Here is a 230,287-nt window from a genome sequence, read left to right as displayed (position 1 = left end):
CTGCACACACCCCCCAACCTCATGCCATTGAGCCCCTTTATTTCCCCTCTCCTAATGTGTCTGACTGGCATCCTCAGGGCAGAGGAAGGGGCTGTGAGCCGAGAGAGCCTGGACTGGGGGTGAGGGGGACACCTGTAGAGCTGCGGGTGGTTACCTCGTTCTTTTGTTCACTTACTCTCTTATTCACTGTGGGACCCTGGGTAAGTTACTTAACCTCTCTGAGCCTCTCCAGGTCGCAAGAGTGCTTGTCATGGTCCTTGAGAGGATCACCCGGGAAGATTAGACCAAGACCACCCACGGCGGAGGGCTGCGGAGAGCGGTTCCAGGCAGAGCGTGTGAGAACCCACCGTGTACCCTGAGATCATCCCCTGGCTCTGATTGGAGTCAGCCAAGCAGGAGCCACAGCCTGCCACAAACCCCAGACCGGAGTCTGGGCCCGAGCCTCGGATGTCAGTGCTGTTATGAGCCCGGGAAGGGGACCTGTGGGCTGGCGAGGCTCACTGTAGAGCGGAGGGGGAGCGTGGCAGCTGAGGACGCCCACTGACCCCAAACCATTGGCTCATGCCTTCGGGTGGGTGAATTGTATCTTAATGAAGCTGTTAAAATAAAACAAAGCAAAAGCAAGCAAACCTGAACCATGAAGGCTGAACAGCTCATAAGCGAGTAACAAAACGCTCCACCCCAGCAGCAGTTGGCAAAACGTAAGATAAAACCTTCGTAAGACACCTTTGCCGCCCCATGTTGTCAGCTTCCTGTGGCTGCTCTAACAAATGACCACAAACACGGTGACGGCGGGCAGCAGAAATTTATTGTCTCACCGTTCTGGAGGCCAGAAGGCCCAAATCAGGGCCATGCTTCCCCCCGGGGTTCTAGAAAGAGTCCTTTCCTGCCTCCCCCACCTTCTGTGGCTTCCCACATCCCTGGGCTTGTGGCCACGTACCTCCTACCTTCGTGGGGTCTTCTCAGTGTTGAATCTCTCCCTGCCTGTCTCTTACTGGGACACTTGTGGTTGAGTTCGGGGTCCATCAGACATTCCAGGATGGTTTCCTCCTCTCAAGATCCTTATCTTAATCACATATGCAAAGTTTTTTTTTTTTATTTTTAAAAAATGTTTATTTATTTTTGAGACAGAGAGAGACAGAGCATGAACAGGGGAGGGGCAGAGAGAGAGGGAGACACAGAATCCGAAGCAGGCTCCAGGCTCCGAGGCGTCAGCACAGAGCCCGACGCAGGGCTCGAACTCACAGACCGTGAGATCATGGCCTGAGCCGAAGTCAGACGCTTAACGGACTGAGCCACCCAGGCGCCCCTGCAAAGATATTTTTTTAAGTTTATTTACTTATTTTGGGAGTGAGGAGGGGCAGAAAGAGAGAGAATGAGAATGTGTTGGGCACAGAGCCCAACGTGAGGCTCAGTCCCACGAACTGTGAGCTCATGACCTGAGCTGAAATCAAGAGTTGGATGCTCAACTCACTGAGCCGCCCAGGCACCCTCAAAGCCACTTTTTTGAAAGTAACGTCTCACTCACAGAGGAGGTGGACACGTCTTTGGGAGCCATCGTCAGCCTCCCGTAGGAAGCAAAAGCCACTTGCTTTATCATCCTGGAAAATGATGGATCATGACTCCTAGGAAAATGTAGTGAAATCATCAACAAATATTTGCTGAGCATTTAAGGAGAGAGCCTCACATGGGACCTGGCTTTGAACTAGCCCTACACAGGGCAGTAGTCTCAAAGTTGGAGAGGGACACTAGACGGAACAGTGTTGGGCAGACAGAGGCTGTGCCAGCCAGGGGCACCTCTCTGACGAAGCTGTATCTGAGCTGACCCCTCAGTGAGATGAGCCGGGCCCTCGGACACCAGCAGCTGGGAGGGAAGAGTGTCCGTTCCAGGCAGACGGACGCAAGCATAAACATCTGAGGACAAGAGGAGGATCAACGTGGCTGTGCATCAGTGAGACAGAGCAGAGGGAAGGCAGGGGACATGGAAGGAGCACCTTGGAGTCGGTGCATCCACTGAGGGATGCCATCACCCCCAGCTGACAGCCACCACCCTAGATGATTCTTTCAAGGAGTTCCGCTACCACGGGGAAGCCAAGAATGGGTGATGGCTGAAGGGTGGGATGGGTTGAGAGTGGGGAGATCCAGGGGCGCATATAGGGATGGTCCAGGTGGGGAAGGTAGAAGGGACAGGGCACGTGGTTGTGGGGTGAGGGCTGGCAGAGTCGGGGGTGGAGAATGAGGGACGGATTTCCTCTGGACTTTTCTGTGCTTCCCGTGACGTGACATCGGCCGGAGTGGGGGAGCGAGGAGGTCGGGTGTGACGACCCTGAGGACAGAACAGCAGCTCTGGTTGAGGCCTCTGAGGTTTGGCCCTGACCTTCCTTCCATTGAGATCTGACAGCCTCCTGTCAAACCTTTCAAAATCAATATGGTGGACATTTAGAGAGTGCCCCCTTTTTGGCAATTCCAGACATTGCTGTGAGTAACACTGGGTGTATCTCTTTGTAAACTTTCTCTGGGTGTGTATCTGGGAGTAAGACTTGTAGATGGTATGTGCATCTTCGACTAGCCCAGGTATTGCTACACATGACCTAGATGTTGTCTCCAAAGAGACTGACTGATGGAAATTCCCCTAACACTGTACCCAAGTTCCCCTTGCCCCCTCTCCTCTCCAACAGTTGGCATTTTGCTTTTGGCCAATGAGTGCAGTGGGGTTGAATGGTGCCCTCCTCACCCCCAAAACACGTATGTCCATGCCCTAACCTTGGGAGTCTGTGAATGTAGCCTTATGTGGAAAAAGGGTCTTTACCGATGGAATTAAGTTAAGGGTCTCAAGAGAAGACCATCCCGGATTGTCCAAGGGAGCCCTAAATCCGATGACACATCCCCGTAAGAGGAAGAAAGAGATTTGGAATAGAAGAGGAGGAGGCCATACGACTATGAGGCAGAGATTGGGGTGATGCAGCCATGAGCCAAGGAGCGCCTGGAGCCCCAAAGTTGGAAGAGGTAAGGAAGGACCCTCCCCCTAGAGACGGTGCAGGGACCGTGGTCCTGGCACAGCTGGATTTCAGATTTCTGACCTCCAGAGCTGTGAGAGAATGAATATCTGGTTTCTAAGCTTCCGAGTTTGTGTAATTGGTTATACCGGTTCTAGGAAACTGACACGATGGGCATGGTTTTCTGTTGTGTCACTTTTCTTTTGTCTTACTGGCTTGTAGGATTCTGAATATTCACGGTCATAATCGTTCGCTGTGTACCTAGTTTTTTTTTCATTAACGAACGTCATTTTCTAGAACGGTTCACAGCAAAACTGAGCGAGAAATACACACGGTTCCCATCCATCCCTTTGTCCCCCCCGCCACGCACTCGACACAATTTCACTCTGCTTTCTTGTTGCTTACGTGGTTTCTGAGAGGTCAGATATGATTCTTATGTTTGTCCTTGTTTGTAGGTCAGATATAGATAAGGTTTCCCCTCTCTGATTTCTTCCAAGATGTTTGTTTTATCTTCGATTTTCTTAAGTTCAAATGTAATGTGCCTAGATGTAACTGTTTATTATTATTATTATTATTATTATTATTATTATGCATTTATCTTGCTTGGTGTTCTCTGGGACTCTTGGATCCGTGGTTTGGTGTCTGGTGTTAATTTGGGGGAAACTCTAGTCATCACTGCTTCAAATATTGCCTCTGTTCCATTTCTCTTCTGGTTAGGGTTTTCCTATTACATGTATGCTACACCTTTTGTTATTGTCACACAGTTCTGGGATATCCTGTATTTTTTTTCTTTTTTTTTCTCTCAATCCGTTTTTCTCTTTGCTCTTCCATTATGGAAGTTTCTAGTGTCATACCTTCAAGCTCAGAAATTCTTTCCTCAGCCGTGTCCAGGCTACTAGTGAGCCCATCAAAGGCATCCTTCATTTCTGTTCCGGTGTTTTGGATCTCTAGCGTTTCATTTCGATTCTTCCTCCAAATGTCCATCGCTCTGCTTCCGTTGTCTCTCCGTTACCTCATGTTGTCTGCCTTTGCCTTTAATGTGCTTGGCACGTTAGTCATAGGTCTTTTTTAATTCCTGGGCTGATGATTCCAACGTCCTTGTCGTATCTGACTCTGGTTCTGATGCTTGTTCAGTCTCTTGAGACTGCTTTTGTCTTTTAGTATGGTTTGAAACCTTTTTTTATATTCAATTTTTCAAAATGGAAATCCAAGTTAGTTAACATGTAGTGTAATAATGATTTCGGGAATAGAATCCAGTGATTCATCCCTTACATATAACACCCCGTGCTCATCCCATCAAGTGTCCTCCTTACTGACCCTTGCCCATTTAGCCCATCCCCCCACCCCATATGCCTTGAGCAACCCTCAGTTTGTTCTCTGTATTTAAGAGTCTCTTATGATTTGTCTCCTCTCTGTTTTTATCTTATGTTTGCTTCCCTTCCCTTATGTTCATCTGTTTTGTATCTTAGATTCCTCATATGAGTGAAATCATATGATATTTGCCTCTCTCTGACTGATGTATTTCGCTTAACATAATACACTCTAGTTCCATCCATGTTGTTGCAAATGGCAAGATTTCATTCTTTCTGATTGCCAAGTTATATTCCATTGTGTGTATAGCCCACATCTTCTTTAGCCATTCATCCACCGATGGACATTGGGGCTCTTGCCGTACTTTGGCTATTGTTGATGGTGCTGCTATAGACATTGGGTGCAGGTGCCCCTTCGAATCAATAGTTTTGCATCCTTTGGATAAATTCCTAGTGGTACAATTGCTGGGTCGTAGGGTAGTTCTATTTTTAATTTTTTGAGGAACCTCCATACTGTTTTCCAGAATGGCTGCATCAGTTTGCATTCCCACCAACAATGCAAAAGAGACCCTCTCTCTCCGCATCCTCGCCAACATCTGTTGTTGCCTGAGGTGTTAATGTTAGCCATTCTGACAGGTGTGAGGTGGTATCTCATTGTGGTTTTGATTTGTCTTTCCCTGATGATGGGTGATGTTGAGCGTTTTTTCATGTGTCTATTAGCCATCTGGATGTCTTCTTTGGAAAAGTGTCTCTTCATCCCATTTCTTTACTGGATTATTTGTTTTTTGGGTGTTGAGTTTGATAAGTTCTCTATAGATTTTGGTTACCAACTCTTTATCTGATATGTCATTTGCACTTATCTCCTCCCATTCTGTCGGTTGCCTTTTAGTTTTGCTGATTGTTTCCTTCGCTGTGCAGAAGCTTTTTGTTTTGATGAGGTCCCCATAGTTCATTTTTGCTTTTGTTTCCCTTGCCTCCGGAGACGTGTGGAGTAAGAAGTTGCTGTGGCCAAGATCAAAGAGGTTTTTGCCTGCTTTCTCCTCGAGGATTTTGATGGCTTCCTGTCTTACGTTTAGGTCTTTCATCCATTTTGAGTTTATTTTTGTGTCTGGTGTAAGAAAGTGGTCCAGGTTCATTCTTCTGCGTGTCGCTGTCCAGTTTTCCCAGCACCACTTGCTGAAGAGACCGCCTTTATTCCATTGGATATTCCTTCCTGCTTTGTCAAAGATTAGTTGGCCATACGTTTGTGGGTCCATTTCTGGGTTCTCTGTTCTGTTCCATGGATCTGAGTGTCTGTTTTTGTGCCAGTACCATACTGTCTTGATTACAGCTTTGTAATACATCTTGAAGTCCGGAATTGTGATGCCTCCAGCTTTGGTTTTCTTTTTTACGGTTGCTTTGTCTATTCTGGATCTTTTCTGGTTCCACATAAATTTTAAAAGATTGTTTATTCTAGCTCTGGGAAGAAGGCTCGTGTTATTTTTATAGGGATTGCATTGAATATGTAGATTGCTTTGGGTAGGATCGACATTTTCACAATATTTGTTCTTCTAATCCATGAGCGTGGAATGTTTTTCCATGTTTTTGTGTCTTCTTCAATTTCTTCCTAAGCTTTCTATAGTTTTCAGTGTATAGATTTTTTGCCTCATTGGTTAGGTTTATTCCTAGGTATTTTATGGGTTTTGGTGCAACTATAAATGGGATCAGTTCCTTGATTTCTCCTTCTGCTGTTTCATTCTCAGTGTATAGAAATGCAACCCATTTCTGTACATTGATTTTATATCTTGTGACTTTGCTGAATTCATGGATCAGTTCCAGCCTTTTTTTGGTGGAGTCTTCTGGGTTTTCCACATAGAGTATCACATCATCTGCAAATAGTGAAAGTTTGACTTCCTCCTGGCTGATTTGGGTGCCTTTTATTTCTTTGTGTTGTCTGATTGCTGAGGCTAGGACTTCCAACACTATGTTGAATAGCAGTGATGAGAGCGGACATCCCTGTCTTGTCCCTGATCTCAGGGGGAAAGCTCTCAGTTTTTCCCCATTGAGGATATCAGCGGTGGGTCTTTCATATATAGCTTTTATGATCTTGAGCTATGATCCTTCTATCCCTACTTTCTTGAGGGTTTTTTTAATGTTTATTTATTTTTGAAGAAAAGAGAGAGCATGAGCAGGGGAGGAGCAGACACACACACACACACACACACACACACACACACAATCCAAAACAGGCTTCAAGCTCTGAGCTGTCAGCACAGAGCCAACGTGGGGCTCGAACTCACAAACTGCGAGATCATGACCTGAGCTGAAGTCGGACACTTAACCGACTGAGCCACCCAGGTGCCCCCTGAGGGTTTTTATCAAGAAAGGATGCTATGTTTTGTCAAATGCTTTCTCTGAATCTATTGAGAGGGTCATGTTGTTCTTATCCTTTCTTTTATTAATGTGATGTATCACATTGATTGATTTGCAGATACTGAACCAGCCCTGCATCCCAGGAATAAATCTCACTTGATCATGGTGAATAATTCTCTTAACGTATCATTGGATCCAGTTTGCTAATATCTTGTTGAGAATTTTTGCATCCATGTTCATCAGGGAAGTTGGTCTATAGTTCTCCTTTTGAGTGGGGTCTTTGTCTGGTTTTGGAATCCAGGTAATGCTGGCCTCATAGAATGAGCTTAGAAGTTTTTCTTCCATTTCTATTTCTTTGGAACAGCTTCAAAAGAATAGGCGTTAACTCTTCTTTAAATGTTTGGTAGAATTCCTTTGGAAAGCCATCCATCACTAGACTCTCGTTTGTCGGGAGATTTTTGATTACTGGTTCAATTTCTTTACTGGTTATGGGTCTGTTCAAATTTTCTATTTCTTCCTGTTTCAGTTTTGGTAGTGTATATGTTTCTAGGAATTTGTCCATTTCTTCCAGATTGCCCAGTTTATTGGCATATAATTGCTCATAATATTCTCTTATTATTGTTTTCATTTCTGCTGAATTGGTTGTGATCTCTCCTCTTTCATTCGTGATTATATTTATTTGGGTCCTTTCTTTTTTTCTTTTTGATCAATCTGGCTAAGGGGTTATCAATTTTGTTCATTCTTTCAAAGAACCAGCTCCTGGTTTCATTGGTCTGTTCTACTTTTTTATTATTATTATTTCGATATTGATTTCGAAACCTTTATTATTTCCCTTCTTCTGCTGGTTTGGGCCTTTATTTGCTGTTCTCTTTTTAGCTCTTTTAGGTGTAAGGTTACGTTGTGTATTTGAGACCTTTCTTCCTTCTTTAGGAAGGCCTGGATTGCTATATACTTCTCTCTTATGACCGCCTTTGCTGCGTCCCGGAAGTTTGGGGCCATCGTGTCTTCATTTTCATTGGCTTCCATGTACTTTTTAACTTCTTCTTTAATTTCTTGGTTAACCCATTTCATTCTTTAGTAGGATGTTCTTTAATCTCCAAGTATTCATGGTCTTTCCAAATTTTTCTCATGGTTGATTTCGAGTTTCATAGTGTTGTGGTCTGAAAATGTACAAGGTGTGATCTCGATCTTTTTGTACTTGGGGAGGGCTAATTTGTATCCCAGTATGTGATCTATTCTGAAGAATGTTCCATGTGAACTTGAGAAGAATACATATTGTGCTGCTTTAGGATGAATGTTTTGAATATATCTGTTAAGTCCTTCCAGTCCAGTGTTTGTCCAGTCCAGCCATTGTTTCCTTGTTGATTTTCTGCTTAGATGATATGTCCATTGCTGGAAGTGAGGTGTTGAAGTCCCCTACTATTATGGTATTACTATCAATGTATGTCTTTATGTGTGTGATTGATTTTTATATTTGGGTTCCTCCACATTGGGACATAAATATTTATAATTGTTAGATCTTCTTGGTGGATAGACCCCTTAATTATGATATAATGGCCTTCTTCACCTCTTGTTACAGTTTTTATTTTAAAATCTAGTTTGTCTGATATAAGTATGGCTACTCCAGCTTTCTTTTGATGACCGTTAGCATGATAGATGGTTCTTCATCCCCTTTCAATCTGCAGGTGTCTTTAGGTCTAAAATGGGTATCTTGTCAGCAGCATATAGATGGCTCTTGTTTTCTTATCCATTCTGATACCCTAGTCTTTTGATTGGAGCATTTAGTACATTGACATTTAGCGTGAGTACTGAAAGATATGAATTTACTGCCATTGTATTGCCTGTAGAGTTGGTGTTGCTGGTGATATTGCCTGATCCTTTCTAGTCTTTGTTGCTTTTCGTCTTTTTTGTTTTGTTTCATCTTTTCTCCACTCGAAGTGTCCCCCTTAAAATTTCTTGCAGGGCTGGTTTAGTGGTCAAGAACTCCTTTAGTTTTTGTTTAGGAAAGTCTTTATCTCTCCCTCTATTTTGAGTGACAGTCTTGCTGGATAAAGAATTCTTGGCTGCATATTTTTCCACTTCAGCACGTTGAAGATAGCCTGCCACTCCTTTGTGGCCTGCCAAGGTTCTGTGGATGGGTCTGCTGCAAACCTGACCTGTCTTCCCTTATAGGGTAAGGACTTTTTTTCCCCTCGCTTCTTTCATACTTCTTTCCTTGTCTGTGTATTTTATGAATTTGACTATGATATGCTTTGGTGATGGTCGGTGTTTACTCAATCTCATGGGAGTTCTCTGTGCTTCTCGGATTTTGATGTCTGTGTCCTTCCCCAGATTAGGAAAGTTTTCCCATATAATTTGTTCACATAAAGCTTCTGCCCTTTTTTCTCTCTCTTCATCTTCTGGGACTCCTATGATTCAGATGTTATTCCTTTTTAATAAGTCACTGAGTTCTCTAAGTCTTGTATTGTGCTCTTTTGCCTTTGTTTCCCTCTTTTTTTCTGCTTCGTTATTTTCCATAATTTTGTCTTCTATATTGCTGGTTTGCTGCTCTGCTTTGTCCATCCTTGCTGTTGTAGCATCCATTCAAGATTGCATCTCAGTTATAGCATTTTTAAATTTTGTCCTGATTAGATTTTTTGTCTTTTATCTCCCCAGAAAGGGATTCTATGCTTTTTTAAACCCCAGATAGCATTTTTATTATTGCGTTTCTAAATTCTAGTTCAGAAATCTTGCTTATATCTGTGTTGATTAATCCCCTGGCTGTCATTTCTTCCTGTTCTTTTTGGGGGGTTGAATTCCTTCATTTTGTCATCTTGGAAGAAGACGGAAGGAAAAAAAATAATGAAATAAAAAAATTAAAGTTAAAAAATTAAAAACAAGGGACACCTGGGTCGCTCAGTCAGTTGAGTCTCTGACTTCAGCTCAGGTCATGATCTCCCTCCCAGTTAACAGGTTGGAGCCCTGTTGCAGGCTCTGTGCTGACAGCTTGGAGCCTCGAGCCTGCTTCGGATTCTGTGTGTCCCTCTCTCTCTGCCCCTCCCCCATTCACTCCCTGTCTCTCCAAAACGAATAAACATTTAAAAATTTTTAAATTAAAAACAAAACAAAAAATCAAAGGAAGCTAGATCCTAGGTGTATGTTGGTCTGCTTGTTAAAAGAAGCTTGATAGAATAGAGACAAAAGGGAAAGAAGAAAAAAAGTAAGGAAAATTTAAAGATTAAAAAAATTTCTATAATAAAATGGGAAAAATGCAATAAAGAACATGACAAAGAATAAAAACTTTTTAATTAAAAAAAGTCAAAAATAATATAAATTTTTTTAATTTAAAGAAAGAAAATAAAAATTTTTTTTTGTATCCAAGAAAAAGAAAAGAAAGGAAACAAATTAAAAAAAAAAAAAAGAACTAGTAAATGAACCAGCACACAGAATGAAACCCGAACAAAGTTACATCCAGTTTCCCCTAGAACCGAAACTATGAAGCCCTCTATAGCCCGCACCCTAAGCAGGTGGAGGGACTAGTGCTGATCTCCCAGATGCGCTTGGACGACACCTTTGGGTGGGGCTTGGTGTAATGGCTCCATTCTCCACTAGTGGCGCTGTTTAGCTTACTGGGGTGGAAGGGTGTGGCGCGTGGTGGGAGAGGTGGAAATGGCTTCACCCAGCTCCCTAGTCTCAGGCACAGGAACTCCGGGCTCTCACCTACCAGCGATCAAGCACCCCTCCTTTGTCGCAGGCCTTTGCCCACTCCACCCCTCTACCCTGTCTGTGTCTAAGCTGTCCGCCTGCCGGGTGGCACCACCCTCCAGAGTTTTATCTCAGATGAGGTTGTGAGCTTCAGAGACCCCTGTGGCCTGAACCCACACTGACTTTCTTGGGGGGGAGGGTCTTGCTGGGCAACGGCCCAGGGCCAGCATCCCCCGGAAAATGTGCGGTTCGACAGCATCAGAGCTTCAGAGATCAAGGCAAATCCCGACGCTCAGCCAGTGCCAGGTTTCACCGCACTCTGGCCACCTCTGTCCCAATACCAGCAAACATGGCTGCTCTCCAGGGTCCGCTGGGACCTTTACCGGTGGGCAGGCTGTGTGGCCTCTACCAAACGCTCTCCAAGCAGGGAGACCGCTTCTCCCCATGCGGCACGTGGACCCCTCAGACCCCGCTGCCTGCTCCTGGCGATTTGCCTGGCTTCCTCACCAGAGAACCAGCAGGCACTGGACTCCGGCACTGCAGACTCTGTGCTCGACTGTTCATAGAATGCTGGTAGTATTGAGCCCAGGTCACCTCTCTGCACCACGTGCCTGCTGAGCTCTGTGGCTCAAGTTAGGCAGATTGTGGTGTTAACCCTCGGGTAAGTTTCCTAGGTGTGAAAAATGGTTTGGTGCTGATCTAGCTGCATCTCAGGGACGAGACAAACTGAGGGTCTCCATGCTGCTTCGCCATCTTAACTCCTCCTCGTGTAATCTTTTTTTGGAAGGCGGACGTGATGCACTGGGTAAAAGTGACTGTGGTAAACAGGACTTTGGAAGCGTCCCGGTAGCGCCCCGAGAGGGGAGCCGGGCCGCCGTCCTGTGGGTGGATCTCCGTCTTGGTGAGCCTGTGCCCTTCCTCTGAACTTGAGTGCTTCTCCACTTTTTCCCCTCCTTGGAGATGCAGCAGGATGGCTAGAGTTGACTTTTCCCCTTTCCCCAAGAGGAAGACCTCGATAAAACCCCAGAGGTTACGCTCAGGTAAGACGGTTTCTCCTGAGGGCGGGCCTTGCGAAGGTCAGAAAGCTCTGGAGTGTTTGGGAATTGTTCCCTTTCCCCTCCCCCCGCCAGAGCAGACTTTTCTCCTGTGCTCGCTCCAAGGACCTGGTCGAACTCCTGGAGGTAAAACTCCTAAAAGGAGGAAGGGTCCCCCATGACTGGATCCCCCTGGAGTTTTTCACTCTCAGAGTTGTCCACACTGAGCCTCCAGCTGATTACAGTGCAGGTTTTCCCGGGCTGGCTCCAGTTCCCACAGAAGTTTCTTTTCATGGGGGGTGTTTCTGCTCTCGTAAGTTGTATTTCTCTGTATCCCCCTGTCTGTCTCCCCAATTCTGGGGGCGGCACTTTGCACTGTGGTTTCACTTCTGTGGTGGATCCAAGAAGAGTTGTTGACGCCTCGGTTTGTTTAGTCTTGTGGTTAAGGGGGAATGATGACTTCTCAGCTCCCCACAAGCTGGGTGGAAGCCAAGTATATATCTCGAGCCTATCTTCTCTGAGCTGGCAGCTTGTTTAGGGCACCCTTTGTAGATTAGATTTTAATTTGGTGTTGAGGAAGAGAAGACCAAGCCCTGACATCTAGGAGCTGGGTTGGCCCTACCAGCCAGGACTTGTTGTTCTTCTGTTGAACACGAACGAGTCCTCAGCACAGCAGAATCAAAAAGACGTGCTGCAGCCTTGATGGTTTAAGACGAAACAAGAGTACTCCATAAACACGACTGAACACCAAGAGGCGTGAACATTGTCCAAACCACAATAACGGCCGCACACTCCGTGTCCTGGCTGATGTGCGTGACTGCTGTGGACCCATAGCAGTTCAGCCCTCAGGTTCATCCGCACTCCATACAGATAGAATTGGTTCCGATACCCGATCGTAGAAAGATGCCTGCTCTAACAGCACTCGATCCAGAGCCAAGCCCAGCTTCCTCCAACCTCCTCCAAATGACTCCTGTAGGTCTTCTCTAGCACCCTCTGTTGAGGCACTTTACGGTTCTCCATGGTCCCCAAAGCAATAAATCCAACGTGTTCAAAGATAAATGTGTTCTCACTGATCTCTGGCTGGAGGGTTTGACAATGTAGTCCAGTTTATTCCTACTTTAGGATTTGTGCTTTTTATCCCTTGTGTAAGAAATGTTTCTCTACTCGAAGGTCATTTTAAAAGTTGGGGGGCTTGGGGGGGGGTGTTTTCTTCCCAAAGTCAGCTTTCCACATTAAGTTCTGCTAGAATTTATTTACTTTTGTGATTTGTGTGAGGTAGATATCTAATTTAATTTTTTCCCGTAAATATAACTAGCTGTTGTAGCAACTGGCCGGATGACATATTATTTGTAGTCAATCTGTTTCCGGGTTCTGTACTCTATTTCGTTGATTTATTTATTTCTCTATCCCTATACCAATATTGTACTGTCTTAAATGCTATACTTTAATAAAAAGTCTTGAAATCTAGTAGGACAAATTTCCCTACCTCATTTTTCTTTCAAAGTATCTTGGCCTGTTTGTTTTCCATAAACATATTAGAATCAGCTCATCAAATTCCATGAAAATTTCTGTGGGGGGGTCTTGACTGAAAGTATTTACATTTATAGATCATTTTTGATGAATTTAAATTATTTTGTGAATCTTTCCCATCCATTAATATGGTATATCTCTCCAGTGCTTTAGCTCTTTGTTACTGTCTTTCAATATAATATTGTAGTTTTTTTCACTAGCACATCTTTTTCTTTAGCATTTTCTAAAAAATGTTTATATTTGAGAGAGAGAGAGAGAGAGAGAGAGAGAATGAGTGGGGGAGGGGCAGAGAGAGGGGAAGAGACAGAATCCCAAGCAGACTCCACACACAGCACGGTAGCCTACTCAGGACTCCATCTAATGACCTTGAGATCATGACCTGAGCCTAAATCAAGAGTTGGACGTTTAACCAACTGAGCCACCCAGGCGCCCCTCCACTAGCACATCTTTAGTTAAATGAACACCTAGGGAGCTTCTTTTTATTGCTACTCTAAAAATTATTTTATTTTTTCTAGATTTTTTAAGCGTTCATTTTATTTTGAGATGGAGAGCGAGAGAGCAGGGGAGGGGCAGAGAGAGAGAAGGAGAGGGACGATCTGAAGCAGGCTCCGCACTGTCAGCACAGAGCCCAATGCAGGGCTCGTACCGTGAGATCATGACCTGAGTTGAAATATCAACAGTTGGTTGCTTAACCAACTGTGCCGCCCAGGCGCCCCTAAAAATTATACTTTCTAAAATTGTGTAGAAACTCTGGTTTCTCTTCAGATCGTATAAATCTTTCGCCCTTTACTAAAATTGTGTAGGAGTATGGGAATGCAATTTACTTCTTTGTATTAATCTTATTTTCATTGCCAGTTCTAATAATATTGAGGTTTTCATGTAAATGAAGATAAAACCTGTAGAAATTGGGACACCTGGGTGGCTCAGTCGGTTGAATGTCAACTCTTGGTTTCGGCTCAGGTCACAAGCTCACGGTTTCAGGAGTTTGAGCCCCACATTGGGCTCTGTGCTGATGGCGTGGAGCCAATTTGGGATTCTCTCTCTCTCCCTCTCTCTCTGCTCCTCCCCCATGTGCTCTCTCTCTCTCTCTCTCTCAAAATAAATGAATAAACTTCAAAAACTAAAAACAAACAAACAAAACCTGTAGAGATTGACAGATTTGTTTCTTCCTTTTCAATTCTTATACTTCATAGGATTTTCTAGTTTTACTGTGTGCATCGGACCTCCAGTACGATGTTGAATAGAAGCAAATGACTGAGGGAATTATTGTCTAGTTCTTGTCCTTAATGGCCTGTGAATCATGATTCATCTTTGAGTGTAATGTTTGCTGTACATTTTTGGAAGATTTCTTTACCTTTCTTTGGAAGGTTTTCTATACTACCTTGGTCAGAAAACTTGTTTATTTTGTTTATTTTAAATCATGGGTGGATATTGAATTTCATCAAATATTTTCTCTTCATCTGTTGAAATGAGCATGTGCCTTTTCTCCTTTAATAAATGAATATGATGAGTTGTATTAGAAAAAAAATTTGGTTTTTATATATTGAAAGATTACATTGGTTAATCTTTCGCATCTCAGGTCACACATGTGATTGACCTTGCTATCTTTTTCTGTTTTTAGTGTCAAGGATGGACTCGCTTTATCAAGTAAATTAAAGAGCACCCCCCCCATTCTTTGTTCACTGGACAATGCAAATAAGTTTGTGATTACCTAGTCCGTGAGTAGTTGGTAAAACTCTGTCTATAAACCCAGTTGGTCCATTCTTTGTTGTTGTTCTTGTCATATATATGTGTGAAAGGTCTGAGATATTGTATAATAAATCTGAAGGTAACTGATAGCTTCTAAGATGGCTTCCCTGGGCTCTGCCTCCAGATATTTATGCCATTGTGTAATCCTCTCCCGTTGAGTATGGAAACTTGTTTCTAAAGAATAGACTAGAGCAAAGGTGATGAGATATCATTTATAAGACTGGACTATAAAGGATTATGAGTCACAGGACATTGAAAGCATTGTGACTTAGTAGGATGTATCCCAGAAAGGCAATGATGATTCAACGTGAGAAAAACAATTAATGAATATGCCACATTAATAAAAGGGAAAAAAGCACATTCATATCCATAGATATAAAAAATGACAAATTCAACACCCTTTCATAATCAAAACCACTTGGCAAACTAGGAATTGAAGGGACCTTTCTTAACATGGTAAAACGCACTTATGAAAAACCCACAGCTAACTTCATAGTCAGGGATGAAAAACTGAGAGTTTTCCCCTTAAGATCAGGCACAAGACAAGGGCGGCTGCTTTCACTGCTGCTGTTCCATATTTTCCTGAAAGTCTGGCAAGAAAAAAATAATAAAAGGCATTCAAATCAGAGAGTAAGAAGTAATACATTTTTTATTTGCAGAATTTTATTTTTATATAATTCTGTTTATTTTTATAAATCTCAAACACACACACACACACACACACACACACACTTTACCAGTGTTAATAAACAAAGTCAGCAGAGTTGCAGAGTACAAGATCAACACTGAAAAATTAGTTGTGAAAAATCAGTTGTGACCTTCAACCCAAAAATCAGTTGTGGACCAGCGATGAACAATCTGAAAAGGAAATTAAGAAAACAATTCCATTTACAATAGCATCCAAAAGAATAAAATACTTAGGAATAAATTTAACCAAGGATGGGGAAAGACTTTTACACTGAACTGCAAAACATTGCTGAACGAAATTAAGATATAAATAACTGGAAAGACAGCCCATGTCCATGGATTAGAAAACAATATTTTTTAGTATAATTTGCATCTCCCCCCCCCAGAGGACTAGCTTCCCCCCCCCCATTCCTTAAGGATTTACGTGGGCTTTGGCAGAGGTCATGGGGCAGCACCCACAGGTCTAAATTGGGGTGAGTGTTTAGTCCTTCTGGGCTTTACACGAATGATTCCTGACAACCTTGCCCTGAATGGCACAATTCACTCAGTATTGTAGTTTCACATGCAGCTTGGGAAGCACATAAACATCAAAGACACTTGCTTCGGAAGTGTCCCTGATGACTGCAGCTTTTGCTAAGTTTTGAATGATGAACTTTTTTTTTTAATATTCTTTTTAATTTTTTTATTTCATTTGAGAGAGACAGAGACAGTGTGAGTGGGGGAGGGGCGGAGAGAGAGGGAGAGAGAATCTTAAGCCCGATGTGGGGCTCGAACTCACCAAACCGTGAGATCATGACCTGAGCCGAAACCAAGAGTCGGACACTTAACCGACGGAGCCACCCAGGTGCCCCGAATGAACTTCTTAATGGCCTTGTCCTTTGGCACACACTGGGCATAGTTGGAACGGTGAATAAGCTACATGTGGCCATGGCCTTGTTAGGGATCTTTCAGTGCTTCAGGAGTGATTGCTTAATGGGTACAGGGTGTTGCTCTGGAGTGATGAAATCTTTGAATCTAGACAGAGGTGGTTGTCGCAATCACAATGCAGAAAATACCACTGAATCCTATCTTTAAAATGGTTTGTTGTATGTTATTTGAATTCCACCTCCACAAAAGTAAAAGACTGTGACCCCATTTGCTCATGCTCTTTTCGGTTCTTCTCGTTCTTTACTCTAATGAAGCCAGCTGCCATGTTGTGAGCTGTTCTATGGAAAAGCCCACATGGCAGGAACTGAAGGTAGCCTCTGGGACCACAGCCAGTAAGAACTGAGACCGTCAACCCAACAGCCCACAAGGAACCAAAGCCTGCCAACAGCCATGGGAGGGATTCAACCCAACAGCCGTGGGAGGGAGCTTGGAAGTGGGTTACCTGCATTGTAAGCAGTGAGATGACTAGAACTCTAACTGTTGCCCTAACTGTAGCCTGAGGTGCACTGAGACGTCCGTGTGGGACAACCACAGTCGACATTCCTGTTCACGGAGCAAGAAAATGAGAGGCACAGTAGACCGGAACTGATCCAAAGCCACTCTGAAATCCAGCCAGCAAAATGTTGGAAATTCTTCCATCAGGTTCCTCGGTCTAGGAAGAATTCTCCATGGCTCTCGGCTCTGCTTTCTGGGTCTTGGTCCTCTGAATCATCCTTCCTCGTTAATGCGAGGGCGCGCACGCTTGCAGCTGAGTGGTTTTCACAGTTCCGTTGCGTGGATAGACCACATTTTGCTTATCCATTCATGGGTCAATGGCCCCTTGAGTTGTTTCCACATTGTGGCTATTGTGAGTCATGCTGCGACAAACATAGTAAGTCTTCGAGCCCCTGCTTTCCACTCTTTTGAGAATATACTCAGACGTAGGGCTGGATCATATGGTAATTTCATTTCATCTTTTCATGTATGTATCGGCCATCTGGCTGTCATCTCTGAGGACACGTCCAGTCAAGCCCTGTGTCCACTTTGAACCAGGTTGTCGATCTTATTGTTGTTGGGTCTCAGGTGTCCTCTGTATATTCCGTATATTGTCCTCTGCATATTATCAGACGCACGTTTTGCAAATGTTTCCCTTTACTCTACGGATAGTGTCTTTTGATGCACAGAATTTAAAATTTTTCATCAAGTCTAGTTTGTCTATTTTTCCTTTTGTCCCCTGTGCCTCGGAAAGACTGTTTTGTACGACAGTCCTGCCCTCCATGTGTCTCTCCTCTTGCATTTTACTAAAAGCGCCAGGGAGAAAGCAGACAGTGCCTTCAGCACTTTGCCGGAAATTCTTCAGGCACATTGTCCACTTTTCACACAGCGACGGATATACTCCTGTCACTGAGCTTTCTGCCACCACATCACAAGAATCACCTTCTTCTTTTTCTTTTTTTTTTTCTTTTTAACGGTTGTTTATTTTTGAGAAAGAGAGAGACAGAGACAGAGACAGAGCCCAAGCCGGGGAGGGGCAGAGAGAGAGGGAGACATGGCATCCGAAGCAGGCTCCAGGCTCCGAGCTGTCGTCAGCACAGAGCCCGACGTGGGGCTCGAACCCACAAACCGTGAGATCATGACCTGAGCCGCAGTCGGACGCTCAACCGACTGAGCCCCCCAGGCGCCCCAAGAATCACCCTTTTTCCACATCCAATAACACATTCTTCACTTCCTTTGGAGCCCCCACTGACACTGTTCTCAAAGTCCAGATTTTGACCAACAGTCTGTTCAAGGCAATTTGGACTTTCTCTGACATGATCCCCAAATCTTTCCGGGCTGCACCCGCTGGCCAGTTCAAAAACCACCCTCTTGCTTTTAGCTATTTATTGTGGTAGCACTCTCTTTCCGGGTGTCAAAATCTGTATGAATTATCTGCTACTGCATTAACAAATTACCCCCCAAACTCAGTGCCTTGAAAAACCATCACTTACGATCACAGTTTCCCTGGGTCGGGAATCCCACTACAGCTTCGCTGGGCCCTCTGGCTCAGGGTCTCTCAAGGGCGGATTTTGTCAGCCTGGATTTGGGAATTGCTGTGAACCAGTGGCCCCTCGGGGTCTCCCTTCCCCTTCCCACAACAGAATGCCTACCGCACTGGGACAAAGACCCCATTTGTATCGTTTTGGCCACTGATAGTTTTCAAGCCCCCTTCTCCCTTTGGCCCTACATCTGGCAGCCTGGTAAGAAAGCCCCCGGGCAGCCCCCTTCTCCCTTGGTAGAAATTTCAAGCCAAATTTCAAGTCGTGGAAACCCAAGCCTGCACACGGGCATCCCGCTTCGTGCCGGGAGCGGGGCGGCCGGACGATGATGATCACAGACGATGGGTCTTTCTTCTGTCAGCGTACTCACTGGGCTCGCTCCACGGGAACCCACGGGTGGTGGGCTTGGGCAGGCTCAGGAAGTTGCTGGCATGTCTGTGCTCCAGGCGCTGCCCCTTCCGTTGGTTCCATCGGATCTTACCCAGCCTCTGCCTTACCTCTAGCTGGTTGAAGCCAGACGTAACGATGCGGGAAAGGGCCCAAGGGCCAGGCCCCAGACAAACCGGGTTGAGAAAGCATGCAAAGAAACAGATCCTGAGGATCCTGACCCCGGACTGCGCCCTGGCAGTGCTGAGCCATCCGTCGGAGAGAAGAATGGAATGGTCACAGGTCGCAGCCAGGCACCGACCCCCACCTTTCCCAAGAGCTGTCTGGAAAGGGTGGTCGGTCCCCGGGGTGGTCGCCGGTCGTGAGCGCGATGCGGCGACGTCTGGAGCCTGGTGCTTCCGCGGGCCTTGCTTCACCAGCGCTCCCCAAGGTCAAGGTGCTTCTGTTGTGTGGCTGCCCTCACTGCACTGCTGTATTCTGATCCACTTGGGGACTTCCTGCAGGATAAAACAAAGTGTATCAATAGAAGGACCCCTAGGCTATCCTGAGTTACAAAAAGTTAAGATAACGTTACTACAGGCGAAGACAAAAATACTATTCGGAGGCCTCTGACCGGCCTCCTCAGGAGAGAGCTGCGGGACATAAGACACTCGGCTGCAGCCTGGCACGGGCTGTCAGCCGCGGGGCACCCCACCACTCGCCTTACGGTCCCCTGGCCCCTTTGGTTTCAAGGCCTCCTTTTTGGTACATGTGACAGGGACCACAGGGAGCCGGCAGTTTGGGCTCAGTCCCCGTCTCACTGTCTGTGCAAGTAGTCGACCTTAAACCCAAAAGTGGCTCATTGTGTCCTCACCAGTCAAATCAGCCGGGCCTTGACCTTGGCCTTGTGGGTCAGCTTGACCTGCTGCACCACCGGCTACGCCACAAGCACTTCCTCGATGCCCTCTGAGCACTCCTTTCTCGACCAGACCTTGCTCGTGCCCCTGAGAGGCATGAGCGGCTCAGGACGGTTGCCCACGGGTTTCTCGTGTGAAAAGCTGCCACCAGCAGCTCCCACACCCCATTAAACCAACCGCTGGCCACACATTGGGCCCTATGGGAAATGAGCTCATTACCCTCCAGACAGGTGTCCGTTATGTCTGGGACGTGGAGGTTCCACATGGGCTCAACCTAGCCGCAAGCCTCCTTGCTACAGTACAGATGACATGTGTAGGATAAAGCCTTATCTGGGTCATCCGGCGTATTCCCCGTGCAATCCTTGGTCCCTTGCCAGAGGCTGATGCCAGGGGAGGCCACCCCTCTCCCAGGGTCGGTAGCCACTTTGGGAGCCCCCGGGAAGAAGCAAGCAAACAAGAAAGGGGCTTCGTGCACTTTGAAGCTCTGGTGAGGGAGCCCACTGGAGACATTGGGCCCTCCCCGATCAAACGTGGGGCCCACGGGCACCTCGGTTGGCTGAAGTGTGGGCTGTTGTTGGCTGCGGAGTGCACCCTGGCCAACCAGGGACGTCAATGCACTTTTCCTGACTCTGACTCCCCAGCCTGTGCTAATGGATGGGCCACCTACAAAAACAGAACTCCTCGGGTAACCTCGAAATGCCCAATATGTGGCACAAAACGACTCAACCTGTCCCAAGCTTTCCAACCTCAACAAGTATCAGAAGGTCTTACCTTCTTTCAAAATACAAAAGGCTCATCGCTCTCTTTTTTAAAAAGTTTATTCATTTATTTCGAGAGAGAGAGAGAGAGGAGGAGGAGGGGGGCAGAGAGAGAGAGGGAAAGACAGCATCCCAGCATGGGGCTCGATCTTGTGAACCATGAAATCATGGAGCCAAAATCAAGACTCAGACACTTAACCGCTTAACTGACTGAGCCACCCAGGCACCTCCCCTCTCTCTTTTTCAAAAAGTTTAGCGGGGCGCCTGGGTGGCTCAGTCGGTTGGGCATCCGACTTCGGCTCAGGTCCTGATCTCACAGTCTGTGAGTTTGAGTCCTGCGTCGGGCTCTGTGCTGACAGCTCAGAGCCCAGAGCCTGCTTTGGATTCTGTGTCTCCCTCTCTCTGTGCCCCTCCCATGCTCACGCTCTGTCTCTGTCTCTCAATAATAAATAAACATTAAAACAATTTGTTTTAAAAAATTTTAGCCCACCTTTGGGGCATCTGGGTGGCTCAGTCAGTTAAGTGTCCAACTTTGGCTCAAGTAATGATCTCGTGGTTCGTGAGTTCAAGCCCCGCATCGGGCTCTATGCTGACAGCTCAGAGCCTGGAGCCTTTTTTGGATTCTGCGTCTCCCTCTCTTTCTGCCCCTCCCTGCCCCCTCTCTCTCTCGAAAATAAATAAACATTTTTTTAAGTTTATTTATTGGGGTGCCTGGGTGGTGCAGGCGGTTAAGCGTCCGACTTCAGCCAGGTCACGATCTCACGGTCCGTGAGTTCGAGCCCCGCGTCAGGCTCTGGGCTGATGGCTCAGAGCCTGGAGCCTGTTTCCGATTCTGTGTCTCCCTCTCTCTCTGCCCCTCCCCCGTTCATGCTCTGTCTCTCTCTGTCCCAAAAATAAATAAACGTTGAAAAAATAAATAAATAAAGTTTATTTATTTATTTGTTTATGTAACCTCTACACCCAATGTGGGGCTCCAACTGATGACCCCGAGGTCAAGAGTCACGTGCTCTAACCACTGAGCCAACCAGCACCCCCAAAAGACTCATCTCTTGAACAAAACACTTGGGAAAATTTCCACATCCGCAGCCTTACTCTCACCCTTTAAGGGAAAAAGACCAGATTGAGGCCCAAGGGGAATCCTTTGAACATGACCCTCTAATTATAAATTTCAAGAGGGCTGGACGCCTACCTTTGATATCCTGAGGACATCCACCTACCCAAGCTTCAAGATTTACCAAAAATACAAAATGCACAATTATGATCCCAATGAAAACCTCTCACGGGACAGTTAAGAGTTAAAATTGGCATATCATAAAGTGTGTTCCAGCAGGAGGTGCTCTCAAGTCCTCCTGGACCCGCAAATATTAACCAAGGTCCCCAAACAATGCTTATTCCAGGTCAGGGCTTCCAGGCCCTCAGGCCATTGCATAAAAGTGCATCTGCTCAGCTCTGGCTGTTCTTTGAGCTGGACTTGGGTCAAGGACATTGTCATCCTTTGGGGGATTCCATTCAGGTTTGAAATACTCATGGACCATCTTTCGGCCCCATTGCCATCCAAGACCGTTTGAGTTATTCAATATTCTGTAGGGGCCACAGCCTCCTAGAATCTAAGATAATAAATCCATTCCAACAATACACAATCTGTTGGAATTCTTCAATTGATCATCTGTCAAAATTAATGTGTATTTATTTTTGAGAGAGAGAGAGACAGAGTGTGAGTAGTGGAGGGGCAGAGAGAGAGGGAGACACAGAATGAGAAGTAGGCTCCGGGCTCCAAGCTGTCAGCACAGAGCCCCACGCGGGGCTCGAACCCACGGACCGCGAGATCATGACCTGAGCCAAAGTCGGACGTTCAACCGACTGAGCCACCCAGGTGCCCCAACCCTCTTTCAAAATTAAAAGGGAGTCACGCTTTCCAGCAAAAGGCCTCCAAAATGACAGATTGCACCTACAGACGGCCTCTGACCTTCATGCCTCTATATGTTCGTGTTATTAGCAAACGGAGTTGTTCTAAAATACTGGAAGTGGTACCAACAGAATGTGGGCACCCTTGGGCTCCTTAATCCACAGCAGGGATACTACCGCCACGGGGTGGGGTGACTGACTCATTATCCCATGACATTCATTCATCTTGGTGCCTCCCTGACCAATATGGCTCCATGCCTAAAGGTAATACCTTTGGCTCAAATTATTATATTCCGGATTCCAACAAGATTACTCTTGCCTCCTGCTAACTCGTGCCTAGATGTCAGATTCATTCCCAATGGTGCTGCCCTCTGACCACCACGTCCCTGCCAACAGACAGACTGAATTCTGGGGGTGACTCCAGTGTCACCTTCCCCATAGGTGCTCTACCCCGCCCATAGCCCTTGAAAACATCACAGCACTCCTCAAATCCCTCCAAAAACAGACCTTGAGCCCCAACCTCCCCCCTCTTTTTTCTCTTGTACCCAGAATCCCTCCAAATAATATGACAGTTGGCCCTTGAGCAACATGGGTGTTAGGGACACCGACCCCCTACACTGTTGCAAATTTGAGTATAGCTTTTGAGTCCCCCAAAACTTAGCTGCTAAAAGGCTACTGTTGACAGGAAGCTTCATGGATAACGTAAACAGACTATTAACACATATTTTGTGCGTTAGGTGGACTGTGCTCTTATAATAAAGTAAGCTAGACAAAAGAAAGGGTTAAGAAAATCATAAAGAGGAGAAAATGCATTTACAATTTTCACCGTACCGTAAAAACTCCACAGATAGGTAGGCCCATGTGGTTCAAGGGTCAACTCTTACATATACGCCTACCTAAAATTACAGCCCACAGCCCTAATCAAGTGTTGAGCTTACCATGGGCCAAACCGGCCCTGCCTTCTCTAATGAATGCCTACCCTGCTAACCTTCCAGAAACTTTAATTGAAGATAATTTTCCCTCACTGCATAGACCTACAATTATCCCCAAATTTTCAATCATTGTTAAATTGTACGTGAGATTCCTTTCCTTTTATTTATTATTTATTTTAATTATATATATATATATATTTTTTTTTTTTTTTGAGAGAGAGAGAGAGAGAGAGAGAATGCATGAGCCAGAGAGAGGCAGAAGGAGAGGGAGAGAGAGACTCTTAAGTAGGCCCCGACTCAGGGCTCGATCTCACGATTGTGAGATCATGACCTGAGTCAGAATCAAGAGTCGGACACTTGAACGACTGAGCCACCCAGGTGCCCCTATTCCTTTCCTTTCAATACCAGCTTGACTGAGATATAATTCTCATGTCCTGAAATTCATCCTTGTAATGGACGATCCTCGTGTATGTAATTCAGTGGCTTTTCGTATATTCACAGGGCTGTGTACGCATCCTCACTGTCCACTTTTAGAACGTTTCCATCGCTCCAGAAAGAAACCCCAGAGCCATCAGCAATCACTCCTTCTCCCCACCTCCCGGGCCCCGGCACCCACAAATCTGCTTGCTGTCTCCAAGGACTTGGCTCTTCTGGACATTTCACACAGACGGGATCCTACACTCTGTGGCTGTTTTGTGCCCAGCTTCTTTCACTGAGCAGAATGTCTCCCGGTTTCATTCACGCCGCAGCTTTGCGGGTCCCCTTCACATCATGAAAGCCCCGGTCTGCCCGGGCCGCCCCCCACCCCCCACCCCAGCTGAGCTCCACCCTTGACCACAGCCAAGATCCAATGCCACCCTTGCTACTCACTCTTGTTTCATTCCAGACCCACCGAGCCTTCTCTTTGGGGAATCCTTTTACCACTTACTATGTGATTAACACATTTTATGCTGTGTCCACGGGTACCTATATGCCTCTGCTATCAGAGGCTGCGATCAAGGTGTTGGCTCTGTTCAGTTCCCCCCAGTTGCAGCCCTGAGGTCCCCATTTTCTCTCAGCTCCCGGCCAGTCTTCCTCCAGGCCAGCAAGAGAGCCTCTCTGCCCAGAGTTCTTCTTTTAAAGGTCTCAGCTCAAGCCCACTCAGGTAATCTCCCTTCTGATTACCCGACAGGCAACTGATGGGGAGCTTGATCCCTGGGGCTCTCCCAGCACGAGACCCCACCCACATTCACGGGGAGGGCCTGGGAGTCCTGGAGGCCAGCTTAGCACTCCACCCATCGCTGCCGTGTTCTGTTAGAAGAAAACCACTAGGTCCATCCCACAGCCAGGGGGAGGAGATGTCACAGGTGTGAAGGGTCAAGGGACAGAGATCGCTGGGAGGCTTCTAGAAGCACCTGTCGTGCACACCTCTTTCTCATAGTTGGGGGAGGTGCTTGGAGGGAGGAGTGTCTAATCCCGCTCCTTTTGGTGCCTTTTTAAAAAATGTTTATTTACTGGGGCACCTGGGTGGCTCGGTCGGTTGAGCGTCCGACTTCGGTTCAGGTCGTGATCTCACGGTTTGTGAGTTCGAGCCCTGCGTCGGGCTCTGTGCTGACAGCTGGGAGCCTGGATCCTCCTTCAGATTCTGTGTCTCCCTCTCTCTCTGCCCCTCCCTCACTTGCACTCTGTCTCTGTCTCTCAAAAATAAATAAACATTTAAAAAATTGTTTATTTATTTATTTTTGAGAGACAGAGAGAGAGCAGGGGAGGGGCAGAGAGAGAGAGAGAGAGAGAATCCCAAGCAGGCTCAGCACACAGTCCCATAAACCGTGAGATCGTGACCGGAGCTGAAATCAAGAGTCAGATGCTCAACCCACTGAGCCACGCAGGCGTCCCTCCTTTTGGTGTTTCCATTCACTTCTAGCTTCCATTCACTGTGATTTGTTCCCTCGCATGCTCTATAATTTTGGACTGTGAGCTCAGCCTCAGAGGGGCTTTACGTGAGAAATCTCGGGTGTCCGGGCCTCAGGGAGCCATCAGAGAGGTTTTCCAAGTGTATTTGCCCGGAGCCCCAGGGATGCTTCCAAGCCACAGCTACTTTTTAATGTTAATTTCTCAATGTTGGGGCTCCTGGGCCACACGGATGGGGTGAATCCTTGGTAGGCACTCCAAACTTTCAGAAAGCGTGCCTGAAAACATGGAACTCTCAAGGCAAACTTTTTTCCCACCCAGAGCCCAAAGTTCCTTGTGTCTTCCTGTGTCTGTGGGTGGGATTTCTTCCATCCCTTTCCCTAAAAGTGTTGCTTTTCCACGGTCCAGCTTTCCGCGTGGCCTTAACACCAGCCCCTACCTGGTGAGGGTCGCGGCCCTCAGCGTGGGCCCTGGAGAACTTTGCTTACTTTCCTGACAGCTCAGCTATGTATTTAAAAAGCAGGTTATTTTCTAGCTAGCACCTTTAGGTGTTTCCAAGAAGGAGACTTTCAGGCTGTCTAACCTGCTACCGAGAAATTAAAGATAAACCGGATCTCAGACTGTAGATTCTCGGAGTCATTTAATTTAAAAACCTTCCTGGTGCAGATTGACAAAATCAAACTGCTGTTGGCGGGGGGGGGGGGGGGGGGTGGGGTATGAGGAGGTGGGGTGGGGGGGTGACAGTGATGGCCCTGCTGATCTTCCTTCCACTCAGGGGCCCAGAAACCGCACCAGTCACTTTATCCAGAAGGGATGGAGACGAGGGATGATGGTACCTCACGACCACACCTGGAGATGCCAAGGGGCTGGGCAGGCACAGGTCATGACTCAGCCCAGCCCACAAGGGCCTGCGGCCACGAGCAATTCCACTGCCTGTCCTGAGTGCTCTGTGTCTTGCTTGTCATGGGGGCAGCCTGCCATGTGTGTGGGGGTCTCCTCCAAGTGCCAGGAGCAGCGAGGGGGTGTGTGAAGTCTCTTAATGGGGAACTCACTAGGCACGAGAAACGTGATCAGAAACCACGCGCCCCTCCCATGTGGCTGCTCCATATTCCCGGGCCACCTTCCAATCTGTTCCAATTAGAGTCCTTGTCTAATATTGAGATAGATTTTAGAAATGGCTTTAGGAAAATTAAAAATAGATCTACCCTATGACCCAGCAATTGCACTACTCGGTATTTATCCCCAGGATACAAAAATGGTGATTCGAAGGGGCACATGTGCCCCAATGTTTATAGCAGCACTATCAACAATAAATGAAGTATGGAAAGACCCAAATGTCCATCGACTGACGAATGGATAAAGAAGATGTGGTATATATATATACACACACAATGGAATACGACTTGGTGAATAAAAAGGATGAGATCTTGCCATTTGCAACTATACGGATGGAACTAGAGTGTGTTATGCTAAGCAAAACAAGTCAGTCAGAGAAAGGCAAATATATGATTTCACTCATGTGGAATTTAAGAAACAAAACAGATGAACCTAGGGGAAGGGAAGCAAAAATAAGGTAAAATCAGAGAGGGAGACAAACCATAAGAGACTCTTAAATACAGAGAACAAATGGAGGGTTGCTCGAGGGGTGTTGGGTGGGGGGATGGGCTAAATGGGGGATGGGCATTAAGGAGGGCACTTGTCGGCATGAGCACTGGGTGTTGTACGTAAGTAATGAATCCCTAAATTCTATTCCTGAAATCCTAAAAAAAAAAAAAAAAAGATGACTTTGGGGGCACCTGGGTGGCTCAGTCACTTAAGCATCTGACTCTTGATTTCAGCTCAGGTCATGATCTCAGGGTTCATGAGTTCAAGCCCAGCATCAGGCTCTGCATTGACAATGCGGAGCCTGCTTGGGATTCTCTCTCTCTCCCTCTTTCTCTGCCCCTCCCCTGCTTGCAACATCTCTGTCTCTCTCAAAATAAATAAACTGAAGAAAGGAAGAAAGAAGAAAGAAAGAAAGAAAGAGGGAGAGAAAGAAAGAAAAAAGAAAGAGGGAGAGAAAGAAAGAAATGACTTTGGATGGTGACAAATTATAGACCTATTCCCGCCCCCTCTCACCCTTGCCCGGCACACCCAGGGGTCCACACTCTGAATAGCACCCAGCCCTGCATTCAGAGGCTAGTGTCTGATTGCCCAGCTCTGACAGGAGTTTAGCTGCAATCCTGCTGGGAGGATGTTGTATCTGCTGCCAGAGAACCTTCCTTTCCACACAGATGCTGATGGGGGTCTCGAAGGGCAGAGGGATGGCGCTCACCTGGACTATAGGTCACACAACGTGACCCTTTCCGGGTCTGCTTGTCAGTGAAAGTCTGAGCTTCCGGCCCTTCACCTGCCTGAGTGTGCAGGCCACCTGGTAGGGAGGCTGGGGCGGAGGTGGGGGTGGCGGGTGGGGACCTATGGCCCTTACTATAGCTGTCGCCTTCCCTGACCTCCATGCTTGCAGGACCCCGGAATCTGCCAAAGACAACCTGGTATCGGGCTTATGTTGGTTTGCAGAAGATTGGGGGGGGGGGGGGACTCCTTTGTCATGAGTCACAGATCATAGATTTACCCACCTTCCCTAGTACGAGGCCCAGAGAGGAGGCAGCCGGTCCTCGGGGCAAGCGGTGCCACAGGGTCCAGTGAGGGACTCACTGAAGTTCGTTGAGAGCTTTCTCTGTGCCAGTGCTGTGCTAAACGTTCTCGGTTCCTGGCACCCTTGGTGCCTCGGTCATTTTCCACAGCGCTCCCAGGCCAAAAGAAATATCTAACATCTCATATCTATTTACCAATTTTATTTTAGGTCCAAATAATACAAACTTATGTCCTAATAACTTAGTGGTCATTTAGGAAATAGAATATGCATAAATAGGAAGAGAAAACAGTACTTTTATTTCATTCTTCAATAACTACCACTACTTGGGGCACCTGGGTGGCTCAGCTGGTTAAGCATCTGACTTCAGCTCAGGTCATGATCTTGCCTTGCGTTCGTGAGTTGGAGCCCCACATCAGGCTCTGTGCTGACAGCTCAGAGCCTGGAGTCTCCCCCTCTCTCTGCCCCTCCCCCACTCGCACTCTGCCTCTCTCTCTCTCTCTCTCAAAAATAAACATTAAAAAAAAAAACTACCACTACTTACTAATCGGCTGTGTGCACTGGCCAGCTTCTCACACCTTGAAATCAGACTGGCCGCCCCCCCAGCCTCACTTCCTGGTCCATGGTGGTGACTTTCCCTTCTTATCCCCAAAACCACAGGAAACCCAACGTCTCAGAGATACAACGTGAAGGGAATGTGCCGTGATCTAATGTTGAAGCTGGGAGCCACCTGGATCTATTAGTTCCCTTGGGGTGGAAAGGTACGCAGGATTGCTGCTTCCCTCCCAAATTTAGAAAATGTAAGATAGTCTCTGCATCCTTGTGAGTTTCCTACGGAGCCACTGTGCTGAGGGGTTTCAAACATGTCTCCGTGTTTACCGACGCTGACTTTACCAAGAAGGAATCTGCGGCTCAGATGGGTCAGGCCCTTGCCTGAGGTCACAGAGCCTGGCTCCAAGGCCCCCTAGAGGTTGCTAGATGCAAACTCGAGCGAGGCCAGAGAGAAGAGAGTGGAGGCGTGGTTTATGGTGGTGGGCATGGGGTGTCTAAGAGAACTGAGGCTGAAGTGGGTGTGGACACGGTCTGGCCTTGGCCTTCAGGGGGTAGAGGGGATGTGGGGGGTGAGGAATGGTGTGGCCACAGCAGAGGATCTGTTGGGGTGCAACCAGGGCTTTATGACCCTCATGTGGCTCCTTAGCTGTCCTCACCCAGGCGTTCAAAGCCCTTTCCAGTGGGGTCTCAGTCCCTCCCATGGGGGTCGTGGAGAAAGGGGCGCCCTCAGGCTGTAGGGGGTCTGTGGCTCTCATGGGCCCGGCCGCTGAGGCTACAGCAGGGCAGTGGCCAAGTTCACCGGGGCTCAGACAACCATTCTCCCTGCCCAGACCAGCAGGGGCGACCTTGACACGGCTCAGAAGTGGACCTGGCTCCCAAAGGAGTCCCTTGGGGGAGCTGCAGGCAGAAACACCCCAATAGACAGAAAAAGGATGAGGACGGGCGGGAGGGCTGGAGATGCTTATGGAGACTGCAGGAGGGGCGGTGGGAGTTGGACCTTCGGAGTCTGTCGCGCCCTCTAGACCCACGAGGGACCGGCACGTCCGTCACACTCTCTGCCGTGGTCCCCGCAGGCCAAGCCGGGCGCTTGTCTCTCCCGGGTGGACGCGGTGGGACCTGGAAAAACAGGTGGGTGTGGGGAGGGGCGGGGCTTCCAGGAGGGAGGCCGGGCGGATGGGCGGGGATTAGGGAGCCCTCCCCCTCGGCGGGGGTCAAGGGGTCGGAGATCTTGCCCCAGGAGGGTCAGCCGGGCACCCTTCCCGGGCGCCCTCCTTACCCCCGCAGCTCGAGACTTCCCGGTCAGGACAATACAAAACCTCTTTATTTCTCATTTTCTATAAAAAGTCGTGTGTCTTCACGGACCATGGGGGTATGATGTGCAAAGCGCGCGGTGCACTGGGCGGAGCCCCGCAGCCGAGAGCGGAGCTGGGGCGGGACTGGGGGCGGTGGCGGCAGGAGGACCCCGCCCCTTCTGGGGCCCGGGGAGGGGTCGTGGAGGGCGGCCCCGGAGGTGGGGGGGTCGGCTGTGCCGTCTGTCTCTCCAACCCAGGGGTCTCAAAGCTCCGTCTCGTCCAAGAGGGGCTGCGGGACGGGCCCCCGCTGCAGGTGGCCCGGGGGCTCCGGACGGCCGTTCCCGAACACGGGGTTGGGGGCCAAGGTCCTTCCTGAAGGAGGCGCAGTCACGGGGGCCCCGACCTGAGACGCGGTAAACAGAGGCCGGCGAGCAGGCTGGGCCCCTCACTGCTCCTCGGGCCCGTCGCCTCCCAGGGCCTGTTCGTAGGGGCAGGGCCGGCGGCAGAGGCCGGCCGGCTCCGGGCCAGGCCGGGGACCCGCGGGCGGCGCCTCCTCCTCCACGCCGTCCCCCGGGCCGCCGCCGCGCTCGCCCTCCGCGTCGCTCTCGTCCGAGTTGTCCTCCTCCAGGTACCGGTAGCCGCGCACCTTGTGCTGGGGCCGCGGGATGCGGGGCTGGCGCGGGACCACACCCCGCCGCAGCTTCTGCTCCATCCACAGGTACGAGGCCGCGGCCGCCACCAGCGTCAGCAGCAGCACGGCCAGCTTAGCCTGTGCGCACAAAGAGGGATGCTGGGGACCCGCGGGTCACCGCCCCCGCGCCTTCCCCGCTTAGCCCCTCGCGGGACAGGCGCGCTCGCGTCCCGCATCGCACTGCACAGCTGCCCAAGCCACCTTAGCTTCCTGAGCACCCTGCCGCGGGCGAGGCTCAGAGCCCAGCTCTGCCCCTCCCTGGGGCTTAGCCTCCTGTGTCCCTTAGCGCAGGCACCCTTGTAAGAAATGCCTCTCAGACGTTTCTGGCTGTAGCCCACAGCCAAACGTAGTTCCCCATCATAACAGTCCATACACACATACAAGCAGCACATCCTGCTCTCATGTCTTCTATGTCATTTTTTCAAATGTTGGGTCTAGACCTGCTAAACTGACCCACCAGTAGGTGGGAGCAGAGCACGAGGAACCCGGCTCCCCGCAGGCCAATGAAGGGAAGACCCTCCCCGCCCAGCTCAGAGCTCACATCCTGTGAACAGATCATCAAACTACCGCAGGTGTCTGGGATGAACACCCAAGGAAAGAGAAACTGTGAACCCCTTCAGAGACAGGTAAACTGAGGCCCATGGGAGGTGAGGCAGTGAGCGGGTCCTGGGTTTGGAGTGGGCTTGACCCGGCCCTTGGGGAGTAGTGCCTCTGGGGGGCTGTGAGGCTAGGGTGGGCACCCAGAAAGTATCTGCCTGGGTGCTAGCATGAGGGGTGCCTAACGCCCCCAGAGACCCTCCTCCTACCATGCTCAGGCTCACCTTCATGGGCAGGCTTGAGCCCAGGTACACTGTGAAGATGGCCACCGCCTGCCACCAGTGGTAGATGGTGAAGACGAAGTCTTGCCTTTCTTTGTCCTCGTAGAGGATTCCCAAGAGTGCTGCAGGTGGGCAGGACAGGGCAGGGAGGGGAGAGGGGTCAACAGGGACCAGAATGGCTGATCTCCCACATGTGACCCCCTCAGAGCCAGCACTGGGTTGGTCTCAGCCCTTGGCCTTGGAGCTCCTGGAAAGCCCTTGTGAGCCGGTTCTGGCCTGCCCCCTGGTGGAAGCCCCCGTTATTACGCTGCCTGGGGAGCTGAGCAGAGGCAGGAACAGGTGAACTTTGCAGGGGTACAGTGTGGGCGTCACTCTGGAGCACATGTGTGGTCTCAAAGGCGGAAAACTCTATATGCCGCCATATCCTGTCCTCTCTCGGACCCCAGGTGCCTAACGCCAGGCCTTTGGAGGAGGCTGTTTCTCCTCACCCTGGGCTCAGGGAGGGCAAGCTGCTTGCAGCAACAAGCTTTCTGCAAATCAAACCTGAAAAGGGGAGGTTTGGACTTATTTTTCAAGGAATCATCCCTGGACCGGGAAGAAAGACCACCGGACAGGGAGTCAGGAGACTCAGGACTGTGAAGTGGAGAGACTTAGTACAGAGATGAGGATTCAAATGTTGGCTCTATGGGGTAGTCTCCGCGTAAGTTAACTCCCCATGGCCAGTTTTCCCAACTGTAAATGAGATGCTGCATATTATATGTCGTGTTCTGAGGTTTTAATGTGAGAGCGCCCACAGAGCACCTAGCAAATCGTACCCTCACCTGCCACTCAGGACATTAACTCCCCTGCCCTAAGGCCTTGCAGTGTGACCGCTCCTCCCAGGGCTACTGTGGAGGGACAGGGAGCCCCCCCCCCCCCCAGGGTTCACAAGGAGGAGGCAGGAAGCAGAACTGGGCAGGCAGAAGGGGATTCCAGGACCAGGTCCTAATCCAGACCTGGTACCAACGCCGGATGCTGCCCAGATCTGGCGGCCTCAGAGCAACAGCTAAGAGAGTGTGGCCCAGAATGCAGGGCTCCATGCCCTATGACAGATGAGGATAGCTGACTGTCTGATGGCGGGTGCAGGGGTCACCTGAGCCAGCCCCCACCCTGCCCACAGCAGGCACGACCTCCACCACACCACGCCCCCAGGGTGATGTTCAAAACTGTTAACAGCACTGGCCCATCACAGCGGATGCTGATGTGGAAGATCCAAATAACCGCACCTGTGTGTACTGACTGCGTGTCACGGGCATATGCCTACCTGGGGGCAGCGAGCATCACACAGCTGAACTCTGACCCACCCACCCCCACTTTTCTGCCAACAGAGTTCCACTCCCCGGGGCCCCCACCCCAGCAGCCCAGACTCAGGGCCCGGACCCTGCTACTCTGCAGACCGGCGTTGGGGCTTCATGCCTGCTGCCAGCTCTTCTCCATAAAAAGGTCATGTGTGCGCCTGCACCGTGGAGCGTGCACAGGGCCACCCGCTGCTTCCCAGGCTCCCTAGAGCACGGACTGGCAATCTGCTCCCAGTGTCAGGGTGAGCCCTGTCCTCTGGTTGGAAAGCAAAGTATCCCAAGTGCGGTTTTCCACACTGTCGCTCAGGGGTGCCCGCAGAGCCCTGTACCTACTCCGTGTAGCCACAAGATCTCACGCTGACCGCCCCCACCCCCAGTGGCCACAGGGCCCCAAGCCCACCCTGGGGAGTCGACAGGATGTCCATGGCGTGCAACAACCATACCTGCCCCTGGTGCGTCCACAGCCCTCCTCATCTGTCCCTGCAGCCCATGGAACTTCCTCCCACTCCTGGGAGTGTCCACAGGGATGCTCACCCACCTCCACCATAACAGACCCCTAGTGTATCCGTGGGACCCCATGTCTGTCCCTGGGATCTCTGTGTTCCTCCCCAACCACCCCGAGGCAGTCACAGGGTCCCCTGCCCAGCCATCCCAGTGCCCATGGCTATACTCACTGCTGAGTCCGGTCTTATTGAGGGCACTGCCCACACCCCAGAGGACAGCCGCTACGTAGAGGATCCAAATGTGTCGCAGGACCCGAGGTGTGGGGGCCCAGAAGAAGAGGCTGAGAGTGAGCAGCAGGTGCACTCCAGCCCCAGCCACCAGGGGCACCGGGCGCGGCAGCCACAGTCCCAGCAGGCCTAGGAGCGAGGCAGCGGAGGCGCCCAGGCTATAAGCCACGAGGAGGTGGGCCAGGCGTTCCAGCCCCACGGAGCACACACCATAGCCCTGGGGGGACAGGAGTGAGTGTCAGAGGTCAGCTGGCCCAGGCTCTGGCCCTCCCTACCTGAGGTCTTCAGGCCACACCCTGTCCCCTTTGGACCAAGTCAGGGCTAACTCCTGGGAAGTTCATGGGGAGCTTCTGAAGGCACAGACAGGGGAGAAGGCTTGAACAATGTGCTCGGATACCAAGGCTGTACCCCGCATGGAACTATACACTTTATGGGCGTTATTCTATCTCAACCATGTACCAGCTCTGGGAGCAAGCATGGTTATTAGAATCGCTTCACAGATAAAGGAAATTGAGGCCCAGAGAGGTTAAAATAACGTGCCTAAGGCAGTGGGGGAATGGCGGAAGGGAGGGAAGAAAGGAAGGGGGGTGTCTGGGATGCACCTGTGCATACTTACACATGTATTCAAAACCTTTAGCCAAAATACAAATTTAACCTGAAGTTCTGTATATTATCTGACAACGCTATGCAGGGGGTACTTACCAGGGTGAGACCAGTGCAGGCAAAGAGGACCTCGAAGCCGCTGTAGATAAAGAAGGGCACGAGGTGCCGCAGGCGGAAGTCGCGCACGTGCTTGAAGGGCAGCTGGAAGATGTTACCCCAGCCCACGCTGCGCAGGTCGATCTCCTCAGTGGGCCGGTAGGCGGCGCCGCACAGGCCCAGAACCTGCGGACCCGCGGGCTGAGGGGGCGGGCTGCCAGGCACTCAGGCCTCAGGCCCGGCCCCTAGACACACCCACAGACCTCAGCCCCGCCTCCTAGCCCCAGGCCCCACCCCCAGGCACATCCACAGACCTCGGCCTCACCTCCGGGCTCCGCCCCTAAACACACCCATAGATTTCAACCCTGCTTCTCAACCCTGGGCCTTGCCCCTAGACTCACCACAGACTTTAATCCCGCCTCCCAGCCCCCGGGCCCCGCCCCTAGACACACCCGCAGACCTAAGCTCCACCCCTCAGCCTTTGGCCCTGCCCGCAGGCTCCCCGGTAGACCTCGGCCCCGCCTCCCAGCCCAGGGCCCCGCCCCCAGACACACCCACAGACCTACAGACCTCAGCCCAGCCTCTCAGCCTCGGGTCCTGCCCCCAGCTTCACCCGTAGACCTCGGCTTTGTTCTCCAGCCCCGCCTCCAGGAAGATGCCACGCCCAAGCCACGCCCCCTGCACCTTAGTTCTACCTCTCGGGTTCTGCCTCCAGCCCAGTCCTCTAGGACCCCGTCTCCAGCTCCACCCCAGACCAGGCTTGGTCCCCCTTTCCTTGTTCTCTGGGATTCCAACTCCAGGTTCATTCCCAAACCTCTAGCCTGGCTCCTAGGTTCAGGCTTCCTCCCCAGGATTCAGACCCGGCTCCCACCTCAGACCAGGACATTGCCCAGGCTGCCTGCCAGCAACGCGCCCAGATGGCACCCATTTCTCCCCGCCTCAGTCCCCAGACTTTATTGACTCCGCCGCCACCCCATCTAAGGCCGCACCAGCAGCATGGCCAGGAAGGCCACTGCCATGAGCACGCTCTCCACCACAATGAGGTTTCGGCTCCGTGGTAACGTCTTCAGAACTGTCTTGTTGAAGCCACTGAGGATACCCTGGCTGTTAGTACCTGAAGAGTGGGACGCAGGGAGTAGAGCACACTGTCAACTCAACCACAAAGAAATGGAGCAAGGAGGGAGGGTGCAGGGGAGAGTCAGGGGTGGTGGGTGAGGACAGTGCTTGCAAAGGCAAGGTTCATTTGGGGAGTAGCTTGGAGGAGAGGGCCACTGGGGCTGGAGGGGCCACAAGGAGAGGAACACCTAGCCCCCCTTCCTGCCCTAGTGCCTGGAGGCTGGAGGTGGGGACCAGTCCATCCCCCAACTGCATACATTCACCCTGCAGTGATTGAGCTCTGAGGATATCTGTGGCTCAGCCCAGATGGCATCTCCTCCAGGCAGCCTTCCCTGATGCACCCTGTCCCCACCAGGCTGGGTCAGATGTCCTAACTGCATACTCCTGCAGGGTCCTTTGCCTTGCCCGTAAGAGGTGTGGGCCATCAGGCTTTCAGCCCTGGACCTGTGGGCAAGGGCATCCTCTCTGGGCACTCTCAAGAGCCCAGTGTCTGCTGGATGACTCAATGGAGGAGGTGAACAGGCCTGGGGGTCCCACCCCATGCAGACTAACCGCAGCTCTGCACGTTGTAGAGTGTGTGGTTCAGGTCATACAGGTAGTGGTTCAGGAAGTAGATCATGGGCAGCTGGGCACAGGCGAAGCTCAGCTGTGGGCAGGAGGGCAGCTTGGGCTGGGCTCAGAAGCAGGCACGGGGCACAGGCATGATCTGAAAGGGGTCTGGGCACAGCCTTGGCCGAAGAGGAGCCCTCCCCCCGCTCTGGGGGCAGCCTGATGGCAGGAGGGAGTGCCCAGCGCAGGAGGACTTTCTCCTCAACAAGGAGACGAGGAGGTCGGTCACCAGAGGTCAGTAAGCAGAGGGTGGCTCAAGAAAGGGCAGTGGGACCGGAGGGTCGAAAGGACTGTGGGATGGGCTCCAACGTGTGGGTTCTGGGCTTGCAACACCCTCCCCCCATGGCGCCAACGTGGAGCTGACTCACATGGAAGAAGCTATAGAAGATCACTTGGAAGACCAGGAGGTATGGCGCGTGGGAGCCCCGCGGCGGGCGCTTCTGGGGGCCCTGATCATCCTGCTCCTTATAATGGGAGTACTCGTAGTACTTCTGAGCCATCCTGGAGCACAAAGGAGAGAAAGCGTCCCCCCGTCCAACCTCTACCAGATGTCTCTGCTTCCTGCACCCAGGGCTATGGGCTGCGTCTCACGGACGGGGAAACTGAGACCCAAAAGGCAGAGAGAGCTCCGCCAGCTGAGGTTGGCAGTGCAGCAGAGACACAGCCAGGTCTCCAGCCTCCCGCCCTGCGGCCCCCCAGGCTCACCTGGTGATGTAGTTGCCCATGGAGGCCCAAAGAGGCACGATGGCCATGCCCAAGGCCACAGCTGAGGGCACGAGTGTGTAGTAGCGTTCCCAGTAGTTGGTGGAGACAAAGAGGGCATAGATGCCCACAGCCAGGAACATCATCCACTTGGTGCCAAAAAACCTGCGGGCAGTAGGAGGGATGCTGGCACCGCGAGCCTGCCCAGACCACTGGGGCCTGAGACCAGAGGGGCCACAGACCCGGGTGCCGGCTCACCAACCAGGCGGTGCGAGAGGGGGAGTAATCCCTGGCCTTGGAGTCAGGGGCTCTAAGAGTAGCAGAGACAGGGACTTGCTGGTGGTCTCAGTCCCAGGTCCCCACAATCAGTTTCCACAGCTTAAGGGGGAGCACGGAGCCCAAACCACAAGCTTCTCGTGGCCACTGCAAGGATGGGGGGACAAGGGGTGGTGTCACCGGTCAGTGGCCTGTGTGCACATCCAGCCCTCATTTGTGTTCTGGGCTGGCTCGCGAATCCCCCTTCTCCATCCAAGCTCACGTGCTGTGGCTTCAGGGCCCAGGGACACAAGTCAAACTGGGTTGAGGAAACTTAGGACCAGAGAGAGGTCCTGGCAGGACCAACATCCCTTCCTCCCTGCCCATCGCTCTTGCCGTCCACTGTGGTCATTTGGGAAGCTCCGTCCTCACTGGCTTCTAGGACAACAGGCTTGCTGACTCAGAAAATGCCACACTGGGCTTAAAGGTGGTTGACCACTGACCAGATAAGGGCCCGCTCAGGGCACGGAGGCTAGTCAGGCTAAAAACCACTGCCAGGAGCTCTGGGGTGTTTTTGAGTTATTTGTGCTCATTAGTTCCTTTCCTTGCTTTGGCTTCCAGGAAGCTCAAAGCCAAATGACTCTGCTTTTCTGATCACAATTACTTTCTCTATTACAGGGCCCAGTTCTTTTATTATCCTTATTTTGCCATATAAAAAATAGATAGGCAGCCCACTCTGATCTATTGGGGGGGGGGGCAAGTCACATTTTGATGGAGTAAATGAGCAAAAAGTAAAAATATCAGCACTCATTGCTGGTGAGGCTGTGGTTTAAAAAATGATGCGCACAGCCCGAGGCCATGCAAATTGGCACAGCCCTCTAGGAAATCAGCCTGATAGTTTGGGCAAGGGGCAAGCTTAGGGCGAGGGAGTCAAACTTTCCGACTGCCAGGTGCTACCGGTGGGACCTGGGCAAGCTGTTGAATGTCTCGTTTTCTCCTCGTCTCTTAGATCTCCCTGGGATCCTAGGGAATGAGGGAACGCTCAGAAAGTGCCCAGCACATGGGAAATGAAGAATTAGCTGTTCTTATCAACAGTGGTATGTTTTCAGAGCCATAGTCTTTCATATGGCTCTGATCTGCTAAAGGTACCGCTAGAAATTGATTGTAGAATTTTTTTAATTTTAAGAAGGGAAGAGCTACAAGCATAAAGTGAATATGTAAAAAAAAAAAAAAAAAAAAAGGAGGGGGGCTGAATGTCCAACTCTGAGCCTCAGTTGGGTGCCCCCATCTCTGCAGAAGATTCTACCATCACAGAGTCCTCAATGTGAATTCAGCACATGCTCTGGTGACAAGGACGTAAACGTTTATCCCTGCATGCTGCTGGGACAACAAAGTTAGCTGATTTACTGGAGGGCTTGGGAGGGTTTTCTTTTTTCTGATTTCAGTTAGGATCCTAATGGTTTTTGTGCGATGATGTTAAAGGAGTTTGGGGTTTGGGGGGTTTGGGGTTTTTGTTTTTGTTTGTTTGTTTTAAGATAGAGGAACTAGAACCCATCTAATTGGTCTGCTAGTCTCTGGGTCTCATCTGAGCGGAGACCCACCTCCTGGTGGGGAGGGTGCATGTGGAGGGGGGTTTTGCACTGGCCAGAAGGCTGGACCAGATGCTTCCAAGGCTCAGGTCCAGGGTAGACCCTCTGGGGCACCTGCCGGGCCATGTCTTCCCTCAATACCGGCCATGGGGCTGATCAGGCCGGGCTTGGTTGCCTGGGCGTTAGGGCTGATCAGATCCTCTCCAGAGATTCCACAGCCCTGGTCTTGGAAAGGTCCCTGTAGCTCCAAACCACGGAGGAGGGCACAAAGACAATGCCATGTGGGGCACAGGCAAGGTGAGGGAAGGAGCAGGAGTGGATTTCGGTTGTGGGAAGTGTGCCCTGGGGTCAAGTTCCTGCTCCCTTCCCTAAACCTGGGTCCTCCCCTCTCTCTCACCCCTCCAGGCAGGCAAGGCCCCTCCCCAGCTCCCCACCACCAAGAACACCGGGCAGGGGGAGACCCCATGGGCCAAGAGCCCTTGCACCCTTCAGTATCTGAGTGACAGTCCAGCCCTGTTGGGGACAGCAGCAACGCACCTGATAAGCACAGGTGTGTAGAGCAAAGCGGCGATGGGCGTCACGTTGATGCCCATCAGCATCTTGCTGTCGATGTCGGGCAGCCCCATGTTGCCATACTTCACCTCGCGGTAGGTCTCATCGTAGTGCAGGATCAGCTGCATCTGCAGGAGGCCTGGGGGGGCAGGGGGCGGGCACAGAGGGGGCAGCCTAACTCCCGCGGCAACGGAACAGAGGCCGGTGCGCGAGCTTGGAGGGAGCGCCAGTCACCAAAGGAGTCCCCGATTCCAACGCCCATGAGGACCGAGAGGGATGCCCAGGCTGGGCCAAGCGTCCTGACAGCCCGTGGCAGCGTCGGCCACTTGAATCCAGACCCTCCCCGCACCCCCCCACCCTTCCCGCGTACACACGTCCAGCGCTCCAGATCTGGAAGGCGGCAGACCCGCCCAGGGCGCCCAGACCCTGGCCACGCGCTCCCGAAGGTGCTGCCTGGGAATCCAGAACACTGCACCTGACCCCACCTCCATGTGGTGAGGCCACAGCTGCAGCAGCTGCGAGCGCGGCAGAGGAGGAAGTGAAAGAGGAAGGGAAGCCAACCGGCCCCTAAGGTTTCTCTTTCCCTGACCGGGGCTGGGAAGGGAGGCCGCGGGGAAGCCGCGGGTTCTGGCGCTGCGGGCCGCCTACCCAGGTAGACGGCGTAGGTGAGCATGCCCCCCGCGCTGGCCGCCAGCACGTTCTTGATCACGCCGAGGCGCTTGCGCCGGTAGTAGCGGCGCTCCTCCTCCTCCTCGTTGTAGTTGGGGTACGCGCCCACCAGCTCGTCCAGCTGCGGGGCACGCACGGCGTGCACGTCGCACCCGGGCTGGGGGCCCCGGGAGTCGCATCGCACCGCCCCACTCCCGGTACCCGCTGCCACGGCCCGACCCGGGGGCGGCGCCTCCCCCCTTCCCCCACGCCGGGGAGACCCCCCCCCCGCGCTCCCGGTCCTCGCACCCCCCCCTCACAGACCCGTCCCCGCTCACCGGAGCCCCCGGCCCGTCGGGGACCCCGAGCCGGTCCTCGTCGCCCTGCGGCCCCGCGGCCCCCGCCACGCGGTAGAGCGGCGGCACCGCCTCCATGGCCCGACCCCGAGGGAGCACTGGCGGCAGCCGCCTGGGGTGCACGAGCGGCGGGCCGGACACTTCCTCCAGGCGGCGGGACCCGCCCCCGCCCCGCCCCGCCCCGCGGGACGCCGGCTCGCGAGGGGCGGGGCCTAAGGTGTCCGCGGGGGCGGGGCGGGGGCGGGGCAGGGGCGGGGGGCGGAGCGGGGGGCGGGGCCGGTGTCCCCGGGCAGCCGGGACCTGGCCTCGGAGACGCGAGGGGCAAGTTCGACTCTTCGCTCAGCCACTTCCTGGCTTGGTAGCTTTGGGAATCAACTCCACTTCTCTGGGTCTCCGTTTTCTCACTCAGCACGGCTTCCCAGGGCAATCACCGGATTGCTAAATTAATGTAGAGCCTTGGGGGGCCTGGGGGGCTCAGGTCATGATCTCACGGTTTGTGGGTTCGAGCCCCAGGTCGGGCTCTGTGCTGACAGCTCAGCGCCTGGAGCCTGCTTCGGATTCTATGTCTCCCTCTCTCTCTGTGCCCCTCCCCTGTTCATGCTCTCTCTCTTCTCAAAAATAAAATAATTAAAAAAAAAAATTTTTTTTTAATTAACGCAAAGCCTTAGAAAAGTGCCAGGCCATAATAGGCTCTACTCAGGGCTACCACTGTCGCCCTCAGCTCCACCTCCACGCCCCATGCGGTGTGTTTGCAGGTCAGCAAAGGGCCCCCCACAGCAGCCCCACGGAGGGATCCCACCACCGGACTTGACAGCCGGTGCCCTCCTCCCATGCACCGCCCTCCAGTTGCGGTGTGGCGGCTGCAGGCAGAAGCTCTGGCAGGGCTGGTGGGAGGCTGCTGGCTGCGCCCCCGAGCCTCCTGCACCCTCCCCGTGGGGTCCGCCCTGCAGCGGAGCCCCCGAAGTTCTTGCATTGCAGGAGCTGAGGCTCCACAGCGCTGGCTATCACCTTGGTTGCAACCACTTGGGAAGCTTTTAAAAATCTACAGTTCCCAGGTCAGTCTCTTCAACAGATGGTGTTGCGAAAACTGGATAGGTAACCTCACGCAGAAAAATGAAGCTGGATCCCCATCTGACACCCTCAAAGAATTTAATTTGAAATGGGTGGAAGGCTTGGGGCACCTGGGTGGCTCAGTCGGTTAAGCATCTGACTTCGGCTCAGGTCATGATCTCACGGTCGGTGAGTTCGAGCCCCGCGTCAGGCTCTGTGCTGACAGCTCAGAGCCTGGAGCCTGCTTCGGATTCTGTGTCTCCCTCTCTCTCTGACCCTCCCCTGTTCATGCTCTGTCTCACTCTGTCTCAAAAATAAATAAAACATTAAAAAAAATTTTGAAATGGATGGAAGCCTTAAAACCATAAAACTCCTAAAAGAAAACAGGGCAAAAGCTTCTTGACATGGGTCTTGGAAAGATTTTTTGTATATCACACCAAAAGCACAAACAGTACAAGAAATAAAAATCAACAGGTGGGACGACATCAAACTTAAAAGCTTCTGCACAGAAAAAGAAAACAGTTAAGAGATAGGAAATGTCGGTGAGGATGCAGAGAAAATGGAACCCTTGTGCCCTGCTGGTGGGGCGGCAACCTGGTCCCGCCATCTTGGAGAATAGTCTGGAGGCTCCTCAGAAAACTCACAGAACCACCACATGATCTAGCAATCCCACTTCTGGATGTACGTCCAAAGGAAAAGAAAACAGGTTATCAAAAATATGTCTACACTCCCATGTTAATGCAGTCTTATAATAGCCAAGATACAAAAGCAACCTAAGTGCCCATCAGTGGATGAATTTAGGGTAAAGAGGATGTGATGCATATAGATACAATGACATACTTTTCAGCTGGGAGGAAAAAAGAGAAAATTCTGCCGTTTGCAACAGCGTAGATGGACCTCGAGGACATTATGCTAAGGGAAACAAGTCAGAAAGAGAGGGACACACATGATATGACACACCTTATATGTGGAATTTAAAAAGCACAACAAGGGGGTGCCTAGGTGGCTCCGTTGGTGAAGCGTCCGACTTTGGCTCAGGTCATGACCTCGCGGTTCAAGAGTTCAAACCCCGCCTCGGGCTTTGTCCTGACAGCTCAGAGCCTGGAGCCTGCTTCTGATTCTGTGTCTCCCTCTCTCTCTCTCTCTCTCTCTCTTTCTCTCTCTGTCCCTCCCCTGGTCATGCTGTCTCTCTCTCTAAAATAAACAAACATTAAAAATAGAACTAAAAAGATTAACAACACTGACTCAAAAAAACACAGTGGAGGGGTGCCCGGGTGGCTCAGTCGGTTGGGCGTCTGACTTTGGCTCGGGTCATGATCTCACGGTTCCTGAGTTCGAGCCTCACATCGGGCTCTGTGCTGACAGCTCGGAGCCTGAAGCCTGCTTTGGTTTCTGTGTCTCCCTCTCTCTGCCTCTCCTCCGCTTGACTCTGTCTCTCTCTCTCTCAAATAAATAAACATTAAAAAAAAAAAAAAACACAGAGTGGAATGGTGGCTGCTGGGGGTGGGGGTGGGGGTATGGGAGCGGTCTTGTTCAGGGATACGTACCTGCAGCTGGAATAAATAAATCCTAAAGATGTAACACACAGAGCAGAGATCACAGACAACAAAATTGCACGATAAACAATAAATCTGCTGAGACTAGATCTCAATGATTCGCTCCGCTAGAAGAAATGATTATGTGATGTGATAGAGGTTTTCTTTAGCACTACACTGGCAATCATATTGCAGCAACAATGTGTCAAATCAATACGTTGTACACCTTAATCTTACACAAGGGTCTATGTCAGTTATGTCTCTATTTTCAAAAGTATCCAGTTTCCCTCCCTCCCCCATTTTGCACCCCCCCCACCCCCCCCCCCCACCCCGTCCATCCTGGTTGCAGCCCTCTTCCTCCTTCCCCTCCCAGGAGGTGTCCTTCCTACCCTCCGCTCTCAGAATAGGAAGCCACCCCATGACAGGTACAACCCCCACCGTTGACTATTTCCCTTCTGGTTTTCTGTGGTTTAATGGTCTCTTCCCCACGTCCCCTCCTTCCCGGGCAAATCCTCACCATGTACCCCTCACGCGGAGGATCGCACCAGCCCTTAGTAGGTGCTCAATAAATGTGAGTGGATGGATAAGTGACAAATATCCACCCCAGCACGGTTGCTGGGCAGGCGGGGAGCTGGGGGTGCCGAGGGCTTGAATCTGCAGAGGTTTCAGGCTGCATCCTGGTGCAGGTGCGCAGAGAGCCGACAGGGGGAGCCGCCCAGAGTAGGAGCCACAAAAGCGGCAGGAGGGAGGGGGGGCTCAAGGTCTAGAGGCAGAAGAGACAGGACACAGCAGGACTGCAGTGCATGCTGGGAGGCTAGGAGGCCAGGAGGCCGTGGTCAGAGAACGGATGCTGGGGTTCATTACCTTGGGCAATGACCAAGTCCTGGGTGTGGCGGTGGCCCAGGGTGGGAAGGGATGAGGAGGCCCGGGAGGTCCTGGGGCTCGTAGGGGGGACTTCAACACCCCCAGGAGGATGCAGTCCTGTAGAATTCAGTGGGTGAGCAGGAAAGATGGCTGCCTGAGGTGGGCAGTGTGGCCTCAGAGTGTGAGCTCGGGGGAGCAGGGGTGGGAGGCAGGGGGTTCCGAGGCTCTGCAGGAGAGTGATGCCAAGAATGAGCCCTTACCCCTTCCAAAGCCGTATGGCGCCAGGGGAGAGACTAGCATCTGTGGTCTATAAAGCCCTTCTTCCCTTGAGGCCGCCAAAGAAAGAAAGAATTCAGCCAAGTGCACTGCAGCCATGTCTCCACCAGAACTCAGGACAAACCAGGAAGGAGAAGGTTGGGGAAGGGTCCTGTCTCCCCAAAGCGGGGTCCCCAGGGTGACCGGCCGAGTGCCCGGTCTTCTCTGGCATTAGTGTGGGAAACCCCAGCCCCTCACCTTGCGCAGACCCCCATACTCCCACACCTGCAAAATGGGAATAAGCAGAAAAGGGCTTCTGCTCACTAAAAGCAGGATGGAGGGGGATAGGAGGAACAGAAGCCTCCGGGACGCCGGGCCACACCTCTAGGGGCGTGAGAGAGGGGGTGCCCCCGCCAGATGGCTCTTGTGAAGAGAGACAGGACGGGAGATTTTTAGTTGTCACTATGTCAGGAAGAGGGCAGGCCCACAAAATCTTATGAATGGAGAGAGGGATGATGAGTGACCCCTGAAGGGACCAGGAAGCTCTGAGATGCAGCCTTTCGAAGCTGTGGCCCAAGAGCCCACCATCTGTCACGGGCCGGGAGTGGGGTGAGGACGGGCCACACAGCCCTGGGCCAGGCGGGGGAGGAACTCACAGACTGTTGGTACGTTTCAAGGCGACCAGGTATCTCCACACCCTGAGTGCGTGGGTGTCGTCCAAGGGGAAAGGTCTCCAGGGTGGGTTTGTCTGCTCGAGGGGAGAAGGGTCAAGGTTTGCTAAACACCCAAGGTCTCAGGGAGACTCAGAACCCGCCACCCTGCCCCCACCCCGGTGTTTTATCTCCCTCCGGAAGGTCCCCAAGAGGAAATCCAGCAGAGTGTGTTTTAAGAAACAACCAGAAACCAAAGAGAAGGTAGCCGGGGAGCAGAAACGTTGTTCCAGGGAGTCGGCGGTCTACCCTTTAAGGAAAAAGCCGAGCGGACACCCACAGCGTTCTTGCCTGCACGCATTACCGCTGCATCTTAGATGCTGACTTAAGAGAGTGCGCGCTTTCTCTGGGGTCACTGTCCCTGCCTCTAAAAGAGATTTCTGTACAGTTTAGGATCCCTCGTTACACATGGAACTCCTTCTGTGGCCTCTTGGTGACTTTTAATGTAATTAAATTATTTTTTAATGTTTACTTATTTATTTTGAGAGAAAGCAAGACAGCAGGGGAAGGGCAGAGAGAGAGGGAGACAGAGAATCCCAAGCAGGCTCCGCGCTGTCAGCACAGGAGCCCGACGTAGGGCTCCGTCTCACGAACAGTGAGATCATGACCTGAGCCGTTCACGACCTGAGCGGAAATCAAGAGTCAGATGCTGAACCCACTGAGCCACCCTGGTGCCCCTAATTTTAAACTGCTTTAGGGTTGCCTGGGTGGCTCGGTCAGTTAAGCATCCGACTTCGGCTCAGGTCACAATCTGACGGTTCACGAGTTCAAGCCCCGTGTCAGACTCTGCTGACAGCTCAGAGCCTGGAGCCGGCTTCCGATTCTGTGTCTCCCTCTCTCTCCGCCCCTCCCCCACTCATGCCTGTCTCTGTCTCTGTCTCTCTCTCTCTCAAAAAATAAACATTAAAAAAATTGTTAATGTTTAAAAAAATAAAAAAAAAAAAACCAAACAACTACTTTATTAAAATGGATTCATTTCAGAATATTTGGGGCGGGGGGGGTCCTGGCAGCTTGGTTCAAAACCTGACATTATGGCACCCCGTGATTGATGATACTATTCTAATCTTATTAAAAGCAAAAAAGGAAATATGTTTGCATTTAAACGACAAAAAATATAAATTCCTTAAAAGAAAAAGAACAAAGACACAAAGAATACACATATAAATGTCCCAAGGTGAGTAATGAGTAGCTTTGGTCTTGTTAGCATTCCCACATGGTGACACCAGAGGAATGTGAGAAGCAGGCACTTTGGGCCCCAGGGCTCCTAAAGTCTATTAATGCAGAACCAGCAGGAAAAATCGTCTCTGGCTCGGTCCAGGCGTGGGTTTGGGTGGGACTGGCAAGCTGCTCCTGGAGACCAGAGCTCTCAACTACTTGACCGAGGGGCTCCCTGAGTAGACTCAGCCAATGGGAGGTTCTGGCGGGAGATCGGGGTGGGGAGAAGGAGAGAGGCCAGGGTGCTTCTCCCCAGGGAGGCACGTGGGCAGTGGCTTGGCCCTGACAGGGTCCCAGCGCCCAAAGAGTGGGCCAGCTTTCCCTTGGCGACCCTGACCCCCGGGGCTGATGACACTGTTTCCTCGCTCTGACCCTCAAGCCTGGGACTGCCTTCTAGACGGGCATGGGGGTGGGGCCAGATAAACACAGTCAGGATGGCCTAGGGGACAGAGAACCGACCCCTCTCCCTCCCCCGTAGAGGTGTCACCAGGAATGAGCAGCCATTCCCCACCCCCCCCCCAGTTTTCAAATTATTTTCTCTATAATAGGCTTTATTGTTTGTTCTCATTATGATACAATAATTAGGGAAAAGCAAACAGCAGAGAGAAATACTGCTCTCAATTCGGACACCCTGAAACCTCTCCTGGGATACCTTCGGGCAACAAAAGCATGTTCTCTGCATCGTGTCCCAAAGAGGGCCACGTTGGGCCCGCTACTCACTCACCCGACGCGCTTCCCTGGCCCTGGCATTGAGTTGACTCTATCATTTTTGAAACTAAAAATTGGAGGGGCGCCTGGGTGGTGCAGTCGGTTAAGCGTCCGACTTCAGCCAGGTCACGATCTCGCGGTCCGTGAGTTCGAGCCCCGCGTCAGGCTCTGGGCTGATGGCTCGGAGCCTGGAGCCTGTTTCCGATTCTGTGTCTCCCTCTCTCTCTGCCCCTCCCCCGTTCATGCTCTGTCTCTCTCTGTCCCAAAAATAAATAAACGTTGAAAAAAAATTAAAAAAAAAAAAAAAGAAACTAAAAATTGGGGATGGCAATCACCACGGGCTGTTGGGACGTGTCCCCGAGCTGAGATGTGCCAAGAACACTGCCTGGTGCCTGGCAGAGCAAATGTCCAGGAAACGGTGGCTGTTGCTTTCGGCGTAGAGATGAGGCTCCCGGGCGCTGGGGTGACTCCCCTCGGCTCCTAAGCAAGGACTCGGGGCACCCTGGAAACACTGTGGGCCAGGGAGACAGGCCTGGCTGGACTGGAGTCCCCATCTGTCACTCTTGCTGTGTGGGCCTGTCCTGGCCACTGCACCTCTCTGAGCCTGTTGTCTGTCCTGCAAAGCTAGGACCATAATGTCAGACTTACGTGAGAATTTGCGTTGAGAGCCCGGCTCGGGGCCTAGCATACCATAGGTGCTTAGCCCGGGTTTGCTGAGTGCATGCTGGCCCTTGGCGACAAGTTAGCACCAGCAGCTTCTAACTCTGCCCCTGGAATGGGTCCTCCTGGTTTCTGAGGGGAAGCTGGGGGGGCGGAAGGGGGGCGCGGAGAGAGGAGCCAGGGTGGTCTCGCCTCTAAGGCAGAGACAAGGAAGGAAGGGCCCCAGGGACAAGAGCAGGGGTGGCCACGGCCTCAGGAGGGTGGGAAAGGGGCAGAAAGGCATCCGTGCCTATTGAGCACCTACTGTATACCGGGTGTTTCCAAATGGGCTTCTGTTTCATCTTCTTGGCAGCCCACGAGGCAGGAAGAGTCAGCCCCGTTTCACAAGGGGGGCGGGGAGGGGGTGGGTGGAAGCGAAGGCCCAGAGGGGCCATGACCGGCTCAAGCCGCTTACAGGTAGGCCAAGGAGCCCGGCTGGAGTCTGTCAGCAGGCCAGGCAGGGCTGTGCTCTTGAGCAGGCCTGAGGCCCCGTGCACCTGGCTCACCCGGTGTCTGAGGGAGGGAGGAGGGGAATGAATGAGTGAATTAATGAGTCTGCCCGATGCCATCACCCCCCCCGTGGCCAGCCCACCCTTCCCCACCTCTCTACCCTGGAGAAGGGGGCCAAAGGTGACAGTGATGAAGGTCATTTCATCCAAGCCTCCAAACTAAAACCCAGAGGAGCTGTCAAAGGGCAGGGCAACTGAGGGCCTCTGTGTCCCCTCTTCCAACCTCCATGCTCCCCCAACGTCCACCCCACCCGGGTCCTTGGCAGAGTCTGTCACGCACCAGAGCTGGCCCTAAGCGAGCCCCTCGGTGGACCCCCACGCAGACCTCTCCCCATTTATCTCGAGGTTTCCACAACACAGACATGACCTCCAGACCCCTGAGGACCTGGAACCTCGAGGACCAGTAGAGGCTTCCAACCCAGAGAGGGGAGAGGGCTGGTACCTGTTCCTCCCCGACAGGCAGTGCCCACTCAGGCTCCCAGGCCAGGTTGGGACACCTGTGCCAGGGGGTCAGGCCTCTTTGGAGATGCCCCACGCTGTTCCTGAATTCGTGACAAGTCCATGGGTAGCCCCTGCAAAGCGGTCCCTGGCCAGGGAGAGTCCCTTCAGGATCCTGCAACACCCATCTTACCCACCAGTACTTCCCCAGGCGGGTCCCTGATTTGCTGTGTAGCCTTAGGCCAGCGGCTGCCCCTCTCTGGGCCCGGTTCCTGACTCGGGGCTGTGAGGCTCAGCCCCAGCCCAGCCCCGCCTGGTGCCGGCTCTGCCTCTGCCTTTGCCTGGCTCTGCTCCAGACAGCAGGGCAGGGCTGTCACATGCTGAGCCACGTGACAGGCAGCGGCCGGGGGCTCCATCCCACGCCGAGGACGGGGGGCCCCGCGGCCCGTCACCCCCATCCCAGCTGGCTGAAGCCTCCAGGGACCAGAGCAGGTGTGGGCCAGGAGACCTCTCCTGCCCCCCAGGTAGGCAGGGGCAGCGGGGAGGGCAGGGAGGTGAGGAGACTCCCAGGTGCCGGGTCAGCCCAGGGGCCCCAGGCCAGGATCCCGGGCAGACCCAAGGCACCGAGGCAGAGAGGCAGCGGTGGGCCCAGGGCCCGGGCCCGGGGCGGTGGCACAAAGGATGGTCCTGCCCCCGCACCTGTAACCTAATCGCCTGGCTGTCTGACACCAGGAGCTGCTCGGGAACCATCCCCCTCGGCACAGCTCAGGCGCCAGGGGAGCAAGCTCACAGGAACCACCATGGGGACACATCATGACAGCTGTCCTCGAGGGCAGAGGGTGGCGCTCTTCCCTAAGGAGGCGATAGGGGACATCTGGGGACGACACGGCCCCTCTGCTCCAGAGCGACAAGCTTCCAGTGTGGGTCCTGGCCCTGACATTCTTGCCCCAGGTGGTCAAGTCCTGTCCCCTCTCGAGGGCCGTGTTTTCTCGCCGTAAAACGTCAGGTTGCAGGGTGACATATTATTCCGTGAGGCGGTGCTGGATGAGGTGGTGTTGACAGACACGACAAGATGGGGAGAGCTAGGGAATGGAGGGGTTCGTGAGCCCTGCGATCGTCTTTCTGGACTCCAGCCATCTTTGACGCTGATCTCTTCGTTTTGCACATGGAAAATCTGACGCTCGCAGGGGCTGGGGGGTGGTGTGGGGGCAGGGCTTTCCCTGTGATTCCGGACTACTGGACCCCCACCCCACACCATAATTCCCAGGGTCACTGCCTTGGGCTCTCCTCCTCCTCCTCCTCCTCCTGGGCCTGGGTCCCTGCTCACCAGACCTTGGGCTGGACCCCTCCGATCAGAGCTCCCTAAAGAATTGCGGTGTGGCCCTGGCCTCATGCTGGCCTTCTTTGGGCCCTGCCTGACTCCTTCTCTGTGGTCCAGGAGAGGATCCAGAGGCCCCTGAGAGAGGAGGTGGTGAAATCTCAGGCTGCAGCTTCCAGCTGGCCCAGAGCCAAGGTCAGGCAGGAGGCCAGAGCGGCCCCACCCCAGGGGCTGGCCCAGCCTCGGACATTTCATAAGGGCTTGTGACTCATAAACAACAGGGCAGCAAGGCAGAGCAGGGACGGCCAGGAGGAAGGGCAGCTTGGCAGGGCCTCAGGTACGATGTCCCAGGGAGGTGGGGTTGGAGCAGCCGGCAGTCAGGGCCAGGACCCCGGCTGGTGGGCTTGCTCGGGGACTCCAGGTTGCCGGCTGCCTGGGCAGGCCTGGCCACTCACGGCCACATGACACAGGCTGGCTTTGTCTTCCTGACTGCCTGGGGAGAAAGGGGAAGGAGGGAGGAACTTCCCTCTGTCCCGATCTAAGAATGAGAGTGGGAGAGGGAGGGGCCGAGGAGAGGCTCTGGGGTTCCTGAGGCTGGTGGTCAGCGGGCACCCTCCTTTTGTGGGAGCTGGACCACCGTCTTCCTCTCGCTGGTGTTACTGCGCATCTTTTATGGGTCCGAGGGCCCCAGCTCCGGTCCTGGCTGCCCCGGGAGGGAATCCCATCCTTGGGCGGCGGGGCGGGGGGGAGTGAATTGGGGAAGGGGTGGGGGCGTCAAGCATCCACCTGGCAACACGTATTTCCTGGGCACTGCTGTGCGTGCCCGGTGCTGGGGCAGGGGTACCCAATGGTTCTGGGACGTCTCATCCTTGGGAACGGGCTCTGCCAGAGTCCAGGAAGGTGGGACCAGCCAGACCCACCCGGCCTCGAGGAGGGACTGATTCTCAGAGGGACATTGCTGGCATCGGGGGAACGGGTAGCCCGACCTCTCTGTAGGGTGGGGCTGGGGTTGGCTCAGCCCACAGGCCAAGGGTTGGTTCCCAGTTCCTTTGGTCCCCATTATAGGGAGGGGACTCCGCCAGAGCTTCTGGACAGCCTATGAAAATCCAGCTCAGGCTACAAGGGGAGATCTGGGCTATTAGGACCTATGGGGTCACCAAGGCCGGCCCTGTGACGTCTGCCTCCGGCAGCCTGATCGGGGTCCCCCAGGCCCTCAGACCACCACGTTTATCTCTGTCTCCGTGGCCAGTTCCATATCCCTGCCCCTACGTGGCTCTTGCCTCCCTGGTGCCCACACTGGGCCAAGGTCTCCTGGGGCTCCTCCCCCGGGGTCTCCGCCCTGAAGCCGGCACAGGTGTCCTTCACAGTCTGTCTGAATAACCATCCTGCAGAGCCATAGTCACCGAGCACTCACGGGGCTCGGCCCTGCACAGAACACTGCGCGCCCGAATTCTCCCAACCACGGGGCAGCCACAGGAACCATCCCTATTTCACAGATGGGGAAGGTGAGCCACAGAAAAGCTGAGCCACCCGCCCGAGGACTCCTAGCCAACAGACAGGACTGCAGGATCCCGACCCCGGGTCATCGGGCCCTGACACGTTATACCAAAAGGATGCCCTTAGGAGGCCTCTGGGACCGCCGAGGAAACTGAGGCAGAAAGACTGACAGAGCGGGCAGAGGCTGGGGTGGGAGGAGAGTAGGGTCTGCACCGAGGATTGTTCGTCAGCAGGACTGGCCAGGATGCAGTGGGTGGGGGCAGGGGAGTAGATTCCCAGTGATGCTCTGGAGCCAGCAGACCTGAGTGCCCACCTTATTCACCCCTCCTTAACTCCACGCGACCTCTCTGGGCCTCAGCTGCCTTCAGGGTCACCATGCTAACACCCACACTGCACCACCCCAGGCACCCAGGCTGGCATGCTGCAGTCAGGGCCTGCTTATCATGATGGTTAGGGGAGCCCTGGGCCCACGGCCTTGAGGGGTCGCGGCTTGTCCTCCCCCGGCCTCCAGGCCATCCACTTATTGGTGTCATCATCAACTGATGTAGCCACTCTCACCACCCCACCCCCTGCCGCTCTCACCCAGAAGCATCAGGTCAGGAACAGATGCGGCCGAGTGGGTAGTTGAAAGTGGGGCCCTCAGCACCGAGCCCGAGGGGACCAGAGGGGGAAGCAGGGTGGGGGCCGGCAGGAACAGCAAGGAGGCAGGGAACGGGAGCAAACAGCACGCCTGCTCCCCCCGAAGGCCCCTCCCGAGCCCAGCCACACAGCCCGCCTGCCGGGCCCTGCATCTGTAGTTCAGGCCAGCCCACCGAGGTGTCCCGTCTCCCCAGGGGTCGGGCTACCCTGCTCCCCACCCAGCCACGCAGGGGATGAAGGGTGGATGGTGGCAGCCCTGTGTTCCTCTGGATTCCAGTTTTCTTTCTTTTTTTTTTTTTTAACGTTTATTTATTTTTGAGACAGAGCATGAAGAGGGGAGGGGCAGAGAGAGAGGGAGACACAGAATCCGAAACAGGATCCAGGCTCTGAGCGGTCAGCACCGAGCCCGACGCGGGGCTCGAACTCACGGACCGTGAGATCATGACCTGAGCCGAAGTCGGCCGCTTAACCGACTGAGCCACCCAGGCGCCCCTGGATTCCAGTTTTCAATGTAAAGAAGCTAAGCGGTCTCGGGCCACCTCCTTGCCGTCTCTGGGCCCAGGTATCCCTCTCGTTGTGGGAGAGGACAATGCCCTCAGCAGGCTGTCACGGTGGTCCGATGAGTCACACAGGCACAGGAAATGTGATTCAGCATCCTTAGGAGCCTCCACAGCGTCAGATGTACCCCGGGGGTGAGGGGCGGGGGACGGGGATGGGCTCAAGGACTCCAGCCCAGCCCGATACACGAACCCCCTCATCTGGGTGTCGTTTGTGAGGTCACAGGCCCAGGGTCCCGTAGATCCCAGGCAGAAGGTGGCCTGGGCTCCTTTGCACGCCTGGGTTGTGCCCAGCTTCCCATCCCCCAACAGGCACCCCTCGGTCCCTCAGTCCAGAGTGACCAACCTGCCGGGGACGCTATCAGGTGAGTTGACCTCAGTGTTGCCAAGAGAGGCTGCTGGAATGTTCCATCCAGAGCTGCACCCCCACGGAGCTCCCTGCCCCTCACTTGCCCAGACCTGTGCCATTATAGTTACCTGCCTTACATTTTTGTGGGTTCTTCACATGCTGTTATGAAAAGGCACGGGGGGGGGGGGGCAGGGTGCTGTGCTTTGCCCTCGACATCCGTCAGCGGGGGTCCGAAGGTGTGAGCGAGACAGAGAAGGAAGTGGCGGAGGGTGGAGAGAAAGAAATGTTTGATGGGTACTTAGTAACCATAACCACCGCTGGCCTTTCTTGAGCGCGCAGCACGTGGCCTGTGGCCAATGCTCTACATGGCTTTATGCCATTTAGCCATCAGGACGGTGGCAAGTGCCACTGTCGTCCCCACTTTACAGACAAGGAAATTGAGGCAGAGAGATGAGTTAGCTGCCCGGGGTCACAAGGCCAGTATGAGTCTCGGCCAGGGGACAAGCCCGGATGGCAGGCAGGGCTCTCGGCTCCTGGGTCTTGGCACGGGCCAAGACGGAGGGCGGGGTCTGGGGGTCAAGGCCGAGACCGAGAGGGGCTCTGAGAATGTCCCCTTTCTGCTACACTGTCACCCTCTCTGGGGGCCATGGGGCCTGCCTTGTGCCCCAGGCAACTGCTCAGTTAATCTCAATCAGAGCAGGAGGCCTGTGGGGTCACCCTGGCCCCCATCATGCCTAGGGCTCCAGCCAGGCTCTCAGCACAGAACGCCCTATGGGCTGGGCCATCCAATTGGCTGGAGCAGGCTCAGCTCTCGGGACTATGGAGCATTCCGGAAAACCGAGGGCCGTGGGGTAGCCCCTTAACCGTAGCTGGCAGCCTTGGGTGCACGGATGTCCAGCCCTGGGCTCAGAACTGGACAGCACGGTCTCATCCTTGAGAAGCACCGTGTCAGCTGGCGGGCGCTCCCATGACCCCCTAACAGATGAGGAGATTGGGGCACTGGGACCGAACTCAGGGAGGCAGGCAGAGAGGGGCCGGGGGCAGAGAGGGTGAAACCCACTCCTTGTGTGAAGGAATAATCAGGGCAGGCTGTCAAGAGGAGGCATTAGCCAAGCTGAGACCTGAAGGGAAGCGAGTCAGAGCGGGCAGGCGGAAAGGGTCCCCACGGGTCCTTGGCACCAAGGCAAGAAGTGAGTGCGTCACCGTGTTCCTCCGATGAGCTTCGAGTAAACAGGTGGGGGCCCGGGGGACTGTGGCTGTCACTCAGGGCAGTGTCACTGCCCCTCAGCCCTTGCGCCCCACTGTTCTCTGCTCTTCCATCCCTGGCACCGGGGACGGGGCACAGAAGTGGCCACTGCCCAGGTCACTCAGCCCCCTGAGCCGCCACCACCCAGCCTGGCCTCCCCAGGCTAGGAGCCGGAGGGGACAGTGTATTCTGTGTCTGGACGGTCCCACAGGGATGGCCACGGTGGCTGTTGGTGGACCGTCCCTCTACTTACCAAACTCCTCCTGGTTACTCCGTGCAGGCCTGGCAGGGACGAGGGCTGCCCCATCTCCCCGAGGGGCACCTGGGTGGGACGGGGGCGCGGCCTGGGGGCAGGAGAAAGCGGGGTCCCCTGGCTGCCTGCCAACCCTTAGCGGCAGTGGGGTGGCTGTTCCCCAGCCCACGCCCCATCCTGCACCTCAAGGTCCGGGGCTCTCCTGCCCCCTGGCCAAAGGGAGGGGACTGTGAGCCTGTTGGGGTGCGTGACTGTACGCATGTACGTGTGAGTGTGCCCCGCGTGGTGTGCGTGTGCGCGCGGGGGCAGCCCGGGCCCTCTGGGGCTACACGTGTGTCCCTGCGGGAGTGACCTGAGCCCTCGTGGCTGCGGCCAGGGCCGGGGGCGGGGGGACTGGCCGTGAGGGTGGAGGAGCCCCGGCCCACGCCGCCCCCTCCCTGCAGGATGGACCCCTTCGCGGACACGCTGAGGCGGCTGCGGGAGGCGTTCAGCGCAGGGCGGACGCGGCCGGCCGAGTTCCGGGCGGCGCAGCTCAGGGGCCTGGGCCGCTTCCTGCAGGAACACAAGCAGCTTTTGCAGGAGGCGCTGGCGCAGGACCTGCACAAGGTGAGGGGGGGCGGGGCAGGGGTGAGGGGGCAGGACTGGGGGAGCAGGGATGGGGGGCAAGGATGGGAAGGGGCGGGGCTGGGGGGGCAAGGATGGGAAGGGGGGACGGGACTGGGGGGCAGGGCTGGGGAGGCCAGGATAAATGGGAGGGGACAGTGGCATCCTCTAGGCCCCCAGGAAGGGAAACTAAAAGCCCATCAAGCCCCACCCCCTTCCCTGTGCCTGGAGGGCCTCTTCTGCAGGGCCATCCGCTCATTTCTTCACCCACTCCACAACTATTTACTGAGGACCTACTACGTGCCAGGTACACCGTTCTAGGCTCTGGGGGTACAACAGGGTAAAAAACAAAGTCCCTGTGCCCAGGGAGCTGGCCTTCTAGAGGGAGGCACAGAACAATAAATAAATAATTGTATATAGCCTGTTGGATGGAGAGACCCTCCCCGGGCGAAGGGGGCGGGAGAGGACCAGGATCAGGGTGCTGTCTTATATGTGGAGGTCAGGAGGTCAGGGACAGTTCCCCCAAGAAGATGGCATTTGAGCAGAGACATGGAGAATAGTGCCTCACGGCACCGGGGGTCATGGATCAGGGCACCCCCGTCCTTTGGGGACAGCAAAGTGTGGCCACAAGGACTCATGCTGAGGGTGTGGCCTGGCGATGCCTGTTCCCTTTCTCAGTGTCCCCAACCTGCCATTAACCAGGATGCTCTGGGACTGTAGCCAGGTGAGGCCCAGGCTTCCTTGTCGGCCATTTCTGGAATCATCCATCTCTCTGTGAAACCAGCGTGCCAGACCACACCCCCCTTGGTGTGCCCTTGCCTGAGGGGCCCAGCTTTGCCTTCTGTGGGAAGTGTCCCACTCCCTGGGCCTGGTCCAGGATGGAGGGGCTCACATCTCCCACCCCCAGTGAGCCTCAGCCACCGCCCGCCTGCTGGCCTGGCCTGGCCGCCTCTGTGAGACCTGACCTGTCTATCTGGTCCCTTTTCTCCCTTGGGCTCAGATTTTACCTATTGCCTCTCATTCCAACTCCTCAAGGCTCCAGGAGCACAGAAAATCAATCCTGTCCCTGACCCTTCTGGCAGACAGCATCTGCCCTGCCTTCCCTGAACCAATTCTCTCATTTCACCCCCAACAGTCCTTCCAGGTAGGGACAGTCACCCCCAGTCATCCCCACAGGAGGCTCAGAGAGGGCATGTTCTTGCCTCAGGACACACAGCCCTGGCTGAAAACAGCCTCCTCTTCCAAAGTTCAGCTGGGTCCAAACGGCTCATAAACTGGTCCAAACCTCGCTCAGGTCAAGGGCCACCTTGCTGGGCGGGAACGTGAGCTTTGGACACAGGCTTAGCAGAAGGCATGCCTGAACCAGGCTCAGCTCCTAGAAGCGCTGGTGTATGTGGTTCTTTTCCCCAACGTCCCGGCTCCCTCTTCCTCAAGGCTCAGCTCTGGCCCTGGCCTTGCCCCTGGCTCGTTGAGTGACCCTGGACAGGCTTCAGTTCACTCTCTGGACTGTACTGGCACACCTCAGGCTCGTCCCTCTCGATTCTAGCGGGGGAGAGTTTGCACTATAACAGCCGAGTCTCGGGCATCAGGACAGCCTGACTCTGTATCCCAGGCCATGGGCCTCCAGCTCCTGTAGCCCTCGGCCGGGTCTCTTCTCCCCGGCAGGAGTGGAACAGACATACCCAGAGGCAGAAATCAGGATAATAATCCCCCTATTGATTTTTGCCTCTCTCTCACTCCTGCCCTGTCCCCTGGGCTGTGGGAACTATCCGCAATTACCCAGGGACATCTGTCCCCGGTGTTCCCCTGCAGACAGCAGGCCACAGCGCGGCCACACTGACAGTTGAATTAGATCTTGTCCCTGCTCTGCTCGACAGTCCTCGCCCCCGTTGCCTGGCCCATCACCTCACCCACTCTGCTCTTTGTTTAGCAGGAACATAGCCAGCCTGCACCCGCCTCAGGGCCTTTGCACATGCTGTGCCCTTTGCCTGGAAGATTCTGCCTCCAGGTATCCTTAGGCTCCCTTCCTCCCTATCTTCGCTGCTCAAATGTGCCCGCATCTCCGAGGCCAGCGCTGACTATCTGGTATAAAGCAAAGCAAACACACATACATGCGCACACAAGCACACACGCTTATGCACTCGCACACGCACGCTCGTGCACAGCGCCCCCCCCCCCACACCTATGCTCCGGCAGTCTCTCCCTCTTACCGTGTTTCGCCTTCCCTTGCTCTTGTCACATGAGTGTTCTCCCTAGCATGTTGGCTGTTCCTCTACAACATCGGCTCTGTCCGAGTCATCAGGCTGTCCGTGCATTCGGTCACGGCTGTGCTCCTGGCACAGGAGGGGCCCCTGAGCACTGTAAGCATTCACCGACCACTGAGTGGATGAATGAACGAGCAAATAAGAGGAGGGCTTGCTTGGAGGAGGCTGTGCCCGCCACAGGGCTCTGGCCGCCTGCCAACGCTGGTCCCCTGGCCTCTCCCCCGCAGTCAGCCTTCGAGTCGGAAGTGTCTGAGATCAGCATCAGCCAGAGTGAGATCAACTTGGCCCTCAGGAATCTGAGGGCCTGGATGAAGGATGAGAAAGTGCCCAAGAATCTGGTGAGCCAGCCTGGGGGTCAGGGCGGGCAGGCAGCCAGGTGGAGGGCGGCACAGAGCGGCTGGGGGGTCTCTACGCCTCGTCACTCACCACCATGCTGGCGGGGGCCCAGGCCACGCAACTGGACTCGGCCTTCATCCGGAAGGAGCCCTTCGGCCTGGTGCTTGTCATCGCCCCCTGGAACTACCCTGTGAACCTGACCCTCGTGCCCCTGGTGGGCGCCCTTGCCGCAGGTGAGAGCAGTTTCCACCTTCCCGCTGCTGCTGTCCCCGCCCTCGGGCCTCACGGTGGCCCACAGAGCCAGTGAGCAGGGAGCCGGCAATAATTGGCTAAGAAAACCTGCTTCCCACCTGGCCTACCATGCCCGGGCTGTGGGGCCTTGGGCCCGTCGGTCACCTCTCTGAGCCAGATTCTTCTACTGAAAGGAGAGTGAGGCAGGATGGGAGGGGCCACCCCCTCCCAGCGCTCCCCCTGCCCTGCCCCGGCCTGCAGGGAATTGCGTGGTGCTGAAGCCATCGGAGTTCAGCAGGAGCACCGAGAAGGTCCTGGCTGAGGTGCTGCCCCGATACCTGGACCAGGTGAGCCGGGCAGGGAGGGGACCGAGCAGCTACCCTTGGGCCGAGCAGGGCCAGGCAGGCCCCCTTGGGCAGGACCCGAGTTCCACCCTCAATCCTGCCTCCCCTGGGTTGTGTGGCCATGGCCGGGTCACCACCCCTCAGCCTCTTTCCCTCTGGATGAAGCAGAGGGGCGGGGATCACAGCTGTGCTCTGAGGGGCCTGTCCCCTGGGGACTCCCATCTGTCATCTGGTCACCCCTGCTTGCCACGCCCCAGCCTCCGCTCCCCCAAACCCCAGCCAGGCTCTTAACCACACGCCTGTGGGGCTGCGGCTGGCAGGTGCCCAGTGTCCCCGGGCAGCTCCCTGCTCCCACCTTGGTCCCACCTGGTCCACCTAGAGCCCTGGCAACTGGGGGGTCAGGCCAGGCAAAGGGGGGCGGCCCCACGCAGGCAGGCCAGCCTCTGGGTTCTCCGGGCTGGGGTCCCAGAGGGATCCCTCTGCCATCCCGTCCTACAGAGCTGCTTTGCCGTGGTGCTGGGCGGGCCCCAGGAGACGGGGCAGTTGCTGGAGCACAAGTTCGACTACATCTTCTTCACGGGTGAGGCTGACCCCCCGGGACCGTCTGAGGGCTGGGTCCTATCCCCTGGCGCAGGCCCCTTCACTGGTCACAATGTCACAGAGGACAGCATCTGTCCCTGCTGAGCTCTCATTGTGCCCCCACGACCTTCTGTACCACCCACTGGCCTCAGGACCTTGTACGTGTGACCCCACCAACCCAGAGGCCTTGTGGAGGGCTGGACAGGTGAGGGATTAGAGGCCAAGGTGACAAAGAAATGAGGCCCCCAGCCTGGGTCACCCCCTGGGGCCAGGATTGGGGAAGGCTGGATTTTCCTTCCAGGCCCTCCGAATGGTTCTCAGAGGTCACTTGTCATCTCCCTGGCATGTGTCCACGAGGCCCAGGAACCACCTGGCTTCAAGTGGCCAGGAGGGAGTTTCTCTGAGTGAAAGAGCTGAGGAGGCAGGTAGGTGGCAGTCTTAGCTGGCCAAGGTTCTGGAAGAGAGCGAATCTTGCTCACTGGCCTCCTGCCTTGCACCCTTTGTCCACATCAGAGCAGGGAGAGCGCTGTCTCTGCCTTTCTGCCCCCCCAGACCCTACCACAAGCCCAGGACAGGGCCCAGAGGCCCCCTGCCTCGGCGGTCAGGGAGGGTGACTATGGAAGCAGGGGGCAGGGTCCTCAGCTGGTCCTACAGATTCCTAGGGAGGGTGAGAAGACAGCCGGGAGGAGGCCGTCCTCCTTCCAGCATCCCAGCCGCAGCTCGGCGGGTTTGGGGCCTTGGGCCCCCGTGACTGCGGCCAGGAACCTGGGCAGCTCGTGCAGGGGCCGGCAGACTGACCCGGACATACTCTGCCACAACCTCCCGGCTTCTCCGGGCCTTTCCTTATCTGACGATGGTCACAGGTCTGTCTCCAGGACACATGAACTCATGGGAGCCTTTGTCACGGCACATGGCCTGGGGAATGTGTTGTTCACTGCATTCTGAGAGAGCGTGCCCTGTCCAGACTCTGTCACGTCATAACGAGGGCACAGGGGACAGAGAGAGGAACAGCATCTCTTGGAAGGGCCCGTGACAGGAAGCTCGTCGGGGTTCAACAGACAGGGAGGACCTCACAGGAAGGCCTCCCAGACAAGGAGATGGTTTTGAAAGACAGGAGGACCTGAAGGAGGAATGGGGGCGGGGGGAAGGTGGGTGGAGGGGACTGTGAGGCCCTGCAGATCAAGCCAGAGGAGAGAGGTGGGGACAAGCAGGTGGCCACTTCAGCCAAGAGTCAGGAGCAGAGGGAAGGGTGGGTGGTGAGGGGGGCAGGACGGCCATGTTGGTCGGAGAGGGAGACCCAGGTGCCGGCCCCTGGAGCTGGACTCTGGTCTCGGGCCAGAGCAGTCAGAGTCAGTGCTGGAGGAGCCTGGAGAGGTGGGGAGGGGTGCAGGGCAGCGTGGAAGCAAGAGTCACTGGCAGGGTGAGCCTGGGACCAGAAGCAGGGCAAGGGGCGCCTGGATTTCTGACCAGGCAGCTCGGGAGAGGGAGCAGGGGCCTGGCTGGCTGCCCCGTGCAGAGCCCTGCACAGACTCCACGGAGACCCTGCGTTGTTCGGGCTGGTCTGGCGGAGGACGTGAGCAGGGTCCTGGTGCAGCTCTCCGGGGAGTGGGCCCTCCTCGAGGGGTCCCGATCCCCAGGCTGAGGCCGTCCCGCCTGGCTGAGGTGACTGAGGGCCACTCTGGTTTCTTTCCGCCACCAGGGAGCCCTCGGGTGGGCAGGATCGTCATGTCTGCGGCCGCCAAGCACCTGACGCCCGTCACGCTGGAGCTGGGGGGCAAGAACCCCTGCTACGTGGACGACAACTGTGACCCCCAGACCGTGGCCAACCGCCTGGCCTGGTTCCGCTACTTCAACACCGGCCAGACCTGCGTGGCCCCCGACTACGTCCTGTGCAGCCCTGACACGCAGGAGCGGCTGCTGCCCGCCCTGCAGAGCGCCATCACCCGCTTCTACGGCGAGGACCCCCGGAGCTCCCCGAACCTGGGCCGCATCATCAGCGACAAGCACTTCCAGCGGCTCCGAGGCCTGCTGGGCTGTGGCCGCGTGGCCATTGGCGGCCAGAGCGACGAGAGCGAGCGCTACATCGGTGAGCCTGCCGTCCTGCCATGACCCCCGTGGGAAGGCCCGTCCATGAGGCGGGTCCTGCCTGGGCCGCGAGCCTGGGCCGCGAGGCTCCCACCTGGGCCGCGAGGCTCCCACGGCTGCACTGGCCGCGTCCAGCCTGGACCCCGGCTCTGGGAAGACCGTTGGGAGACACGGGCGCTCCGCCTCAGCCCCAGCCAGGCTGGAGAACCCCTCACAGTCCTTCCTGGGGGCCGTGGGGACACCGTCTTCCCCAGAAGGTCCCTGAGCCCTGCCCGAGGCCCCCCTCCCCAGGGCTGAGCCGCCCCCTGTGCCCGCAGCCCCCACAGTGCTGGTGGACGTGGAGGAGACGGAACCCGTGATGCAGGAGGAGATCTTCGGACCCATCCTGCCCTTCGTGAACGTGAGGAGCCTGGACGAGGCCATCGACTTCATCAACCGTCGGGAGAAGCCCCTGGCCCTGTACGCCTTCTCCAACAACAAACAGGTGGGGCCTCGGGTGGGGCTGGGTAGGGGTCGGACAGAGGTAGAGACAGAGGCCAGCAGTGGATGGTGGGGTGGTTGCAGCAGAGGGGAGGTGGCTCTAGGACTGGAGTGGACCAAAGGGACTGCAGGGTGAGGGGTCCTGTTTCTCTGGGACAGTCAGACCTCTTCTCCTTCCCATCTAAGCCACCGTCTCCTGGGCCTTTAGAGAGCAGCCCCCAGAACCTCCTCCCGGGGTTCAGTGTCCCTGCTCTACCAGTCCCCACCTCGGTCTTCCTCATTATCTGGGCTGGTAGACAAGGGTCCCCTTCCAGCACCTGGCTCATCGAAGGCACACATGGCATGGGGTGGAATGACAGTGGAGGGTGACGGACCAGACGACGCAGGCAGGACAATGAGCCCCCGCCCCCTGACCGGCTCACCCGCTGTGGGCAGCCTGGGAGCCTCCAGGGCACTGGGTGGGCGTCCTCAGTTCGGGGCCCACCTTCCCCTCTCGCCCAGCTCCCACGAGATCCCTCGTAGGCTGGACAGGATTTTTTTTCAATAAACTTTTTATTTTGGAGTTATTTTAGATCTACAGAAGATAAGAGCCAGTCCAGGGAGTCCCACTATATCCCACGACCAGTTGTCCTTCTTTAAGGGCCTGTGTGTTGGTCCAAACTAAGTAGCTGAGGCTGGTGCGTTACCGTTAACTCCACTTCGTATTTGATACGGATTTTGCCAGCTTTCTTTCCAGCCTCAAGATCCAAGCTAGGGTCCCACGTTGCATTCAGCTGTCATGGCTCCTCTGGCCTGTGACCATCTCTCAGCTCGAGAGCTACTGGCAAGGTCTCCGGCAACACTGCCCCCACTTTCAGCGGTCTGTGGTATTGCCCATGAGAGAATTACCACGGAAGCAAGGGCTGGCCTCTGACGTCCTATCAGGGATCCGCGGGATCCACACATCGCGGGTGAGGTTAACCTTCACCACTTGGCCGAGGTCTTGTCCGCCAGGGGCCTCCACCAAGAGAACTTCCTCTTTGGGAACGGTCACTAGCCCCCCTTCCACGGGAGGGGGGTGATTCAGCTCTACCTGCTGGAGGGGAATCTGTGCACAGATCACCTGGAATCTGCCAGAAAGGTTTCGCTCTGGAATCACTTCTTTGTATCAGCGTGGACTTGCTCGTATCTGCTTTATCCTCTGGGTTACAAGGCAACACCTGGCTTGTTTCCTTGCTCAAGCTGTCCTGCTCTGGGCAGTGGGAGCTGCTAGGTCCCTCAGACATCCAGCCCTCCATTCATCGAGTCACCCTTTTGTCTTCGGACCATTTCCTTCCTTTCAGGGTCTACAAGGTGCTTTGGCTCATCCTGTATTTCCCTCGCCCAGCCCTAGAACCAGCCATTCCTCGAAGGAGCCTTGCTTTACCTGGATGGGATTAACTTTAGTGGGGTGCCTGGGTGGCTCAGTCAGTTAAGCATCCAACTTCGGCTCAGGTCGTAATCTCACGGTTCGTGAGTTCGAGCCCCGCATCGGGTGAGCTCAAGCCCCGCTCTGGGCTCCAAACTCCCTCTGCACCTCGTGGGATTCTCTCTCTCTGCCCCTGGCTCACTCGCACGTGCTCACTCTCAATAAATAAAATAAGGTAAAACATAAAATTAAAAGACTGAACTTTAGAAAATGCAATCCGGGTTTTCTGGAAGGGGGTTGTCTGGCAGAGTGACTTTCAAGCTCTTCTGAAGGCCCAGCACTGCCTGGGAGACAAAGAATCACACCTATGAGGCTTGGCTGCCCCCGTGACTTGCCCCTACTCCCCGAGAAGCACCGTGACACTCCTGTCCCATCTTCTGTCGCGATTGCTGCTGGCCTCCACGTGATTCCTGAGCCCCTGATGGGGGGGTTCACTCTACCCACCGTCCAGACAAGCCATTAGGTCAGGATCACGTGTTGAAACTAAATACAGCCAAGTTTTCAGCAACGACTATTTAGCGTTTACTAATCTTCTTTCCCTCTCGTTCTTCAAATACACCTATAGGTTAAAGAGAAAAGATCTTCCTGAAGTCACGCAAGGGCCAAGTTAATGTTTTTAAAATACCAATCTGGCTGTGTCGCCCTGGGTCAATGTCCTCCCTGTGCTGCACACCGCATGGGCCAGTCCCTGGGTCTCTGCACCTGTCCCTCCCTCTGCCTGGGGGGCCCCCTTTCCCCCTGAGATGCCGCAGGTGCAGCTCATCCCTCCTCTGGGACGCCTCCCTGACGACCTGGCGTTTCACCCTGAACTCTCCGTGTCCCCAGACGACCGCTGGGCTTCCCGCCTCCCTCTCGGCTCTAAGCCTGGATCCCCAGCAGGGGCCACACAGAGCAGATGCTCAGGAAACACATCCCGAGTTGGGGGCTCAGTGTCGGGTGCCACGCGACCACACCCCCCTGCGGCTCACACGTGGCCAGACTCTTCCTGGTGGCCTCTTGCTGCCCAGCCACGGGGTCTCATCGCTGCTTCCCTTGCAGGTGGTCAAGCGAGTGCTGGCCCAGACCAGCAGCGGGAGCTTCTGCGGGAATGATGGCTTCATGCACTTGACCCTCGACAGCCTGCCTTTTGGAGGAGTGGGTAGGTAGCCGGCACGGCCCCGCCTTCCCTAGCTGTTGCCAGACTGAGGGGCATCCCGACATCTCCATCCTGAAGAAATCTTCCAGACTTGTCCCTGCATGTACACGTGTGGGTGGGCCCATGGAGACACAATTCAGGGTTCTCAGCCCCACTGTGATCGCTGGCCCTGCCCTTCTCACGAACAGCACGGCTCCAAATCTGCCTACCAGCTCACGCGGGGCAACCTCGTGTGTCCCCGTCATTCCACGGTGAGGCTATCAACTGCCCCTTTAACCCTTCCTGTGTCCCCTCAGTCCAGCACTTGGTATGTCACCCCCTCCCCCAGGAGATAGGGGCTGTTCCCTGCCCGAGGGAAGCCAGGTGAGCGGGGATCCCCGGCCCCGGCAGCCCCCATTCCCACTGCAAAGTTCTGGCCTCCGAGGCAGGAAACCTTAGGGCTGGTCCTAGCGAGCCCACTGGCCGTGTGACCTGGGGCAACCACGTCCCCTCTCTGAGCCCACCTCCTCCTCAGTGGACTGGGAGGGCCAGACACTGACCCCGGCACCTGTCTACGCTAGGCACCTGGGCAAATGACCCAGGGCCTGGCAAGCTGTCCGGGTGGGTGTGGAAACTCCCTGGGAGCGGCCGGTGCCACAGGAGCACACAGTGGGCTGAGGGCCAACACCGTGGCTGCGTGGACTGCCCCCCCCTCCCCCGTCCTGGAGCCCCGACCTAGCCCTCCCGTCTCCAGTCCCAGCCCCTCCTCCCCAGGGTTAGTGGGGCGGTCTGTCTGGGGGCGAATCTGATCCTGCTACTCCCCCCAGGATTGAGCAAGGCCCTGACTCACAGCTTCCGGAGGCCCAGCTCTTCCCGGCCTGGCGACGGGGTCCTGCTCCCACCTCCTCTCCCTGCTGCCCCAGCCACACTGAGCCCTGCCCAGGCCACCCACCTCCAAGGCTGTGTTGTCCCCAAGCCTGGGCCCCTCTTGCCCACACCGAGCCCTGCCTCTTCATCTGGTCAACTGTACGTCCCTCAGACCTCACTCCCGCCAGGAAGCCCTCCCTCACTGCCCCCACCCCACCCATCCTGGGTCTCCTGGACTTGCGGTGCCGAAGCCTGGTCCTTGACTGCCTCCCCACCTGGATACTTCAGACTCCTAACACACCCCAGGACTTACTTCGTCCACGGGCCTGAACACCTGCCCGACCCCCACAGCTCTAGGAAGTGGGTGCCATGGTCACCCGATGTCACATGCAAGCAGACCGAGGCAAAGTCAGTTGCCCAAGGTGAACTGATTCAGAGCAGGGATCGACTCTGGGCAGTCATTCCAGAATCCACACCTTTGACCACTGTCTACCTATCTTGCCACAGCCTCTGGTGAGCTGCTGCAGGCTCGGGGCTAAGCCCATTTTACACATGGGGAAACTGAGGCTCGGAGGCGAGGTCATACTGTGCGTGACTGGCAGAGCCCAGGTCTGTCTGACACCCCTCGGCTGGCCAGGGAGGGGCTGACTGCTGTCTCCCATGCCCCTGTACAGGTGCCAGTGGGATGGGCAGATACCACGGCAAGTTCTCCTTTGACACCTTCTCCCACCACCGCGCCTGCCTGCTGCGCTGCCCCGGAATGGAGAAGATCTACTCCATCCGCTACCCGCCCTACTCACCTCGCAAGCTGAGCCTGCTGCTGATGGCCATGGAGGCCCGTGGCTGCAGCTGTACCTTGCTCTGAGCCCGCCTCAGGCACTAGGGTGTCGCTCCAACTCTCATCTGAGTCCACTGCCCCTGCCACCTGCAGCTCCTGGAGATGTGGCCTGGGCTTCACACACAAGGAGGAAAAGACCACAGCCCGGACCGGCCTTGCCCTCCTCCCTCCCGGGGCCTTCTCCTCCAGCCCTCAGCCTCCTCCCTTGGCTGCCTCCCGGCTAGGACGGGCCACGGTGAGGGAGCATGGGAAACAAGGCAGTAACCTGCCCTCTCCCACCTCCGATGTAGCCACCTGTGTCCTGGGAGAGGCCGGCAGACAGGGATGCCTCTGAGTCACCCCCCTTCCTGTGAAGGGTGCAGAAGGGGCCCTGGAGTCTGGTCCAGGCCACACCGCAGACCTGCAGTGGCCCAGGCCCTGGGCAAAAAATCTTTGCCCTCCCTCCCTGAGTTTGTTTTTCTATCTGCACAGTGGAGGTGATGTCTTGGCACCTTTGGAGATCGTCATGAGGATTCGATTTTGCAGTTTAATAAATGAATTGTTGACCCCAAGCTCCCGGCATCCTGTCTCCTCCTTTGCGTGGGGTCAGTCTGTCTCCCCTCAGGCCCCTTGGGAGTTCTGAGCAGTCTCATCCCCGGGGACTGGGTGTCTTCCCCTCGCCACATCCCACATCGGACTCACCCTCTTCCCTGTCCTGCTCACCCTCCGGGGCCCTGACGCCATGAAACAGGTCCCTCATCCGCTCACCCACCAAACTAAACCCTGGGGGATCCCTGCTCAACACTCCCTGCTCACCTCCCAAGTCCCATCTTTGAGAAAACTCCTGAGGGTTGTATCATGCTGTAGAACCTGCCAATGCGCACACGGAACACCAGGCCCGGGGCCATCTATCACCTCCCCTTTCCCCGTGGGCCCGACCTCAGGGCACCCGAGGAGCTTCCCAAGCTGGACCGTTCCACCCCCCAGCCTGAATCCCTTCAGTGGCCCGCCGAGTCAGGACCCACACGAGTCCCTGCGGGGCTCCGCCATGGCCCTGTGCCCCCACACCCGGCGTGCTCCTTTTCAAGAGGACTTCTGCGCGCACGTGGGCACGCCTGCTCTGCCCTTGGACTGCCCTGTTTCTCCTCGCGGACAGCCTGGACATCACATCATTCAAGAAGCCTTCCATGACCACCTCCCAATTCTCCCCAAAACACAGAGGCGGTCCCAAGGGCCTTCTCGGTGCCCGCAACCTCCGGGGGCCCTCTGCCACACAATCAATCCACTGGGAGGAAACAGGTTTGGTGGCTGTTGAGGGACAAGGATCCCGAGTCACACAGATCTAGGTGAGATTCAGGCGGCCGCACTTTGCAGCCCGTGCCTCATTTCCCCAGCTGTAAGGCGAGAATAATCCTCCATACAGAGCTCCTGGGTAAAGGTTTAGCGCCGAGCAGGCACGGCTCCCGCGGAATCACTGCCGGCCGCAATTCTCAGCACCGTTATCACACACAACCCGCAGCGGTGAGCTGCCGGCCTCCAGCACGGGATGTCCGGTCCGACCCGGAGCCACTTCCTAAGCCACGCCCCGGATGTCCCGCCTGCGGTGGTGGGGGCTCCTCGCTTATTGGCCTCTCCAACCCAACATGGAGGCGCCCTACGCAACTTCAAGTGCCTGCTCTCCCCTAGCCAATCAGAGGAAAGATGCTGCTGGATCCCGCCTCTTTCAGGGGCACTATTGGCCAATCAGAGTACGCCGTAAAAGATGAGCGCGGAAAAGGTGAAACTAGCCGGCCCAATGGCAGCGTCTCAGAGTGTAGGCTCCGCCTCTCGGCGGACAGGCCACTCAGCAAGGGAAGGAGAGGCAGCGCTTCAAGGTGGGTGCTCAGGGGTCAGCTGTTAGAAGCCGGACCTCGGCGGCGCGGCGTCGGGGGGTGAGTGCGGTGCTCTCGTCGGCCCCGTCGACTCTGCGCCAGGCTTCATCTCGGTCGGCTCACGACGCGCGGCCCGGGTGCCCTTCAGCGCGCCGCGAGCGGACCCGTGACCCGGCACCGTCAAGGCGCATGCCCGCGTCTGTGGGGTCAGAGGTCACGGCGAAGGTCGGGCAGATGTTGGGCTAGGTGCCTGGCTCTGGAGTCAGCGGTCCTGAGAGATGGGCCCGAGACAAGTCACAGATCACGGGAAGGGCACTTTCGAGCTTCGGCCAGATGCCAAGCTCTGGGCATGTACACCTCCCTTCGTTCTCGTGGCCCCCATTCCACAGATGAGAAAACATGTCAGATGACCTCCCCCGCCCAAGGTCACTTGGCAGGCTAGGAGACCGGTCCAGAAGGACCTTGATGCTGGGGAAAAGAATTTGGTCCCGAGGGTTATTTAAGCCTTTAAAAGGGTTTCCAACGGGGGTGGACTGTGGGTGTGCAGGAGTTCCATACTGGTCCCACTCTCTCCACCCCTCAACCCCCATTGTGTGACTTCGGACAAGTCACTTAACATGGCTGAGCCTCAGCTTCTCTGTGTCTCTCACGAGGGATCCTTGTAAGGACCATATGACAGTGTGTGTGACCCCCTAGCCCAGTGCCTGACACAGTGGGCTGTCGGTGCTGGTGGCTGCTGGCCAGCTTATTTGGGTCAGCTTTGGGGAGGATGAACAGGGGAGGGGAGAGGTGGGAGGCAGGAGCACCTATCGGGGAAGAGAGGAGGGATGGATTTTAAAGACTTCTTAGAAGGTGAGCTAGATGGAACTTGGGCCCACAGATACTCCCTAAATCTTAGCCTCGCTGAGCGGAGTCAGGTTTGGAGGGCTGAGAGGCGCCATACCTGGGAACAGGGAGGCCTTGTGTGCCTCTGACAGGAATGGGGGGAATAGGAGACCAGGTGACACATTGGGGTCAGGGCTCCCGCAGTGCCAGACTTCCCGCGGGGACAGGTCTGGGACCCACCCGTGTCTCCCTCCGTTTTCACGCCCGCAGATGCACTGCCTGACTACAGCTACGCTGCTTCGGGCCGTGGCCCAGGCCGCACGTGCAGGTAGGACCAGGGGAGCCTTTCTTGGGGCGCAGGGGGGCCCAGCCTCCCGATGTGAGGCTGCCGCTGACAGCGTCATCCCCCTCCTTCCAGGGCACCCCAGTGGCCGGAGCCTCCACAGCAGCACGGTGGCAGCAACCTACAGTGAGTCCCGGGGCACTTTGAGCCTCATTCCTGATCAGGAACTTGCCAGAGGCAGGGGAGGAAGCCTGGGTTCTAGTCCTGGCTTTGCCAGAGGCTCCCCCTCTCTGAGCCTCCGTTTCTGCTCTGTCATGACGATCAAGTTTGATTCATGGGGGCAGGGTCTGTCAGTTAGGGGGTGGGGAGCCTTCCCTGTGGCCACACAGGGGCATCTCAGAGCCACAGGTGGGAGGGGGTGTGTTGGGGCAGGGGACTGCCAGGTGTGAACCTTGGGTGTGCATCCTCCTCACCAGGACCCCACCACCCAAGCCCCTTCCAGCCCCCTTCAACTCCTGGGCTCAGATGGCTGCCCAGACACAGGGAAAGGTGGGCAAGGATTGGCCAGGGCCAGAGGCAGGCCTCTCCGAGCTTGCTGAGGTGGGAAGTTTTGGTGAGCGAACAGGCCCTTGGGGGGAGGTCCAGCTGGAAGGAAGACCAGGCCTTTTTTTTTTTTAATTTCTTTTTGAATGTTTATTTATTTTTGAGGGAGGGAAACAGAGCCGGAGTGGGGGGGGGGGGGCAGAGGGAGAGGGGAGACACAGAATCCGAAGCAGGCTCCAGGCTCCGAGCTGTCAGCACAGAGCCCGATGCGGGGCTCGAATTCATGGACCGCAAGATTATGACCTGAGCCGAAGTCAGATGCCTAACCGGCTGAGCCCCCCCCCCTCCCCAGGCACCCCGTGACCAGGCCTTTTCTCCTTGAGTCGGGTTCGTGGGGGACTTGGGCATGTGCGGCTGTGAGAAGCCCTATCACGATGGCCCTCCGCTCACCTCCCCTGCAGAGTTCGTGAACATGCGGGAGACCTCGATGGACATGAAGTCGGTGACCGACCGGGCGGCTCAGACCCTGCTGTGGACTGAACTCATCCGAGGTGGGCCCTGGGGGGAAGGGGCCGCACAGGCAGGGCGTGGGCACAGATTGTTGGGGGAGGAGGGGCCCCCACCCACCCACCACCACGCCCATGCTGCCCACAGGCCTGGGCATGACCCTGAGCTACCTGTTCCGGGAACCGGCCACCATTAACTACCCGTTCGAGAAGGGCCCGCTGAGCCCACGCTTCCGGGGGGAGCATGCACTGCGCCGCTACCCGTCTGGAGAAGAGCGCTGTATCGCCTGCAAGCTTTGTGAGGCCGTCTGCCCTGCCCAGGTGAGCCACTGTGGCCCCTGCCCTCGAGGAGGAGGCTGCAGCCTGTTGCGGAGAGGGGGAAGCTGGGCAGCCTGGGGCCCGAACTCTGGTCCCCCTGCTGGCTGTGTCCCCAGGAAAGCCCCTTTCCCTCTCTGAGTCCTGTTGCCGGGCCGGTTCAGCGTTAGTGAGTCATCGGAGGCAGGCTTGTGGCCCTGAGTGGGCCGCGTGACCCACGTGACATGACCCACGTGGGTCCCGCGCCTGGGGTTCTGGTCAGGGGCGTCAAACCTGGGCTTGGGAGCCACGGGGCGGCCCCTGAAGGTCTCCGCTTTTGCCCTGAACACAGCAGCAGTCTCAGGAGCTGTGCACGTGTGCCTGTCACAGGGCCAGCCCTGAGGACACGCGTGCCGCAGCTGAGGCCCTCCCTGCCCCTGGTTGCTGCTCCTTGGAGCCCCCGGCTCCAAGTTCTGTTGGAGGGTCCCACATGGACCACCCAGAGGCGGGGGCTGTTAGTGTAGAAACAGAAACATCCAGCTGAGGCTCCTGGGCAGGCCCGTGGGCGTGCCCAGCTGGAGCCCCAGCGGGCACCGTGGTCACTCATCACCGCACAGTGATCCCGCCCCCCACGCCGAGGCTGCTCCAGGCCATGCGCGGTGGCCTCGATGTCTCTGATCCAGCCACCCCGGCGCACAGAGAAGAGCCCCCAAACAGCAGAGGTGGTAACAGTCACCGGGCAGTGAGCAGCATCCACGGATCAGGCATTGTTCCAGCTCATGACTTATCTTTACATCAATCTAGGATGCAGAGGTGATCATCCCTGTCTTTATAGACCGGGAAACTGAGGCACAAAGAAGCAAGGCTGCCAGTCTAGGGTCCCACTGAATGTGGGCATTACACTGCTGGGGGGCACGTGAAGGCCTTTGGCACACCCTTTGAAGGTCCTTCGGGCTGTGGGAGGTTGGCCTTTTGCCTGCTGGCACAAAGCCGTACCCAGAAACTGAGGGTTAAAGACCTACCTTCGGGTCTGGGCTTTGAGCCTCACTTGCTGTGTGGCTTTGGGAAGCCCCTCAACCTCTCTGAGCCTGAATTTTCTCATCCCTTAAAGGGGGATAACCAGACATAAATGGGAGAGCTGTTCAGCGTGCAACTGACAGCCATTGGGCTAGTCCTGAGGACCCGCCTCGGGGCTACAGGCCCTGCAGTGAACGGAGTAGGCAACAGTCCTCCCCTCGTGGGACTTAGGTTCTCAGGCGGGAGATGGCGGCAGTTAACAAACAAGAAAAATGTCAGCCAGGGCACATGCCAGGCTGTGTGACGGGGGCCTCCTGGGACGGGCGGCAGGGAAGGCACATCAGGCTGAAAGTGGGTGGCAGGCCCTGTTCCGTGGCCCCAGAGCGACCCCTCCAGGACAGGGCAGATGGGACAGGAACGAAGGGTAAGGAGTGCCCCGTGCCCCTCTCCCAGGCCATCACCATCGAGGCCGAGCCGCGGGCCGACGGCAGCCGCCGGACCACGCGCTACGACATCGACATGACCAAGTGCATCTACTGCGGCTTCTGCCAGGAGGCTTGCCCCGTGGACGCCATCGTCGAGGTGAGTGGGCATGGGGTTGGGTGAGGCCGGGGCAGCGGCGCCTTGGAGCCACCTCACGTGGCCGCCCCGCCCCCGCCTGCAGGGCCCCAACTTTGAGTTCTCCACGGAGACACACGAGGAGCTGCTCTACAACAAGGAGAAACTGCTCAACAACGGGGACAAGTGGGAGGCCGAGATCGCTGCCAACATCCAGGCCGACTACCTGTACCGCTGACGCCCCCCGCGGCCCAATAAAAAAGCTCTGCCCTCCCGCACCGCCTCTGTCCTGCATCCCGGCCACGGCCTGTGGACTCCTCCCCAAGACAGGTCCTTCAGTGGGGCCACCAGAGGTGGCCCGGCCTCCCTGTGGGACTCTATGGGCCCCTTTGGGGCTCCCTGTGGCTGTCAGCCCAGAGCGGCCCTGCTGCACACCCGTCTTCTGGGCGATGCCTCTAGGCTCGGCCTGGGGTCTGCTATTCCCATAATCCTGGGTGCCCACAGGGTCGGGGGCTGGACCTGCCCTTGCCCGAGGGCCTCCCACGACTCCACCCTACGGATATGGAGCCTGCCAGAGCCTTAGGCAGAAGTACATCAACCGCAGAAACTCAGGCCAGGGCGTTGTCCTCCCCCAGAGAGGCCTGCTGGGGGTGGTGGGTAACTGTCACAAGGAGGTGACACAGACCCCCCTGCGCCTGAGCTGGCCTTGTCTCATCTCCAGCCACATCCCCTTTCCTCCCCAAGTTCCCCAGGCCGGGCTGCCGGCTTGGCTTCTGCTTGCCCAGAACTTCCGGCTTCGCAATCCCGGCAGCGGCGTGGTTTCCCTGTGGGGCCACACGCTAGCCCCGTGTGGACAGAATCGTCAGAGACGGCTCCCTCGAACTCAGTGCCAGGGCCTGCGGAGGGACTTCAGTATATTCTCAGCTGTGAGCAAACAGCTCAGAGAGGTGAAGTGACCGGCTCAGAATCACACAGCATGCGTCCGATGAAAACTAACTCGGTCGGAGATCTGAGTCCCCCTTCTCCGTCATTTCCAAAAGTACTTTTTACAAAACACTAACCACCCATGATGTTTCACGGAAAGAAGGGAGAGGAGGGTGTTCTGTGAACCAGTCAGTGCGGGAAATGCCCCAAGTGCCCTCTTTCTGTGAGAGGCACCGCGTGTGACCACGTTCAAGGCTCTGAGAAGGCCTGTAGCAAAGAACCCCAGCCTTTCCCCAACTCATTCCCCAGGACACCCCTTTTTCTCCTCACTGCTGCTAGCTGGGCCATCTGGTGCTGAGGTGGCCCAGGACCTGCTTGGGCCCCCACAGCCTAAGGAACAAGGTGCAGAGCTGAGGAGTGAGAGCAGGCCTGGAAGGGAAGACCGGCCCCCGGGAAGTGTCTGTGTGCCTAGCCCCCGGCCAGCCCCGGTGGCTGTGGGATGCCAGGGTTCTGCAATAATGAGGCAGGTTTAAAACTCCTAAATCACCTCTAATTTCACTTTTCCCAGGTAGAACCAGCATTAGATCATTGTCATGGAGCCTATATTTGTACACAGAGAAACAGAACACTTCTAAAAATGGATCAGGGGGCGCCTGGGTGGCTCAGTGGACTGAGCGTCCAACTCTTGATTTCAGCTCAGGATGCGATCCCGAGGTCACGAGGTCGAGCCCTGTGTCAGGCTCCGTGTTGAGCGTGAAGCTGCTTGAGATTCTGTCTCTGCCCCTCCCTCCCCCGCTCTCGCGCTCTCTCTCTCATTAAAAAAAAAAAAAAATTAAAAATGAGTCAGGCTATCCAGCTCCTGACTGGATTCTTCCCCCTTCTGACTTGTCAGAAACTGCGCGCGCGCGCACGTGTGTGTGTGAGTGTGTGCGCAGCACCTCTAATGCCATTTTGTAACAGTGGGGTCCTGGTCTCCCCTGCACCAGGAGGTATTGACCTGAGGCCCCCATTGGTGCTGTTTGGTTGTGTTGAGGGGTCCTCCCCACCCTGGAAATAGACCTACAGTGCCCCAGGATGGGGGCCCCCACTTTTCAGAGGACACTGACCTTGGCCGTACTTTCCACCCCCAGCTCTGGGGCTCCATCTGCCCACCACTCCACCCCTCAGAGGACCTTGCCATGTGGGATTCAAGGATCACTAGAGTTGAGGGGCCCCTTGCGCCTCCTGTCCCCGGTGGGTATGGTCCTGGCCCGTCCAAAGTGCAGGCAGCTGGGCAGGTGTGAACCTCAGCTCAGGGGTGCTGGGGCAGGACCAAAGTCTCCAGGGCGCCCCCAGCTGCAGGGGGTGGGGGGGAGCGACAGCTAACACTGGGTGCCCAGCCCTGAGTGGAAGGACATAACATGGCCTGGCCCTCCATGTCCTGCTGCCATTGAGGAAAAAGGCCCAGAGAGGGTGAGCACCTACCCAAGGGCACAGAGCCCTGGGCCTGGAGCTTAGGTCCCTACCCCGGGTGGTCAGAGGCAGGAAGGTGGAAGGATCCGGTGCAACTGTGGTCTCATGAGAGGCGGCGGCGGTCCCGGAGGTGAGGGAGCGTGCGGGGGACACACGGCTCTTGGAGCCCAAACCTCAGCGTGTTGGGGTCCCTTCAGCCATAGGCCTCTAGGTGGGGGGGCGTCCCATGCCCTACCCCGGCCGCCTCCCCGCACCCCGGGCCACGTAGGCGTGCGCGGTCGGCGCCGGTCTGTGTCCGCGCTCTGGTCTCTGGGCCCCTCGGCACACTCCTCCAATGGTCCCCCAGGAAGTTAGGGCGGGCCGGGTCGCAGCCCGAGCCCGGCGACCCTCCCAGCGGCTCGCGGGACTCCGGGTGGGGACTGCGGGGCCCGGACGGGACGGGGCGGGGCGGGGCTTCCGTGGTCCCGCCCCTCGCGACCCCGCCCGCCGGGGAAAGTGAGTTGCGTGGGCGCCGTGGCTAGGAGCGCCGTGCCGGGAGCGGAGCGCAGAGCCGAGGGGCGCCGCGTGCTGCTGGCCCGGGGGTGAGTGCCCCGGCAGGGGTCTGCAGAGCCCGCAGCCCCGTCTGCCACCCTCGCTTCGCCCTGCGCCCGGAAGGGGATCTTGGAACCCCCACCCAGCTGGATCAGTGGATGAGACTCAGTCTGCCGGCCCGCCCGCCGCCCGCCCGCCGGGTGTCAGGCCTTGGTGGGGGCCACAGTGGCGAGGAGGAGGAGGGGGAAAGAGAAGAGGAAGAGGAAGATGGGGAGTTAACAGCCACTAACTACTGAGCCCAACTCCGCTGGGCCTGGTGGCGCGCTGGTGGCGCTCAGAGCTTTCTCTGTGGCATCTTCCTCGGAGGGTGGGACCCATTCTACAGATGAGGAAATTAAGGCCCACCCAACTACAAAGAGGGAGAGCTAGAGGCAAATAGGGTCACTCCAGCTCCAGAGCCTACTGGTCTGGAATAGAAGAGGCCTCGGGCCCTCCCCTGCAGTCCAGCTTTCATCCCTGGGTCGGGGGCTTAGAGGAGAGATCTGGGGGTTCCTGGAGTTGGCCTTGGCCTCAGTCCCTGAGGGACCAGAAGGAGGGGATATAGAGTGAGGAGAGGGCTGCAGTCTGGACCCTGAAGGCCACAGAACTGAGGAAACTTCATTTGCTCCATCAAAGGGACTGGGGTGGCCCCTGGCCTGGGTAGGGGCCAGGGAGGATGGGGGGAAGGGGTGAGCCAGTGGAGTCCTAAAATGTGGGGGAGGGGTCTGACCAGCTCCCTACACACCGGGCCCACCCCAGCTTGTCCTTGTCGCCAAGGGAATTGCCGAGGGTGAGGCCCTGTGAGTGAAGGGTGCAGCGTGGGGCCGCTGGACCCTTGGATCCCCAGACCTGGTTCCCTACAACCCTCCAGCCTTTCAGGGTGCTCAGGGCAGAGAACACATATTTCCTCTGAGCACATATTGTGCACTGGGACTTCCAGACCCGCAGCCCCAGGGCTGGGCTCCTGCCTGGCTCGGCCACCGGCTGACCACCTGATCCCAGACCTCAACTCTCCAAGGGCATTGACCCGTCTGTAAAACAGGCCTACAGGGTCCTCTCCCCCCAGGATTGCCGTTAGGCTTAAGAGGTAGTATGGGTAAACTCTCATTATTTTTCCCCCCTACCCAGGTCCTGTCTCTCCTGGGGCTGGCCAAGTCCCATTTACCCAAAGAGGAAGTGAAAGTCCAGAGAGGGTGAGAGACTCCCCCAAGGTCACACAGCCAGTCACAGTTTGGGCAGGGCTCTGAACCCTGGTCCCTGGCCTTCTGGGGATGGAACCCAGCCCCTCCTGCCCACCCTTCCCTGTCCAGGGCCCAATGCTTCTGCGGCCTCAGGCTGCCTCTCAGCCTTTTCTCCTCTTCCAGGCTGGGGCCGGGGCTGCATTCCCTCATTAGACTGAAGTAACCCAGGCCCCGGGGGGCAGAAGTGACCAGCTGGGCTGGCCCCAACCGGCCCAGACAGCCGGCAGGGCCTTTGGTGCCAAGTGGTCACCCTCTCAGTTGGGGACCTCACCCGTGTCTGTCCCCTTTGCCCACAGTTTGAGAGCTAAGGAGACTGAGTCCCACAGAGGGGAAGTGGCTGGCCCTGGGCCCCCAGAGCAGGGGCCATGGAGTCCTGGCTTGTGGGCCAGGGCATCTGCGGGGCCTCCTCCCTCGGCGTTTGGGCAGGGCCCCGGCGGGCCCTTCCTGCCCGTTTCAGTTTCCAGTTTCATTTTGTGGATTTCGACACCTGGGAGGCTGTTCCGCCCCAGTGTAGACAGCAGCTGCCAAGCAGTCCGGGCCTCAGGGGCATGTCTGCCGCCAGGCATCTCGGGCCTCAGTGAGGGGAGCCGGTGGAGACCCCACCCCCTCAGCACACACCCAGATACCTCAGGGAGGGAGCAGGGCTCCAGCTGCCCGTGGGGACAGGCCCAACCTCAGTGCTGGGTGTCTGGGTCACGGATGGGCGCTCCCTGGTGTAGAAGGACAAGGGCTCATGGCCAGCAAGGGCCATGGCACTTAGGAGGCCGGCTGCCGGAGGTGACCCTTGGCCTGGGGCGCCGAGGGTGATCAGGATCCCAGGTGAGGGCAGGCCACAGAGGAGGGACAGTGGGAGCAGAGGGCAAGTGTGAGAAGAGCCGGTGCCACCAGCGGTCAGGGGTGGGTGTCCGGGACAGGGCAGAGGCCGCTGGGAAAGAGCTGGAGTGAGGTCGGGCTGTGGCTCAGGCCGTGAGGTCGGTCCACTCCCAGTTGCACGCTTATTTCCTGTGTGACCGCAGCACCCCTTTGAGGCTCCCCAGGCCTGTCTCCCCGTCTGTCAGATGGGGTTGGTAGCGGGACCTGCCATGGATTGAGCCGCGGCGGACGGAATCCCTACGCGACGGGGAGCCGTCTGTGGTCCCCGCCGACTGAGCCCTCACCCCCTGCCCGTCCCACAGGACCATGGGCTCCATGTTCCGGAGCGAGGAGGTCGTGCTGGTGCAACTCTTCCTGCCCACCTCCGCTGCCTATACCTGCGTGAGCCAGCTTGGCGAGCTGGGTCTCGTGGAGTTCAGAGACGTGAGTGGGGCCGGGCGTGCGTGGGGGCGGGGCTTGTCCTTAGGCATCCTAGATGGTGCGCCGCCACCCCCACACGGCCCCTGGCTGTGCCTGAATCCCAGCAGCCTCTGCCGTAGGTCCTCTGCTCCCTGAAAGGCCAGCCTTATGCACGGCTGGGCCATCTCGCCTCCTGGGCCCCGTCACACCGTCCCCGGGGCACGCAGAGCCTGGTCCGTCTCCAGCTGGGCATCTGGAGGTTCATGGTGTCCTCACACCTTTTGGTGGGGGGAGAGGGAGGCAGCCATGGCCTGTAGAGAGCCAAGCCTGGGCCCTTGGGTGGGGACCTCCCCGGCCCCCTCCCCAGAAAACTGACGCCTCTGTGCGGCAACCACAGCTCAATGCCTCGGTGAGCGCCTTCCAGAGACGCTTCGTGGGGGATGTTCGACGCTGCGAAGAGTTGGAGAAAACCTTCTGTGAGTTGGCCCCAGGCTCACATCCCAGGCAGGCTTCCTGGGGGAGGTGCCAGTCGAGCTTGGGCTGAAAGGAAGAGTCCTGGTGCCCCAGGTGGAAGGCAGAGAAGAGAGGTCCAGGCCAGTCCCTGCAGAACCAGGATAGGGCAGCTGGGGTCTGTGGGGGCGTTCTTGACAATGGGGCTTGCTTGGAAGAGACCTCGAATACCGCGTGAGGGCCTAGGAATTCATCCAGTGGTTGCTGGGAGCCAGCATGGTTTCTAAGCAGGGGAGGGGCTCAGACAGAGCTTTCTTTGCTACCGATGGACTGGGGTGGGCAGAGGCCAGTATCCAGGGGCAGGTGCCCCAAGGAGCTGCTGCTTCTCTAACCCGGACAAGAGGGACCCCTGCCCTGGACCACCACTGTGGGGCCCAGGCCCTGGGTGGGGGCCGTGGCCAGGGCACTGGAGCGGGCAAGCAGTCCACACAAGCTTGGGAGGAGATACAGGCTTGGCCTGGGGTTTTTCTGGGGGTCTTGGATCCAGTGAATCGATTAGCTGGTGGCCAGCGGAGTTTGGGGCGGCATTCGGGACCCCCTAGACATCAGGCAGGCCTCGGCTAACGGTGGCCTTTAGCTGGTGTTGGCCCCCGGACGGCCTCCCCTGACCCCGACCCTCCGCACCCAGTGTTCCTGCAGGAGGAGGTGCGGCGGGCCGGGCAGGTGCTGTCCCGGCCGGAGGGGAGGCTGCCCGCGCCCCCGCCCCGGGACCTGCTGCGCATCCAGGAGGAGACGGACCGCCTGGCGCAGGAGCTCCGGGACGTGCGGGGCAACCAGCAGTCCCTGCAGGTCCAGCTGCACCAGCTGCGGCTCCACGCTGCCGTGCTCGGCCAGGGCCACAGCCCGCCGGTCAGCTCCAGCCCGGGGAGGCGGGGAGGCTCGCGTGGGGCTGGGGGTGCCAGGCCCCCGTCCGGTCGCGGGGCTCACGGTGCCTCTCGGCTCCCAGTTGGCAGCCACCCACGCCGATGGGCCCTCGGAAAGGATCCCCCTGCTCCAGCCCCCCAGGGGCCCGCACCAGGACCTGAGAGTCAAGTGAGTAGGGGGCGCTTCAAGCTTCTCAGCCGGAGGCCCTGACTGACTCCTTGTCCGGTGCTCTCCTCGCCCACCCTCAGATTGCCCCCCGGCCTCCTCCTTCTGGTCCAGAATTTCCCTGGCACAGGGCGGGTTCTCCTCTTTTTTTTTTTTTTTTAATGTTTATTTTTGAGAGAGAGAGAGAAAGAGAGTGTGAGTGGGGGAGGGGCAGAGAGAGGGGGAGACAGAATCCCAAGCAGGCTCCAGGCTCCGAGCTGTCGGCACAGAGCCCGACGCGGGGCTCGAACTCACGAACCGTGAGATCACGACCTGAGCCAAAGTCGGATGCCCAACCGACTGAGCCACCCGGGCGCGCCGGGTTCTCCTCTTCTGGGCCCTGCCGGGGTGGGGAGGCTCCGGCCTTCTCCCTGGGAGCAGGGCACCCGTGCCTGGCAGACTGTCCTGGAGAGGGGGCCTGGCCGGGGCTAAGTAGGGGGAAGCTGGGGCGGCCCCCGCCCAGCCCGGCCGGCCCGGCAGCTTTGTGGCAGGTGCCGTGGAGCCCTCCAAGGCCGCCGCCCTCGAACGCCTGCTCTGGAGGGCCTGTCGTGGCTTCCTTATCGCCAGCTTCCGGGACACAGAACAACAGCTAGAGGACCCCGTGACGGTGAGGGCCGGGGAGGCCCGGGCTGGGGATGCGTCCCGGGGGGGGGGGGCCAGGACCGCAGGTACAGTGGGCCCCCCTCCCGCAGGGCGAGCCTTCGACGTGGATGACCTTCCTCATCTCCTACTGGGGCGAGCAGATAGGGCAGAAGATCCGCAAGATCACGGACTGGTGAGATCTGGGGGGGGAGGGGGGAGGGGGGGGCTGGGCGCCCACCGCGCTTGTGCCCAGGCCCCTGCCTGTCACCACCCTGTCCCCGGCTCTGCCCCGTAACTTCCCGGTTAGACTCCGCCTCTGCCCAGCCGGAGCCCCCTGGGGCTCCCCTCACGTCACCCCTCCTCCCTGCCAGCTTCCACTGCCACATCTTTCCGTACGCGGAGCACGAGGAGGGCCGCCTCGGGGCCCTGCAGCAGGTGCAGCAGCAGAGCCACGAGCTGCAGGAGGTGGGCGCTGGGGGCCGGGCCGGACGCCCCGCACCGCCACACCCCTGCTCCTCCTAACCCCCACCCCGCGGCGGCCGCAGGTCCTGGGGGAGACGGAACGCTTCCTGAGCCAGGTGCTGGCCCGCGTGCAGCAGCTGCTGCCGCCCTGGCAGGTGCAGATCCGCAAGATGAAGGCCGTGTACCTGGCCCTCAACCAGTGCAGCGTGAGCGCCACGCACAAGTGCCTCATCGCCGAGGGCTGGTGTGCCGCGCGCGACCTGCCCACCCTACAGCAGGCGCTGCAGGACAGCTCGGTGAGTGCGGTGGGTCTCCCACCTCCCCCTCTGCCAGGCAGGTGCCTGTTCCCGGTGCCGTGCCTTGGCCAAGCGCCCCCCCCCCCCTCCTCCGGGGAGGCTGCCCTGATGGCCTCGGTCATCCCGAGGCCGTAGAAGCCCTGGGACGGGCCAGAGCACCCTGGAGGCCAGCTCAACAGGCCCCCGGCCCCGGGGGATCTTGGGCCGTCAGAGGGAGCCTCGGGCTACGCATCCGTGAAATGGGTGTCACGGCCATCTGCTGGCGCCCCGTCGGCTCTCACGTGTAGCGATGGGGCTCCCTCTCCTGGGTCAGCTCATCTCAGGCTCTCCCTGGATCTCCCGCGGTTGGGGCAGGTGGGGCTGGTCGTCCTGTCTCACAGAGGGGAGGAGCGGTCCCGAGTCTCCCAGGCGCCCGCCCAGGGAGCCCCGCCTCTCCAGCCGGGTCTGGCTGGGCGTGTCAAAGGGTCCCTGAAGGTCCCCGCCCTCGGTCTCATCCCTCTGTCTGTCCACCCGGTGCTCCAGAGCGAGGCAGGGGTGAGTGCCGTGGTTCACCGCATCCCCTGCCGGGACATGCCCCCCACGCTCATCCGCACCAACTGCTTCACGGCCAGCTTCCAAGGCATCGTGGACGCCTACGGTGTGGGTCGCTACCAGGAGGTCAATCCCGGTGAGAGCCATGGAGCCCCGCGGTGTCTCCCCACTGGGCCCGTCCCGCCCTCTTAAGTTGAGAAGCACGCTCCCAGCATTCCGGGGTGGGGGTGGGGGTGGGGGGCAAGGGGAGGCCGCGTGGGAACTTTGTGTTTATCCCCAGCAAACCCCCTAGCGAGGCTTACGAGGGGCCCAGCGCGGGGCTGTGCAAAGAACAGGTTTTGCCGTAGAAACAGCTCAGGTTTGAGGTCCCACTTAACTTGGCACATTTCATCGTTTCTCTGAGCCTCAGTTTCCACATCTGTAAAATGGGACACATAGTTCGGCCCTCAGAGCGGTGTTGGGAAGGCTGCCCGTCGTCAGATCGCAGGGCAGCAGTCCTTGAGGCCAGAGTTAGCCGGCCCACTGATGCGCTTTTAGGCCGCACCGTGTTTGTGAGAAGCGTGAATTGGGGGCCGTCGGGCTCTCCCAGGAGCACACCCTGAGGTGGGGACTCAATTAAGAGGTGCTCCTGGGAGAAACCAGTCAGGGACCGCAGGGGCAGGGGGGAAAACTGAGGGCTGGCGAGTCGGGGGGGGCCATAGAGGGCTGGCTCTCCTCCCTCCCCAGCCCCCTCTGCACTCCTGGGGTACCTGGTCTGTCACCTGCCTGGTTCTTCTCCCTCCAGACATGGCTCTCCCTGCAGCAGGCTGGCTGCAGTGTAGCCAGTGGCCCAGCGGCCCCCGTGTCACCGGGTGGGGACCACGGTGGGTCTCTGAGCCCAAAGAATGGGTGTAGGAGGTGAACCACAGTGGGGCCCGGTTTTGGAGAGGACTTAGTAATTGGCCAAGGAAGGGTCCTGCCTCACCCAGGGGGCTAGAGGCAGGGTGCTGGGACCCCCCGAGGTGGCCCAGGCAGGACGTGAGAATGGAACCATCGAGTGAACGGTGATCAGGGCCGCATGCAGCCCTTCGGGGCCTGCCGTCCCTCGGGGTCAGCATCCTGGAGCTCGACCTGGGCCCCTCCCGTCTCGCGTGCTCACAGCTCCTCCGTATTAGCAGATGCCAGTCCAGCTAGGGCAGCCTGACCACCAGGCGGCCAGTTGACAAAATGCCACCAGCTCTCGGAGCAGTCACTTTGGGGGGTATCAGTCCGCCAGGGCTGGTGCAGCAAAGCACACGGGTCGGGGCTTAAACCACGGGTACTTCTCGTCTCCCAGTCCAGAGGCTGGAAGTCCGAGGTCCCCGTGTCCGCAGGGCCGCTTCCTTCTGACGGAGACTCCGTTCCAGGCCGACTTCTGTGCTTGGCTTGGAGACGGCCACCCTCACGTTTAAGCGGCACTCTCCCACGGAATGCGTCTGTGTCCGAATCTCCCCCCCCCCCCCAATTTTTAAAGTCTATTTTTTTTTTAAGTAAGTTTTTTTTTAACGTTTATTTATTTTTGAGACAGAGAGAGACAGAGCATGAACAGGGGAGGGCCAGAGAGAGAGGGAGACACAGAATCCGAAGCAGGCTCCGGGCTCTGAGCTGTCAGCACAGAGCCTGACGCAGGGCTCGAACCCACAGACCGCGAGATCATGACCTGAGCCAAAGTTGGATGCTTAACCGACTGAGCCACCCAGGCGCCCCTTTAAAGTCTATTTTGAAAGAGAGAGAGCATGAGCATGAGCAGGGAAGAGGCAGAGAGAGAGGGGGTGGGGAGAGGATCCCAAGCAGACTCCACGCTGTCAGCACAGAGCCGGACGCGGGGCTCAAACTCACAAACCGCGACATCATGACTTGAGCCGAAATCCAGAGTCGGACGCTTAGCCGGCTGAGCTACCCAGGCGCCCCCAAGTTTCCCCCCTTTTATCGGGACACCGTTCCTAGCGGGGTAGGGCCTGTTCTGCTGATCTCCTTTTCCCTTGATCACATCTGTAGAGACCCTACCTCCAAATTAAGGCCACTTTCTGAGGGACTGGGGGTTAGGACTCCAGTGTATCGTTTTGGAAGGGACACGACTCAACTCCTCACAGGGATGTGCGTTGTGGTCCTCGTAACGCCCGTTAGGGGTTTTTCCCATTTCGCTGAAGGGAGAGTGAGACCTCAGAGGTTAAGCGACCAGCTGGGCCTTCCGGAACTTGCCATGTGTGGGTCAGGACTGCCACCGGGCTCTCTGTTCTTTCCGAGTGTATGCTTGTAGCTCTTTTAACAGCAGCAGGACCCGGTTTACATCGAGTGCTGCGGCCCACCAGTACTGCCCTGATAAACTCATGGACAGCAGCTCTACGAAGCAGCAGTATTGAACCTCCAGTTTATAGATGTCGGAACGGAGGTTCAGAGAGGTTAAGTCACTAGCCCACCGTCACACAGCCAGGGCTCTGGAACGCAGACACACGGCCTGGCGCCCCTGCCTCGCCAACACCCGTCCACGTTTCCTGGGGTCCCGGGGCCTGTCCCTGGGGGTCCTGGCTGACCGCCTGGCCCCTCTGCCCGCAGCACCCTACACCATCATCACCTTCCCCTTCCTCTTTGCCGTAATGTTCGGCGACGTGGGCCACGGGCTGCTCATGTTCCTCTTCGCCTTGGCCATGGTGCTCACGGAGAACCGGCCGGCCGTGAAGTCGGCGCAGAACGAGGTGAGGGCCGGCCCGGGGGGCCGGGTGGGATGGGGGCCCGGGGCGGTCCCTCACGGCGCCCCCTGCCCCCATCCCCAGATCTGGCAGACCTTCTTCAGCGGCCGCTACCTGCTCCTGCTCATGGGCCTGTTCTCCGTCTACACCGGCTTCATTTACAACGAGTGCTTCAGCCGCGCCACTGCCATCTTCTCCTCCGGCTGGAGCGTGGCGGCCATGGCCACCCAGTCGGACTGGAGGTGAGGCCGGGCCGCGGCACCACAGCCCCCCCGCCCCCGACCCCCGCAGCCCCCGACCACCCCGTACTGTTGCCACAGTGACGCCTTCCTGGCCCAGCACCCGCTGCTCGCCCTGGACCCCAACGTCAGTGGCGTCTTCCTGGGACCCTACCCCTTCGGCATCGACCCCGTGAGTCCCTGCCACTTGCCACGCCGGGGGGGGGGGGGGGGTGTGCGGGCAGGGGCTCCTCCGCTAACCCTGACCCAACCTTGACCCTGACGTTAACCCTAACCCCCCGCCCCCGCCCTTCAGCCGTGCTCGCCGAGCCCCTCCCGAGTGCCGGGCCTGGTGCCGGGTACAGGAGGTGCGGGGGTCCGGAAGGACGAGGGGGCCCCCCTCGCTTCAGAAAGCGGATAAGCGTATGGTAGTAAGGGCGGCCCTCGGCTTGTCCTTGACCTGCTGCGCCGGGCACCGTTCCGTGCCCTTGATGTGATGGGATGGGATACTTAGACAACCCCGTCAGCACCGTCCCCATTTCACAGATGAGGAAGCAGAGGCACAGGAGATCACAGGCTCAGTGTCCCCTAGCTAGGAAGAGCTGGGGTCTGGGCCGTTCCCCTCTGCTGCCCCACCGCGGGCAGGTGGGCCACAGACGTGCCGAGGCCCCACGGGGGCAGACGGGCTGCTGAGGGACTCGGGCGGGGAGCCCCCCCCCCGCGTGACACCCGTCCCTCCTGCCACCCCAGATCTGGAGCCTGGCCGTCAACCACCTGAGCTTCCTCAACTCCTTCAAGATGAAGATGTCCGTCATCCTAGGGGTCACCCACATGACCTTCGGGGTGGTCCTGGGAGTCTTCAACCACGTGTGAGGGCCCGGGCTCCGGGGGACACCGGGGCAGGCGGGGCCGGGGCGGCCCGGTGGGTGACCCGGCGACCCCGCCCTTCTCCCGGCGCAGGCACTTCGGCCGGCGGCACCGGCTGCTCCTAGAGACCCTGCCGGAGCTGGTCTTCCTGCTGGGGCTGTTCGGCTACCTGGTCTTCCTCGTCGTCTACAAGTGGCTGCAGGATTACGCCTCCAGGGCTGCCTCGGCCCCCAGCATCCTCATCCACTTCATCAACATGTTCCTCTTCTCCCACAGCCCCACCAACCAGCCCCTCTTCCACGGGCAGGTGCGCAGGCGCGGGGGTGCCGGCCCACACCCCCTGCGGGGCCACTCGGAGCCTCATCTGAGAATCGGGGACGCGAGTCAGACCTCCCTCCGCCGGGGAGCCGGGGAGGTGGAAGGAGGGCCGGCGCAGTGGGTGCTGGAAGCTTCCCCCCTCCGAGGACTCCTTGCGGAGCCACGTCCCCGGGGGAGGGGCCGGCCGCAGGCTCTCTGGGCCCGGGCTGGGTGCGCGGCGTGGCTCAGAGAGGGCCGGTGACTGGGACCCCCTCCCCCGCAGGAAGCGGTGCAGTCAGCCCTGGTGATCCTGGCCCTGGTCATGGTGCCCGTCCTGCTGCTCGGCACCCCGCTGTTCCTGCACTGGCGGCACCGCAGCCGCTCGCAGAGGGGGCCCGCTGGCCGACAGCCGGTAGGGGGGGCGGGGGGGCGGGGGGGGGGTTGCCGGGAGGTTTGACCCCACCCCGGCCTCCTCGGGGCTGCGAGTGGGCGGCAGCGGCGGCGGCGGCCCGGCCCCGTCCCTGCTCATGCCACCTGCTCCCCACCCCCAGGATGAGGACAAGTCCGGGATTCTGGACTCCTCCGACGCATCCGTGGCCGGCTGGGGCCCTGATGAGGAGAAAGCGGGGTGCCCGGAGGACGGAGAGGAGGCCGAGGTGGGTGTGGTCTCCCCGGGTGTGCGTGTGGGGTGCCGGCCGCCGCCCGGCCCGCCCCTCACAGCTGCCCGCCCCTCAGTTTGTCCTGTCCGAGGTGTTGATGCACCAGGCCATCCACACCATTGAGTTCTGCCTGGGCTGCATCTCCAACACGGCCTCTTACCTGCGCCTCTGGGCCTTGAGCTTGGCCCACGCCCGTGAGTGACCCGGTCGCGGCGGGAGGGCTGGCCGGCCGCAGCTCGAGTCCTGGCTGCCTCTGAGGCTCAGAGCTGCTGGCCGGGTGGCCTGGGCGGGTCACTTCTCCGGGCCTCGGTGTCCCCTCTGTAAAGGGAGGATGTTGGAGGAGATCCCCCACCGGCTCCACAGGAAGGCGGGCTGCCGTGGGGGGCTGGGCGGGCACCCCCTTGGCCCTGGCCTCCACTGCTGCCTCCCCGACCCCCCAGAGCTGTCGGAGGTCCTGTGGGCCATGGTGATGCGCTCGGGCCTGGGCCTGGGCCGCAAGTTGGGCGTGGCAGCCGTGGCGCTGGTCCCCATCTTCGCCGCCTTCGCCGTGTTGACCGTGGCTATCCTGCTGGTGATGGAGGGGCTCTCGGCCTTCCTGCACGCGCTGCGGCTGCACTGGTGAGCGGCCCGCCTGGCCGGCCCGGGGTGGGGGGTGGGGGGTGGGGAGGGCGCAGCACGAGGGCCAGGGCCTTCCCCTCACCGGCTCTCCCATGCTCACCCCCAGGGTGGAGTTTCAGAACAAGTTCTACTCAGGCACTGGCTACAAGCTGAGCCCCTTCACCTTTGCTTCAGAGGAGGGCTAGTGTCTGTCTGTGGCCGCACCCCGGTCCCTGCCCTTAGCTCCGGAGACAAGAAATAAAGATGTAGGACTGGGAACTGCGTGTCAGTCCTGTCTGCGGTGCCGGGGGCTGGGCAGGCAGGGCCGGGCTCTGGGCATGCGCCGGTCCCACCCCCACGGGACTCCCGGTGTCGTGGGCCCCGCACCCTGCTTTATGCTCGTCTCCCTCGTCCCCTCCTTTGCAGCTGAGGTTGGTGCAGGGTACAGCGGGGTGGGAGGCCCTGGTGTGGGATCTAGAGCCTTGAGAAGTTGGGGAGAGGCCCCACGGCACATCTGCAGTAATCCCAGAGCCTTGGGGTGAAGTAGGGGCAGAACTAGAACCCAGGAGAGATGTTTCCAGCACATTCTAGTTCCGAATGAGTGTCTTACCGGGCTGAGCTGGTGGGGAGTGAGCTCCTCATCCACAGGATGCGCAAACTGGCTGTTAAGAGAATATTCCGGATACTCTGGGCATGAAGGGTGATGTCTGGCACAGATGGGCCAATACTTCCACACCCTGGTGCCAGCCCCACCCCAGGCACTCACGATGGTCCAAAGTGAGGACACACACACACACACACACACACGCACGCACGCACGCATTCCACACGGGGCAGTGATTACATACATACACACGCCACCGTCCTGCAGAGAAGGGCAGAGGCTGTCCAGGGCCCCGCGGGTGAGGCTGAACTGGCCTCCAGGCCCCACCGCCCCTTCAGGGGAGGTTGTGGTCTCTCCCATCCCTCCCTGGGTGACCGGTCCTGTTCCCCTGAGGCCATCCTCCGGCTGGTGGGGTGGATGATGGCATTTCACATGTCTTTCTGGCCTGGGTCCCTCCACCGGCTAGAAGGCAGCACCAGTGCTTCTCAGAGGCCTTGCTTGCTCGGGCCGAAGAGCTGCAAAGTGGTTCTTCCGGCAGGAGGCCCCGGGAACAAAGGCCGCTTTGAGGCCAGCAAGGCCCTGGGCACAGCAAACTGGGTGGCCTGGCGCTCATCTGGCCAGCTGCTGGGAGGAGCCCGTCCCCTGGGTCCAGGACTGCCCTGCTCGGAACCCCCAGACGCGGTGGGGAGGGTGTGGCTGGCGGGGCCACAGGGCAAAGCCTGGGTGGGCACAGGAAGGAGGGGGGAGCATCGCTCTGGGTGAGAGCTTACACAGGCGTGAGGGACCGTTTATTGCTCAGATACCAAAACACATTCACCTGGTTAAAATTTTAAATGTCTAGAAGGGTGAATAGCGGAAAATGTCCCTCCTGCCTTGGCCAAGGCAACCCGTTGGGGGTTCTTCCAGTTTCTACATCCTTCTAGGGGTCTTTACGGGGATGGGGGTGGGTTGGGAGCCTTGCCTGACACTTAGGACACACCCAAGGGTGACAGTGAGGATCGGTTTGTACGCTTTTATTGTTTGTATAGTACAATCTCTGGTAGCAGAAACGTATGCACAAAATAACAATTCAAATAAGAGTTCAGAGTAAAAAAAAAAATCATCCCAAAGGACATTTAATATATATGGGTGTCACAGGCCTACTGCATCCACACCCCCACATTCCGTATACTGGCTGCTCTTTCCACCAGAATGATCCGTCAGGGACACGGGGGACAGCGAGGGCAGGGGCACCTGGACGAGGGCCAAAGCCGGGCCTCCGGCGCCCCACGGCCCCCAGCAGAGGGAGCCCCCGGGCAGGACGATGCCAGGGCAGCCAGCCCGGGCACAGGATCCCCGAGCAGAGGCAGAGGAGGAAGAGAAAAGCTGCAGACGTTCGGGCCAACCCCGCTTTCCACGGGGAAGGCAGCCGGGAGGCGTGTGTGTCCCCAGGACCCCACACTGCTCCTCGGCCGGCCGTGGGCTCTGTGTGGGCCACAGCTGCCTGCCCGCCCCGAAGCCGGGGTTAGAGAAGCACATTCAGTTACGGAGGAGAGCAGGGCGGGGGAAGCGCCCGGTTAGGGGGCGACGCGCCGGCCTGACAGGTCCCCGGGGGCTACGGTCACGGGACGCAGACAACGGCTCACCCCCCTCCCGAGCCGTCTGCGGTCTCGTGCATCCGCTACATGGACCAGAAGGTGGAGCAGCAGCTTCGGAGACTCGCGGCCGGGCCGCAGAGCGACGTCACAGTCTGGCCCGGCTGACGGGCCACCCTCGGGAGCGAGCGGCGTCTACACACATCGTTCGCCACCCCAGAGAGCCTGGCTGCCGTGCTCACAGCCGTTCATTCACATCCTTGAAAAAACCAACGTTAACCAAAAAAAGTACCCGCAGGAACACGGTTCACTCTTGCTGTCTGCCATATCTGACTGAAAACTTCAGGCCCCGGACACAAGATGCCTTGCCTAGATTAGAAGGATTCTGAGATATTGCACTATTGTACTATATTTCTGCTTCCCGATCTCATCGCAGAGTCCTAGTGAAATCGTAAACAAGATATGAAATAAATGTTACTCAGTTTTAATACAGTCTTTCGTATCATACACATCTGTGTTGGGCAGCGAGACATCCGAGCCTTCGTGCCGCAGGTACGGCAGTCAGAGCACCGAGGGCCCCTCTGGCTTGGCCGCCCCTGCACGGTCCAGGGATGAAGCCGCTGGCGCCTCCCACACTCACACCCCAAGCTTCCTCTTCTGGTCGAAATAGGCATCGAACCTTGCCTGGGCATAGTCCTAGGAGACACAAGGAAGGGCAGGCTCACCAAGGACTCCCGCCCAGAGCTGCCCACGTCCCGCACCGCCCCCCCCCCCCCGCCCCCGCAGGGCAGGGCCCCAACCACCAAGGGCACAGAACAGAACAGCTCTGGCTGCCGCAGGCTGTCCGGGAGCCCAGGCACCGAGCTCAGTCACCCTGGCCACCCTGGCCCTGAAATCCAGACGGGACCCCCGCCTACGTATTTGTGCGCTGCCACGGTGCGCCATCTTGTCGACCGGAACGCTGCAGACAATGATGCAGACAAAGGCTCCCCTCTCAAAGGAAAAGGTCCCGGGGGTGTCAGGAAGCAGAGGACAGAGGTGCAAGAAAGGACGCACCATGGGTTTTCTGGAACCCCCTACAGCATGATTACTGCCCAGAATGAGAGAGGGAAGTAAGAAAAGCTGGTCTCGCGTTCTGGGCATTCGAGAACGAGAACGGTCAAGCCACCGTGTGTCTCTGGGCCTGCTCCCCCATCCATCCATCGGGGTGGACGACGCGATCTCTTAAGCACCTGCTCCAAACTGAAAAGCGTGTGATGCTAACTGCCGGAAGATCACAGCATCGCTGTTCACAATTCGGTGTTGGGGTGTAACTTCTATGCCACAAAAATTAACTCCTTCACGCACACGGTTGGACAGTTTTCACAAACGCATACGTCGAGTTCAGCAGCACCACCACAGTTACGATAAAGAATATTCTGGCACACTCGAGTTTCCACGGGTCCCACCCCGCCGCCTGGCCACAGGCAGCCTCTGAACCAATTTCGATCAGTACGGATTGCTAATAGAAAGCTTTTCCATAAATGGAGTCACCCGGTCTGTACCCTTTTGCCTGGCTTGTTTCACTCAGCGTTAACGTTTCTGGGATTCATCCGTGCTGTGGTGAGCATCTGGGTTCATTCTGGCTTACTGCGGGGTACTTTTCCATCATCTGGACCTCACACGGCACATTTATCCGTTCATCCGATCGGCATGGAGGGCATTTCCATTTCAGGGCTATCACACAGAAAGCTGCTGTGAGCATCTGAACCCAAGTCCTGGCGTGGATGTATGCTTTCGCGTCTCCTGGATCCATGATGCCACAGTAGACTATTGGGCTGTACGGTAAATGTGTGGCCGGACTGTCTTCCAGACCGGCCAGACCCTCTCACCAGCCCCCTCGGCAACGTATGCCAGTTCCGGCTGCTCCACATTCCTGCTAACGTCTGATATTGTCAGTGTCTTAAAGTTTTAGCCACCATCACAGGTGTGTAGGGAATCACACTGAAGATTTGATTTGCATCTCTTTTTATGACTAATTACCTTATGCAGACAAAAAGATGTGTACTGGCCATTTGTTTCTCTTCTGTGCAGTGTCCCAATCTTTTGCCTGTTTATAAAGGAGGTTTGGTTTCTTGCGAAGTTGTGAGTTCTTTCTATATTCTAAATACAAGTCCTGGTCAGATACAAATTTGCAACATCTTCTCCTGTTTGTGCTTGCCTTTTTATTTTCTTAAGGATGTCATTCAAAGAGCCACAGTTTTTCATTTTGATTAAGCCCAACTTACTTTTATGGTCAGTGCTTTATGTAACCTAAGAAATCTCTGCCTCGGTCAGGAAGCTTCTCTCTTGTGTTTTCCAGACACGTGGTGGTCTGAGCTTTTACATTTAGGTCTGTTCTCTCTTTCAAGTTAACTTTGGTGTATGGCAGGAGATCAAGGTTCAGTATTTTTTCCATATGGCTATTTAGTTGTTCCCACATCAGTTTTGAAAATATAACCCTTTCTTTCCCCCAATGAATGATTGCGGCCCTTCTGTTGAATACTGGTTGGCTCTACGTGTGAGTCTATTTCTGGGCAGTGGACTCTGCTCCATTTGACTGACGTCCGTCTTTCCAACAATGCCACACTGTGTCGATACATCTCGAGATCAGGCAGAATGAGTCTTCCGACTTGGTTCCTTAGTTTTAGTTTCACATACATTTTAGAATCAGCTTATCAGTTTCTGCCAAAAAGCCTGTGCGGGTTTTGACTGGGATCGTGGAGACTCTGGAGATCGGTTTGGGAAGAACAGACTCTTAATACTGAGTCTTCTGAAGCCATGAATGTGGTCTCTGTCTCCATTTAGGCTCTCTTAGCAATGTTCTACAGCTCTCAGTACACAGGTCATGCACATATTTTAAAAACCTTATCCCTAAGTATTTCATACTTTTATGCCATTGTCAGTATAGTGAAATTTCATCTGTAACTATTTCTACCATATAGGAATGCAGCTGGTTTTTATACACTGCCCTTGTATCCTGTGACCTCAGTAAACTCCCTGCATAGTTCAGCTTTTCTACTGATTCTTTTATATTTACTCATGTACATGATCATGTCACCTATAAAATAAAGGCACTTTTTCTTCTTCCTTTCTGATTATGAATTCAATTTATTGAATACATATATGGTCATTTGTTATGTCAGTTTTGGTAATTTGTATCTTCTAACACATTTGCACGTGCACACTGTCGATCTGTTGGCATGAGGTTATTCATAATATTCTCTTACCCTTTTTAACATCCATAGGATCTGTAGTGATGTCTTCTTTATACCTGGTATCAGTCATGTGTCTTCTCTTTTACTTGCTCAGTATAGCCAAAAGTTTATAAATATTATTGAACTTTTCAAAGAACCAACTTTTGGTTTCACTGACTTTCTTTTTTTTTTTTCCCATTCATTTTCTATTTCAACGATTTCTGCTTTTATTTTTACTTAGTTCTACTGACTTTGGGCTTAAGCTTGTTTTTCTCTTTCTAGCTTCTTAAGGTCACTGGTTTGAAAACTTTCTTATCTAATACAAATGTGTAACCTTCAAAGCCACAAGTTTTTAAACACTACTCGAACTACATCTCACAAATTCTGATATACTGTGTTCCCTTATAATTTTCTTTGAAATATTTTGTTTCATTTCTTCTTTGATCCAGGGCTTATTTAGATGTACTGTTTAATTTCCAAATAATTAAGAAGTTTCAAGATTTTGTTGTTGTTGATATCCTATTAAATTCCACCAGGGTCAGAGTATATTCTCTGCATTTCAATTCTTTTCCACCTGAGACCTATTTTCTAATGCTCAGCATATGGTCCATCTTGATGAACATTCCATATTCAATGGGCAAGAATGTACCTTCTGCGGTGGGCATCAGTTACGTCAAGCCGGGAGAGTGCTGTCCACTCCTCCGTCCCTCCTGCTGCTGTGTTTCTGGTTCTGCTGTCACCAAGGGAGGGGGAGGTCTGCTCTGTGGGTCCGCCTCTCTCTCCATCAGTTTTCTCAGGTTTTGCTTTACGTCTTTTGAAGCAAGAAAGGTATGGACGCATTCACGATTTTCTTAATGTCTTCTAGATCAATCGATTCTTTTATTATTACAAAATTATTCTTTATCTCTGGTAGTATTTTTTTGATGTCTACTTTGCCTTACAATAATCACTTGACCGTGACTAAATCTGCTTCAAAACTCCATATTCCCCTTCTCTGGCCTGAGACCACCTGTGCAGTACCAACCCTTCCGCCTCGTACAAGACTAGGGGATCAGAGAACTAGTCACTCCCACCTCCTGTCTCAAAGCAAGGTGCTCACTAGAGACTTTACATGCCCCTGCCCTGGAACACGCTCCCAACACTCACCATGGGGCAACAGAGGGCTTAACTCGAGGTTAAAACTGTCTACGTCAAGGACGCTTCCTAAAGTTAGAAGAAAACGACAGCCTGGCTTGTCAAACTTGCCTGCAGCAACCAGGACGGCTCATTGAGACAGCACCAGCCGCCCGCACGACGTGGGGTGCTGCAGGCCGGAGAACGGAGCCATGACAGCTGAGGAAAACACAGAGGCAGACCCCATCGTGTTCCTTCACTCGCTGTCCCTTGTGTCCGAAGGGACTGAGGTCAAGGGCTGGACCTCCAGGGTCCGATTTCTACATCCCCCAGGCAAACCACAGGACCACACAGCATTCTCTGTGGAGCAGGGAAGGCCTGGCCTGCTGGTCACCTGCCTTTGCAGATGCAGAGCCAGTGAGAGTGGGTTAAATTATGCAGCCTTTAACCCTCAGCTTCCTGGGCTGAGCCTGCTGTCCTGGTGCCGGGTCGCCTCATTCACAACTTGCGGGGGCACAGGGAGCCCTCTGCAAAGAGCGGTCATTTACCACCAAGCATTCACGGACATCGTTAACGATTTTCTTTCTGAGAATAGAAGAGAAAACCACCCCCAAAACATACCATGTACCCAAATTCAATGGAAGAAATCTTGGCCTGTACGATGGACCAAAGTCCCCAGAAGAAATGGGACGCAAGGGCAAACCTGTAATTACAAGAGCAGGAGACGCACGTGAGATGGGCGGCACCAGCCACAGGCCCCATGACGGAATTTCCTGCAGGTGGGCGTTTTACCGCCTCTGGATGCAAACTGGGTCTGCCCTGGCCAGCTCGGTGGGATTACACGCCACAGGGAGCGAGCAGCTACAGGGAGCACGGCTGCCGGCTCCGCCCACCTCTGGCTGGGGGCGGGTGGACTTGCCGAGTGGGACGGCGACCGTCACACAGTCACGGGACCCAACGGGGGCCCTGGGGGCCACGCAGGCAGGCACGGGCTACGCTGGGAAAGAAACGCTCTCTGCTACACGTGTGAGCCCACGGCACCAGCAACCCTCAGGGCGCATTGCGCAGCAAGAGGGGGAAAATGCAGGCCTCTGCGTAACTCACCACCCTTCCTGGAGCTGGATGCCGCCCCACCCTCACCCCTGCCCTCGCAGCACAGCGGTGAAACAGAGGAGGGTGTGACAGTCCCCATCTCTACGCTGCACCATGGCCTCGGTCACCGTGAACCCACGCACGTGCCCCCTCACAACAGTGCCTGTGGGCTTCACTGAATGCTCTAGTATCCTCCTCACCCCTGCTTGTACTCCCTGACCCTCTACACGTCCCTTGGGGCTCCCCTTCCTGTCTGGCTCTCCATTTTTCTATGTTCTATCCATTCCCGAACCAGAGAGGGAAGCTCCGTGCTGCAGGGGGAGCCCCAGGGACAGCAGGGCTGGCCACATGCTCAGCAACAGGGGTGTGGACACTTCTGAAGACCAGGATCTGGAAGACATGATCTGTGCTAAGTGGGCTGGACAGAACAAGGTGGGTCAGAGGTACGGAGACATTTTTAGCAAGAATCTCCTGTTGTAACAGACCCCAAAGGATGGGAGTAACTCAAGCCTCCAGACTTGGGAGATGAGTGTATATGATACACAGGGGTCTGAACCTTTACAAAATCCAGAAGTTTCTCAGCCCTGCTTTGAGAGCTGCTGAAACAAAGTTAAACAAGCAAGACTCAGAACCAATGCTCACAATCTGTCATTATTTTTTAGAAGAAACACATTAATGGATGGTGCCCACCATCTCACGAGCATTGGGCGACAAGAGGGTGCAGGCCCTGGATGGCACGGCCTTGTGCCGCTGAGTCTTACACATGGATTACAGTTTGGGGCACCATCCAAGCCTCCTGACCTTGTGCACTGACCCTGCTCCCCACCCCTGCCGTGAGCTGCAATCTAGAGAGGTGTCAAATGTTCCCCTTTGGACAAAGTATAAGTCCTAGAGATGTATGTTTGTAGAGAAGCTCCTAAAATACTCAGGATTGCGAGCAGTCACCCCAGTCATATTCTGGAACAGGACAGCTATATTTATCAATCAATGAAAGGAAACAATTACCTATTGACTTCAAGCAACATCTCTTCTTCTATAATGCACTTTTCTTCATTACTGAGGTTTTCAAATTCATTTTGGAATGCGGCCAAGTAATTGGAAATAAAGTGGAGCTTTAAAAAAAAGGAATTACATCAGAGTCAGTGACGGTTAGACAGACGGTGTCGACAGCTGTCAGGAAGCACTACACGTTCAGTGGACACCCCGCATCACCAGAGACGCCTGGAGAAGGCCCAGCCGAGCCCGAGCAGCTCTGTGCCAGGCGTGGGGAGTGTGGAAGCTCGCTGATCCGGCAGGGAGCTCCAGCTTGCTGTCGATGCCGTCTTGTTGGCAAGACTAGTACGGGAAATTACGATGACTTCCAGCGAAAACAGGTAGAATCTAATCCACACTCATGTTTCCCATGGTCTGGGTGCAAAGCCTACATCATGCGTCTCCCCAGACTGGCTGGCATTCTGTGCGGGGTCACCGCAGGAAGCCCAGGCACAGGCGCCAGGGAGCCCAAAGGTGTTGGCAGGTGCCCCCCCGCCACCCGAGGGGGAGAGCTGACCAGACCGTGCGGGAGGGCCTTCCCCCTGTGGTGCCATGATTATCTACACATTTATGTCCGTCCGTTGGCCACGTCTAATTTTGGTTTGGAGAAGAGGGTCTACCAGGCCCCACACATAGTCCACACTCGCATTAGGATTTGGGAGATCCCATGTCCTTCTGTATTTCATCTTCTACAGAACACAGCAAACTGCCGCTTGCTTTCTCTGATAAATAAGGAAACGGCATCAGTTATGTGACCTAGAAGAACGCCAGGAAGCGATTACTTACTTGGAATGCCAACACTCCTTCTCGACCAGCTCTGCCATCGCCCTTCTCCAAAACCGGCTTTCACACACTGTACCCCCTCCCACCAGAAGGCATCCCTCCAGCCCAAGCACTGTCCTAGCAGGGGGTTCCAGAAGGAGTAAATCTGCACAGAAAAGGTGACCGCTGGCCCCTAGTAAATTCTATGCAGCAGGTGCTACTCTGAGCATTTGTTTCTGCATATTACCTCGTCCCTCATGGTAACAAAATAATTTCTGCAGATGAGGAAATGGAAGCACAGACACAGCAGGTGACAGTAAAGTCAGTAGCAGATTGGGATTCAAATGGCACAGTAGTTTCGAAAACCCATGCGTGAACCACCACACGTGATGGGTTAATTTCCAGGAGATACTAAATACTCAAGTCGGCAGAAAATTTGAATAGGTCAACACCCTAAGAGATGGGGTCACCATTCATGGCCTTCTCTCCCAAAAAGTTCTAGGCCCACGTTTTCTTACAGGCAAAGTCTACCAAATCTTCAAAGAACGTCACGTTTAATATAAATTTGTTCCAGAAAATTAAAAAGGGACACCCGACTCATTTTATTAGACTAGTATAATTCTTATTCCACAAGCAGATATGAATAATGGTTTTTAAAATGAACGTTACGAGCCCAATCCGCATATGTACACAGATGTCAAACTCCTAAGTGAGAGATTGCTTAACTGGATCCAAGAGAGCGATCCAAAATAACACACTTCACTCGAGCGGTCTATTTTAGAAATTCTAAGATGGTTTAACATTTTAAAACATCTCATTAACGGCCTAAAGTGAGGCAAGTGCGAGATTACCTCAGCGGTGCAGAAGGGGTATCGAAAAAAGACCAAGAACTACTCGCATTGCTGTGCGGTGCTGGTGGTCACACAGCTCTTCTGCGCGTTAAATAGGAAACCCGCCTTCTTACTGAAAAGCCCCTCTTCCCGGCTTGAGGGTTCTCACCTCTAGGGCTGCCCAGTTTTTACAAAGGTCTGCTTTCTTTTCAGTGAGGCAAAAACTCAAATACCTGAAGACCGCTGTTTCTTCTTCCTCAGGCTACGGCTAAATGGCCTACTCTTCCCCTCCCTTCCTTCTCACACACTTCCCTCTTGCCCTCCCTTCCTTCTGACCTTGAGGGCCAGAACCAGCCTGGCCAACTGGTACTCAAGTTCATCACAGTTGGCCCTACGACGTGGCGAGAAGAGGGCAACGCGGTTTCCGTCCCACAGCAAGTCAACATCGGAACGGCAGCCCCCGGCGTGTGGGCCATCGACTGAAGACACCATCACCGCGCCTGGCGCAGGCGAGTGACGGAGAAACATGTCCCGAGTGAGTTACAGCAGCAACGGGCCGCATCCCCGTCCTTGCGCCGCTCTGACCTCTCTGAAATGCTGCTCACTGGCAGGGGTTCCGCGGGGAGAGCGGTTCTGGGGCAGGGGGGTCGCGAAGCGGGTAGAGACGCTGTCCTGCACAGGCTCAGGGAAGCGGGCTCGGCCCTCCCTCTCCACAACCTGGCCTGCTTCCACCCCGCTGCCCACTTATCCCCAGCCGCTCCAGCAGCGGGCTGAGGAATGGAGTAGGGGCTCCCAAGGGGGAAATTGCCACAGGGTGATCCTTCACGCGGCCCCTCGACCCCCACACTCGGGACAGGACAGGGAACTGGTTAACACCACAGCGGCTCCTAAGTCATGCTGCCCAAAAGATTACTTCTGTCTGCAGGGAGTGAAACACACACAGGAAACACCGTGATCCCCAAAAAGAAGGCCAGAGAGCAGAACAGAGGCTGGGCTTTTTGGAAAAAACCAGAAGGAGCTACAAAAGAGACCACTCTCTAACCGAACATAGGTTATCGCCGGCATGGGGATTAAAATGTCAAGTTTGTGTCTTGACACAAAATAACATTTTAGAGCAAAAGGGTCTGCGGAACCATTCTGACCCTTTCACAAGAGTCTTGTGAAAATTGAAGAAGTGATCAATTCTAACTGCATAAAACCGACTCATGTAATTTACCTCCTATCAAGCCTCCACCCAGTAGTCTCCTACCTGCTGTTTCTTGGTGGGGTACTTCAGGATGTTGGCTCTGAAGAAAGGGTACTTTTCATAGTTATAGTCATACATCCACTCGCAGAAATGATTCCCAATGTCAAATCCCCTGAAAGAGAGGTAAGAGACGCTGTGAACCGGGCACCCTGCCACGGCACAAGGCTCCCTGGCCAGAGAAGGACAAAGGCCGAGTCGTGAGCACCCCTCCCAGCAACAAACTGTCCTTCCCGAGGTTCCCCGGGGATGACAGTGTCAGTGACAGGGAGAGCCAACGGGGCAGTTACCAGAGCCACAGCCGACCGGAGCCACGAAAGCGCCCATGACTCAAGAGCCATTGTTCAAGGGGCGCCTGGGTGGCTCAGTCGATTGAGCATCGGACTCTAGATTCCGGCTCAGCTCATGATCTCAGGGTTTGTGGGAGGGAGGCCTGCACTGGGTTCTGTGCTGCCAGTGTGGAGCCTCTTGGGATCCTCTCTCCCTCTCAATCTCAATCTCTCTCTCTCTCTTCCCCTCCCCCACTTGCACGTGCGTGTGCACTCACTCAAAAAAAAAAAAAAAACTTAAAAAAGAAAAAAAGCAATGGTTTGAGAGCCTCCTGTACTCAGGGCTCTGACCTCTGACACCAACAAAATACCAAGTTGCGCATCGTGACTCCTCACACCATTGCTCCCCACGAACCATGGAGAACAGGCCTCGCTGCCTCACGCACCACTGCAGGCCGCGGGGACAAACGCACCAGCTTCCGCTGTATTTTGTTGGCACTGCTGCCTATTTTCTGCTCTAATTGTTTCCTACGTGTATCATTAACCTAATAGAACGATACGGAAATAAACACATTTTACTGTAACGTGTTACCTGTAATTATAACTGCTGTATTCGAAGTCGATGAGCATCAGTTTCTGCTTTTCAGAATTCTCTCTGCCTTCCAGCATTAAGATGTTACCTGCAAAAAAGGTTTCGACGACGTGCCATTTACTGTGGGCTTCACAGTGGAAGGCACGAGCCCCTGACCGGCAGGGCCAAGAGTGGTTCTGATCCTCTCCGGGAATCCGAACCACACGAGTGAACGCAGGCCACAGAGTCCCAGGAGCAGCACTGTCACACCCCCCCCCCCCCCCCCCAAAACAGAAGGCCCGGGCCGTGCGGACACAAGAGCCCCTGTTCACAGCAGCCCAAGAGTAACACGGCCCCGGGCTTACCCCCGAACAAGAATGGCCCGCCATTCGCTTGCTGGGGCAGTACTCCCCAGTCGTTTCACACAGGGGTGCAGAAGACGACACTGGACTGGCATGCCAGAGTTCTGGCTGACCCAACATGCCCAGCAGCGCTGAGGCGGGGTGGCAGACGGGCCGGCTGTGGCCCACCAGCTAGGGAGCTGCGTCCTGGTGTCCCCCCCCCCCCCCCCGACGAGGATGTCACCGGTGAGGGCAGCTACCGTGCGTATGGCTCCGGGGACCATACTCGGCCCCACTGCTTCGCCTCACCCACTTCTCCTCCTGAGGAGGAGGCCACAGGTGGCGTTCCTTCCGCCACAGGTCCCGTGAGGCCGAATTCCGGGCCACAAGTGAACTGACTGCCAGACTGGCTCTTCAGACACACGTTCCAAGACCCCCACACTCTACACGGCGTTCAGCGTGACTACGGGGCTGGGGGGTGGCACCGGAGAGCCAGGCTTTGCTAGGTTTTCGGCCCCTCTCTCTCCAGGGTTTCTGCAGGAGGTGCACTTTCTAGGCTTCTCGGCATCCATGTTCTGTTTCCGGTAGCCAGCAAAAGGAGACTTGGAAGCAGATGCCCAAAGCGGCAGAAAAAGGGAGACAGACGCCCCCAGCTTCTCTGGCCCTTGCACACATGGCCACCGCCGGCAGCCGGCCTCCCTCACGCCCCCGGTGATGTCTGTGCCGCGACCGCCCGCTGCCACGCAAACCTGTGGCTGACGCGTCTACACTGCGAGACGTGGCCAGCAATGATCAACTCTTCAATAAACAAAGACATCAAACTGATGTCTTATCGATGACTGACCCTCAACACGGACTATTGTTAAAATTAAAAACAAACCGCTGAGCCTGGCAAACGGCCCGAGGGTGGGCACGAGCCAGCAGCGACGGAGAAGACAAGGACAGCACGGCGGAGCCTGCCGGGTGCCAAAGCACCACGGCAGCACCCGTGGGACCTGCCCAGCTAGACCAGGCCTCCATTTGAAGTCACGGTGGGCAAAGGTGGCTCACAGTAAGGGGTATCCGGCGTCGTAATTTCCTGAAGGCAGAGAGACTCAAGGCCATGGCAGAGTGAACTGATCCTGAGAGCAGGTGACCTCGATTAGCCGCGAGGCGCTGCAGGTGGAGGGGACGAGGCCCCCAGGACCGATCCCGGCCACGGTCATCTCCTACTGTGCCCTCAGATTACCGAAGTCCTGTGTCCACCAGAGTAAACACTAAACGAGTAAGTGACTTCGGAAGTTTCCGTCCTTTACCCTCCCAGGTTAGCGAACATTCTCATTTTTTCTTCTGTGAATGTATTTCTTGCAAAACTGGGAGGATACCCCTGTGTTTTTCCAAAAGTTGCTTTTTTTCTCTTAACACATCCTGGAGATTTTTCTGTATAAAAACCCGACCTCATTCTTTTCAACAGTTACACAGCACTCCATTGTGCGGCCCTGCCATTATTCACACAGCCATTGCCCTCTCCGCGGCCCTGGCACTCATCACACAGTGGACACACACACACACACACACACACACACACTCACTCAGCCTTCCAAGCAGACACACAAAGCCAGCTCCACAAAACAGGCAGCAATCCTTACCTTCCTGACAGTCGTTATGACAAAACACAACTGGAGAAGGGGTGGATTCCAGCAGCGACCTGGGAAAGGAAGGTTTTGTCGTCACTCGTCACACTGCAGGCCAGAGACAGAGCGCCACCATCTCTGTGCCCGGCGCCACACGGCCTCCGTGCAGTGCTTTTCTTGTGGCCTCCGGGAGAGCCACCATCACGCGACGACAGCTCCGCAGCAGCTCAACCCAGAGACCCTCGTGAGCCCCCGGGGTGCCCAGCTCTTCCCGTGTGGGCCCCCTCCTGGAGGACCCTCCTCACGTGGCTGTGGGTCCTGGCCCGCAGCGCCCACCCCAGTATGACCCTCCTCATCAGTCTGCCTCTGGTCTCCGTCACACCTCTTACCACGACTTGACATTACGGGACGTGTTTGCTGGTCTCCGTCTCTCCTACTAAAACACAAGCGCCTTGAAGAACGTCCCGGTCACCACTTGCTGGGCACCACGTGCAAATGTGACTGAGGAAGGCCCGCACCGCTGCACCCCAAAGGCCGGGCGGTAGCCCCTGCTCGGAGGCCAGCGCCGAGCTTCCTACTCCATTTCCCCCCAGAGCTTGCGGCGCATGGTTCCCCTCCTCTGCGGACACCCCCAGCCTGCCGTCCCCGCGACCTCCGTTCCAGAAGAAAACCCGCGCCGTCACCATGGACCACGCCTCACCTCAGGTTCTCCAGTTCCAAAGGCAGGTTGTGGCGGAGGAGTCTGTGGAGCTGCTTCACTCTGGGCTCCCCGGCAAACTTGACCCTCAGGACTTGATTCAGATACCTTGCAGGAAAGGGGAGAACAGAAACCACCGCTCAGTCCCCCGTGGCCTCCTCCTGGAGCTCCCGTGAAGTGCAGCCACGGGATGCCGGTGGGGAGCCCCGGGCTCTCTGGAAAACTCACTTCCTGCCCACCCACCCGTCCGGCAGACCAGAGGAAGGACTCCGACCACCGTGGCAAGCAAGTACTCACGCTGGCACCTCTGGTGGCCGCTAACACAAAACTGAGTCAGAGCCAAGCGGTTTGGCCACTTACTTTTCCATTGTTCCAAAAAGCCATTTTGGTTCCTTATTGAATGGCATTTTCATACCATGAAACGTGGCCATTTTCTCAGCTATTTCTGCAGAAATATCTGGCAAACTTAATTCTTCAGTGTCTAATCGCCGGCTCTGGAATAAAAAAGGGAGTTAGAAAACAGCATGTGTTCAGGGAACCTGGAGGTGTGCGATCACACAAGCCTAAGGACTGGGAGTCCGTTCTGTAGGGCATCTAAGTCTCCTCCGGCGCACCGAAGTCCCGTAGGAGCGGGCACCGTGCCCCGCGGACAGTGCCCCAGCAATCGCCATGGCGTTTGTCAGCAAGGGGGAGGGGCCTGCTCCACAGCTCAGTATCATTTTGAACCCTTTTAATCCTGAGAAGGTCCTCCCCGCATACAAGCGTTTAGGCAGACTCTGTGCTCCCTGCCCTCTGCCTGACGCCAGAGCGTGCCCTCTTCCCTGGGAAAAGCTCCAGGTTTCCAGCGGTCTGCCACATGAGCCCGTGTCTAACTCCTTCAGCAGCTCGGACACCCCGCCCGGACACATCTCAGGCAAGAGGTGGTCCCAATCAGGAGCACTGCCAGGAATTCAGCATGAGCCACGGCCCCCTCGCCCACGGTGGCGTCCACAGCCCCCGCCTGGCACAGAGCAGGCTCTCAGAGCGCAAAGCTGAGCGAAGAAACAGAGGTGCCCAGCTCCCACCACTGCGGCTCCCGTCACTGCCACCCCCAGAGCTCCCAGTTCCCACTACTGCGGCCCGAGGCCACGCCCGCTCCGGAGGCAGGTCCCAGCTCCTCACGAGGAAAGCACAATCCACTGAGACCTGTTCGTCCTTCCCACACGCACTGCTCCCCTCCAGAAGCCCAAAGAGGCATTCCTCCGAAAATCCAGAGTGGCACAGCACAGGGGTGAACAGGGGGAGTCTCCAAGCTAGAGACAAAAAACCCAGCTCGAACCCTGGCTTTAATCCTCATGTCAAAGGCATAGGGCCAAAGGCACGCTGCTCAGACCTCTGCGTCTGACTTTCTGGTTTCCACAAAATGAGAAGCACATCAAGTCCCTGGCGGGGCTGCTCTGAACGAGGGCGGGTGCTGCAGGCAAGGGCCCTGGGCCAGCAGCCTGCCGGGCAGGTCTTGACAAATGGTGGGAGCCCGGCGACGAGAGCTCAGGGCTCCCTGGAAGCAGCAGGCCCAACCTCGCCCTCCTCCTGCACCTGGGGCCCTGCAGCTTCTTGAGCGGTGGCACCAAGGTGAGGGCAGGGCGTTCACTCGGCTCGGTTACAAAACGCCACTGATCTGTTTGGCACCGTGGAAAGTGTAAGGCTAACCGCGCTCAAAAATGAGCCCCTTGCAGGGTTCTAAGCTCCTTCGGAAAGTGCAGCAGGAGACCAGCGTTCGCAGAGGTCACTTCCTGTGCCCTCTGGAACGTGGCTACGGGGACCGGATGGGGTGGGGCGCACGCGGCAGTCCCGAGGAAACTTGCAAGCAAGACGTGCCATCAGGCCGAGCCAAACGCAATCACCGTCTCTGGGGTCAAAAGCGGTTGGATATCGGTAGTTTCAAGTGGTTTGACCTAGTATTTTAACAGAATTTTTAAAAATCTTCATGACACAGCAAACGTTATATATAAAGACACTGGAATTACAGAGCTCAAACCGCATGCACCCACGGACACTCCGATGCCCGCATCCTGGTCCGGGACAGGATGCCCCGTTATTCTGAGCTGTGGTCCCTGCTCCTTTCCCTTCCCTACAAGGAGTTTCACCACATGTGTATACTTCACACAGCTGCCGGTGTGCTTCCAGGGCTTTATTAAAATGACCTGTACTATTTGTAGCCTTCACCACCTGGTCTTGTGGCTCAGTGTCTGTCACCTTCTTAAGGTGCATCCGTGTCGCCACTCGTAACCACAGGAAGTGCTTTAGATTTTTAACTCTTTCAAATGCTTTATTATTATCTCATTTGATGCTCATGCAGCCAGATGTTACTGTCCTTACTGGGACAGTTATAAATAAAACAATCGCCAGGTGGCAAGCCAGGTGCCAGGCTAGAGACCGAGGCCTGTCGGCTGGCGGCCGCTCGTATGGCGCCACCGCATGACCTAGAAGAGGGTTCCCCTCCTGGGAGACAGGTCACAAGGAGGCTCCTATCCCTGGGCTGTGGGGAATTAGACCGTCAGCAGCCCTTCCTCCAGCCTCTCGCCGAACACGGGTTGAGTCCTGGCGAGCAGGGCCTCCCGTCAGCCAGGCCAACCGTACAGGTGGCCACGTGAGGCCGGGCAGGAAAAGGCAGCCATTCGTGACCCTGTCTCCGAGGGGCCCCACAGGTGAAGAAGAGGAACCCTTCACCACATCTGTGAGCTTGGCTGTGAGTGGGAAGGCAGGCCGGCCAGGCTCAACAGCTCCACCTAAACGGCCCGGAGCCGCCCCACGCTCCCTCTAACGCGAGCTCTCGAGGCCCGAAGCCCTTCGTGGGTTTACTCACACGTAACTCTAAGCGAGACACGCTGGTCTGGATGTTAGAGCAACATCAGAAATGCCTCAGGACAGCAAGAAAGGGCAAACACTCCCAACTCTGGGAAACGGGATTTGAGCCGGGCCCTGAAACACCAGAGGCACTTGACGGCCCGTGGGAGCTGGGGAGACTCAGACAGAGGGAGTGAAATGGGAGACGAGGCAAAGAGCAGTAGTGGCCCCACGGGGCGAAGACCCGGGTGTGGCACGTGGCGGCCAGGGCCACGGGGACCCGCAGTGACTTCTAAAGGAGGCCCGGACGTCCACGGGAACAAGGCGAAGGGGGAAAATGCCGGGGTAAGCAGCTTTAGGGGTCAGTGGAATGTAGGCTTCGTACAGATTTTTCATTCGGATGAACATCTTTGCAGAAAGACAGAGGTGCTAATGTAAACGCAACAGAAGTTTGTTTTTTCTTTATTTCTGACGCAATGGAATAACGTGTCACATTCGCTACGTCCAAGCGCGACGTCTCGGGCTCTTGCAGCCACAAGGGCAAGAATCCACGTTTTGTGTGCGGCGCGTGCCGGCCGACGGGCGCAGAACACATCTTACCGGGATAAACTGTTCCAGGCGGCCTTGGGGGAAGATGCCGTAGAGCTTGGGTCCCAGCGACCTCTCTGCGAGAATGGCAAACATAACGCTCTCCAGAACCATGGCCTCGGCCCCCTAGAACAGACAGCAACACAGCACACGTTTCCTGAGGGCTGAGGGTGCGCAGGCACGAGCGCTTCCGCGGGAGCAGCGGCATCAGCCCCAGCGCCTCTACGACTAGGCGTCGTGACCGCCACCCCCATCTGGAACGCGAAGACACAGAGATCAACATCTTGTAACGTGCAGGGTCCGTGCTTGCAGGGGTCACGCTACACCAGTAAGATTTAAAATTCCAGTTTAACTGGGTCGCTGATTCCAAAAGCAGAGTATCTGTTGGTATTTTACTGCTCGTATCTACCTTAAAACTTCTATGAACTCCACCCATGGCATCTTCTCAAAGGCCACCACAATGCCGTCCACTCTGGAGAGGGGGGTGCTGGCCTGCTTTTCGGCCGCGAGTGCGGAGCAGGAGCGCGGGGGCCTTCTGCCACCGAACCCATCCTGAAGGACAGCTGACAGACCTGGGCCTGTTTTTCGGTCCAAAGAGCGCCCTGGCGCGGCACATCCCGGCCTCCATGCCCTGCTCTTATCCCTAGTCTTTGCTGCCGGTTTAACTTTGTCTCTTGCCAAAATCCCTGAGGCTCCTAAGCGGTCTCTAGTCCCAGTGACTCAGGTGGGATCTACAACCATCCTGCCTACAAAAATCATCTTTTGGCCTCAGTTCAAATTCACTCCTCGGTCCGTTGCCATTAAACAGCAAATTAACCTCTAAGTCACTGTGTCTGAGGAGGGGCCAGCGGGCGGGGGGAGCTTTCAGAGGATTCTTATTCACCCCTTGTTAAGAAACGTGCCGTGGGGAGTGCGATCCCGCACAAACACGGAGCAAAGCGAAGCAGCTCTGTACGCTCATGTTACAAACACGCACAACGGGACCAACTCAGGCAATGACAGGGCGCTGACGTCACAGAGAAGAAAACAGAGAAGCTACTTTTCCAAAGGACACGGAACCACACTGGAGTAAACAGCCATTTGATCACCCTCACATTTTGGGGAGCAAACGGCTTTGCTGGTGATCCCCCGTAATTCCAATTTAGCCACCGTCTCGTGTGTGTCATTTATTCCCACAACTGTGGGCTGACCACCTCGTGAGACCCGCTCTTTACTTACTCACTTGCAGTTTGGCACCTACGGCTGCCGTGAACGATACCGCGTCCTCCCCAAATCCACACGCCGAAGCCCTGGCCCCCAGCGTGATGGTGTGTGAGGACGGGCCTCTGGGAGGGGGACAGGCGCAGATGAGGTCACGAGTGCGGGGCGCCCACGCGATCAGCGTCCTTATACGAAGAGACACCAGAGAGCCCGCTGCGCCTCCCTCCGTCTCTCCATCCCTCTGCCATGTGAGGACTCGGAGAAGACTGCACCCGCAGGCCGGGAAGAGGGCTCCGCCAGACCCCAACCGTGCTGGCACCCTGATCTCAGGTGTCTGGCCCGCAGCGCCGAGAAACAAACGTGTGCTGCCCGCACCCCCACGGAGCCTGTTATGGCAACCTGGGCAGACGCAGACAATGACCACACACGGCACTGCCCTGTCAGGTTAACGGCGTGGAGAACGGGGTCGAGGGTCAGACAGGTTTTATTTCTGAACCCCTCGAAGGAGGTGGAGTCCCTGCCGGCCCGACGACCCGCACCAGAGACACTCCGCAGGAGAGCGTGCGCAGATCTGCAAGGCGCCTCTCAGACTCGCACCTGGATGTCGGTGTGGAGTGAAATGCCAAGGCGCGTGCAGGCCGGGCACCGCGGGACGGGGGACGGGGGTGTGGAGGCGGACAGGCTGTCCGTGGTGGCTCTGTGCGGCCCTCAGCACACCCTCCCTTCTCACGATTTCAAAGGGTTGCATCAGGATTTCTTCTGTCTAGGTATCCAGATTTTGTCGGAATCAAAATTTGTTTTCTGGCTTCCCTCTGTGTGGAGAGACTAAGCCTAAGGGCCTTAGGGTTGGCGCCGTATAAAACATCCGAGTGCCCGATCCTCAACAGGCCTTCGCGTTTGAGGTTACAAACTTTATACAGAGTTAAGACCCACCGCATTACCTCAGGAGCCTTAATATTTTGCGCATCGTGTCCACGCAGTACAAAGGCTACTGGGGACTGACTTCACAGGCCGTGCTGTCGCTGAACACACACACTGTCCAGAATCCTCTAGAGTTGCGTCAACCCATCGCCAGGATGGAGGGAAGACGGAAAGAGACTTAAGAACTTTGCAGTTCTCTCTGGCATTGCTCCAAACACTATAAACAAGAAATCTCGTTGTTCATACGCAGTACCGCAGTTCAATATTTACTCCCGCTAGGGAGGAAGGGGAGCTGGTGCGTGGAGGGACAAGTCTGGAGGAAGAAATGAAGGAAAACAATCACAAGCAAGAAACATGGTTAAAATAGGTTAAGAAGGATAGCAGGTGGCACGCCTGGGTGGCTCAGTCAGGTAAGCGACCGACTCTTGACCTCAGGGTCATGAGTCTGAGCCCCACATTGGGCTCATGCAGGACACGGAGCCTACTCAAAAAAAGAAAAAAAAAGGGGAGCGGGTCATCTCAGAATGAGTGCATCGACTTGTGCCAGCCTTTTGGGAACCGCCAGGTCTCCAAACACCTCCCTGCTTGCTACTTAAGTGAGTAAAGAACCGGATGGGACCAGAGCGACCCAGTTCACCGCCCCAGCACTGGCCCAGGCGCCGCCACTGGCCATCCAGACACTGGTTCTAATTTCTTAGGACAGAAGGTCCTACCTCCGCTTGAAACCATTTCCTTGGCCCCAGGGAAACCGGAAAAGCCCGCAGGGACCCGCATCCCGGAGAGAGAAGCAGACAACGCACAAGCCCTGCGTCAGGGGCAGGACAGAGCTGCTTCCAGGAAATGACAAGGACACCTGAGGGTGAGACGGAGGTCCCCGAGGCGGGAGTGACTTTGGCACATGCAAGGGAGGGGAGGGGCGGGCGCCGGGAGCCCAGCCACCAGGAAAGAGGAGGCCCAGCCGGAGAAACCTCAGCGTGTGGAGCATTTAAGGGGAGGAACCCACAAAGGGCCTGAGATTCCCGGCGACAGTGAGGAGCACACTCTGGACCCACTCAATCCTTAAAACAAACCTTATATGCTCACAACTGTGCCAGACTTTCTAGCATTTTCTAATGTATTTCCTTTTAAAAAGCAACAAAAACGCTGACATCTCATGTCTGTGACCGATTCAGATGGGGGCAGCAGGAGGAGGAGGGAGCAGGAGAGGAGGCGGAGAAGGCACAGCCGTGATGGAGAGAGTGTGGCGCTCCGTGTGCTGCTGATGGCAAACTCAGGGGAGGAGCAAAGTGGCCACTGGATCCGAGCACGTGAAAGTCGTCGGTGACCAAAACAAGAATGGTTCCAGGGGAGTGAGGGGTACAGGGGCAGAAGTGTCTAGGCAGACTTTTCATTTTATCTATGACAGATAATTTTCTTTTACAAAATTAAAATTTGTGAGCCTGGGTGGCTCAGTCAGTTAAGCGTCCGACCCTAGGTTTTGGCTCAGGTGGTGATCTCATGGGTTGTGGGTCAAGCCCCACATCGGGCTCGGCGCTGGCAGCGTGGAGCCTGCTGGGGATTCTGTCTCTCCCTCTCTCTGCCCCTCCTCCCACTCTCTCCCTCCCTCTCTGCCCTTCCCCCATTTGCACTGTGTCTGTCTCTCTCAAAACTAAACTTAAAAGATGTATTAAAAGAAATTAAAATCCAGGAACAGAACATCAAACTTATGAACTTCTTGAGAAGACATAACAGCGTTTCTGTGGTATTCTTGCGCAAAATGCATAACCTCGTTCCGGTCATGAGAAAAGACGAGACAAACCCAAACCTGAGGGGACGTGCTACAAAATAACTGCCCAGCGAGCACTGGGACTGTGAGGCGCACGGAAGCAGATACACGGACTAAGGGGGGAACAACCAGCAAATGCGGCACTGGGGTCCTGGCTACATCTCAGAACAGAACAACAGTGGAAAACCCTGGGAAACTCAAGTCGTTGTTACTGTGCCACGTTGGTCTCCACGGTTGTGTCAGGTGTTAACGTCAGGGGAAGTCGGGGAAGGGTCGTATGGGAGCTCTCTGTACTAGTTTGAAAGCAAACTTCTGTTGTGTCTACAATCAGTTTGAAATAAAAAGTTAAAAATAAATAAATGCATCTAGAAAAGACTGAAATCAGGGGGTGCCTGGATGGCTCAGTCGGTTAAGCTGACTCTTGATTTCAGCTCAGGTCACGATCTCACGGTTTTGAGTTCGAGACCCACATGGGGCTCTGTGCTGACAGTGGGGTGCCTGCTTGGGATTCTCTAACACGCTCTCTGCCCCTCCCCCACTTGTGCACATGCTGTCTCAAAATAAATTAAAAAAAAAAAAAAGACTGAAATCAGCAGTATGATTAAGTCAGCTACAAATTCTGTGCGGTGGCATAAAGGTGTTTACTAAATTATTCTGTGCTATTCCACGTGCTCAAAACTTTTTTTTAAAAAAAAAAAAGGTTGATCGGAAGTGAGAAACAGAGAGTATATAAATACTCTCATACTCTCTCAAGAAATCCTGCTACAAGAGGGAGCAGACTCAGGCAAGGCCAGCAAGTTCTGTCCGCCACGAGGGACAGGAGCAACGCGCCTGCAGACAGGGAGAGAGGAAGCTGGAGTCTGGAGCCCAAGGGAAGGACCAGCCCATGAAAAGGGCAGGTGCAAACACAGACAGTTCACATGCTTGCAAGTGGACAGACGAGGGCCGAGAGCATAGCGGCCACCAAAGACTGGGGCTCCGTGGCCTGCCGGGGGCGGTCCTCCCCGGCCAAGCGGTTTCCCGCCAATGATGTTGCTCGGGTGTGGGCTTAGAGAAGGCCAGGTGGCTGGGCCCAAAGACCAAGCTGGACACGGAAATCTTCAGCGAATCAGGGCAGCTCTCCGATGGTTTTCAACAGAGGAGAAATAGTTTGGAAGCAGGAATGGGGAAGAAGCGAAAAGACACCACCCCCCCCCCCGCCCCCAACAGTCGGCCTGGAGAAGGGGGCTGGGGAGCAGTCTCTGAGACAGTGAGCCTGTGGAGAGGCCAGTTGGCAGGGGAAACGTTCAGAAGAGAGAGGACAAGATTACAGACAGAGGCCAGCCATCCAAAGGGGCTCCAAGAAGAAAAACCACCTTCCCCATTCCCGCAGCCAAATCCCTACCTTTTCACCCAAAGAAATTACAATCAGAGCACCCGCTGTTTGCTGCTGGGCTCTGAGTGGAAATCCAGCAGGCACAGGAGGAAGAAGCGCGGCGGTGACCAACGGGTCACCCGAGGCAAGGGCATCTTGGACGGAGGAGGGGAAGGGACAAGGAGCGTGTGCACCAGCGGGCAAGGGGCAGAATGTTCCAGAGCTGTCCACTGGCTCCAGCTGCAGCCGACGTTCAACAATTCTATACTGCGTCCGCTCTACACCAGGCAGGACAGCCGTGGCAAGACCACACGGGGTGGCGAGGTGCTGCCCTGAGTCTAGAATCTCACAAGAGGGGGAGGCAGACGTGAACCGCGTGACACTGAAAACCCCGGCCTGACAAGGTGCGGAGCGGCGGCATATGGCGCTCGGGGTGCGGGCACGGAACAGACACGCACGCCCAGTCCAGAGAGCAGGAGGGCTCCCTGGGGAAGCAACCCCGAGTGAGGTCCCATTACGTGCACAAGTGGGGGTGGGAAGCGGGCACAGTGGGGAGCACTCCAGCCGGAAGGAGCAGCATCGGCAAAGGCTCTGTGGCTGCAAGAAAACCACAGTTTAGGAGAACGTGGCTGGAGCAGGAATGTGGATGCGGGACGAAGGGGAGAATGGAAGGTTCAGCAGGATCAGACGACAGGCACCCGCTGGGATAAAGCCCAACCCGACCTGGGGCGGAGTGAGCACTGAAGGATGTCAGGCGAGAGGCTGACCTGACCAGAGGAGCGATTCGAGCGGGAGGGGGAGCGGAAACGGCGCCCCCAGAGGAGATGGCGGGAGCCTGGACCCCGGAGGTGGGCGGTTCCAGAGGAGACGGGCACACAGACCCTCGGTAGAGTTCAGAGGAAAACGGACTCGGGGTTCGGATACGGGGCGAGGGAGAGAAGGGGATATCGGAGGTGACTGCCCGCCCTCTGTCTGCAGAGGAAGGAGAAAATGAGGCTCTGCCGAGGGGACGGGGTGGGGAGGAGTCCGTGCGTTCGTCTTGGGCCTGGTGACACCACTGAGAGGTGGCGGTGGGTGGCGCTACCCCAGGCAGGGGTCAGGGCCGGGAAGCGACCCAGGGACGAGGGGCAGTATGGGAGGAGAGCCTCGGGCAGGTCACGGGCATTCTGGCATTTGAGACGCTAGGAGGTCAGGCCTGGAAAGGGGCCGAGGAGGGGAAGAAAGCGTTCAGAAAGGGCAGGGTGCTATCGAGTGCCGCAGAGAAGGGGAGTCAGAACTGGAGGCGCACGGGGGGGTCTATGTCACGGAGGCCCCAGTGGCCCTGGTGGCCCAGCCTTTTCTACCGCCGGCACACACGAAGGTCCACAGGCAAAGGCCTCAAATGGCTGCAAACTCACTGTCAATCACTTCCTGCCCAAGGGCGTCTCTGTCAGCGGTCACCCAGAGAGCACAAGTTCCAGATCCACTAGACGAGGGTCTCCAGGGAAGGGCACAGCCACAATAATCCACTGCGACGCGAGAAGGAAGTCACTACCAGCGCTTTATTTCTTCATGACCTCACCTCTTTTCAATTTCTACCTCTAGACCGTTTGAGTAATTCGAATACAGTGAGGAAAGCTAGTGTACTTATATACGCGTGTGTAGATGCAGGTTTTATGTCTGTGTTGTGTGTGGGGGGGGTGTATACTTATACACAAACTTGCACATGTTGGGACAGTATGCTCGAAAGTTGTTTACTCCCTGGAACGTGGCGATCACTCTCAGGACTCCCCACCTCTGAGCCTCATAGAGGGGCCAGGTGTGGACACAGCAGTGCTCCCGACCCCAGGCTCTTCTCTGAGTGTGAGCATTTCAGAGAGTGAGGTCGCTTGAATTGGGAAGGAGCCTTTCTGACCAGGCTACCACTCTGGGAAAAGGCACCCCTGCCTGCCCCAGGCAGTGCCTGCTTAGCAGAGGGGCGCGTGACCAGAGAAGGGGGCCAGAGGCACACAGCGCAGCAGCACAAGCCGATCACGCACAACCGTCTCCCCAGACTGCCCTCTCCCAGCACCCCAAATAATGTCTAGGTTGCCACAGGGGCACCACCCGTCCACTGCCTACACTCAGGAGGAACTGAAAATACCGGCAGCACGCTCGGTCTTAATCCCAGTGTGGCAAGAGCCCGTGCCCCGAGACCGACAGACCAGGGCCGTCCAGGGGCGGGAAAGAGGCACCGTGAGACCGGAGCGCCGAAGTGGGCTAACACGGGTTTGTTTACACCTCATACAGACGCAGAACGGACTTAATTACTTACTTGAAATTCATTTTCTTTCTGAGCTTGTTCGGATCCCTCTTTATTACAGGACCTCTACGAATGAGAAAAAGCAAACACTTCCGGTAAGATGGGGAACACCACACAGACACTAACTTTGCAACCACCAGAACAGTCAGGGTTTATAAAACATCACAGATCTTTAATGAATGTTTCTCAACCCACTGAAGCCACCAGCGGCAGGCTAAGATGCCCCACCAGTGCCCACGCTAATGCTGATACCCAAGGATTCGCTTCATTTCTTTCCAGGAAAAGGAATGTGCTGTCGACACCCCACAGCCTTGTACCTTTTCATAATTTCATTGTCCGAGGAAAGTTAATAGGGGGCGCTCTTCCAATCAGGCCTTCCCGAGACCGACCGTCAAGTGGTCTCCAGATTTAGGTAGGCGGTTCCTTCAAGGCAACACTATCCCGAGGAAGCCTCCTTCCTACAAGAACGGGCAGTGTATACACACCCAGGGCAAGTCGTGGTCAGCACAGAACTGGGACAGAGAAGAAAGCCCCGTGCGGGCGGGAAGCGTGGCACCGAACGTGGGCGACGAGCCTGCCAACTTGGTACGTTCACAGACTGGCCCTGCTCGCTCCGCCTGTCCCTGGCTCGATCTGAATTCTTCCTCCGCCAAAAAGAGGGTCGTGCAAATTTAATAAAGCCCCTAAGCTTAGTTCATGGATTAAGGGATCCATGTATCACTTTCCTCAATGAAATTGCAAATTATTGGAAGCCAGGGATCTGGCAAGTAACAACTAGATCATTAACGACCTTAAATGACTCTCTGGCTACGTTCTTTCTTCAAGGCACAGATCGTATGTTTTAAAAGCCCCCCCACCCCCACCCCAAGTGCCGTAAAAGCCTTCACAGTATCTTTAATAAGGGGATGGAGAAAAGCAAGTCAGAAATTTAAGGATCGTGTCGAAATTTTATACTCAAATATCACCTCCAGAAATGTTACTTGTTATCACTGAACTACGTCGGCTTAAGCCAGACACAGAAGGAAGCCCACAGGGGGCTTTTTCAAAATTTTAAGGTAAAAGATTCTGGAACATCCCGTGAAAAACATACCTTTCCATTCCACAGCTTTATCAAAAATACCTGTACCAAGGGTGGAAAGTGTGGACAGGGGAAAAAAAATGCCACGTTAAGCAACACCAGCTACTCCAGCACCATTCAAAAACTGTAGTGATTTAAAGCAGGGCTCGCATCCATCATAGACGGAAACAGTGCACAGACGTCTTAATGTGTGTTCTGCACAAACCGTACACGTGCTGGCTTATGCGATATAAAAGTAAACAAATACCCACGTTCATGAAGCTATCTGCAAAAACCTCGCACTTATACGTATTCGGTAACATCTTTAACATCCAGTTAAGTTCATTTTGTACAAAGTACAGAAAAATACAAATGGAGGACATATATTTTCATTTGCATAATCTGCATTTCTCTGATGAAAAGATGCTGCAGGTGAAATCCCGTTACGATCAAAGCTACAAAAATGAAAACGCTACGGAAATAATTTTAGATGTTTGCCGACAGCGTGACGTATGGTATGACGGGCTCTAGGAAGGAGTAACTGGGAACCATTAAAGCTTTCCTCCTTCCTTAATTCCAAAATACTCCCCTTACTGAACCGTTACCTCAGACTCTGACTTTAGCGTCTCCTCTCTCCCCAGTGGCCTACAAGTTCCTAATGAATAGGGATTCCGTCTTTTATTTATTGTTAGTCTTCCCCCAAAGCACCAAGCAATCGGGGCGCTCACTACACTGTCGTTGGGGTGATGGAAGGCCACTCCCGCGCTGTGAAGCTCAAGGCATGGCCTCTGGGCCGGAGCTGGCGGGCACTGGGCAAGCTCGCGTCCCTGATCGGAGCAGCGCAGTGGGGAAACTGGCTACAGTGTTAATCAGGATGCTGAATGGGGCCAAGGCAAGTGAAGAACAAAAAAAGTACCGTGATGTGACACACTGTATATCGATACTTTGTCAAAAAGACAAATATGGAATGTGGATATCCTACTGAAATCTGTCGTAACGGGATTTGACCTGTACAGAACTCTAAATGACTACAGTTATTCCTACACTGTTATTATTCAAACTGTATCTTCTTAGGGAGATACAGTTAATGGGTTATACAGCCAACAGAAGTCCCTTTCCCTTGTCCAATGGTGCTCTCCAAAGCGAGTCACTTCCTCCAAAGTCACAAATTGCCTTAGTTCCCACGGCCATTCCTTTTTAATACTCGTACCCTTAAGTGGAAATCAATTCTGTTAATAATTTCCCCACCCCTGCCCACTCCATTCCACCCCCAAATGAATGCATTACTTATACCATAAGAGCACCATCCTGAAGGCAAGATGGACTTCTGCCATATTCAACCCTCTGTTCTGTTTCCTCAGTACAGAATGTTCAGGTTCCCTCAATCCTGCAAACAAGAAGAGTAAGAAAAAGACCAGGAAGTCTCAAACCAATCAGATATTCACAAAAAGTGAGAGAAGAGGCCTCCTCCTGATAAGCCACAGAGAGACAGACTCACATTGCCAAAAAAAGAGGTCAGAGAACTTTTTTTGTGCAGGAAAATGGGAAGTAAAATAGATCTTGGCATCTGTGGGATTCTACTTCAGAGGCACAAATTTATTTGAAGCAGATATTAAAATATCTTGTATAAATATTTAACACGACCCCAAATTTTCTGCCAACTTGCAAGTTAATAAAAACTCTATGAAAATATATAAAAGAAAACTACAATTTTTTACATTAGAAATTTGAACACTGGTTAATATCAAATAATTACGAAAATCTATTGATGTGAACATGATTATGGTCATTTTTTTTTTTAAATCATCTTACGTAGACAGAGACCGAGACGTTCACGGAAGTAGTAACACGATGTCTGGCGTGTGCCTCATAATAACCTCACCGAAGGAGCGAGGGTGAAGACAAAGGACTGGTCAGAGGGGAGGCGGGTATTGGGCACTTGGGGTTCATTATACTCCTCTGCTCTACTCTGTATGTATCTGAAATTCCCCATAATAAAAACTCCTTTTTGTAAGTAAACAGAAATTTCAGGGCCTAAGAAGTCAGAATGCATCAAATATGTTCAAGATTGTAAAAACCATTAAACGGTACACTCTAAATGGGTGAACTGTAGAACATAAAGACATTTAAAAAAACAAAAAACAAAAGACACCCGAAGATAATTTAAAATATACCGCCACTGGCTTCCCATCTTCCTCACTCTTTTCTTCCTATTTTGGGCTTGTTTTTCAAGAGAATCTATAAAAGGATTCATTATAATCCACATATTCATTAGACTGTGATATAGGAAATAAAATTGTCTAAGGGGGTAGCAGTACTAACAGGGGTATGGTTTATATTTCGTTTTAGAGATCAAGATTTTGAAAGCAGAGTCAGATTTTTCGTGGGCCAAGAACTTCTAAATAGGAAAAAAATTAACATTGATACTATAAGTTATTAGATTTTTAAATGTTTTATTATATGCTTTGAGAAGAAAATGGAAGTCAGTAGACTTTAGAGGCTGAGATGAGAAAATATCGCTTGACTAAATTTTGTCTTAAATAATTTTAGGATTCAAAAACATTCTATTTAAAGTTACCCGAGGGGTGTCTGGGTGGCTCGGCTGGTTAAGTAAGCATCTGACTTCAGCTCGGATCATGAGCTCACGGTTTGGGAGTTCGAGTCCCGCACTGAGCTCTCTGCTGTCAGGGTAGAGCCCGTCTTGGATCCTCTGTTCCCCTCCGCCCCTCCCCCAGGCGTTCCCTCTCTCTCTCAAAAATGAATAAACCCCTCTTATAAAAAATAAACTTAGGGGCAGCTGGGTGGCTCAGTCGGTTAAGCGTCCGACTTCGGCTCAGGTCATGGTCTCACAGTTTGTGGGTTCAAGCCCCGCGTCGGGCTCTGTGCTGACAGCTCAGAGACCGGAGCCTGCTTCGGATTCTGTGTCTCCCTCTCTCTCTCTCTGCCCCTTCCCCCACTTGGTCTCTCTCTGTCTCAAAAATAAATAAACATTAAAAAAAAAATAAAGCATATGTGTTACCCTTAAAAAAAATAAACTTAAAAAAATATAAAAATAAAAAACAAAGTTACCCCATACTCCACAAGGTTTATTTCTTTAGATGTGTCTAAGCGTTTGTGCAGAATCAACTCTTATCTGGCCAGTTCTTACTAACAGATTCCTCTAATGATGAGGGAGCTAGTGTTACAACTGAACTGCTTTAAGAAAGCCCCATTTGTGCAATGAAACAAAGCATACCTCGCTTTCCCTAAAGTCTGTGTATGTGTGGCTATGCATGTAAATAAATCAGTCAAAGTGTATAAAGAAAGTGGCATGGAGTGACACCCAGCTATTTGAATGTCATCTCTAAGACTAAAACATCTGTCTTTAAAGTATCTTTAGGGGCACCTGGGTCGCTCAAGTTGGTTAAGGGTCTGACTTCGGCTCAAGGTCACGAGCTCACGGTTAGTAGGTTCAAGCCCCGCGTCCGGCTCCGGGCTGACATCTCAGAGCCTGGAGCCTGCTTCGGAGTCTGTGTCTCCCTCTTTCTCTGCCCCTCCCGTGCACTCACTCTCTCAAAAATAAACAAACATTAACCCAAAAACAAGTGTCTTTAGAAGCCCGGCACGGCACGAGCTAGTTGCCAGGGGACAGCCTGGGAAAAGTGGTGAATCAGCTACATGAACGACATCTCATCAACAGTGCAATGAACCGGAAAAGCCATTTAAGAAATCAAGTCATCATCAATCGTGAATACTGTTGCAAGGAGGAAGTAGCCACAGAAATAAAAAGACACAAAAAAGAGCGTTTTACAGAAACACAGAGGACAACTCTTCTTCTTACTAGCCCTTCTCCACCAAAAACCGAAACAAAAAACTACACAGAGCACTCAGCTGGCTCTTTTGTTTTTATTTATTTTCAGCTGGCTCCTTTAAAGGTTCTGTACAAAAGAGTACGTTGGTTGTAGCCTTTTGATAGCACTTTGGGACCCATAAATGAGAGACTGAGAAAGAACAATTCAGGAGCGCCTGGGTGGCTCAGCCGGTTAAGCGTCTGACTCTTGGTTTTTGACTCAGGTCATGATCTCGTGGTTCGTGAGCCTGCCTGGGATTCTCTCTCTTTCTCTCTCTCCCTCTCTCTCTCTGCCCCTCCCCTGCTCGTGCTCTCCATCTCTCAAAATAAACATGTTTATAATACTAATAAATGTTTTTATAAATTTATATAAATGTATATGTTTTTAAATAAATTTCTAAATATATCTATAAATGAATAAAATCTTAAAAAAAAAATAAAGTATAGTCCAGGTGATTACCTACTGAGCACATACGAATTATGAGAACTTAAAGAGACAAACGATTTTTAGCATTTTATGGTCTTCTCTAGCGCATCTTCAATTGCCCTGAGAGACACTCCAAAAGAATTCGATCTGACTTTGTAAAATGGGACGGGATGACTTGAAGAATGTCAGTTGGAGACTAGACCCTCTAAGAAAGAGGCTCTCAGAAGGCACAAACCAGAGGACAGGCAAGGGGAAGACCGCGGAAGGTAGGCTCTTCCCAGGACCTCCTCAAAACTTACTTCTGATCCAGGGTAACCTGCTGCCCCCAGACCCCCCAGGCTTCCAAGCGCATTAGGCATAAGCACCCCAAGCGCTGACGTGTAATCCACACGCTTCCGCTTCCGGGAACAGCGCCCTCGCTTCCCCAGCCTGCAGGCGCCTCCCAAGGGCCCAGAGCTGCTGCTGATCACCCCCCCCCAACCCCTGCCCCATAAAGGTGTGGGGGAGGGGAGGGCACTGCCTGATAAGGACAAAGAAGAAAGTCCGTTTCTAACTCCGACCAGAATATCAACAGAGCAAGGCGTTTCCAACAGAGCAGTATGCAGGAGGAAGCAGCTAAATACTTGAAGTGAGTTTCCAAGTCGAGGCCCATGAATGTCTACAATCACCCAACCATTTTCTACTGAGGAAACAGAAGAGAGGGATTGGATTTGCCTGGGACAAAACAAAAACAAGCCCCCCCCACCCCGCCCCGCCCCAAGAAACAAAGGCCATAGAGCCAATACATAACATTCTGAAATCTTCATCACTGCACTGTTCTAAGCCCAGCACAATCTGTAGCTGGTGCTACTTAACAGAAGCATTACAATTTTCTTTTTCAAAGGCATTTCTTGAAACCAAGAACTAAAAGAAAGAAATTAAAGCTGTAGAGAATGCTCCAACTTTCGGAGGACTCATACTATACCGTGCATCGGGTCTGTCACCTGGAAAGCAGACTGCTCCAGGCACGATCGCATGGGCAGCCTGCGGCAGAGAACACATAGGCACAGACAGCTCAAGTGGTACATCCCCCCCACGTGCCCTTCAAGCCACCCAGCGCGCACGTGCCTTCCCCAGGTGGGTGCGCTGCGCTCACGCCATCGCTCCAGGGACCAGAAACCTGGACTGGCTTCGTGCTAGAAATCCCACACATTTAAGACCAGCAAGACAAAGACATGTTGCATACGTCAAAATCAGACACAGCAGTCCGTGATTTCTTTAGTTATCAAAAGAAGGCACCAAAGCAGGTATGGAAGGGGCTACAGAGGGTGATCTGGCAACCACCCCTCGAGCATTAGCTGAAGAAATACTCGGTGAGACCAAATGGGAACACACGCTACTGGAAAAATGTACTTTGGAGAGGCAAGTCACACCACCTTAGGGAGAAGTAAAATCACACCACAAAGTACAAGGCGGTTTTTCAGAAGCAGGGTAAAAACAAGTCAAACTCACGATAATCCTAATATAATGAGAAAAAAATACACAGAGTTCCCAGTGTCCAGTTACTGGCGACACGAGCTCTCACAGTCTCTTGGGACCAAGCAGGGCTCTTCGTGAGGGAACGTGAGTCGCACGGTCTTTGCACGATGCAACCCTCGTTCCGGGGAGAATTGTTTGCGAGCAATTTCTCAGCGGCCAATAGGTGACTGTGAACGATCTATGGGCTGTTCCCGTGTCGGGTGTTTCCCATATTCTATTGTGGTTTAATTTCTGTTTAAACTGGCATTAAGGGAAGACGACCTTCTGCTTTCTGGTTTTAAAACAGACCGTGTCCCAGATTGCACTCTTTTGAGTCATTAACACATATCTGCGTTGTGCCTTGATGCCTTTCATTTTATTATGGTTAGTACTCAAACAAGCATTAATATTAGCCTTCCCTCACTCCAAGAACACACAAAAACATTTTCCCAGACAACGCTCGAGGGATCTTTGATGTGTATCCCAGACGTTCATGCCTGTGAGACCGTTCAAAATGGCGAGGCCAGATCTCTCCATTCATGCACAGAAGGAACTGGCTCCACACAGAGTCGCTGTTCTGACCGAGGAAGGGACAAAGCAATCCCCTGAGACTTCTGCCAACTGGTACAGGTGACACTGAATGAACAATACGTACTGACATTTGTGTCTCCCACAATTCATGATAAATAAGCAAACGGGTTATTTGTAATCAGCCAAACTTGCTGCTTTGAAAAGGCCGCTGCTGGACGTTGCAGGGCTCGTGTTCCTTCCCAGTGTCAGAAAGGAAAAAAACCAAGTTACATTTATAGCCTGTGTCATCGTTTCAAGCTCCTTCTAGCAGTTACATCTCTTCCCACAATGGCAGCGGCTGAACTGGTACTTCTGCCCAGCTTCTGTTAAACTATCCCACTTTGCTTCGGGGTAGTTTTACAGAGGAATCCGGTTTTCACCGTCTGTGCCACTGAGGAGATCGCCCCATTGAAGTGAAAGCTAGGCCGTGCGAAACAGACCCTGAATTATATCGATTACATTGACAGGTGCTGTTTTAAGACCAGACCGATACTTTCATGCTCACAGTGTCTACGTTACAGAAACAGGGGCTGGGGGAGAGCGATGTCTGGGGACGGAAACTGTAGGCTTTGTGGCCGCCTGAACCCCCACGAGCTGCACCAAAGAGCAGTCGTGGCGCTGCTAGGATCTTAGACGTTCTGCAGCCCCAAGATGAAGAAAAATGGAAAAGCTGAGCAACATCAAATTATTTTAAGCCGGGTCACTTGCAAATAATAGTAAATGTAAATCAAAGAAATACTTCTACTTAATATTTGATTCTCAGAGGTAAAAAAAACTCAAAAGCGCATAAGGAGAAGGAGAAAGGGAAGGAAGGGACACACTCAACTCACCTGGCCCAGCGTGTCATTAAACAAAAAAGGACAGTCTGAGAAAACACACGGGACCATCATCACCTGTAGCTGTCAGTGAACGATTCGGAAGGAAGGAGCTTATACCAACCCGCCTCCAAGGATGCCGCAACTGTGTTTACGGCCGACCTCGGGGGTCCCGGATTATTTGCACACTGCACGTCCACGCACAGGCACTGCGTGTGCTCTCCCCGCAGGCAGAGTACAGACGGGGAGAGCGCGACATTTGAGTTGTAGGACATTTCTGTCTTTAATCGCTACATTTATGACAGTAATGGCATTTATTATTCAGGCGGGCTCGAGATTTGCTCAGCCACGTCTCTTCATCGATGCAAATCCTGACAAATTACTGTCAACGCTGGCAACTGCTTTGTTGGGGTGGGAACAGGAACCTCCTGGTAGACTCTACCTAACTGTCCTTCCACGACAGCGCCAGCTTCTTTCTGAAAAGCTGATCGGCGATAGGACTGAACCCACGCCCAGCAACAAAATAAATAAAGATACTTCGCATCTGAGCTGAAAATACTGGAAAAGGTATTTAAGTTTGTGGTGAAGACCCTGGCACAACGTGGTGACAGCTCAGCTTCTGCGGCCCCGGGACCCAGCACCTGCTGCCTGGTTCGTGTCCCCCGGGCTCAAGCTCTGTCCCTACCCCCTTCTCTCTTGGGCAGTCATTTCTCAGAGCCCCGGATTTGGTTCCCCCTGTTGTCAAGGTATTCAAATGACCAACATTTTAACAGTGGCCATTAATGTCTAAAATTCCACTGGCAACCAGTGCCCCCGCCAAAACCTGGGTTTTGGGAACCAAAAATATTTATATTTGAGGCTGTAGGTTTCATATTTTTAGTAAGCTTGAACTTCAACCAAAAAAGTGTTCCTGAAGTAAGGACTCAGCCAAACGAGTATTTATGCTGAAAATGGGTTCTCTCCTATAATGCAAAGGAACAGTTTTTTTTCCAACAAAAATGAGATTACTGTCTAATAAGTCAATCGTGGGACTGTAAACACACGTTTGCTGTCCAGTCAGTAAGCTGCTCACCTCCAGGTACAGCTTCTGCCCTGCATGGCGGATGCACCTTCAGGAACGGCAACTGGCATTTGCTGATAAGCATCATTAAGAAGCTAAAGGTAGGGTGTCCCCCAGAAATTAGAATTATATGCAAAACATACTCCATTCTGTTAGTTTGGTAAGGATTAACTCCACTTTGAGTAGCTTTATTCTATTTATTTTGAGTTACCTAAGAGGTTTTTTATTTGTTTTTGTAAAAATGAATAGGAAAATAGAACTGTTAAAACAAATTCTATTTCCAGGGGTGCCTGGGTGCCTCTGCTGGTTGGGTGCTCGACTTCAGCTCAGATTATGATCTCACAGTTGGTAGGTTTGAGCCTTGCCTAGGGCTCTGTGCGAACAGCTCGGAACCTGGGGCCTGCTTCGGGTCCTCTGTCCCACTCTCTCTCTCTGCCTTTCCCCTGCTCACCTGCTCTCTCTCGCTCTCTCTCAAAAATAAACATTAAAAAAAATATCTATTTCCAGACATTTCTATTGCATTTAAGTACTATAAGGCAGTAATTCTACACTGCCAAAATTTCAAACAGGACAAAATATTAACTACTGATAGTGAATCTTTGTTAGGGGGAAGAGACAACTGCTCAGTTCCAGGCTGTGCTGTCGGTGGCTTTTACTAAGTTACCCATCAGATAACACAGCACATTCTAGAGCTGCGCTGTCCAACATGGTAGCCACAGCTAGGTGTGACCACTGTAATTTAAATTAATTAAAATTTAAAATTCCAAGCCTTGGTCACACTTGCCACATTTTCACATGTTTGATAGCCACGTGCGACCAGTGACCAGCAACCTAAACAGCACAGATCCTGAGCACTTCCCTCAGCCCCGTCATCGAACTGCGGCTCCAGACAGAGCACAGAACCTGGCAACTGGCTCAGCCCAGCACCTGGAAGAGTGCATAGCACACGTTTAAAACACCCTTATTTAAGTTGTAAATACAAATAAAAGCCTCATAAATCAGATTTAAACAATAGTCTATATCATACACAATTCCAGCAGCTGGTTATTAAAGTATTTTAGGGGCACCTGGGTGGCCCAGTCAGTTAAGCATCCAACTCTTGATTTCGGCTCAGGTCATGATCTCACAGCCCATGGGATCAAGCCGTGAACAGTCATGCTGTTAGTGTGGAGCCTGCTTGGAATTCTCTCTTTCCCTCTCTCGCTCTCTGCCCCTCACCCACTTCTTCTCTCTCTCTCAAAGCAAACATTTAAAAATATATATATGTATGTGTATATATATATATATATATATATATATACACATACATACACACACACACATATATATATATATATTTAAAGTATTTTAAAAGCGCAGCTTAAATGGAAGCACACAAATAAACAGAAATGGGACACAATGGTTAGAAAATGTGAAAGTCCCCCAAAGAAAAAATGGCTACAGATTGATTTCTTTAAAAGTACCAAAAGGGGGGCACCTGGGTGGCTCAGTCGGTTGAACATCTGACTTCGGCTCAGGTCATGATCTTGTGGCTTGTGAGTTTAAGCCCCACGTCGGGCTCTGTGCTGACAGCTTGGAGCCTGGAGCCTGGAGCCTGCTTCGGATTCTGTGTCTCCCTCTCTCTCTGCCCCTCCCCGCTCATGCTCTCTCTCTCAAAAATAAACAAAAATTAAGAAAAAATAAAAAAATAAAAGTGCCAAAAGGACATCAACTGGGTTTTTCAAAAACTGTGCTTTAAAAGTACAACTTGATGAAATGAAAAACTCAGCTGGGTGGTCAACATTAGAACCCTGCTGCCTGTGTACTGTCAGTAAGGGGCCGGGGTCCGCTGTGTGCTCCATCACAAAGAGGCCTCAGATCTCCTTGAGTGAACACACACAACTTGAACATATCATCTGGCTTCCAACTTTCAGATCCTCAGCACTGCACAGCTTGAAAACGCCGAGGAAAAACCATCCAACGAAAAGGCTCGGTCACGCTATGACACAGAGTACCGATTTTAACTATAATATTTCTGAACGTTACAACCAAATTATTGTAGGCATGGACATAATCTGCTTATCAGATTGAATTGAGACTAGTCTCTTAAAACAATGAGAAAATTATTCCCCGTTTTATGATGATCAAAATAGGCCCTTTCAAAGAAAATTTAAATGGATGTCAAAATTCTACCACAGAAATATAGCAAATGAACATCTGTGTGTATGGTCAATAAAATGGTAAATTCAGAGTATAAATAGTAAAAAAAAAAAAAAAAAAAGCCAGACATTTGGCGTCTCCTATAATCGGTTAAGACGATTAAAAAAATAAAGCACTTTAATTGAAAGTTAGATTCAATTTAGTGATACAAAAATTTAGAAAGATTATGAGTCTAACCAATTCAAAGTTTCAAAAAAAATCTCGATGGGAGGTAGTTAATAAATAGAGCTCCACTGAGATCACACTTTGTCCACTAGAACTCCCTTGTACCCGTAAAACCTTTTGGATGTGTAATTTAAAACAATACCTTTTCCACATTAGAATTTTACAACCCAGGTCTCAGCTAAAAATTTCAATGTGTGGAAAATCCAACCATCATAACCACTACTAAAGATTTAACCAACATCATATTTCTTCTGGATATGAAGCTGAGAATATTTGCACTAGCATACTAATGAATTATAAGCAAAAACAGGAATTGAGAACATAACAGGATATAAGCAAAAAACCCAGTTGTGCAGCCGAATTAAAATAAAAGCAGCATGTAAAAAATAGTTTTAATAATACCATTCAAGTGTTTAAAATCTCTTTCCAGATAATTCAAGAGAGAGGATGAAAACTGTTCCTAGGGCCCTCCCGACCCCACACAGCCTACAAACTCACCATCTTTAAAATCGCCCCGTACAGCCGCAGGAGCACTTTCCGAGGCTCGTCACCAATGGTGGCCACGGTGTCAGGTAAGGAGCACTGGAACAGCATGTTACTGAGGCCACCTCTGTTGGAAGTAAGAGGACAGTAAGCATCAGTATTTTCAAGGTCAGCTAAACCTTCTTGGGCAACTATGGACGAGAAATCGGGGTCCCACGGGAACAGTTCTCATCGAAGTCTCCATCAACTCCTAGGATACACGCGATTATCAATGACAGGCTCCACGGTGTTTAGACCAATTCAGTCATATTAAAAACAGGCAAATTCCCAACTTATTCTTCTTAGATTAGCGCTGGGGAGGAGTTTTGTCTAAACTGCATGTGTGCGCCTGCACACAGTCGGTGCCTCTAGGGAATGACCTGGATGGAAGAGAACCCCCTGCAGCACTGGGAATAGAGCAAATCGCAGATGCACTCTTTCAGGCCCATGTTCTTCCATGATCCAAAATTTCCATTATATTCCCACAACGAGCAGGTTAAAATCTCGGGGCAATACTTAAAACCACCTCCCCCAGGACCTTCCACTTGAAGTATATGTAGTTTCATGTTCTTAAAAATCTCTCAACCGGGGGTACCCCGGGGGTGTCAGTCGGTTGAGTGTCTAACTCTTGACTCCGGCTCAGGTCATGATCTCACAGTTTGTGAGTTCAAGCCCTGCATCGGGCTCTGTGCTGACAGCTTGTGGCCTGGAGCCTGCTTGGGATTCTGTGTCTCCTCCTCTCTCTGCCCCTCTCCTGCTCACGTTCTGTCTGTCTCTCTCTCTCTCTCACAAAAATAAACATTAAAAAAAATTTTTCTTTTTTTTGATTTGCAACGTAACTGGTCCTTGGAGCACTCAGTGGAAATGGGAGATCTCAGTACCCTGAAACTTGCACTCTATGAGAGAGACAAGAAACAAGTCACAGGGGTCATTTAAAGCAGGAAAGGAACTGCCTTTGGGACAACGCACCTGCCCAGGTTGGACATCATCAGGTACAGAAGCAGAAGGTTAGTGAACAGAGGAACCAAGCTCAATGAAGGAATACGAAATACAAGAAGCAACCCATTTGCAGCAGACGTCAGAGTCCCTCGGCCCTAGTTTTATCCACCTGGCAAATCTTAAGGAGCTATTCCGTGAGTACAGCCCTCTGCCGGAAGCCAGGGTAACATAAACCTCAACTGTGTTCTGGGCCTTGCCCTCAGGAAACATCCTCTCTAGCGAAGGAAGCAGACATAAAACTGTCCGGATTCAAAGTCACAGGGCAGTGCGGGAGGCTACATGCTGCAGCACGTCCACGCCTGCCTCGCAGAGGCTGCGGTATCTCGTGGCAGGAGGTGCAACTCTGGGAGGAAAAGTGACCAGCAGACCGAACCACAGTTTCTAGAAGGATATCTCCTGGTCACAGGAGTCCCCAGCTCTCTCCCTGCTCCATCCATAAAAAGCCCAGTCAAGCTACGCTCCCCAAGTGAGGCCAGAGCACAAACCTAATTTACACCATCACGTGCACAATGACACGGGTATTACGAGCATACAGTGACCAGGGCTGCCAAGGGCTACAAGATACGGACCAGGAGGCCGCGTGGGGCGGAAAGAGAACGGGGAGAAGTTTTCATCTGGGGGTTCGTGTTGGCAGATTGACGTTAAGTAGCAATTTCGGAATTTCAGCTGTGGCATTGTCCTCCCTTTCCTCGGTAAGCAAAGCCAGATTTGGGGCAGGCAGCAACGCGCCTGCCACGAAGACCGTCTTTACCAGCTGCCTTTACAGGTACGTGTGCCCATGCGACCGGGTGCTGACAAACAGAGCATAAAAGGAGGTGTGTGTGCGACTTGTGGAGGTCAACTTAAAACACACGCACGGGCCTTGCCCCTTTCTCCCTGTCCTTTCTCCTGCCGTCTGACACGGGCGACAGTGTGTCAAGCGGTAAGTAGGCTCTGGTCTGAGTCCACATCTACCCTGCACTTCTCCATTGTGGTGCCGGGCGGGGGCTCCACCGGTTACAAGCCTCCTTTGCCAGCAGCTCCCCGTTAGGTCCGGCCAGCGGGGGGTCCTGCAGGGAGGCAGGAAGGCAGGAGGAGGGAGGCAGGAGCAACAGCCTCAGCAACAGCAACAGCGGAAGCCCCGCCGCTTTCGCCAACACCGGCACCACCCAGGGTACCAGCTCGCAGGCCTGGGCCCCTGCTCCGGGGGGGGCCCTGCAAGTTCTCAGACGCCAGTAGCAGCCCAGCAGCGCCCTCTCCACGGGGGCTGGGGGTTCCAGCTCCAGGGTCTTGTAACCTCAACCTCTTCCTTCTGTCCCTCAGCCCAGGGAAGGGGCTGCTTCCTGCACTTCTGTGTGCCACTGGGTCCCATTTTTGCTTTTTGCGTTCTCCAATACCTGTTCAGCCGATTCCCAATTCCCTACATTAAATTCCCTATGTTGAAATGTCTAGTGTTGTTTCCGCTTTTCTTGCCGGGATCTCGCCAGGCACATACAGCCAGAGCTTTAGCAGTTTCTTGGATCACGTCCTAGGAATGGCAGAGTAGTTAGCTGCAAGGAACCCGCATCCCCATCAAGCCCACGGAGCTGCCACACCTGCCCAGCCTGTCCACCTTTGTGTCCCTTTACACAAAAGGGAAATAAATCTCTGTGTTAAGTCATTGTTACTCTGGGGTTTTCCGTTAGAAGCAGCTAAACCTAATACCAACCAATCCAGCTGATCACACATCCACTTAATCGTGTTCTCCCAATCTGGAAACTCCTTACTCTGCTAAAAACTACCTCCTTACGGTTTAAGACCAAGCTCAAAGCCCAACCTCCTCAAGAAGCTTTCCCCATCTTCCCTGCTAGCTCCTTGAAGGCAGGGGGAATATCTCTCTTCAATACTCAAGGCTAGTGACCCCAAATGGTCAGTGCTCAATAAAGCTTCTCTGAAGATGACAATAACCAACAGCACTCTTGTCCCACTGAGTGTCTCTTCTCCGACTCCCTCCTGTTATGTGCACTGTCCTACTAGGTCTAGTGGGTCAGGCGTGGCTCCCTGACTAATGAGACTGTAGGCCCCCTAAGAGACAGTCCCGGGAGAGGGCATCATGCTGCAAGAAAGACCACTGGCTTCAGAGCCAGGGCTTCAAATCCCAGCTCTGCCGCTTACTGTGGCAGATGTGTGGTCTCGGGCACCTCGCTAAATCTCTCTGAGCCCCAGATTCACCCCTCTGTAAAAGACTTGCACTTTCTTTAGTCATTTTAAGAGCTCCATGGGGCACCTGGGTGGCTCAGTTGGTGAAGCGTCTGACTCTTGATGGTGGCTCAGGTCATGATCTCAGTTTGTGAGTTCAAGCCCCACACTGGGTTCCATGTTGACAGTGTGGAGCCTGCTGGAGAGTCTCTTTCTCCGTCTCTACCCCTTCCCCACGTGCCTTCTCTCTCAGAATAAATACACTTAAGAGAGAGCGAGCGAGCGAGCGAGCTTCTTGGGCTGCGGTGTTCAACGGGTGAGCTCACTTCACTCTCCCTGCAGTCCTGCAGGGTAGACGCCGATCCTGCCGCCCATTCGTAGACAGGGGGACCAAACAGAGCGGGGGAGCACCAGGTGTCACGCTAAGCACATAGTAGGCGCTGTGCCAGCCCCACAATCCCAAGAGCCTTACATCAGGATGAATCTGTACAAACTTGCATAAAACAAAGGTCTTTGTTTCCTGTGGCTGCTGTAACATACGACCACACACTTCATGGCTTAAAACAACACAAACTTATCTTCTGGATAAGTTCTGGAGTTCAGATGCTAGGAAATAGGTCTTATGTGGCTAAAATCAAGATGTCGGCAGGGCTGAATATCAAAGGGATATACCACATTCCAGGAAACACATACAAAATGACTAAAAACAGATTGAGCCAGTTGAATTTCAAAGGACAGTGTTACTGGGGGGAATGAGGAATCGGGTGTGTAACCCGGGGACAGAGTTTCAGACCAGGAAGATGAAAGTGTTCCTGGGGTGGGTAGGGGCGACGGCTGCACAACAGTGCAAGCATCCTTAATTCCACCGGCCTGCACACTTGAAAATGGTTAAAAAGAGTAAATTTCATGCTGTGTATATTTCACCACAATGTTTTATTTTTTTAAAGCTTATTTAACTTCTCCGTCCAACACGGGGCTCAAACTCACAACCCCGAGGTCAAGAGTTGCACGCTCTTGCAACTGAGCCAGCCAGGCACCCCTCACAATGTTTTTAAAAAGGAATGAAGTATTGACACCTGCTATGACATAAATGAATCTTAAACACATTATGCTCAGTGAAGGGTGCCTGGGTAGTTCAGTTGGTTGAGCGTCTGACTTCAGCTCAGGCCACAATCTAGCAGTTCATGAGTTCAAGCCCCGCACTGGGCTCTGTGCTGACGACTCAGAGCCTGGAGTCTGCTTTGGATTCTGTGTCTCCCTCTCTCTCTGCCCCTCCCTGGCTCTCACTCTGTCTCTCTCAAAAATAAACATTTGAAAAAAAAAACAAAAACATTATGCTAGGTGAAAGAAACCAGTCACATATTATGTGATTCCATTCATACAAAATGTCCAGAACCAGGAAATTTATAGACAGAAAGTAGACCCGTGAGTGCCTAGGGCTGAAGGGGCCAGCATTTCCGTCCAAGATGATGGAAAATGTTCTAAAATTGGCTGTGGGAGGGGCACCTGGGTGGCTCAGTCAGTTGAGCATCTGACTTCGGCTCAAGTCATGATCTCACGGTTCATGAGTTCAAGCCCCACATTAGGCACACTGCTGTCAGCAGAGAGCCCACTTCGGATCCTCTGTCCCTCTCTCCCTGCGCCCCACCACCCCCCCACCCCCGCCCTGCTTGCAGTCTCTCAAAAGTGAATAAGACATTTTTTTAAAAGGTAGCTATTTTTACAAAGGACTATGGGATGACGGTTGCCCATACCTGCGAATATACCAACCGATACATATGCTTCGAATGGGTGAATTGTATGGTATGTGAACTATATGTCAATAAAGCACTTTTTGAAAAAGAAAAATGACTTTTTTCCTATGGAATGGTTTTCCCCTAACCAATTGAAAACTTGAATGTGTTTCTACAGAAACAATATTTCCCACATGTAAACAAAAGTCATATTTAAGAACTTTTTCAGTATCTTATTTAACAGAAAACAATCATGAGTCCCTGGGAATCTTCACAAGAATAAAGACCTCTTTTCCCAAAAAGGCAAATCAGTTGCCACCCCAGTGAGGAAAGAAGACAGACCAGGGGAACCCAAGGCTCGGACTTCCCCCAAGTGAACCTTGAAGCACAGGGAAAGGTGTGGAGAGGATTGAGGGAGCCTTGACCTTTCTTCTCGGCTCAGGGCAACGCCTCTAATGGGCAGCTTATTAGAACCGCCCTGCCACACAGGCTCCTGGCTACCAGGCGAGAGAACAGGCATTCCATCAGTTAAAAGCCCTCGTTTTCCTTCCTGTCACACACTCTTGAGACTTCAGTCAACAGCGGGAGCAAACAGATGAGCTACTGTTCTAAACTGTGTGACTCATTTCAAAGTTTAATCCCGTACTCCTAGAGGAGGCAGGCCAGCCAGCTGGGCCAGAAACAAGCCCACAACCTGGAAACCCTTCATCTCCTGAATTATCTGCAGCCCCTGTTGCTCAATAGGCTGTAGCGGGAGGAAGTAAACCGTTGGTTATTTTGTAGTGACTAGCAAGATAAAGGAAACAAGGTCATTACCATGGATGACCCAAACTGGGAGAAACCACGTAGACAAAAACCCAGTTACCAACGGAGCCAAACAACACGACCAGGAACAAGAAGATATGTTGGGAAGATATGCCCTAGACATGGTAGCAAGACTACAACAGCCCCATGACCGTGTAATTTGTCAAGATATTCTCCAAAGTAAAATCCCAGAAACTCTCAAGGGTTCAAACAAGTGGCAGAACAGCTTTATGAGAAACACACGTGTCATAGTCGAACTCTGGGGACACTCAAGTAAGCAAAAATATCAAATCAAACAAAACGAACACATTCATCTCACAGTCGACACATGGAAGCAACCCACAGCAGGTAGCAACCTGGACGGCGCCACTGGCGGGCACCCTCACCAGGCCGCGTGCCCGTAACCCATCCTGCGCGCAGGCCTCTGACACAGAGCCGACGGACTAACGGGTGGAACAAAGTGCTTAAATCAGACATTAAAATAACCATCTCAATTCCTCTTGATATACAGCTAATCAAGAAACAACTTACAATGAAGAACAGTGACTTCTCTAATGGCAGCACACGTGGAAACGAAAAGGATAGAAAAGCCACGCAGTAGCAAAGCAAAGAAACCCCCACCAAGCTGAAGCCCGATGGCTAAGGGGTTTCTGTGCTAAAGAAAGTAGTTTGTGAAAACAAAGCCACACAGCAGCCCCTTTCTAGAAAGCAGCGCTGTGCTGCTTCCATCACACTGACTCTGAAGGTCGACCTCCCCACCACAAGCAATAAAGAACTCAGGTGGCCTGGGCACGTTTTTAAAGATGCAGGTTTTATCAGTGTCACCGGACCAACTAAAGGAGGCTGCTTATGACGTGCAGTAAATTGTGTGCCTTTCGGATTTCAGAATTCGTGTTCCAAAAAATGTTGTTAATACGGATCTTAAAGCCTCCCAAAATAAGAAATATAACAAGTTACCCAAAGTCTATCATTCGAACATGACGACTTTGAGCATTCTGGGTTGCTGTTTTGTTTTTTAAGTAGGCTCCGTGCCCAACATGGGGTGTGAACTCAGGATCCTGAGATCAAGAGTCACATGCTCTGTCCACCGAGCCAGCCGGGCGCCCCTACACATTCTGGGTTTTTTATTTGCCATTTTCCTAAGCTCCTCTTCTCCTACTTCTTGTTGTTAAAATTTGGACCACACTCTAATGTTCCTTTTCCATTTATATTACGAACATTTTCCATCAATTCATCATTAAAAACACAATTTTTAATCGTGCATACAATTTCATCTTAAAGACTGAGCATGGTTTATTTAGCCAAGGGCGGACTGCTGGAGACGGCGGGCTGCTACGTAACTGTTTACGTCTATTCATAACTCTATAGTATGGACACCTGTACATCAACCTTCACGCACAATCTGACGAGACCCTTTAGTTACAGCTGGCTTTTCTGGGTCAAAGGACACTAACATCTTAAAATTCTTGCTGCCCATTGCCAAAGTATCCTACATATAAGCCACTCACTCGTCCTCGCCTTTTAGCACATCACAACTCCTGCCTCAGTCTTGACTGACTTATCAATGAAAAATTGATATATCAAAATATTACTTTCTAGAGACATCAATTTGCTAGTGAGAACTTTTTTTTTTAAGGCTACAATATACAGGAAGTTAACAAAGGCTATGACAAATTTTAAAGTTAAAAAACTTGCACAGGAAATATTTGTAGGTACATCAATACAGACAAAAAAAGTTATTAAATAAACTATAAAACATGCTGAGAGCTAGCAGCTTTATTTAAATGACTTCTTGGCAACAGGCATCAATGATTTTCCCCCAAACTGATAAATATCAATTCATTACTCTCCCCAGAAAGCCATAAAATTAATTGCACTAACCACTGTGAGGAGAAGAGAAAATCAGAAAATGTAAACTAGCAGTTAATCTAAAAATTTAGTTGACTCAGAAATGGGTCAAAGATACTATGTCACAGTAGGCAACATACTAATCAACAATTACTTTTTTTTATCAACAATTATTAAAAAAGAGCCTTGAGAAACCCTACAAAACCATTTCAAAACAGAAACCACTCCATGTAACACTAACATCTGATACCTGATGCTACTCGCTCTCAAAGAGCCTTATGGCAAAAAACGTCAGCCATGCCTTCTTAGCATGAAAGGTCTTCCTGACATAGAAGCCTACATGGCAACAGGTGGCATGTAGTCAGATATGAAGCACAATATCCCCAAACACACAGATTACTGATTCTCCTGCATGTCAGCTATTCTATTACAACCCCACCTACCACAAAAAATACTCGAATGCTTGGGGCGCCTGGGTGGCTCGGTCGGTTAAGCGGCCAACTTCGGCTCAGGTCATGATCTCACAGTTTGTGGGTTCAAGCCCTGCGCTGGGCTCTGGGCTGACGGCTCGGAGCCCGGAGCCTGCTTCGGATTCTGTGTCTCCCTCTTTCTCTGCCCCTCCCCTGCTCGTGCTCTGTCTCTCTCTCAAAAATAAATAAAACATTTAAAAAAAATTTTTTTTAACACTCTAATGCTTTAGCACTTAAACCACACAGGTTATATAAGATTTCAATTATAAAGACCTGATCTTTAGATCACAATCTTATTTCAGGATGAAACAAAGAGAATTTTAACACCAATTCAGAATGATGGTTATTTCTGGGCAAAGGAAGGAACCTGAGGCCAATTAAGCAGAGTGTTCCAATTTGATAAAGTTCCTCTACTTTTGAATTCTTTACTACTTTCTAAATGTTTGTAATTTTTAATTAAGAGCTTATGTCACATACTTCATGGCATCTAATACACAATCAACAGCATACACTGTAACAAACTCTTCTCAAAAAATCAGTTGGCAATTTAGGGTATATATAAAACCAAGACCGTAGGTAGCAGGAAAACATGGTGCTGGTAAAGATCACAATGGGTCAAAGCAACAACAATCTTGGGTATCCTCTCAATCACAATGGAGAATATCTGTTGGGGTCTATGGAGATTCTCTTTGACAGAGGCTTCAAAAGATCAGTGACATCTTCAAAAGGTTAAATATCAAGTCACCACCTGACCCAGCCATTCCACTCCTAAGACATATACACCCAAAAGAACTGAAAACATATGTCCTCACAAAAACTGTACACGATGTCCCCAATAGCCAAAAAATGGAAAAACTCAAATGTCTACCCACTGATGAATGAATAAACGAGCTGTGGAATATCATGCAACAGAATGTTATTCAACCACAAAAAGGAACAAAGTACTGATAACATGCTACAACATGAACAAACACTGAAAACATTATACTAAGTGAAAGAAACGGTCACAAAGTCCACACATGTTGTAGGACCCTACCTGCCCATAAGATGTTAAACAGATTAGTGGTTGTCAGGAGCTAAGAAGGGGAGCATGGAGAGAGACTGCTATAATGGTACAGGATTTATTTCTGGGGTGATGAAAATGTTCTGAAAAGACAGCGGTGACTGAACCCTTTAAAAATACTAAAAACCGCTGAACTGTGCAATTTAAAAGGGTGCACTTTATGGTATCCTAACAAAGCTGTTATTTTTCTCTTTAAACCAGTGATAACCAACTTGCCTTAAGTAGTTCACTGTGGACTGAACATTCATGGATTTACCTGAACCATCCTCTTAATACTAAACTTCTGTGTCTTAACCTCGGCCACCATCATTTGGTTAAAATCTGCTCCCAACGACTGAACACTTCCAGGGGAACTGGAAGACCCTAAGAGCAATCAAGCTCTGGTTTTCGGATCTGGAAAAAGAAACATCAGTAAGAGCTGCAGAATGAGAAAGTTACCCAGTTTCCGGAAACCTCTCCACGGCTGTTCTGAGTCCCAGCTTCACATGTCCATTCTTACTCTTGCCCCACCACTACTACCAGGGGTCCTTTCCTCTCTGGGCCTGGCCAGATACTTCTTTTCTCCTCCCCACAGATCTTTTTTGCCACTTTTCCTTCCTCCCTTAAAGTCTGAGGCCAGTAGGAGAGGACTCTCACACAGACACAGAACCCACCACCTTCTCTTCTCCCCCTCTCCCACTGCCGGGGTTCCACCGTCCTAGCACCCAGGACACTGTAAAAACAGTCAAGAGAAACATTCCAGAATAAAGTCCAGGGAATGGAAGTTTGCTAACACCCACCGCTCTTGCCCTTTGCCCTCCTCCTACAGACTCCCATGCTGTCCACACTCTCCTGGCTTTTCAAAGTCTTTAACTTCTGCCTTAGTAGCTATGGCCGTCTCCCCCCGAGGGGGCTTCCGCAGCGCATCATGCTGAATTCCGCCACTGAGCCAGCTGGCCAAATGCAAAGGCAGGAAAAGGAAGAGAGTCAGACAGGAAGACTCAGAAAAGATGGCATTTTCAATAGCACATGGGCAGGGAAAAGTCAAACTACAACCATTACTTTAGGCTGAGTTGCCTGCCCACTGATCATACACACGCCCTGCAGAACCCTAGGCTTCTTTATTCACAGTCCACAAATGGACAAAGGGCCACTCATACACCAGATCTGTCTGCAGTTTTCATTAGTGACGTGGGGTCCCTGAAAAGGGTCAGAGACACCTGCAAGATTCTTGGGCTTCCCCACATGCCCCTGCTCTCAACATACACAAATGTCACCTGGTCCCGGACTGTAAGAGGATGTATGCCTGCACAGGTTTCTAACGCTCCGGCGTATCTGATTGGATGTGAGGGTGGCAATATCTTTTGGTTATTACCGATCTCAAACACAGGACCGAGCAACACACTCACGGTCCTCCGGAGTCCTTGGATACTTGCGCACATACCTGACAAGCAATGGGTGCTGTCACACGGAGCCACTGATCACAAAAAATCTGGGCGATAACAGGGACAGGAGAACATAACCTCCTGCCAAAACTGAAGTGCATATCTGAGTGAATATTAGAAAGAACCATCACACTGTGTGGGAACTGCAATGGGAAGGAGACTAGAAGATCAGACAGGAGGCTGATTATTAACACCATTAATTAACACTTTAACTTCCAGCAAACTACTCAACCTCTCTGGGACCCCGGGGCTAAGAACACCTCTCTCCTAGGACCGCTACCCAGATTAACTGAGATGAATGTGATCAATATAGTATCTGGCAATAGTAGGCACTTAATACATGCAATCTTTTTATCAGAGTGATTACCTTAGAAAACAGAAGCTCTGGTATTTGAACTATCATGAAAATATCAGAATAATATTTAAGTTAAAATACAATATCATGTCCCTACTTAAAAGAATAAGACAGCTCAATAAATACCAATATAAAACAATCTCTGAGATATAGTGCTGCTCTCAGCACACAAAAAAAGGTGATCTATTGTAAGTTCACACTTTTTTTTTATTGTAAGTTTTAAAGAAGAGGAGGAGGCTACATATTCGTAGCCCCCTGCACACTGCCTGGCCCAGAGCAGCTCTCAATATTTGTTAAAAGAATGAGTACACCCAAATATACTAACACAGGCGAAGCATCTCTCTGGAAGAATGTTTAAGAACCTAAGAACGTTGCTTGCCTCTAGAGAGGAGCACTGGGGCCAGAGGTGACAGAAAGAATTGCGGCACACCCCTTCACGTCTGAATTTGAAAACCAGTACGCAGATTACCTACTCAAAAAAAAAATTTTTTTTTAACAACATGAACAAAAATAACCCTTGTTCTTTCCCATTGTCTTCTGTAATCACTTCACAAAGAAAAGGAATGCTCAGGGAGGGAGCTAGCCCACTTGATTGAATTTCCTGGTTAATCATCAAGTAGGTACGAAGAAGTATCATCCTAACCATAAGACAATTACAGGTTAACGGAACATTCTTGTTGAAAATCTAAAATTCCTTCATACCTCCCTCCATTCCTGCCTTAAATATAACTTGCAAATATGATGTAGCTATTAACGATCTGAGCCCCTTGCTGATCTTAACATGAAATATCACTGCAGAACTAGAGAGGCAAGAACAACAAGGGAACTCAGACCTGAGTGGCTTCCAAAGCACAACAGGGAATGTTTTTAACTCTTAGATAATCTTGCATCTTCTTACTTTTACATTTTCTTTTAAAAGAATAAGATAAACAAGTCACCGAAATGAAAACTACAGCAGAGAATACAGAGTCAATAATATTATAATAACATTTTTTAGTGACAGATGGAGACCACACCTATCATGGTGAGCACTGAATAATGTGCACAATTGTTGAATCTTACGTTGTACACCTGAAACTAATATAACCCTGTATGTTAATTATACTTCAATAAAAAACAAAACTTTTTCATAAAAGAAAAGAGTATTAAAGCAGAAGAACCGAGATACCATTTAAACCATAACTTCTCAAACTCTCCCATCAAAGTGTTTCGAATGCCAGGTAAGAAACACGTTTGCTTTCTCATAAGTGCAAACTTTTATATACATATCCAGGCAGCATTTTCTCTTCTGCTCCATAATATACCATTTTTCTGTTTTAACAAACACAGCTGGTCAATGCAAACTACTCTCTGAATCTGTTAATACCATTAGCTTTCTGGGGAGATTTATAAGATTACACGGTGGCCGGAGTACTAACATAGGTATTCTAGTTTGATAAGCACAAATCTAACCCTTTACTTGATTTTATGGACAAGAGAGTAGTTAAAAAAAAAAAAAAAAAGAATAAGGAAATTTTTCAGTAAATTGGGCCCCAGCTCATTGAGCTTTTACTGCAAACTTCGTGCCTCAAGTCACATAACAGATAATATTCTGGGTGCTTTTCAGGATTGTTATGCCCAGGCCTCCTTTTCAGCCCTGCATTTCCTGATGGCCTTTAACACAGCCTAAATGTTTTTTATCCATTATCTATAATAAGAGCTCATTTGCTTCTTGATTAATTTTCCAACCCTCAACTTCAGAGAACTAGATATTTTTCTCCCCCAACTTGTCTTTCTCTACATCAGCTCCATTGTTCCAGAGCTGGTAGCACACCCCTTTCCAACAGAAGTCTAGGCTGCTAGACAGTAAAGCAGCTCAGGGAAATTTATATGTTACCTACACCCCGGGGCAAGTCCGCAAAACCCCAAAACCCGGCAGTGCACAAAATAAATCAAGTTCCTCTTAATTTGCTACTAGGCCCTCACCATTCAAACAGGCTACTCTAACATGTAGCCATAAAGCACAATTAATTCCCAGACGTAATATACTGGCAAAGTGTAAATCGTCAAGGAAGGGGAGAGAAAATGGATACTTCTCCACTACGAGGTAAATGAGACAGGGCCACTGACGTCACCATTTGGGGCACAGCTGTTTTTCACCTGAGAGGCCAGCGGTGGCCGAAGTGCTCCCCTTTGAAACACAGGGAACGGGGTGCCTGGGTGGCTCAGTCAGTTGGGCGTCCGACTTCGGCTCAGGTCATGATCTCGCGGTCCGTGAGTTCGAGCCCCGCGTCGGGCTCTGTGCTGACAGCTTGGAGCCTGGAGCCTGTTTCAGATTCTGTATCTCCCTCTCTCTGACCCTCCCCCATTCATGCTCTGTCTCTCTCTGTCTCAAAAATAAATAAAGGTTAAAAAAAAAAAAATTTAAAGAAACACAGGGAACAAGTCGCTTGAAGTGACCCAACCATAAGAAGAGGAAGCAAAGGAAGGCGGCTGCTGCTGCCACAGCTGGAAAGTTACCCCTCTGCTTTCTACTGTCCGGACCGTCACGTGGGACAGGACAGTGCTGCCCGTAAACTCCTCACCCCCTCTCCAGGTGTAAAGTGACAGGAGCAAGCTGTCATCTTGGTTCCACAGCACAAACAGAGGAAACAAAGGCCACTTCGCAAATCTGTCCAGACTTTCCACCCACCTTGCCACAAACATCGAATGCTACCATCAGGTGTTGGCCACGAAAACTGTTATTCAAGTTTGGTTGCTCTGTAAAGTTCACATAGCGTGTTAAATACACTCTACATGTGAAAGGAAGTCAGGGGGTGTCTGCACGTGACTCTTGATGTCACAATTGTGAGTTCGAGCCCCACACTGGGTGTAGAAATTACTTAAAATAATAAAATGGAGGAGGAGGAGGGAGGGGGGAGGAGGGGAAGAAGAGAAAGAAGAGGAGGAGGAGGAGGAGGAAGAGGAGGAGGAAGGAGGAGGAGGAGGAGGAGGAGGAAGGGGCCCCTGGGTGGCTCAGTTGGTGGCTCACCAATTCTTGGTGTGGCTCAGGTCATGATCTCACAGTTCATGGGTTCAAGCCCCATGTTGGGCTCTGCACTAACAATGCGGAGACTGCTTGGGACCCTCTCTCCCTCTCTCTCTCTCTCTGCCCTTTCCCTGCTCCTGCTCGCTCCCTCTTTCTTTTTTTCAAAATAAACATCTAAAAAAAAAAAAAGAAGAAATCATAAACAAAATTGTTAATAAAAATAAATAAAAGGAAGAGAGACTGGAGTCAATGAGATCATCAAAACTTTCTCAGCCCCAGGGAAAAAGCTTAACAGTCCAGTAGATGTGATTTATTTGGGCTGCATCACGTGACCCACTTTAACACATCAGCATCAGGAAGCTGGCATACACAGTACAGATTTGGGCACTTGGCGAATGTCACATCCCGAGATTCAAGTACCAGTTTCTAGGTTAAGAAGTAGCTGGGGAGGGGCGCCTGGGTGGCTCAGTCGGTTGTGTGTCCGACTTCAGCTCAGGTCAGGATCTCACAGTCTGTGACTTTGAGTCCCGCGTCAGGCTCTGTGCTGAGAGCTCAGAGCCTGGAGCCTGCTTCAGGTTCTGTGTCTCCCCCTTTCTCTGCCCCTCCCCTACTCATGCTCTTTGTCTCAAAAATGAATAAAAATTAAAAAAAAATTTAAAAAGAAGTAGTTGGGAGATTTTGCTGAAGAACAAATTTTAACTACAAGTTATAAGGCAAACATATAAGAGAGAGCTTCTGAGCTAGTCTCTGCATTTGCATCTAGGAGTGGCTTCAATGTTTTCAACTCTTTATGCTACAGAGTGTATTTTTCTAAAATTTTGGAGTATAATCACTTCGCTAGATAGGGTTTATTGTGTAATACAGCTTTTATTTTAGGAACACATTTTTAAACAGCTTTAAAACTGGCTTGCATCCTTTATTTGTAGACTTAGCAGGTCTCAAAGAGGTCACTTAATTCCTATTTTATTCCACAGCAGTCTAAGCAGGAAAATTCCATGCTATAGTGATACAACTTAGTGGAGTGCCCAGTCTTGAAATATGACATTCCTAATGTCAAACATCTACATACCTTTTTTTCCCAATTTTTCAACAGCCATTTTTTAAAGTTTTTATTTTTTATTTTTATTTTTTCAGTAGGCTCTAAGCTCAGCATGGAGACCAACACGGGGCTGGAACTCATACCCGTGAGATCAAGACTTGGGCTGAGATCAAGATTTGGGTGCTTCACCTTACTGAGCCACCCAGGCACCCCTTTTTTCTTGTTCATTTTTAGTAATCCCTACACTCAATGCAGGGCTTGAATTTACAACCCTGAAGTCAACGGTTTCCGTAGTGTAGTTTTCACGTTCGCCCGACAACCCTGAAGTCAAGAGCCGGCCAGGCACCCCTATTTTTTTCCAATCTTTAAATTGTGATAAAATACACATATCAATTTACCACCTTAACCGTTTTTAAGTGCACAGTTCAGTGGCATTAAGTGTATTCACACTGTTTTTGCAAACACCACCACCATTTGTCTCCACAACTCTTTTTATCTTGCAAAACTGAAACTGAGCCATTGGGCACTAGCGCTCCATTCTCCCCCCACCCCACCCCCACCCCCACCCCCGGCCGCCACCATCTACTGTGTGTGTATGAATATGACTACGCTAGAGGTCTCACAGAAGTCGGATCGTACAATATAGGTCTTTTTTGTGACTGGCAAGCATTTCACTTAGCATGTCCTCAAGGTTAATCCCTGTGGTAGCATGTGTCAGAACCTCCTTCTTTTAGGGGCGCCTGGGTGGCTCGGTTGGTTCAGTGTCCAACTCTTCATTTAGGCTCAGGTCATGATCCCAGGGTCATGGGACCAAACGGAGTATGGAGCCTACTTAAGCTTCTCTCTCTCCCTCTGCCCTTCTCCCCGGCTCGAGTGTGCGCTTTCTCTCAAATTAAAAAAAAAAGACTCTCTTTAAGGTTAACAAATATTCCATTGTATGTAAATGGAACATTTTGCTAATCCATTCATCCATCAAAAACATCTGTATATCTTTAATTGTTTGGAAAAGGATTCATATTCAGGTGTATCAGCTCAATGTTCAGGGAATGATCAACCCAAGAACCTGCCTGCTCCAGAGAAATCTTGAACAAAAGATTTTCACCTGCTAAACTAAGATGGGGAGTTATCTGATCCGCACCTAACCAACCGTATTTTGCTAAAAAGCAAAAAAGCTCCTGAAATGTCTGCAAATTATCCACAAGTAACTAGGCGTCAAGTCCAGCAAGCAGACTCAGTCTCCCTGGGGCTCTCCGCCTGGGAACAAAAGGTTTCACTTTTTCTCAAAGTCAAATGACTGGGGGGCAGGGGGGGGAATTCAAACACAACCAGTATCTCCACAGAGAAAGGACTGGCAAGAACAAAGGACTGGATACATAGAAAATAGAAGACAGTGAAATACCAAAACAGCCAATGAATTTGGAGCACAAACGGAATAAGGAAAAAAAGGGGGGGGGGGTGGATTTTTGCAAAACTTCTTCTGACCATCTAAAACTCAACTTGAAATAATCATAGCTCAGGTGGAGGGGGGAAAAAAAACAAAACTAGAGTGAAATGCCAGCCAGTGTGTGGTAATCAGGAACAGATGCCTTAACCCCGAGCCTGGAGGCAGAGTTAAGAGAACAGCCTTTGACCTTGGTGAGCTGCTGGCTCCCAGACAGCTGTGTGGCCTTGGGCAAGTTACTCGATGCCTTTTAAGCCTGTCTTCTCACCATAAAATAATGCAGGAGCATCTGATAGGGGTTTTTGTGATGATCAGGTAATGCCAGCTGCTCACCAGGAGCAATGGTAAAGCAAAGGTGCATGTGTTAAGAGTGGGCCAAACGGACGAAAGAGGAAAGCTGGTCTTCAGTCCCGCATTCCAAGGGCTGTTCAACCTTGGCAATGTTGACACTTGGGGTCTGAGAATCCTCTGCTGGAGGAAGAGGAGGGGTTGTCCTTTGTACTGTAAGATGGTTAGCGGTATCCCTGCTCTCCACCCACTACATCCCCTTAGTGCCACCACCACAACCACCACCCAATCGTGGTAATCCACATGTCCCACAGAAAGGGTTCCTAAAACACCGATTTTTTTTTAAGTTTACTTATTTATTGTGAGAAAGACAGCGGACAGAGGAGGGGCAGAGAGAAAGGGAGAGCGAGAGAATCCCAAGCAGGCACCGCACTGTCAGTGCAGAGCCCGACGTGGGGCTCGAACCCACGAACCGTGAGATCGTGAACTGAGCCGAAACCAAGAGTCAGATGCTTAACTAACTGAGCCACCCAGGCGCCCCCCCTAAAATACCCATTTCAAGCCAGTATTCTTTTTTTTTTTTTTTTAACCTTTATTGATTTTTGAGACAGAGAGAGCGCATGAACGAGGGAGGTTCAGAGAGAGAGGGAGACACAGAATCTGAAACAGGCTCCAGGCTCTGAGCTGTCAGCACAGAGCCTGATGTGGGGCTCGAACTCACAGACTGTGAGATCATGACCTGAGTCGAAGTCGGACGCTCAACCGACTGAGCCACCCAGGCGCCCCTCAAGCCACTATTCTTAGCATCCTTGGAAGGTAGCATGCTTCTGCCTGCTCTTCTCACCAGAGAGGTTCTTGCACCTTTCAGAGTTCAGGAGTGCTGCCACTTTCTCCACAAAGGGCTCCCACATCACTCTTAGCTCACATGGACCTCCCAGGCCGTATTGTCTTACTGTTTCATCATCAGCCCCTGGGTCACTGGGACACTGAACAGAAAAAGCACCGGCCACAGTGAGGTGTGTAAATATGTTATGATGACAAGGAGTGGCGCCTGGCTGGCTCAGTCAGTAGAACATACAACTCTTGACCTCGGGGCTGTGAGTGTAAGCCCCAGGTTGGGTACAGAGCTTGCTTACACACATGCATAACTTATGAAAGACATGTACAGTACAACCTCGTTGTGGATACAAAACAGACCCCTGAAAAGCTAAAGACAAGGGCTGTCCAAGGGCAGGACAAGATTCTCCGCCAGCTGATAGAGGATGGTGAGATAGTGGAGGGGGCTAGGCTGGCTGCCAGGGTTCCACTGCAGGCAAAAACCCAGAAGGAGAACACGGGCATCGGTATCAGAGCTGGACAAGCTAAGAGGCTAGACTGAAAAAAAAAAAAAATCCTGGAACTAATAAGAATTATAGCAAGGTTGCAGGATACAACGTTAACATAAAAGTCAATCACTGTCCCCTATACTAGCAATGAACAAGTACAAATTAAAATCAAAAACCTATTCTCACATACATCAGCAACCAAAAAATGAAACACTGAAGTATAAATGTAACAAAATACGAACAAGATCTATAAGAAGAAAAATACAAACCTCTAATGAAAAATATCAAAGAACTAAATAAAATGAAGAAATATCCCATGCCCATGGATAGGAAGACTCGATATTGCCAAGATGTCAATTCTTCCCTACTTGTGTAGATCCAACGAATCCCAATCAAAATCCCAATGTTGGCAAACTGACTCTGGAGTTTACGTGGAGGGGCGAAACACCCAGAATAGCCAATCTGGCATTAAAGGAGAAGAACAAAGTCAGAGGACTGACACTACCTGACTTCAAGACTTACTACAAAGCTGCATAATCAGGACTGTGTGGTGTTGGCAAAACAATGGACAAACAGATCGATGGAACAGATTGCACAGCCCAGAAATAGATCCACATAAGTACAGTCCACTGATCTTGACAAAGAGCAAAGGCAATTTAGTAGGGAAAGGACAGTCTTAACAAATGGTGCTGGAATGACTAGACATTCACATTTAAAAAATGAAATCTAGACACAGACCTTACATCCTTCCCCAAAGGTAACACAAAATGGATCCTAGATGTAAATGTAAAATGCAAAACGACAAACCAGACTATAACAGGAAATCACCTAAACAACCCTGTTATGGTGATTACATCTTAGATACCACACCAAAGGCATGATCCATGAAAGAAATAATTGATAAGCTGGACTTCATTAAAATTTAAAACTTCTCCGCAAAAGACGTCATTCAAGAAAATAAGACGACAACCACAAACTGGAAGAAAATACCTGCGAAAGACACACTGGGTAAATGACTATCGGCCAAAAGATACAAAGAACCCTTTGATCACGACAATAAGGAAATAAACAGCTCAACTTAAAAAATGGGCAAAAACCCTAAACACAAGCCTCACCAAAGAAGACAGGCAGAGGACAAGAAAGCATATACATCACATGTCCTCAGGGAATTGCAAATTAAAACCACAAGACACCAGCTCACACCTATTAGAGTGGCCCAAATCTAGACCACTGACCCCGAATGTGGGCAAGGGTGCGGAGCGACAGCTCTCGCTCACAGCTGGCGGGACACGACGGAGCAGCAGCCCTGGAGATCAGACCAGCAGTATCTTTTTTTTTTTTTTTAATGTTTTTATTTATTTTTGAGACAGAGAGAGACAGAGCATGAACAGGGGAAGGGCAGAGAGAGGGGGAGACACAGAATCCGAAACAGGCCCCCAGGCTCTGAGCTGTCAGCACACAGCCCGACACGGGGCTCAAACTCACAAGCTGTGAGATCATGACCTGAGCTGAAGTCAGACGCTTAACCGACTGAGCCACCCAGGCGCCCCAGACCAGCAGTATCTTAACAAAACGAAACATGCTCTTACCCCTCGAGCTAGCAACCGCACCCCTTCATATTTACTCAAAAGAGGAGAAAGCTTATGTCCGCACAGAAAGCTGCACATGGATATTTACAGCAGCTTTCTTCCTAACTGCTGAAACTTAGAGGCAACCAAGGTGTCCCACAGTAGGTAAACGGACAGACCGTAGTCCATCCGGATGAAATAGTGTTCAGTACTGAGACGACACACACTATCAAGCCACGAAGGAGACTTTTAAATGCAGGCTGTTAAGTGAAAGAGGCCAATCGAAAAGGCTACATGCTTCGTGCTTCCCATCATACGACATCTGAGAAAAGGGGTTGGGAGGAGAGAGGGGTAAATAAACAGGCAGAGGACAGAGGACTTTCAGGGCACAGACACTACTCTGCAGGTTGCTACAATGGTGGAAATGCGTCATCATACATTTCTCCAAACCCACAGAATGCACAACACTGGAAGTGAACCTTAGCGTAAACTAAATCATGGACTTTGAGTGACGGTGACGTGTTGATGTAGGTTCACGGATTTTAACAAATGTACCACTCTGGTGTGGGGGGCGGGGGGCAATGTCAACAGTGATGGAGGTTTTGGTGGGGTGGGGGACTGGGGTATACAGGAACTCTCTGTACTTTCTGCTCAGTTTGGCTGTGAACTAAAACTGTTCTAAAAAAAACTAAGTTTATTTTTTCTAAGTAAGCTCTATGCCCAATGTGGGGTTCGAACTCACGACCCCAAGATCAAGAGTCACATGCTCCACTAAGCCAGTCCTATGCTCCAAGTTTATTAATTTTTTTAAAAAGTAAGACCCCTTAAGGGACCAAATTTTCACAGTAAACAGTAAAAACAAAATGTAAATGAAACATCTTGGAAAATGAAACTAAAAGTTATTTATAACATAAGTTATAATGCAACCGTGCACATAAAAAGGAAATTAGGTAGGGAATTTTGGCATAATTTTACCAAAAAGTTAATGATGACACCATAAACCATAATTCACTCCCTGTTTGACTTTTATTGCATCATTCTGCAAATACATCTACGGACTTGGCCAGTCTTTTCAAGGGCTACTCTCTGTTTTTTGATGTTTAAATGATTCTATTGTGAAGGGCTCATGGTATCATCCTCCCCATCAATTTTCAACCGTTAGTGGGTCTGCGGGATATATTGTGTCAACAGGTATGTGTGAAACTTTAACAGCTCTCAAGCGTTTCTTCCAGCAAACTTCAGGAAATCTTGCAGAGATCTGCAATTTCATTTCACAACTGACTGTGACTTTTATCAATCAGCAACGAGAGTGATAATAACAAACACTTGATTTGATGGGCCTGGACAAAAGTTAGTGTTCAGCTGCGACAGTTGGGCATGGACAAAATTTTTGAGTGGTCAGTTTATTAATGACAATTTCTATGTTATAGTAATTTTTTTAAACGTTTATTTATCTTTGAAAGGGAGAGAGACAGAGTGCGAGCAGGGAGGTGCAGAGAGCAAGACACAGAATCTGAAGCAGGATCCAGGGTCTGAGCTGTCAGCACTGAGCCCAACTTGGGGCTCGAACCCACGATCCGTGGGATCATGACCTGAGCTGAAGTCGGACGCTTAACCGCTTAACCGCCTGAGCCACCCAGGCACCCCTATGTTATGGTAATTCTTATCTTTCCCTATACCACTGCTAAAGGACTCAGGCAAACAACAGTCTGATTACAGAGACCCCTGCCATCAATCACATTAAAAGGACAGTGAAGAGGCCAATTTAAGCTAAAATCCAGTGCCTACCACGAGTCAGGCACTATTCCACTGCTGGAGACACGAGGATGAACAGGAAATGCCCTCTAGGAATTAATTCAATCTAACATGGAAGTCAAAGAATAAACACACAGATGTGGTAAGTGCTGTTGCCGTGAAGGTGTGTATGTATATGAAGTGCTATGGAGGACAAACAAACAGGGAAGAAATTAATTCTGTTTCTCCCTAAGCCAGGCCTCGAAAGAGGAGTTTAGAAGCAGACACCAGGCTGCCAAGCAGACTAGAGGGGCAAAGAAAGGCCTGGAAACTGAAAACACAAAGCTCATTCAGGAAACGCAGGGTCCAGTGTAACTAGCTCCCTGTTCCTTGTTGCTGGCAAGGGGGGAGAGCGATTTTTAAACAATAGCAACAACAACAAGAAAGAACCACTCTAAAAAGGGAGGCTGGGGCCCAAGCTGAAAGCACGCCAACAAGTTTGGATTTTAATCTCCAGCTACAGGAAGCCACAGTAAACTTTTAAAGCTAAAGGAACAGGGGCGCCTGGGTGGCTCAATCAGTTGAGCCTCTGACTCTGGCTCAGGTCATGACCTCTAGTTCGTGGGTTTGAGCCCCGTGTCGGGCTCTGTGCTGACAGCTCGGAGCCTGGAGCCTGCTTCGGATTCTGTGTCTCCCTCTCTCTCTGCCCCTCCCCACTTGTGCTCTGTCTCTCTCAAAAATAATAAATAAACATTAAAAATTTTTTTTTTAATTTTTTTAAACAAGAATAACAATATTTGAGAAATACCGGGCAACAAGATATAGAATGGATGGGGGTGGGGGGGACCCAAAGTGCAAGGACATCCACAGGTGCCTCCTGGTACAGGGTCTAAAGCAAGGGCACAGGCCTGGACTCCTGGCTTCAGAAACAGCAAACAGAGGAGACAGCAGGTGTGAACGTAAAAGGCAAAAGCGGCTCACCAGGTCTCAGCTGTCACTGCAGGCAGAGGAGGGGCCTCTGGGGGAGTGCAAAGGTGGCAGTGGTCCTGCAGCTCTGGCCAGCTGCTGTTACAACTCCAAGACAGAAAGCAGCAAAAGCATATTCCAGGGTGGGAAGGAGCAAAAGGGTTAAACGTGGGACATACTAGACGGACTGAGTTGAGGTGGTGAGGTCTGATAAACCCCTGCGGACAGACCAGCACTCAGTAAAAAGCTGAAAGATTGTGAAGTGTCAATAACACGATAGCCAGAGACACAGGAAGTGCCACCTGCCTGTGGAGGGCCGCTGGATTTCGACCCAGAGGAATCCCTTTCCTTGCTCTGAACTGCCTCTTTTGCCCCCCACCTTTTTTTGAGAGAGAGAGAGAGAGAGAGAGAGCGCGCGCACAAGTGAGCGAGGGACAGAGAGACAGAATCACACAAGGAGCAGGGGGAGGGGGGAGAGAGTGGGGGAGGGGGAGAGAGTGGGGGAGGGGGGAGAGAGTGGGGAGGGGGGAGAGAGTGGGGGAGGGGGAGAGAGTGGGGAGGGGGAGAGAGTGGGGAGGGGGGAGAGAGGGGGAGGGGGAAGGAGGGGGCAGGGGGAAGGGAGAGGGAGGGAGGGGGAAGGGAGAGGGAGGGAGGGGGAGGGAGGGGGAGGGAGGGAGGGAGGGAGAGAGAAGCAGAGCTCACCCGAAACGGGGCTCAAGTTCAAGAACCAAGAGCTCATGACCTGAGCCAAAGTCAGATGTGTAACAAACTGAACCACCCAGGCGCCCACCTCTTTTGCCCCTTTTTAAAGCTAGGCATCACCCACTTCTCATGTGCTAAATCACCTCTTTTCTCATTAAACCCATTCCATAATTACATTCTATTGCAGAAAACAGGACTAAGAGGCAATGTATACCATAGTTTTAAAAGGTCCTCTAAACAGAAAGGAGAGCTTCCAAGACTACTTCTGCGAGTACCAATTCCTGGAGAAAAGAAAACATCTTCAGTGCTCTTACAGTAACAGTTACTAATTTTTTTTAAATGTTTATTTATTTTTGAAGGAGAGAGAGGGAACATGAGCAGAGAAAGAGGGGACACAGAATCCGAAGCAGGCTCCAGGCTCTGAGCTGTCAGCACAGAGCCCAACACGGGGCTCAAACTCACAAACCACGAGATCATGACCTGAGCCGAAGTCGGCCGCTTCACCGACTGAGCTGCCCAGGTGCCCCTATTCATTTTTTTAATGAAAGTGTCTCCAAAACTATCACATTCAGGTAGGCCTGAAAATTCTCAAAGAAAAGGGTGATAGAGATCATCCCAGGCCATGTAATCATCAGTCTGCATAAACGAGAAACCTAGAGGGGCTGGAGGTCAGTGGCTATTCGCTGATGTCAGAGTCTGAGAGACTGGGTCTCTGGCACCCCACTCCTGCCCCAGTGCTCTTGCCTGTTGCCTGTGAGGATGTTCGGACACCCAGGATCCAGCCTTAAGACATTCCCTTGTGGGCCCTTTCAGGGGAGTGTCACTGGTCACTTAAGCTGTTGTGTTTTGCTTCAAACTGTCATTTTAGGGGCACCTGGGTGGCTCAGTCGGTTAGGCGTCCGACTTCGGCTCAGGTCATGATCTCGCGGTTGGTGAGTTTGAGACCCGCGTGGGGCTCTGTGCTGACAGCTGGGAGCCTGGGTCCCGCTTCAGATTCTGTGTCTCCCTCTCTCTCTGCACCTCCCTGCTCACACTCTGTCTCTCTCCCTCAAAAATAAATAAATATAAAAAAAATTTTTTTTTAATAAGTAAAATGAAAATATAAAAAACCTTTCACTGGGCAAACTCCTTTGATTCCCACCTTTGGCTCCTACTGCTCGTAAGCAAATCCGTGAGGGGGGCCAGAGGCACAACAAGGAAGTGAAGCTCTGCTGCAAGACTGGGCACAGAAAAGGAATCAAAGGACTAAAATTGGCGTTGGGGATTATCAGTGGCAGCCGGCCAGTTTCCAGATACTACACTCAGCCTAGTCAACCAGCTAAAAGAAAACGGGCAGAGAAAGAAAAGCACTTTTAAAGGTCTAGGGGCGCCTGGGTGGCTCAGGGCACTGTCTCGAGGTTCCTGAGTTCGAGCCCCGCGTCCAGCTCACTGCTGTCGGGTGCAGAGCCGGCTTCGGACCCCCTGCCCCCCTCTCTCTATCCCTCCCCCACTTGCACTCTCTCGAAAACAAACAAACAAACAAACAAACAAATAAATAAATAAATAAATAAATAAATAAATAAATAAAGGTCTAAATAGGTCCCACGCTAGGGGCGCCTGGGTGGCTCAGTCGGTGAAGCGTCCGACTTCAGCCAGGTCACGATCTCGCGGTCCGTGGGTTCGAGCCCCGCGTCGGGCTCTGGGCTGACGGCTCGGAGCCTGGAGCCTGTTTCGGATTCTGTGTCTCCCTCTCTCTGACCCTCGCCCATTCATGCTCTGTCTCTCTCTGTCTCAAAAATAAATAAACATTAAAAAAAAATTTTTTTAAATAAATAAATAAATAGGTCCCACGCTAAATGTTAAACGGTCATCTCCTGCGACCAGAGTGGCCCCCAAAATCAAGGCAGCCCCTTTTCCTCTTCCGTCTGAATAAACACACGCGGACATTTTTTCGGTCATTTAAATATATGGCTACATATTTTTAGCTTAAGAAAAGGGGAGGACCTTTCCACCTCGCTCCTCGTCATTCCTGGAGCCACACCTCCTAAACTCGGACCAGGAAGACACCCCTACGTCTGAGCAGCGTTAGCGGGTAAAGAGCAGATGTTACCCCCAGGACACGAACAAGTGAATTTCGGGGGCGGGGAGCAAGTCGTGGACGCGAGGAACTAGCAGTGAGGTCACCAAGGGTCTTCTTTTAAAGCCACTCACAACATCCCTCCTCACTCAAGGCCCTGAACCCCAAAGGGAGGGCCCCCCCCGGCAAGGTTTCATGAGCTTCTGCACAAAACGCACTTTGTGATGATTCAACGGTATTGTTCTGCTCGGAGGAGACCTGTGTTCGCATGGAACCGGGATCCGTTCAACAGCCGGTCTTCTGGAAGGTCTGGGGGGGGCTTGGGTTTCCCACGGGGTCCGCCCCCGCCCCGGCCCCGGCCAGCGGCTCCCCCGCGTCCGCCCTGCGCGCCCACCCCGGCGGGGCGCCGCCACCGACCTGATGACACTGATGTGGAACTGGTCCTCGCGAAGGCCCCGCCAGGCGCCGGGCAGGAACTCCTTGCACCACAGATAGGCCCTGCGCCGCGTCCGAGGCTCGGGCTGCTCGTCGGCCGGCGGCGGCGGCGGCGGAGGCAGCGGCAGCGGCGGCGGCGGCGGCGGCGGCAGCGCGAGCGGCGGCTGCGGGCCGCCCAGCTGCCTGGGCTCGAGGTCGCTGGCGGCGTCGCGCTGCTGCCCCACGCCGGGCGCCGGGGCCGCGCTGCCGCCGCCGCCGCCGCCGCAGCTCAGGAGCAGCCCGAGCGGCGAGGGCTCCGCCTCGCCCCCGTTGCAGAACTTGGTCTTCATGCCGGGCAGGCGGCCGAGGAGGCGCGGACGGCCGCAGCGCGAGAGAGCGAGGCTCAGGGTCCGGCCGGGCGCCCCCCTCACGGAGGCCGGGCGCGGAGGCCGCTCGCCGGCTCGCTGACCGGCCGGCCGGGGACGGGAGCGGCGGTTGGGGGCGCGCCGGGCGGGCGCGGGGCGGCGGCGCGGAGGGAGCGAGCGAGCGGGCGAGCGGCGGACGGCGGCGGCGGCGGCGGCGGCGGCGGCGGCGGCGGCGGCGGCTGAGACGCTCGGCGGGCCCCGCTGGCCGCGGCGCGCGCTCCTATACCGCCGCCGCACGAGGAGCGCCGCCCGCGTCACAGCCCGCCCTCGAGCCCGCCGCTGATTGGCCGCCGGCCGCCGCCGATTGGCCTCACAGCCGCCACCGCCCTCTCCACGCCACCTCCCTATTGGCTGCGGCACCGCCCCCCGCCCCGGGCGCTGCCGGCGCGGGGGGCGGGGCCGGCGCGGGGGGCGGGGGCGTGGAGCCGGAGCCGGGGGTCGCCGGGTTGGAGAGCAGCAATTGAGGTGCGGGGGCGCCCGGAGAGCGGCGCGGGGGCCCGGTGGGAGCCTCCGGCCCCTGAGCCTCGGGCAGCCCGGGCTTGGCTCTGGGAGCCGAAACTTTGCTCGGACCCCTGGGAACCCCAGGACATCTGAAGCCGGGGCCTGGCAGGGTGCAGGCAGGAAGCTAGTGCCTGCAGGCTGGCTTCTCTTTTTGCATGACCTTGGGGCAAGGCACCTCTCTCTGCTGCTCCGTGGGTGTGTTTTTATAACATTTCCCAGCGCCGGCTCGGCTCCTTGCGAGGCGCGGCCGCGCCCGGAACAACGCAGAGCCGGAGGAATTATTTTCCCCGGGTCCGAAAACAGGGCAGAGGCGATTGGCTCAAGGCTGAACAAGGGACCCCGCCCTCCGGGGGGGGGGGTCCCCTCCCGCAGCCTCAGTTTCCCTGTCCTTGGTGCTGAGGACGCCGGGCATTGAAGGCTCGGGGCAGGCGGGGCGGCATCCCGCAGCGGGGCCGCCGCAGCCACGCGGATCACTGGCCAAAGGTGAGTGCCACGGGGCTGCTGGCTTTGTGGACGCGCCCCGCCCGCCCCCGCGCAGGAGGCAGCCGCGTGACCGTGACTAACGCACCTTTGCCCGCGGAGGGGGACGAGGGCCCCTTCCCCAGTTGGCCACCCCGGCCTCTGTCCCTCACTCCTGTTTGAGCCCGTGGCCCCGATCCTTTCTGGTAGGGGGTTACAGATAAATATAAAAATTACAGATCCTATTTTACGGGACGTGAGCTGGGACAAGAGGTTTCCCAGGCTACTTAGGAAATTAAGCGCCTGGATTACAGAAAATGGCTTCTGTGTGGGATTTCACAGTCGGCCAGAAGCAAACATCTCTTTTTAGATCGTGTGTGCTTGGCTGAACTTGCTCCAAGAAAAGTGGACTTTTTGAACAAAAGTATTGTAATGAAAAGGGGGCTTTGACAAGACAGCTGTGGAGGTGGGCCTGTACACTGAACCGAGGACCTGGGAGTAGCCTGGGCGTTTTAGAAGGGAAGCAGGGTGGGAGTCCCATTGGATGTTTGAAAAGCTGAAAATTCAAGGTCTTCAGTCAGGCCGTTTAGATAAAGTAGCCAAGGACTTTGTCTAAAAATACCACTGCAGGGGTGGGACCGTGTCCATGGCCTACCCAGGTGACAGACCTTTTGTCCCCCTGTCCCCTGGCACCCGCCTAGTAATCTCAGGAATGCCAGAAACCTGGCGGGGAGGAAAGGGCGTTAGAAGTAAGGGTTGGGTCTCTGTTGTTTGAAATAACCCTGGCGTCTGCTGGTTTGAGCTATTAGAACCCACCGGCGCCTTTAGGGGACTGCCGTTCCCTGTGGGAGGAAAACGATGCGTTGTTAAAGGTGTTGGAAAAGTTTTATCTGTTATTGCTTCCGTTTATAGACGTGGAGACTGAGTCCTGCAGGGTCTGCGTGTTTCAGCTGAGGTCCCTCGGCTAAGATGAGAGGCAAGGGCAGATGTCCCCGCTCCTTTGTGTGAAGAAAGAGCATTACTTCCAGGAGGATATAAAACTTCCCTCCCCTGCAGGCAAGCTAAAGTCCTGAATGTAGCTCTCATTAGCTCATCCTCCGTTTGGCCACTCAGGGCCCACCCTCAGGGCTGGGGCAAAACTACCAGAGGGGAGACTGAGGAAGCTTGGCCTAGAGTAACGCTAAAATAAGAGGTTTTACAATGAAAAAAGACTAATTCTGCCATAGAAGTAGGGGAAGCCTCCCCAGCCTTGCCTCTTGAGCAAGGCTTTAGAGGGTTGAGAAGGCATTTTCCACGCAGTCCGCTTTCCAGAGTCACCTGTGAGGATGCATAGTGAAGACGGGGTCTGGCGTGCAGTAGGCACTCAAGAAAAGTGCCAGACCCATCACGATCCACAAGGAGAAACCCAGAGTGATAAATCTGCTCATGACCCTTGACCTGGCAACCCCATTCCCAGGACTTTCTCCCAAGCAGTCATGCAAAGCATGAAGCCCCCACGCATCGTCGTACTGTCCACTGCCTCACCATCCGTAATTGGAAAAGGCTGGAAACAACCTGAATGATTGTCCGGCACCTGGACTGGGGTATCAAAGTTGCTGAGTCCGAGGGGCGCCTGGCTGGCTCAGTTGGTGCAGCGTGTACCTCTCGATCTCGGGGTTCAAGCCCCACGCTGGGCATTGAGTTTACTAAAAAAAAAAAAAGGTGTTGAGCCCACATGTCCGTGTATCGGACGGAAGTGAAACATGACTGGGTTGAAGGCGGTAGGAAGGGTTCATTTTCCATTTTTATCAAGTGCCTTCAGTGCACCAGTCATTAGGCTGGGCCGCACCGGTTAATGAGGAAAACAGCTACGCCTGGCTCCCGGTCCAATAAAGAATAGCAACACTGTCCCCCCCACTGCCACACTGTGCCTCTCCCCTCATCCCCGTTTGTTTATTGTGTATTGTCAGTCTCCTCCCCACATGGGACTTCCAGGAGAGATCTTGACCAGCAGGCCCTGATTGTCGACAGTCAAATATTTCTGCCTGGATGAAGTTCTGGCTCCTCACTTAGTAGCTGTAGGACTTGGGACTGAGCCTCAGTTTCCGCGGCTGTAAAATGGGGATCACAGGCATGCCTCAGAGACATGACAAGTCCGGTTCCAGACCACCGTGATAAAGCAAGTATCACAGTGAAGTGACTCAAATGAACGTTTTGGTTTCCCGGTGCCATACATCAAAGTTCTGTTTCCACTACACTGTAGTTTATTTATTTATTTATTTATTTTATTTATTTATTTGATGTTTGTTTATTTTGAGAGCGAGAGCACGAGCCGGGGAGAGGCAGAGAGCAAGGGAGAGGGAGGACCCCAAGCAGACTCCGTGCTATCCGCCCAGAGCCCGGCGTGGGGCTTGATCTCACGAACCGTGAGTTCACGACCTGAGCTGAAATCAAGAGTCGGACGCTCAACCAACGGAGCCACCAGGTGCCCCAAAAATAAAATCTTAAAAAAAAAAAAAAAAAAGGAAGAAGAAATTTCCAAAAGCTCTGATTGATGCTGAATTCCGAGAGCAGACAAAGAAGGTGTGGGTGGTCGGCCTTAGGAGCAATAGGGATTCGGGGAGACAGTAGATCGGGAGGTCCCTGTCCAGTCCCGGGCATTCCCGCAGACTGATTCCTCTGGCCTGAGGGACTGGCCAGGGGAGTCCCCGGGGCCACTAGGCAGACCAGGGTCCCACGGGCCACCGCCCTGCCACCAAGTGCAACCGCAAGGCCTGTTCCAAGGAAGGGCTTTCTGAGTCTGCCTCCCTGGAAATGGAGGGACCGTTTGTCAAGCACTTGATAGGAGCAGGCCCTATGCCGTGTCCTTTACCTGTATTACGCGGCATTTTTGGGCTTTCGGAACTATAGCAACGAAGTGAGTGTAACACTTCCATCTCCAGCAGACAGCTAGGAAGGGCAGAACCCGGGGACCCCCCAGGACTTGCTCTGAATACAGGGGAGCCTTGGCTGTCAGCACCAAAAGCACCTTCGGCCCAGGAAGCAGCAGAGGCTTGGCGCAGTGGGGGTTCCCTAGAGGGCCGGCTGGGCTGTGCTCACCACCCCCTCCCAGGCTGCCCCCAGGACCAGGCTCCCTTACTTCCTTTCCGAGCCTTAAAATATTGATGTGAGTACTCGCAGGCCAACAGGCTGAAATCCTGCATGCTCACGATCGGGTTTCAGCCCCCGCCGGCAGAGTAACAGAGCTGGGCCCCTTCACGGAGTACCTGGGTTGGACCCCACCCCAGGATGCTCGGCCAGCTAGCTCGAGACTGGGCAGGCCCGGCAGCTTCCTGGAGGCCTCTGAGCACTGAGAGCGAGTGTGGTCTTCCTCGGTGGCCTCCTGCCATGCACCCAGCCTCAGTGAATGAAGGCCACAGGCAGGGCTTAGGTCCCAGAGGGTTTAAGGAAAGCAGGTGACCTGAATGCCCACGTGTCTGGCGGATGGGACAGGCCCTCCCTCCCGCCATCCTCCATTTGCAGGGACCCTGAGTATAGCATTAAGGGTAAAAACCTGTCTTTGCATCTTGTGCCTCCACTCACAGTGTGGCCTTGGACAAGTCACCTACCTCTCTAAGCCAGATGAAGATAATTGTTCCTACCCTAGAGCATTATTGCAGGGGTGTGGGGGTGGGGAGTGTCACTGATGCAGGCAGAGAAAGGGCTGGCCACAGAGTCAGGGCCCCGCAAAGGGTAGCTGTGCTCTTCAACTGATTGTTAGCTGGATTCCCAGAGGCTGGAGGAGACCATAATCACCTGTGGTCAGGAAGGATGCACCTGTAGCAACCCATCCCAGGTGCCACCAGGAGAGCAAAGCCCGCGGGAACTCTGGCAATATGGGCCTTACACTGAACAAATCGATGCTTGTATCCCACATGCAAAAGTTCCCGTACAAGACCATTTTACTGTTCACAAGTGACCGTGGGAAGGGGCATAGCGTGAAGAACGTCTTTCGAGCCTGGCCACCTGTCTCTGTGAGAATCTGGTCCTTATTTAGAGCTGACAGCAGCAATCTAAATCTGAGGTCCTACGGGCTGGTAAAGCCTTCCCGAGATCCCTGTCGGAGAACCTGGGCAGTGGCCATCCAGCTATGGGAAGTGATTCCCTACGGCCCTCCCAGAGCACATGCTGTGTCCCCAGAGCCTGTGGGGGTGGGGTTTCTTAAGTTTATTTTGAGGGAGAGAAAGAGAGAGAGTGGAGGAGGGGCAGAGAGAGAGGGAGAGAGAATCCCAAGCAGGCTCCACACTTTGAATGCCAAGCCTGACATGGGCTCCACCCCATGAGCCATGAGATCACGACCTGAGCTGAAATCAGAAGTCAGATACTTAACCGACTGAGCCACCCAGGTGCCCCCAGAGCCTGGGTTTTAGAGCAGACCTTTCAAACTCACTTTCCAAATTTGATGCAAACCTGCCCTGTGGTTTTTTGTTTTGTGTGTGTGTATGTGTGTGTGCCTTGCATGCATTACTTTTGTAACACAATACATGCATTTTTTAAGAGATCCTACGTATGATGAAAGTCATACCACGGAGAGGAGGCTTCTGGGCTAGAGGTCCAGAAACCTTGGTTCAGACTCTGCAGCCTCCTGGGCTCCTGTCTCCTCAGTCAGCCCTGGGCTCTGAGGCTGGACTGGTGCCAGGTGGCTTTGGGACGGCTCTCCTTTCTGTGTAGAACGACCAGCAGGATCCAGGGATGCCCTGTGCAGATGGGTAAGCTGAGATCCAGGGTCACAGGTGGGAGTGAGTGACCGTGCTGACGCAGGATGCTACGGCCACTGCTGTGCCAACCACACTTGACATTCTCCCAGCCCAGGGTCTGGCTCCTTCCTGCTGGGAGGGCCTCCCATCCCCAGCCCGCGTGCCCCTAGCCCCGTCCCCACCGACCTAGAAGCAAGGAAGCTGGCAGCCCCCAACCCCAGCCGGCCTGAAGAAGCCACTCAGAGGTCGGTGGAACCCCACTGGCGGCCCTCCGTGTGACCTTGTCCGGTCCCAGAGCCTCTCAGCATGCCCCGTACCGGGGCAGAGCGAGAGAAGGAAGGAGAAAGGGGAAGGCAACTTTGGAAGATCTTCTGGGTCCCGGGAGGCTGTGGCCAGACGCTTCTCTCCCCAGCCCCGCCGCCGCCGCCGCCGGGGGCCAAATTCCGAGGCCAGCTGCTGTCCTGGCGGTGAGGAATCCGGCCCGACGGGATTCCTGGGCCACTCCCCCTCCTCGAGAGAGGGTGCCGGGCCCCGCGGCAGGGGCAGGGCGGGGGTGCGCAGAGGGCGGGGTGGTCCCCCGGCCCCTGGGGTCCCTCCGCGGCAGGGCCGCCCCCGACAGCGCCCCCAAGTCCCCCACGCCCGCCCGACCCGGCGCGAATCGCCCCCCAACGTTGGCCTGGCAGCCGCTAACGGCTGGCCCTCCGACTGGCTTGTCGAGGCTGCCGCAGCACTTAGAGCAGGAACAAGGTACCGCCCCCAGGCTGCGGCGCCAGCGTGTGACCCGGCAAAGGTGCCCGGTCCCCGGGGGCGGGACTACTCCGGGCTGCGACCGGGGCCGAGCACCCGCGCAGCCCGCCCGCCAAGCGCAGCGGCCTCGGGGCTCGGGCCGGAGACCCCGACCCTCTCCGGTCCCGGCCGCCTGCACCCACTGACCCCTCGACCTCCTTCAGCGCCTGCGCGTGGTGGGTGCCCAGTGAGTGTTCAACGAGTGAGGGGACTGGGAGATTCCCGAGGTGGGGGCGCCAGCGTGGCCTGAGTTCTAATCCCAGTACCGCCCTATTCCCTATTCGCAGTTTGGCGCTGAGCGGGTGATTGTTCCTTTGGCACCTCTCTGTTCCTTGCCTGTAAAATGGGAACGAGGGGGAGCCCCTGCCTCATGTGGTTGTTAGAAGGAATAAATGAGCGAATAGTTACAAAGAGCTTAGGCCGGAACCTGGCACATGGCCAGAGTGTGAAAGGAGAAAGAGTACTTACTGTATGTGCAGAAAAACTTTTTTAGGGCCGCCTGGGTGGTTGGGTCGGTGGAGCCCTGGACTTTGGACCATGGGTTTTGGCTCTGGTCATGATCTCACTATGCTGACATCGAGCCCTGCCTCCAGCTCCGCGCTGAGCGCGGAGCCTGCTTAAGATTCTCTCCCTCTGCCCCTCTCAGACCCTGCTTGTACGTGCTCTCTCTCTAAAATGAAAGAAACTGGGGGCGCCTGGGTGGCTCAGTCGGTTAAGCTTCCGACTCCTGGTTTCTGCTCGGGTCGTGATCTCACTGTGTGTTGAGATCCTGTCCTGCATCGGGCCCTGTGCAGACAAGCAAGGAGCCTGCCTCAAATTCTCTCCCTCTTCTCTCTCTGCCCCTCCCTGCCTCTCTCTCTCTCTCTCAAAATAAATAAACACTAGAAAGAAAGAAAGAAAGAGAAAGAAAAAAGTAATTAAAAACTTTTTTTAAGGTTTATTTAGAGAGAGAGAGAGAGTGCACCTGTCTGGGAGGGGCAGAGAGAGAGGGAGACAGGCTCGGAAGCAGGCTCCAGGCTCGGTGCCGACCTCCCCACGCAGGGCGCGAACCCACGAGCCGCGAGATCATGACCTGAGCCGAAGTCGGACGCTTAACCGACTGAGCCACCCAGGCGCCCCGTGGAGCATTCCCACTTGGGCTTCACCAGTTCCAGCTCTGTGTGTAGAGCTCCCCACGAGGACCCTCCCTGGCTACAATTGTGCGACTCCTTCCCACCCTCCGTTCCCGGCCTTAGCACTGCGTGCCCTCCAGCCTTCGCCTCCCCCCCTCCCCAGGTGGATCCCACCGCTCACCGAACACGCCCGGCCCTCGCGACAGAGGCACCGTGAGTACGCCCGCCATCCGGGCGCATCTTGGGCACACACTGCCCAGTCCCCCGCCCCCTCTGCAGCGGGCAAGGACCGCGTGACTCCTTAAGTAGGCCACTTCTCCTGGGCGAGCCTCTCTGCCCTCCTATTCCCCTTGTCTCCGACCAGCAGCGAAGGATCCAAGAGAAGCAGCTGGGGCCGCGACACGACCGCCAAGGCGCCCTGGGGCCCTGAATCACCACGCGGAATTCTCCCTGCCCACGTGAGCGAACCAAGACAGGAACAACAGTCGAACATGGCCCTCGAGGGCCATGAAGGTTAAATACCTAGTACACCTGCCCGGGACTCTTCCCTTCCGTGGGAACCCAGGGAGCTGGCCGCAAGGGGAAGCCAACAGCATCGCAGGAAGGAAGGATCTGGATCCCAGGGCCGAAGAGAGAGGCCTGGCCGGCAACATGGGCGAGGAGTTTGCTTGAGCCAGACGCAGAGCTTCGCGGTGCACACCTGCTGCCCTTGGGGGACTGTCCTCATGGCACCTGGCTTCCCCTTCCTTTGCCGTGTCCACCTGGCAAATCCCCATGCCAGGTGAACCCAACCTGCCCTTCTCAACTGCCACCGGAAAGCTGAATGTTCCTGAAGAACACCCTATAACTGGTTCAACTGGTTTTACCTTCAATTGGTGCCCTGAGCCAGGGGGGTCCTTACTCTGTCCTACTGCCTGTTCCGGGAGGTTGGTCTTTCTCAGCCCAGGTGACCCACTTTACCATCGTAAACGCTTTTAAGGGTATAGTTCAAGACTGTTCCCGTAAGTTCTTCAAGCTATTGTGAATCAAGCTGTTAGGAATATTGGTGTACAAATACCTGTTCAAATCCGCACTTTTTTTTTTTTTAATGTTTTATTTATTTTTGAGACAGAGGCAGAGTGTGAGAGGGGAGGGGCAGAGACAGGGGGAGACACAGAATCCGGAGCAGGCTCCAGGCTCTGAGCTGTGAGCACAGAGCCAAACGTGGGGCTCGAACTCATGAACCATGAGATCATGACCTGAGCCGAAGTCGGTGGCTCAACCGCTGAGCCACCCAGGCGCCCCTCCTTTTCAATCTTAAAAAGGAATAAAATTCTGATTTTTCCACAGTGGCTGCCCAACACTTACTGTTCTCTGTTCCATTTTTTATAATAAGCTTCCAAAGGGTGTGAAATGCTATCTCCCTAAGGATTAGTGATGTTGAGCAACTTTCTGTGTGCTCACTGGCCATTCGCATATCTATTAAAGCTTTTCATAGAGGGGCGCCTGGGTGGTTTAGTCGGTTAAGCGTCCAACTTCAGCTCAGGTCACGATCTCGCAATCTCGCGGTCCGTGAGTTCGAGCCCCGCGTCGGGCTCTGGGCTGATGGCTCAGAGCCTGGAGCCTGCTTCTGATTCTGTGTCTCCCTCTCTGTCTGCTCCTCCCTCGTTCATGCTCTGTCTCTCTGTCTCAAAAATAAATAAACGTTAAAAAAAAAATTAAAAAAAAAAAAAAGCTTTTCATAGAAATAAACACCTAGACAAAACACACACAGTACCCTGGTTTCTTCCTCCAGTACCTTCTCCCCAATTTCCTTCTTCAGTGCTGTGGGTGATGAGAGTCTCCCCCTTTTACTGACCACCTTTTCCTTTTCTCACCTTGGGGTGTCCCTCTGAGCCCTTCACTCACACCTCTTAGGATCAGGAGGTTGGGGGGGCAGTTTGCTTCTGTTGTACTTCCTTGGCCCCTCCCATCTTTTCTCCTTCTGGGGAGCTCAAGCCGCATCCCCAGGACTGAACTCTGATCCCCATGTTCTGAAAGCCCTGGCCGGTCTCAGAAGCTGCCAACGGACTGCTTCCCCCCAGCGACTGCTGCATCATCTTGGGGATCATTGTTTCTGCCCTTGGGGGACCCTGGTAACCACAACACTTTCTTCTAGCAAGGCAGGTGAGGGTTTTGCCCAGAATTGATGGTCTCTGGCCAACCTCCTCCCCTCTTCTTTCTCCAGCTGGCACCTGATTCTTCCCCGGCCTCCTGCTCTGTTGGGAGGGGACGCAGCCACCCCTTCCTCCTCCCTACCCTTGTCTCTCCATTGCTTCCCTTCCCCAAGGGAAGAAATTCCAATCCTACAAAGGACAAAGCTTTTTTCTTAATTAAAAAAATTTTAATGCTTTTTTTTTTGAGAGAGAGAGACAGAGAGAAAGAGAGAGAGCACGAGCAGGGGACAAGCAGAGAGAGAGGGAGACACAACCTGAAGCAGGCTCCAGGCTGTGAGCTGTCAGCCCAGAGCCTGATGCGGGGCTCGAACTCACGAACTGCGAGATCATGACCTGAGCCCAAGTCAGACGCTTCACCGACTGAGCCACCTAGGAGCCCCCTCTCTTTTAATCTCAAATGGATTTTTTTCAGGGCGCCTGGGTGGCTCAGTCGGTTAAGTGTCCGACTTGTGATTTGGGCTCAGGTCATGATCTCGCGGTTCATGAGTTCCAGCCCCACATAGGGTTCAGCGCTGAGAGCCCCAAGCTTGCTTGGGATTCGCTCTCTCTCTTTCTCTCCACCTCTTCTCTGCTTGTGCATGCGCTCCCTGTCTCTCTCTCTCTCTCTCTCTCTCTCTCTCTCTCTCTCTCATTCTCTCAATAAATAAGTAAGCGTTAAGAAAGAATTAAAATGGATTTCTTCTTGATCACAAAAAGGAATAGGTGTTTACTGCAGAAAACGTGGGAAATACTAAACGAAAAAAAAAATCCTACCAGGCAAAGGTCAACGTGGCCAGTGGGGGTTTGCTTAATATCTTTCCAATCTCTCTGAGTCTATGACTTTTGAATAGTTTTGCATGCTGCCTTTTTTTCCCCTTAAAATTATATCGTTGCCTCAGCAACAGTAGATAGATAAATGGATGGACCGAGGAGCGGGCGGATGGAGACACGATAAGATAGCAGTAGAATGTCAGTCATGGCGTCTAGGTGAAGTGCATATGGGATCCCCCGAACGATTTTTTCAAGTCTGTAGGTCTGACATTTCTCATAACGAAGTGCGAACACACACACGTCTTAAGGACCAGGAATTGCACTCCGGGATCCAGGTCCGAACTTGATAGAAATGAGCGCTTACGGCCACCGACAGACACGCGTGAACGACGACGCCCCGCAGCACCTCTCGTACTAGCCCCAAAGAGGAAAGAAGTCAGATGCCCCGGAGAAGTAGAACGTACAGATGGGTTGTGGTCTATCTCACAACTGAGTACTACCACGGTGACAAGGAGCACACGCCACGCTACGAAGGAATCTCAAGGACGTTAATGTGGAGCGCAGGAAGGTGGACAAAAGGGGACACGCCGACCCCAAGAAGTATATTCCCCAGAATCCCCTGCATCAGGGCTCCGGGTAGTTTCTGCTGATTACAGGCGTTTGCTCGAGGTCTGGGAGGCCAGAGGGAAACAATGGTGGTGGCATAGGCTTTCCCAGATGTGACACTTGGCCAGTGATTTCTGGGGGGGAGGGGGTCTTCCCGCAGCTCAGCTCACCCCCTGGTGGCGCGGGGTCCCGCAATTCCTGCGTTTCCTGATTTCCAAGCACCCCGGGTCAGCGGACATGCCTGCCCTTGGCTCTCCCGGCTCTTCCAGGGGCAAAGCCCCCACGTGCCTGGGTTCCATCCCTCTCTGTGTTCCTGGCTGAGCCTGGCTTGAGACGGCCCGGTTAGAAAGATCTTAAAGGAAGTAGTTGGGGTTCCTGGCTTTTGAATAGAAAAACTGGGGTTTTTAAGCCAGTTCTGTGGGTCTGGGTCTCCTCTTCCTCTGGGTCCTTGTTTAGAAAACAGAGTGAGGTCTACGCACAGTCGTGTGGCAGAGAAAGCAAGATCACACGCAGAGGATCCAAGCCCCAGTGCCTACACTCGAGGTGACAACAGACAATCGGCTGTTACGATTATCATCCTTCCCACTTAACAGATGGGAAAAGCGAGGCCTGAAGAAATGGTGCCATTTACCACAGACCACACAGCCAGAAGGTGGCGGGGCGTGTGTCCAAACCCAGGAGTGTGAGCCCCCCTCCTCCCCGACTCCTGTTTCTTTTTTTACTTCTTGAAGATTTGTTGCTGTTGATTTTTGAGAGAGAGAGACAGACAGGCAGACAGAGAAAGCAAGCAGGGGAGAGGTAGAGAGAGAGGGAGACACAGAATCGGAAGCAGGCTCCAGGCTCCGAGCTGTCCGCACAGAGCCCGACGTGGGGCTCGAACCCACGAACCGTGAGATCGTGACCCGAGCCGAAGTTGGACGCTTAACCGACTGCGTCGCCCAGACGCCCCAGTGTCTCCTGTTTCTTTAGCTGTGCCTCAGGGCTTACAGTACCCAGCAAGCCTGGAGTAGCTCTGTGTCCCAAGGACGGTGCAGCAGGATGAAGGGAGGAGGGCCGCCAGTCCGCCTCGCCTCTCTCCTGAGGCTGTCAACTGAGGACGGCCGTGGCCCAGGCCTGTCACCTTGTCTCACCTGGGGCCCTGCTAGCCTGTGTGCTTTTTACAAGGCAGGGGCCAAAGCCTACTGTCGACAGAAGCTCAGAGATGGGCAGTGTGTGGCCTGGGTCACGGAGCAAATCAGGGGCCAGGCTGGCCTCTGGCCTGACCTCCGGGCTCCCAATCCATCACCAGGCCGGGCTCACCCAGCACCGCGGATGGTGCTGAAGGCCCGGAGGATGTGACCGAGCCGCGGGCTGAGGTGTCCGGAGTTGCCAATGCTGTTCCAGGCCTCCCTCCTCCCTCCATGGTCTCCCTCCTGGTAGCAGGAATGTGGGCGTCCCACCGATGTTGCAACTCCAGGGGAGAGAGCGTTCCTCTTGCCTCCGGGTCCCAGCTAAAGTCCCAAAGTTGCATTTCATTGACTCCGCTTGGCCACGGATCCATTCCTAGACGGGTGGCAGTGCCCCGGGGGCCAGGGGCACACACTCTGGCTGGCCAGCCCTGGGCTCAGGCTGAGGTGGCTGGGAGGCGCCGTGGCTGAGCCACGGGGACTGAGAACCGGGAGGTGACCTTCTCCGAAGAAGGGGGTCGGTGTCCAGGATGTAGACGCAGGCGATGACCACAACCGGGGGCCCGAGCCTGTTGCCGGCCCCAGCCCTGCTGGCAGCGACTGGACCCTCTTCTCCGTCTGCTTGGGCCCAGGAGGAGGCAGTAGGAATGGCCTGCAGGAACAGGTCCAGGAAGTGATGGAGGATGGAGTGTTCTTTGGGGAAGGGGAGTATTGGGTCTCCCCGCTCCCCACAGACGGAGTGCTGGCCTCCGTCTCGGGGGCCTCCCCCGGCTGCTGACGAGGGGCGGTGCCACGGAAGTGCGGGTGAGGCCTTGGCCTCGGGGTAGACAAGGCCCTTCCCCACCTCCACACCCGAAACCAAGCTCCACGGACGCTGCCTCCGAGAAGCCTTCCCTGCCGTGCCCATCACCCGCTCAGGAGGCCTGCCCTGTGTCCCCTGGGCTGCCCTCATCAGAGCTCCAGCTGAAGTGTGTGTGTCTCCCTCTCAGAGGGTGGACAAACTGAGGGCAGGAAGGCGGGGATTCCCTGGTGGCCAGGGTGTGCCCAGGGTAGATCTTGGCACAGAGCGGCTGTTCAGCAAACACCCCACGAAGGAAGGAAGGAAGGAAGGAAGGAAGGAAGGGATTGTTGAGTGAGTGGCCCTGCAGACAGCCCCGGGGAGCCCGCGCCTCGGTCCATGGGTGGCCAAAGCTGGGGAGGGAGAGAGTCCAATCCTTTGCGGCTCCCGATGGCCGGAGTCCAAGTTCGACCCATCTTGACCTTCTCAACCCCGCTGGCACGGAGGCCTCTGAAAGCCACGGGGCCAGTAACACGCTGCCACGCCTCTGCCGTCTGTTTGTCTGACCCAGTGCCCGGAAGGCTGCCTGGTACGGAGACTTGCTCACACCCTGGCTCCTCCCCAGGGCAGCCCAGCTCTGCCTCCCGTCTGCCCGAGGGCCCGATGCCAGCCTGGCCGTCCCACCGCATCCTCACTGCGCCCACTACCTACGGGGCACTGGGCGGCGGAGCGAGCAGCTTCAGGATTGGGTGGCACTGGACCCAAGCCTTACCTGGGTGGGTAGGCTGGCGGGTGCGGGTGGGACTGCTCCCAGGGCCCCTCATCTCTAACCGGGCACCCTGCGACCTCACCCCCTCTCGTTCCTTCTCGAGGCGCCCTGTTATCTCTCATGCCCCAGCCTCGGTCCCTGTCAGAACATACCTTCCCCTCTCGCCTGCAGGGAAGGCGGTCAGCCTAGAGGAGACAGGTAGCGTCGCGCCCGCCCTGCCCCTGCCCAGCCAGCGCACACCCCGGGGCCCTTCGCAGGGCCCGTCTCCCTCTCTGTATTTCCTGGCTGCACAGACGGGCCCGATCTTTGGGGCTGCGGGGAAACGCCCAGAAGCGGCAGCGTCTGGGCTCACAGGGGGCCGGAGGGCCGGCCAGAGGACAGCGCGTTCCCCTCTTGGCCGGTCCACTGCGCTCCCCCGGCGTGAAGGCTGTGGCGGCAGCAGGTGCCTGTACCCACGTCCCCCGTGGCCATCAGCCCTCCCCATCTCCGACCTTGGGCCACGTCCCTGGGCCCAACACGGAGCAAGTTTCCTGCTCCCCGCTTCTGGCCCTTTCTCCGCTGGGAGCCACCGGGCAGGATGCAGCGGTCCTGGGGGCCCAGGCAGGGCACAGCCGTCTTGCCCAGCATGGCCTCCTGGGCTCCCCACTTTACTGGGAGGAGGAGAGGCCGGCCCAGGGGCCCCCGTGGCCGGTGGCGACCTGAGGCTTTGGCTTTTCTGGGTGACCCGAACCCCGCCCGGCTGACCAAAGGGGACGCGAGAGGCTGGAGTGATTCCGGGGTCTCTGTCTCCAGGGAGGAAGCCCCTTCCCCGTCGGCCTGCGGGGGACCCCCGGGGCTAGAGGGATCAGGGCTGAGCAGAGAGATCAGGCTGAGAGTGGGGCATCTGAGAGGATTCAGGAGGTGACATCAGCCGGGTGGAGAAGTGGCTGCTCAGGTAAGGGTGGGGCAGAGAGAGGGTCCAGGAGGAGGGAACAGCAAAGGCCTCCTACCCCAAGCGAGCGCCAGGCTCCTGACCAGCCTCACCCCCCCCCCCCCCGTGCTACCAGGGCCCGCCAGGGGCCCCGGGGACTAGCCCAGTGTGGCGGAGTCCGGGGCACTCTGTGCCACTGGTGATACTGGTGCCACTGGTGCCACTCTGAGCCTCAGGCTCGTCCTCCCTCCCAGGAATGGCAGTGAGGATCCCAGCCCGCCAGCCTTCAGTGTCCCCAAAGATCCAAGAGAGACGCTCGGGGTCTTCGCCTGGCCCTCTGCAGGGCCAGAACGGACTCGTGTCACTGGGGGGACAAAGGGCAGACAGGCCGTGGCCTCCTTGCAAGGGTCTCACCAGCCCTGCTCCCTGCTGCGGTTCTAGGGGCTGGGGCAAGCTGAACATTGAACTCGCGGGTGAGTGATTCCACAGCTAAACAAACACGTGTTAGCCCGTGTCAACAGCAGCCAGGCCGACTTTTTTTTTTTTTTTTTTTTGAAATCACAAGCAATTCAAAGCGACTAGCGCTGAGGCGTCTGTTAAAAATTTTGCCATGAGTGGGGGCGCCCGGGTGGCTCAGTCCGTTAAGCTCCGACTTCGGCTCAGGTTCACGGGTTCGAGCCCCGCGTCGGGCTCTGTGCTGACAGCTCTGAGCCTGGAGCCTGCTTCGGATTCTGTGTCTCCCTGTCTCTCTGCCCCTCCCCTGCTCGTGCTCTGTCTCTCTCTCTCTCTCAAAAATAAATAAACGTTAAAAAAAAGAGTTTTTTTTTCCCATGGGGCATTTGGCTGGCTCAGTTGGAGAAGCACGCAACTCTTGATCACGGAGTCGTGAATTCGAGCTCCACGCGGGGTGTAGAGATTACTGAAATAAATAAAACTGAAGTTATTTCGCTCCACAGTGTGGAGCCTGCTTGGGATTCTCTCTCTGCCCTCCCGTGTTCTCTCTCTCTTTCTCAATAAGTAAAATAAACTTAAAAAAAAGTTTAAAAGAGAGCTCTTCCGGCAAAACTGCCCCAGTCTTAGATTAAACAATATTACACTCTTAAAATTTTCTTTTAACGTTTATTTATTCTTTTTGAGACAGAGAGAGACAGAGCATGAACGGGGGAGGGGCAGAGAGAGGGAGACACAGAATCGGAAGCAGGCTCCGAGCCATCAGCCCAGAGCCCAACGCAGGGCTGGAACGCACAGACCACCAGATCGTGACCTGAGCTGAAGTCGGACGCCCAACCGACTGAGCCACCCAGGTGCCCCAATATTACACTCTTAAAATGAACTTCAGAATCTTCTGCAAAGACAAAAACTATTGCTTCCATCTGCGCTTTTCTTGGACTAAAAGCACGTGCAGAAAACTCTACTTTAAAAATGAACACTGTAACACGGTCAGGTAGCTGCCTTATCTTCTCTTTTTTAGCCAAGACGGTAGAACATGACGTATCGTGCGTGCATTACGTCCAGCCACACCTGAGAACGGAACTAGTAAACGTGACAGGTTCAGGGCAAAGGACTGAAGGAGACACCTTTGGTACGAGCAAAGGGGGCCTCTCGAAGGCGGTGGCTGTGATCCGATGGCCGTGGATGTTCTAGATCCATTGGACGAATCCTAGGCAGCAGGCACGCTCCCCAACACCTTGCACCGGCGACCCCGGCCCCCCCGCTTTCCTCGTTTCTGCTCCCGTGGCTTCGACCAGTAGCTGCTGACCACCCACTGTGTGCCACACCGGCACCCAGGCATCCTCTTCCTGCTTGATTTGATCCTCTGTGAGGCTGGCATGACGATCGAGGCTGTTTTACAGACGGGAAGTCAAGTCAGGAGGTGGCCTGACCGGAGCCCTTGGTCTTAACCCGGGTGATTCCCTGTCTCCCTGTCTTTCCCGCCCCGGCTCCTCAGGCGGCCCCCCCGCCCCCCCCCCCCGCCCCTTAAAACCTTCTGGACTGGCCATGCCCAACTTCTCACCATCCTTCCCGGAGAACATCCTGTCCTTCCCCGTCTCCAGGACGCCGCCGCTCTGCTGCCTGTCTGCCCCTGGGGCTTAGGAACCGGCTCCTCTGGATCCTTCTTAATCTCACCTCCTCTGTGCTTCTCGGCACATCTATCACACTTACTGCTATTTGTGTATTTGTGCGGGCAAGAGCTGGGCGGAGTCGCTCCTGCAGCTCCTGTACCTTTTGAGGGCCCTGCACCTGTTGGCTGAGGTTGAGAAGGTTGTCAAGGGAGCAGGTAAACCCAGAAGAGGGATGGGGATGGGGCAGGGAGGCCCGGCTTGGCCCACAGAGGCACCGGCCGGAGGGAGACAGAGCTGGAATCGCGGCCGCGGAGACCAGTTCCGGTGGCCCAGAGAGTGTCCAGGCTGGAACGGAGATGGTTGTGACTAAGGCTGTTTGGGCGGATGTTAACTGGGGAGGGCAAAGGTCAGAGGCCAAGAGGAGGCCCACCGGGCGGCACTAACTTGACCTGGGGACCGGGCCCCAGGGGAGGGCTCACGGCACTCCGTCTTACCCCTCGACAGCCCCAAAGTTAGCGGCAGGGTTACCCCCCGTTTGACCAGAGAGGAGCAGTGTTTCGTCCACGCTCACGTAGCTGGGGGACAGCAGCAAGACCGTCAGCCCTCTGCCAGCCGTGACCCGGGCTGAGCATTTCCCGGGGCGGCTCCGGGCCACCTGGAGGCTGGTCGGGCCATCCTCCGCTCCCCGGCTTACCCCCAGGAGAAAAATGTGGTTCGACTGGCAAGAGGAGGAAATAAGCGTCCTTCTATTTGCTTTGCACGAGAGTGACCCTGGGAGGGACCGTCTCCAACCTGCCGGCGTCCGGGGGAGAAGCTAACAGCCGCCCAACCAGCAGGTGCAAGGAAATCGGAACACGTATCCGCTCCGGGAGGTTAACTATGCAAGACCGCGTGAACGTCCCCCTCCGTGTGACTGTCGCTTCCAAAGTGTGTCCCCTGAGCAAACAAGTGCCCGAGGATCCCCACTTCTGTTTTTGGAGATGACACAGGTAGCCTCCCGGGCACATGCGGTTCCTCCTGTGTGCCTGGGTCACGTTTGTGGAAAGTCACTGTTGAGAGAGAGCCAGCAGCTCGCCAAGCTGGAGGAAACCCTGGGTTTTTTCTTTGCTGTCTTGAGGCAACCTCGTGCTGGACTCTTCCAGGTAAAGACGAGTCCACACCCGTCCGGGCCCAGCAAACACAGGGGGCACCTCGTGTCCCTTGCAAGCCCCCCGAGTCTATTTGACTAATGGGGTGAGGTCACCAGGCTTATCTGCATGATAACCTTTGGACAAAGTTCTCCTGGCCCCACATCGCTGCATGGAAGGGAGGGTGCAAAGCAGTGACTGCTATGTGTCATCCACGGGACTTTTTAGGAGACAGAGCTTTCTAGAATTCACCTGGTGAAGGCGGGGCCTTGTGACTGAGGCTGGCCCCCGTGACCCTCGGCTCTGTGACTCTCTCCAGGCATGGCTCCCAGTACAGCCAGGACCTCGGGAGCTGGATCTGGGGCTGAAACACAATCTCGGAGCATTTACTCACCTCACTGCGAGGCTCAGCGAGGCGCCCCCACCCCTGAGTAGGGTATCTCCCCGTGTTTGTCCCCTACGGGCTGTTTCTGTCTGGGGCTGTTGCTTGGTCCTAGGACTCACAGTGAAGGCCGTCTGCTGCCATCTTGGATGACCTCAGGTCTGTCCAGCCTCTTGTTCTCCCAGAACCAGGCCACTTTCCACCCCCAGGTGCCATCAGGGACCTTGTCATCAATTAAATTTTCCTTTTTTAAAAATATTTATTTTTGAGAGAGAGAGACAGACAGACAGAGTGCGAGCAGGGGAGGGGCAGAGAGAGGGAGATGCAGAATCGGAAGCAGGCTCCAGGCTCCGAGCTGTCAGCACAGAGCCCGACGTGGGGCTCGAACTCACGGACCACCGCGAGATCATGACCTGAGCCGAACTCGGACGCTCAACCGACTGAGCCACCCAGGCGCCCCGTTTTCTGGGGGGGGGGACCCCGTCATCATTTCAATGCAACCCTTCCCAAGTTCTGAGAGTCAATTCTGACCTCAACCTCCTGTCCTCTCTACGTGCTTGTCTGACTCCTGCTGGACTGTTCTCTGACCACAGGAGCACCTCCAGGCCAGGGGTCCACTCAGGCCGTGGGCACGTCTCCTGTTCCCTCACACTCTCTCCTGCCCACCCGAGCCCTATCCTTCTGCCTTCTGCGACCCCCACCTGGCTGAGAGCCTCGCACCTGGACTGAGAAGGGCTGCCATTGGCCTTGGTTCCGGTGGGTGCCTGGGACATCGACTGGCACCTAGAAGGTGACTGGTGAAGGTTTCCGGAACGAATTTTATCAGGTTTCTACAGTCAGCTCGCTTTTCCTTTCTCGATATCGACTCTCCATCGCGCTCCTTAAGCTTTGGGGACTCTCACCTCCCCCTCGTTCCCAGGTGACCTCGCCTCCTGTTTGCGGACAAAATGGAAAACCTCGTGCTGGAGCTGCCCCCCCCCCCCCACTTGTCGCCAAGGAAGATGGACCCGCACGAAGACCAGACTCTGAATAACTTTACCCCTTCCCTTTTGGGAGCCCGTCCCCTCCAGAAGCTTCTCGCCTCACCACGTGGCCTTCGTTAATGAGAAGAATCGCCTCCTCGCCACCCCCCCATGCCAGCTGCCATCCTTCCCTCCCTCACAGCCAGACTCCCGTCTCCCCCCCACAGTCCGGCTACTCCAGGAAGTGCCCGCTCTCTCCCGGGTCAGGAGGAGGGCCCGGGGGTGGTCTGCCCACCTCCCCTGGGTCACCTCACCGGCTCCCAGGGCTTTAGTGACACCCGTCACACACACACACACACACACACACACACACACACACACACGGAGGCCTCTCACCCCCGCCTCCCCACCCCCGGCACTACTACAAACGTTAAAGAAACGTCACCTCACTGCCGTCCCTCCGGATGGTGCCGCTCGGGGTCTCAGACCGGGCACCCGTGTGCGCGTTGCCCGCCAGCCTTCTGGTGTGTGAGCAGACCCAGCGGGGCGGGTTGCCCCCAACAGGTGGAAGTCAGGATCTACTGAACTCAGCAGAAAGACTCACAAATCTGACGAGGACCTGGTAACAGTCACTCGCCTTTTAAAGACCGTTGGCCCGAGGCCAGGGGCCGTCTGCCGTCCTCCAGGCTGGAAACTTTCCAGCTGTTTCCATGAACGTTAACTTAACATCCCTGGGAGGCGCAGACGGTAAGAGGGGGCGGGGCGGCCCTGGTGGGAACCCCCTTCCCAATCTTGCCCGTCCACCCGCCCTGAGAGTCAAAATCCGCTCCCCCGCCCCCGCCCCGCGCCGGGTCTCACCCCTAGCGGGTGCAAGCTGTGCCCGCACCCCCACGACACCGGTGAGGGAGAAGCCGGAGGCCGTGTCACCCTCCCTCGCAGGCCAGGGCCACGCTTACCACAACCCCGAGGGTGCAGAACTCCACTTGGCCCCGCGGCCAGCACAGCGGGGCGCATGCCAGTGACAGAGCTGGCATTCGAGGAACAGAAATCACGCCAGGGCCCCGGGCAGAGTGCTGCACGCCTGCTGGCCGCTGGGCAGGGGAAGGCACCCGTTTCAGAGACGAAAGCCGAGAGCGGACCCCAGGCCCGAGCACCCGCCCCGCCTGCCTGGCTCACGCTGGCACCCGCAGACTCGCGGGCGCTACAGAGAGGTCGGGGGCCCGCAGCCCGGTCGGGGCCACGCGGACGCCGCCCGGCTGCGCCGGCTCCGGCTCCCGGACTCGAGCCAGTGGGTCCCGTGTCCTCCTTCGACTAGGTTTTGCTACAGTAACTGGGAGAAGGGACCCAGGCCAGCTCTGCATGCCAGTCTTATCCAGTTCAGCGAGGGGAGCGAGCGGGTCCTCGGGAGCCGAGTCTTGGCTCGAGGGCCGTGTGGTCTGAAAGGAGCCTCCCCGCCGAGATAGGGAGCCCTTTCCCCTCGTTGTTGTTATTATCTATTCGGAGGGAGAGAGAGCCCGCGACTGGGAGAGGAGGAGAGAGAGAGGGAGACAGAGAATCCCAAGCAGGCTCCCGCACGGCCAGCGCAGAGCCCGACACGGGGCTCGAACCCACAAACGGCAAGGTCACGGGCTGGGCTCAAACCAAGCGTCGGACGCCCCACAGACATAGCCACCCAGGCCCCCCACCCCCCTCCATCTTTTACACTGAGGGGGCGTCAGAAGCAAACGGAGACCAGGGCTCAGAAAGACGCCACACTCGCAGACACTGAAAAGCTTTACAAATTCTACTTTACGTGGAAACCTTCCGGAGAAAGTCACCCCTCGGACCTTCTCCGTTCAGATACAGCGAACACCGGCCAAACTGTTTTAATTTCCGAATTTATTAAAATGATTAACCTCAATACTGCAAGTGCATGTACAAAATATTTGTAAAAAATGTCTTTAATGAAACGTTAAAGAACTTACCTCAAATGCTGAAAAAGTCCTTTTTTTTTCAATTCTTTCAGTACAAGGAATACATTGTATCTCAAAAGTATTACAACTCAGCAAAACAATTTAAGACAGTAATTTGAAAAACGATTGAAAATTGAAAACTTTACATGTATTTTTCTGATCGCTTCCTGATTCTCACACAACGCCAAAATCTGTTACGAATCATTGCATAAGCTCGAGCTAAAAGCCGTATTGAACGCAGCCCTCTTCCGAGTGGTCACCGGCGTGTGGCCCTGGCCAGGCCCCACAGTGAAGCTCTGAGCAGAGCCAGAGCGGCCCCGAGGCCCCGAACTTTAGAAACGGAAATGGGGTCTCCCCGGAGGGTGGCGGCCGCCACCGCTCAGACCCACGGGGAGGTCGGCCTCAGAAGACGAGGCCACCATCAAGTTAAAACAGACATAAATAAGTGACTAGAACGAAGCTGGAAAGTGGAGAAAGGCGGGAAACGGGGGACCTTGGGACTTCTTCCTTAAGATGGAAATTCCTGAAATGGCTGTTGTTGGTATCTCAAGAGGAGGTTTTGAGACTTAGTCTCCGAACCTCTTCGCAACGCTCCAAACTAAGGCGGGAGTGGCGGAGGCGGCCCACCGCTCTCTGGGACTTTCCAGACGCAGGGTCCGCGCCCGGCCGTCCTTAGTGGCGCGGGCCGCACGCCTCTCCTACGAGGGACAACGCGAGGCCCGGACGTGGTCCCTAACGCGCTCCGCGTGCCTCGGGACAGGCCTCGGGGGGCCGCCCCGCGGGGCGAGGTGAAGGACGACACGCGGTGCAGAGGGGGTGTGAGCGCGTGCAAGCGTGCACACGCGTCCGCGGGATACCTGAGGGGCTAACGTGCACACGACAGACGGGAACGAGACGATGTAAGACCACCAAGTAAGTCCTTAAAGAACGTGAGGAGAAACCAAATTCTAAGTTTCAAACGCTTTTATGAGTATTATTAATTTCTGCTTGGAACCCGTTAGCAGTCGTTTTCAGGAACTCAAATGACGTCCCCAGAACCTGGAGGCTGGTAGGAATCCACCAGAAACAACAGTAAGCATTGAGGTTTTCTCCACTGGACTTTTCGTTACGGGCAGATTCCTTTTAATATCTTAAGACATGGGCTACTTTTCTACAGACACTACACAAATCCCCTAAGTTGATTTTACTTCGGAACACGGTATTATCTGAAAGTACACGTACACATTTCCCAGAAATAAAGAGACCCCCTGGCGTGAAACACCTGCTACAGATGCAGATTCCCAAATGCTTTGTCCGATGGTGTGTAAAATCATCCACAGAAACCAAAGGTTGGTTTTGAACATAAAGTAGGAATCAAAAATTTGCTCATTAAGTTACTTAAAATTAATTTCTCTTCTCAAAGTGCTTCAAAAAGAAAAAAAAAAAACAAATTAAATCTGACTCCTCTTTCTGTTTAACTGGTAACAGAGTCAAAAAAAAATCTTTGATATTTTCATACATAAACTAACATAAGCTGAGAACGCTCACTGATGCAGTGCTTAAAACTATATATTTTATACTTTCCTATTTTATTGGCATGAATATTTCTAAACTTAAAAACCTTCCTGGTAAGTTCTTTTAATTTCTTACGACAAAAATTTCTCACAACACACAAATATTTACAACATATACATGGTTTTCGGTTCTTTACATTGAATTTTCAGAGACAAACGTTTTTATAGGTTTTACCACAGAACAAAAGCTGTGACTCATGTTTTTATTTCATAAACTATTATAAGTTAAAGTGAATAGAGTTTTTAATATTCCTTGTAGCATTTTACAAGTGCAACAGAAATCTCGAAGACCCAAATTAAGAGAGCTGTAGTTCATTAGACAAATGTTGCTCGTTGTCATCACATTGTTCACAGCAAAGTTTTGAAAAAATAAGCACCAATCATTCTTGCAAAGAACAATTTTATCTAAAAGGATTGAAAAGTGTTAAATACAAGGTCTTTAATTTACATGTCAAGCAATAAATACGCCGCATCGAAACCCAGCCCGCACACTGCCTACCCTCGTCCATACACCGTGCTGAAAAGTGAGCTGTACCTTTTATTTTTCGTTTTTCCCTTGTTTTTTACAGAAGCCAATTCGACTCCCAACCGATGGTCTGCTCTTTTGACCAAGGCCACAAACAGCACACCCGGGCCCGCAAACAGTGTGAAACTGACAGAACTCCAAGGGGGAAACATCTAGCAAATAAATCAGAAAGCCAAAGGTCGTTGCTGGTGATATTAGCATATACTAGAAAACCTTAATATGCTGCTACTATGATTTGTTTTAAATTATTGTTTAGTCATATATTAAAGAGCCACTCGATGCTCTTGGTTAGGAAAAAAAAAAAAGAAAGAAAAGAAAAGAAAGAAAGAAAAAAGAGAACTGTGTAGCCACATTATTGTTTTCAACGTCCCGTGTGGAAAGTTGCTATCACTGTACAATTTTGCTTGAGCCTTTATTTTACAACGGGGCTTTTACCTCTAACTCGGAATTGCACGTACGAAGGCTGTTTAAAAAGTACAATAAAAATTTGCACAAATCAGACCTCGGCAGAGTCAGTATGCTGTACACTTTCTACAGTATGAGGCCGAGAGGAGAGAAGGGGCAAGTGCCGCCTCCACGAGGTCTCAGGCGAGCAGAAACCGACTGGAATTGTTGCTGATTCCTCTCAAGCAGGCTTCCCGGGCCGAGGGAAGACCGAGACCGAGAGCTTACGCGTTGAGCCTCAAAGACTGATCTTCTCTCCTCCGGGAGGAAATGTCAATGTCTATGGAGTCCTTCCCGACGATGAGCCGCAGGCGCTTGGCGGGAGGGAGGGGAATGAAGTCGTCCTCCTCGTAGTCCTCGTCCTCCTCTTCGCCCTCCGAGGAGGAGGGCTCGTCCGTGCTCTCCTCGTCGTACTGACTGTAGTCGTCCACCTCCATGCGGGACTCGAGCAGGGACAGCGGGTCGCTGCAGCACACCCCGTTCTCGCGGAGCCCCTCCGCGTACGGCCCCCTGCCTTCCTCGTCCCGCTTCAGCTGGATCTTTAGTTTTGTGGAACTGCCGCCTGATCCTGAGTTGAACCCATTATTGAGCTTTGCTACATAGAGATTGTTGTCGTTTTCGTGGTCTTTACTCAACTTGATGCTGATCTTCGAAGAATTCACTCCGTCGTTCTCTTGGTCGTTCGTCTTGCTGCTGCTGTCGTGCCGCCTGCGGAGAGTCAATTTGGGAATCCCGGAGTTATTTTCCAGGATCAGCTGTGCGTCATACCGTGTGATTCGCCTCTTCTTTTTACTTTTCGCAGTTCTGAAGCCGTCTTTTGTCTTGAAGCTCTCGGACGTCACAAGGGAAGCGTCGCCGGGCGAGGGAGCCCAGTCCGGGTAGGTCCCGGCCATGGCCTCCGAGCCACCGCCCTCGCCCTGCTCCGGGTGGGACCCCAGCACCTCCGGCGCCACGCTGGCTTCCCCAGGGGAACCCTGGCCCGGAGCCGACTCCTCGGCTTTCGCCGACTGTTTCACAAGTTTCCCCTGTCGGGATTTCTTCTTGGATGCGCCGCTGTCGCTCCTTTGACACCTGGCCTCCCCCTTCTGTGAGCTTCCGGGGCCCAGATCTTCCTCCCGCGGCGCGGGCGCTGGCTGCTCCTGGCTGTCCGGGCCCGGTTCGGTCAAGCTGCTTTTGTAGCCGTCCGCCGCGTCCGGTTCCAGTTTGATGTCGGAAGCCTCCCTGGGATTCGCCCTTGTCCTCGCCGACCGCCGGGTGGGGTACGTGCCGGGGGCGCTGTCCCCGGGCGGCGGGGCGCCTCGCCCCGCGCTCGCTCTGTGCTCCCTGGCCGCATGTCTGGTTAAGCACCCGCCAGCTGCTGTGGCTTGGACTGGTCCCTCTGGCTCCTTATCTTTTTTAATGGGTAAGTTTTTATACAGAACTACTTTGGGCTCTTTAAGTACTAAGTTTCCCATCTCGAGTTTTCTTGAAGCACTCTTTTGCTCCAGCCGTTTGCAATGATTTCTTAATTTTATCTTTGAAAGTAAAGGCTTTGCAGGCTTTTTCAGTTTCTTTGGTACCCTGGAACTATTTACATGAGTTAGCTTAGATGAGGTAGAGTTGGAAGAAGCTGGAATTCTTGACATAGATTGCCTTGTTAACGTTCTGCTCTGGCCGTTCTTTTTCACACCAACTGAAGATTTTCGGTTAGGAGCTGCAAGTTTAAAAAAAAAAAAAAGGATGAAAAGCAGGCTTGGTAACGCAGGAGCGCTCAACACAACAATGCCCGACCCTGTCAGCTACGAAACGTTAGGCTTACACCGGCACGTGCCAGACGGACGCGTTCGCTCTCTGCCAGGCACACGGGCACCCCCTCTCTGCTCCCCTTTTACTCCCCGACTGCGGCCTCCGATTCATGGAGCATCTCTGCATTTCGCACAGCAAGGACCAGGATTTCACTCTGAGCTTGTCCACAATCTATCGTGATGCCTGTCCCAGCTAAGTACTTCTTCTCCGGAGTTTGAAGTAAGCTTAGAGAAAGAGCGGTTTTTCTTTCACAAATTCTTAACACCCTCATTCAAAACAGGTTTCTGAAATCCATTCCTCAGGAACTCAAAGTAAGCAGACCACTTGCTTTGTGATAGGGAATACAGAACGGAAATAGATTACTAATGAGCTCTAACGGACACATCCTATCACAATGGTTTCAAACAAGCAAGAGAGACCCTAAGAAGCACACATTGTGATTCCCGGACGACACTGGCCCACAAAGAACCGCACCGCGCACTCTCCCTGCAACTCCGTGAGGACCAGCAGGCTTCCGAGGGCTGAAGAACTCACTTGGCCCCGTCCCTCCAGGGACTGCCCGCCGCCAACGATCAAACTCGGGAGGAAAGCAGCACACTGCTAGCGAGGCTCTCGGGACCGAGGGAGGTCCGATCCAACGTTCTCCACACAAGGACACAAAGGCTGCGACGACCCTACTGGGGACGGCCACCCGCGGACCAACAGGAGAGTTGACCAGATTCTCAAAAGGCTTATGTGTGACTCGAGTTTAAGCTGCCCCCAGAGTTTCTTTCTGACCTTGCCACGGACCTCTGCTCATCTTTGTTCTTCTCTCCATTTACAGTTTGGACCTATGCGTGCAGTGTTTTACACGAGTCAATTTCTCAGTTATTGGGTGCCCCCACCCCCCACCTGAAAACCTTTCCCCCCTAACTACACTTTTCAGTCACTCACTACGGAGCCTGAGATGACCCAACTAACGATCCCCACTTCTCACCAGAGAACAGGGAGAGAGTAAAAACGACTGTGGGTAAACCCAGCACGCTGCCTAACGCTGCCGCCCACTACATGCCCAAGGGTTGCCAGGGCGACTGTCCTTCCTTCCACATGGCTGCACAAGTCACCATTAGTTTCCATTGAGACAGAAGCGCAAGGATGCATTACGAGCCATTTCCAAAAATATCAAACCACCGAGAACAGAGGCTCTGTACTCGGGCAGGGTGTCTCATGAACTGCTCTGGGGCACCCAAACCAGCCGAGTTCCCAGGGAGGAGATCCTCTGGCGAGAACGAGAACGTGCTCATCCACGTGGGCCACCACCAAGGCAGCCACTCGGTTTGAGACTTGGTAGGAGGAGTAGTTTGGATGCCGTCCAGTCGGAGAACTGAGGTGCACGAACTGGAATTATGCAAGTAGCCAGAAGTTGTTTTTTTAAGCAGAAGGATACGCAGGGCATTCTTTTGTTAAAGGATTTCTTTTACAAGACTTCCCACAAGGTAGACCGAGCAGACATGCCTGTGGACGTAAACACGTGGGAGCGTCCGCCACCTGGCCGTCTCCGACGTGCTGCGAGTCCTCTGCTCGGCCCACGACTCCTCGAGGGCCATCCTATGACCAAGCTTAGCTGTTCTCGCCTGATTTTCCCTTTTTCTGGCCTGTTCTCACTCTGCACCGCAATAACCCCTTCACGGTGCAAACGTGCACACCGCAGGCTTGGCGGCAGTCCCCCGCAGTCTGGGTCCAGCCTGTCCCTCTGAGGAGGCAGCCTCGTTCGGCCTTGGAAAACCTGCTTGTGAAATCCAGCGAACACTTTTCAGCCCTTTCCCCCTCTGCTTTCTCCGCAGAATGTGACACTGCTCACCGTTTTTCTTCCCGAAAACTCCCATCCCGTTGGCTGCCCCCAACAGCACTCTCTCCTGGCCTTGCATCTGCCCCTTCAACTGCGCCCCTCAGGCCTCTGCTGTCCTAGACCCCCTGGAAACTACCCGCATTCGCCGGGTGGTAAGCACCCCCGCCCCATGGCTCTTACCACCGATGCCCTGGCAGCTCCCGAAACACTTTCTCTAGACTCTCTCCTAGATTACGGTTCCGGATCACCAAATACCCACTGGCATCTAGATCCTTCCGTGAGGATGGGCTCCTCACAGTCAACATGCCCAAACTGAACTCACCATCAAGCTTCGCGGCTGCTTCCCCTTCTAAATTCTCCATCCCGCTCAGGTCACCACCACCAGCCACCCAGCTGCTCAAGCAGACACCGGGAGGTCCTCCTGGACTTCTGCTTTCCCTTGCTCACCCCATCGGCTGCCACATCCCTCCTGCGGAGCCCACTCTTCCCGCGGCCCCCGAGCCATCTACCGCCCTCTGCTCACGATCCCTTGCCTGAGCTGTGGCGGTGGTCTCCTACCTTTTCTCATCTCTCCCACTGCTTCCCGGGCATTCCAGTCTCCACCGTGTGGCCAGAGTGGCCTTCCTAGTATGACACGTCACTTCTGGGCTTTAAACTCATCAGTGATCTAATGCCCCAAGAACAAGTCCAAAACTTTAAACAATGGTCAGATCCCTCCTTCCCGCCTTCTACTCCAGCCGTGATGCACTTGGCTTACTGGAGTCCTGCAGCCACCCCTGGATCTCCACTGACGAACTCCCTCTGCTCTGAACCTGCTTCGCTTGGCCAACCGCTCGTCCCCTTTAAGACTCAGCTTGGGAAATGCTTTGCTCAGGGAGCCTCTCCTGACTTTCTGTAGATGGCAGGCCAACCTTGCCGTGTATTTTCAGAGCACCTGAGAGTCTCCTGACTCTGGCTCTCATTTTAATCCACTAGAGGTGTCTCATTTTATGATGATTCCGAATCCACCCCTGCTTCCAACAGATTCTCTGCTTAGCTGGTGGCGGTGAACCACCCGACGGAGAGCGCTTTATTGTTTTTGTGTTCTCAACGGCACAAAATGGACCGTATGTGAGGCTACGTGTGACTTCCACACAGAGATCTCACGTCCACGTTCACGTATGTGTCGGCCTGGTCTTTTGTTTTAAAAGCATCATCTCATCAAAAGCCAAGCCAGAAGGGATGCTCATCAGGGCAAAGGGCAGAAAAGACACAGACAAGCTGGGCACGGGCGCCAAGGGCTCTTCACTCTCCCAAGCGGGTCCACCCTGTCGTCGGGGGCTCGAGGATGACAGCGGCGCAGGCGGGACAGATCGTCGGTACAATGCAGGCTAACGGGAGCCTGTCCAGAGGGCTCGGACCGGCGGGCGTGAGCTACACCCCCTGCAGCTGCCCTACTCTCAGCGCCACGGGGGACTCTCTTGCCTGGAGGCGGGGACAAATCCCACATGCGTAAACCCAAGACAGTAATTTCAGGTGCAGACACACTTTCTCAGCAATTACTACATAGTGGGTGCTGTGCAAAGTGGCCAAATTAGCGTGACCTCAATGCCAGTACACATTCTCTGCAGTGAGTGCCACTGCACCTACGTGAACAGCACACAGGGACAAGCGTGCCCAAGACCGTCCACCTGGGACGTGGAGGAGATGGGATCTGGACTAAGGCCTGTGGCTCCGGACCCGCCGTTATCGGTGCGGCCTTGAGGCGCACCACAGAGTCACGGTGCCAGCCCCAACTCCCGGGTAACGGTCGTCACAGCCATTCCGGGGGGGTCCTCCAAATCGTAAGGTAGCCCTGCGTGGGCGTCAACAATTACAGCCAGACACGAGAACGGCAAGATGACACCAGAGCCTTCCGCGCGCCCGGGCCGTGCCCTGCACTGGAAAAGCCCCCGAGACGAGCGCTACCAGCGTGAACCGAGGGCCATCCGCAGCCTGGCATCTTCAGCACTTGAAGATCCAGAAAACCCTCAGTAAGACTTTAAAGGCTTCCGTTCCGGTTTGTCAGGCATCTTCCAACCTTTGGAAGCACAGGCATCTTCCAACCTCACACGACCGACACAGACTGGCGTGGCTGCCCGGAACAGGGTGTCGGAAGGGCCTCCGAAGGAGCCCACAGGCTTAGCAGCAAAGAGTGTTCAGACCAGCAGCGATGTCCGTGCCAGCTGAGTTAGAGCGGGGCCCGGTCCACCATCTCTAGGACAGGTGCTGCGGAGTTAGGATAAGCTTATGGCACTGGCCTTGTCTTCTGGGCCTCACCCCAACTTGTGACAGGACTCACATCCCCTTTCATAGCACTACGGGGGCGGGGGGGGGGTGGCCTAGCCACGGAGGCATGAGAGGCCTAAAAAACCAGAATCTTCTAACAATGGCGTTATCATTCAGGCTTGTGGACCGCATTTTTGTGAAAGTGGATGTTGCTGTTTCCTGTCTCCAGACGCTAAAGCCAACAGTCAACTCGTGGCTCTCGAGACACCTTTCAAAAGACAGTGCACAGAAGATTGTAATTTTTCTCCCGACTAGGCAGAAATGCTTCTTTAAAAAGAATACACAAGCTGTTCCAAGCAAGCAGTTCTGTGCCCCCTGAGTTCTCAGCAGACTGCAGGGAAGACTGGCAGCCGCACACAGAGAGGGCCCCCGGAGTCCACACGCGGCAATTACACCCGCCTCCTCTGGGAGAGGCTTGGGCAGCTCGGGCTTTGCCGCCGGCTGTCATTTCAGAAAGTCTTTCTTTCAAGGGGGGGGGGGGGATGATGGTCGAGACACAAACACCAAAAGAAATACCATCTGAGAGAATACCTGGGGGGGCTTGCAGGAATACTGCTGTGAATGTATCCTCGTGTGGGGTGGCCTCAGGGGTGACCGGTGCTAAGCCTCTGGCTCCTCCAGAGCATGGAGCCACGCCTGTCAACGCTAACACACGGCCCTCAAAGTTAGCTACCTCGACCCTCCAAGTACTCGAAACCATCGTTCTGCAGAAAGGGAACTTGAACCAAGTCAGCCCCCTCTGCAAGCAGTCACTGGGAAGTAACGCATTTCTACTCGGTAATGCTGGGACCACAGCTCAAAGGGGTTACTTGTTCGCTCTGAACTCGAGCCATGGCATTTCTAGAGGGTTCTACGTAACTACCTGTGTATCCATCGTATCCCGGAGCTAAGGCGTAAGCTCCCTGACGGAGGGCCCAAGTCCCACACATCTCCGTATCTCTTCGACAACTAGCGGGCTTTTAAGAAGTATTTGGTTTACTAATAAATATTCCCTAGCTGGTCACATAGTCAGTACACTTCCAGATGCTGTCTATCTTACGCTCTTTTAGACTCTGTGGTGTACCAGGTTCAGTATGTATACAGTCGGCATAGAGCTAACGCCCCCCGTGTCGCAGAGCCATTCGCTGTGGGCAGCGTGGTGGCCATGGCCGCGCTCTTTAGTGTTTCATGCACGAATTTCTAAACCGGGCTTCACAAGTCTCCAGTTTCACCAAGGAACCAGACTCCAAAAACAAAACATTGGTTATGTTCCATTTATTGTTAGAACCAACAGTCAACAGTGAATGACGGGCTAACTGCTTGCTCTCTCTCTGTTCACCTGGGACAGTAAGGGCTGGAGTGGGAACGCATCACTGCTCTTCCACTACTGGGCTTACACCCGGCCCCCGGCCCCCGGCCCCCGGCGGCAGGCAGGTGCAGGGTTCACGGCAGTGGCATTCACCATCGTGGGAGCTGCCGTCCCTTTGCTCCAGGGTTTTCTGCAGGGAAGGGGTGCACCTGTGCTGGGCTGAAAACATCCGAAGACGGGGAGAGGAGCCCAGCACAGCCAGACTTAAGGAGGCACGGAGGCACTACCAAGTAGCCGTGGATACTCGGCGCGCCGAAACGGGCGTCCCTAGGGATCACGGAGTCAAAACTTTGAGACTTTGTTCCTGCCAGAAACCAGCGGACTAACGAGCCTACAGCTTTAGCAGCAAGGAGAGGAAACCGGTGTTACCCAGAGGAAACCGGCAGCCATGAAACTGGTTCCAGGACTTCAAAGCTCCACAGACACGACGCGTTTCCTTTTTGCCCGGCTCGGCTTTCTTCGCTTTCTTTTCTTTATTCTCCGTTCTCTCTCTCTCCAGTCTGCATATGGTCTTGCCCCCTCGTACAACTGGCATCTTAAGGCTTGCTTCTTCTTCTCACCTCTCTCGCTGTTTTCAGTAGTGGCTAACACATGTCCTAGTATAGCAACCTTCGAAACGCTCCTCTCTCCCAATTCTGAGTCTGGGAACTGGCGGTTTGGTGAATTGGTTCAGTTCATTTTGAAAAGGGCAAGCAAGCAGTAAAAAGGTGGAGGCCTCGAGGCCAGAAGCTACGAACTGCCCAAGTTCGCGTCATGGGTGCTAACAGACCGGGGCTTGGCACGGGGACGCATGTGCGCCTCTACGCCTCTACCCAGTCCTCCGTCTTCCCGTAGGACCTACTGCCATCATGACAGTCAAACTAACACCTTGAAAATGTGTCTCTCAAACACAGGACGACCCTGGAACACATGATGAAGAACGTAATATCCAGTTACCAGGTATTCAAGAAAAGCAGACAGTTCAGTCGAGGGCATAGGACTGAATCTGGAGGTGGGACACAGACTGCTTTTGTGCTCAGATCATGTCTAGAACCTTGCAGTGCTGCTGAAGCACACGAGTCCCAGCGTTTCTCTCAAGATTTAAAAGATCAAAACTACTGAAGTGAAGCACACTTTAGAAAGATAATTGTGTGAAAATACTTAAAAAAAGAAAAAAAGAAAAACGAAGATATATGCTTATCAAATCTCCCTTACTTACTTGCATTGTTTTTTTCCTGAGTGGTATCTGCATCAGTGTTAGAGCTGACAGATTGACTGTCTGAGTTTTTGCTGCTGTCACCTAACTTTTTAAGCCTATTTAAGCGTTTATCTGTCTCTCTGAGTCCGTATTTGCTATTGATAACAGGAGCAGGTGCAGGCAGTCCCGCTCTGGATTTAAAAGCACCGGTTCCCCGTCTGAAAGAGAAAACAGCACAGGTTAAACAGCGTACTGACAGCAAGTTCAGCTGCTGAGGGCTCAAGGCCACATCAAGTCAACAGTTGTGGTGCACTGATGAGGCCTCAGTCATCACTGGAAATGTACCCGGTCTAGGACTCGAGGAAGAATTAAAACTGTATATAAAATTAACACAAAAAACCCTCTAGACGTAAAGTAACAAATTGTTGGACTACTGTCAATTCATTACTAACTGCCCATGAGAAACCACCAGGCCCCGTAGAAGTCCACACATAGGTGAAAAGAACTAATTCGTCAATTTCAAAACTGGTTAGTGCAATAGTCAGGTCTGCGTTGTGGCTTAAGTAACCCACCTGTTAATTAGATTCTAGCTCTGTTCTACACAATTTAACACTACAACACTGACATCAAGAATTAAGGGATTAGGGGTGCCTGGTTGAGCATCCGACTTCGGCTCAGGTCATGATCTCGCGGGTCATGAGTTCGAGCCCCGCGTCGGCTCTGTGCTGACAGGTCAGAGCCTGGAGCCTGCTTCGGATTCTGTGTCCCCGCCCTCTCCGCCCCACCCCTGCTTGTGCTCTATCTCTGTCTTTCAAAAATGAATAAACATAAAAAAAAAAAAGAATTAAGGGATTAAAAAAAGAAACGAGAGAATTTCCATAAATTAAGCCATTACTTAAGAATTCAACATTAGATACAAAGAAACCTTAACAGGCATCCCGTATAAGGTGGCTACACTGTATCAGTGAAAATCTGACTTGTGGGAGAATAAAAACTGTTTAATTTCTTTCAAGTTATTGAGATAACCACAATTAACAAAATATGACTAAATACAAGACGTCAGAAACTTGCTTTTACCACGGGGCAAGAATGATCTGTAGTCCACTCTAATAATAATTTATGTTTTTATGTAAGTTCTTCTGAAGTGAAGGTGCTCGCAGAGGCTCTGATCATTCTCAATTAGCCTAGCTTTGCAGACGTTAACTTGACTCGGTGTGTAATGGTACATTTCTACTCAGCTCTATTCAGAAGAGTAAGTTAATGAGGTTATAAAAAAGCGCTACACATCACATGCAAAAAATGAGAAATTTGTTTGGGCCGAAACTGCCTTCCCGGAGGTGCCTCACTGCCTGCCCTCAGCTTGTTGAAGAAAAGCCGTATAACCAACGCGGTTTCTGAACTCGCCGCACAACCGTGGGCACCCTCCAGCCTGGGAGAGATGCTGGCGCCTACAGGGTCCCTCCCTGCCGTCCTACGTCTCATCGCCAGGGGGCACACACCTAAACCTACTGCCAAAATGACTTCCGGCAAGCAAGGTAAGCATTCTTGCTTGTTTCACCTTTCTAGAACATATCTGGGATTCCATTTTCATTAACACTTCCGTGAAGATCACGACAAGCTTATCGTGTGGCTGCCTCAGTGCTGTTTTTGGAAGGTACATGAGAAATTGCGCTAAAACCTGTAGGTGATCGTCGCCAAGGCAGGCAAGTAGTTCCCCTCCACTCCACACTTAAGTATGTGCAGAATGGAAAATAGGAAATGTCAAAGGCGATTTCATTTCATAGGGATTAAGGGAGTAATGCATTATTTTCAGACATTTCATGCCTCTTCCCCACAACTTGTAACATTTTTGGTTCCTTCCTAGAAAAATGGGCCATATTTAAAGTACACTTCACCACAAATGATCACGGTGGAATTATTTTATCTGGAAATCAGGGAGTTGTTTTTGTTGTTTGTTTTTTGTTTTCGTTACAACTCGACCATTCCCCTGCTGTCTACTGCCCTGACGTTTTCTTCCTAAGGAAGAAAGACCTGCTCCTGCTGCCGTGACACGCAGAATGATGCTAGGACCTAAATCCACGAAGCACAAGTTGACAGCCAGCCAGCCCGCACCCCCGGGGCCCCGAGGCACCGGTGGGGGACCATCTGCCAGTGTGCTATCCTCCGCCACGGTCTCGCACACCGGTTTACACCGTTGGATCTTTTTAAGCAAACAAAACCAAAACAGGAGCACACCATCCATCTTACTCAGCAGTCGGCTTTGCCGTTACACAACGGATGGATAAATCTCAACTGAACGTGTGTGTTCTGAAGAGTGTACTTTTTCCACTGAAGAAACAATCTGTGATGGATTCGATCACTCCTCATTGCTGGTTCCTGGAACTTGCAGGGCGTCTTTGGGTTTGCTGGCCACCACGGACACTAACTGCTACACTGCTCTGAAACCAAGTCCTTACTAACTACTGCTATTTCCACAGGCTAGATTCTTCCGCCCGGGACTGACTGCCAGCTAAAAGGGCGCGCGTATTTTTAACAACCACGGCCAGACAATTCACGTCATGCCTGCTAACAGTGTACGAGGGCCCGTTTCTCCACATCCTCACCAGCACTGTAAGGTACAACTCTGAAATTCCGCCGCTCTGACCGTGACAATGAATCCCTGGTTCCTGTCTCCATCGTCTGCTTTACGGCCCTCGTTTCCTGTGTGGCATCCTCCTTACCCTGCCCTCCTCTCGGAGTCTGTCTCTTCCTTGTGAGCTTCTAGGAGCTTTTTCTTATTAGGATTATTAACGCTTTGCCAGATGGGTGCCGTTGCCTCTCTGGTTCATCGTTTGACTTTGATTTTGACCAAACGTGTTCGTATTCACCATTTCTTGTCTTCTTTTACATACAACATTTCCACTACTCCAACATTAGACAGAAAGCCTCCTCAATTTTTTCTAATCATTTTGCATTGTATTTTAAAATTTAAATCTTTAATCCACCTTGAATTTGGCTTCTCTTCCAGATGCATAATGAATTATACTAACATCATTTGTGATAGAAATCGTTTCTCCACATGCGATGTTAAGATCTCATACACAGTTGCCTCTATCTCAGGCCTCCATTCATATCCCATCACCCATTTGTCCATTTCTGGGCCACGATCGAGTGTTGGTCACAACTGTTTCCTCCTAACTTTTAGTATGTGTTAAAACAAATCTCAAGCTACACTTCAGACATTTTTTCTTAACGTCTGGACGTTTTTTCTTAACTTCATCAGACGTATCTTCATATAAGCTTAAAAATAATCTAATCCTTCCTATTTTGGGGTCATTCATTAGACTTTACTGCTCAAGTGTTCTACCGTAAAATTAGCAGTACTTAAGAATGCAGAACAATCACTATTGTGTCAGGATGGTCAGAGCTAGAAATACGCATCAAACGCATCCAGGAGATTTCACCCATCATCTCGGAACCTCCATAAACCTTCTGCTCACCGTTTCTTCACAGAGCCGGCTCTGTGACGTCCTGCAGCTCCCGGCTGGCACTGTGCTAGCCTGGTTCACCCTGCACACACGAGACCTAACAGGAGTTAGCTCCTCAGCTGATACCTGAGGAAGAGCTGAGTGAGTCCTCTTGACCAGTCTTACCCTCTTTGGTGTTCCTGAGAACTCCCAAGAATAGCTGCAATCAACTTTAAATCAGACTGCTCAAATGGTCTGAAGGTAGCTATGGCTGTTTAATGTCAAGCCTTTCCTTTAAAAAAAGGATCTGCTCATGTGTCTATTCCTCATACTAATAACCCTGTGGAGTAGGCAGGATCACCCCCACCTGACCAGTAAGAAGAAACTGAGGCTCACAGAGGAGAACTAATCTGCCTGAGGAACATGATGATACATGAAATTCTAGACTAGTCACACAGCTGTTTCAGGCTTGGTTCGGAATCCCAAGTAGGTGGTTACCCTTCTCAGGACAGCCTCCAAAAGCTTACTTAGCATACTGTATGTCCATTCATTCATCTGTTCATTCATTCGCCAGGGACCTACTATGTGCCAAGTAGTGTTCCGGGTGCTGGGTATGAGTGGAAAAGATAAAAGCCTCCATGGAGCTTATATTCTAAAGGGCAAATAACCAGAAGCCACAAAATAATTTTATAGATAAGGTCTGAGTGTTAACTGTGCGTTCTACACATATCACGTGAAGTAACCAATGTAATTCTCACAGCGACCCTGTGAGACCGCTGCTAACATTCTCTCCGTTTTACAGATGGGTAATTCAGGCACAAAAAGCAGTTAAAGTGTCCCAAGATCACATAGCTAATGACGTGCAGTCACATAATTTCAACTCCGGGAGGCTCCAGACCTCAGGCACTTGACCGCTACCCTATGTTGTCTCGAGATAATGAGTCTGAAGCATCGTTCGAGTATAATTAAATTATTTTGTGGATTAAAGGTCTTTTTCTGGACTGGTCTAAGATTTAACCAATGTTCAAACCATTTTTTACGTAGCAAATGAAGGATTTTTTTACTGCCCCTCCCAAAAGGGGGGGCAAAACATCAGCAGCATCAGGAACAGGTTTCCTGCCGTTCCTTATGGCGAGGACCCCGACGATGGGAGAGAAACAGCTGGGGCAGCACAGGCCTCCAGGCTCCTGCTCTCGCCTGACAGAGGGGGACACTTCCCACTACTTGGGAAGAAGGGAAGCGGGACCTCTGGGGCGTTCACAGTCCCTCCGCAGGCTGGCCAGCGGCTGGGTGACTTCAGCGGGAGCAGCGGTGCTACTGGACAGCCCTCCCCCCACCTGCAAGAGCGGCACAAAGTGGCAAGAAGGAGGGCCAAGGTTCGGCTGCCCCGGGCTCAGACACTTCAGTTTCTGTACTTGCAGTGTGGACGTACTTCTATTTACTCTCTCTCTCACAGATGGCTGTGGAGACTGAATGAGTCAGGGTTAGCAAAGTGCCCAGCTCAGTACAAGATGAGAAAATTGAGCTCGGGGAGCATGGGCGGCTCAGTGAGTTAAAAGGCCAGCTCTTGGTTTCTTCGCCTTGGGTCATGATCTTACAGTTTGCGAGTTCGAGCCCCACCCTGAGCTCTGAGCTGATGGTGGAGAGCCCACCTGGGTTTCTCTCTCCCATTCTCTCTCTGCCCCTCTCCCTCTCATGCTCGTGCTCTCTCTCTCAACATAAACAAACTTAAAAAAGAAAAATGGGTTCAACAAGTCCAGGTCGGCTCCCCTGGGTGACCCATGCAAGTCTGCACTGCCTGGGAACAGCAGCTTTCCTGCAGGACTAGCAAGACAAGCGTGTGACGTCACCTCCACGAGCTCTTGGATGCAGAAATCACTCCAATGAGTAGTGTGAGCTAGCAGTCTGACTAAGTCAGATTTGGGTGATTTCTACAAGGACTCCAGAATCTTGATGGGTCACAAGAGGAGCTTCCTTATTCAGAGACAGAATTGAGGAATCTTGAAGAGTACGTGCATCAAAACGTAGAAATTCCTGTGGTGAGGACAGCATGATGTACAGAGATGCTGAATCCCTGAGCTGTACAGCTGAAGCTAATGTAACCTTGTGTGTCAACTATGTTCAAATAAAAAAAAAAAATCCTGGGCCATCTGGGTGGCTCAGTAGGCCAAGCATCTGACCCTCGATGTTGGCTCAGGTCACTGTCTAGTGGTTTGAGATCGAGCCCCGTGTTGGGCTCTGCCCTGTCCGTGCAGAGCCTGCTTGGGTTTCTCTCTCCCTCTCTCTCTGCCCCTCCCTCACATGCGTGCACTCTCTCTCAAAAATAAACTTTAAAAAAAAGAAAAAAGGGGGCGCCTGGGTGGCTCAGTCGGTTAAGCGTCCGACTTCGGCTCAGGTCATGATCTCGCGGTCCGTGAGTTCGAGCCCCGCGTCGGGTTCTGGGCTGATGGCTCAGAGCCTGGAGCCTGCTTCTGATTCTGTGTTTCCCTCTCTCTCTGCCCCTCCCCTGTTCATGCTGTGTCTCTGTCTCAAAAATAAATAAACGTTAAAAAAAAAAAAAAATCCAGAAGCCACAGCTTGGTAAGACACAGGACAACTTCAGTGTTTTCACACGATCATCAGAAGTGAATGTCACTTGCCATTTTTTGGGCAACCCCACTCTGGCACTGTGGGTGTCTGTGTGCACACGCGTGGATATGCACGTGCACACACACACGTGTACGGTATTTCCCGTCCTCTCTTTAGGCACGCTGGTACTCTGATCTACTCAGAAGCAGCAGCTGATGATAAGAAAACTCTAAAGGCTCAGGTGCCACGGCCCCCAAAGAGCTGTGTATCCCCCGACTGTTCATGCACATTTTATCGGACCAAAGCTACAGAACGTAAGAGACTACACCCCCACCCCCCACCGTGTCTAAAGGAGAAGGAAGCAACGTTAGTTGGTGCCCATAATCATCAGGCGGTTACAAGAACACACAAGCTGGACACTTTACTTGACGCATACCTTTCGCAAGTATAACACTCGCAGAACTCGTTATTTTCTCCAAAGAACCCGTCTCCGTAATAACAAGAAATCTCTTCTCCAGGTTCAATGTCTCTCAGAGCCTTCACACACGCCGTATCTCGACCAGTTGACACAAACTGAAATACAATGAACTCATTAAGAAACTCATACCTGCAGCAGAAACAAAATACTTGCAGTAAAAAAAAGTTTATGCTTACCTTACAGTTAGGTCTGCAATCTGAAAAATGTCCAAAAGATAAAGTCAATTAACTGTAGATAAGATCTGAAACACGAACAATTACAGAAATCTGAAATAAGCTTTCCACATCATTTCACAACTTTTGATAGAAGTTTAGGTCTCAGGTTAAGCGACAGGATTGTTTGTTTAATACGCTGGTGGGGAAAAATAAGGAAGTCCTATTTCCAGCCTCCTCTACAGGGAGACGAGGTTCCACGCAGTCTGACAAGGTCATTGCTGCGTCTTAGCAGTACTGCCCGCCACTCGCACGGCCACCCGAGGAGCGCAGCTTACCGTGGTTTATAAAGGCGGCGGGACCAAGCCAGAGCTGGGCACAGTTTTTCCTTGTGGAATACATGACACTGAAGTCGTTTTCTCCATGTCTAAGCAGCATGTTCTCCTCAATTTCTGAAAGTTCGGCAATACAACCCACCAGTAATTCTATTTTGTCATTTCGTTTCCTATTTAAAATATGTCATGTTAAAAATTACTAGTAATTATAAATAACAAGGCTTCTTTTAATAAAATAAGCCTGTCCAATAAATACCGGGAATCCAGAAGACCTAGCTGTGTGCATCTTGGCTGACCCCCTGGGACCTTCACTGGGCTACGCTCTCATCCTCCCTGGAAGGCCGACGGCCTCGGGCCACAGCTGCCCTACAGCTGCCTTAGCCCTACGAGAGACCGGGAGGTGCTCCAGGCCAGAAGCCGTGCTACCTGGTCTCCGAGTCCCCTACGGCCCCTAGTACAGCGTGTTGCAGGCAGGGAGGATTCAAATATCTGCTACACCAAATGCAACTTGCTGAGAGTGGACGGAGGAGACAGAGACAAGCAGTAGTAGTAAAGGTCACGGGGACCCGGAATGAGGACACCACCCTCTAGAACAGCGCTATCCAAGAAAAACGTAACGGAAGCCAAACGTGGGGTCTGCAGCGTTCTAGTAATGACAATCAGAAAGTAAAGAAAAAACAAGTGAAATTACTTTAAGTAATGTCTTTGAACCCGAGAGGCCCCCGCTACTATTTCAGCAGGTAATCAGTAGAAGAAACATTAACAGGAAACACATTTTACCATAAAACTTGGCGCGTAAATCACATTTACGGTACTTCTCGGTACAGACTAGCCACCGTTCAAGGGCCCAAGAGGCACAAGTGGCTGGTGGCTGCTGTGCTGGACGGTGCGGCTCTAGACTACAAGACCAGAAAGCTACACGTCCACCGAAAGCACCGGGAGCTGGGGGAGTGGACCAGCGGACTCAATACACTACGATGTGCGCTCGCGCACGTGCACCTGTCCAAACTGATGGTGCTCGCGCACGCACACGCGCACCCACCCGAGAGGCCTGGGTATACTGCTCTTCGCCCATTCCATTTTCAGGTACCTGATCCTAATGTTTTTGTTATAAAAAATACGTGAGGACAGCTTATAAGAAGGGCAACACGTTCCTTCTTCTGGGAGGTGAGGTAGGAACGGGCGTTAGAGGAAAAAAATGATCACACATTCTCTCATGAATGGCTTTTACCCTTCCTAGCTGGCCTCAACTTTACTGCCCTTACTCAAGTTGGCACATACACGTACACGTGTACACTTAAGCAGGCAATTCGGCGGGACATTTCCACCTGTGAAGTTCCTAGGATCGTTAAGACTTCACACCCAACCTTTCTCTAGGCCAGCAGGACACGGAGGGCCTAGAGCAGGCCTTCCGGGACACGGAAGCCAGGTTCTCCAGCCCCGGCACCTGGACTTCTTCGGCGGCCTCACCACCGAGCAGCATTCCGACTCGGTCAAAGTGCGCGGGCTGAGAGACGGGATCTGGTTCAACTCAGATTTCTAATTCCACTGTCCTGACCCAGGTCACTGGGCCAAGGCTCTGGCTTCACTCCTTCCCACAACTTTCTTAGCACTTCAACGGTAACTTAAGAGAGAACTTTAACTGACGGTATATTACGGGTTTATACTAGTGTAATAGTTACCACTCTTTTGTTGCAACTATTTTGGCTCCATTTTGTTCTGATGAGTATCTATTACAGGGCAGTATTTCAAATCCACTGTCAGTTGCAAACATTCGCAAGTAAATAAATACCTAAAACAGAAGAAGATAATGGTATTTGTATTAAATTGTTTATCCCGTTAGACTTATTCAGAATCCAAAAGCAAATCATCACCGAAACGTGAAACATTTAGGATCGTTAAGTAACAAACTCTGTGATTTTACAACTTCGCGTATCTGAGCACCTGACGGCTTGGCCATGTTCCTCTGAAAGTTCGTGGAGAATTTCACTTCCAGATGACCAAGTTGTCTCTTTGGAGAGTTACACAAATGATCTGATGTGTTATTAGATCTTCACATTGATCAGCTTTATGAAAAACTGACTTAAAAGTTTCAGCGTTCACTAAAACTTAAGTTTTAGTTTACTCTGCTCTTACCCACACAGATAAATAGTAGTAATCTTATCAATAAACCTACATGTTCCTTGAATAATTTCTCCTGCATTTTGTTCTTGTTGAGAAAATAGTGCCGTGCCCATTCGCCCGAAGTCAAACATTTGAAGGCTTTCTCCAAGTGTTCATCTTTCTTAAAACGTTCAATGACTTCCTTTAGTTCTTCTTGCCTTCCCTTAATAGGCCGAAATCTGAACGAAATCAAAACATTCGCTTTAGTTATCCGCCATCCCTGGGCCACTGTAGAGAAATTGTGAGGCAAGAAATAACCTGAAAACAGCCAGACCTAATAAAAGAGAATAACCAGCGATCCTGATAAATCATTACTGCACAAGTAACAGCGATCACCAGGAGACAGAACTTCTCTTTCTTCCAACTGTATTTTGATTTTTTTTTTTTTTCCTTTCACTGTTACCTCGTTAACTGAGAAATGACCAGATGACTCAAACAAAGCTGTCTGCCTCAGGCTCACACTAGTCCTGTAAATCTGGATGGTACAAAAAGATCTACAACAGAGCTGGTCTGGTTGAGAGTCAGAACGACAAGAACTTTTCCAGAGCATGCACAATCGAGCCAGAAGAGTGCAAGGCAATGAGCTTCGGGAGGATGAAGCAAACAAAATCATGCCATAAACAGAACATTCTCCATGTGCGCAGTTAGAAACCCCCCAAATCGAGTACCCCAAGAGGTCCTGAAATACACCCTAATGCCCTAATATCCATGTCAAATTCATCTTTGAGAGGTGCACTCAGAAAACAAAAAGGGCAAAAACCACAACTCTAATGGTGGCGTTGCTGAACTGGTGATGTCGAAGCTGAAAGGCTTCCGTAACAAAACCAGCCATAATGCCTTCGGAATGCTGTACCGCTAGCAAGAGTCACACACGATGCGATCATGGTCCAAGAAAGGCTTACACTGGTAAAGCCCTTTTTCTAAAGTTGTGTTCCCAGTAAAACATGTTCTATGACAAAGGTACTTGGACCTTAATTTCAAAATGTCTTCTCAGGTCAATTGCCTTTGGCTTATTTTCCCAAATAAAGTTTTTTGTCGTTGTTGTTTTTAAATCTGCCAACAACAAAAGGAGTAGACTGCTATTCAGATAAGGTGTTAAGAAAAAACTATTAGTGGCTGAAAAGAAAATATATTTGGACTACACCTTACTCCAACATTTACAAACTGCACATCTCATAAACTTGAGAACTCTAAAATCGCAGGAAGATCTGGCCCAAACTCCAGCACAGGAAGCAGAAGAAGTCTTTTTCTAGGTGAGCTATCACAAACGTATTCGAAACATTTCAGTGAAATTTCAAGCCACAGTCTCTCACCAAGGATTCCTTACTAGGTGCTGCGTGCGCAGGTGCTGTGGTGAAAAACAGGAGAGAGAAGACCTGACCGCTGTTCTGGAATGGAGACTCCAGTGGGACTAGAAGACACATGTATGCATCCAACAGTTAAGCAAGGCGTCGCTATGCTAATGCAAGTTAGCAGGGTACAAACGACACGCGACAGCACTTTAGAGTACAGAAACTCTCGCTGAAGTGTAAGATCTGTTTGCGAAGGGGTTTTGGAGTTGACAACGATGTGGAGTTGACAATGAGGAATGCTGTGATTTCAGCCTTCTAAAGGAAAAGCAGAATACTACCATAGGCAGGAAAGAATCCAAAGAAGGACGGCAAAGTGAGAGGGAGCCTACACAGAGGATCGTAAGGAGGCTGGGTTCAAAGAGATGAACAAGGGAGTCAGCTGGCCGGCAACAGTGAGGGAAAGTACTAGAACAAAGAAGAGGGAAGACGTGAGATCCTGAATGGGTAAAATACTGTTTACTGGACAGGACCCCTAGAGGACTTCCGGAGCTAGGAAAGCAGGCTGACGCCTTGGAGAACGAACTACCCACGGGCTCCTGTTTCAGCTGGTAAGCAGGACTATCAGGAAGACTTCGAACCCATCCCGGAGACAGCAAATGGACAACTGGACAAATGGACAATGAAATGGACAAATGGGCAATGCCCTGTATTACTTTCCATTTCGACCAATGAGCACACCAGCCCGCCCTCACGGGCAGACGAGTGCAAGTCCTTCGAACAACTCTGAAGGTCTTTAACCAGGCTGTCGGAGAACCACCACTAAAATGATCTAAAAATCACCCGCAGAACTGTGGGAGCACCCATACTCCAGACACAGGTCGACTACTCTACGAGGTACCTGTGGCCACAAGCGGTCTTCTCCAGACTGGGTTCCTCAGAAAACCTAAGTCCGTCTGGCTGCAGCCCTGCACTAGGGGGTCACGTGCGCATGCAGGACAGACCAGACGAGCAAGCAGCTGCCGGCTGAGGCACACCCCTGCAGGCAACACAGAACGCGACACGGCGGGAAGCAGAAAAGCAGCAGCTCACTCAGAGTACGACGAGCAGTCCAGGGTGTCAAGGGGCCAGGCTACAAGACCCCGGAAGGGCCCAGCGATCTCCGGGTTTCCCGTGGAACTGACCAACGGGGACACTCTGTTCTCAAATAATCACATGGCTCGATGCATTCGAGAGCAAACCGAAGTCAGGGCTAAATTCACCTAAAGCTCCTAAGCACCTGTCAGAAAAACAGGTTACGGACCTGGAACGGACACTGGCTCCTCCTGACAGGCTTTCTGTGTGCCCTCCACTTCCTGAGGCATGTCCCTCCCTATCTGAAACTGCCTGCCAGCTAGCCTTAGTTTTGTTCATGATGCCAAACCATTTATATGCTGAAACCAACACAGAGTAACCAACTCTTGACTGCCTAATGGTCTGCCTTCTATGTTTCCTGTGCTGACTTTCGTTTCTGCTCTCCTGCCTTCTATTGCCTCAAACACAAACAAAACCCCCAAAACCGTCCCTCGTGCTACTCACCAGCAAGAACCTCCATTTCACTTAAAATGTAATTTACTGTCAAACTTTCTGTCTCGGTTGGCTGCTAGAAGGTGTGAAATGACACTGAGGCAAAGGAGGAGGAGATGGTTCTGGGTGCAGACAGGAAGGGGACAAGACAGTCGTTTTTGAGAATCCTACAGAAGTACATCCAAATCACCTGGCTGACAGTTCAAGTCAATCCCATCATGACAGATACCACAGGAAGATAAAAATTACTTACTCACATAAGACTCTTACAACTAATAGGGCCAGAGCAAAAGGCACTCAAGACCCTTGAAAGCAATGACCTGGGTCCGTATTACGGAGTAGGAAAATTCCCTCGGTCCCCTCCTGAATCACGGTCATTCTAGACCTCCCATACGAACTGTACAAAGCTATCCTCACTCACGCCACGGTTCTCAAAGCTAAAGGGGAATTTAAGTTCTCTAAAGCAACCCTCTGGTTCCATAAATGAGAAAAACCAGGTCCAGTGAGGGCCGTTAACAGAGGGACTACCGTTACCCAGTCCTACTCGCTCACGGGAGCTCCGGGGGCCCCCCGGTGGCGTTTCACGATCAGAATAGGATTTGACTTCGTTCGCCACAGAGCACAGCACGGAGCCCAGCCGGAGAGACAGTGAAAGGGCCGGACACAAATATATACTTTTGAATTTAGTATCTGGGGGACGGGGGACGGGGGACGGGGGACGGCAAATGGCATGGCAGGGGAGGCAAGAGACAGGTGTTTGGCATTTCCCAATCAGTCCGTCCTTCCTCCCCCTCTTCATACAAACTTGACAACTTTAAATAAACCAAACATTTATTTCTCTCCTCCTGCACCTCTGGATCAATGGCTGGTACATGAAATACAAAAATATGTCATTTAAATCATTTTTATCACAAAGGGCAGAAAGAAACATGAATTCACACTCCCACACACCTGTTCCCCACTCTTTCCAGAGACTGACTTCCCAGGTTTTCTTGCTATTTGGTTTTTCTGTTTCCAAACCCAAGTGACCAGGGAAGGAAAAGCTGCAGATGTGTGTGAGCTGTGCTACTGTGCCCTTCCATGAGCCAGTACAACCAAGAGCTGACTGGAGGGAGGGGAAGAGGAGGGGGACAGAAAAAAGGGAGCAAGGGAAGGAGAGAGGAAGAGAGAGAAAACGCTCAAACATTTAAGATATAAAATAAGAAGACTGCGAGGCAACATCGTGAACACATTTCCCCCTCTCAGAAAGTTTGACTGCACACGGACAGTTGGCAGGTGCCGAGGAATCATGCTAGAACCACAGCTCTTCGCTCCTTCTTGACCTGAGAGTCAACCACCACCAGAGACACCCCCGGCTGAGTCCTACCGGCAGTGCTCAGCTAATCCCAGGGAGTGACTCCTGATCTTTTGATGAATGCTTTCTCTTACAAAATTACCCTGTTATGGAGTACAAGTGGTTCTTTAAATACAGCTGTTACTAAGACCAAACTATTTGAAAAGGTTTGCAAAACGTTCTAAAAGTCGAGTTTATGCTGACACCTCCAATTACGTAACATAAGAGAACATCATAAAGGCCGAAACAGGTTAGTTGGTATCTTATTATTGTTTGTAATGCACTCTACCTACCTCACAGGGTTGTTGTGAGGAAAACTGTCAGATTTTGAAAAATGCCTTGAGCTCCTCGAAGGAAAGGCGCTATATAAATGCAAAAACAAACAACAACAATAAAAAACTATTTGAATAATTTGTACTTGTCATTTCTAAACAGACTTACAATAGTAGTTGTTGCAGAAGTCCTTAAAACGAACGCTGTGACACTCGAGAAGATTGTGACACCACGGGCAGACTCAGTATAATAACAAAAGCCAAGATGTTGAAATTCTTTCCTTCCCACACGACATCATTTGCCCCTTGATCATTTTAAGTTAGAAGGTCTAGAAGTTTCATTACGCTTTCTAGTCAAGCACTTGACTTTACAGTGATATTTAGGGTGATTGATGTCTAGTTCGCATCCAACAGTGGACACGAAACATAATACGTAAACAACCAAATTAAAATTAGACAGTTACAGCACTGGAAAGATGGGTGCAGGCTGAAGTACAACTTGGACCAAATAACAGAGAAAAGTTCCAAAAGTCCCACGAGGGCTCTTCCCATTTGTCACGTTCTCTCCTGCTCAGCCCAACGTCCAGTGAGTCTCCCCAGCGCCTCAGGAGACTGAAATCTCTGGGTCACGCAGCCTAAAACAAGGGGCCGTGACAGAAAGCATCCCCCCTGCTGTACAACAGCACTTGTACCAGATCTCCGCTTGGTTTTTAAAAAAATCAGAGGCATGACTAACAACTCTCTTCTCTGGTTACAGGGAAGAATTTAATTTTCATAATTGACAAGAGTCACTTAAATCTAAGTACTTCCCAGTAAACTGAAGTTTCTACTTTGTTTATACCATTTCCAGATATTCCGGCTGCAACTCTGACTCACTTGTGCATAAATGGAGGGACATATCAAGATTTAAACAATAAGCATTCGGAATAGAGCCAGCTAAGGAAATTCTTAAATCGTTAAATATCTGCTGTATCCGAACACTGTTTCTGAAGGCACACTGAAAGCAGCAGAGGGAGGGAAGCAGGTGTAAAACAGAGAAACTTAAAAAACGACAATCAAATTACAGATGTACCAACAGGGCAACGAAGAGATCCCTCACACAAGAGATACACAGACGGCTGGGACGGTGAGAATCCGAGCTGTCGTGTCTTCCGGTCCCATCTTTCACACCTCGCAGAAAGACAAGTCCATACGCTAACAATTTATAAGGAATATTTACGATTATTCTAATACAGCACTACAGAGTTTCCTTATTTTCTGTAAAGTGGTATCTTTGAGAATGACGTTAAGTCAACATTCTGACAAATTCTTGCTCAAAAGACAAAGAACAGAAAAGACAGTCTTATTTTCAAGTAAGTGACTAAGATTAAATGAAAACGTGTGCCTTTCACTCAGATTAACAAGCTTCATTAATGAAACTTCTGCGTTCTTCCCAAATGTCAGCTTGCAAAAGAATCCGTTAAAATACCTTTGAAAAGAACGCCTCTGGTGCAAGGTGCAAGGTGCAAGGTGCCCGGGGACACAGCAACGTGCCGGCTCGGCCACACAGGCCCAAGGCGCCAGTGCTGCTGTCGGCTGACCTGCTCTAACCAGGGCGCACCAGACTCTCTCTCTACACCAATGGCTACTCCAGAAACTCTAGGAGTAGAATTAAATGTTGTAGTGGAAAACACGAATAAATGTTTTCTTCTGGATGTTTAACGTGGCTTAACCAGTTTTATAAATATATATATAAATTTTTTAACATTTATTTTTCAGAGAGAGAGAGAGAGAGAGAGAGAGAGAATGGGAGAGAGCGAATGAGCGAGCAGGGGAGGGGCAGAGAGAGAGGGAGACAGAATCCAAAGCAGGCTCCAGGCTCTGAGCTGTCAGCACAGAGCCCGATCCAGGGCTCAAAGCCATGAACTGTGAGATCATGACCTGAGCTGAAGTCGGGCACTCACCAACTGAGCCACCCAGGTGCCCCTAAATATATAAATAGATTAAAAAAAATTTTTTTTAACGTTTATTCAGTTCGGAGAGACAGAGCACAAGCGGAGGTGGGGCAGAGAGAGAGGGAGACACAGAATCCAAAGCAGGCTCCGGGCTCTGAGCTGTCAACACAGAGCCTGATGTGGGGCTTGAACTCACAAACTGCTCAAAATTCATGAAACCTGAGATCATGACCTGAGCCGAAGCTGGACGCTTAACCAACTTAGCCACCCAGGCGCCCCTCCTCTTTTAAAAGTGTATTTATTTATTTGTTTTGGGGTGGGGGGAGGGGCAGAGAGAGAGTCCACCAGAGAGAAACTGGGAGATACGATCCCAAGCGGGCTGTGTGTTGAAAGAGCCTGATGTGGGGATCAAACTCACAAAGCGTGAGATCATGACCTGAGCCAAAATCAAGAGTTGGACAATTAATCGACTGGGCCACCCAGGCACCCCTAACCACTTTTAATTTTAGATCCTGTATTTTAATTCAGGGATGCTCGGATACAGTAATGTCTTGGGTTTTAATAACATTTGTGGGGTAAACGCTAAATTTTACATTTTAGGACTCCACGTTTTTAAATGAGCCTAGGCAACTGCTGATAAGGAAGTTTATTTATCTTGAGAGAGAGACAAAGCACTAGCTGGGGAGGGGCAAACGGAGGGAGAGAGGGAGAGCCCCAAGCAGGCTTTGCACCGTCAGCACAGAGCCTGAGGTGGGCTTCAACTCACAAACTGCAAGATCACGACCTGAGCCGAAATCAAGAGTCGGACCCTTAACTGACCGAGCCCCACCTGGCGCCCCCTGATAAGGACCTTTTATGTACTCATGACATCACAACAAAGCTCAGGAGGCCAGATGGCCTAGGACCTCGCTGTTCCAAGTACAGTCAGGAGCTTGTTAGAAATGGAGCATCTCAGGCCCCAGCCCACAGCTACTGAATCGGAACCTGCATCTTAACAAGACTCCCCAAGTGACTCATATGTAAAACTAATTATAGGAAACAGTTGTCAGGACTTCTATTAAAAAATAGGAGTAACTTCCTATTGTAGAAGCCAGTAACAGGCAAACTGCTCATCTTCTGGAGCAAAGAACGGCGGGAGGACGGGGAATTGACTATAGGGAGTTCCTTCCTAAACCAATGACCCTTCTGTTATTCTGATGCAGTCTTTCCATGATGGTTTATGTGCTTCCACAGTTCAGTATACAGGGCACAGTGAACGTGACCTACCTAGCTCTTTTTTCTCTTCCTTGATGACTTCAGGTCATAATTATGGGCCTTTGCAGTAATAGCCTGACCCTCTCTAAGACTGTTATGTGAAAGCGATTCTTATTTCTTAACTATTACCAGGACCTTCTAGGAGAAGCAGCAGTGGCCTCACTGGGGAAAAGAAGGGAAATGGACTGAAAATGACGCAAACCAGGGGAGCCCGGCTGGCTCAGTCAGAAGAACGTGCGACTCTCGATCTTGGGGTTGTGAGTATGAGCCCCACGTTGGGTATAGAGATTACTAAAAAAAACCAGACTTTAAAAACATTCCTTGAGAAAATAATTTAAGAAAAAAATAATGCAAACCAGATTTTATTTGGCTATTAGGGCATCCAGTACTGCTGATTTCCCAGCCAACAGCTATCCACCTGTCTACTTACAAAATTTAGGCATCTGCCCCTCTGAGGTCAGGGAGCTATTTAAATACGTTCTCAAGTCCACTCCAACCTGTCACTTCATTTTAGCAAGGAAAGATCTATGGTAACAGGAATCCTGAAAATACCAAAGGCTCATTTTTATCCAAATCACTTCTTTCTGGATTTAGAAAATAATTGATAAACGAATCATACAGTCTTTTGTTTTCATCTTAGCAACGGACAGAATTAAAAGGGGGAAAATGGCACAAGAGTTTCCTCTAATCACCTTCATTCGCCAATGCCTCCCTCCCCAACTACCGGCGACTAGTCACATGGTGATCAAGTTGCTCTGGGGTGGTCACTGGCCCTGGAGCTACAAAACACCACTGCAAGTATCAGGAAGGTAGGAGGGATCGGTGGCCTAGAACTGGCTCTATACATTCTCAACCTCACCAGACTTGAAAGCCCTCTGCCACTCACGTTAAGAGGGAAAGTTGTCAAGTTCCGAGTTAGTGTTTGGTGGCAATCATGAAAGTATCTAAGGGCCATTTTCAGGGGAGAGATGCTTAACAAACATGAATTACAAAATTAAAAAGAAAATTTTTTTTTAGACAGAGAGAGACAGAGACAATGTGAGCAGGGGGAGGGCAGGCAGAGAGTGAGCAAGCGAGCGAGAGCGAGAGAGAGAGAGAGAGAGAGACAGAATCTGAAGTAGGCTCCAGGCTCCGAGCTATCAGCACAGAGCCTGGCGCAGGGCTCGAACTCACGAACCGTGAGATCATGACCTGAACTGAAGTCGGACGCTTAACCAACTGAGCCCCCCAGGCGCCCCGTGAATTAAAAAATTTAAAGGATAACAGACTTCAAAAGCAGTGTTAACCATATTTTATACAGATGGCATGTGAGCCTCGATAAAGCACCTCCGTGTCTATTTTCTGATCTGCAGACTGGACAGACAGATGCAGGTCTTTAACATTCTCTTCATTCCAATGACGAGGTGAATCTCAAAGATTAAACATGACGGCAATACATTCCCTATATACGGTTGCAATTAGTTAGAAGAAAACTCTATAATAAAATCATGAAAAAACCCCTGATGTAACCTACTTTATGTAGAAAAAAAATTATTGTATTTTCAAGGCTTCACAGGATGCTTCTAAGATTTTTCTTTCAGCTAATTATCACAACGTTTAAAATAGACTAGGAGATGCTCCCCCAGCTTTATATTTTCATACGAACAGCCTAAGATAAAATAAGAACACAGAATTAAAACTGACAAGACTCCTGGAAGCTTTTGTTGCTTTTCTTGCCTCAAACACAAAATCTTCTACAGCAAAGACCTTTCCTTTGATGTCATCTTAAATTCTGACTAAAAGTAAAACTAGCATCTATTGTCTTAAACTCAGCATCATCATCCGCTCCACTTCAGGATACAGACTTACAATTACCTGGTGTTCATTTTGTGTGTTTGAAAACCTAGATAGGGGTCAAGAACCAGACTGGTCGCCAGGTCATCGTTCTCACAGAGCTCCTTGGCAGACATTCCAGAAGACGGCACATATCGACTCTGGCCTTCGAACCCCGAATTACCATTACCTGTGAGAAGAAAGAGAAAGGAAAGTAACTCAAAGGGAAAACTACTTAAATCTACCTTTAAAACCTTTAGCTTCGTTGCCCTCTCAAGTCAGCCATTAAGAACGGAGTACGTTTTGCACAGACAGAAAGCCAAACACAGCGAATGACCGAGAGCGTTTTGCTTAGCAGGTAATATTACCAGGGTTCCCAAGAACAGGGTCTGGGTAGTCGTGAGAATCTTGGGCTCAAATACATGCCTTCCCCGTCCCATCAAGGAAGACAAAAAATGGGATGAGTGGACGCTCACCACTGTGGCAAAAGACAGCATCAAGCGCCACTGCGGACAGGGCCGGGGGACACAGGAGACAAGAACACAAGAAACTCTCTGCAGGAAGTGCCAGGACGGACATCAAGTACGAAGAGGTGGCCCCCCGAGGGGTGAACTCTGCCATCCTCCTCTTGGGCAGGTGACCCTCACTCCCCACCTGGTAGCTGAGGCCCACAGGAGAAGAGACTTGCCTGTGACTACAGAGTCAGGAAGCAGAAGTGAGGAAAGGAGGAGAGAGAGAATGACAGGCCTATTTCTAACCTGTCTAAAACAGATTTTGAATGAATGGATAAAAATAGAGAAATGCCGGAAATACATAACCGAAGTGATGAGGTTTAATGATGGTGTTTATAAAGAGAGCAAAGGAAAGCCAAACTTAAATGGGTGAAGTTTCATCCGTGCTGATTTAAGCCTGACATGCATGTCACAGACAATCTTTTCAGGCATGTAATTATGCCAACAGTATAACTTGAAGCCTCTCAAAATTAAGATGTGGAAGAATGAAAGACAGTGCAAGGTGTAACTTTCTTTTCCACACTCTTTCAAAAAGCAAATTAAACACAACATGTTAAGGCCCTATCAAAAGGTAGGTAGGCATATGTTTTGTAATCAAGTTATTCATTTGCATGTAGGTATGTAAAAGCTATCAAAGTCGTTATGTTTTTTCTTTATTGAAATGTAATTCACATACCATACAATTCATCCATTTAAAGCACACAGTTCAGGGGCGCCTGGGTGGCTCGGTCAGTTAAAGCGTCCAACTTCGGCTCAGGTCATGATCTCACGGTTCCTAGGTTTGAGCCCCACATCGGGCTCTGACAGCTCAGAGCCTGGAGCCTGCTTCTGATTCTATGTGACCCTCTCTCTCTGCCCCTCCCCCACTCACGCTCTGTCTCTCAAAAATAAATAAACATTTTTTTTTTTTTTTAAACTAGGCTTCATGCTCAGCGTAGAGCCCAATGCAGGGCTTGCACTCACTACTCTGAGATCAATACCTGAGCTGAGATCAAGAGTGAGATGCTTAACTAACTGAGCCATCCAGGTGCCCCATCTGTCCTTTTAGTTTGACACATTCTAACAGCTGTGAAGTGGTACCTTGTGGTTTTGACTTGCATTTCCCGGATGACTAATGATTTCAAGCATCTTTTCATGTACTGGCCATTTGTGTGTCTTTGGAGAAATGTCTGTTTATTCAGATTCCCTTGCTCATTTTAAATTGGAGTTTGTGGGGCGCCTGGGTGGCTCAGTCAGTCAAGAATCCAACTTCAGCTCAGGTCATGATCTCGCGATTTGTGAGTTCAAGCCCCACATCAGGCTTTACGCTGGCAGCGTGGAGCCTGCTTGAGATTCTGTCTCCCTCTCTCTGCCCCTTCCCTGTGCACACTCTCTCTCTCCCTCTCATAAAGGAAGGAAGCAAGGAAGGAAGGGAAAGAAAGAAAGAGGGAGGCAGGGAGAAAGAGAAAGAAAGAAATTGGAGTGTCTTTTACTGCTGACTTGTAACAGTTCTTTATATATTCTAGATACTAGTCCTTTATCGGATGGATATGTGATTTTAAAATGTTTTTCCCCCTTCTGTGAGTGTGTCTTCATGTTCTTGATGTTAATCCCTTAAAGCACAAAAGTTTGTGAACACTGATGAATTTCAATTTACCTTTTTTCTTTTGTTCCTTGTGCTTTTAGTGTCCTATCTGAGAAACCTCTGCCTGATCCAAAGTCATGAAGATGTATGCTTTTGTTTTCTTCCAGGGATTTTATAATTAAGGTCCTTTGATCCATTTTAATTTTTCACACATACCGTGAGGTAGGGTCCAACTTCATTCTTTTGCATGTGGATATCCAGTTTTCCCAGCACCATTTATTAAAAGACTATTCTTTCCCCACTTAATTTTCTTTGCATGCTTGTCAAAAACCAATCAACTACAAATATGAAGGCTTATTTCCAGACTCTTGATTCTATTCCATGGATAGGTGTCTAGCCAAATACAACACTGCAGCTTGGTAGTAAGTTTTGAAACTGAGAAGTGTGAGTGTGCCATCTTTGTTCCTTCTCAACACTGTTTTCGCTGCTCTGGGTTCCTTGAATTTCCACAAGAATTTTAGGATCCGTTTGTCAATTTCTGCAAAGAAGCCAATTGAGATTTTGATAGGGACTGCGTTCGCTCCCTGTAGATCCCTACAGATCCCTGTAGATCTGTAGATCATTTGGGGAGTACTGCCATCATAACAATATTAAGTCTTCTAATCAATGAACATGGGATGTCTTTCCATTTATTTAGGTCTTTTTTAATTTCTTTCAATAATGTCTTGCAGTTTTCAAACTGTAAGTTTTATAGTTTGCGTGCTGATCTATACTGCTGAGCTCATTTATAAGCTCTAATGTTTTTTGTTTGTTTTTAATGTTTTTATTTATTTTTGAGACAGAGAGAGAGAGAGAGAGAGAGAGAGAGAAGGAGAGAGAGAGAGAGAGCGCGCGCGCGCATGAGCAGGGGAGGGGCAGAGAGAGACGGAGACACAGAATCCAAAGCAGGCTCCAGGCTCTGAGCCGTCAGCACAGAGCGCGACACAGGGCTCGAACTCACAGACAGTGAGATCATGACCTGAGCTGAAGTCGGACGCCTAACTGACTGAGCCACCCAGGCGCCCCAAGCTCTAATGTTTTTTAGTGGATTCCTCAATCACGTCGTCTGCAAAGAGAGATGGTTTTTACTTCTTTTCCAACCTGAATGCCTTTTAGTTCATTTTCTTGCTTAAACGCTGTGGTTAGAACCTCTAGCACAATAGTGAACAGAAGCGGTGAGAAAAGATACTCGTCTTGTTCCTGATCTTAGGGGAAAAGCATTTACTGGTCTTTCAATATTAAGTAGGACATGAGCTGTGGGTTTCTGCAGATGTCCTTTATCAGGTTGAAGAATTTCCTTCCGTTCCTACTCTGTTGAGTGCTTTTACCCTGAAAGGGTGCTGAATTCTGTCAAATGCTTTTTCTGCATCTATTGGAACGATCATATGGGTTTTGTCCATCGTGCTACTGAAGTGGGAGCATTAATTTTCAGGTATAAAGCCAACTTTGCATTCCTGGGATAAATCCCACCTGCTTATGCAACAGAATCATTCTCACTTGTTGCTGGATTTGGTTTGTTAGTATCTTGTTGAGGATTTTGTGTCCATACTTTAATAGAGATATTGTACTTTTTAGGGTATTTTTTCTTGTGAGGTCTTTGGTGTTGGTAGCAGAGTTAATACTGGTCTTATTGCATGAGGAAGTGCTCCCTTTCCTTCTACTTTTTGGAACAGTCTGTAAAGAACTGGTGTTGATTCCTCTTTAGATGTCTGCCGGTATTCACCAACAAAGCCATCCAGGCCTGAGACTTTCTTAGTAGTGTGTTTTAAAAATTACTGATTCAACCTCTTTACATGCTACAGGTTTATTTGGATTTTTGTGTTTCTTCTTGAATCCATTTTGGTAGTTCGTGACTTTCTAGGAATTTGTTCATTTAAGGTACCGAGTTTGTTGGCATCCAAGTGTTCAGAGTAGTCCATTATAACCTTTTTTATTTCTGTAATGCAGCAGTAATGTCCCCTCTCTCATTCTTGACTCTGCTCTTTTTCTTGATTAGTCTTGGATAGAGGTTTGCCGATTTTGTCGATCTTTTCAAGGAGTCAACTGTTGTGATTCTCTCAAATTTCCATTATTCACTTCTAATTTTACTCCACTGTGGTCAGAGAACGTACGATGTATGGCTCCAATCCTTTCAGGTCTGTTGAGACTTGTTGCGTGGCCTAGCCTATGGGCCTATCCTGAAGAACGTTCCACGTGCACCTGAGAAGAACGTGCGTTGTTGGTGGGTGGAGTGTTCTACAGACGTTTGTCAGGAAGCACTGGTTTAGGGTAGTGTCTAAGTCTTTCCCTGTTCATCCTCTGCCTCACTGTTCTGTTCATTATTCAAAGTGGGGAACTGACGTCTCCAAATCACTGAATTGTCTGTTTCTCCCTTTAATGCTGTCAGCGTCTGCTTCGTGTATTTTGTGGCTCTGTCACGTGAAATCACTGAGGTTTACCTAAGATGGAACATTGCTTTGTTTTGCTTCATCACTGGCTCTTTTTGTATCATTCTTGTCCAATGACACTCAATACGATGCTGTCCATCTTCAACTCTCTGGGTTTTTCCAGCCTGTCCTCTAAATCTGTCTACACACGGCAAAGCGTAGCCCATCTAACGATCCTTTTTCTAAATTATCACGTACCTCCAACAACTGTAAGACCTTTTTGCTCTGGGATGCCCAAAAAGAAGGCCAACAGCAATATGGAAAAATTAAAAACCGACCAAAAAAAGTCGCCTAATTTACCGCCCGGAACCAATACCCCTGCTATAGTCGTTACGTTTCTCAATTCCTTTCGGTTCCCGTCACGTGCTACAGGGTGGGCGGGTGTCCACGAATAGGAGAAATCTATCCAGTCCTGGGCTCTCTCCCTCCTACCCCAAGCAGGGATTTCTGCCTCGTGTACTACAGACACAGTGACCTGCTCTGATATGGAGAGGCTAAGGGCAGCCTGGGCCCCGTAAATTGCATAAACCTCTAACAGGTATCAGGGTAATCAGTCAGGACTGGTGCAATCTACCTGAAACCGTTCCAAATGCCAGGCAGAGCCAACCCTACTCAGAGCGGGCCAATTCCAACGCAAACGAAGGATGTTCCGGAGGGGCTAAATTAACCTCAGGAAAAACAAGAACGGAAAAAGCCGTCCTCCCTCACGCGGCTGTGCGCCACTGGGTATCTTCACCTAAGGCAGCTGCCTACCTAAGGCTCACACGCATCCCGGGGCACTGTCCTGCTCTTAAAAGAACTATTTCTTGAACTCTCCACAAGCAGCCCCACCCTCACCAAGGAGGAGCAAGGTGAGAAGTCACGCGTCATCAACAGTGCTCTGATGTCGGGATACACCACCGTCCGCCCTACAGAAACGGAAGGAACGGCGACAATTTGTGACGCTGCCCTAAATTCCGTTTCCCCTGTAAATGAGAGTTGAATTTATTATTCACACGTCTCAGTTTTCAAAGAGATACATACTTATACTTACATCAAACATAAAAATACAGTTTGAACTTCAAAGAAATTCAGCAGCAGCACTTTAATACAGTTTATAGAGCAGGTCAGCCATTCAGACATCCACGCTACAAAATAGAACTTAAAGTTATGGATACAAAAGCATAATTAAAGCAATCTTATTAAGCACCGAACTAGAGGCGTACACGTCAGAGGAGAGTAAGGACTGTCAAAACTCTGAAAGGGTGAAAAAGAAAGAAAGAAAGAAAAACCTGCACCGTTAGCTGAGAGCACATGAAAACTTGTTTTGAAAACAGCAGAGACAGAATACACGTTACAAGCTGCGAAGAATCACCGCCCCGCGCGACAACGGAAATGACAGTTGCATCGTGTACATACATCTGCTCGACCTCCTCTCAACCGCGTGTCTGCCGGCCTTCGCGGCCTCCTTCCCCGCGGGCTGCAATTTGGCCGGGCTCTGCGGACGGTCATTAGACAACTTGCCTCCACTCCTCCTGCCATTCACCACCATGTTCTTGGATTCTCCCAACCACTTCATGCCCACAGACCGCCTGACCCAGGTGCATTGAGTCGTTCTCTTCAGATAGCTTAGAGAATAATTCCAACGTTCTCTCCTAACAAAACAAAACATGAAAAACAGAACCGGGAGGTAAGTACGTAAGAGACCATACTGCCTGGACCCTTGAGAAAGATACAAAGTATTGAAAGGAATTCCGTCTCGGGCTGCCGGGGCCACTGAGGGGCCACCGAGGAGCAGCAGCCCAGGCTCTGCGTTTGGCGGGGGTGGGGTGGGGGGTGGCGCGGGAGGGGTGCTCGGCAAGGGCCACCAGGAGGGAAGGACAGGAGCAAGCCAAGGCCCGGCCGTGGCCCCCTCACCAAGCACACCCCGAGTTCGTGCAGGACGCCACCCGAGGTGCGCCATGCGCTGCCCGACGCCTCCGAGGACAAGCGCACCACAAGTTCATCGAGAAAAGGGAGGGGACGCACATCCATGCCAAAAGGACGAGAGAGGTGCTGAGCGACGTCCTGGCAGCCGTGAGGAGAGTGGCAGCCAAGGACCGAACTCCTCCCCTCTGTATGTAATAACTAATAAAGACTTTTTTGGAGGAAAAAAAAAAGGTAACTTAGTAACTAATGTTTCCACTCTTTACGGACCACTCGGCTCCCCAAGCCATCCGGTGTCATCTGTGTGGTCACTCAGCACGCCCAGACTCTGGAGAGGAATTCACTCGTGTTGCTCATTGCTTGTGCTGCAAACAGCCACCGACAAAGAGTTAAGTGCTCGTAAGTGTCTATCTCTCGCTTGCCAGTAAGAATAATTTTGCACCTTGTTATGCGGACGTTTAGGTACAGCTTAATAATCTGCTCAAATTACGCGTTTTGGTAGGGGCGTCTGGGTGGCTCAGTCGGTTAAGCATCGGGCTCTTGATTTTGGCTCAGGTCACAATCGCACGGTTCCTGAGTTCAAGCCCGGCGTTGGGCCCTGTGCTGGCAGTACAGAACTCACTCAGGATTCTCCCTTTCTCTGCCCCTCCCCTGCTTGTGCACTCTCTCTCTCTCTCTCCCAAATAAGCAAATAGGGGCGCCTGGGTGGCTCAGTCAGTTGAGTGTCCGACTTTGGCTCAGGTCATGATCTCACAGTCTGTGAGCTTGAGCCCCGTGTCGGGCTCCGGGCTGATAGCTCGGAGCCTGGAGCCTGCTTCAGATTCTGTGTCTCCCTCTCTCTCTGCCCCTCCCTGCTCACGCTCTCTGTCTCAAAAATAAATAAAAACATTAAAAAAAATTTTTTTTAAACAAAATAAGCAAATGAATATTAAAAAAAATTACATGTTTTGGGAACAGTGTATTAACTGTGTGAGAAAATCCCAAGGATGTTCTCTCCTGTTACGAGGAGAGCTTAAGAAAAGGGGTCTAAGTCAAGCTTTGTCCACAACAGCTCTGCCTTTCTGTTGTCAGTTTGAAGTCAATGCTCAAGGTACTTCAGGGACTGATACTCAAATATCAAAGTCTTGCCCATCATGAAATGTCTGCCTTTACAATAGCAACAAAAATTGAGTAATTGTAATATCTGCCAATATAGAGATATCCCTCACCATCTGAATTTTAATTAGCTGAATTTGGGAAGTGAATGATTTGGCTAGTGAGGGATGCTCATAATCTGTAAGGCCCTTTGGAAATAAGAGTGTAACAGATCACAGAAAGGGATGTCCGTGGCATCACCTCATTATGGAATTATGCTCTAATATAAATCAGACTAAAAAGGCTCCAGGATAAGAAAGTGCAAAAACACAAAAGTTCAGAGCTATCTGAACTTTTCCTTCCATGTGCACGTGGAACCGACGCCAGAGAGGCTGACGCTCGTGCCCAGAGCCACACAATCAGGCTGGGGGCAGGATCCCCAGGAGAACCCGGCACTGCCACCCGAGGGTCTCTCGCTAGACCACCCAGAGGCCGACTTCCCTTATTTTTTTACGAACGCACAGAGCAACACAAATGATAAACTATTCTGAGGTACTTCCAGAGATGTATACTTGGTCACGCCTTTAACAATACCCAACAAAAATACGAAACACTGAATTTTTACCTGATCTCAGGTCTCCTCCATGGTCACAGGACTCGTGTGTGAATTCACAGTGGTAAAGCGTGTGTGTGAGCCACACGCTTACGTACAAAGGTAAAGAACGTCTGATCCGTACTAAGGATGCTGTTTACAAACGTTCTCTACTATGTATTCTTCTCCTGGCTCTTTCACTTAAATTCAATTAGCACTCAACTTTCATTTGCCTAGCCTTTCATTGTTCTTGTCCGCCTCACGAAACCCAGAAGACGCCGCACGAACAACAGAAAAGGCAGGTACGGGGCGCCTGGGTGGCTCAGCTGGTGAAGCGTCCGACTTCAGCCCAGGTCACGATCTCACCGTTCGTGGGTTCGAGCTCCGCGTCGGGCTCTGTGCCGACAGCTCGGAGCCTGGAGCCTGCTACGGATTCTGGGTCTCCCTCTCTCTGGCCCTCCCCCCACCCGCACTGTCTCGGTCTCAAAAATAAACATGAAAAAAATTAAAAAGAAAAAAAGGAAAGGCAGGTAAAACTACAGACACAGTGGTTATAAGCTGGAGATTTTTCAATTATTACGTTTTATCAGACTGAACACGAGACCTACTGACGACCAAATGTCCTGTATGTGTACTCAGAAGAAGAGGCAGAGGAATTAGGAGCAGTATGCTTCTGAAGCATAAAGACAAAGAAAGCTTGGAAAAAAGGCAAGGCCCACGACACTCTTCCTTCGCCTGTGCCTGTGACAGTCTGACCCATCTCTTCGTCTGGCCAACCTCTTCACGCTCCAGGGTCTTCCTTGACCCTCACTGCCAAATTCAGGTGGACATCCCTACTACAAAACTTAGGTGGAAACCCTTATGTCGCTACACTGCAATGGTCTGCCTGCCTCCTTAACTGCCCGGGTTCCTGAGGCCAAGAACTCATTTTCCTGTTCTCCAGCACAGCACAAACTGGATCCGAGGCCCTCGAGTGACGAAAGAATCAATAAATGAAGGTGTGGCCTATGCCTAACAGGAACGATCTCTTATGTGTTTTAGGCTGTAAAATACCAGTTATAACCTGACCCTCTCAAGTCCTCTCCTTAAGACGTGACTGCCGCCACTCGCGCCTCCCTACCACCGGCCCTCCCGCCTCCGCCCCGAGTCTGCACCTTCACAGGACCAGGACCAGGCGAGGTGCATCTGGTCCTCGAGGAAGCCCATCTCGAGAACGCCCTCACGGAACACACAACTCGTGGGGAATGCCTGGAGAATGTGTTTTTAGGACTCAGGAGTCCTGGTATCCCTCGATGATGAGACATAAAATAGAACTAGACACACGTGGAACAGAAAAGAGCGACGTGGCTTCGGAGAGATTTAAGGGACAAAAGGAACAGTAAGTAATCTCTCCACTTAAGTCCCAACTGAGATTCTCACTCAGATAAAAAGCAGAAAACCTGGGGTGAAATCCAGCAACCTGCTTTTAATAAGCCCTCCAGGTGACTGTGACTCCACTCGGTGTGAAAGCTATTGTTCTCAGTTACTTCCTCATCCACTAGCTCATCTGATAGGGCAAAGAACACAGGCCAAAATTTTAATCTGAGGACATTAGACCTATCGACCAATTTTTTCCCCTGAGAATTAAGAAAAGTTCGCCAAGAAGTCATTTTAGCAGCACACTTCAGCCCAGTGCGTGGAACACAGAAATTATACGTAATTTCAATGAAATGAGGGTGAGGATTAATGATCCATCCAAACTGAAGCAAATTCATAACCTCAAGCCTCATTTTTTACAAGTTTTGTTTCGTTTTGTTGTAGAGAGAGTGTGTGCGAGCAGGAGAGGGGCAGAGAGAATCTCAGGCGTGCCTCACACAGCGCGGAGCCCGACGTGGGGACCGTGAGATCACGACCTGAGCCGAAGTCCCGAGTGAGCCCCCCAGGCGCCCCTCCAGTCTCACTTCTATTGCAGTCAACCGATATTATTTTGTTTGAACTTTTAAGATACTAAGGTATCACGCCGTCAATCACAGAACATGGCTGAATTTCACTGGTATGACTACACTGCCCGCCTGGATACTTTCTAGCTGAGGCTCCCACACGCTCCCCTGGTCCCCTGGTCCCCTTGTCCAGACGGCGGCAGTTACCGTTAAGGCAAAAGACATTACTTAAGCTCACAAATGAACTTAGTGAACTATGAACTTAGTGAACAAATGAACTCTAGTGAAACTATCAGAATTTGGGGGCTATTTACAAATTTCTAGCTCAAAATGAATGTATGCCCTACTAATCATGAGGTCGCTGTTTGTCCGTTCTGGCCTCCTGAGTGCGGACTCTTCCCGTCGGTGCCATCTTTCCTCTAAGACCACAAGCTGAAAGAACACTTACATGTTAAAGGTGGAGACGGAATCCCAAAAGCTCACACAGCTGACATCGTAGTAGCCTGTGGAGAAACATGGGGAGGCCAGCAAAGCCTAAAGCCTTTCACGGCTCCCAGAGCGGCCCCACGCCCGACATCAGCAAGGGTGCGGTCTCTCTGGCCCGGGGAACAGCTGGCTCACAAATACCACCATGGACTTGGCTTGGTTGACAGCGTCTGAACCAACTGGCCACTGTATTCAGAAGTAAGAATTACCTGAAATTTACCCCAAAATTGGCAGAAAAAAAAAAATTTCAAAGACTAGCGGTCACTCCTTAAACGGAGTAACGATGCCAAATCCCTCTCTGTTCCGATTCCCCTATATGGTTGACTCCTGAACAACATGGATCCACTTCTGTGTCAATTTTTTTCCGATAAATGCAGTCCAGCACTGTAAATGTGTTTTCTCTTTGTTAGGATTTTCTTAATCACACCTTCTGGAGCTTTATTGCAGAATACAGCATATCACACATGTAATATACAAAACTCACGTTAACCATTTATTTTGTCGATAAGGCTTCCAATCAACAGTAGACTGTTGGTAGCTAAGTTTTTGGGGAGTCAAAAGTTGTATGTGGAATTCTGACCACACAGGGGGTTCAAGGGTCAAGTGCGTAAATCAGGAAAATTATTAGACATCTATTACATTCCGGTTCCAGGCCCGGGGGATACAGCAAAGGACAAAACCAGGTTTCTGCCCTCATCTGTGCTTATGTTCTAATGAAAAAATCGCTGGGAAGTAACAAATTAGCAATTAAATGCCAGCACCTTCGAGAAAATCAAGCGGTTTCTAAGTGGCAGGGAGTGTTTCAGGTGACACAGGGGTGGGAAAGGGAGGCAGCAGTGGGTGTGCAGAGGACCGGCACAGAGTCCAGTGTGGCTGCGGCGGGGTAAGCAGGGAGGAGGGGGCAGGAGGGAGACGGGAAGGGGTGCCAGAACATGTAACGGAGAGTGTCAAAGCCACTGCTGACACCTGGGCATGGACTCTCAGGGAGATGGAAAGCAGGACTGACGTGGTCTAAGTTACAATTTTAAAGGCCCACACTAGCCGCTTGCTATGTGGAGGAAAGCTCACAGATAAATGCTTTTTAAAAAGCAGATCTAATGAAGCCAGTAATAAGTGGGGAACACGAGAGAAAGCACCAGTTAAGAGGCTACTGCAATGAACCAGTGGCCTGGGGCAGCACGGGTGGCAAGAAGTCACTGGTTTTGGGATCTTTTCTGAAGGTTCGCAGATAGACAGGATCTGCAAGCGGACTGTGGGAAAGAGGGGACTCTAACAGGCCTCCAAATTGAAGCACAGAATTTACAGAGGTGGCAAGGACTACAGGCAGCTCAGGTTTTGGCAGGGGTCGGGGCACAGGAGTTGAGTTTCGGTCATGTTCGAGATGCCCAGGAGAGACAGACGCCAGACGGGCCGCTGGACCTAAGGGCCTGGAGTACTGGTCCAGGCTGGCCGGTGCCCTAACGGGACAAGATGCAATCACCCAGGGGGTGAGTGCAGGTGAAAGAAGGCTAAGGACACAGGGAGCCGCCCTCAGACCAGGACCCAGCAGCAACGGCAACTGAAAGGAGCAACTAGTCAGGGAGGAAAAGCAAAGAGCAAACAGGGACCAGCGCTTCAGGAAGCGCGTGACCGACTCGGGCACGGGCCACAGACGCTCACAGGGCAAAGCTCTTTCAGGCATCAAAACTCAAGGGCAAGATGGGCCGCTGACGATCTGAGAACAGACGTGAAGTGTTGAAACATGGGCTCGTGGGGAAAGAGTTAGATGGCAGAGGGGAACATAGGGAATAATGAACAGAAAGAGTCCTGTCCTAAGTCCTGTGTCATTTGTTTCAAATGAGAGAAAGCTGCATGTGACCGAAAGAATACATGTAAATTAAACTCAGGGGAGGGAGATGAAAGGAAGGTTAATTTGAGATCAGCATGCCTTCAGAGTTTATATGGCTCTTTTTTAACAACAAGTTTTTAAACAGATTCCCGGGGCGCCTGGGTGGCTCAATCGGTTGAGCGTCCACTTCGGCTCAGGTCACAATCTCGCGGTCTGTGAGTTCGAGCCCCGCGTCGGGCTCTGTGCTGACAGTTCAGAGCCTCGAGCCTGCTTCCAATTCTGTGTCTCCCTCTCTCTCTGCCCCTCCCCTAATCATGCTGTCTCCCTCTGTCTCAAAAATAAATAAAAACATTAAAAAAAAAAAGAAGATTCCTTTTCTAAAGGAATAACAAAGAGCACCTGAGCGTAACGGGGCGTTCCTGAGGGGGCTGCACAAGCTCGGCTCCCTCTACTTTCCAGAGTGCTCACAAGAACAAGAACGGTGCAAGCAGGCTCTAAGGAAGGGCAGTTGAGGCAGCACTCGGGGACAGCCAGTATGTGTCCCTGAGAGGTTCACCCACTCTGAAGTCAACCGGAAAGGAAGATTCACTTCACGTGGCTTCACTGAACCAACAGGTGGGGAAGGAATTCAGATTCTTCAGATTCTACCATCAACCCTGGATTTACAAAAAAGGGTCGACGGGGCACCTGGGTGGCTCAGTCTGTTAAGAGTCTGACTTCGGCTCAGGTCATGATCTCACGGTTCATGGGTTCGAGCCCCGCACTGGGCTCTATGCCGTCAGCTCGGAGCCTGGAGCCTGGTTCAGATTCTGTGACTCCCTCTCTCTGCCCTTTCCCCACTCATGCTCTGTCTCCCCCCATCCCCTCTCTCAAAAATAAATAAATGTTAATAAAATTTTTTTTAAAAGACCTGCACTCCAAGAGGACAATATTTAAAGACTTACAGTTGTATTTAAAGAGGAAACTTTTTAGGGGCACCTGGCTGGCTCAGCTGGTGGAGTACATGACTTGATCTCGGGGTGCTGGTTCAAGGCCCACGGTGTGTGTAGAGATTACTCAAAAATAAAAAATGTTTACAGTGCCTGCGTGGTCAGTTGGTGAAGTGTCTGACTCCTGGTTTCAGCTCAGGTCATGATCTCAGTTTCCTGAGTTCGAGCCCCGCATTGGGCTCTGTGCTGACAGCATGGAGCCTCTCTCTCTCTGCTCCACCCCCCTGCCCCCACTCACGTTGTCTCTGTCTCTCTCAAAAATAAATAAACATAAAAAAGAATTTACAAAGAAGTTTATAAAGAAAAAAAAAGAGGAAACTTCCTATCATAATACCACTAAGGTAAGAGGCACACCACACATTTCAAATCATCAACAGCATTCCCTATCTTTGGGGGAATGAGATGAACATAAAAAAATTTACCCTCCAAATGTTTACAGCAAATCTATTTATAATTGGAAAAAAAAAAACCCAACCAAACAAAAAACCCAATACTTAAAAAATTTTCAAAGCGAAGCAGAGTTGTTTCACAGAAAATGTGCTTGGTTCACATCAAGTGCCTGCACTGTTCCAGCAGTGACAGAGCATCAACAAACGTCAATGTCCTTCTCTCCTTCCACTGTCCCTTTATGGGCACACAAGGGGTTATGGACTGTTGAGTGACTTCTGACTTAACTGCTCATGCTCAATTTGAAAACTCTGTTCCAATCCTTTCTTACTTGAATGTCTTAAACACAAACCAGAATTTTAAAAACTGTCAGTAAAATGAAAACAATGACTCTGAATAAATCAAGAATTTTAATATAATTCCTGTGACACCATCAGGAATTTTCTAACCAGGTGAGCCTGGGTGATTCAGTCAGTTGAGCATCTGACTCTTGATTTGGGTTCAGGTCATGATCTCAGTTCGTGAGATCAGTCCCCAAGTCGGGCTCTGTGCTGGCAGCATGGAGCCTGCTTGGGATCCTCTGTCTCCCTCTCTCTCTGCCCCTCCCACACTCATTCATGGTCCGGCTCTCTCTCTCTCTCTCTGTCTCTGTGAAAATAAACAAACAGTAAAAAAAAAAAAAAAAAAAAGAGGGGCGCCTGGGTGGCTCAGTCGGTTAAGCGTCCGACTTCGGCTCAGGTCACGATCTAACAGTCCATGAGTTCGAGCCCCGCGTCGGGCTCTGTGCTGACTGCTCAGAGCCTGGAGCCCGTTTCGGATTCTGTGTCTCCCTCTCTCTCTGACCCTCCCCCATTCATGCTCTGTCTCTCTCTGTCTCAAAAATAAATAAATGTTTAAAAAAAAAATTAAAAAAAAAATTCTCTAACCAGACTACATGTTGAACTTGTCTCAGTTTATCTTAGAGAAATTATCCAATGGCAAAGAAACAAGTCCCATGTGGTTGAGAAGGTAGCACATGTTTTTAAGGTTTATCTTTATTATTTATTTTGAAAGAGAGAAAGTGCTAGCAGGGGGGAGGGGCAGAAGAGAGAGGGAGAGAGAATCTTAATCTTAAGCAGGCTCCATGCTCACTGTGGAGTCTGATGTGGGGCTCAATCCCACAATTGTGAGATCATGACCCAAGCTAAAATCAAGAGTCTGACGCTTAATCAACTGAGCCACCCAAGCACCCCTGCACACATTTTTAAAAAGCAGGATTAAAAAATAAATAAATAAAAGCCTGCCGGAGGACTTTTCAAAAACTTTACTGAGAAAAAACAGAGCAAACAATTTTCAAGTGATTCAGCTACAATATCCTAAGAAAACAATCCGGAACACCAAATAGCTAACAGAATTATCTCCAGAGAATGAGATCACAAGCAATTTTTTTGTTACGCGGTATATCTTTCACAAGGTTCAACTTCTCAAAATGAGCGTGTATTACTTTTATAATAAAAATTTGAACACAGAGATATTAAAGGGAAATTAGACAGACATCACAAAAATCCTTCTGCATCATTTTTATGTATGTCGTCAAAGCCAATTTCTAAAATCTTAATTATAGCAATTCAAACATCAGGGAAGTCTAACACGTCACTGAAATACTTCCACAAGTTTCTGACGCCTCTGCTTAGAGACCGTGATATTCCAGTACCACAGTCGCAGCCTCCCTGGAGCTTTATTGTTAAAATAAGCACAAGGAAGACAAACACAAAAGCATAAAAATGAAAGAAAGCACTGTCCAGAGAGAAAACAGCACCCCCAAAGAACAAAAGTGTCCCCCCCACCCCCACCCCCAGGGCCAGCAGTGACTGCACAGGCTAGGGTCCGTGCAACCCACCAGTGAAGTAAAAATCCAATTTCCCTTCTGGGGCCTCACATGTCCAACCTCTGTGCAATAGCAGAAACACAAGTAGTATCTGGAAATTGTTAAGCACTACCAGTAACACAACTTGCCTTGCTGATCCCCAAAAGGTCCTGCACGGTGCGGCCCTGCCCCTCTCCCCGTGCTCCAGCCGGACCTCCAGACACAGCCCGGGGCCTCATCCCGCTAGCGTGCTAGGCGTGTACACGGGCTCTGTACCTGGGATGCGGTCAGGCTGCCCATCAGTCCCCCCACCCCCCAGTCCTCCGTCCCACAGGCTGCCTTCTTAGAAGCTTTCTCTTTCAACTGTCCTCGCTTCTTCGTGTAATTACTTGACGACACCTGGCTTTCCCACCGCAGCGGATGCTAGCTAAGGTGCACTCTGGGGTCACTGGCACCTAGCACAAGGCTCAACAAGCCACAGGTCCGTTCCTATCACATCTCCCTTTTTAGGCCCAAACCTGACTGCTACATACAGGCCAACTGGTGGTTAGTACTTTCTTTTGAATCTAAAGTTACAAAAGGACTCCACCATGATATATCAAAGAATTGCAAATCTGTCTTTATCAAATTATGCCAAATCCATCTGTAATCAATAGATATCCAAGGTCCCACGGAATCCTAAAATAGTAATCCATACTATCAGGCCAATAGAAGAAGCCCCCCGCAAAGCTATCAGAATCACGTGTGATCAATATCCCACATTACAACACGCTAAGCCTAGAATACATTTTGACAAGACAGTTAAGCACTCGAGAACACTATCGTGAATTTATGATCAGACTTGTAACCTTACCACTTGCTCTTATAAATACTGTCAGAAAGAAGTGTCATTTGCGAAGTCAGACGAGTAAGTACCATTTCTTCTTTTTCCCCAGGTTTTGCAGAGTCAAAGCGATCAAGCGTTTTGCTTCAGCAAACTTAACAGCATCCCCAGGCAGCCTCAGGTGGTAAAGGCCCTTCTGATGCGGCAAGAGATGGCACCAGACTGGGAGCAATTTCCCACAATGCATCGTAATGCTCCACCCACCCCCTTTCAGGATAAAATGATGGCCAGAGACAGGATCATGAATCATGCTGAAATGGTAGCGCTAACTGCTACAAAGGAGACTATAGCAGGCTGGAGAACGGTCCCCAAAGATATCGGGTCCTAATCTGGAGCCTGTGAATGTTTATAAAGCAAAGGTTCTATGGAGAGGCGGTTAAGTTATGGGTTCTGAAACGAAACAGGTTATCTGAGTGGGCTCTCAATGCTATCACAAGCGACCCTACAAGAGGGCAGCAGAGGGAGATTTGACAGGAGAGGCAAGGACGTACAAGCGAGGGGAGGCAAGGAACAGACTTCTGTCCCACAGCCTCCAGGGGGAGCCATAGCACGCCTTGATTTTGGCCCTGTGAAACAGCGGGCGAACTTCTGGCCTCCCCAGCGGAGAATACACTGCTGCTGTCTTAACACACCAGATTTGTGGCAGTTTGTTACAGCAGCCACAAGAAACTAATACAGAGACCATGACAAAGTAAACCAAAGGAAAAACGCTTTACAGTTACCAGACCCCCAAAACACATAAAATTGCAACGTATCACAGGAAAAACTTATAAACACCTTTAAAAAGTTGTTTTAAATATACTTTTAAAAACGGTTATTATGGGGCACCTGGGTGACTCAGTCGGTTAGGCGTCCAACTTCGGCTCAGGTCATGATCTCGCGGTTCGTGGGTTTGAGCCCCGCGTCGAGCTCTGTGCTGACAGCTCAGAACCTGGAGCCTGTTTCGTGTTCTGTGTCTCCCTCTCTCTCTGACCCTCCCCCATTCATACTCTGTCTCTCTCCGTCTCAAAAATAAATAAACGTTAAAAAAAATGTTTTTAAATAAAAAAATAAAAACGGTTATTTCCCCCTTCAACTGCCATTATAAATCATGGCTACAGAGAGAGAGATACAGATTTTGAAGATAAAGCTAGCATCTCAATCACACATTTTGCTGAGGCACTGTGCTTTAACCCCAGATAACCAAGACCTTCCGTAGAAGTGTTACGATTGCACATTTGTTTATATTCATGTAAACATTTTACAATAAAAACGAAAGTTAAAACCCAGAGAGGAGATTTTTCATTTAGCAGAACATCTGAAACAGCAAAACATGCACTCCTGGTAAGTCCACGAGCAGACATCACAACACTCAAACCCACTTATTCGGCCACTGATCTGCGACTGAGTGTGTAATCAACCCGTCTCTAATGGTTGTAGTATGAAATGTACTGATTCATCAGTCTTTATTTATCCACATCCGATATGTATCACAACAAAGGATTCGTGTCTCCAATTGTCTCAGTAGCATTTCCAAAATAAAGGTGTTAGCTGATGCGGTTGTCGGGAGAAATTCCACAGAAACAAAACAAAACAACCTGCTTCCCCATCTCTCCACATCTGACCCATTTGCTTACCTAGTAGAGCCTATAAATAAAATCAAGGATGCTTCCTTTGTTACTCTTCCCTGGGACCCAAACAGCATTTTACTTTTCTATAAACAGATGCCACCTAGTGTCAAAAGTCTGTAAGTACAGCCAATAATTCCTCAGAAGATAGGAGGTAAGTAGAACAAAGAACAATCAATCCATTCTCACAGGGCAAAGACAAGGGTGACGAAAAACTTCCAAAAGGTGACTCTTGGGCCAGGTCTTAAAGGCCAAGGCTAAGTCTGCAAGGGGGCAGAGCACAGAGGGTTCAGGATGTGGCTCTCGATGGATGGGGGTCAATGCACCTAGGTTCCGCTCCGGCCCCATTCATTACCCTCCAGCAGTACAGCCATGGACAGGTCATTCAACCTCACAAATGCCTCATGAGTACAATGAAAATAGGGCCTACCTCCCTGGTTTGGCACAGGATTTAACAAGCAGAAATTGCTAATAAAATAAAGATCTCCAACTGTCCCCTCTTTTCAGGCAACAAACACGGAAACAGAGGGTCAGACAGGTTGCTGCATTGTTCACAAAACTTAAAACAATCAAGCAAATGGGGCACCTGGGTGGCTCAGTCGGTTAAACATCTGACTCTTGGTTTCGGCCCAGGTCATGATCTCACGGTTTGGGAGTTTGAGCCCTGCGCTGGGCTCCGTGCTAACAGCACTGGGCCTGCTTGGTATTCTCTCTCTCTCAACTAAATAAACTTAAAAAAAAAAAAAAAAAAAAAACAAGCAGAAATTTGCCCTCCATTCCTTATCTTAGAGTTATGACTCTCTCAAGAAAAATATCGTATCACCATACCCACTAAAAGAAATACAAATTTTTCAAGAGAATAAAAAAATACCAGATTTATGCTACAGAACAGAGACCAGCCTTGCTTGTCCTACTGCTCCCGAAGAGAAGGAATGTGACTCTGGCAACAATGTATGATTACAAATCATACCAAACTACACCTTCACACGTCAACAACCAGAGGGACTACAGATTTTGTTACAGTGGAATCCCACTTGATGTGTTTCTGGTGAAACATTTTTTCCTTACTGCAACTCCACTTTCTTTTTCAAGATTTTAAGTAATCTCTACCCCAGCGTGGGGCTTGAACTCACAACCCCGAAATGAAGAAGTCAAGTGCTCCTCCGACTCAGCCAGCCAGGCACCCCACTGTAACTCCACTTTAAAAAAAATAAATAATACTCCCTTCACTCATTACCATTTAATTCTCACATCCTGTGAAATAGGAACTTCTTTTTTTGGGGGGGTTATACAGAGGAAAGGTTGCAGAATTTGTTCAACTGTACTCCGTAAAGCATCCTAGTGGTAAAATGCACGTGACTGGAGGCAGAGAGGAAATTAAATCAACAAGACCAGTGGACAGTGGAGAAAAACCTCTGGTGTTTCACATGGAAGGTTGGCAAGACTTGGTAACAAATCAGACACAGGTGGTGAGGACCAGAAAGGAATTTAAGACAGGTCAGAAGTCTCTAGCTGGGGAGACTGCAAGACTGCCATTAACTGAATTAGGGACTAAAGACGGAACAGGTTTATAGGAAAGATGAGAAAGCTTAAATGTGCTAAATTTGAGAAGGGGGTCACAACCCAAGTGAAGTGCTCATAAGACATCATAATTCAGGAGAAAAGTGGGGGCTGTTAAGACGGTAACGTTAACAAAAGGACTTTACAGGTTCCCAAGCATTTCAACATTCTCTCAATTCAAAGAATCACAGAACTTCAGAGCTTTTTGCCTTGGACTGAAAGAAACAGGCTCAGGAGATAAACTCCCTGCCCAAAGTAATTCACTTCTGACAAGATAATATGCTACCAATACATGAAGCCAAAGGAAAAAAAAAACTTGAGTTTTATCATGGGCTGTTAAATGGAAGGAAAGGAAGAGGGAAGAGAGAAGAAATACAAGGGGCAAGAGGCACACACTGGGAGAGAAACGGGGGTCTTGCAAAGCAGCACCCGCTTAGTTTGGGGATAAGTGCAGTTAGGGGCCTGGCACATCGTCCAACACACAGCTAAGCAAACGTCTGCTCAAGACACGAGCCAAGAAAAGAACGCGGCAGGGGTGGCCTGGCAGTCCCCGCCACGACAGAGAGCCCTCTCAGCCCTCTTTTCCAGGCACCACTTTCACAAGATCGCTCTTACCAGCATCGGAGAACTGTGCTGGCACCTGTGTGCCCATGTCACTTACGCCCGCCACAGCCCCTGTCCACGTGCTTGTTAACACTCAATAAAAACATTACGTTCTGCAACGTGCACTCTCCATACAGTTAAAGTATCAAACATGCACAATGACATACACAACACCCCCGCTATCATCCCCATTTTACAAGTGAGAGCAGGCCCTAGAGAATCAGAAACAAGTTAAGCCAAGGCTGGGTTACGAGCCCGTACACTCTCGACACTATGAAGGAAGCGGTACAATCCTGATGCAGACAAAATCTTAAACATACTCGGCCCCGTATTTGAAGAGTAAGAACCTAGAACAAAAGAGGCACGGTTCCTAATTTCATGGAGCTCAGAGGATAGTGTGGAAAGAGAAACAACCCAGTAAGTATGAAACCACAAATTCCAGGAAGAGCCTTAAAGGGAACAAATAGGATGTTGGGAAAGAAAATAATGTGGGAACAGACTTGACATTGGATAATCAGGGAAAAAATAAAGAGCACATATATAGAAAAAAAATCACCTTTTGGGGGGGGGTGTCAAAAACACTCCTGGTACCTATTTACATGTAAGCACCAAATATTTTCTGAGGCAACTGGCTTTGTCTAAATCCTCTTGGACCCTGAGTGAGGTTTGTTTTTCTCTTTTGAAGGGCAGAGAGGTCTCCATATGGCCTCTCTAGCCCCAGACTCCACTGGTTCACTAGCTGAAGGATCAGGCCCCCCTTTACTCCTCAGTGGGGAGAACTTCATCTTCCTAAGAGTAGGTTGGTTTTCTTGCTAAAAATACATATCGCTCCACGTCATGCAATATCATAAGCATTTCCTTGAAAATAAAAATACTCCTCAGAGATCATTACGCTGTATCAGTTACTGCACCCTTGTTCTACAAATCAGACAGACAAAATGAATCATTCTGCAGAGGTAGAATCCACCATTTATCAAGAACCTACTGGGAGCCATCAGGCGGGCACTGTTCGTGGTGCTGGAATACTGGTTGTGTCCGTGGAACGCTAGAGGGCGCATGTGAGCTTCAGCTTTTAGGAACATCGGGCATGGTTAACAGGGTGGGAGACCATGCAAATCCAAAGGGAAGCCCGTGAAAATTGGGTATCTGAAGAAGAGGGCAGAAAGGTGCAGTAGCGGAAAGAGGGATGACCCTTCCCTGAAGGGGCCTTCTGCCTGCGAGGCAATCCCAATGCCATCAAGGAAATTCTGCTGGGCAGGAGTTCTGATAAAGATGCTCAAGTTAAAACACAGGTGCCTGTTTCACCCTAACACATGACAGGGTTCACCGGCATGGCAATCCTTTGAGGCAGGTGAGACAGATACTGACACTACAAATGAGATGGCTGAAGCTCAGAGACAAAGTTGCTTTCCTGAAGTCAAATTGCTATTTGATGGTAAGTCTGGCTCTAAAACCCTAGTGTTTGAACTGACGTCTGGGGTTTACTCCAATACTTGAGCCACATGTGCATCACTCATAAATAAAGAGGCTTATCACTAGGGAATGCTCCCCTACGTCTGTTTGCTTTTTCTTCTGTGTACTATTGTAACAGAAAACAAAGACATCTTGTAGAGATGCGACTTACAAATAGGAGCCGTGCAGAAGTAGAAGCCATCAAGCTTTTGGAGCCACTGATAAGCTCTAGTCTCTCAATTCTAAAACCCAACTGACTGTAAGCTACAGATCAATTCAATAACATTTCAAAAAAAAAAAAAGGAAAAACTACATAGGATATATAGATGAACTATGTCTTACCAATTAGAGATATAAGAAAAAAAATTTTTTTTAAGTAGACTTCATGCCCAGCATGGGTTCCACCCTGAGATCAAGACCCGAGCTGAGGTCAAGAGTCGGACACTCAACCGACTGAGCCACCCAGGTGCTTGGAGATGTCAAAATATTAAAATAGCTCTTAGAAGTTAAGTAAATAGGATAGCAATTAAATGTAAAAGATAAAATGTAATTTAGAATTGTAAGGGATCTCGAGATTAAAGTTCAGTTGACAAAGCTGAGGCTTGGCCCAATGTCTTATATAAGTAATGACAGAGCAGACTGAAACATAGGTACTGGTTCTTACTCCAATGGTCCTTCATCCAGCTCCAGAATTATATGTAATGTAGTCATAATTGCACACAACGCTAGAAGACTGTGTAGTGTCTGAGTCTGTCTCTCACACACATCCGGCAGCCCAAAATCTGGCTGGCACCGGCGGGAGCCAGAGGCAGTAAGTGGCCAAACTGGTTCTAGGAACCCTTTAGCATGACGGATGCAAAACTGTGAAGCAAACCATAATTTAGAGCAAAACATAATTGAGAGCATCAATGACTACAGAAATTAGTGACTTTTTTTCTTCCTCTTGTGAGAATGTTTTAGAATGCAAATGGTTCCTGGTTCCATCACCAACTATATAAAAATAATATATCCACTCTAACTCACTGCCTCCAAGCAATATGGGTGTCAAAAGTTGGGTTTTTTTTTTTTTTAATTTTTTTTTCAACGTTTTTATTTATTTTTGGGACAGAGAGAGACAGAGCATGAACGGGGGAGGGGCAGAGAGAGAGGGAGACACAGAATCGGAAACAGGCTCCAGGCTCCGAGCCATCAGCCCAGAGCCTGACGCGGGGCTCGAACTCACGGACTGCGAGATCGTGACCTGGCTGAAGTCGGACGCTCAACCAACTGCGCCACCCAGGCGCCCTTCAAAAGTTGTTTTAAGCTAACGCTAGACATTAATGCAGCTTTACAAAAATAAGGTTATGAGTCTTTTCTGTATGGATGCATTCTCCCCGTGGCATTCCTTTAAAACAGTAAAAATCAGGGCACCTGGGTGGCTCAGTCAGTTAAATGTCTGACTCTTGGTTTTGGCTCATGTCATGATCTCACAGTTTGTGAGTCGAGCCTCCACTGGGCTCTGTGCTGTCAGCACAGAGCCTGCTTGGGATTCTCTTTGTCTGTCTGTCTGTCTCTCTGCCCCTCCCCCACTCATGTATGCACATGCAGTCTCTCTCAAAATAAACTTAAAAAAAATTAAAATACAGTAAAACCTTGGTTTGCAAGCATAATTCGTTCAGGAAACACGCTTGTAGTCCAAAGCACTTGTGTATCAAAGCGAATTTCAAGAACCATTGGCTCAGTTGGGATCATGTGACATCTGGCATCACATACTACTCGTACTGCAAGACACTGCTCATTTATCAAGTTGAAATTTATTCGAAATGTTTGCTTGTCTTGCAGAACACTTCCAGAACAAGTTACTTGCAATCCAAAGTTTTACTAAAATCCTGTCATGCAGTTAAATGAAGGTATATGTTATGAAAATTTGGGAATATGTCTGTTGATCAAAACAGATTTGTAAGTGATAAGTACTTTCTTCCATTTGACTCGGAAAAGAGAAACTCAGATCACATTAATAAATATAGGGTTAGATATTGGTCAGGAATGACCTTTCCTCTCAGCCAAGACTTCTATATTCTAGGAAATACCAAATTAGGGGGAAGAAAAGGGATTGCAATAATAACTAAAGTAAAAACAGATCTGTAGAATCTGGGGTGCGGGGGGGGGGGGGAGGGGACGATGTAGAGTTGGTAGGAAGATTTTAAAGAAAGGTGTTAAACTTTCCCTCATTAAAAACCCTTTAGGGGCACCTGGGTGGCTCAGTTGGTTAAGCGTTCAACTCTTGATTTGGGCTCAGGTAGTGACCTCATGGTTTGTGGGACCAAGCCCCGTGTCGGGCTCTTCACTAACAGTGCAGAGCCTGCTTGGAATTCTCTTTCTCGCCCTCTCTGCCCCTCCCCCACTCTCACACACATGCACACCCACTCACTCCGAAAACAAATACACATAAAAACAAAAATCCTGGGCACCTGGGCAGCTCAGTTGGTTAAGCATCCGACTTTGGCTGAAGTCATGATCTCACTGTTCATGGGTTTGAGACCCATGTCAGGCTCTGTGCTGATAACTCGGAACCTGGAGCCTACTTCGGGTTTTGTGTGTGTGTGTGTGTGTGTGTGTGTGTGTGTGTGTGTGTGTGTGTGTGTGTGTGTGTCTGCCCCTCCCCAGCGCCACACGCACACTTTCTCTCTCAAAAATAAATACAACGTTAAAAAAAATTTTTTTTTAAATCCTTTAGACAGAGGCACCTGGCTGCTCAGTCAGTAGAGCTTCCCACTCTTGATCTGGGGGCCATAAGTTTAAGGTCCACATTGGGTGTAGAGATCACTTAAGTAAATTTAAAAGTCTTTTTTGTTGTCGTTTTATTTATTTTTGAGAGAGAGAGAGACAGGGTACGAATGGAAGAGGGGCTGAGAGAGAGGGAGACACAGAATCCGAAGCAGGCTCCAGGCTCTGAGCCATCAGCACAGAGCCCAATGTGGGGCTTGAACCCACAAAACGTGAGATCATGACCTGAGCCGAAGTCAGATGCTTAACTGAATGAGCCACCCAGGCGCCTCCACTTAAATTAAAAAAAAAAATAAAAATAAATCTTTTTTAAGGAAAACCCTTTAGACAATGCCCTAGGGTACTCACTCCCTACTGTTTGCTAGGACCCCTTCCTTGTACAGCTCGTTCAATGGAACTCAGGCATTAATTAAAACTTCAAGGCTTAAGTCCCATTTCAAACTTAAGAGCTCCAAATACAAAGTTGTTTTATGAGTTCAAAGTTGGCAGTCTACCCAAGAAATTACTCTTCAAATCACTGTGTTCTAATGCTTAGAACACCCTAATGATTGCAATTTAAAGTGCATTAGCTAGTTTTAATTTTATCTTGTAATAATGTGGGCTTGTGCTTCTTACAGCAATTAAAACCATTTCCTACATCAAGACAGGCCAGTAAAATAAGCTTTTCCCCCCCAAAATAAAAACTAAGAATCAGACTGAAAAATTAAGTTACATCCTATAAAGAAAATGTCTTTCTATTGCATATAGCTGTACCTGAGATAAAACTACCCCAAGCTCTCTCCCTGTTTATTCAGTGTATCTATGTGACCAACACTGTGCCAGAGTGGAGCAAAGACACATGGTCCGCTGCATGGAAAACTCAAAAATTACCGTGTCCTAGGGCTAACACAGAACATGGTCCTGTAAATTTTGCTCCATGGAGAAGGATTTTGGTGAGCGGAGAGGAAATAAAGCTCATGTATGGTAGGCAAGAATGTAAAATAACGTAATCCACATGGTTTATCCAAAAGAATTTGCTCATAAGCCACAGGAAGGCCACTCCTGTGGACAGGGGAGCTGTTCACAGGCTACACAGGTCTTTGCAACACAAATGGGCCACATTCTCACATTATCTTATGTAGAGAAAAATCAGATTCAACCCCAGATTTGTATGACCCAAGGGGAAAATGACACACCAGCATCCCCCACCCACAAAACACTATGCTTGGACACGCAAACAACCTGTGACCACTTCTTCACATCATGCTCTGCCCTACTCCCCCAACCCTCCTCCACCCCCCCCCCCCCCCCCCAGGATACCCACTGGTATCTGATTCAAGTACGCAAAGCAGTTCAGTGGGTCTGAGAAGACAGGTGAACATACTGGTAAGAGAACTTAGAAATGAATGACTTTTGAAAGAATCTGGTTTAGAAGTTCACGGGTACAAAATTGAGTCCTCCACTCATCTTCTCTTGAAGACTAAGTATCCACAATACTCCTTTCACTCTCAAACTAAGTTGCTTTGTTAAAGACAATGTTTTCAAGCAACATCAGAACTGACATCTTTCAAAAACTAAATACAAGCTACCAACCTCAGTAACTTGGAGACTAATAAATTCACTTTCATCAAATGCCTCCCCCAGGCAGAGGAAATAAATAATAACCCCACAAGTTCACAAGAAAGCTGAAGGGACAGGCAAGTAACCAAATACAATACCAAGTAACAATTGCTCAGGGAGCTCAGAGGAAGTGTGCGGCCTCCGGAGCCGGCCGTCCCTGGTCCCTGCACCGTCCAGGGACGTAAGCAGGTCCCTCCAGCAGGTAACACTCTCACTGGGCCTTTCTGAAGGATGGGGGCCCGGGGGAGGGGGCTAGGAGGGCGGGCCAGGATGTGACCAAAAGATGCCAGGCATGGGAAGCTCGTGGCGCTAGGGCCTCGGAAAGGGAGAGCAGAATGTAGAATGTTTAGAGATTAAAAATTGGAAAATGGGCCTGAGTTCCCCCACATGCTGGGATTAAAGCGTTTGTGGACTTTACTCTTGGAATACACGGCGTCCCGACAGCGACGGGGACACACCTACGCTGCAAGGGGCTAAACGTTCCGCTACAAGATAAACGTGTACCTACAGCAAGTAACTCTTTAGCTACGTTTTCCAACACGTACGAGTTGCCGGCGGTTATTTCCCGCAAAGATGGTCCCCCCACTCTGGGCCCTTTTCAAAGTATTTATGCTTTCACTATGAATCTTCAAAAGTTACAGGCGTGTCCTCCATAGCAAAGACTTCAGGGAAAAGTCTCGGCTGGCAACTGCTTCCACTGATGATCCCACGCAGCCGTCTTCGGACCTGGAAGCCCACGTTCAAGTGTACTTGAGCTGAAAGCAGCTCAAGTCCAAAAAAGTCCCGACGAAGAATCCCAGTCACGACCGACCAACTCATCTGCCGCTACTCTACACGAGACCTCGCCGCGGGACTCCGTGTCACCTGGCGAGTTCCTAAACACCACCTTCAAAGAACACGTGTCCACCTCCCTAGCAAATCCTAGCTTCCCCCTCGACGGATCGGAAGTGACAGCTCCAGAGCGGGGTCAGAGGAGCCCAAAGAGCGAGCGAGCGAGAATATTCCTCCGGGTCCAACGTGCTTCCACACCATTCCCGCAAGCTGGCTCCCGCTGTCACCTCGAAAACACGTTCCCCCCCCCCCCCCGCCCCTCGCAGGTGGGAGCGACGCCGATACCCATCACCTGTGGGTTTGCAGAAGGACAACCGACACTCTGCGAGGACGGCCGGGGCCCGAGGGGGCCCGAGGCCGGCGCCGCCGTCGGCGGAGGAACGGGGAGGGGTGGGGGACGCGCCCCGGAGGAGCCCTGAATCGAGGCTCGAGCCCAAACAAAAACAACCCGAAGTGGAGCGCGGCAGAGGTAGCAGATTGGGCGAGCCCGATCACGGCTGCCCATTGGAGAAGAGGGAAAACAGAGTCCCCCAATCGCGAGCGGCGGGGCTGCTCCCCTCGTGCGGCCGCGGGCCGCCCCGGCGCTGCCCGGCCCCGCGCTGCCCGGCGGCCGCTACCGCTCCCTTCCGGCGGCGGCGCCCACTGCAGGGCCCGCGCCCCCGCCCGCCGCCGCCGCCGCCGCCGCCGGCCGGCCGACCGGCCGCCCAGCCGCCGCCGCCGCCGCCGCGCCCCTCCCCCGGCCGCCCCCCCCCCGCGCCCCGGCCCCCGGCCCCCGCCCGGCCCGGCGCCCCCGCTCCCGCCGGCCCGCCCCCAGCCCGCCGCCGTCGCCGCCGCCCGGCGCCCCCGCACGCCCGCGCCGCGCCTGCCCCCCCGCTCACCGCCGGGCGCTGCCCGCTCCTCCTCGGGGCGCGTCGCGGCCCCGCGGCCCGGCCGCCGCGCTGGGGGGGATCCGCGCTGCCGGGCGGCACTTTCCCGGCCCCCCAGAAAATTAATCACCAAAATATAATTCCCGAGAAAAATGGAGAGTAAAATCCAAGATGGCGGCGCCTGCCGCCGCAGCACCGTCCGCTCCATCCGCTGCCGGGAAATAAGTCCCAGCCGCGGCCGGAGCCCCCCGCCCCCACCGCGCCGCGCCCCCGCGTCCCCGCGCCCGGCCTCACCTCGCCTCTCGCGCGGCCGCGGCGCCCCAGAGGCCGCCTCCGCCGGGGGTCCGCGTCCCGGGTCCTGGCGCCGCGCGCGCCGCCGCCGGTGTCCGGGCGCCTTCACCTCATAGCCCCGGAGCCTCGCCTCTCGCGCCGCAGACGCGTCGCCGCCCCCGGTGAGCCGTCCGGACGCCGCCCGGGAACGGTGGAAGGACACGAAAAGGAGTGCCCTCGGCCGGGCGGAGGGACACCACGCCGGCTCGCGCCACCCCTGCCGCCTCTGTTGCTTTTACGGGCCTCGCGGGGGGGTGGGGGAGGCGGAGAAACACGGGCAGGAAACGAGTTCCTCGCTGGGTGCTCCCGGCGGCGGAGGGACAAAAAGCGAATTTTGAGGGAGCCCAACCGAGTCGTCCCCTCGCTTCGCCCGCGGCGGAGGGATCCGCGCTGAGGGTCGGCAGGGATCCCTCCGCCCCTCGCTGCCCTTTAAATCGCGGCTGGAGGCGGCGTCGCCGCGCGCCCCTCGGGCGCCACCCCGGCTCTGGGCTGCGTCGCGCGCTCTCGTTCCCTGCGAGGCCTGTGCGCCCGTTCCCCCGTGCGGGCCCTCCGCGCCGCTGCACCCGCCGGGGAACAGCTCCTGAGCCCGGACGGGGGGCAGCGCCGAGGGACGGGCGGACGGACGGGTGGGCGGGCTCGCTCCTCGCCCACCGGGGTGCCGGTGGCGCCGAGGGGAGGTGGCCCCACGCAAGGCGAGCTTCTTTGTTGTGAGAGTGGGTGTCGTTGGAGGCGCATACACCCTTAATGACCGCATAGGGAGCCTGAGCATCCCCACGCGTAGTGTGGGAGGGAGCGTGCACTCACCAGGCCGCTGGCTTCCCGGCGTCAGCAGGCCGGCCGTGTGTTGAGCACCTACTGTGTGCCTGCCCGGCTCGCCGTGAAACCGGGCCGCCGCCGCTTCCCTCCCCGCCGAAGGTGCGGCCCCCCGCCCCCCTCCCCGGGACCTCAGGCAGGTGCGCAGGATGCCGAGGCTCTGGCACGCTCCAGGTGTCGCGCCGCGGTTAGAGGTTGAAGCACCGCCCTTCGGGCCCCGCAGCCTGAAAATAGTGGCTACAAAATTACAGTAACGAGAGTGGCACGTATACAGCCTTTACTGCCCAGTAGGCACCTCGCTCGGGGCTTTGATGCCCTGTCTCGTGGACTCTCCACCACAACCCCCAGGAGGTGGGGACTGTGGCGGTTCTCGCTGACGCTGGAAACTAAGGCGCAGCGGGTAGGCGACCCCTAAGACAGCTAGTCCCGGGCGTGAGCCGGAGCCCTTCTCCAGTCCTCCGGTGAAGACTGGACCTCAAGAAGGCCATTGGCCACACAGGGGGCAAATACACGGAGGGGGTGCCTGAAGGTGTCCCAGGGTCCCCCTGGGCAGCGGAGACCCGAAGGGTGGGTTGGGGTGTGTTAGGGAAAGGGGGTGATTAGGAGTCGTGGGGCCAACAAGTTCAAAGGCTTGGCGGGGAGGGGAGAGGCGGGAAGAGGCTCTGGCCTCTGGAACTGAGGGAAGCCCAGCCTAGCTCCTACAGGGAGAGGTTGGCAGGGCAGGTGGATAGCCGGATCCCAGGAAGAGCCCCGTGTCTGCCTTGGTTTCCCCTGCATCCCCAGAGCCTGGCGCAGAAGAGGCACACCATAACAGATGATTCAGTGGATGGCCACGAGGGCCGTGGGCCAACTAACACAGGTGCTTACGTCATTTTCCCTCCTTGACCTTGAGTGGTAGACACCATGCTTATTATTGCTTCCACAGATGGGAAACTGAGGCTCAGTGATTTACCAAGAGCCTGTGTGTAACAGGCAGAGGCAGGTCTAGATGTTCAAAACCAAAGCTCCTCCCACTGCCAGCACCTTCCTGCCCCACTTCCCCCTCCGGAGGCCAACTGGGCTTTGTGGGGGGGGGGGGGGGGGCGGGGTGGCCGAGAGTGTGGGCAGAGTCTCACCACCCCTCAAGTAAAGCACACCCAGGCACATAGCCCGGATTCTACTGGATCAGAATTCACCTTGCCATGTTCCCCTCTGCAGACACAGCTAACAAACGATGATTTTGGTTTTGTTGTTAGTTTCCGATTTGTCATTAAACTTTCTTTCGGAGATTTTCATAGTGCTTGCTTCCAAATACTCAAATTACATTCCAGAAACACTGAGATTGCCTTGGCCACCCCGCCCCCACCGGATGCCCACAGGAGGCGTGTACACCAGGGAAAGGGTGGACCATCTGCCTGCAATGGGCAGCCGCAGCCCCATGTGGGTCTTGGTGCCCAGGCCCCAAGTCCAACCATGCCTGAGCAGCTCTAAACAACCCTGAACACAAGCGTCCTCCCCACGCCAAGCTTCCAGAGTTCACCCCAACACAGACCCCCGGGACTGACGCTCAAACCCCCACCCCTATAAAGCCCCCGGACTCCCAAGATGCTGGCACCTCCATTTATTCATGGCCCAGGGCCAGGCCAAGTGTTCTGGGCAGTGACTTGCAAGGGAGCAGGCCGGGCTCACAGCCTGGCAGGAGAGATGGGTGGGTAGACCCAAGCACAGCGTCCTCTCCGGCTCCCTAGTTCTGGATGCGTCCCTCCCTCCATCCCTTCCACCCCCACCCCCGCATTGCTGGCTGCTCTCCCAGCCTCAGGGGTGGCTCGGGGGTGGGCCCGAGTTCTTGGCACAGCTTAGATGGGGCTCAGGACCTTGATGAAGCCATGATAAAGGGAGGCCAGGGCTAAGCTGGGCAGAGGGCACAGCCTGGGGCAGTCCTCCTGGGGGAGACTGGAAATTTGACTTCCCTACAGTGAGCATGGCC

At 52.6% G+C, this 230,287-nt stretch overlaps 7 protein-coding genes across 40 annotated transcripts; 4 read left to right on the top strand and 3 right to left on the bottom strand.

Annotated features, from left to right (window-relative positions):
- Positions 1 to 29,534: 29,534 nt before the first annotated feature.
- Positions 29,535 to 39,799, bottom strand: UNC93B1 (unc-93 homolog B1, TLR signaling regulator). Its single transcript, XM_027045231.2, has 11 exons — positions 39,614 to 39,799; positions 39,276 to 39,417; positions 38,613 to 38,766; positions 36,235 to 36,396; positions 35,898 to 36,030; positions 35,473 to 35,566; positions 34,794 to 34,918; positions 33,808 to 33,990; positions 33,049 to 33,322; positions 31,041 to 31,159; positions 29,535 to 30,297 (listed from the first exon to the last, which is right to left on the bottom strand). The coding sequence occupies exons 1-11, from the start codon at positions 39,707 to 39,709 to the stop codon at positions 29,974 to 29,976; spliced, it is 1,806 nt and encodes a 601-aa protein (XP_026901032.1). The 5' UTR covers positions 39,710 to 39,799; the 3' UTR covers positions 29,535 to 29,973.
- An 8,199-nt stretch (positions 39,800 to 47,998) lies between these two features.
- ALDH3B1 (aldehyde dehydrogenase 3 family member B1) lies at positions 47,999 to 64,729 on the top strand. Of its 10 annotated transcripts, XM_053202844.1 has the most exons (13): positions 49,721 to 50,437; positions 51,938 to 51,990; positions 53,917 to 54,079; positions 56,007 to 56,084; positions 56,568 to 56,678; positions 56,789 to 56,909; positions 57,169 to 57,254; positions 57,750 to 57,831; positions 59,530 to 59,916; positions 60,233 to 60,399; positions 62,881 to 62,980; positions 63,166 to 63,228; positions 64,498 to 64,729. In XM_053202844.1, the coding sequence occupies exons 1-13, from the start codon at positions 50,429 to 50,431 to the stop codon at positions 64,686 to 64,688; spliced, it is 1,611 nt and encodes a 536-aa protein (XP_053058819.1). In that variant the 5' UTR covers positions 49,721 to 50,428; the 3' UTR covers positions 64,689 to 64,729. The 10 variants fall into 10 exon arrangements, with proteins under 10 accessions (XP_026900997.1, XP_053058817.1, XP_026900992.1 ...); XM_053202842.1 differs by lacking the exons at positions 49,721 to 50,437; positions 64,498 to 64,729 and adding an exon at positions 48,036 to 48,138 and having other exon boundaries at positions 63,166 to 63,501; XM_027045191.2 differs by lacking the exons at positions 49,721 to 50,437; positions 63,166 to 63,228 and adding an exon at positions 48,042 to 48,138 and having other exon boundaries at positions 56,010 to 56,084.
- Positions 64,730 to 66,419: 1,690 nt separating this feature from the next.
- NDUFS8 (NADH:ubiquinone oxidoreductase core subunit S8) lies at positions 66,420 to 70,812 on the top strand. Of its 3 annotated transcripts, none has more exons than XM_027045203.2 (7): positions 66,420 to 66,514; positions 67,607 to 67,664; positions 67,755 to 67,805; positions 68,624 to 68,713; positions 68,817 to 68,989; positions 70,433 to 70,561; positions 70,644 to 70,812. In XM_027045203.2, exons 2-7 carry the CDS (start codon positions 67,607 to 67,609, stop codon positions 70,773 to 70,775), a joined length of 633 nt encoding a protein of 210 aa, XP_026901004.1. In that variant the 5' UTR covers positions 66,420 to 66,514; the 3' UTR covers positions 70,776 to 70,812. The 3 variants fall into 3 exon arrangements, with proteins under 3 accessions (XP_026901004.1, XP_026901005.1, XP_026901003.2); XM_027045204.2 differs by having other exon boundaries at positions 66,477 to 66,571; XM_027045202.2 differs by lacking the exon at positions 66,420 to 66,514 and adding an exon at positions 66,771 to 66,858.
- Positions 70,813 to 73,362: 2,550 nt separating this feature from the next.
- Positions 73,363 to 85,070, top strand: TCIRG1 (T cell immune regulator 1, ATPase H+ transporting V0 subunit a3). Of its 3 annotated transcripts, XM_027045189.2 has the most exons (21): positions 73,413 to 73,494; positions 74,612 to 74,676; positions 75,900 to 76,020; positions 76,394 to 76,472; positions 77,135 to 77,355; positions 77,453 to 77,538; positions 78,055 to 78,181; positions 78,267 to 78,349; positions 78,528 to 78,621; positions 78,702 to 78,914; positions 79,437 to 79,581; positions 82,020 to 82,159; positions 82,238 to 82,395; positions 82,474 to 82,564; positions 83,122 to 83,240; positions 83,332 to 83,545; positions 83,819 to 83,947; positions 84,087 to 84,191; positions 84,271 to 84,388; positions 84,635 to 84,812; positions 84,919 to 85,070. In XM_027045189.2, the coding sequence occupies exons 3-21, from the start codon at positions 75,904 to 75,906 to the stop codon at positions 84,995 to 84,997; spliced, it is 2,496 nt and encodes an 831-aa protein (XP_026900990.1). In that variant the 5' UTR covers positions 73,413 to 73,494; positions 74,612 to 74,676; positions 75,900 to 75,903; the 3' UTR covers positions 84,998 to 85,070. The 3 variants fall into 3 exon arrangements, with proteins under 3 accessions (XP_026900989.1, XP_026900990.1, XP_053058816.1); XM_027045188.2 differs by lacking the exon at positions 74,612 to 74,676 and having other exon boundaries at positions 73,363 to 73,494; XM_053202841.1 differs by lacking the exons at positions 73,413 to 73,494; positions 74,612 to 74,676 and adding an exon at positions 75,080 to 75,543.
- Positions 85,071 to 86,609: 1,539 nt separating this feature from the next.
- On the bottom strand, positions 86,610 to 148,798 carry CHKA (choline kinase alpha). Of its 15 annotated transcripts, XR_008290233.1 has the most exons (14): positions 148,220 to 148,796; positions 122,800 to 122,911; positions 110,695 to 110,748; positions 103,174 to 103,287; positions 100,108 to 100,241; positions 99,751 to 99,855; positions 99,066 to 99,124; positions 97,118 to 97,205; positions 96,263 to 96,371; positions 93,395 to 93,501; positions 91,919 to 92,000; positions 91,331 to 91,567; positions 90,834 to 90,995; positions 87,433 to 87,665 (listed from the first exon to the last, which is right to left on the bottom strand). XR_008290233.1 is itself a non-coding variant. In XM_053202829.1 (13 exons), the coding sequence occupies exons 1-13, from the start codon at positions 148,564 to 148,566 to the stop codon at positions 87,606 to 87,608; spliced, it is 1,509 nt and encodes a 502-aa protein (XP_053058804.1). In that variant the 5' UTR covers positions 148,567 to 148,796; the 3' UTR covers positions 87,433 to 87,605. The 15 variants fall into 15 exon arrangements, 12 of the variants coding, with proteins under 12 accessions (XP_053058805.1, XP_053058804.1, XP_053058806.1 ...); XM_053202829.1 differs by lacking the exon at positions 90,834 to 90,995 and having other exon boundaries at positions 91,430 to 91,567; XM_053202831.1 differs by lacking the exon at positions 90,834 to 90,995 and having other exon boundaries at positions 91,430 to 91,516; positions 148,220 to 148,795.
- A 2,545-nt stretch (positions 148,799 to 151,343) lies between these two features.
- LOC128311710 (tRNA (guanine-N(7)-)-methyltransferase-like) lies at positions 151,344 to 157,542 on the top strand. The gene is made up of 3 exons (XM_053202652.1): positions 151,344 to 151,361; positions 154,612 to 155,289; positions 156,378 to 157,542. The coding sequence occupies exons 1-3, from the start codon at positions 151,344 to 151,346 to the stop codon at positions 156,429 to 156,431; spliced, it is 750 nt and encodes a 249-aa protein (XP_053058627.1). The 3' UTR covers positions 156,432 to 157,542.
- Positions 157,543 to 171,586: 14,044 nt separating this feature from the next.
- KMT5B (lysine methyltransferase 5B) lies at positions 171,587 to 227,780 on the bottom strand. 7 transcript variants are annotated; one of them, XM_053202823.1, is made up of 11 exons: positions 227,473 to 227,780; positions 205,384 to 205,619; positions 199,487 to 199,634; positions 194,466 to 194,534; positions 189,998 to 190,163; positions 189,504 to 189,613; positions 187,825 to 187,991; positions 187,511 to 187,530; positions 187,293 to 187,429; positions 180,864 to 181,060; positions 171,587 to 174,090 (listed from the first exon to the last, which is right to left on the bottom strand). In XM_053202823.1, the coding sequence occupies exons 2-11, from the start codon at positions 205,541 to 205,543 to the stop codon at positions 172,622 to 172,624; spliced, it is 2,643 nt and encodes an 880-aa protein (XP_053058798.1). In that variant the 5' UTR covers positions 205,544 to 205,619; positions 227,473 to 227,780; the 3' UTR covers positions 171,587 to 172,621. The 7 variants fall into 7 exon arrangements, with proteins under 7 accessions (XP_053058798.1, XP_053058799.1, XP_053058801.1 ...); XM_053202824.1 differs by lacking the exon at positions 227,473 to 227,780 and adding an exon at positions 227,191 to 227,336; XM_053202826.1 differs by lacking the exon at positions 227,473 to 227,780 and adding an exon at positions 204,823 to 204,950 and having other exon boundaries at positions 205,384 to 205,502.
- Positions 227,781 to 230,287: the final 2,507 nt, after the last annotated feature.

The sequence above is a fragment of the Acinonyx jubatus genome, chromosome D1 (genome assembly GCF_027475565.1).
Source record: "Acinonyx jubatus isolate Ajub_Pintada_27869175 chromosome D1, VMU_Ajub_asm_v1.0, whole genome shotgun sequence".
NCBI classification, from domain to species: domain Eukaryota; kingdom Metazoa; phylum Chordata; class Mammalia; order Carnivora; family Felidae; genus Acinonyx; species Acinonyx jubatus.
The sequence above is the reverse complement of the archived record's forward strand: the minus strand, read 5'-3'. Positions and strand labels throughout refer to the sequence as shown.

Excerpts from the sequence above, each read along its gene's own strand:
- CHKA (XM_053202829.1), bottom strand. The coding sequence starts at position 148,566 with ATGAAGACCAAGTTCTGCAACGGGGGCGAGGCGGAGCCCTCGCCGCTC. Across the intron at positions 99,125-99,750 it reads TTGGAACTGGAGAACCTGAG|GTCGCTGCTGGAATCCACCC; the intron begins GTGAGGCGTGGT and ends TTCCTTTCCCAG. Across the intron at positions 87,666-91,429 it reads AGCCGTCCTGGTTGCTGCAG|GACTATGCCCAGGCAAGGTT; the intron begins GCAAGTTTGACA and ends TGTGTCTCCTAG.
- KMT5B (XM_053202823.1), bottom strand. The coding sequence starts at position 205,543 with ATGAAGTGGTTGGGAGAATCCAAGAACATGGTGGTGAATGGCAGGAGG. Across the intron at positions 189,614-189,997 it reads AGAAATTATTCAAGGAACAT|GTATTTATTTACTTGCGAAT; the intron begins GTAGGTTTATTG and ends CTTCTGTTTTAG. Across the intron at positions 187,430-187,510 it reads ATTGCAGACCTAACTGTAAG|TTTGTGTCAACTGGTCGAGA; the intron begins GTAAGCATAAAC and ends ATTGTATTTCAG.
- ALDH3B1 (XM_053202844.1), top strand. Across the intron at positions 51,991-53,916 it reads CCTGCCGGGGACGCTATCAG|GATGGACCCCTTCGCGGACA; the intron begins GTGAGTTGACCT and ends CCCTCCCTGCAG. Across the intron at positions 56,085-56,567 it reads CTGGAAGATTCTGCCTCCAG|TCAGCCTTCGAGTCGGAAGT; the intron begins GTATCCTTAGGC and ends TCTCCCCCGCAG.
- TCIRG1 (XM_027045188.2), top strand. The coding sequence starts at position 75,904 with ATGGGCTCCATGTTCCGGAGCGAGGAGGTCGTGCTGGTGCAACTCTTC. Across the intron at positions 78,622-78,701 it reads AGAGCCACGAGCTGCAGGAG|GTCCTGGGGGAGACGGAACG; the intron begins GTGGGCGCTGGG and ends CGGCGGCCGCAG. Across the intron at positions 82,565-83,121 it reads ACCCCTTCGGCATCGACCCC|ATCTGGAGCCTGGCCGTCAA; the intron begins GTGAGTCCCTGC and ends CTGCCACCCCAG.
- LOC128311710 (XM_053202652.1), top strand. Across the intron at positions 155,290-156,377 it reads CTGCGCGTGGTGGGTGCCCA|GTGGATCCCACCGCTCACCG; the intron begins GTGAGTGTTCAA and ends CCCCCTCCCCAG.
- NDUFS8 (XM_027045202.2), top strand. The coding sequence starts at position 66,790 with ATGGGCCCGAGACAAGTCACAGATCACGGGAAGGGCACTTTCGAGCTT. Across the intron at positions 66,859-67,606 it reads GGCCAGATGCCAAGCTCTGG|ATGCACTGCCTGACTACAGC; the intron begins GCATGTACACCT and ends TCACGCCCGCAG. Across the intron at positions 67,665-67,754 it reads GGCCCAGGCCGCACGTGCAG|GGCACCCCAGTGGCCGGAGC; the intron begins GTAGGACCAGGG and ends CCCTCCTTCCAG.
- UNC93B1 (XM_027045231.2), bottom strand. The coding sequence starts at position 39,709 with ATGGAGGCGGTGCCGCCGCTCTACCGCGTGGCGGGGGCCGCGGGGCCG. Across the intron at positions 36,397-38,612 it reads TACACACCTGTGCTTATCAG|GTTTTTTGGCACCAAGTGGA; the intron begins GTGCGTTGCTGC and ends TACTGCCCGCAG. Across the intron at positions 33,991-34,793 it reads CCTTCCTGGCCATGCTGCTG|GTTCTGGGCCTGTGCGGCGC; the intron begins GTGCGGCCTTAG and ends GCGGGTCCGCAG.